This window comes from Biomphalaria glabrata, chromosome 3 (assembly GCF_947242115.1).
Source record: "Biomphalaria glabrata chromosome 3, xgBioGlab47.1, whole genome shotgun sequence".
NCBI classification, from domain to species: domain Eukaryota; kingdom Metazoa; phylum Mollusca; class Gastropoda; family Planorbidae; genus Biomphalaria; species Biomphalaria glabrata.
Genome location: NC_074713.1, coordinates 21,509,853 through 21,755,629, shown reverse-complemented (window position 1 = coordinate 21,755,629; position 245,777 = coordinate 21,509,853). Strand labels below are relative to the sequence as shown.

General features: G+C 37.1%; 4 protein-coding genes and 2 long non-coding RNA genes across 9 annotated transcripts; 4 read left to right on the top strand and 2 right to left on the bottom strand.

The window, feature by feature from the left end:
- Positions 1-12,955: 12,955 nt before the first annotated feature.
- LOC106056834 (uncharacterized) lies at positions 12,956-29,658 on the bottom strand. 4 transcript variants are annotated; one of them, XM_056023961.1, is made up of 11 exons: positions 29,610-29,658; positions 24,539-24,737; positions 23,794-23,969; positions 22,875-22,905; positions 22,546-22,632; positions 19,681-19,795; positions 19,263-19,293; positions 18,004-18,112; positions 17,544-17,696; positions 16,353-16,418; positions 12,956-14,405 (listed from the first exon to the last, which is right to left on the bottom strand). In XM_056023961.1, the coding sequence occupies exons 2-11, from the start codon at positions 24,684-24,686 to the stop codon at positions 14,203-14,205; spliced, it is 1,119 nt and encodes a 372-aa protein (XP_055879936.1). In that variant the 5' UTR covers positions 24,687-24,737; positions 29,610-29,658; the 3' UTR covers positions 12,956-14,202. The 4 variants fall into 4 exon arrangements, with proteins under 4 accessions (XP_055879936.1, XP_055879939.1, XP_055879937.1 ...); XM_056023962.1 differs by lacking the exons at positions 12,956-14,405; positions 29,610-29,658 and adding an exon at positions 15,336-15,494 and having other exon boundaries at positions 24,539-24,686; XM_056023963.1 differs by lacking the exons at positions 12,956-14,405; positions 29,610-29,658 and adding an exon at positions 15,464-15,600 and having other exon boundaries at positions 24,539-24,686.
- Positions 29,659-42,324: 12,666 nt separating this feature from the next.
- Positions 42,325-47,081, top strand: LOC106056882 (uncharacterized). Its single transcript, XM_056023863.1, has 3 exons — positions 42,325-42,390; positions 43,524-43,667; positions 45,478-47,081. The coding sequence occupies exons 2-3, from the start codon at positions 43,531-43,533 to the stop codon at positions 45,722-45,724; spliced, it is 384 nt and encodes a 127-aa protein (XP_055879838.1). The 5' UTR covers positions 42,325-42,390; positions 43,524-43,530; the 3' UTR covers positions 45,725-47,081.
- Positions 47,082-48,609: 1,528 nt separating this feature from the next.
- On the top strand, positions 48,610-57,239 carry LOC106056881 (uncharacterized). The gene is made up of 3 exons (XM_013213792.2): positions 48,610-48,695; positions 51,977-52,207; positions 56,692-57,239. Exons 2-3 carry the CDS (start codon positions 52,062-52,064, stop codon positions 56,927-56,929), a joined length of 384 nt encoding a protein of 127 aa, XP_013069246.2. The 5' UTR covers positions 48,610-48,695; positions 51,977-52,061; the 3' UTR covers positions 56,930-57,239.
- Positions 57,240-59,578: 2,339 nt separating this feature from the next.
- LOC106056833 (uncharacterized) lies at positions 59,579-67,295 on the top strand. The gene is made up of 3 exons (XR_001215765.2): positions 59,579-59,635; positions 62,845-63,092; positions 66,499-67,295. It is a non-coding gene; the product is annotated as an uncharacterized LOC106056833 (long non-coding RNA).
- Positions 67,296-68,582: 1,287 nt separating this feature from the next.
- Positions 68,583-77,453, top strand: LOC106056880 (uncharacterized). The gene is made up of 3 exons (XR_001215772.2): positions 68,583-68,726; positions 74,556-74,861; positions 77,079-77,453. It is a non-coding gene; the product is annotated as an uncharacterized LOC106056880 (long non-coding RNA).
- An 889-nt stretch (positions 77,454-78,342) lies between these two features.
- Positions 78,343-221,824, bottom strand: LOC106056831 (uncharacterized). The gene is made up of 18 exons (XM_056023960.1): positions 221,444-221,824; positions 206,799-207,424; positions 159,262-159,351; positions 156,040-156,105; positions 155,537-155,579; positions 155,204-155,412; positions 147,249-147,381; positions 146,149-146,465; positions 144,690-144,897; positions 144,074-144,303; positions 143,610-143,727; positions 141,104-141,277; positions 140,072-140,230; positions 121,569-121,737; positions 119,354-119,504; positions 87,405-87,660; positions 85,057-85,153; positions 78,343-84,327 (listed from the first exon to the last, which is right to left on the bottom strand). Exons 2-18 carry the CDS (start codon positions 206,949-206,951, stop codon positions 83,907-83,909), a joined length of 2,994 nt encoding a protein of 997 aa, XP_055879935.1. The 5' UTR covers positions 206,952-207,424; positions 221,444-221,824; the 3' UTR covers positions 78,343-83,906.
- Between the last annotated feature and the right edge of the window lie 23,953 nt (positions 221,825-245,777).

Below are 245,777 nucleotides of genomic sequence, written 5' to 3'. Positions count from 1 at the left end.
GGAGGGCAGTAGGCACAATCCTCCCCCCCCCCCACCTCACCGAATCGGCTAAGATACCAGAAGTATAGCGACATAATATAAAAATTATACAGTAATTCAAATAGTTTTGTTCACAAACTATGATTTCTAGATAAACGTAAGACCCCCCCCCCCCACTCAAAGGGTTAAGGTGGGAAGGGCAGTAAATATATTCGCCCCCCGACCCACCCAATCGGCTAACAAGGGAACGACATACTAAAAAAATTCGGTTAAGTTAAAATATCAATAATAAGTTTTAATTGTATAGATTATAGATATTAAATTGATTCTGTTAACAAGCTGTGATTTCTACAAATAATATGGACTGCCCACCTCCCAGTCGAAAGTTTATGGTGGTGGGGAGGGGGGGGGGGCGGGATTGATGCCATACCCCTCCCCATCCCACCAAATCGGCCAACATACTAGAGGTGGTGGGTGGGCAAAATAATCTAAAGATAGGTTGAAATATAAATAATTAGTATATATTATTAACATTATTAATAGATTCGTTTACAAATTGTGTGAATTCTTTGTTAAAATTCGTCCGCCCCCCCGGGGGGTCTGTAGAGTGGCAGGGGGCGATCGCCCCTATCGGCCCATCCTGAATCCGCCAGTGATTACATACAAAGACCGCATCACTATATATATAATGAAGCATGGGCGTAGCCAGGATTTTTTTCGGGGGGCGCGAAAAAAAAATTAATAGTATGTATGTATGTGTACATGATTTTTATTACATTCTGACCCTTCATTCTTTCAAAAGATGTTTATTATGCCCTACAATGTTTCTTCCTGGAGCTAGTGGAAAATTGTTGATTCCACACCATTGACAGCAATGGGGTCTGGGGGAGCGCTGCGATCTTTCAGTGCGGGGCGAAGCCCCGCCGCCAAGCACTATTTCTGGTATTGAAAGCCAACAAAGTGAATATTCTGAGGTATCTACAGTAAATTTTCCTGCTATTGAAAAGTTTTATTTAAAAAAAACAAATGCTATTCTTACTGCCTTACTGGCGCCAAGTTGTACTAGGATGTCATCGCAACCCTTAGTATGCGTAATTCATTTTGTCGGAGAACATGTTCCGCAAACCCCATTCGACGCTCTGTCACAACCTTAATAAGGGGTCGACTCCCTATTCGACATAGGATTTCCTTGATTTAGACCCGATCTCTATAACTGACTCCTAAAATCTATCTTAGCTATCTTTGTTGAGCCACATTTAGTGTTTTTCAATTTCGACAGATGACTATTCAATGCACTTTATTAATGGAGCCCCGCCACTGGTAGAAATGTGTAACCACTCTTGAATACGCTCTTAGAATTAGGTGACTGTAGTTTGCTTTAGATTTTTTATCGAAAAGGGAAGTTTTATCGTCGAAATAATCTGTTGTGGATTTTAAACTAAAAAATCTCTGGAGTTTTTTTTTTTTTTTTTTTTTTAAATTCAAAACCCCATTTAGCTACGGTCAAAGAATTTGGTAACTGTAGTTTGCTTTAGAAATTTTTAAAAAATTCAAAACCATCTGGAGGGATTCTAAATTTAAAAAAAAGCCAACTGTAGGAGAGGGGTTTAAACTCACTCAAAACCCCCAATTGGCTTGGCTACGCTCAAATAATTTTAGTGTGTAATTTGTTTTTTTTTTTTTATATTAAAGAGGTATTTTTTTTATCATCCAACCCCGCTGAAAGGGGTTTAATTAAACTCATAACCCTTTTGGCAACTCTCATAGCATTTTGAGTGCATAATTTCCTTTTTTTTTATATTGAAGACTTATTTTTTTTAGCTTCAAACTCCACTGGAGGGGAGTTAAAACACAAAACCCCTTTGACTATACACTCATAGAATTTTGAGTGTATAATTTGCTTTGTTTTTAATATTAAAGAGGTATTTTTTTAGCTTCAAACCCAGCTGAAAGGGGTTTAAAATCAAAACTGAGACAAAATCAATTTAGCTACGCTCATAACATTTTTAGTGCATAATTTACTTTCATATTGAAAAAGCATTTTTAGCTTCAAACCCTGCTGAATGGGGGTTTAAACTCAAAAGTGAGCCGAAACCCATTTACCTACGCTCATAACATTTTGAGTGCGTAATTATTTTTTTTTGTATTGAAGAGGTATTTTTTAGCTTCAAACCCTACTGAAGAGGAGGGGGGGGGGGGTAAACTCAAAACCATTTGGCTACGCTCATAGAATTTTGAGTGTGTAATTTGCTTTTTTTATATTGAATAGGGGGGGTTATAAAATCAAAATCTTCCTTAACTGTGCTCTTGGAATTTGGGGATAGTCGTTTCCTTTTTTTTTTTGTTTTGTTATTAGAAAAGTAGGATTTAACTGCAAAAAAAAACCCTGGTAAGGGGTTTTAAAGTCAAAACCCGCGGGGAGAATCCTGGCTACGCCCATGTAATGAAGAGACTCGAAAAAGGATCACAGTGGCATTTGGGCTTTATGATGACCTGCTGACCACTGTAAAAAAACAAAACAACGTAAACTAAAAACCTTTAGGGACAAATCACAAAAGTCAGGATTCGTAAAGACCTTTCTCCAGGGTACAGTACCAGGAAAAAGAAAACGATGAAAAAGCGATTAGAAGACAACATTAAACAATCGATTGAGAGAGATTCTATTCATGGCAAAAAACAGAGAGGAATGGAGAAAGACGGACGACAGATCGTATATAGTCTAGTCTAGTGACTAAATTAGCACATGGATAAATGTAAATAGCAAAAGTAATCTTTAAAATTATTTTTTTTAAAGCAATGTCTGTATTTTATTTTCTTAAATTCTCACTGTACTCACTCATATAGCGAAAAGGATTTAATATATTATGTCAGATTTTGAGTATCATACTTTTACTACACGCATGCGTATTCGAATGTAAATAATTGATGCAACTTCCGAACGGGAAGTAAACAATGCTAGTTTATTTTGCCTGTAGTCTAGATCTAGTTCACAAATATTCACATCTTTATAGTCTACACTCTACATCAACGGAAAATAATTGTATTCACTATGTCTGTTATCGACTTCAACTTTCTTGAGCAAATTGCTACCTTAGTCTGGGCCTCTACTGGTGATTCACAAATGGCAGAGCAGCTAGCAGCCGTTAAACTAGTGAACGAACTGTGGGAGCGATTTAGTGGAGAAAAAGAATTAGAAGCACTTCGAACTGAAACAATTTTAAAAATTTCCAAATTTGTTAATGAACACCCTAATATGCCGAAAGAGGAGCTTTCAAAAGAAGTAACAAAATTGATAAATGAATTTGCAAGTAAAGTTGAAAAGATGTAGATCTAGATTTATTCTAGATCTACAAGTCTACGTAATGACCTCCATGACTGATGGGGGATGTGAGGTTAGTGTGAGTTTTTTATTTTTATTTTATTCATTGCAGTGGCGTAAGGAGGGAACAGTTAGTGCCAAAAGGCAAAGGGGTATTATAATATTGTAATAACTGAAGGGAGGCAAACTCAACGAGACACAGATGTTTATTCACAGGACATCACAAATACATGTAGCAACATGTTTTGAGCACAGCATCTTTACATCAGCTCTCACTTGGGCGGAAATCGTTCTCTCTCTCCTGTCAACATCCGAGCTCAGTCTTGTCACTAATAGTGCAAACCTTCTTTCTGCACTAGCCTGGATTGCGGTGCGCATGGCAGAGTTATAACATTGCCACCTTCTTTGAGCATTTCGTCCCAAAAAGAAGCAATGCACTGGAGGATAGACAGTTCAGGTGGAGGACGATTGGTGGGGGCACAGGCGTCAGGGAGCGTGTTCCCCACGAAGTCATCTGCACTGTTTTCCTCTGGTGTCACTTTCTCTTCCGCCAGTTGACCAGGCTGTTGTTGAAATGATGACATGGCCGTTTGACACACAATGAGATAGTGTCGAGCACTTTTTTCTTCAGCACAGCCGCTGATTGGACACGCTGTTTCAGCAGACCCTCCCGACTGACGCCTCCCAAGGAGGCTCACATGCAGCAACGTTGCAAACAAAGTCCAATGCGCCGCAGTCACCTTCACCCAACAGTCTCACATCCAGGAGATAGGTCTCTTCAAGTTCAAGTTTCAAATGTCTTCCTCTTGACAGCTCAGATTTAGCCTGGGTTGATTAACATTCATCTGTGCCAATGTCGATGATGATGGCAGAAGTACACATGCCCTGTTTGTAGTTTTCTTGGCATCCACATTCCCTGTGTGATGTGTCGCACGTACAGCTCATGCTTAACTTCTGGCTGCAGCTGTCGAGCTTCAAATTTCCCTCGTAGGCACCGGCAGATAGGCAGAGGTCTTTAAGTCCATAGCAACAGGCTTGGACGCAGACCCAACGTTGTCTTGATCTGTCCAGCTCATTGGGGTACTCGTAACAGGTACAATAGGAACAAACGCTTCAGGCACATAACAGACCTCAGTTTCTTCATTTGTCTCTTTCCTTTCAATTTGATACATCCCGTTGAGATCGTCACAGCAATCCTTGTCACTTTTCTCGTCTTGATAGTCACAACCACAAGACTTGCCCACAACACAGACACAGACGGTGCTCCGATCCCCAGCATCTCCGTCACCACTGTTTGTGCAGCCACAGTCTTGACCACGCAACTTCTTTACAGAGTCTACAGGCAACTGCTCCTTTACCAACGAGTCTACTCCTTCTTTCGCTTGAGACACCATTTTATCTACCTTGTTCCCCATACTGTTAATTTATTCACACATTGCATCAATACCTCCATGTATCTTGCCAATGAGCTCATAAATCTCCGGTTCCATTTCTAATAGGTAGGTCTCCTGATCTTCTTCTTCATCTATCAGGGCTTGCTGGAGACGAGCAGTAAGCACATATTTGCTACCCCCAAGCTTCAGGCGTCTGTACCGAAGTTCCTGCCTTAGCTCTTTAACTAAAAGCTGGTCTAGTTGTTTCAACAATGCCATTGTGATTGAATCCTACCTCTTCTCGTTGAGTCGCCTATGATCCCACTTCTGCACCAATGTAATAACTGAAGGGAGGCAAACTCAACAAGACACAGACGTTCATTCACAGGACATCACAAATTCATGTAGAACAACATGTCTTTACATCAGCTCTCACTTGGGCGAAATCGTTCTCTCTCTCCTGTTAACATCCGAGCTCAGTCTTGTCACTAATAGTGCGAACCTTCTTTCTGCACTAGCCTGGATTGCGGTGCTCATGGCAGAGTTATAACAATATGTTCATAAATATATTCTTCAGTTTTGCACCTTATGCCAAATAGATTTAATATAAATATGGTATGTATATATAATATTATCAATATTGACAGTATCTTATTACTGTGCTGTGTGTGTCTTTTGCTAATATCTAAGACTAAGAATATACATACATACTCCATAACACTGCCATAACAGCGTATCAGTTCTTATTTTGGTTGAAAGGCTCATATTATGAAGACTTTTGTATTGTAATACTTTTGTTGTTTAGGATCCAGTTTTAGCTACCAACTCTGCCTGGTATGTTGACTCTAATTGTTGCTGACTTTATTGGTCTCCCTTTCCCTTAGCAGTCCCCTCCCCTTTTCTTCACCCCCTTTTGTTTTATGTTTTGGTATTTACTTATTTGGTTCACATTAGTTTACACGGCAACTCAAAATATTTTTGTAAAGATATTTTGTATGATCTATTCAATATATGATGTTTTTATTTTAAATGAGAATAGTAAATCAAACAGTTTTATATTGAATGCTATATAAATAATACATAATTTCTTGTTTGATTTACAGAAGCTGATGTGCAATACCCAAGACAGCAAGTGATTTGGAAGAAAATATCAACATTGAACAAATGTCCTTCCATATAATTGTTGTTTTTGAGAGCATATGAGTACATTTGATTTTGTTTTAACAAAGCTTTTATTTGGATCATCAAATTTGGTTGCTATGTGAAGCTTGAATAATGTTTACAATCTTTTAGTTTTATTGTGTTCATAATAAGTTTATACTTTTTTTCTATTTTGCTGTATTGCAATACTGTATTCCCTCATTATCACAGTGTTCTGTTCCAGGCCTAATGCTTATAAATAATTTTCACGAAGTAAGTACACTATATTTATAAGTCTTTATAAATTTTTTTCCATAGTATTATACATAACCCTTTTAACTTCCTCTTATTAACACTACCCATACTGAACTTTTTTAAATACACGTCCTAAATTGATGAAGAATTATCTTTGCAAAACATGATGATGGTGATAAAAATGACATTAATGCCAAGAAGCTCGTTTTCATTTTTTTAAAGACACCTCTTAATCAGGTGACGGAGTATCTTTAACATTGGATATAACTTCTATTCCATCCGCTAAAGCGTAATAAAGCTAGTACATTCACTAAAGGCATAGACCTAATGGATTTCTTCATGAAAGTTATGACCATAGTTATGGGGAGTTGCTGACCAAGAAATAATGTGCTAAATATTTTTAAGAGTCCATGATTAATGCATTGCAAAGTAGTGGGCTGTTTGACACGTCTTAGGGCTTATAGCAGGCAATCTATACTAGGTAAATTTACTGTTAAAGTGTAAGATTTTATTGTTATATTGCATTATTTAAAATAATATTGTTTTACAAATGAAATTAAGATATTTTATTGCTTAAAATTTTAATTTTGTACATATATGTATATTATTAAGATGTGGCTTAATTGTTTTGTATGAGTGGCTAGAAATTATAATCTATCATTAATATAAGTTTGTTATTCATAATTAAAATACAGTTGATTAAGTTAATTTTCTTTCTTTTTGTTTTTAACTGATTGCCTTGGAAAGTCAATCATAGTAGATTTAGTTACCTTACATTGTAAACTACAAATGTAAATGTTACTTATTAAATTGAAGTTTGAGAAGTTTAATATATATTGTTTGTTATGAAACTGTAATTTATACTATGGTTGTAGAAAACTAAAAGAAATTAAAATCATAACTTGCATCACCAATTCTATTCTAACTGTTGAATATTGTGTATTTGTGAACTGAAATATAATGGATTGCTAAATTTGTAAAAATAATCTGCTTGCACAAAGATTTGTTTACTTTAATCTGATGTATACAAACCAATGTTAATAAAAAAAAAATCTGAAAATGTAGGAAGTGATAGAAATGTCATGATTTATTTTATTATAAAGGTGCAAGAATCAAAATTAAAATTAGAGAGGGGGAAATCTTATTTCAAAGTAACATTATTAGTAATACATGTACAATAACTGTTTCAGTTTGTAAACTCTTGTATGTAAATATATTGTTTTAGCATGACATAAATAAATAGGCTACTTTTACCTACAAAGCAAATAATTGAATTTACAAATAAAACTTAAGAAAAACATACTTCTTTTAATGAGATTATTCCATCATTAGGGTCTAAGAGCATTCAGTGTGTAATATATCTTATCGTAATTAAATAAACAAAGAGGTAAAAAATGTTAATTTGGGAAAATTAATTACCTTCAATATACAGGTTACAAAAATATCTATTTTTATGAGTACAACCTTTACTTGACTATTATTTGATTAAAAACAACTTTGTTAAAACTTTGCTGAAAGAAAAAAAATTACATATCTTTAAATATGGTACGGTAATTAAATAAAATTGTTTATTAAATAAAAACATGTATATTTTAAACAAAATTTGTCCAGACATTTAGAATCTTATATGAGGTTACATTAGTGGCTACAGGGTTAATATTTTGTTTATACAAATAATTACTATAAAAAGTGTGTAGGCCTGCTTTATGAGTTAATATATTACCTATGGGAGCTAACTCTATAGTGATTCTGCACATTTAACACCACCTGTAGTTTTATTACATACCATTAATTCTAGAAGTTAGTTTGGTTTCAAAGCAGCTGCATTATATCAACATATACATTATTGATTGGAGAATAAGTCATGTTTATTGAATCTCTGTCATAGTCACCTGTGACATTACATTATTTTATGGTGTGCTCTGCATTTTAGAGACATAAGAATCTACTCTGTCCACAAGATGAACGAAGAAGAGACTTTAGAATCTACTATGTTTGTCCACAAGATGAATGAAGAAGAGACTTTAGAATCTACTATGTCCACAAGATGAATGAAGAAGAGAATTTAGAATCTACTATGTTTGTCCACAAGATGAATGAAGAAGAGACTTTAGAATCTACTATGTTTGTCCACAAGATGAATGAAGAAGAGACTTTAGAATCTACTATGTCCACAAGATGAATGAAGAAGAGACTTTAGAATCTACTATGTTTGTCCACAAGATGAATGAAGAAGAGACTTTAGAATCTACTATGTTTGTCCACAAGATGAATGAAGAAGAGACTTTAGAATCTACTATGTCCACAAGATGAATGAAGAAGAGACTTTAGAATCTACTATGTTTGTCCACAAGATGAATGAAGAAGAGACTTTAGAATCTACTATGTTTGTCCACAAGATGAATGAAGAAGAGACTTTAGAATCTACTATGTCCACAAGATGAATGAAGAAGAGACTTTAGAATCTACTATGTCTGTCCACAAGATATATGAAGAAGAATATGAGGAGATTTAATTACAAAGTTCACATAATTACTATTGAAAAAAACAATTTACAAGGAGATAAATTTCAAAGAGATCTAATTTAGGTTATACCAAGTCTGTCTAACTGAAGAATATAAGATTGATTTTTTTTAAATTATTTTTTTTAAATTTCTATTAATTGTAATATGACTTTTATCTAAAATCAAAACTGATTGTAGGTCAGGCTGAACTTTAAACGAGGGGGACATAGAGATTGGTTAAAACGAAATTTAAAAAGTTTAATTCATGACAGAGGGCGCCATATTTTGACAGCCATCTTTCACACATCAAGATTTCAATTTAAAAAAACCCACCTTAGAACCCTTTGTCAAATCATGCTATTTTTAATTTTATGTAAATATAATGTACATCAAAGGATTCCAAAGTTTCTATATAAAAAAAATAAGCTCGTTACAGATTTCTTCAACCACAAAGAAAGTAAAATATTGATGATATCATGTAGGGCATTACTGTTAGCCTATGTTCTTCAGTCCTGTTGCCAATCAGAGTTCATCTTATATTTTATCAAAACATGAAACACTTTGTCAAAATACAAGAAAATGGTTATCACAGAAACTTTGATAAGAGCTACAAGAATGAACAAAATATTTCACTTCTTATGGAAATCTTGCCAAGTGAGAAACATAAGATCAACCTGGAGTTCAACCCGATGGGTTTAATGTAATGATATGCAATTCATAGCACAATTAAAAGAGAACATCTCTAGCTGCTTGTGAAGCATTCTACTGAAAATCAGAGCTCATTAAGAAGTACCGGTAGTCAAAATACAGGTTATGTTAATTCTCTGAGTTCAGTCAATAATCAACTCTTTAAAAAAAAGAACAAAAGAAAACTAGCTTTTTGATTTTAATCCACACAAAAAAAAATTAAAAAATTGTACCTTAACTATTTTATCAATAAATAAATGATGCATTTCTAAAAAAAAAAATGAAAACAGCATCTCTGAATTCACATGACATATATGTTGTGAGCTAAGTACATAAGCACTATATATAATCATTATTCGTTTCATGTGAAAACATGATCAAAACCAGACATTAATGCAGCTACAATAAGCTAAAATAATTAATATAACAGGCTGGTGGAATGTTAATAAAATAATCACACATTAAACAGGAAGGCAATTCTTGTCTTAAAAAAAAAGATAATTGATGCTACAGTTGCTATGTATTTATGTATATTGCTTTTTTTTTTTAGTAATGATTACTGTATGAAATTAGTCATCTATACTGGTAAAGAAGATTTATTATTGTCTATATAGCTTAGGAGAAAGAGAACTGAATTCAAACCTCCGCTGCCTTGCAACTATACTCAAACATAGGAAAAGCTTCGGAGTTGACCCTGAAAAAATCAGGAGCTGGCGATTCTTATGCAGCTTGCAGCACACATTGCTACATACTTGGCAGATCCTGTGATGTCATTGATTCAAAACTCTATCCCCACCTGCAGTTTGTGTGTGGATCATTCTAGGATCAAGTTGAAACTTTGCACAATTATTCATTGGCATAGACAAGACATGAATAAAAAACAACAACAATTGGACAATTAATGTTAATTAATTATTTTGTTTGATACCAAAAAGGGAAACTAATTCTTCAGTAGTCACAGATATGGCTAAATTTGTTGGGTTTAGTCCCCATAAATAATTGTTAATGCTATTTCTTCCTCACACATTATCTGATCAACTTGATACTTTAAACAATTATTTATTGTACCTAACAAACATAATCAATAAACAAAAATACTCAATTTGTCAATTAATTATTGGTAATTAAGTATTTTGTTTGATATCAAATAAGGAAAATAACTTGTACATTATTGATAGATCTATTGTTTTAAGTGGGTAGTTCTTCCCCTTTAGATAAGATTTTTAAAAAATATTTTTTTTTTAAAAAGGATATTTTGCTTCTTTATTCAAATGTATTAGATACCAAAGTATAAAGACAAATTTGTTTAATTCTACATGTCTTTAATACCCAAGTATATAGACAAGTCTGTTTACTTTTAATTCTAAGATCAGTTTCTTAAAGTTTAAATTGTTTGGGTGATTTTGATGGCCTGACAGCTTACCACTGATTGTGTGTTTCTGTTCAAGTCAATGACAGCAATACATAACACTACACTAAAACAAAGTGAACAAACTGATAAGTTATTTTTTTTAATAACATAAATAACTCAGCTATTCCTAAAATTAAAAAAGTTTTTGAGCAAGACATGAGAAATTGAACCTTATAAAACACAAAAATTGATTGAAAGTGTTCCATCACCTGCTCAGTGTTCTGTAACATCAGAATTACCAGTAAGCAATTTTTAAAACATACAAGTTGACAGGTTTAAGATGAAAATGAATAATTCTTATCAACTACTGATACATCCAAAAAAAAAAAAACCCAACAAAACCATCAAACAAAAAAGAGAAAAGGAATACATCCCCACAACTTAATAAAAAGAAACAAATTAAAATAAATAAAATTTCAATCAATATCTTCAATAAAACTCAAAATAATACAAAGTCATAAGAGAATGAAACAAATGTCTGATTGTGTTCTGGTCATTGATAATTTAAACTAAGTTCACTCTCTTGAAATACTGCTATATATCATACATATTTGTTCAATTCTACAAAAACAGTTGACACTTTCTATATAATATAAAGTGTTCTGTTATGATATGATGTAAAACATTTTATGAACAAAAAAAAATGTAAATACATTTTTTCTTCTAGAATAACATACAATTTTAAACAACCGAAGAGTACTTTGAAAATAATATAAATTAAATCATTTTCTTAAAAAAATAGATATTGCTATATGAAAAATAAAATTATCTTTTGAAATATTTTAATGAACAGTGTGTTTGAAATACAATACAGTAATATTACACAAGATAAATCATTTAAACAAATACTGGGTATACTAATTTATACAAATAAATTTTATAACAAGAAAATATGTTTTAAAAACTCAATAGAGTAAATAAAATTATGCAGTTTTTAAATGTTTTCTTACATGATTCTTTTGAAGCCCTAAGAAAAGATACTGCCAAAGACAAATTGAATTTGAAAGAGCTTAAATAGACCCCTGATAGACAAAAAAAAAATTGTCTGCATAAGGTATGAGAAAAAAATGTCTGCTACAGCTTGACTGGGTCAGTGTAGCCAAGAGGAATATTGTACTCCTCCTTAATCTTTGGTTCAACAATATTAATTTAACTTTATCTTACAAAAATATTTTTAAAAAAATATAAAGTAAAGTTTACCCCTTTTTAAAACAAGTAAAGGTCATCAGCTTCTGTGGCTCACAATTAATGAGGGTGTCATGTGGCCAGCACAATCACCAACTGCCTTTACTTTTCCCTATTTAAGTCAGGTACTCATTAGAGCTGGGTGGACTTAGAGGCACCCTACAGATTCCAAAATTAAGAATCTTAGTCTTTACTAGGATTTGGGCCTGGGACCCTTTGGTTCAGAAGCCAAGCACTTTACCACCAATAATGGCAATGTCATCGATCCCAAAGATCAAGGATGAGTGCAGTGTTTCACATGGCCTTGCAAACCCAGTTGCAACTCGCATATTTTTCCACAACTGATGCAGACAAAGCCTGTAATACTAACATTCAAAGTCTTGTCTTAAAATTTTTTTTTCTCAAAAAAAAATAAATAAAAATAATTAAAAACAAAAAAAACAACAACATAACATGAGCAATGTATGGCTAAAAAAACATGAAGTTAGTATTGCATAAATAAATAAATGCAATGTATTTTTTTTTTTAAATTGCATCAGATATAATTAGCTGCATATTAAACAAGGCTTTCATTGGAGAAACAAATAAAAAAATTTAACAATATGAAACCATTTGTGACCTTCCACTATAAAATGAGTCACAATGCACCTCCAGGTCAGTTTTTCTTATGCCATAAAACAATTTGAACGTTATTTTTTTAACATTAAAAATCATTTAAGAATATGACCAACAGACATGAACATTTAACTGTTAACATAAAAAATATCATACTATAAGATTTTAATTTTTTTCTAGCATATTTAGACAATAAAAAATGATACATGGAGACATTGAAGTCTTATGATTATTTTAGACAGAAGGTTAACAATATATATGCTTACTTTAAACAATAGATGCCTGAAATCATTTAATGGAAATTAAAGATATTTAACTGCTATTTCAGAAATTTTAAAATTGAATTAAAAAAAAAAACCAACATATATAAAATAATAAAAAAAATACCAACAAATGAAAAAACACCTCAATAAAAACTTCTCCCCCTTTTGGCATTGATTAGGTTATGCTGCACCGAAGTCATTTTGTAGTGGACTATCACATCTGGTCTATTTTAATTGAAAAACAAACAAAATGATGTGCTTAAATAAAAAAAAAAGTTAATCAAAAGTATTATGGCACAAATTCATCACAAGGCAACTTAACAGATGAGCTATTTTTTTTTAACAGAAATAAACTATTTTAAATAGATTTAATATGCATTTTGGCTAAAGATAACTAATTACAATGTATTACAAATGTGAAAATAAATTATTAAAAAGGTGAAATAGTTTCAATGACATTTATTCTGTTGTATAAACATCATTGCTTTCTTCTTCCACTCCACAGAATTAATAGGGCACCAGTGTTGGCCTTTTTTTTTTTAAATTCTTTTTACAGCTTTACACCATCTAAGTTAATGGGTCTGCAAAGTAGCATCAATCTTGTCATAAACCACATTCTCTTTTGTGTTCCCAACATTATTCCACCTGGTACTGTGCCTTGTAGAATCTTTTTTATAACAGTTCGTTCTCATCACATGCCAATGCCATTTAAGTTTTTAAAAATTTTATCACAGGATTAAATTATTATTTTTTTTAAATTTTGTTTAAAGCTAATTGAAGATAATTCACATAATTCAAAGTCATAATCAACATTACTAACTGTATTCTAATACTTTAAGAACAATTCTGACCTATATAAAAACACCTTCTAAGGTATGTTGTTTTACTTTGAATGTTCTATAGAATAAGGGGAATAAATGCATGATCAATTGTAAGACCTATATACCCTTTTGAAGAATACATCAGTTGAGAGATGAGCTAATTGTAAGGCATCTCACTGTCAAAAGTAATTAGAGCCAGTTACATTATAATGCATTCAGTTGTTTTTTTTCCAGACTAGCTTTTTCAGTATTAAATAATTAAATTAATAATTACATTTCTGAACCAAATGAAAGAAATACTTATGAAAAATGCTTTGTGCATGGAGGTTTTAAGGCTGGGATAAGTAAGCTGTTTGTAATGTACAAATGAAGGTCTTTTATATAGAGAGAACAAACATTAGAAATAATACACTATTAAAGCTTAATGTTATTAATAGAACTAAAATATGACTAGTAGCCTACTATCAGATAAAAAGCCTTGTCAGTTCCTGGAACTAACCCTAACCCTAAGATAAAATTCAATGACTATACAAGTTTCAGTTAATTATGAACTACTAGATAATAAAACATCTAAAATGTACGTGAAAATAGAATGACACTTGTAGCCATCTATAAGTCGATGCACATCTTGATGTGTGAGAAATAAGTAACTAGGATGAGCTATTCGAGGTCACTGCTCTAAATAACTGTAAATGTGGTTGCAGTGTGAGACTCCACTGATACAGTTCAGAGTAAATCCGCTGACATGTCAGGCTCCTGTCCATCATACAGTACATCCAGACCCCAAGAGTTGCAGAGAGGACTGTGAGTACTGCCATCAAAACTAACCTCACAGTATGGGAAATAAACTGATCTGAAAATAGAGACAAAATTTTACTGTTTAACAAACAGACTAATAAAGAGCTTAATGATAAGTCTTGTGAAACAAAGTGTGTAGACATCTTTATAAATGTATGCAACTTTCTTCATCTTTTTTTTTCTTTTGTAAAGATTTAATTTAAAAATGAAACATAAAAATGTAAGATGCAATTATACCTAATGATTTTGGTTATAGTAACTGAAAATAACAAGCTCTATTGTAAACAAAAAGGTAATGATACATTCAAAGAGCAAACCCTAACCTTTTTTTATAATCCTTTATATATTCACAGACATACAGGTCTGTGATATCATTAATGTTACCATTATATATTATATATTCATATCACTATGATTACTATAAAATAAATTGACAGGAGTAACCACATCATCTGTTTCTAGTAAGCACTACCAAAAATACATTTGAGAAGAATTGAAAATACTAGAAAGATTGAAATAGTTTGGTTCAAACATTTTGTTTTAAGAAAAGACAAACTTGACTCTTATTATGAACACAAACAAGAAATTAGAACTTACAATGCTGCTGGCTTTGAAAAATAATGTGATCATTAAATATTAATGACTTGTACACCTAAGTAGCTTTTATTAAATATCTCAAATAAAATTGTTTGCAACAATTTAATTTTAAAAGATTATGCTATGCAGATATTAAATAAAGATACAAAAAGGGATGAAACTTTATTTGATTCAACAAATGTATTGGCCAAGTCTAGTGTTCTAGTTGCCGATATTTGATCTTTTAGGTTCAAGATATTTTATTTCCTCTCTTTTTTCCAGAAGTCTATAGAATTTCAAGGGTCAGCATAACAAACAAAATATCTTTCATAAACAAAAAAAATAAATACTTAATGAGAACAAAATCTCAACCAAAAAGCAATCTGACAGAAACACTGGAGAATTGAAATAAATAAATATTTTCTTTTAATTTCATTAAAAAAAGTCTGTTCTAAATAAAAGACCCACAACGGGTCACAAAAGACAAAGTCTGTCTAGAAGAAAATGGCCAGTAACACCATCACCACAAAAGCCACAATGAATATCAGCAAGTTGGGGCCAATGATCCCTGAGTTGAGAAAGGAATAAGAACAATTTGTTAACAATTTCCCAGCTTGAAACTTTTGGTCAACAGAATCAAAGATTTTAATCATTTTCAGTTGTTTCTTGCTAGGCTGCAAAATCCAAAAATACATTAAAAAAAAAGTTAAAATACAAAATATCAAAAAAAAAAAAAAAAAAATATGATGAAGTCTATAAAAGGAAATTTCTATGTTATATATAAATTGTTCAGAACTAGGAACTACACAATACAAATATGGAGACATTTATATATTTCCTTAAGCTTTTAGGTGTATTTTTAAAATTTTGACAAAAGCGTGTCCCATTTTTAAATAGTTAATTAGTTAAAACTGCAATTCCAAGTTTGTGATTTTCAAAATATGAAATAAAAAGAGAGACTTTCTGGATAAAAGAAACAATGTAAAAATGAAACCAATTCATCAAATAGAGACAGCTCTATACATTTTTTGTTGTATCCCATGTACAGAATACAGAAGAATTGATAAACTCTCACATTTTTAAAATCATAATTAGTGCACACATTTTTTAGTTATCAGAATATCAACAATGAGCAGATTACTGTGAATAACCTTTAATATGAACATCTCCAATATGCTTGTATACTTCGGTTTAACTGGTAGGTCCCAGGATTTTGTATAGCATGTGTAAATTATACGTCAGGAGTCAATATTGTTATCTCTATAATAAGTCCCTATTAACTTACCTCTCTATAGTAAGTCCCTATTAACTTACCTATCATAAGTCCCTCCTAACTTACCTCTCTATCATAAGTCCCTATTAACTTACCTGACTATCATAAGTCCCTATTAACTTACCTAACTATCATAAGTCCCTCCTAACTTACCTCTTTCTTTCTTCCGAAGACTTTCATCGACAGATGCATGAAAATGAACTTGCTTCTTTCCACGAACTGACCAGACAAAAAACCAAAAATAATTGGAAATATTTTTTCCTTTCTTATATACACCTTTCAGACCTTGCAAATCTATAGGGAAGATGCTTAAAGATTATCTGTTACTATGGTAATGAGGGTGTGATGTGGCCAGCACCTTTACTTTGCCCAACTAATGTCAGGTACCCATTTGAGTTGGGTGGACTCAGGTTATAAATTCAAAATTTATAACCTGATAGTAAGATCCAAACCTGAGACCTCTTGGTTAGGAAGCCAAGCGCTTCTCCACTTAGCCACCTTTATTATATCACCTAAGTATTTTGCATTTGTTTACCATTACTTATTTTTATTTAATATAGTATAAAGTTTAATTACTAATAATTGGCACTATTATTAGCTGGAAAGACATGCAGTAATTATATCCTCTTTTCTGCGAGTCATTTAGTGCTTATTATGATAGTTCAGTATCATGTGTTGTTATTTTGTTAGACAAACTATGCACTCATATGTAAATAGTTTAAATTTTCTTTCATTATTAATCCTGTAGGGTAGGTCATATGTATACCTTAAAATTAATAATGGGGCTAAGACTGTACTATAAAGAATCTCAATTTATTCAGTTATTAATTGTGATTTAAAACAATTTATGATTATATTTTAGTCTCCATGTCTTGAGAAAACACAGATCTAATGATGTAGTGAACCAGAACTAGACTGAAGTGGTGAATTTCATTGAATGAAGAATTTTCACACAAATGTAATATATTTGCACATTATTACGTAAACTTAAAAAATCATCAAATGAAATCTATTTATTAAGTCTCTACATTTGATTTGAAAGCTATGATGGTATAGAGTTAGAGCAGTATTTTTATCTAACTGATTAATAATGTCAATACATGAGAGCTGAATAAGTATTTTGAATATTGATCACAGTTCATTACTTAATGCTCATTGTAATTAAGCTGGCATGAAATCTGGCCATGATGCTTCATGTGGTTTAACAATTTGTTAATAGCAATTTGAACAGCTATCAACACTAGTGAACTTAATGTAACACACAAATGTACCGATTAAACAAACTTTAGTGGCAAACAAAATCTCAATTACACACAGACTTAAGTTAAAAAGCAAACAAATTACTAAGAAGATTATTTAGTCCATCTTCTGATCTCTGTCTTAAAATAGAAACAGGTTCTCCTCCAGCAGGAGATGATGTGATGATTTCTGGGGTTTTAGGCATGTCGGTCATTAAGTCTGCCATCTTTGAGGTATCTAGACAAAGTCCTTTGGAAGCTGCAAAAGCATTTGAATTTCACCCATTAGAACAAAGAAATAATTTCCAGCACAAATAGAAAATAATAAAACTTATGTTTCTGTTTATTTTGTAGAGTGAGCATTCTTTTTAAAACATAACATTATTAAGTTGTTATTCTAAACAAAGAAAGCTATTTAGATTTTTTTTATATTTCATTCAATGAACACAAAATAACTTATAGTTTTTACATTTACTTCTTTTGGGAAGAGTGGATGAAAAGTACAACCATAATACTATGTACAAAGTACAAAGAGCACACAGCTGCATTAAATCTGAGACACTTACCAATGTACTGTTGAATTTTTTCATCTGCATAGAGCGACTTGAAAAAATTCAAAGAAGACTGTGTCTTCTCATGGTTGCTACCAAACACTTGCTGCCTAATTTTTGTGCACTGGACATAGAAGAAATAGCTCAGGTTTGGAAATATCAATAGATTTCATTTTGAATTTCTCTAAGTTTTCCCCAATATGCTATCAGATATAACCACTAAAATAGTTAATAATATTATGTACAGTAAAAATATAAGTAAACAGAGTTTAAGTTTCTAACAAAAAAAAAATGATGGCTAACACATTATTCACATAGGATGTAATATTCTTTTTTTTTTTTTTAAATAAGATAAATATAGCAAGCTTTACACATTAAAATTTGCATACTTTTAAACAAGCTTCTTAGTTAAAAATTACTAAAAACCTTTGAAAGTTTACTAGAAAACCTAGAGGTTGATGGGACATACATAAAATTCACTGTTTGTGTTTTTGTAAATAAGGAGATTAGTAGTCTAATCATAAATTATCCTCTTAGACTTTAGCTAAATAAAACTTTTTATAGTTTTATGGTCACAAATAATTAATGAAAACTGTAACATGAATAATGGCACAAAATTTATTAATATCAGTAAACACTTTAAGACCTTCTAAATTTGACAGTCACAGACTAAACCACTATTTTTAAATGTCTCAAAATAAGATGTGTGTATAGCACATTCTTACAGTACTATTGTAACCCATTGCTGGAATGAGCTTCTATATAGAATTATGCTATTGAAATATTAAAAGTAAAAACAATTTTAAAGACACTTTCATAAAAAGAAATTATTTTCTATTGTTGTTTTATTTACTTTTCTTTATCGATAGTATTGACAAGTCTAGTGTTGTGTTGAAACTTTGAGATGCAATATATGACAAATGCTATAATGAACAAAGATCAGGGATTGACATGACCTGACTATTGAATGACGACAGGCTGCTGTGCAGAGATTCTATAAGTAGCTTTTGCAATGATTAGCAGCAGGGCAACACAACACAAGAAACAAAGAAAGGTCAATATGGAAATATGTCACAGCAAAAGATTAATGTTTGTATGTTGGACATGTTTCAGATGTTTTCAGAATTGAAGATTATTACATCCTAGCCTAATATTCCCACAGGTTTGTGGCTGATAGTAGAAAGCAGCATTCGAACCCAGGACTATCAAGTTGACAATCAAGAATGCATGCCACCCTTAGAATAAAATCGAAGTGAACAATTTAAAAAACTTACCTTACCAGCATATTCCAATGCAAGATTAAGCCTTTAAAAAAATTGAAAAGAAAGGTCAATATGAAATCAATGGATTTATAATAGTACAAAAGAGCATTAGCAGTGAAACATATTGCCTAGATGTTAATAATAATAATAATAATAACCCTAATAATAATTTTTATAAAGCGCTGCTAAAAAAACAAAATGCATGCTCAAGGTACTGTGATAACATGAAACAATCAGGCCAAAAAACAAAATAGTGTATAAATATCTAAGAGTTTAGTTGTTGAATAAAAAAACTTTCATTGCATGTCTAAGACAGCAGAACATTATTTAGACTTATTAATAACAGTCCATTATTTGAGCTTATTTATAATAGAAAATTATTTAGGCTTAGTAATAACAGCACATTATTTAGTTTTTTTTTATAACTTACTGCTTTCTGTGCAAATAATCTTGGGCCATACTCTTAAACTCATCTGCTCTTAAAGCTTCAATGTTGAGGTCAGTTAAATCAGTTGGAGTGTGACTAATGTCTCCAGCTATTTCTTCTATAAAAACAATGATATATTTGAATGTTGTGGTTCTGTATATAAAATGTAAATATAAAAAATTTGCAAATATTTATAATGTTTCATAAAACCATAAAGAACTAAAAAGACTTGTTTCAAGTTTATTTATCTTGATCATTTCTTTTTTACTTATTTTTCATATTTTTTCACCAAGAAAATATTTTAGGGAACACATGACTGATTTGATGGTGGACATGTTATGAGAGAACACATGACTGATTTGATGGTGGACATGTTATGAGAGAACACATGACTGATTTGATGGTGGACGTTATGAGAGAACACATGACTGATTTGATGGTGGACATGTTATGAGAGAACACAAGACTGTGATATAATAGTGGACATGTTATGAGAGAACACATGACTGTGATATGATAGTGGACATGTTATGAGAGAACACATGACTGTGATATAATGGTGGACATGTTATGAGAGAACACATGACTGTGATATAATGGTGGACATGTTATGAGAGAACACTTGACTGTGATATGATAGTGGACATGTTATGAGAGAACACATGACTGTGATATAATGGTGACATGTTATGAGAGAACACATGACTGTGATATGATAGTGGACATGTTATGAGAGAACACCTGACTGTGATATAATGGTGACATGTTATGAGAGAACACATGACTGTGATATAATGGTGACATGTTATGAGAGAACACCTGACTGTGATATAATGGTGACATGTTATGAGAGAACACCTGACTGTGATATGATAGTGGATATGTTATGAGAGAACACCTGACTGTGATATAATGGTTACATGTTATGAGAGAACACTTGACTGTGATATAATGGTAGACATGTTATAAGAGAACACATGACTGTGATATAATGGTGACATGTTATGAGAGAACACATGACTGTGATATAATGGTAGACATGTTATGAGAGAACACCTGACTGTGATATAATGGTGGACATGTTATGAGAGAACACATGACTGTGATATAATGGTAGACATGTTATGAGAGAACACATGACTGTGATATAATGGTGACATGTTATGAGAGAACACTTGACTGTGATATAATGGTGGACATGTTATGAGAGAACACTTGACTGTGATATAATGGTAGACATGTTATAAGAGAACACATGACTGTGATATAATGGTGACATGTTATGAGAGAACACATGACTGTGATATAATGGTAGACATGTTATGAGAGAACACTTGACTGTGATATGATAGTGGACATGTTATGAGAGAACACATGACTGTGATATAATGGTGACATGTTATGAGAGAACACATGACTGTGATATGATAGTGGACATGTTATGAGAGAACACTTGACTGTGATATAATGGTGACATGTTATGAGAGAACACCTGACTGTGATATAATGGTGACATGTTATGAGAGAATACATGACTGTGATATGATAATGGACATGTTATGAGAGAACACCTGACTGTGATATAATGGTAGACATGTTATGAGAGAACACATGACTGTGATATAATGGTGACATGTTATGAGAGAACACATGACTGATATAATGGTAGACATGTTATGAGAGAACACCTGACTGTGATATAATGGTAGACATGTTATGAGAGAACACATGACTGTGATATAATGGTGACATGTTATGAGAGAACACATGACTGATATAATGGTAGACATGTTATGAGAGAACACCTGACTGTGATATGATAGTGGACATGTTATGAGAGAACACTTGACTGTGATATAATGGTAGACATGTTATGAGAGAACACATGACTGTGATATAATGGTGACATGTTATGAGAGAACACATGACTGATATAATGGTAGACATGTTATGAGAGAACACCTGACTGTGATATAATGGTAGACATGTTATGAGAGAACACATGACTGTGATATAATGGTGACATGTTATGAGAGAACACATGACTGATATAATGGTAGACATGTTATGAGAGAACACCTGACTGTGATATGATAGTGGACATGTTATGAGAGAACACATAACTGTGATATAATGGTGACATGTTATGAGAGAACACCTGACTGTGATATGATATTGGACATGTTATGAGAGAACACCTGACTGTGATATAATGGTGACATGTTATGAGAGAACACTTGACTGTGATATGATATAATGGTGACATGTTATGAGAGAACACCTGACTGTGATATGATATAATGGTGGACATGTTATGAGAGAACACATGACTGTGATATAATGGTGGACATGTTATGAGAGAACACATGACTGTGATATAATGGTGGACATGTTATGAGAGAACACATGACTGTGATATGATATAATGGTGACATGTTATGAGAGAACACCTGACTGTGATATAATGGTGACATGTTATGAGAGAACACATGACTGTGATATAATGGTGGACATGTTATGAGAGATCATACATATAATCATGAAGAACTAAAAAACAGATGATTCACACTCATAATAAAACTGTAACTATGTTTTGTTTGTCCTGTTGACTAAACTCTAAATGGAAAAGATATGGAATACATTTTAAGTAAGACTCTTTAACTCTACTACTAAAACACTGGAATGAGACTATTGGTGGGCAATAGAAATATTATTTATAAATAAAGAATTATGAATGTTCTGCTAAATCATAAGAAGCAATAAGTTACAAGGTCAACTTTTATTAAGCGTAGCTCTTCAATTAAAAATTTTACTAAAAGTCAAAACAGAAAATTCACTAGGATAATGCTACAAAAAAATAAAACTTACCTAGGCGGGTCTGTATCTCATCATTAATTATAGGAGATGTCTCATAGCACAACTTCTCAGCTTGTGCAAAGTGTAAAGCCTGTTCATCTGTATACTATTAAGGAATAGTTGAAATAATACTCTACAAATTTAAATTGATAGACCCATTGTTTAATACACATTTTGACCTCTTATTTATCTTTGAACAAGAGATAGCTATTATAATGCCCCAAAACCTTTAAAGCAAACATAAACAAAAAAAAAAAAACTGTTGAAAGAAAATTGCAATGACTTCTGATTTGGGCCCATAAGATACAGGTCTAGTTATATGATTGTCAGTGTCAGGATACAATCTCCTTTATTTAGATGAATGTCTGAGATCTGGAGATAAAAAGAATTAAGTACACAGATCAAAATGAATTTAAATTTCACCAAATTTTCTGGCAGCAATTTAACAGTGTATGTCAACTATCAATTTTTATAACATTTTGAACACTAAACATCACTAAGAAACTCTACTCTGTAAAATAAATATGTAATTGCAAGACTAATTTTAAAAAATATGTGAAAAATTAAGTAAAGATTCAGTAAAAATGACTAACAGCTTTTACAAAGGCACAGTATATATAGAAATGTTCATAAAACAATAGCTTAGTTTGTGAGATTTTAAAATTATGTGAAAAGAATATTAAGTCTGTTAACAAGTGACAATTTTAAACAGGATGACAATGTGAGTTTGTATAACACAAACTTAAAGGTAGCCCTAGCTGCTCAGTGATACTCACTGAGCATTTATTTTTTTGAAATGTAACTTTGAATACAAATGAACAGACAAAGAGTATAAAAAAAAATAATAACCTTTCCCTAAGGAAGAAGATAGAAGAGAGGAAACTAAGGCTTAAAGTGTATTTGAAATCAAAAACTAAAAAAAAGTTTTTGGGACAGTCTAACAAAAAAAATGCAAATGACAATGACAAAAGAAAACTTTCTGTAGCTGGTGATAATGTGTGCAAAAAGGTGAATAATTCATCAATTCATTTTCAAGGGGTGGGAAGTACTTTTTAGGCTTTGAAAGTTTAGGGCAGAAGATATTTCAAAGTTCTAAGGAAATACATTTTGTTTAAGAAAATGTATTAGTTTTAATGTTGCCTAGCTCTCAAGTAAGCTAATTTGAGATAAGTACTTTTACATGCTCATTTTATAACATTAAATAAAATAAGGTTATAATTTCATCACTTTTTGAGATTTAATAAAACTCAATGTAATCACCTTACGAAGGCAGTGAGGCAGTAGAAAGAAATGACCTTTCAACCCTGGTAAACATTTTAAGTAGCTCTCTAAGGCTAAGTCCAGATTCCCATTTCTTTCTTGCTGTAGTGCTAGTTGAAATATAGAAATGTGATCTGATGTAGTAGACAACTTAAGTCTATCACCTTGACTCAGAGCTGAAAGTAATGATTTGGAGGATCAGAAAAAAGAAACATTATAGAAGCAGTAAATATGGTCTAAAAGGTGAATTTGCAACAATGCTTTGATGCTGATGACTTCTCCCTAATGCTGTAGAAATTGTTACGCACAAGTATTCTAGATCAAGTAAGAATCTTGAATAACTAGCACAGAAAAGAAGTAATAATTGCTGAAACATGATATTACAGCATCCCAGTGACACATTATACGCAAACACTCAGTGAACATACATGCTAACAAGAGGCTATTTAACAATAAATCATCTTTGCATAAGTAAGGGAAAGTAAAACTGACATAACAAGCTTAATAGACTCTTCCCTTCACTATGAAAGTTTAAAAGGACATATTGTTTTTAAAACAAAAAAAATCTGGCTATTTTGTGGTTCAGACCTTCACAACAAAGAAAGTTGTGACAAATAATGAAGGGCCCGAGCTACATGAATACCAGGTTATTATTACTCAGAACTCTTGGCAACTATTAAAGGCAATAAAACTTGTTACACTATGGGCCCAAAAAAAACAAACTATAATACTACATATTACTTACTGCTATCTTCTGTTTTATTGGCATTTCTATCCAAGTAGCCATCATTGTTATTGATGGAAAGAGTGTCCGTGTCCATGTTTTCACAAGATCCATTTAATACTGGCACAGTTTCCTTTTCTTTTGACAAATCTGTGAATGTTGTCTCCATTTTTTCATTTTACCTTTTTTTTTTTCAATGCGCTTTTGAAGAATTATTTTTCTGTTTTGATAAAAAAATGTTTAAATTTTGTTAGAAACATTCAAACAAGTTACAGTTGACTCTTGATAGTTTGACACTTCATAGTCTGACACACTCAGTAATCAGGTACAGTGACAATGGTGGGTAATATTGGCAAATGTAAGCATAAAACATTACCTTTCCATAACAAATGGAAAATTTTTAAGAGATATGACTTTGGTGAAACCCCGGCTGCTATTTCTTGGATTTATGACATTGCACAACCTTTTGTTTATGACAAATAGGAAAAGAAGAAAACCTTTTGGTGAAATCTATACTGAAGACAACACCAAGAGAAAAATCATTAGATCAAAGGAATATCCTCAAGTTGAGGAAGTTCTTTATGCTTTTTTTAAAAGGAAAGGAACAGACACAGCCCGAATTTCTGTAGATATTTTAAAAGAGAATTTTAAAAAGCGGCAAGTAGCATGTTTCTTACTAGATCTATGTGTGGAGAGAAATTATATGCTTGACAGAAATGTATCAAAAACTTAAATGACAAAACCACATGGCTTTATGCCTGAGAACAAGAGTACATTCCAATGAAAACATTTAAATGAGTAGCAAATTCTGACATCAACATTTGCAACAAGAGATAGCTTGTGTGGTAATTCAATGTTTTTGCATTGTCACCAGTTCCATAATTGTTAGACTATCAAGAGTCAACTGTTTTTTTAAATCCAAAAATTGATCTTAATCTATTTATAATATCTAATCTAGATTCTATATAGATTATAATAGATCTAAAACTATACTATTTCTATACAGTCAGTATACTCATACTGTATAAGTATAATACTGTATATAATATTATAATATAATAATAATATTTAATATTAATATACTATATAGATTATTATAGATCTACTGATCTAATCTATAAAAAATATAATATAGATCTAGTAAATCTAATAATCTAGTGATACTAATACTATTAGTAAAAATCTACTATCAATACTATGTACCACTGGAGTTTTCAGAACGCCACCCGTGTAGCGTTACACAGGTCCGCCTACTATTAAATTTTTATTTTATGTTGCAATGACATCCCCATTTGCAATGACCAGTAATGGTAGTGGATCGCTCCATATTGACGGAAAGGGGTGTTAGTTATTCAGGTTATGAAATTGTTCACTATACATATATTATTATTATGACTCAAATGTAGGCCGCCTTAGCAGACGCACATCAGTTTTTGAATTGGTAACAATAATAATAAGCGATGTGTTTCATGTAAATTTTTGAGGTGTATGCTATCAATAACAAATTATCTATAAACATTATTCATTATTATCCATGGAGAAATATGTTAGCAAGAATGAAACTGCGAAAGCGTTAAATAATAATCAAGGAACCAAACTAAAGTACAAAGAAGATTACATCGGATATGGTTTCATGAAGATTTTTCATTGCCATTCTGTCTAATCTGCAATGCAACTCTGTCGAATGAGGCGCTTGTTCCAAGCAAATTGAAGAGACACTTGGAAACAAAACATACAGCTGTAAGAGCACAACTGAAGGAATACTTTGAAAACATCAGGGCTCAACAAAATAAACAAGATAAGAAACTTATGAACTACCTTAAGCCGCCAGAAAAGGGATTGAATGCAAGTCATAAGAAAGCTCAGTTATTAGCAAAACGCAAGAAAGCACACACAGAGGCTGAATCTGTCATTGCACCAGCTTTAGCAATAGTTGTTGAAACGATCCTAGTACCCGATGCCACTGAAAAAGTTAAAAAAGTTCCTTTGTCAAATGATACTATCTCGCGCAGAATTGAAGACTTATCGTCAGATTTACAAATCTGCAAACACTTGGACGTGACAGATGATGAAGTGTGTCTGCTGTGGATTTCTTCAAGTTGATGAATCCACTGATGTTAGCAGCAAAGCTCAGCTGCTAGCTTTTATTATTCGGTTCATAAAGGATGAAAAATGTGTCAACGAATTCTTATTTTGCAAATACTTACCAACTACCACCAAAGGCGAAGATATTTTCAAAGTGGTGAACCTAAACATTTTGCAACTACAGTGGAAAAACTGTGTCAGCGTTTGCACCGATGGCTGTCCTTCCATGCTGGGAAATAGAAAGGGATTCGTCACTCTTGTGCGTCAAGAAAATCCAAATGTATTAGTTGTTCACTGCATGATCCACAGAGAAGATTTGATGTCTGTTCTGGATCAAGTGATTGAAGCTGTAAACTTCATTAAATCTCGACTGCTTGCATCCCAACTTTTCTTTCAGCTCTGTGAAGCAATGGATTCAGACTACGAATGTCTCCTGTATCACACCAACGTTCGTTGGCTCTCAAGGGGAAAAGTGTTAAAGCATGTCGTCCAACTCAAGGCTGAGCTGATTTCATTCTTGGAGGCTGAAAAAAAAGACTTTGGATTTTCTATTCATGATGAGATCTCGTGGGTTTAGGCGACATTTCTCTCTGATTTATTTGACAAATTAAATTAATTGAATTTAAGTCTTCAAGGACCATCGGAAACCATCATCACTGCATCGTCAAAACTGAAGTCATTTAGTGAAAAATTGTCTTTGTGGCAAAGTAAGATCCTGAAAGGAGTCTTCGACTGCTTTCCTAGTTACAACAAATGTGCTTCAAATAAAGAAATCACCCCCAAAATTCTGGACACTTTGACACACCTGCAGTCAGCATTACTTTCCAACAGTTGGAAGTAATGAATATGGATGGGTCAGCTATCTATTTGGAAACAATGAAGTTACAAATCTTACAACTGAAGAAGAAGAGCAGCTCATTGGTTTAAAAAATGATGCAGTTCTTAAGTCAAGTTTGCTGAGAAAAGCCTGGATGTGTTTTGGATTTCAATCAACAAATTATATCCTGCAATCAGTTTAAAAGCAATCAAAATAATTCTTCCATTTGCATCTTCATGGATTTGTGAGTTTGGATTTTCAGCACTGACTGAAATCAAGTCTAAGAAAAGAGAGAGACTTCTTACAATAGACAATGAAATGCAAGTTTGTTTGTCGACTTTCGAGCCTTAATTAGATCGCATTTGCTCTAAAAAACAGGCACACCCTTCACATTAAATGTAATACTTAAAAACAGGTAAAAAAAAATTTCTTTTTATTATAAAACAACTGCTGCTCTTCGTGGTGTGCCAAGAAATTTTTGTAGTTTTATTTACTGTGCTGGGAGACAAAAAAGAGAAACACTGATTTATATTACACTACACAGTACTACACTAGACCTAGATTGATAATCATAATGATTATCATAGTCTAGAGTGCCTAGACAGGCGGCTATTTTGGATCTAAAAACACATTTGACATCAAAACAATTTCCTGTTCAGGTTTTATAAAACTGAAATTAAGTATGTCTTAAGAAAAGCCATTGCTTTATAACTGAGTGTTTTTATGACATTTTCTTGAGTTTATTCTAAAGATAAGAGGTTCCTCTAATGGTTAGTGGGGAATATTTTTTTTTTCTTTTACTATGTCCAAAATATTTTAATCAGAAAAATTAGAAATTTTCAAATAACAAGGAAAAAAATATAGGTCTCCGTACATCTTAATTTTTTAACCATACACATTTAATCAGCTTTCCAATGATACCAAATTTATTATGATTAAACAATTCAGCGACCCTTTAAAACTTAGCACACTTTTTTCATGTACTAAAATTTCACTAAGGTCAGGATGACCTTTTATCAATAATACCAGCTTTTTACATTAGTAAAATAAAATTAGTGTACACTAAACTAAAACATGTAAAATTGAATGAATCACTTCTTTATACCAATATTATTGATTATTAACATAAAATATAATAAAGATCTGTATGCTTGGGAGTTCTTTTGGATAGTCAATGTCGAGACACAAGAAGCTAAAATCAGTAAATCTAGGTATCTAAAATATTCTTTCAAATAAATATACTTAAACAGATCTAAATCTTAAATCTGAAGATTCTTTTTCAAATCTACACTATTGTTCTATGACCAGATAGATCTAGATCAATTTAAAAGCTTATCATGTTGAAAACTTGACAACCAGAAGCATTTTTTTTTATAGACTCTATTTTTAAAAAATTAGAAAAATGTTAGTTTTTCGTAATTTACTAAATGATATTTTAAAATTTTAATTTCATTTTCATTTGCCACTTTTAAATTAAAATTCCCCCTTTGAAACTGTACAATATGATGTATACTTTTGTATATATTTAATATGTATTCACAATAGTTTTTGAAATATTCACATAAAAAAAAATTTGCTTGACTTTTAAATTTATTTCTCTATATAAAGTCCATAGGATGTCAGGATGCTTCGGACACACTTAAAATCACAATAACTTTTGAACCAATAATTGCTAGCATTTATATAATAAATTTGGTGTTGTTGGAAAGCATTTTTCATTCTCTTTCACATTTGTTGGTATATCTAGCGTAATCTAGCCTAATCTACTAGGCCTACTGATTAACTCTGATCTAGTCTAGGTCTAGATTGTCTAGAATCTAGATCATAGATTTAGATGTAGATCTAATTGTTATTGTAATGATCATCATCATCATTTCATCAATGATCATTTTCATGTTACTTTGTTAGTTTAGTAAATTTAAAATTAGTTAGATCTATCTTAGTATCTTAGTTGACTTAGTCTTAGTATCATAATAAATAAATAATTATAAGACCTAATGATTAATCTATTATCTAGAATGACTAATCTAAATTATCTAGATCTAGATCGTTGTCAGTATTTATCAATGACTTTTAATAGACCTAGATCTACATCTAGAGATCTTTATAATTTATAGATAAAGATTAGAGATCCTAGATTATATAGTCTAGATCTAGATGAACACAAAAAACATAATCATAGAACTATACGTTTCCTGATAAAATTCGATCTTATTTGTTTTCCTCTTCTAACCAACAACCTATGACCTATACAAAGTATGTTGACTTCATCACTGACCTAGATATATGTAAAATAAGCCTTATTCGGGATGCGGACCATTATAATTTCCGACACCCACCTCGCGGGCCACATCACCGAAAGGATGAAAACAAAATTAAATAAATAATAAAAGATTTTTGTTAGATATCTAATAGCCGTGGATCTAGATCTAGTAGCATACTTACATTGAATAATATGGGAAAATTTTCCGAATCCAACTTCTGAATATTCGATCCGCAGGCTCAACTCTACCTGACAGTTTCAAGAATATTCGGCTCTGTAAATAGGACAGAAAGTCGAAGCACTGAAACTAGATGTGAGGCTATTACCTATAATACCTAACATTGTCGAATTGTGAGTAAAAAATGTTGTTCAGTTAAAATAAGTGCTAGTAAACATTGTTATCATTATTAATGTTTGTGTAGGCCTAATTGTGTTGGAATATTTTGAAAAAGTGTATTCAGGCGTAAAAATCAATTTCCTGCATCGCTCGAAAATTGCCTAGCAGGATGTCTTTGATATATCCAGGAACTTGACACGTAGGTCGCCAATGGATTTTCGAAAAGACCTAAGCCTATTTCATTCTTCAAATCATGAAAATCCACAAATCTTTCTCTTAAATCATCCTGTAAGAGCCTTTATGCTTTCTATATTTCGGATGTTTCTTCAGAGTTGAAGATAATCTACTTCCCGGTCTAACCCTCAAGCAGGACAACGGAGGATGGCAGCGGGCAGGGTATGAACTCGAGACTATCGAGACGACCAAATGACAGTCCAGCGCGCATACTGCACGACCAGTTGGTATAAGTGGACAAAGTGCACTCTTTTCTCCTGATGAATGTAAAGTAAATACCAGTAACGTAGCAAGGTAGGCCTACTCTTGGGACCGGGTTCAAGAATATGAAACCAAAGCGAGTCTTCCTCTGTGTACCAGTATATCTACACAAAAGTATTCAAGTACGACTTCAAACAAGAAGATCTAGTTGGCCTACATGATATAAATTTGATACATCTAAATTCTTAATCAAAACTTTTTTTTTAAGATCCACCGTGGGCCCCTAATGGTCATGGGCCCGGGCGCAATGAACCCCTTCACGCCATAATTGATACGCCACTGGTAAATACATTGTTAGGAAAAACCTCTGTCCACATACACGTGCGCGAAATGAACATGTCTCCTCCTTGAAATTTGGTGTCTAAAAAAAATGTGTTAGTAATTCTCCTCGGCAAAACCAGCTCCTTTTTTTTTACTGTGAAATAGAACACCTTCGTATTCAGACTCTATTTCTGTAAGAAAATCTTTGAAAGTTCTGTAGTTCAGTGCTTGTGATTTGATGAGGTTTATAGCCCTGAACATCACCAGCATCACGTGATACATATTGAACACCTTGCACATGGATTTTGTTCGTAAATAATGCAATGAAGACACAAAAGCTCGTTTTTTTTTGTTTGTCGCGACAACTTTTCTAATAACTCTCGCTGCCAGTCCGCTGTCATAATCAGACATATTTCTTGATCCATCAGTAATCTCTTCCACTAATTTCCCATTTGCTTCCCCCCCCCCCTTTCACCCCTCCAAAAAAATTCCTTTATGACGGTTGAAATTTCTTTGAACAGGTCTTCGCCTGTGTTGGTTCCTGCATTCTCATCATAGTTGCTCCGCCAATAAATAGCAAGAGTTGAGGGATATCGGTGGACTCATCAGCAGCAATAGAAAACATTTCAAAATCTGATGCACTGTTTCTTAGTTTTGAAAGGAAAATGTATCCATATCAATCGCCTTGTAATTGTCAAGTAAGAAAAGCTGAAAAACTGAGTTTTTCTTTTCATGACATATTTCTTCCATCACTTACTCATTCGCTGTCAGAAAATGGCTTTATTTTTCAACTTGAAATTTAACGACTCTTGCTACAAAAACCATTACCAACGCTTAATTTTCTTGTCTCTTTTTGGTTAATGTCTTCATCAATTCACCAATGTCATGGGGTAACTTAGCAATCTTTTCTTTGCAACTTAAACCAAGAATACCACAAAAAATGATGCATCTATTGCACACACAAAATATCCAAGATACGGCTTGCTCAAGAGATTCAAGACTTACTTAGATTATCCCGCGCCGCTCGGCGCATTGGCAGCTGTCAGTGTCACTGTCACTGTTTGAAGTCTCTTCCCACTTAGTGTCCACTGCTCTGAACTAAATTGAAAATTTATATTTTGTCTTAAACATTTAGCCCCATAATGGAAAATGCCAAAACGTCCCATTTGATACCTCGGAGAATTCACAATTTAAATTCTCTACCAGCGTTCTAAAAATATTCTCGCTTTAGAGAAGGAAGTGAATTTGATCCTGTTAAAATACTTGCTAGGATATAAACATCGGGTCTTTGAAAATATTGAAATTAACATTGCAATTATACTGCTGCTTTTGCAAATAAATAAAACTAGTCAACCCGCTATTTTGCAGGGCCGGCCTTAGGCCACTGCAACCTATGCGACCTTAGTGGGCCCCGCACTTTCATAGGCCCCGAGCTAATTCTAGGTGTAAATTTTTAAATTAAACCATTTTATGACTAATAAGAAATTTCCCGCGGCCTCCTGATAATAATATAAGGCCCTAAAAAATAATAATGAAATATAATGGATTATAAAGGTTTGTGGCAATAACTTAAATGTTATTTATATGTATAGATCTGTGCCATCGTTTCTGTTACTATAAAATTAAAGTGACAGAAACAAGCGTGTGGAGTTGAAGGTACCTTTTGTTATCTAGGAACTATGAAACAAGTTGATATTACGTCTTACTTTTGTCCGGCACACAGTACTGCTACTCTTGGTTTGATGTTGGTGGAGTACAGAATACATTCGGTAAACGAATGACACAAATTGTAGGCCTGCTTCTAGTTAAGTGAAAGACTACACCCCTCTTTATTCAGACTAAAAGACGATGTCTGAAGTCTAGATTGAGCAGCCAAATAGATTTTAGATTTTGTATTGAGCAATTGTTTCTTGATCATAATACTATACAAAGAGCCTATAAGTCATTCAAATAAAAGACTATTGATACCAAATTTATAATGTAATATCAAAAAATAATTCCACACATACTGAAATTACAAACTGTGTTTATATATTATATACAAAAAATATTGTCATCTATGTATAAATGTTTTAACAAATATATATATATAAAGAGAGAGAGAGATATATACATATAGATATATAAAATTAATAGAAAAGTTTGCCGTCATTTTTATAACACAAGAACTGTTGTTCTGTATAAATTGATTTTGTTGTATGGCGTATTGTTTTCGTCATTTTTATTTTATATACAATAAAAAAATGACTATCACAACAAAAATGACTCCGACCAAATTCTGGAACAGCATCAGCACTGCCCAGACGATGACCTGAATGATGGCCAGGAGCGACAGCAGCACGACTGTCATGATAATCATCATCAGCGACACCGGAAGCGCTATAATCTGCAGGAGGAAGTGAGTGACCTTCATGATCCCGTTGATCACTGTGCCATATTGGGCTCGCTCGCAAATCAGCATCAGGTCTTCGAGAGTATTTGAGACGAACAACAAGAGGGCCATGGACAGGAAGATGAATGCCGGCAGCACTATCAAGGCCACGATTATGTCATCAGTCATAGCTGATCGGGTTCGTTCCTACATCCGTTGCAATCACTTTATGGGGGGAACACTCGATGAGGTCTGAACGAGTTTCTCAGTAAATTACGATGGCGGTAACACAATTTTACTGTGACAGAATCACAAACGTGAAAGATTTAGGCTCAACATTCTATTTAATCAGAACTTGTCATTGATTCTTCTGTTTTTGCTTCAGTGTTAGGCGATCGAGTCTGAAATATTCCATGTTCAGAAGTATTCGTTTCAGAGTTGATTCAAACTACTGATCCAGAGTTGAACATCACTCTCACGCTGTGGTCACACATACTGGTGAAGAAAAAGGTAACATAAATGTTAGAGAGTATCAACTGAATAGAAGAACAATGCCTTAAAAAAGGGCAAGAATAAAAAAAAAATGATTAAAGTACAATCAGATCCAGACTTCATAATGTTGAGGTGTTATGGAGTGTTGTGTGTGTTTCTATGGTAACGGTGGGGAGAGATTAGCTATGTTGTGTAAGCGTCATTGTCGTCAGCGGTTTTAGGTAGGACAGACGACTCCAGAATACAAGAGTGAAAAGACGTGTTCTTGTAGTGAGTTAGATTTTGTCCAGAATACCATTTTATATTATTACTAAAGTCTAATATATATTTTTTAATTCAATCTCAAGTTAAAATTTGTCTATATTGTCAAAAAATGTATATTTAGTATTGTTCACAAAAAAAGTTATTTAAGTTACCGGTATTTACAATTTTACAAGTTAAAAGTTAATATGCCTACAGCGGTTTATTTGTCTGCCAGCAGTTTGGTGCTACAAGTCAACGGCCGTCAACAACATAGGGCCCTGTGCTAATTGGCCAAGGAGACTCCATCGCTACGAATTCTTTGCTATGTCCCGCTTTTGCTTTTAGGAGGGTCTGGCAGAGCGATGTGGCCTGCATACTGAACAGGACAGATTCGTTACTAAGACAGAACAGCGCTACAGAGGTGTACATACAATTGTTATACCCTTCAGCCTCGAGAAGATGTGCACACCCTTTAGTCCAAGCCTGTTACAATGAACAATTATATGGACTGTGTGTGTGTGTGTTTCTATGGTGACGGTGGGAAGAGGTTAGCGATTGGTTGTGAATGATGCATGATAAGCGGCATTGTCGTCAGCGGTCTTACGCAGGACAAACGACTCCAGAGTGCCAGTGTGAAAAAGACGTGTCTTTGTAGTGAGTTAGATTTTATTTAAAATATCATTTTATATTATTACTAAATTCTACTACATTTATTTCATATCAGGCTAATTTTGTATATATTGTAATAAAAGTTTTATTTGGTTCTGTTCACAAAGAAGTTACTCAAGTTATTTGAAGTTTTACAAGTTCAATTTTTACTATCTTTACCATCTGAGACCTGAGATGTGAATCGACCTTGTTATTAATGACTCAACAGTATAAAATTTGTCTCTTGAGCTATGAAGGGAGAATAACCCTTAAGGGACATTGGGCACGACATGACCTAAATTGTGCCGATGTGCCGAAAATCCAAACAATCATATCATATCACGTTTTACAAGTTCCGATTTAATAAGCCTACAGGCTACAGCGATAAGTTGTCTACCAGCAGCTTGGTGCTACAAGTCAACGACCATTAATAGCAACCTCTTTATGTGAACATTTTAAATTCTGTTTTCTTAGGGGGGAAAAAGGAAGGGGAAGGGGCGGTGAAACAAAAATCAAAACATAATATATATATATATAAATTAAGTTTCTTTGCCCAAAAATGTTAATTAAAGAATATAAACTAAAAGTCACTTTGAAATAAAGTTTTGACTCTACCTTTGATAATAACTTTTAAAACTCCTGGACTTTAACTGTTGGGGCTACATTGCAATAATCATAGGAGAGCTATATGATACTAGCCAAAACAAAAAAGCTGTATAAAAATAAACAAAGAAGCTAAATGACAGTAACCAAAGAAGCTAGACACAAGCCAAAGAAGCTAAATGACACTAGTCTAAGAAGCTAAATGACAGTGGTCAAAGAAGCTAAGATTCTCTAGTCAAAGAAGCAAAATGATATTAAAGAAGCTATATGACACTTGTCAAGAAGCTACATGACACTAGTCTAAGAAGCTACATGACAGTGGTCAAAGAAGCTACATTTCTGTCGTCTCCATCGTCCCGGGTTCGAAGCCTGCACATCGCAATCTTCCGCCGTCTTGCGGGATGTTTGGTTTAGGAAGTAATAGATCTAATCTTCAATTTTGAAGGTACACCCGAAACATGTAAACAAAACAAAACATGAGATTTGTCAGTAGTGGTCGTTAAGATCTAGGCATGAGCTTACGTGAGTTACTGAGTAGTCCTACACGAAGGATGAAAAGTGAGACTAATGGCTAGAAAATATCGAGAATCTAGCTCTAGAATCTACCACTGCATGATTAACCACTACCACCTCAATCTACATCTTCGACTGATTCGCATGATTCCTAGTCTAGATCTAAACACCTCCTTTTGTCACCATGTTACATTTTTAAAATTACAACAGATTCAGGTTTCATGTTAGTGAAATTCCTATCAATTTAATCTAATAATTCCTTACTAAAACAATGCCGGACAGGGAACTGCATAATCTTCCATATATCACATGCCTTCATATTATTTCCGCCAACTAGATCTATGTTTGGGGAAGTGACGTAACTGGCATTCTTTTGTTGAAGCTAAAATCATGAATTAGAATTTGCCCATGAATTTATTTTAATGGGGGAAAAAATGGCAGCAGAACTGAAAGACGATGTCAATAACATCAGCCAGCCAAATTAATATTATCTAAATATAAAAGTATTAGTAGGCCTAATTATAACGAAGGTAGGTCGTAAGTAGATAAGCATGTTTATTTGGCCATGATTTATATTATAAGATAAATGTTAAATAATTCAGCCCCACCCTTTTGTTACACTCCCTCTATTCAAACTCATGGACTCAAAAACCTGGGTGGGTGGACACGGCGGTTCTCTAAAATAGGGGGTCTAACGATCTTCCTATAAATTAGACAGTTTGGGAAAAGAATTACTAGCTGCTTTGTCACAATAAGAACACTATAGTTTGACTTATAATTTTTCAAAGTAAAAAAATAATAATTTAAATTTGGTTACATGCATTCCTTATCTTGAATAGACTATATTTTTGGATATATTACAGTCAGAGTTTTATACATTAATAGACATTCAGGAACATTTTGCACACCTCAATCTAGATCTATAGGCCTTTCATTGGAATTTTATATACTCTGACTGAATAGATTTATAGGTCATAAGCTTAACCAGGATTTTTTTTTTGGGGGGGGGGAGGGGAGGGGGAATTCAGGCGGGCTTGTTCCATTTCTGTTTAACTCTAACATTCATTAGTTATGAAGAGTATAACTTGCCCTTTCGAAATAGTCATCAGCTTCACGGAGGAGTTGTCTCTCTTTTTTTATAAAATATATTCAAATTGTTTTTAAAACAGTTTTCTTCCACCTCTTTGTTTTAAAACTCTGGTATAATTATTGAACTTTGTTGAATGCGAGGCGGGTGGAGGCCATAGTAAAACCATGTTTCTATGGTTACCAGATGCTCTGCACAAGAACGTCTTTTTTTTTTCTCCTAGGGGAAAAGGGGGGGGGTGTCATTTTCTTCGTCTTGCAGGCATTGAACTAAACATTAAACTACTAGGAAATAGATTACATTAAACTACTAGGAAATAGATTGATTAAACTACTAGGAAATAGATTCTCTTCAACTCTGAAGGAACATCCGACACACGTAGAACGTTGTACAGTGCTGAAAGGTGCATGCAAATTATTCGATCATGCTTAAATGGTTTATTAAAATATTTACGCTTAAGAATACTTCTGTAGTCTGTACACAGGATAGACTGAAATGCTTCTTATTTATGGATTTGCCTCAATATATGAAAAAAGGAGCGGTATTAGTTTACGAGACTAGAAACGCTAAATCAGGTTTCTCTTATATTTTAAGAATATGCAGAAAAAAAATACAGATTACAAATATGTAATTTGATTTCCTCGGAGATAAATAGTTTTTAAAATATATATTTTAAAGTTTTATTTCTTATTACCCTAGATTGTCATTGGAAATACGCCATTTTGGTTTTAAGGCTTAATACTAGACTATCTCCCTTGAATTACTTCCCAACATTTTTCTGTTTTGTCTTTCTTTCTAGCAGCTATTAGATCTAATATTATAATTCATTTAAAATGATAGCATAAGAAAAAAAAAACTCTCTTTAAAAAACGTTATTGAAAAAAAGAAGAAACAACTTCATCAATGTATTATTAACATTTTTTTAGACCTTCATTTCAGTAAATACACTTAAAAATTCATAAGCTGACAGCATAAGAACAAAAATCTCTTTTAAAGAAGTTATTTAAAGTTTAATATAGATAAGGGAGATAAATATGCTTAAAAACAATATGGTGGTCAGTTAAGGTATCTGGGCATCTAAACTATTACCAAATCTCCAATACTCATATTTTGTGGACGCAAGTATTAATGTATCATCTATAATAATATTTGTTTTCTTGGACTTTTCCCACAGAGTTGACCAATTTATTTTCAAGTTTGCAACCATGTCCACACTTTCCAGAGGCTTAGTTCGCGCCAAAATCTACAGGGTCGGAAGCTCCATCGAACCGGACTTTGGCCTCGCATCTCTGATTACGTACATGGTCGTTTCTTTCGTTGGTTCCGCCATTTTTGCCGCTCTGTTTCTTCTGACGGGCACCATGGTGGCTAAATTCCCTCCAAATTGTCTCGTAGACACTGTGTTTGTGCATAAATAAGAAACAGATCTAACGTTATATACATACTGTATTCACACTGCACTAGCCTATATCAGCTGGAATCACATTGCACTAACCTATGTCTGTTGTATCAACGCTCACGTAAGGATGTCACGGAAGTTACGGCTGCAAAAGCCTATGTCTGCTGTATCAACACCCACTTAAAAGTGTCACGGCTGTATTCACTCTGTACTATCCTATTACCAGTGGCAGCACTGTAAGCATTTGTGTTCAGACGTTTCTATTGCACTCTGTTAGAAACAAAGGTCCAGATGCCTTCGATCGTGATCCCTCCCATTATCACTCGTAAGTAGCTGCTCTAGTCAGCTGCCATCATCGCACTGCATACCTCTTCTTATTGCTGAAAAGAGGCAATTTGAAAAACCCTCGGGCCCCTACTTGAAGGGGTCCCCCATATGAGTGTCCAATTTTATTTTTACATTAAATATTAAGCCCATGCCATGCTATCTTGCTATTCATGTATTTATGTAAATAAGTGACCTTGTTGCATGTATTCCGCACATCAGACTTATATATTTATTAAGTACATTGTCATGTCATGATGTCGCATGTCAAAATTCAGGGGCCCCTAAAGCGGCCAAGCAGCCCCCCCCCGGACCCAAAATCCCTTGCTACGCCACTGTTACTATTTATTATTGTGTCCATTGGTGAGTTATCAGCTATCAGTAAATGGTTAATGTTTTCAAATGTATCTGTGATATTGATCTTATATTCTAAGCATTGACCTCCCTATGTTTATAGCTTTTCTTCCTCCTTTCTTTTATGCTAACGGCCTCATTGAAAAAAAAAATTACAGATAATTTTTAAACTTAAGTTTTACAGTAAAAAGAAGTCAAACAACATTGTTTCCAAGTATTCAAAGCCCACTTAAATATCTTAAATGTACTAATACTGTATTATTTACTTTATTATACATAACTATATCTATGTATCTAATGAACGTATACTTTTGAGTGTAAATACAAAAGGAAGTCATGTCATTAAAGAAAATTATCTCCACTTTTCTTATTTTGTTTTGTTTCAATAATTTTATTGCAAAATTTGTTAGTAATATGTCAACCTGTCAACATTTAATTATTTAGTAGCCTCCTACCCGTTTTATGTTTGGGTACATATACATATCTGGCAAGAAGAACAGCGCCATAACAGGACTATCCCATGGAATTGAATGTGACTGTTTGTACAAAGCTTATATGAACTTACTCTGTCTGTCTGGTACAAAGTTTGAACATGTTATTTCTCCCACCTCTATTCTCCAATGAAGTTGAAACTTAGCACAATTATTTATTGGCGAAGACAATACATGAATCAATAAAAACAATAAGTAAGTTAATTACTGGTAATTAATTATTTTGTTTAATACCGACAAGGGAAATTCAGAGATATGGCTAAATATTTGGGGTTCTGTCCCCGTAGACAATTGTACACGTTATTTCTCCCACACCCATTCTCGGATCAAGTTAAAACTTTAAACAATTATTTATTTATCTAAAAAAAATGAATCAATAAAAAATATAATTATTGGTAATTAATTATTTTTGTTATCAAAAAAGGAATTTCTACAATTTTGAGATATATAGTTATAAATGTGGAGTTCGTCCCATTAAATAAGCTTATTTTCTTTTCAAAAAGTTCGTTTTATTTTGCTTGTTTATATTATAACACGAATACTACAACAAATGTAAATACATTATTAAATAAAACACGTCTGATGACGTCTGTTGAAGACTGGTCGTGATATGCGAACTGTCATTGCTGGGAGTGGTGCCGGAGTCTAACCCTATCCACCTGGCCACCAACATCTTATGCTATTTCGTAAGAGGTTTGGGCTTGGCTGCAGTAATCTTCATTTCTGAAAAGTAACATCTGAAACTATATGATTCATGACAAAACATACCAGTTTGATTTTAACCCTAAAAAAAATCTTATAAAATATATTTCCAGAAGTCCAATTTTTCACTTCCTTTTAGCACAAAGTAATTTTTATTTTTTAGTTGGCACCAACGATCTTTCAATAAGGGTCCTTGACGTCTTTATTTTGTCTATGTATTTCAAAGTCTCTTCTTATGTTCATCTTCTAGTCCAAAATTATTATTTATTTTTACATTTCTATTACTAAGTTAAGTAAGTTCTGTCACAATAAATACTACATTTACACACACACACAAAAATGTTAAATTTTTAAAGAGAAAAAATCTATTTAGTATGCATATAAGTTTGACATAATTTAAAAACAACAATTAATATGTAGTTTTTCATTTATCGCGTGAACTGCAGAAATGTACCATAACTACAGTACACTTAACTAAAGGATTTTTTTTTTCAAGGACATTTAATTTTTCTTGAGGATTTGAATATGAGATTGACTCTTTCTAAAACAATTAGATCAGTCAGATATTCATTATGAAACACCAGTTAGGCCAGGTTCACATCAGACTTCACAATCACTTTCACCTATCCTTTGGTCTGCTGGACCGCTGGGGCACCACACAAGATCTGACAACCTTCTTACTCCATTCTTCTCTGTCATTTGTCCGCACAAGATCTGTCAACCTTCTTACTCCATTCTTCTCTGTCCTTTGTCTTTGATAGAATTTCATTTTGATGTTCTTTCTGAAAATATTGAAACCTGCCTTTTTACCTGCCTGGGTGGACCACTTCGGGGGCTGATTTTGAGCTTGTGTTTCCACAGAAACTGTCTTTGTAACCTTGTTTCATTATATTGTCACCACATTTCTCCATGATTCTTTTCTTCCCTTTCGCTCTTTCTGTATTTCACTATCATTAGAGCTTGGAAAAGATTGCACGAATCATCCAGGGAAACCAATGAGTTAGCGAGTTAAAATTGTCTAATTAACGTGCACGACTAGATTGACACACGTAGGAACAGGATACCTCTCTTCTCTTTTATCATATAAATAACTGACGTTATTTTAAAAAAATATTACGTCCTACGCATTTCATGTGTCAATCTAGTCATGCATGTTAATCAATGACTTAAAAACTCTGCTAAGTCTTTGGTTTATATATATATATATATATAAAGAGAGAAAGAGAGAGAGAGAGAGAGAGATTGTTATGTATGTAGCTCTTTTTCAAGCTGTAAGGGAAGTAGCCCCCAATCTAGGAAAATCGAGACTTACTGTCTTAGAAAAGTAATGATCTTTGTTTTCAAAGTACCATTTTACGAATTTAAATAGAACGGGCTATTAATCACTGAACTATATATTCATTCACACCTCTGAAACAAAGTCATTGTCTGTTAGTTTCCAATTTCTATTGAGATAATAATCTTATGTACATTTAAATAGATTGATTACGTAAATCTTTCTAGATTAGGTATTTAAAAATGGCAAAATAACATTTATTTGACGCGAGTGCTCTTATTTTCGATTTTCAATTAATAGATTTAGATCTAAACATTAAATTATATGTTACATAGGTTAGGATGGAAAAAAAACAACAACCTACATCTTATATTCACGACATTTTTGTGTAGTGTTAAAAGATATCCATGTCCATTCTAAATATATTATATATATATAGGTCTGTGGCAGGGGTAAACTGACTGTCAAAATCGGCCCGGGCATTTCTATGCAATTCGGCCCACAAATTCTATAGCCTATCATATGATGGGCATCCATTTCTAGGTCTACCTGTCCTCAAAGTCATTGTGTCAAGTTTGATAATGTATTAATATGCATGTATACAATGAAATCTACATCTTTATTAGAAATATAGGCCTTATGTTACTTTTTAATCACTAAGTAAGTAGGCCCAAAAAGGATGAAGCCCACTAGTAACACTGTCTGCGTATGAAGGCTATTACATTATTTCGGAAAATGTGTTAAATTAAAATGGTATTACACTGTAGAGTCTGTGAAAGATTTGTTTTTAACACGACGCTCAGAGGGGCTTTTTATAAGAGAATAGTATAAAACCTTTAACAATTTAATACGTGCCTTAGTGGCATCGATGTGGCCATTTCGGTTGCTCTACCGGCCCATTTGGGTACCGGCCCACCGGGCATTTGCCCAAATGCCCATATAGCCAGTCCGCCTCTGGTCTGTGGGCACGATCTATACTCACACATAAGCACACATTGATTTGATTACTTAGGTTAGTTCTCTTTGATTTTCAAAACTTCCGGGTTTACATTTTTAGCAGATGTTTTCTAGGGAGAAATCAGTGACTAGTATCTGTAAAAAAGTTACCAGAGGTATGAAATCTATCTATCTATCTATCTATCTATCTATCTATCTATCTATCTATCTATCTATCTATCTATCTATCTATCTATCTATCTATCTATCATTTTATCTTATCTTAATAATCTTATCTAACCTATTTCCTAATCTAACCCAATCGTATCTTAACTTCTCAATTTCATATCTAAATCAAGACACAAATCAATTAGATCTAGATCTTTTTTAAAAAACTTTTATTAATGAACAGAAGCATTTTCACAAAGAAGTCAAGAAGTAGATGAGAGTAACTGATAACACAAAGGTTGTAGGAGGCTCAGAATTAAAGTACTGGGACCTTGTGGCCGGCACCCAATGGGTTTCTGTGGCTAGTGCCAATATAATTTTGACAGGGATGGATGCCCATCAAATAGCATGAGCTTTGTGATGTCCCTGTGTCTTGTGCAAATGGAGACTCTATTATTACGAATCGAAATGGCCCTGTTAGGGCATCGCTTTTGATATTTTTCTGACTTAGAGTGTTGTCTTTGATTGCACTGTTCACAGCATCACTTGCGAACCCCCTGACAATTTGGAAAGACAAAGGCAGAGCCCTAGGCACTACAATCAGACAATGGTTCCTGATGCGCTTCTTGGTCATGGTGACGTTCTTGTATGCTTGCGAATCTTGGACGCCAACTGCAGAATTAGAGAGTTATATACTAGCCATAAAATCGAGGTGTAATAGAAGGATCTAAGTATCACCTACACAGACGGCACCACTAATGAAGAAATTCGAAATAGAATCACAATGACAGTCATGTCCCACGATGACTTGCTGAGCACGAGATCACGAGAAGCTCTGGGCTCTCAAAGATTTTCTACAATGAATAGTATAAAGGGAAAGAAGAAGAGACAGCCAGATAAAGGGATGGGAGAAAAACATCAAAGAATGAACGGGGCTGTCATAGAAAAGACATTCTAGTCATAGGCAAAAGACAGAGTCTGCCGACAGATCAGGTGTGGTGCCCCAAGGTCCAATAGACTAAGGCTAAGGAATATGTGAAGGTGATCGAACCCATTCCTACCCGGATGACTGTCTTACGTAAAGAATCAAATGTTGCAATAATATTTTGTTATCAGCCTTATACTTTGTTTGCATCCACAGCCAAGCCATGTACATGATAACTGGAGAGATGTTGCCTCTCTTCATGGCCATGGTTGTCGTAGTGCCTTTAACTTATCAAGCTATCCATGGCATCCTGGAGCGTCAATTTCAGTTCCACACCGTGCTAAGCATCTACTTGCTCAGGTATATATATCAAGTTTCACAACCTGCTTAACATTTACCTGCTCAGGTATATAATCCTTTTCCATACACTGATTTTAGCATTTACCTGATCAAATATACATCAATACAACAGTGGTTCCCAAACATTTTGCTTAACGGAACACTACGCACATTCTGAATATTTAGCGAAACACTTTGCAATTTTGTTTTACAGGTTCATTCACGTGGTGGCCTAACAGTTAATTATTCCAGTAGTTTATGGAACACCTAAACAGGCCTCGGAGAATACTAGGGTTCCGCGTAACACTATTTGGGGAACATTGCAATACAACAATTAAACCAGAGATGAACAAATTCACATAAAACTTTGACTCTTGTACACATAATAATAAATAGTAATAGATGAAAAGCTTAACGGACTATTAACTATTAATGTTCAATAAAGCACAATGAATAATTGCTAAATAAAACAATGGCGATCAATGGCTAATTACTGATTATCAAGGACGAGAGCTAGCATTGCTTTCCTGTCATAGTCCACTAAAAAGACTTTTCTGGATTGTTAAATAATTCTTGGCCCTTAGCTAGAATTTTCTTTCATTCAATAATTATTAACATACATTTTTTTACAAGGACTTCTGGAAAAATCTCCAAGCACATTACTGAACCGTTTCTAGCTGTTAGCCGACTTGTGCATTGGAAAGTAACAAACAGATATTTCAAAATATGTTTTTGATTTATATCATTACATTACAATGTCACATTCTATTCTAATTTATTGACATATTTGGAATCTTTGGACCAAAAGTTTCCTGACGGTGACTTCCTGGACTCTCGTCCTAAACATGGCAATGTTATGGGAGCTAGAAATAAAAACTTTAAAAAAAAATATTTTGACCCAGTCATAGAGCCACATTTACGTCCATGCATCCATCCAAGTGGCGCTACAGCCCATTGAGGGCTCTTCAGCACATCCTTCCATTATGATCTCTCTTAAGCTTTTTGTCTCCATACATAAACTCAAATTATTGTGGATCCGCCTCTACATCGTCAATCTGTTGTATCCACGTTCATGTCATTGACACATTTTGTAGTATCGATAAGAACTTTTGCATTTCATTTTATTTTCCCCCAGGCCGTTTGAGATAGTGTTGTCGATAAGTACTTTTTCATTTCATTTTATTTTCACACAGGCCGATGGAGATAATGTTGTCGATAAGTACTTTTGCATTTCATTTTATTTTCTCCCAGGCCGATGGAGATAATGTTGTCGATAAGTACTTTTGCATTTCATTTTATTTTCTCCCAGGCCGATGGAGATAATGTTGTCGATAAGTACTTTTGCATTTCATCTTATTTTCTCACAGGCCGATGGAGATAATGTTGTCGATAAGTACTTTTGCATTTCATCTTATTTTCTCACAGGCCGATGGAGATAATGTTGTCGATAAGTACTTTTGCATTTCATTTTATTTTCCCCCAGGCCGATGGAGATAATGTTGTCGATAAGTACTTTTGCATTTCATTTTATTTTCTCCCAGGCCGATGGAGATAATGTTGTCGATAAGTACTTTTGCATTTCATTTTATTTTCTCACAGGCCGATGGAGATAATGTTGTCGATAAGTACTTTTTCATTTCATTTTATTTTCACACAGGCCGATGGAGATAATGTTGTCGATAAGTACTTTTTCATTTCATTTTATTTTCACACAGGCCGATGGAGATAGTGTTGTCGATAAGTACTTTTGCATTTCATTTTATTTTCACAGAGGCCGATGGAGATAATGTTGTCGATAAGTACTTTTGCATTTCATTTTATTTTCTCCCAGGCCGATGGAGATAATGTTGTCTATCATGATGTTTCCTACTGCCATCAGCTACGTTTTTGTGATGGCCATCTACATGGCAATGAAGGAGACTGTGTCCCTGACCAGCAACGTAGTGGATGTCATCGTGTCCTCCAAGTACCTCTACAGAGCCCTCTACGTCTTTCTCTTCCTGAACATCTACCTCTTGACCATTGCCATTGCGATATGCATCATTAAATTTGTGTTGAACGTCATTATAGAATATTAGCAGTTATGAAAGAGTATGTTTTATGGAGGTCAGTGACGCGAAAGAATGTCGAGAAAGTTGTTGCATACGTCGTAAAAGGATTTAATGAAAGTTTATGGTTTAAATCATGAAATCAAATAATCAGTACAACCAATCAATGACTAAGTTTGAATAGCTATGTACTGTTTGACATAAGCTTTGGGAGCGTCAGAGTGATTTATTTGAGGACAGTAAACGACGAGAATAGTAAGTACTGAAACAAACGTAGGTATTGATTATGTTTCGTGCTGAAATAAGGACAGACTTGTGGAAAAGAAATATGCACACATTATTAATATCTATTAATTCCAACCTGTTGACATTTTATTCTTTCAAATGGTACAGTTCTAATTTGCAGATTGAAATGAATTTGTGTATTCCCAGAAGTGAGTGGATATCTCATTCCTGCTATATTCCATATTATTTCTAGACTGATACTATTTTTTATATTGTATTTGTAGATTGATTTCACTAATTGGATTAGGTTTGCAGAAATTCTAAGTGTGTGAAATAAATAATCCAGAATGAAATTTGATTGTCAGACTCATTTTATTAAATATACTTTAACAACATTGTTCACTATGGAATCTACAGACTTCGAAGGCTTCGTGTAGATAGATTCGTAGATAAGCTTTAAATCCACTGCAGGCTGAAACTATTAAACCTTTATTCGGGCGACATAGTTCTAGCTTCGTATTGAGCTCAGTCAGATCAGTGCTTTAAAACATCTCTAAAATAATTTGCTTTTTTTTAGCGCTGTATTATGTTCTTAATGGAAACGTTTCAACCAGTTGTGTCTGATCTCCGACATAGATATATAATGGCAAGACAAATAACGATGGTTAATGGACAGTGCAGAATAGAGATGAACAATCGATTTTAAGCAGCTGTGGTGATTATGTTTTGTAAATAATATTGTAAAAGGTACGTCATAGAAACTTGGTTGTAAGACTTAAAGAATTCTATGTTTATTTATTATTTTACGATTATTTCATTGGTACATTGGTTGGGACAGAGTGAAAGCGCTTGAAGCTTTGTTATTGTTGACAGGGGACCTGAGTTTTGTGATAGCATAGTAGGAGCCATTATAAGGCAGTTTTGATAGTTAATGTATATTTGGGAAATCAGCTTTTGTTGGCGTTATCTACAGTTATAATTTATTTCTATTGCTTTATTAAATATTTCTTATTTCTAATGCATCCCTGGTGTTTTCTTGAAGTATTGCATACGTAATGTATCCATGTCAAAGTCATAGGCTAGGAGTTCACACGATCACAACAGCAGCTAAGGCACCTATCCAAAGGCAAAGAATGACTGAGCAACAGTGGTGTCGCTGGAAACGCTTTATCAAATTTATTGGAATAGAAAAGAACAGTTGGCAGCAAATGGCTTCCGAAGTAGACTTCTGATAATCTCTGACAAAGGCAGCAGGAGATGAATTTGATACCTGAAGGAAAGCTGCCGCTTAAGACACAAGCAGACGTCAAAATGAGAACATAAACCGATCCCACAACAGAGTATCTGTTCGTCTGTATTGGAGGTAAAAATAATTTGTAGGTCACATCTGGGTTTACGTAGCCAAGTGAAATTCAGCACTCTATCTTAATCTCCGGGCTCAAAGACAAATCGTTATTTTGCTTTTGTTCTCAATAAGAACAAACTGTTTGTTAACATCTCTATATCTATATCCATTAAACATTTTCTTTACTATGAAGGAGAGAAAGAGAGAGAGAGAGAGAGAGAGAGAGATGGTAGGAAAAGAATGTTGAGTAGTCAAGACTCAATATATGAGCCACACATGATGGCCAGTAGTTAGAGTTAGGTTGTCAGAGGCTATTTGAGACGCATGCCATTAGGAAGTATTTTATAGGTAGAGGTTAAGTGGTAATGACAACCTTGCCGAATATATATTTATGTAAGTGAAAGTGATACTAGAATTTACGGCTGAAAAGTATGTGTGCGTGTGTGATAGTGGAGGGGGCGTTATAAAGCGGGTCATTTCATTTCAAGTCAAGTCAAGGCGAGATTCATAACAAACGAATATTCACATTTGACTAGAGTAACACCTTTAGTAAAATCACTAAATTTAGAAAGCCTTCAGGACAGAAGAATCAAAAGTAAAGCAGCCATTATACATAAAACACAGAACCATAATCTTCAAATACAAAAACAAAATGGATAAAATACTCTGAAAGACACAAAGATAAAGGTACATTCCTCGTCCCATATGCTAGGACAAATTTGTACAAATGCTCCTTCTTCCCTAGTGCTATTAGAGCATGGAATGGGTTGCCTGAGCTAGCCAGGAAAACCAGTGACTTGGCAGAATTTAAGTCATTGGTTAATATGCATGACTGAATGCATGACGCGTAGGATGTAATCATCTTCTTTTTTGAAGTAACGTCTGTATTATATAAGATTCGATAAGATAAGGCCAATATCAAAGAACAGTACTGTGGGGAGGTTGAAAAAAAACGAATAGGGGTTTCCAGAGAGAAAGAACGGGCCGTTTCATTTCATGGCAACCTAAAAGATACAAAAATTAAAGCATGTTGGATCGTTAAAAAGTGGCCCGATTATTGATAGCTAGAAAAAATAAAATAAATAGGGGATGTTCCGGCAAAAATAAACAATATACGTCTTGGTGTGTAATACTAGTTTTAAATAAAATCAAACTATGAAACCCCTGTCAGTAGAAAGAGAACAGCGTAATGTGAGAGTACTTTTTAAATTACAAATTTTGTTCTGTGTTAAAGTTACACACCACAAGTGTCCCTGGTACAAGTCCGCTCAAGAGATAATTAAAATGGACTGTCATTACTTCCGGGTCAAGAAACAAACAAAAAATGCAGTTTTGACGTATATTTTGGCTAGAACATCAATGAAACATCCTCAGCTCCACAATTATTAGAAAGAATTGAAAGAAGATAAAAGCTAAACAGTTTGGCATAAGGTAATTATGTTCAAAGAATTTCATTTTAAAATGTTTCTTATTCCTTTCAAATGACATCTAGATCTAGATCTATGTTTAATCAATGTTGGCGTTTTTGGTTAGGCCCTTTAACACATTTAAATGAATTAATAAATTATAAACATTACTTTTAAACAGAGTGGTCGCAGACTCCCATACCCCCCCCCACCCCACCCCAAGGTATTCTATAGCTCTCTTTATATATCATATATAATAGTTCTTACTCACTGACGACATTGTGTTACTATAGAGACAGAGATTGTATACAGTTAAAGACGTTATAAAAGAGTTTTCGGATCAAAAAACTAGATGGGGAAATTTAGCACCAGCCTTTTAATAGCGTGTAATGTGGGCTGTGTAATCTTTTCTTCTACCCACTTTTAAAAATGAATAACTTATACATATATAGGATAATGCCATTGTTGGACCATTTACCACTAATTGGTTTTAACTAATTTGTTAAATTTTTTGATAATTGATGTGCTGTCATCGACAGTGAGTGCCTACTAATTGTGAAAATTTTAACTTGATACGAGAATCAAATGAGAAATATATTTGTAAAAACAATACACCCGGACAAACAGACAGACAGACGGAGTTAATAGACGATTTATAAAAACATTATAGTCCTTTCCTACTTCCTAATTAAAAACCAATATATTACATTTTGTTATGAATCTTTCCCTGAACTGTTTCTGCCATTTTCGACGTTGTGATTGATAATGACCCGAGAGCTTAACATTAACATTGGCTAACTAGAACCTTTAACTGAGTCGTTCCGGTAGTTTAGTTTTATTAGCGGCTCCCGAAAGGGGAAAAGACGCTATTAGTTTTGTGCGAAATGTCTGTCCGTCTGTCCGTCTGTCAGTCTGTCCGTCCGTCCCGTTTAGATCTCGTAAACTAGAAGAGATATTGAAAATCCGACTTCACAATATTTTAGACCATTCAAAGTTCTGATGCAACGGCTACTTTTCTTTTTCCTGAAAGCAAAAATTCTAATTTTTAAAATCAATTATGCAAGCAGTTTTTTATAAGAAAAAGCTAATTAGTATGCATTATATGTTAGACCTAATATAAGACGAATAGTAATCTTATAAGCATCATTTTCGTGAACATTTTTCTATATAGCGGATTTTTTTTTTTTTTTTTTTTTTTTTGAGGATTCGAATATGAGATTGAGCCTTTTCAAAACAATTAACTTATTTAGTTCGAACCGAGGGTCCCGGGTTCAAATCCTGGTGAAGACTGGGATTTTCAACTTCTGAGTCTACCCAGCTCTAATGGGTACCTGACATTAGTTGGGGAAAAGCAAAGGCGGTTGGTCGTTGTGCTGGCTACATGACACCCTCGTTAACCGTAGGCCACAAAAACAGATGAACTTTACATCATCTGCCCTATAGACCACAAACTAGTTAGGCCAGGTTCACATCTAACTTTACATTCACTTTCACGTATCCTTTGATCTGCGGGACGGTTGGGGCATTACACAAGATCTGTTAACCTTCTTTCTCCATTCTTATCTCTCATTTGTCTTTGATATAATTTCATTCGGATGTTCTTTCTGAAAATATTGAAGCCTACCTGGGTGGACCACTGGTCGTGCGGTTTGCGCGCTGGACTGTCGTTTAGATTTATCGACGATCGAAGGTTCAAACCCTGCCTGCTCCCATCCCCCGTCGTCCTGTGGTAGGTTTGGACTAGGAAGTAAACTATCTTCAACTCTGAAGGATTATCCGAATTATGTAAAACATTTTACTTCGGGGGCCGATTTTGAGTTTGTGTTTCCACACAAACTGTCTTTTGTAACCTTGTTATTACTGTTTTCATTTCTTTTTTATCAATATTATTTTTTTTAAATTACATCGTGATTTCATTTCACTCAATAAAAGACAACTAAGACACGCAATATAGTTGGTCTAAGGGAAAACAATATTAGAAAGAAGGTCGATGTCATTACCGCTGCATCATACTTCTCTTACGAAGATGGCTCTGATTTTAGTTTTAGCCCTCAGTCTGGCAATATTCAGAAATTTGCCCTCAAATCTGGAATGGAGATAGATGCTTTCAATGGATTTGTCAAACACATGGTGGATTAGCAGTGAAAATAGTATTCCAAAGAGGGTTGGTGTCAGGACACATCCTTATTTAACTCCATTGTTTATGTTAAAACTTTCGGAGCAGGCGTCATTGTACCGCACAATAACCATCATATTTTGGTGGAAGGAGACCATTACTGCTGGATTATACTTCTATTAAGAAAATTGTTCTGATTTTCGTTTTGGCCCTCAGTCTGGCAATATAAATAAAGATTATTATTATTATTATTATTATTATTATTATTAATACATTTAGCAGCTTGGATGGACTGCCTATTATCTGCAATTTTTTTTACTGAATGCAATTGGTGGAAATGCATCCTTTGTTCTCTGCACTTTTCCTGAAGCTGACAGATCGAGAAAATCATGTCGATTGTGGATCTCCTGGAACGAAAGCCACACTGTGATTCTGGGTAGACTCGATCAGCGAATTTGTATAGCCTGGGAGGATGGGACTTTACAGTCATCTTCGATTTCATAGGAAATAGGAAATGAGAAATGTGCTCATCTTCGATCAAGAAGGAGGAGTGATATATATATATATATATATATATATATATATATATATATATATATATATATATATATATATATATATATATATATATATATATATATATATATATATATATATATTCTGTACAGCAGACACACAAAAAAGCTAGTTATCTATAATTATTAATCTTATATGGAAATTTACAATTTAAAAACCGCATCACAAACCAAGAGATTAAAGGCAGGGTAACTACAGCGATTGGACCCCACGATGACCTGCTAATTAATTAAAATTCTATGGCTATATTACAAGGTCTTCGGTTCTCGCAAAGACCTTCCTTCAGGGAACAGTACCAGAAAAAAGAAGAAGAGGCAGGCAGAGAAAGCGATGGGAATACAACATAAAAGAATTGACGCCCTGCCTTTGAAAGACGTTCTATCTAAGGCCAAAGACATAGAGGAATGGAGAAAGACGGTCGACAGATCTTGCATGGTGCCCCATCTGTCAAACAGACTAAGGGATAGTCTCCAATAGGAGGGGTATACATATTTTCTTATTGTTATGCTTCAATGTTTGTATGTACATATAAATGTATGTACGTTTGATGTTTGACAGAGATGATAATCTCAGGTGGGTTTTCTTTGTAAAGCCTTTTTTGTCTCCCTCTCTAGATGACAGAATCCACACACCGGAGCATGTAACTGTTACAAATGCCCCCCTTAAGGTGATGACAGAGCTCCCCTAACGGCTGTTGCTATGGACAAGGTAAAGTGGCCCACTAGTGACAGTGTGCCCTTGTTTGTTGCCATGGTCTTTGTGGTCCCCATTGCGTTTGAATTCATACGAATACTTCTGGAAGACAAGCTGGACTTCGACCTGGTCATCAACCTTAAGCTTCTCAGGTGAGGAAAGTAATTAGTTCACTTTTAACTGTTATAGTAAGTTATAATACGTGTTACAATGGAATCGAGCGATAAATACTCATTTCTTCCCTTAAATTTAGAGTCTCTACACGAAGTTGGATCAGAGTTTTTTTCTGGCATCTTCAGCTGATTGAGGCCTGCGCACTTGCCTATACATATGTGAAATCTGATGCCCTATTTTCGCATTGTATGCCGAATAAATTTTTTAGGTGAAAAATAACTGAAATATTTTCTACAAAAGAAAATATTGTAATCATTTGAGTAGAAATGAACATATTAAACACAAATTATATATCAAGTAATAAATCAAATTTAATAATAGATTCTCAATAGTAAATATTACAAAGAGCTTGAAACTCATGAAATGAATAGAATCCAATATAATCTTATCTCCCCTATTTATAAATTTCCAAACTAAAAAATCGAAAGTTCTTTTATTTGTACAGGAAACCAAGAATCGCTATTTCATCATCTCCCTTTACTCGTGTGTTTAGAAACTGGAAGCCACTAGAATGATCAAAACTTGCTGTTTACATTTCTCTTGCATTCTTAATGCAAACCTCACTTGGCAAAACGGCAATACACGTCCATTATTATACTTTATAAAGAGGTGTCATTGAATTCCTTTTTTCTTTTATCCTTTTCATTATAGGCTTTTATAACTTCCACATTTCTTATTGCTAATTCTTTTTGGTAAAGAGGTACCCATTTCAGAACTTGCACTATACAGGGGAAGGTAAATGTAAATCTTATCTATTATTACGTCCGACGGTTCAAGTGGGTGTCATGTGAACTATCAACGGCTGTTACTTTCCCAACGCCAGTTACCTAATAGAGTTTGTTGAACTATGGGGATACCTAAAAATGTCTACATTTTAATTCACAGTTATCACCGGGATTCAAACTCACACCCTTCGGTACGGAAGCTAAGAGCTATACCAATATGATCCAATTCCTAATTTACATTGCATCTTCGGAGCCCCCCTTCTTTCTTTCTTTCTTTCCTGACTCTCTTTCTTTCTTTCTTTCCTGACTCTCTTTCTTTCTTTCTTTCTTTCTTTCCTGACTCTCTTTCTTTCTTTCTTTCCTGAATCTCTTTCTTTCTTTCTTTCTTTCCTGACTCTCTTTCTTTCTTTCTTTCTTTCCTGACTCTCTTTCTTTCTTTCTTTCCTGACTCTCTTTCTTTCTTTCTTTCTTTCCTGACTCTCTTTCTTTCTTTCTTTCCTGACTCTCTTTCTTTCTTTCTTTCTTTCTTTCTTTCCTGACTCTCTTTCTTTCTTTCTTTCTTTCCTGACTCTCTTTCTTTCTTTCTTTCTTTCTTTCTTTCCTGACTCTCTTTCTTTCTTTCTTTCCTGACTCTCTTTCTTTCTTTCTTTCTTTCCTGACTCTCTTTCTTTCTTTCTTTCCTGACTCTCTTTCTTTCTTTTTTTCTTTCTTTCCTGACTCTCTTTCTTTCTTTCTTTCCTGAATCTCTTTCTTTCTTTCTTTCTTTCCTGACTCTCTTTCTTTCTTTCTTTCTTTCTTTCCTGACTCTCTTTCTTTCTTTCTTTCCTGACTCTCTTTCTTTCTTTCTTTCTTTCTTTCCTGACTCTCTTTCTTTCTTTCTTTCCTGAATCTCTTTCTTTCTTTCTTTCCTGACTCTCTTTCTTTCTTTTTTTCCTGACTCTCTTTCCTTCTTTCTTTCTTTCTTTCTTTCTTTCTTTCTTTCCTGACTCTCTTTCTTTCTTTGTTTCTTTCCTGACTCTCTTTCTTTCTTTCTTTCTTTCTTTCCTGACTCTCTTTCTTTCTTTCTTTCCTGACTCTCTTTCTTTCTTTCTTTCCTGACTCTCTTTCTTTCTTTCCTGACTCTCTTTCCTTCGTTCTTTGTTTCTTTCCTGACTCTCTTTCCTTCTTTCTTTCCTGATTCTCTTTCTTTCTTTCTTTCTTTCTTTCTTTCTTTCCTGACTCTCTTTCTTTCTTTCTTTCCTGACTCTCTTTCTTTCTTTCTTTCTTTCTTTCCTGACTCTCTTTCTTTCTTTCTTTCTTTCCTGACTCTCTTTCTTTCTTTCTTTCCTGACTCTCTTTCTTTCTTTCTTTCTTTCCTGACTCTCTTTCTTTCTTTCTTTCCTGACTCTCTTTCTTTCTTTCTTTCCTGACTCTCTTTCTTTCTTTCTTTCTTTCTTTCTTTCCTGACTCTCTTTCTTTCTTTCTTTCTTTCCTGACTCTCTTTCTTTCTTTCTTTCTTTCTTTCTTTCTTTCTTTCCTGACTCTCTTTCTTTCTTTCTTTCCTGACTCTCTTTCTTTCTTTCTTTCTTTCTTTCCTGACTCTCTTTCTTTCTTTCTTTCCTGACTCTCTTTCTTTCTTTTTTTCTTTCTTTCCTGACTCTCTTTCCTTCTTTCTTTCCTGATTCTCTTTCTTTCTTTCTTTCTTTCCTGACTCTCTTTCTTTCTTTCTTTCTTTCCTGACTCTCTTTCTTTCTTTCTTTCCTGACTCTCTTTCTTTCTTTCTTTCTTTCTTTCTTTCCTGACTCTCTTTCTTTCTTTCTTTCTTTCCTGAATCTCTTTCTTTCTTTCTTTCCTGACTTTCTTTCTTTTTTTCCTGACTCTCTTTCCTTCTTTCTTTCTTTCTTTCTTTCTTTCTTTCTTTCTTTCCTGACTCTCTTTCTTTCTTTGTTTCTTTCCTGACTCTCTTTCTTTCTTTCTTTCTTTCCTGACTCTCTTTCTTTCTTTCTTTCCTGACTCTCTTTCTTTCTTTCTTTCCTGACTCTCTTTCTTTCTTTCCTGACTCTCTTTCCTTCGTTCTTTGTTTCTTTCCTGACTCTCTTTCCTTCTTTCTTTCCTGATTCTCTTTCTTTCTTTCTTTCTTTCTTTCCTGACTCTCTTTCTTTCTTTCTTTCCTGACTCTCTTTCTTTCTTTCTTTCTTTCCTGACTCTCTTTCTTTCTTTCTTTCTTTCCTGACTCTCTTTCTTTCTTTTTTTCTTTCTTTCCTGACTCTCTTTCTTTCTTTCTTTCCTGAATCTCTTTCTTTCTTTCCTGACTCTCTTTCTTTCTTTCTTTCCTGACTCTCTTTCTTTCTTTCCTGACTCTCTTTCCTTCCTTCTTTGTTTCTTTCCTGACTCTCTTTCTTTCTTTCCTGACTCTCTTTCTTTCTTTCCTGACTCTCTTTCCTTCCTTCTTTGTTTCTTTCCTGACTCTCTTTCTTCCTGACTCTCTTTCTTTCTTTCCTGACTTTCTTTCTTTCTTTCCTGACTCTCTTTCTTTCTTTTTTTCTTTCTTTCCTGACTCTCTTTCATTCATTCTTTCTTTTTCTTTCTCTCTTCTTCTCTATTTCTTTTTTTTCTGACACGTTCCTTTTTTTTTTTTGCTTGGTCTGTGTGATACATTCTGTTGGTTACAGCTTGGTCTGTGTGATACATTCTGTTGGTTACAGCTTGGTCTGTGTGATACATTCTGTTGGTTACAGCTTGGTCTGTGTGATACATTCTGTTGGTTACAGCTTGGTCTGTGTGATACATTCTGTTGGTTACAGCTTGGTCTGTGTGATACATTCTGTTGGTTACAGCTTGGTCTGTGTGATACATTCTGTTGGTTACAGCTTGGTCTGTGTGATACATTCTGTTGGTTACAGCTTGGTCTGTGTGATACATTCTGTTGGTTACAGCTTGGTCTGTGTGATACATTCTGTTGGTTACAGCTTGGTCTGTGTGATACATTCTGTTGGTTACAGCTTGGTCTGTGTGATACATTCTGTTGGTTACAGCTTGATCTGTGTGATACATTCTGTTGGTTACAGCTTGATCTGTGTGATACATTCTGTTGGTTACAGCTTGGTCTGTGTGATACATTCTGTTGGTTACAGCTTGGTCTGTGTGATACATTCTGTTGGTTACAGCTTGGTCTGTGTGATACATTCTGTTGGTTACAGCTTGGTCTGCGATGGCGAAAAATGCACTCTTGTATGATCCTAAGGACTGGAAGACATTATCTTATTGAATTGTGTACATTTGTAATAAATACCGTTTTGGTTGTCTAAACAGTTCTTGCCAAAAATGCTGGTAAATTTCTTCTTTTTTTTTTAAATAAAAAACACACCTCTATTTCTAAAAGAGGATGACAACGAACAGGGTTTGAACTCTGGACCATAGTAACAACACTGTGAAGAAGCGTATGCCACTCTACCAGATAATGTCAGAAAATGTCTCATTGTTGCATATTTTAAAAAGAAAAAGATTTTTTTTAAAACGCTAAAGTCAAGTGCTGTAATAAATGTGAGCATCAACTGTCGTTCTGGTGCGTGTTCACACTAGTTCACAACATGATAATGGTGTTCGTTGTTACCTCATTCAGTGTATTAGAACCATACTATTACGGACACTGTATTTGATCCAAGTATTTTAAGGTGTCTAACACATGTATAGGCTCATTACTATTGTTATTTACACTTGATTATTTGTGCTTATTAGTGTTATATACTTATCCCCAGAATCATCGAACTGGTGATGGCTATAATGATATTTCCAACGGCGGCCCTGTCCATCCTTGGCTACATCGTATACAAGATACTTTTGGTTGCGTTCTTCATGGCCATTTGGCTGGTCGACCAGATTTCGAGGCCGGAGATTCTTTTCACGATACTCTACTATGTGACCTGTTTCTTCGTGCTTCTGGCTCTTCTGACTGGACTTGTCGTCACTTTAAAATACATTGCAAATAATGCATAAACATTGGGTTTACAAGAATAGAGAGAGAATGGGGATTCCTTTGGCTCTATTTTACTCACAAATATAAATGCTGGCACTCCTTACGACAAGGAGAAGGGGGAGAGGGGGGAATTGACCCCCCAACCAGCAGTTATAACAACGCTTATATCTGGACTGTTTTTCTAGATGTTACCATTCCAGATGCTGCTTGGTCGTCTTGCGATTAGAGAGAGAGAGAGGGATGGCACCAGCTCGGCGGCCGTTTGGTGAGACAGGAGGATCAAGTACATCTCATTTACTTAGTTGGAAAATAAAACATCTTTACATTTCATTGTAATGTAATTATTATTTTTTGTTTGTTTTGTATACACTAAATAAAAAAAGGAAATGTCGGGAACGTGACTAAACATCAACGTCTGAGTGGTGAAAGTTTAGTCCAAGAAAAGCCACAGACCTATATATATTATACCTAGACTGGAAAATGAAAAATTCTTATTCGATAATGATCAGATTACAGATATATATATATACAGTTTGTAATGTACGTAACTCTTTTTCAAACTGTAAGGGAAGTCGCCCCGAATCTAAGAAAATCGATCTTTGCTGTCTTAGAAATGTATGATCTTTTTAGTTAAGCCTCGAATGTCTCTCACACTTCAAATACGGCCCGTTGACTTCTTAATTGAGTTTTATTTGACCTGCTATCTTCTTACTAGTAGAATAGTAGAAATTGTACAAGATAGATTCAAGGAGAATGAGTTTCTAGAGCTCAGAAACGCTGACAAAATGCTTATCGTCCAGTGCTTCGTCCCTAACCTCGCTATTGGTAGTGTATAGCTCTCCTTGAGACCAATAGATGAGTAAGGTAGCAGCAAACGTACATTTTCTAGGTAGTCAAAGTTTGAATAACACAGGATTAGGTTATACCGTTTTCGTCTAAATATCTAACAAAGAAAAGCATGTTTAGGTGATGTTAATAAATATTCTTTGTAAAATATGTAAAACTATTGAAAAAAAAAAGTCATAAGCAATGGGGTTTTAAAACAGAATCGCCACTCGTTTTACATTTGTGCTAAAATCGATGAAAGTTGGTAATCAGATGACTGTATTGGTTCAACAAAGAGAATTAACGATAGTTTCTTTTGGAAAAGTTTGGATAAAGTTGATGGCGCTGAGGTTGGGGGGGGGGGGGGACACCCTGAGCTAACCGCACTGGGTGACAGTAACACCTACCCTTGTGACGCCACTGCCGTTAACGATATAAATTTGGCATGGGGAATTTTGTTTCAAGCACTACAGATAATGTTAGAAATATGACTTGTATGTCGATTTAACCTTTTTTGTGGAGGGGTGTGGGGTGGAGAAAATACATACTCTATGGACCAAACTATAGTCAAGAAAAACAATAATTCGTAATTCTAGTTTTCTAATGTACAATGTCACAACGGATACGTTAAGACGCCACGTAGCTAATGCGTTTAGCCTTGTGCCTTTATGACTGTGCTTCGATCAGAAGAGTCCTTTCTCAAGTTTCCATGCGCTCTTTATTTCTCTCATCCAGTTGCACCACACTACCTTATTGCCCTTTTGGCACTTATCTATATATATCGTCATTTAGACATTATTGGCAGTTAAACATATCCTGTATAATAGACATCATGTACATAATATTTTAGGTAAAAAATCTTCTGAAAAATTGTCATCTCGCACTGAAACATGAGATCTAACAGTTCACACTAGTCTCTGAATTCTCGTTTCTTTATCTAATTGGACTCCGACATTGTACAACATAAGGCCACTAAGTTGTTGAAACCATCATCAATCCCTCTTATAAAAGGCTATACTCAGCCACATCACAGATAGCAGCAGATTTGCACAAGGCTAATGAAAATTAAAAAAATAAACACGCATGGACACACGGTCAGATTCATCATGAGACAGTCCCTCAAAGCCAGAGGCGTAGTGAGTAAAACGTTAGCCCGGGGCAAGGAGAGAGCGATTTAATTTTTTTCTTTCAACAATCTTAAAACTTGACTCACATCATTACAATTATTAGATCTATCATGCTGTTTGCAGGAAAGCGCTCGAAAGGGTGGTCAACACAAACGTTACAAAGACACCCTTCAGGAGTATGATAGTGACATTCACGGCTGAGAAACACTAGCTCTCGATCGCTCCTCATGGCTTGAAGCCGTAAGTGTCAAATCTCACGATGCGAGGCAAGGAGAGCGGCCAGCACGAAAGAACACAGAGCTAGCAAAAGGCTGAGAGAAGAAGCAGGCATATCTGCAGTAGACCAACTTACCCATGCCATGTCTATGACCGGCTTTCTAAAGCGAGGATTGGACTTTATAGCCATTTTCAACCATGATGGAGGATAAATATATAAATTTTTTTTGAAATATTATGACTGATGAAATTTTCCCGCATGTAGGATTTTTTTTTATTAAAGAGATTGGCTGAAGTTACGCACCACAGGTGTGCATACTGCAATAAGCCCAGGCAACAGATATTGAACATGAACTTTCTCAAAAAGCAAGAAAAACAAATGCGCATTGACACGAACCATGGCTAGAACATCAATAAGCTTTATTAGCCCTTAAAGTGCTGAGCAAAATGGAATTACAATTCTGATGTTTAGAGTCTAAACTGCCACACGCGTTTTAAGGGTTAAAACGCCGTCAGCAGCGTGAGTACCAACTGTACCAAGAAGTTTCTGTTAAACCAGTGGGTATTACGAAGTCATTCTCAGATCATCTTATATTAATGACTTTCTGATTCCTTAAAGATTACAAGGACTAGATCTACATTGAATTAAAGTTATGATTTTTTAACCGCACGTAGAAACCCACAACCCCCCCCCCCCTTCCTTCAGAGACCAACTATTTACATCGCTTAAACTCTTATAATGCCTCCCTCTTCTGTTTACAAAGTTTATATCAACTCACTCTGTCAGTCTGTCTGAAAATATTTAATCCTCTAAGCCAGAGGTTCTCAAACATTTTTGACCCGGGGACCACATTATATAAAGTCAAAACTTGCCACGGACCCCTAAGTGAAAAAGCTACATAAATGCATATTATATAATATGTAAAAAAAAAAGGGGTGTGCGTTGGCCGAGTGATTAAGCGCTTGGTCGTTGTGCTGGCCCCATGACACCCTGCTCGTTAACTATTGGCCAAAGAAACAGTTGACCCTAACATCATCTGCCCTCTAGATCGCAAGGTCGAAAAGGGGAACTTTTACCTTATATGTAACACATGTAAAAAAACAACTAAAAGACATTTTGTTGATGGGAGTGTTTATTGAGATTTTATTTTGTTGAAGGGAGTGTTTATTGAGATTTTATTTTGTTTAAAATAAAATGTAAAATTAATGACTTGGATGAGGTTGATTAGATTTTATGAGTGTATTTATACCCGGCTCAACGAGCCCAAATGTCAAGTCGTTGTTGACAAGGATCATTACGGCAATGAATCCACGTTGTACCAAATATAAAGGCCGAAGAGCAGTTAACAACTTCTTTTGATTGACCCATAATGCAAGGTATAAATTCGGATATGTTTTGTAACCAGAATTTGTGGTCTCCTTGTTTACATATTGGTTTAAGTTCCCCGTTTGTGGATATTTCAATACGCTGCTTCTAGATTAGTATGGATTCATCTGTGATTGGTCAATTGCAACTGGTGATCTCTTGTACAGCCACAGCGCAGAAAGAGGAGCACTAGAGCTAGCATATGCCACGTTAATAAACCAACTTAACACGCCAAACAGACAGATTATCTTCCTGGCTGACGCCAGAACAGCTCTGTGTGTAGTAGCTGAATGAACTCTTTATTTTGTGTCTGTTTTATTTATGTGAATGTTTCTGTTGTGTTGTTTTTATATGAGAAAAGAGTCCTTGTAATCACAACAAATTTCCATAAGGATCAATAAAGCAGTCTTAGTCTTAGTCTTAAATCTTAACAACAACAGCAAGGTAATATCCCTCCAATGGATCACAGGCCACATTGAAATAGAAGGCAATGACAAAGCAGACAAAGATGGGAGAATGACTAAACAATCCAAAGTCCTTTTTTACCCGGAAGAAATTTAAAAATAAGAAAGTTCAATAAACGAGAAATGGAACAGCATTCAGACAAAGTTCAAGAAAAAAGATGCCTATTAGAAACTGTCCCGACATGACCTACATAGAATGTTTCGTCTCAGAACCTGATACAACAGAATGAGACCACACATGATCCGGTAAAAATAGATTTTAGTGAGATTTGCCCATGTGGAGCATTACCAGAGAATACCGACCATGTCCTTCAAAGCTGCATCGAGAGGCCCAGACAGGACACTGGCCCCAAACTCCCACCCCTTAAAGAAGACAAATTATATGGAGAAAAATTATATGGAGAGCTGCCAGATCTGGAAACATTGTGTAATTCTTCGAAATACTAGAGGACATAGGACTACCTGTTTGAACCTTCCAGCATGTACATGAGAACGAAGATGAAGAAGAAAAAATCTGTGATTTTGATACGAGTTTGTTCATGTGCAAAAGGGCTCAATACCCACTCGGGAGTATCCAAGTGAAGAATGTTTTCAAATATTTAGTTTATGTATAGAATAGTATGTAATAGACATATTAAACAGTATTAAACGATTCAAATTATTCAATGGGAATAACTGTTTTTTTTTAGCGAAGAAGCTATTTTAATTGTATAAAATTTTCATCTTTCTCTTCGGTTGTCTCGCGAACCCCAGGAACCCAGTTTGAGAAACACTGCTCTAAGCGATTAACCAACAACTTAAAACCTTTTTTTTTTCCATAGTGCTATATATAGACATCGCTTCAGTATGAACCTACTCGGGGAAACGGGCACTGGACGTATAAAATAGGTCTACTAATTAGTAGGTCTATAGTACCGAAATAATAGTACTGAAATCCACATTGAGCCATTCGGATACTGGATCTCTAGACATGCAGTTGATCGATTTAAAAAGTAAAGCTTTGTGTAGTGGAGAATTTACAGAGTTAAAAATTAAAAGAGTTGAAGGTCCAGGAATGTATGCAACGCAACAAAAGTGGACAGCTTTAAAAGAAATGCCGCGAGATTAGGCACTTATATTCAATGCATGGAATAGTCTTCCAGATTGCTGCAGTCAGGTGAAAAAGTTGGCATTTGGAAGGCTGACTATCTTCGGATCGGCATATTCGTATGAGCAAGCGTTCTCTTGCATGAATATAATTAAAATTAAAGTAAGATGCCAACTAACAAATGAAAATTTAGAGTTGTGTTTGAAACTAAAAACAAGCTATAAGCCAAATTTATCTAAACTTTCTAAAACATGCAAAGCCATAGTTACCACTGAATTTTTTTGCTCAATTTTTTGTTATTGAAGTACAAGTTGGTGTTGTATGTAAATGTTTAATTGGTTAAATTTTATACTTAAATAATAAGTAATATATATATAATTTGTTGTGTAAAACACTATTGATATAATGATAAATTGATATTTTTCTTATTAATAATAGATTCTTTTTTTTTTAATCAAAAAAACTTTATTTATGGCAGTACTATTTATTGTTAGTAAGAAAAAAAATCTTGTGGCTCTTTAAAATGGTGAAATTTTGTAAATCGTAATTTTTGGCTCTTGCGACTGAAAAGGTTGCCGACCCCTGTGTGTCCTAGGTGAGTAACCAGCCAAGGCTAACTAGCTCCTCCTGACCGAAGTTCAGTGGTTTAGTCGCCAGTTACTCGCCTTTGCTCCCTTTTTAAAATTCTCTACGGTTTATCCTCTTGCTCTAATTTTATTCAAAACATTGTATACCTAAAGGAAATATATTCTAATGTCTTTTAAAGTGTAACGTTATAGAAGCATTAAAAGGCTGCACTAGGCATAGCTAGGCAGATAATTAACTTTTTGTTTTGTCACTCTCTCTCTAGATGATAGAATTCACACTCGAGCAATAGTGTGTTTGTCACATTTGATCCACCCCTCTCACACCATGATGATAGGCCTTCCCTGACAGATGGTGAACTGCTATGGCTTTACAAATCTGCCTCGAGGGCATTGCCCTACTCCTTATCATTTTGGCCAAACTCACTCTAATCAGCTACACGTTTACAGCCATTTTGGTATGTCTGTTAGACAAGGATTTGCACAAATGGTTCCACAAACCAAAGCTGAACAGGTGGGTAAAGTAATTGTTTCTCGACCGAAATACTTATAAAACCAATCAGACCAAAACCAACAACAGCAACAACAAAAACAAAACAGAGAACACGTTGGCTTAATATAATTGTTTGCGTGGTGTAGTATGTGTGATTTCGTCTGCATTTTCTTTTCGTTATTCATGGACATTTTTTTATGTTTTCTATTTAAGCTTTTTCATTTAAGAAAAAATAGTGATAATTTCAACATTTCTAAAAACCTTATTTGCTTAAATCCCCTCGAAGGAAAATTCAGATGGTCAGAAATATTTGAGGAAGCAAAGTCACAATTATAGATGCAAGCTAAAAATGTTAACAAAGACAGACTTAATAAGTATTCCCTCCTCTACTCTATACAAATGTGTATTTTAAAGGACTGAAACTTGTAAAATTTTAAGTGGCGCATCGGAAATGAAACAAATTGGTGCACTGAATGAAAAGGTTGGCAAGCCCTGAATTATAGTCATTTCGTTCACAATGTGCGACAGAAAACTGTGATCCGCATTTCTCACATCGCTCTCCGCTGTCGTTTTTAATTCATCTTGTCTTCTTTTAATACGGGAACTCTGCCTGTAGGTCTTAGTCGAAGGTGAATGTTCGTGTTGTCTCCGCCATGTTTGACTCTGCCTGTAGGTCTTAGTCGAACGTGAATGTTCGTGTTGTCTCCGCCATGTTTGACTCTGCCTGTAGGTCTTAGTCGAACGTGAATGTTCGTGTTGTCTCCGCCATGTTTGACTCTGTCTCTGACTTGAACAGAAGGGAGAGCCCAGCCAAAAGAGAAATAGAAAACCTGACAACGAGGCTGACCGGAAACGTGTTGACATCATATTCTGAGAAAAAGAATGGAGCCTCAAAGTAGAAGTACTACTAATGCCTCAAACACATGAAATAATAATCAAGTAGGAAGCGTCGAAATTATATTTTAAACTAAAAAGCGTACAATTTATCAACTTTTCATGAAAGCGTGACACTAAATTTCATTTTTGACATTTTTTAAAAATGTGTGCCAGAACGGTATGTCACGTTTTGGCGCAGCCGTTTTGTCGCGATCCGTTTTGGCGCAAGGGACGTTTTGTCCCGAGATATAATTTGACGCAAATTTAATAACCGCGTAGATTTTATAGCAATGTTTATTTCACTCCAGTATAGTATTATAGTATGAATTCTAACACCATCCAGCGAATTGTTTTTTTTCAATAAAGGTTTTGCTTATTTCATGAATATATAAGTCATATTCCTGAATGGTAATGACACGCCCCCTCCTCCAATTGAATTATGTGTGAGAGCTCTGCTAATCGCACTGGATGACATTATTCGACTTCTTTCCAAAAGACATTAAAAAAAAAGAATTTACATTAGTTTAATATCCGAACAAGCTACGATACTTTTAAATGATATATTTTAAGAAATTGGGTAGGGGTGATTTGTGTGACACATCTCCCATTGACGCAGGTAAAATCAATCAAATAAAAACAATACCAGGACCGAACACTGATCGTTGGCATCATGCGTCTGGCGATCATCTCCTTCTGACTCGTCATTACCTGCGACACCTATCCCGCCCCTTCTCTTCTGGGCACATTTCACTCTTTCCTCCACCCTTCCCTCTCTCACTGGTAAGACGATAATCTGTTTCTAGCACTCCACTTGACATCCTTAGGTGTGAATTTATAATCCTGAATTGTTAATTCCGAGAGCGGCACAAGGTCTACTCCTCTCTTTCAATCTCTTCACCCCTACGTCTTTATAACATCGCAGAGTTTGGAACATTCACTAATCATGTGTCCAGCAAATTGACAGACTGGCACAACTTTCGCCATTTCATTCTAATATATTTTTTAACTGAAAACCTTGTGGCATTCTGTATTACTCTTATAAACAATTGAAAAGTCCAGTCGAAGCGAGGAAAATACAAGATTTCTGTGTTTTTCATAGGTGTAGTCAGAGCAGACCACTCTGGTTTTAGCGTTGTGAATCTGCCAGGCCAGCTGCACAACTTCAGGCTGCCTCAATTTGGCAACAATTAAAAAGAGTGCTGTTTCTTCCACAGAAATCCCATCTTGTATCATAAACAGCGTTTTAATGGGATCTTCACCAGCAGTGCATGCAAAACTGCCCAAGAAAGACGCTTTGCATAAAGTAATTCAGCGGGAAAAAAAATGCAAGGAGCTCCTCCACAACCTAAACATAGGTCAACTTTGACTATTTCATTAGAATATCAGAACTATATACTTTCACCTGAGCTGAAAGAAAATTTTTTTTTTGTATAACTCGGGAGAATAGGACAATAAAAGAGTTTCACTATTCCGTAGAGAATCAAATGGCAGTTGGAGCAGTCAAATGAAAATGGTTTACGTGGATTGGGACATTTAGAGTCTCACCTTATATATTCTAACAGACTGGCAGAAAGAGGTGGTTTCGTACTGCCTGTCCTATATGCACTACTGCACTATAACCCCCCTCCCCGAAAAAAGTTTTAATAACTTTGACTATTTCATGCACGCATACTGTGAAGTATAGATGGCTGCCTGGTCTTGTGTAATGTTAGTGACTTAACAATAATTAAATAACAAACTTAAACACCAAAAATAACGGACATAAATATCTCTTGTTCTGTACATGAAACAATAAGTCTTAACACTCATACATGTAGGATTCTTTGAAAGAAATAATGCGATGAACGGGAATAATGAGACCAAAACATTTCGCGCCAAAACGTCCCATGCGCTAAAACGGCCTACGCCAAAACGACCTTCGCGCCAAAACGACTGCGCTAAAACGTCCTGCTTCGGTGCCAGAAGGTCCAAAACCTGAATGTCCCACCTTACTTAAGTAGAAAAGATGCGTTATACAAAAGTAATTTTAAAAAATTTACCCTATAGTAGGCCTACGTTGTTAAATAGGCTATACGTCTGAATACAGCATTAGTTGTAAAGGAAACAATTTATTAATTCTTTTGTTGAGATTCGGACTAAACTTTTATAGAATAAAATAGTTCGTCATTTTTCAATTATTTAAAAAAACAAAAAAAACAAACAACAACCAAGAATTGTTTCCATGGTGACTACAATAAATTGAATATTCCATTGGGAGGGAGACATTTACTCCTAACGGTTGTATCAAAAATTGCTTATTTTCAAAAGAAAAAACAAAATGTCTTTGTAAACAATATAACGATGAGTGCAGGCTAAAGCTCAAGTTTACATGAGTGTCTGTAACTCGTCTGTAGAATGTGTTCACACCATTCTAGATTCATTTTGTTAAAGCCATACGATGTGGACTTGTTTTGAGAATGTTTATAACAAAAGAAACTCAACATCCTTTCCCGCCATATTGTCTTCCTAAATGAGTTATGTGTGTTCATTAGTGTCATCCATTTATCCCCAGACGTATTCGAAAGACGAGGGCGGCCCTATGCGTCATATACACCACTGCGTACAAGAGTCTCGTGCTTCTCTTCTTCATGGCCTGTAGAATGGTCGACCTGATGTCCTCGCCGATGATTGTCCTTCCTGTACTCAACTATCTGACCTGCTACTTTGTTCTTGGGTTTTGTCTGACCGGACTTGTCACCGCTTTGAACCACTTTGCAATATTATATAGACATTGGCTTTTAGAGATTGATAGAGAACGGGTGATTAATTCGACTCTGTTTTACTAACTAATGCTTGCTCTTCTTCCTATAAGGAAGGGGGAATGGATCACAAAACAATATTTCCAAAAGGCCCCTGTTGTGTTGTCAGCTGGTTTTAACTGCTGCACCCACCATGTATTTGAAAGTTTTTTCTAAGATGGCACTTTACTAAGTGCCTCTTTGGCGTACCAGTCTTTTTCATGTAGAGAGAGGGAACGGTTCCATTTTATGGGCCAAGGAAATCTCATTACTTTGTTTGGAAATGAAATATCTTTGTAATTAATACTAAAATGACGATTCCTTTTAATGTTTAAAGAATTTGGCAGTATTTTATATACACTATCCCAATAAATAAATAAAAAGGTTTGAGATTTAAAATGTCCTCATTAACATCGATATCTCTTTGCAGAAATTAAGTTCTGTATATAAGTCCAGAGACAAGAAATGTGTCTTTGCTCTTAGCATCATGTTTTATTAGAATGAGTTTGTGTTTTAAGGCTGAACTCCGAGACTAATAAAAAAACAACAAAGAATGTACCTAAAGTTGAAACTTGTGTTTGTTCTCTATTTTATTTTAAATCTATTGTCGTGTCAGTGAGTCTGTAACATTGTGCAACTAATTGAGAAACATTGAAGACTAGGCAAAAGGTACAGTTAATTTACATCACAGCACGAGAGATATACACTCTTCAAGCTGAGTGTGGCTGTTTTTGTTGTTTGTTGTTGTTGTTGTTTTTACACCCTTTGTTACCAAGAAATTAGGTGGTGAATGTGAGTAACTGTCTGGGCCGGATTTAAGGCAGGGCAGGTGGGATTCCAACTGGAATTTCTTCAGATGATTGTTAACTGCAGATTACAAAACAGGCTATCGATGAGAGTCCTTTTTTAGGGTAATTATGTGTCAGGAGAGCATAGGTCCTGTGCATATTGGCCTATTTCAAAACGTCCTGATTGGAGACATGATCCCTCCAAGAGATGCACATTATGCGTCTCAAGCAGCGCAAGTGGAAACTATTTAATGAGTGCTCTTGGTACTTGTATGATGACCAGCTCTCACTGCCATAAAGAAGATTGCTCACAACAAAGGCATTGTAGACAAGAGTTTTGGTTGCTGTGGTCGATTTACCATTCTCCCAAACGCGCTTGGAGAGTTTTGCTATTGCTGCAGAAGCCTTTCCTATTCTTTTTGTCAGCTCAGTGTCTAAATCTAGGTTGCTTGCAATTGATGATCCGAAGTAGGTAAATTTCGTAAGGGTGTGGTTTCCAATATGTATCACAGGTACCAGGTGCCAGGATTTCGGTATTGGAGAAGGTTTATTGAAAGGCTAAACTCTTGAAAAGCAGCTGCCAAGGCAATCACTAGCCTAACCACTAATCCTACTTGTGAAAGAGATTTGAGTGCCACAACATCGGACAGCAGCAGCTCCCAAATCAAGATTCGCCATCTTTTCGTTTTGGCTTTAAGATTAAGATTAAAAAGCTTTCCGTCGGATCTACTAGTAAAAGTATTACAATAGAAAAAAAAAGAAACCCGGAATGATTGAGATATCGCTTGGAGGAAAATAGTGGACCACTAGAATACTAAAAGGACGCAACCGCTTTGATATTTTCACATATAGAGTTAATTATGAAAACTTAAAATGAAATTATGAAACATGGTTAGTAGAGGACTGAGTATAATATCTTTATATAAGGAACTGTTTGTATAGAAGAGTCTCTAGGTCGCAAAGTAGAAAGAAGTTGAATGTGAAGTATTTCTGTTGAAAGAAAAGTTTTGTTCTTAGCCGAAGTTACGCACCACAGGTGTGCATGTTGCAACAAGTCCAGACTAGAGATATTGAACATGGACTCTCGGTTAATTCCGGGTTAAGAAACACAAATGCAGCATTGACAGGAACCATGGCTAGAACATCACAAGTCTTCAACAAAACATCATCAGCAGTATGAGTACCAATTCTACAAGGAAGTCAACGTTAAAACAGTGAGTATTATGTAATCATTCTCAGATCATTTTCATATTAATATCTTTCTCATTCTTTTTACAAGGAAAAGGAAAACCAATGACTTTGCAGAATTTAATTAATTCATTGAAATATGAATTTAAATTGATTGATTAAACGGCATGACTACATCTACATTGTCCTAGGAACATGCGTAGGACGTAATCATCTTCTTTCTTGAAGTAACTTCTATATTTCATAAGATGAGATAAGCTCTAGATGTAATCAGTATTATGTCTTCGGACCTTGCCGACCCTTATGATAAATAATCTAGCATAAAATAGATCTACATCTTAGTCCTCTATTTATTTTTTAACCAGATGTGTAACTGACCATTATACCACAACCCTACCCTCCGCCACATGGTCATCTATGCTGTCTTTAACTCTTCAAATGCAATATTGAACTATCTGCATCTTTGCTACAGAGAAACTGTTTAAAGACATGCTAAGAAACTTATCTGATTAAAAAAAAACTAAAAGGGAATATTATCAATACAAGAATACGTATAGTTGGATGTCTAGCTTGCTACATTTCATACCATTGGATTTCACACCTAAAAACAAGAAAAGCATAAAAAAGCTTATATTAAGTGTAATGGTATCAATTAGTTTTTATAAGCCATATAATTATGTACTTTATTGACCAAGACAGATAAATATGTGCGATAGAAATATGTTTACCAAATGTTTTTGTTTAGCTTTTAGCTTTCTCAGTGCGCTAAGATCCTATCACATGTCTGGACCAGTTGTGAAAGGGGGAGGGGAAGAAGGGGGTAGCTTTGTGAATGTTGACACGATCGTTTTTTTAAATGCATAAAAAAAAAAGTTCACTCAGGTCTCGAGGTTCCTCAAGGGGACTAATCCAACGTAAATATAGCATCAATTCTGTCAAGTACGATTGTTCAAGATACCAAACAAAATAATTAATTACCAATAGTTAAATTATTGTGCAAAGTTTCAGCTTCATCCGAGATAGGATGTGGGAGAAATGACTTTGTACTCGAAAGACAGAGAGACTTAAGCTTTGTAGCGATTAATTTTAACATATTATATATTGAAAGCTATTATAAGGCCTTAGAGGTGTCTTATTTCAAGAAAGCTGTCGACAGCCTAAAAGTAATGACTCACTTTTATAAAGAAAAGCGTGTCAGGGAATGTGTCTTCAGTAGAGGCTTTAACAGTGACAAGAAATGTTCCACGAGATGAACCATTGTCCTCCTACGACTTCAGAAGGTTAATGATGATGAAAGTGACCACTCAAGTGACCTTTTGACCAGTGTCTTCCAATGGTCAATTTAATGAAATGTCGTTTGAAACTTTCCTTCCTTCATAATAAAAACAAAACATTACAAAAGATTCAGTGTTATGAAGTCCTTTCCTGGCCTTTCCAGCGCTTGACGACCTTGTGATAGATCATGACTTGAGAGATTAACATTAGCGTTGGCTTTAAAAAAAGCACAGTTATTTCCCTTAGCTAGAAACCCAGGCACAATAGTTGGTCAAAGGGAAATAATACTACTGTATAGCTGTTACGAAGGAAAGAAGTGTTGATGGTAAGATGATCCTAACAAGGAAATTCAATGTGTCACTGTTTGTGTATAACTGATGAGCAAGGAGTGCTGAGACCTGTGTTTTGATTTTCTATGAGAAAATTTCCATAAGGATCAATGAAACAGTCTTAGTCTTCATCTCTATGAACAATAACAAGATATTAGGGCTAGGGTTTCTAGACGTCCGGCTAAATGAGGACATTTTACCTTATTGATGTCGTGTCCTTCTTCTTGCAGAGACTAAAGTCTGAAAATGTCCAACTTTCATTCTATTATCCAGCAATTCAATTCAATTGTTTCATATCTTCTGGTTTCTACTAACTTAGAAATGTTTGTTTTGTCATGCATACAAGACATGGGGAAGGAATGGGACCAAGTTGAAAACATTTGCAGGACAGAAAAATGAAGTGTTTTAAATAACCTGCTTCGTGAACTGTGTGTTTGTATATTCGTGGCTGTGTGTTTGTATAGTCGTAGCTGTGTGTTTGTATATTCGTGGCTGTGTGTTCGTGAATTCGTGGCTGTGTGTTTGTATATTCGTGGCTGTGTGTTTGTATAGTCGTGGCTGTGTGTTCGTATATTCGTGGCTGTGTGTTCGTATATTCGTGGCTGTGTGTTTGTATATTCGTGGCTGTGTGTTCGTATATTCGTGGCTGGGTGTTTGTATATTCGTGGCTGTGTGTTCATATATTCTTGGCTGTGTGTTTATATATTCGTGGCTGTGTGTTCATATATTCGTGGCTGTGTGTTCGTATATTCATGGCTGTGTGCTTATAAAATGTTTTGCTCAGAACTCCTCGGGATCTAAGAATGTTTGTAAATACAAACTCTTGTCCGTGAAGGCGTTTGGGGGCGTAACATGTACATTTTGAGAAACTGATATGGTAGTTTTCCAGCTAAGGTTTATGAAGATGTTTCACCAATAAAATTGTTCTTGGACTTAATGTTTTATGCCTCCTTGTTGAAACTTTGCTTTCCTTTGAAGACCAGCTTAGGTCGAGTGGGTGTCTGGTAACCATAGCTGAAAATCAAAATCTAAATTGATATTCGATCTTAGTTCTCTGAAGGTTTCGGTTGATAATGAAGAGCCAGTGTAGTTAGGACTAGAAGACGAGATAGAAAATAATTTTTGGCATCAAATCTTAATTTGACAATAACTCTCTTTACCCTGATCATGACGCTAAGGCTAGTGACTCCAAGCCATGAGTGTAAAGAACTTTTTGTTATAGCCTACTGTGATACTCACTGATACTAGTGCAAAGATACTCCTACAGATTTACAACCATGTATCTTCTCATGCTTTGTATAAATGTTTACATCGTGTATTGATTTCGAAGCAGGATGTTTTTAACCCAGTCGTTTTGGTGCAGCTTTATTGGTTTCAGACTTCACGTTTTAGAAGTAGGCTACAAGTCTCTCTTTTCTTTACAGAACTATATCAACTCTTTGCGTCTGTCTGTCTGGTCAAAAGTTTGTACACGTTATTTCTCACACACCCAATCTCGGATCAAGTTAAAAAATAGCACACCATTTCTTGTACGTGTCAAAACAAGAATCAATTACAAAAATAAACGATTAGATAATTAACTAATGGTAATTAATTTTTTTTTTTTGGTATCGAACAAGGGAAAGAAATCGTACTTGACAGATGTGGTGGTATAAATTTAGTGATGGGCAAAACTAAAAAATTAGAAACTTTTAGTTTAATTAAAAAAAATTAATTAAGGCCATTGTCCAATTACAATATATAGTTTAGTTACAATCGTAGTTTAATTACTTTTTTTTTTAATTACTAACTAAAACTTTTAATTAAAATTTGTACAAAATTTGAAACACACATCCCTGTTTTCTGGTCATGTGATATCAATGACTTTGATTATCAATAAAAATGATGTAGTTAACAGCTATTTAGTCAGTCTGCATTTGAAGAGGGTAAAGTAAGATGCTGGTAGAATTTATGGGAGTAAATATTTGCAACTGAAAGCAGCAGTGTTATAAAATATTAAACATTTTTTGCCAAAAGCTTCTATGCAATATTATGAATGGGGTTGTTCCGAATTTTTTTGTGAGCCACGTGGAGGTGTTTAACTTCTGTTTATAGTGGGAATCTGATTAGTGAGTTAGGTCAATATTTAGTGGTTTTAATCAATTCATTTGAGGCAAACAATAATTTTTTAACTGCAGGAATTATTGAGATCTAAGTCTAAATCGACAGCTAGGCCTATATAGATTTAAAAGCATTAGGATAACCAACTCTAGAATAAAAAAATCTTAATCCACACCCTCTCTGACCATAAAGTAAATAGACTGTGTCCAACTGATTTGAACAACTGGTTAGCTAGACATACACATGTAGGCCTAGTGTACTGTATGTGTGTAGTCGGTGATACTATAAGACTGCCCTGCATTTTTTTAGTACGCGTTATGCAATAATGTTTGCTTAATGTGGAGTGGTCAGACAAGAAAATAACACACTGGCATGGCTAGTCAAGCATGTTCGAAGATATATCTTTACACTAAAATAGTTACACACTCTCCCTGCCGAGAAAGTAAATAGACGGTGTGTCCGATTGATTTCAACAACCTGATCAGATAGACGTACACGTGTAGGCCTATATAGTGTAGGCCTACTGAGTGAGCAGTCCATAATGACAAGACCACTTTGTTTTTTTTCCCTTGCGCGTTTAACGGCTATGCAATAGTGTTAGTTGTATTTTAAGTGGTCAGACAAGAAAATATCAAATCGGCATGGTTAGTCAAGCATGCATTTTACACTATAAAATAGTTATGCGGGTCAAATGTTTCTTAAAACTCCAACGATTTTGTTTCTATTTCTTTGGTTACTAGCTCTACATTTGAAATCCTGGATGTATGTTATTTAATGAGATTTGAAACTTTACCGGTATAAGTAAGATTTTCCATTATATAATAAGTTAGTATAATTTAAAAAAGGATACCTTTCTTTTCTAAAGGTTTTAATTCAAGGCAAAAATACAAGCACACATATTTATTAAGAAATCTTTTTTTTTAAATTTTATTGTGCATTAAAGTTTATGTAAGAAACATATTCCTTAATACTGATTTTATTATGGATAAATATTTCTACAATGTTAAAAGAATAAGATCGAACCGTAGGCATACAGTCAATTTCGTCCCCCCCCCCCCAAAAAAAAAAAAAAAAAAACTTATGAAAAGTTTAATTAATTTTCTTTAGTTTAGTTTAACTATATTTTGAAATTCAAGATAAACTAATAGTTTAACTACTTTATTATAGCTGAAAACTAGTTTTAGTTTAACTTTTAAAAGTCAGTTTAGTTCCCATCACTATATAAATTAAATTAGTCCCCTTGTGGAGCCTTGAGCCCCGAGTGAACAATTTTTTTAAATGCATTTAAAAAGCGATCACGGTAATATATACTGAGATACTCCCCCCCACCTCTTTTTTACCCAACTGGTCCAGACAAGTGATAAGATTATAGCGTATTGAGAAGGCTAAAAGCATGACATCGCGTTAATTGGTACAAATATTTCTAATCGCACAGATTTATTATTCTGTGTCTAGATCTAGTATACATTGAATCGAATGAATGGTCTAAACTAATTGATAATATAAGCTTTGTTTTAAAAAAAAAGTATCTTTTATGTTGTTGTTTTGGTTATTATGTCCTCATACCGTCTTGTGTGTTGCACGCACGACTTCAGTGATATTAATTGTTTCTAACTTATATCGGCGACGTTAAAGTCTTTAAGTTGAAGAAATAATAAAGCGTTCGTGTCGAAAAGTATTTCTTCATGTGAAGAACAATAGTTTATTTTGTTTTATTTTGCTATGTCAGTATTGTTGTCGCTTCACATCTCGTGTGGATTGAAATCAAAGTGAGTGGAAAAATTATAATTTAAAAAATCGAAGCAATTTTATGAATCACACAAAAAAAAGTTTATTTAGTTAATGATATCGGCAATTATATATTAAAATAAAGACATAATTATTAAAAAAAAATTAAGGGATGTTAACAGTACGTTTCGAGAACCTGGCATATATAATTTATTGTGGGATATTAAACCAATATTGTTGTCCTAGGTGAGAATCAAATCTATTACAGCTCATGTTATGTATTCATGAAATCGTCAAAAACTTTTACATTCGTATATCTTTTAAAGTGTTCCGCCATTTAAGAAATTGAAAGAGATGTCTATGACGTCATCAGGTGGATGTATCACTTTGTTAAAGCCTCTTTTTTGTTGTCACGCTCTCTAGATGACAGAATTCACAGAAGAGCAGTAGTGTGTGTGTGTGTCACACTTGTCTTCCCCACGTCTCCTAGGATGATGGTAAAGCTCCCTTGACAGATGGTAAAGCTCCCTTGACAGATGGTAAAGCTCCCTTGACAGATGGTAAAGCTCCCTTGACAGATGGTGCCATGGTCAACGTTCAGTTCCACCTGGCGGAGGTGCTGTGGATTGTTGTCACGTTCAATCTGTTGTACTGGCCAGTTTTCATCATTTTGATGCGTTTCATAAACAAACCACACTACGACGAGGTTCTCAAATCGAATCTTCGCAGGTCTCTGCATCTCTGTTGAATGTTATAGTTTAAATGCGAGTTATGGGAACTAATATAAAAAACCCATCCACTAATTATTTAGTTAAGGTTTGAGATATAAGCACATTTTATATTTTTATATTATTCTCATTTTAGGCTGAAATAATTTTCTTATTTCTTCTTGATAATTCTTATTTGATTTGCTTCTTCTCTGCTCTTGTTTTAACCTTACTTTAAAAACAATATTTTCTTTCTTTCTCTCTTTTTTTACTTTTCTTTATCTTATCGAGATGAAATTTTGAACATAATTTTTTTCAGCGTGACAACATTTTTGTTTTATTTCAAAAAGATCACCTCCTTATTGAACTAATTACTTTTTTTTTCTGTTGAAAGAAGCGATCATTTTGTCTGCCATTTTATTTACCTTTCATTTAGATTTAGACGCTACTTATAGATCCTTATCCCTTTATATAGTTATAGTTAATAGTTTGTTATATAGCCGGTTAGCTCTGTTGTTTAGAGCGTCGTGCTATTAACACGAATGTTGTTGGCTCAATCTTTATACTGGCCAATTTTTTTCTCTCTATTTTTTCAATGACCCATTGGGATTTAGGGAGAAAAAAAAAAGAAAAACCATGACCACCATCGGATAAAATAAAATAAACCGTACTTATAATATGAAATGAATACTAGTAGTATTTCTGAGTCTCTGGTGAACGTAGTGTTTAGTGAAGATGTGCAGACAGAGAGGGTTAAAAGCGGTGAGGAGAAATAGACGCGTGATACCTCAGCGGGGACACAGTTTTTGACGCAAGCCTGAATAAGTTTATCACAGACAGTTCTATGCATAACACCACAAAGCGAGGATGTTTTTGAGAAATTGCAGGAGGTGATATTGCAGTACAATTCATCTTTGGATGGTGCACCAACCATGAAATGAAATGGTTTTGAAGCAAAGCTGCTTGCAAAAATAAGTGAGACTGGTGCTAATTTTAAATTTGCTCATTTTAAGTGCATCATTCACCAAGAAACATTTTGCGCAAAGCAATTACAGTTCCAACATGTCATAAGACCGTTTTTAGTCGCACTCAATTTTATTCGTGCCCATGGTTTAAATCATCGTCAATTTTCAATGTTTCTGAATGACATTGGACACGAAATTTGCTGGCTCTCACGTCATAAAGAATTGAAAAGATTTTAGCACTGCGTGAGGAAATTGTATTGTTTTTGAACATGAAAGGTGAACCTGTTGAACATTTCCAAAGTGAAGAATGGGTTCCGGATTTGGTATTTGCAGTTAATCTCATTGGTCACCTGCAATATTTGAATTTGAAACTTCTAAGTAAAGACAAAATAGTCACAACTGTGTGTGATGATGTGAAGTGCTTTCATAAAAATTACGACTGTGGATAAACCTAATAAAAAGAGAAAATCGTGTGCACTTCTCAACGTGCCAGAAACTGAAAAGATTAAATACGGCTCCGACATTTGGTAAATATGTCCTACATCTGGAATAGTTAGTAGATGCTTTCAATGAACGTTTTCGTGACTTCGTTTCATACGAGCAAGAATCTTAGCTGTTTGTATCGCCATTCTCATCTGATTCTGAAAATGATGCTGATAATGTGCCACTAGAACTGAGTCAGATTCTGTGTTGAAATCCAAGTATATAGCATTGGCTATGCTAAAATTTTAGTTATTTACCTGAAATGCGGAAATTTTCAGCCAGAATTCTAGCTATGTTTGCAAGCACTGATCTCTGTGAGCAGTTCTTTTCAATACTGAAAGCTACAACAATACCGCAACGTTCGAGATTATCTGATCAAAATTTGTCATCAGTGATGAAAGTGTCAATGGCAAACAAACTTCAACATGACATTAATAAACTTGTATCCCAGAAAGAATGTCAAGCATCAGGACTATGAAAATAATGCGTAATCATAGTAATTTTTTAAATTATCAAATAGTACTACACATTTAGCTAACTATGGGACAGGTATGCCATTAATTATTCTATTGTATTGTTTCTAATTTACATAAAACTAGTAAGCTGTTTTGCAACTGATTTTTTGCTGCGGTCTCTCAGGTCATAGTAAGTTTTTTTTATGTGGCCCATACACCTTAATGAGTTTGACATGTCTGGTCTAGAGATTTGTTTTCTTGGTTTTGTAATATTATCATCATTGTCTTTTTAATTATTTTTTTGTGTGCTCATTAGCGTCTTATACTCATCCCCAGACTTTTTCGAAAGACGAGGGTGATCCTGTACAAACAGTGTATCATCGGCTACAGAAGCCTTGTACTTGCATACTTCATGGCCTGTAGAATGGTCGGCTTGATGACCTCGCCGAAGATTGTCTTTCCTGTACTCAACTATCTGACCTGCTACTTTGTTTTTGGGTTTTGTCTGACCGGACTTGTCACCGCTTTAAACCACAGATTTAAAATGTCCCCATAACCAGCAACGTGTGCTTGCTAAAATGAAGTTTGTTTTGTAAAAGTCTGGCAACTGGAAATGTGTTTTTGCTCCTAGCATCATATTTTATCAAAAAGAGTTTGTGTTTTAAAACTAAACCCTGTGACTAATAAAAAACAACAGCAAAAGTACCTAAAGTTGAAACTTGTGTTGGCTCTCTACTGTATGGGAGGTCCACTGTCTGTAACATTATTGAAAATAATTTCGAAGAAGTACAGTTATCTTTCTTTTCTTATATAGTACAGACGTTACTTCAAAAAAGAAGATGATTACGTTCTACGAGTTAATTTACAGAATAACTTGAGGGAATGACAAAGTTGAAGTATTTGTACAAACTGTACCTGCTTATGTTCCTTTTAACTCTTCATTTTAATACACATTTGTCTCTGTGCCATTGTACGTCTTGAGAGACTTTCCCTTTACAACTTTCATGTCACAGTCCTACATACTCAGCTAGGGTCATAGGTTGGCAATCAAACGCTGTAGCACTTTCACCCTTTCTACTTCTAGCGTGTACGCCATCTGCAATCCACGACCCTTCCCTCTTCTTCTGGATCTATTCAGTGCCTCATTTTTTCCAACTTTAGGTGTCAATTTTTAAAAAGCTTCATATCGCGTTTGCATACATTAGTATACCTTAAGAGAGGGCGACCTACGGCTCTCCTGACTTTTTAAAAATCCCCATACAGAATGTCTCGTGATAATACAAACAATGCAAGACAATAAAAGAGTATTGTAGAGAGCTCTTTAAAAGTGCTGGAGAAAAATTTAAACTGCATCATGTATGAATCTTTCATGGCCAAGAAGAGAGACTGACAAACCACGCTAGACATTAGGAGATATACTAAAGTTGAAACTGACTTTTTAATGGGATCTCACGTTACAGTGCTACCAAAACTTGATGACCAAAGTATCAGCAACCAGTAACATTTACCTGTATCGTTCTTATGTCCTTCCAGCATTGACCATATCAATGACATTAATTTAAAAAAAAATATGGAATACAAGAAACTTCAAAGCTAGGTATGTAGTTTTAATCATTTATTCAGATGATTTTTAATGCTTTAAAAATACAGCAAATGTAAATATGCAAATAATAAACATAAACAAAAATATAAAACTAAACAAAACTTATTAAGTAATATTCATCAGTGACTCACTGAAACTCAAAAGGCCTCATTATTACCAGGTAATTTAAAAAAAAACATTGATTGAAATGTAACGCAAAAACATTTTTTTTTTTAAATTTAAAAACCAAATTGACTAGGAGTTTGTAACTATTAAGATTAATAGCAATGACATTTGTAAATTTTTAATGACAATTATTAATATTTTTAAACATTTTCTTTGTAGAGTTTTATTCAGAATATGTTAGTCTAAGGAAACAGTTCAAACGCGTCAGTGTACGATTTGTAGCTGACGCAATATTTCATTCTATTTCACTGACTTGGATCTGATGGGACCATGGAGGTGAGGATGAAATAAATACACGACGTGTCTCTAAGAATTATATGCCATGAAACAAAGAGAGATAATGTGAAAGTAATCCAGTCGCGTAGAGATATGGCAGTGTGTGTGTGTGTGTGTGTGTCTACGTCAATGTGTGGATAGCTATCTTATAAATTACTGACGTTCTTTCAAAAGAGAAGATGAAGACGTCCTAAATGCACCCTTATACCAATCTAGCCTGGCATGTTAATTATCAGCTAAATTTATAAGTTTTCCTGGCTGATGGACTAGTCCTAACATATGGGATTAGAAATGTGCCTTAATCTTTCTCTTTGTGTGTGGTTGTGTGTTTATATGTGCTTTCGTATATATGTGTGTGTTTTTTGTGTCTTTGTATGTGGTGTTACTTCAGCATAAGCCGTCTATCGGAGTTCAGAAATTGCATTAAAGACATCATAGATCAATCTGATCATAAAAATCTCGCCCCCCTAAGGGCATCTAATTCTGAACGGGAGACCAATGGTGGCGCCGTTAGGGCGTCGCCTCTTTGACCACCGCGAGCACAATGAAGTATGAAAGTACATTGCAATAATAACAGTAATAATATTTACCAAATGAATTAATCTTAATGAATAGTAAGAATGATGTTCATCACCATGTTAAAACATATTCTCTGATAGGCGAGAGGGGAGGCCACTTGAAGAGAATAATTACAAACACACCCGCCAAGCTATAAATAGGACAAATATCAACACATGTCAGATATCATAGTTACAGCGTTGGTCATAATGGCATTAACTTAAATGTTTACATATAGAGTGAACCATATTGAAACAAAAATGCATTTCCGATATAAATAGAATGGTCTAATAAGGAACTTACAGGTGATATGCATATAGGTGTATGAAAATAAAATATTTCTAGCCTCTACAACTAACATACAACACGACATCGTCAGAAGATGAAATCACACACTTCAGTTTTACTGTTCGACAATGATGTCACTATGTGCAAGTGTTAAGTGTTGCTAGTTATTATGTGCGGATGTTATATGTTACTAAAGTTTTTTAGAATGTTATGACTGCAAAAGTAAAGATACTCAATGTAATCAGAAAAGCTTCCAAAAATAATTTATTTTCATTTATAGAGTAAATATTTCGATGAATCTTGAGGCGACTAAGAATTAGGGAACATTTTCACACTAAACAATGCCAAGAAGCTAAATTGAGATTAAGTGTTGCCAACTAATTTTAAAAAAAGCTAAAAAAAACGTATATGTGTAGGAAACTTTATTCTACAGTGCTAAAATATGCATGAAAACTGTCAAATAACATTTAAAAAACATAACTTATCAACATTTAATTTATTCTTTACACCATTAAACGAGCTATCAATAGTCTCTTTTCTCCATAACTGAAAATCTCTGTTATAAAGGAAATATTTTAATATTACATTGATTTTCTAAGTCATGTAAACATATTAAGTAATAATTGATTTAACATACATAGAGATTTATGATTACTACTTCTATGTAGTATAAATTGTTATTAAAGCATGACTTTTATGTTTATAACTTATTAAAATGGAAACAAATAATAAGAGTAACACACAAAAATTGTATCAAATGTTTTGCTTCATAGACATTAAACATTATTTACAGTTTTTACATTTACCTAAATACTATTTGTGCAATGAATCCATAGTGAGACAGTTGAGTCTAGGACCAGCTGCATCTCCGCTTTCATTGATGGTGAACTGAATAACTTAGTCATCATTTAGTACACATTGAACTGAATAACTTAGTCATCATTTAGTAGACATTGAACTGAATAACTTAGTCATCATTTAGTAGACAGCGAACTGAATAACTTAGTCACCATTTAGTACACATTGAACTGAATAACTTAGTCATCATTTAGTAGACATTGAACTGAATAACTTAGTCATCATTTAGTAGACATTGAACTGAATAACTTAGTCATCATTTAGTAGACATTGAACTGAATAACTTAGTCATCATTTAGTAGACAGCGAACTGAATAACTTAGTCATCATTTAGTAGACAGCGAACTGAATAACTTAGTCATCATTTAGTAGACATTGAACTGAATAACTTAGTCATCATTTAGTAGACATTGAACTGAATAACTTAGTCATCATTTAGTAGACATTGAACTGAATAACTTAGTCATCATTTAGTAGACATTGAACTGAATAACTTAGTCATCATTTAGTAGACATTGAACTGAATAACTTAGTCATCATTTAGTAGACAGCGAACTGAATAACTTAGTCATCATTTAGTAGACAGCGAACTGAATAACTTAGTCATCATTTAGTAGACATTGAACTGAATAACTTAGTCATCATTTAGTAGACATTGAACTGAATAACTTAGTCATCATTTAGTAGACATTGAACTGAATAACTTAGTCATCATTTAGTAGACATTGAACTGAATAACTTAGTCATCATTTAGTAGACATTGAACTGAATAACTTAGTCATCATTTAGTAGACATTGAACTTGATTATACCAAACTACGTCATGATTTGCATTTTTTATTTTTGTTTAAAGTAGGACCTAGGAAACGTATTATTTGAACGTGGGTTTCCCTTTGAAACTAATATAAATACAAAGTTTTTATGATATCTCAAAAGCTATTTCATTTTAACTCTTATGTTATCTGATATAATGTTTCATATAGTATTGCTTATGCCTTTTAAAATGTTTTTGTTGTCTATGTCATTTCAAATATCATGTTTCCTCTTGTTTTTATTTCATTTGTTGGTATTTTAAGTCTCGAGAGGCGATCTTTGCCTTTGGCCACTTCTCCTAGGTCCCAGCAGCCACACGAGGAGGCCGAAAACCCCAGTGCAAAACCCTCAGCCCCCTGGATAACATAAATGGTCATCGTCGTATCACGATGGACGAACTACAATAGCAATATATTTTGTCACCACTTAGTAAATTAAACATTGCTTGATGTTTTGAAGTTCTGAGATTACAAACATCTCAATAGGCTTACTAACATAAAACAAATTCTATAAACATTTTGTTCAAAACATAAGCCCAATCAAGTGTCAGATAAGACAATAAATGAAACAGCTCCACATAGAAAACATAACATTAAAAAATTAAAAGTCTACGTCTGTACAAATGAAGTAGTTGAAGAATCACACGGGTTTCTAGGTCAGTCGGAGAGTGGAACTCTTTTAACCGCCAGGAAGACAATCGCTACATCACGTGATAGTGTAATGTTCTGCCATTTGTAGTCGTTGACACAACTATTTATAGTCCTACCATTCTAAGCTTGTTGACTGAAGGTGAAACACTTTTTGATCTATATCCTTTGCTCTAGTAACACTTTTCCAAATCACAAGCAGAATGTATTTTTTTTTTCCATTGCCTCACAATTTAAATTACACAATGGCCGTTCCAAGAAGGATGATAGCTAGCAACAATTTAGAAAGACACTTTGTATAAAACTGTTTATTAGTTTATATATATTTATATATTAACATGGACTTACATTTCGTACAAGCGTACTGATTAATTAAAGTAGCCCACATCCGCAAGTTTAAATTAAAAAATTAAAAACTATACAACCCTTACAGAAGAGAGTCAAGTTGTGTAACTCTTGTTTTTTTTTTCATCTTACATTACAACATTTATTACTGCCCTTAGAATAACGAAATCGCATTTCAAAAAGAAATATATATTTAAAAAGAAAACAACAATATCATGTATGTTGTAGCACCTAATAAACAAACAGCATGTTTACAGTAGGCCAATTAGAACAATGTTTTTTATTTCAAGTGGTAGCTGTTGCTTCCATCACGTAGAGTAGCGTAGAATAGTTTATATTTAGAACATCTGGTATCATATACATAATACATATCTCTATAATAGCACAGAAGCTCACAACCGATGGATTGATACTATAAATAGAAAGAGTAATCAAATAATAAAAAAAATATTTTTATCAATGAGGTCAATAGACAAAGAATAAAATAATCAAACCATTAAGATGTTTTAGTTTCTTAAACCGAGGTCTACAGGCCACCTGGTCAGTGGATGACCAAGGGGCAATAGGAAAATGTGACAATGATGATTACAAGTTGGCTGATCGATTGAATATAATAGTACAGATATCTCTTATTAGTACCCAAAACAAAAGGTTGCCTTGGTGATAGTTGATTAAAACAGATAAAAGTCATATTTAAAAGTTAACATGTTTACAAAAATAACAAAACAACAAAACCAAAAATAAAAATCAATGACTCAAAGGGAGCGAATTAAATAATTGATTTCTACCCGTCATAGAGTTATTCATACAATAGTTTGCTTTACTGACAAGGCATAAGCAGCGAAGGGAGATTGTTTCAGTGCTTTCGAGACAAGGGACATAACAATGTAAATGTACAGTCTAAAAGGGAGTAAGCGTTCGTGTTTTGATCAATTCGAAAAGTCGTGAAAAATAAAATACAGCTTCAAATAAATGTTACTCAGTAGCTTAGTATCTTGGTTAGGATACATTTTTTTTTTTTATAACACTGGCACGAAAAGACTTCAAAACGATAATCGAATATGACTCAGGGCATATTGATGCACAACTATGCAGTATTCCCCAATCTCACATAGTTTTAGACCAAAATGTTCTAATGACATAGAAGTTGGATGTGTTTGCATTCAAATTATATACAACGGAACTGGACACAAATATTGCACTGAACTGGAAGTTTCTCCACTTCCAGGCATTAGAAACTCTGTAAATCTGCACACACTACCCCTACATGTCTGCCCTACATTCCCCCAATGTAAGGAGACATAGTGCATGGGGCTCTCAAACTTTTCGTTTCCAATGTTCCAGCAGCGATTAAAAAACAACAACATTGAAGCTTTGCCTTGTTTATTTGTTTCGTTCAATGCCCACGTTTTAATGTTCATTCTTTCGGTTGTCTATAGCAACGGTAATGATTGGTAAGAGTCCACTAAGAGGGACCAGTTTGGGTAAGCGATTCCGTAGGGAAGTGTTAGTGAAAGGAGCCTTTGGGACTTTGACTGAAAAGGCTTCATCCAAGAGTCAGTGACAGTTCTGATGAAAGCGTTCATGTATGTAACGTGCAGTTCCCTAAGATTTAACAAGAGGACGGACTGGAGTCGCTCTCACTCGGTCTGATTAGCCTGTCCGTGGACTTCTGGTGCACGCAAACGTTGATTCTCATGTGGTCCCTCCTGGGCGTAGCCTTTTTCGGGATTTTGACAGGATGGGACGCTGTGGGCGAGGAAGGTGCCACCGGGCTGACAGGCATGATGGGGTAAGGCATTGACATGGCACCGCCTTCCAGTTCCAGAGAACACATCGCTGCTCGCTCCGCAGAGGCTGACAGTGGGCTTGGGTTGCTGCTGTTGTCGCTGTTGGAGATAGGGACATCGATGTCCTCTAGGACTAGGTAGTCTCTGTCCTCCGTCAGGAGCTCCTCAAGCATGAAGCGGAGCTGCGTGAAAGTCGGTCTGTCCGTGGGCTCATCTTCCCAGCACGACCTCATGATGGCGTACCTAGCGAATGGAGACGAAAAAATATATATTGTTATAGATATTTAAAAAAAAAACTTTAGCACTCATATGATCTAAGTCTAGTGCATGTTTTTTTCATGTTACACAACTGCAAACGTAGCAACAATTTTTAACAACAAAAAAATATAAGCTTTCAATTTGAATCATGTTTGGAGGTGCGGTGGCTGTGTGAATTGGCTTCCGAACAGGGGTCCCGGGTTCGAATCCTGGTGAAGACTGGGATTTTTTTTTATTTCGGGATCTTTGGTCGCCTCTGAGCTAGACCAATCGCTTTAGATGGCCTGAACACTGACTTGCAACGTCACAAACTGTGGGCAGTTTAGACAAATAGCTCGTTTCCTCGTCGTACAGACCTGTGACGTGGCAACGAGCTGATTGTCTAAACTTCCCACAGGTTATGACGTTGCAGGTAAGGGTTGAGGCCTTCTATGACGAATGGTCTGGCTCTAAGTCCACTCAGCTCTAATGGCTACCTGACATTAGTTGGGGAAACGTAAAGGCTGTTGGTCGTTATGCTGGCCACGTTACACCCTTGATGACCTTTACATCATCTGTCCTATAGATCGCAAAGGTCTGAAAGGGGATTTTCACTTTTGTTTCCCTTTGAATCATGCCTTGTATTAGTAACAACATAAACTATCTGCACTATCACAGAACTATGGGTTAAGTTTTGAAACAAAATAACAAAATCCGAAATGCCATCAGACTTACAGCTCATCAGAACAGTTGGAAGGCTTGTCCATTCTGTACCCAGTAGACAAGACAAAGTAAAGATCAGCCAGAGCCACATTAGGATATGGTGATGCACCTGTTAAATAACCAAAAATGTGATAATAAGAACTCAAAAGAAATCTCCCATATAAAGTGCACAAATCTCAATAAAAAAAATATTAGGCTTTCACAAAATAACTTTACTTTTATTCTATACTTCTATTAGCTGTATATTTATCTTCTAGACTAAAAACTTGGTCATTTATTTCTCTGATTTATAAATCTAGTTCTGTTGTTGTAGAATGTATGTTTCTGGCTGGCTGGAGAACATAAAAGTATGGACCAGCTTCTCTATTGATATCCTGATAGAAACATTGAAAGAAAATGTTCCTAAAATGTTGTTGTTAATGTTGTTTAGTTAAGAGTTTAAATATATATATATATAAATATAAACCCTTTTCATAAGAAAATAGTCTATCTAAGGAGAAGAGCTTCTCATTTGCAACTATGTCTCTAATAATGGAATAGCAGTTACCCTCATTTGATATCAAACAAAATAATTAATTGAGAATAATTAAGTAACTAATTAACCATTTATTCAATAATGCATGAATAAGCTCCTTTTTTTCTATAGAAAACAAAATTAAGTAATTACACCATAAATTGAAAAAAGTGCAAAAAAAGTTAAATGGGAATAACTCCACATATACATACAGATATCTCAATAATTAGCATTTATTTCCCTTTTTCAATACAAAAAAACATTATTTATTACCGATAATTATTTTACTAATTGCTTAATTTTTGATGTAATTTTTTCTTAATGTAAAACAAATAATTATGTTAAGTTTCAACTTGATCCGCAAATGGGTGTGGGAGAAATAACGTGTACAAAAATTGTACCAAGCAGACAGACAGAGTGAGTTGATTTAAGCTTTGTTAAAAAAAGGCAAAAGATTAAAAAAAACAACAACACATTATTATCAAAGAAATCATTTTGAAGTCTATCGATTCAATAGCTGTGAGAGCTCGCACGACGGCTGCGGTGAGGAGTATCATAATAATATCAAATGAATATAAACGACTAGATTAACCCTTTGGACGCAGAAATCTCTTTGGATTGAATGTCGGTTGAATACAATGAAATGAGGTTATATACTAAAACTCTTCCACAGAATGGCTTTATAATTTAGTAAATTAAAAATAATATTGTTTCTTACTTTAAATATAAGTAAGCCCCTAAATAAGAGTTAGGGCATCCAAAATTTTAAAGTCCTGAATCTATCTAAAATCTATCTGTTTCGGATTATACGAAAAATTGTTTATGGATAATATAGGCAATCAATACATGTAATTAATGTATGGTCATTATTAAAATTATAAATTATTATGTTTAGAAGTAGTTAAACTATTTTCAATTTATCAAATTGTGTATAACAAAAAGTGATCTTGTTTTCAACATGACATTTTATATCATTTGATTTTCTGTTCAAATCAAGATTAAGAGATTGTTTATCATTGTGACGTAAGAGTAACTATTATTAGTATCAAAGTTGATGATGAATTCTCCTTAACTACCTCTAACTTCATCCTCTGATTCTAACAATAAGTTAAGAAACACCGTTAGCATTAGCTTCTTTTACTCATTAAATGCAATAATTATGTATCTTATTGTACATTAAATATCTAAATATATGTTTTTTATATTCGGTAACCCTCTGTAAACTAGAGAGTTCTACTGTCCTCGTTGTACTTGTTTATACAAGAGCTCAGAGTGTGATATAATAATATCTTTCGCAGATACAAATAATTTTATAACTTTTTTTATATTAAAAAAAAAAGCTTATGTTTCAAAATTTTATGTTAGAGTGATCACACGTTTGTACTGCAAACATGGCCGATGAAAAGTTATGCATTACATTTTATAGCAGGTGTACTGTCATAGTATCACATTTTAGTGCTATTCATGCTATCATAGATAACGTGATCGAATGTTTGCACAGATTTGTATTGCACTTTTAAACGCTTGTCTTTTCATTACCTACAAAACGAATCAAAAGTGATCGGGAGTGTCTCAACCTAAAGAATGGAATAAAAAGTTCAATGTACAGAGACACTCAGTAGTAAAAGACACAGGCTTCGGACAAACAAAAGAATGGAAATAAGGCTACGTTTCGAACGATCTTGTATTTCTATCAAGAGGCCATTGATACATCGGGGTCCAAATACCGGTTGTTGCCGGTGGTAATAGAAATAAGTTGAACTGATTTAAAAAAAAAGATACAATTTTTTTTTCTTGACTATATTGATAAAACAAATGTAACTATTTTCTCTGATAATGCACTAACCCATTGTGACTATCTCCCACAGGAGGATACCGAACGACCAGACGTCGGACTGCGTCGTGAATATCCGGTCTCTCAGTGACTCGATGGCCATCCACTTGAGCGGAAGCTTGCCATTGGTCAGTTTTTTGTAATGATTGTCGTTGAAGATGTCACGTGACAGTCCAAAGTCACACACTTTGACCACCTTATTGTAGTGAATCAAGACGTTTCTGGCCGCAAGATCACGATGAACATATTTCTTTTCACTCAAATACTCCTGCAAGGAAAGAAAAAAAAATTAGTCTAACACAAACTCATAGGCGGGCCCAACGAGTCAGTCGTACTCACACGTTACGTAAAACGTTTGCTCATAACTAATGCAGCATAACAGTATTGAAACAAACTTCCAAACCTCTTAGGCCCATCAGTTTTTCTACTGTATATTGTAATGAAACGGCTGTCCTTGAATTCTAAAAGCGCCTAGCTATACTGGATACCCGTCCTACGCCACTGTTGAAATTGTTGGTTTATGTGTTCAATATGCCTTCAATACTTTTAAATCCTTCAATAAAACGGCCCGCAATACAACACTACCACAGCCCCAACACAATTTTCTAGCCCTCAAATTCTATGTCCCCCTTTATTTTTGTCTCGTTCATTCTTCAATCAAACGGCTCGCATGCCGCTAGTATGGAGTAGGCACAAACACTTCTTAGGCCCATCACTCGTAGTCTTATCTACCTGTATTATGTCCCCAAATACACACACACACTGTTTTTAATGAAACTCCCCATCCCCCAACAATACACTTTTAGGCCCTTATATATTCAGTGGAACAGCCAGTATTACAATAATATTCAGTGGAGCAGCCAGTATTACAATAATATTCAGTGGAGCAGCCAGTATTACAATAATATTCAGTGGAGCAGCCAGTATTACAATAATATTCAGTGGAGCAGCCAGTATTACAGCTCTTTACAACTCAGTCCACTCTTAATATATTTGTTATCTTGTCAGTCATAGATTTAGATTTAGAGAGGTACCTTATTAAGAATAATTCATCTCTACAATTAACATTATGTTTTGTTTGTGTGCGTGTGTGTGAGTGTGTGTGTGTGTGTAAAATAAAGGCAAATCAGTTTCTTTACTTTCTTTATAGAATGTGAAAGTACTGAAAAAACAGAATATTGTTTTACTATATATGTCTAAATACAGTTTGTATATGTAATGATATGTAAAGACAATTTAGAATACGATTCAAAATTAAATAGTGCTTTTAGCTTTTGAGATCTAACCGCGACAGAGACACAGGCAGACAGGCAACACAAAACAATATCGGTTTTTCCCGTACGGAGGCTGCTAAAAAGATTAAATCGCTGGCCGAACGTTGAATTAAAAGAAGTTACGAAACGAAATTACTTTAATGCTAAACACATTTTTGGCAATAATTTTCCGCACTGACCTATTTTAAACCACTTGAACATTATATAATCTGAAAAATATATAATAAAATTTAAAAAAAGACACATCATTTTTTAAAGTACGTTTTTATTTTCGGAGTAGCCATTTTTTTTTTTTGGCAAAGTCTCAAGCATCTTATCTACATGTTTCAGTTGGGTCATTAATTTAACTAATTTGTCTGATACGAAACAATGTTTAAGATTTATTTAGCAAAACCTGCTTTTATTTTTTTTTTAAAGAGAAGCAATGCAAATTGTTTTTAACTTTACAATTCTACTAAATAACATTTAGATTTATGAATAGCTATTCCAAAATGTTGTTCGCCATTAACTTTAAAGACCTTGGTGCTGGGTTATATTTCGAATTCAGAGAAGCTTAGTTAATAACGTGATATAGAAGTTAACAAAAGTCTAATAATGAACTTAACTTTGGTGTAAAGAGACAAACTCGTTTTCAACACCAAATTAAAAAAAAAATTTGAGTGAAAATAAAAACAACCATAATTATTTAATTCATTTCATTAGTGATTCTATTTAGAATGATGAAAAGTCAATCTGCTGAAATCTATACACCTCTAAGTAAATGCACATGTGTGGAAAATCACGGTCAACTTAAAAACTGGATCCCACATCAACTCGTATCTATCTGGCAAATCCCTCTAAGCCTATCTCGCGATCTATCACCTGGCTATCAAGGCTTTACCATCTCGGGACTTTAACGCCTAGGACGGAAGTCTTGTTTTTTTTTTTTTTTTAACTAGAAGGGGTGGTAACTGGAGTTTATGTATGTAACAAATTTTTGAAAAATTCTGACTACAGCGGTTAGCAGAAATGATGAACCGGTACTATGGTTGGCAATAAAAAAAATTGCTCTTTTTGATTGATAAGTACACACTAGTACATTGATAAGTACACACTAGTACAAAGATTCTCATGTAGAAACACAGACACACGAGTTTCGAACAAATGAGATTTTAACTCTTTCTCTCCCATTTGACGATACTATCGTTGATTTGACCTCATTTAATTAAATTAATGTTTAATTTTATAAACTTTATTTTGTGTTCTATAACAAGAGCATGCACTCCCCTTTAATTCTAGACCAAATAAAATAGTTTCTGATAGCAAACGACAAAGCCATTGAAACTTAATCATAACAGGGGAGGGAAATAGTATTGAGCGAAATGAAGAAATCCGTTGAAACATAGCAAGAATGTAATTGCGGAGAGAAAGAGTTAACTTACAGGCATGTTATAAAATTCATTCTACTTACTAGTGGCAAATGGAATGGGAACAATTTGAGAATCAAAAATACTGTCATTAGCCTACATTGTCAGACTTGGTTGTAATAATGCAAGCTACAGTTTAACATTCAAGTTTTAAGTCAAGTCACATCATTTTAATAACTTTAAATGTCTAGACTCTAGAAGCAGACGTCTAAACATGGGTTACCGCCCTTCTGTTGTTTATGTCGCCTTGAAAGAGACATAAACCTCATCCGATTAAAAAAGAAAACGCCTCTGAAAACACACAAGGAAACGGTTGAGATATACAATTTATGAAAAAAAGGGGGGGTGGCATATAAAGATGCGGGTAAGCCATTTTTATTTTATCCCCTAGACCCGCGACCCGATCAGATTTGGAGAAGTTTTTGTTGGTTCTTTTCACACTAGAAGTTTAAAGATAAAATCAGATAAAGATTTTACTAAGAGCAAACATTCACAGTCGTTGGTCAGAGATGAAACCAGTAGCAGGTGGACAGTGGTGGCACCCCGCCGGCTATCCTAGTTTGCAGGAACCTGTTCATATAGCTACAGAAGCTTGAAGCAGTTATTTGGGTCATCAAACGAAATTTTAAAAAAATCTGAGAAACTTATTATTTACGGAACAAATTTTGTGTAGAGGTTCAGCGAAAAAAACTAATAATTAGCTAAAAAAAATACCCAAGTGTACTCTAACAATAACAATTGTCGAATTTTTCTTTCTGGAGGCCCTGTTAATAGTAAAATTAAAAATAAGAACTATCGAATAAAATTATTACCCCCATCAGCTCAATCTAGTTCATCTAACCACACATTCACATAATATATATATATATATGTAAAGTATGTATGTATGTATATTACTTGTAGCCATCATAAGTAGAGTATATACGTGATGTATACATATTTACAAAGCTTATTGACGTGTAAATCATATTTTAAATACTTAGAAAGTTTCTAACAGTGCTAATTTGGTTGGTCGTTGGTTAAGTTTTGACAACGGAAGCCTGGGCTAGATGTCACATCGGATGGAGAAGGAGAGAAACTCTCATAGCGTTGACTATTTCAAAACTTAACGTTAAGCTGGCCTGGATTATCCAACGCACTCCATCGGTTGAGGCACCGAGGTACCTGGCGCATTTTTGTGTAAACTCGGGGGCTCTAATTCCTACAAAATCCTATAGGTGGGTGGATTCAAATTGTATGGCTTGGTCACCTTGGTGCGTATGTTGTAATTGACTATGTGTAATATGCCCGGCAAGTATTTAGTGAAAATATATAGGAAAAAAGCAAAGGAAATTTGGGAAAAAAACTGAATGATTTAATATAATACAAAAGTAGAACTAAAAAAATATATTAATTAGACAATTTTAAGTTGAAAATTAGAGGTATGAATTGAATGCCTAAAACATACAAAATGTGTCAGTTTCGTGATCACCCCATCTTGGTTATCATTTAGGATTGCAAAGTTAAATACGAAATCAATTCTGTAGGAATCTGCTTGGGAGAAGATTGATGGATAGAAGATTGGTGTGTAAAAGATTGCTGGGTAAAAGACTGAGGTAGAACCTTGCTAGATAGAGGATTGTTAAAAAATGGAAGTGTAGAAAACTGTCTAATATGATTGATGGGTAGAAAACTGCCTAATATGATTGCTGGGTAGAAAACTGTCTAATATGATTGCTGGGTAGAAAACTGTCTAATATGATTGCTGGGTAGAAAACTGTCTAATATGATTGCTGGGTAGAAAACTGCCTAATAGGATTGCTGGGTAGAAAACTGTCTAATATGATTGCTGGGTAGAAAACTGTCTAATATGATTGCTGGGTAGAAAACTGTCTAATATGATTGCTGGGTAGAAAACTGTCTAATATGATTGCTGGGTAGAAAACTGTCTAATATGATTGCTGGGTAGAAAACTGCCTAATAGGATTGCTGGGTAGAAGCTTGCTTGGCAGAAATAGGCCAGTGTCAGGGGATTTCTAAACTCTGGCGAACACACGGGTGGTGCTTTTCAACACCATGAAACAGCAATAATTGGTATGAATATATATATATGGATTTAGTCCCCTTATTACGCTTTGACACGTTTTTCCTCTCCCACTCTCCATTCTCGGATTAAATTAAAATTTCGCATAATTTTTCACAGTCAATAATACACGAATAGATCCAAAAATTAATCAATTAGTTAATCATTTAGTACTAATTAATTAATGTTGTTTTATATAGCAGAAAGGGAGCTAAACCCTGCAACTTTTAGATAAATGGTAGTAATTAGCGGTTATTTCCCCTTAGATAAGCTTTGGTTTTCAAAAGGTATTCTTTGTTTCTTTTGCTTGTTAGATTACTGCTACCTTTCTTCTATAGTTTCGAAACTTTAGATCTGGAACAAACCAATCCCACCCCTGCTACTTTCCTCCCCTAATCTCTTCTTTAAAAAAAAGCGGGAAAGGAGAGTGTAAGTGTACAAGTTGAAAATCAATGTTGTTGCTGTTGTAACTGTACATGTACACATGCTCAGTAGATGTACCGTGATAACTTGCCGTCTGCAATCTCAACACTCTAATAAATACGGTTCACCAGATCTCGTCTAATCTCGTCAGCTTAAAAAGTTGGTGAAAATAAATTACGGGAAACGAAATCTTTAATCCGTGTCAGGATCCTCTCTCTCACTTTCTCGCTCCCTCTCTCCCTCCCCCTCCCACCTCCTCTCTCTGTCTGTACATTGAAACTTTAGAAAAATGGTGTTAAAAAAAAAAAAAGCAAAGAGAAAGAATTCGAAGCAGAAAGAGAGACAATGTTGGAAGCTACAGTTTCCTCAGACTATAGAAAGTTCGAGCGGGAAAAGTTAACACATTTTCCTTGTCCTGGCCAAGCAGTCTCGTCCACAGAGCTATAGAATTTTTTTGGGTCACGGGCCACATAGTAAATCGTCGTGTCCACTAACACTGATCCTCTGCGGTCACATTATATGCACTTTAAGCAGAAGTTTCGAAGGGCCGGAAGGCACCCCATTATAAGCCGGATGTAGCCCGCGGGTCGTAGTTTGAGCATCACTGCTTTTATCTATTTAAACATAATGACTTAATATGAACAAATAATATAGTACTTAATATTATAAAGAATCAAGCATTTCGAAATTGTTTTTTTTTTAAATCATAACATTTAGAAGAGATGACTTTCTCATTTGCTGCAGTAGACTGTTATCAAATAGATGTATGCATTTTTGTAAGCGTTTTCTAATATATATATATATATTGATCTTGTATTACAATTTTAGCTTCTTACATTTATATTATAAATATTGTAATAACCTCTTTCCTTATATATATATATATATATATATTCATTTCAAATTTGATCTTAAATGTTAGATTGAAAGCCGGCAAGCAGTTTAAATAATAACATAATAAACATTTAGAGCGTTTGGGAATGTTTGTGTGTGAGTGACTGAGCAAGTGTGTGTGTGAATCGAGTTAGACTGTTTATAAGAGAAAGAATGTGTGTGTTTGACGTCAAGATGTTTGATGCTGCAGTGTGTCATAAAATGTGGACATTAGATCCCATTAATGATACAACCCGAAGTCGTCTGCTACAGTTTTGATGACGTACGAGGGCGCGCTGAAACTAAGAAAGATAACTCCAAAATAAAGCAGCTTCTCTTTTTATAATCCACACTATAAACGTGTCCAATATATTTGTCATTTTATGTAAGGGTGATATCTATATTGTCTAACATTAAGCAACTGATAGAAATAAAAGAACAAAGAAAAAAAAAAAGGAAACTTCGAATGAAGAAATAGGCAATGTGTAATTTGTGAAATATAACTTGCGTTTCGTTTTGTCATGAAGGCATAGCAGTTTTTCACGACTTGCAGTAGTATATTGATACACGCATATAATCTGTGATATGGTGACATTCCTGGTAGAGAGTAAGCCATAGGATATTTTGCATTCAATGTATAGTTTAGTAAGCTTATATATATGTCATGTCACTGAAATTTCCGTTTGATGAGCGATCAGCCTTAGGTATCTGTGTGTTCTATGTGTCTATACTTGAGATTTCCTAGTCATTGTTCTGTAGAATTACTTAGATGTCATTCTTTTTTAAAAAACATGAGGAACCAATAGACACAGGTATCTATCTATCTATCTATCTATCTATCTATCTATCTATCTATCTATCTATCTATCTATCTATCTATCTATCTAGTTCCCCTTTCAGACCTTGTGGTCTTTAGAGCAGAGGATTTTTCTGTGGCCTACGGCTAACGAGGGATTCATGTGGCCAGCACAACGAAAAAAAAACGCCTTTACTTTTCCTCAACTTATGTCAAGTACCCATTACAGCTGGGTGGACTCAGAGGCGCCCAAGATCCCGTAATTGAAAAACCAAGTCTTCATCACTATTCGAACCCTGGATCCCCGGTTCGGAAGCCAAGCGCTGTACAGCTCAGCCACAGCTCCTATCTATGTATCTATGAACTATGTATCCATGTATGTACCTATCTATGCATCTATGAACTATGTATCCATGTATGTACCTATCTATGTACCTATCTATGTACCTATCTATGTACCTATCTATGTATCTATCTTTCTGTCTTTCTAACTCTCTCTCTATATATATTTATTTTTTATATTTAGTACTTTATATTCCAAAGACTTATGCACTAAGATGTATATTTTGTTTCCTATTTCCTATCGTCTGCCATCAAGATGTCGTGCTGCGTACGAGATTGAGGCACGTGAAGAGCGTTTAAATGGAAGAGAATCAGACTGGAAAAAGGGAGGGAAGGGAATCTTTATGTTGTGATCATTTAGTAAACTTATGTTCAAACAGAAACATGCAGATTTAAAGTGTTGTAAGATTGAAAACGACCCAGGTGATGGAAGGAACGAGGTGAGGTCCACCTCCCGACATAATGAGCGAAATAAATGAGATTTTATTCTCTTTTTAGATATGTTTTTTTTTTTTTAATTTCACTTCGTTGTAGAAGGTCCGATGAAGGTTGTTTCCCTTCAATGACGTCAACACCTAATACAGATATTTTTTTTTATGATGGATTGAAATACAATTTCAAAAAATAATAAATGCTCTTCATACAAGAACGGATGAAAATATTTTTTTTCAACAATTTTCTACAAAATGTTAACAGTTGAACTCAGGAAGCAGCAACACTTACAAGGAAAATCCTGGACTTGACCTGTGCCTCATTTATTTCTCAAACGATATTTATAAACCAATCGTATCAGCTATATCAATGTTAGGAAATTAAGGACAAAGTAAAACTAACGACATGGGCGCGTTTCCTGATAGGAAGTATACTAAAGAGTAGACTTATCTCTGCGTTTTACCAAGTGACAAAGTTATACTTCAAGCTAATAATTAAAATATATCTGAGCTAACAAATTTTATACATAAAAAAAAGGTTTATTTAATTATTTTTTTTTGTTACAAAGTTTATACTTAACTCTTTCCATCCGTCGGTCTGGTGAAAATGTGTACACGTGTTTCTCACACTTCCCATTCTCAATTTTAAATTTCGCGCAATTATTCGTAGTCGATGCCAATACATGAATCAATAACAAAAATTAAATAATAATCAATTTGTTTTTATTAAAATAAGGGTTAAACTTGCAGTATTGAGATATATAGCAGCTTTGTATTTTAAAAGAATGTATCTCTATATCTATATCTATCTATCTATCTATCTATCTATCTATCTATCTATCTATCTATCTATCTATCTATCTATCTATCTATCTATCTATCTATTTGTCTGTCTGTCTGTCTGTCTGTCTCTGTGTGTGTGTGATTGTCACGTGGTGTGAACAAAGCACCATAAAGATCAAAAGATTATTCTTTTTTAACACCAACGCAAAGCAGGTTTAGATCTGGGTCTCTATATCTACTAGAAACCTTTTTATTTTTTATATAAGCAGTCAAAGGAAACGAGACCTAATTAAATATCTTGGTTATCTGCTGCTTACTTAAATAATCCTTGTTCAGTCTAGATATATATATATATATATATAGGTCTGTGACAGGAATATTTGATTCGTTACTATCTCAAGAGTATGTTTGCTTTTTTTTTATGTTACCATGCTGTGATACATGTATGTATCTATGCTAAGAGCGGAGGGGGGAAAGCGCGTGCGCGTGTGTGCGTCACAGTATATGGAAGCCTTTACAAGATAAAAGGCGCAATTTGGGTGTGTGTGTGTGTGTGTCTGCGTGTGTGTGTGTGTGTGTGTCATACACAGAAAAAAAAAAGTTTGAGGTTAAATTTAAAATCATCGTTTGAAAAAAAAAAAGAAGAGGTTTGATGACGTGAGTTGTGTGCACGCGCTGCTGATCGTGTGCTCACCTTTCAACGAGTTTCATGACACTTCAGGTCAACGTAAAACTTTAAGAGTCACTTTTTTTTAAAGCAAGAACAAATAGTGAACCAGATTTTGATCAATGAATTTTTTTTAGAAATAAGGAAAATAGATTATCTTTAATCATACACCTGAAATACATTTGAAACCACGTGTTTTCTCTAATCAAACACTATTCTTTCAATCACACATCTCACATACATTTGAAAAAACTTCTCCTTTCAATCAAAGACTTCATATACATTTGACAACAACTTTTCTTCAATCAAACATCTCACATATATTTAAAATGACATCTTTAAATCTTCCCTTATTGAAACCTCTCACGTACATTAAAGAACTCTGTTTTCTGGAGTGGCACATCCCACCTTTCTATGTGCAATTCATATTTTTATAATATCTGTACCACGAAATGTTTTAAAACGTCAACAGACAGAACGTCTTGGTGAATTGCAGAACACGAGGCTCTAACTGACAAGGAACACGATCGGTTGTGCCAACTTGAACAATTTACTGCTGCCACCAATTTAATTTAACGCTTCATGTTGCGTTGAGTTGATCTTCTGTAAATTTGTAGAGTTGGCAGCTGTTTATGACGTGGCGGTGCTAACTGGTTCGAGCAACTTGTCTTGACTCCTGCGAGCCTCGGTCTCGGTTCGCCAAAAGCCAGTGAAGTTTCGGTGGACGGATGAAAAGCTACAATTTGCATGATATGTGTACGATTCCTGGATGGCGTGAAATGGAAGTTTAAGTTGAGTCATGCAAGAGCTTCTAAGCACAAGTTCTGATGACCTCCTCTACTATTAAATATTTCAGTCACATTTTAAAAATTTACAAAACGTATTGAAACAAAAATTATCATGAAATATATTATATAATATTATATTATTAATAATATTATTGAGATGTTCCCAAACCTTTTATGGATTTGTCATTAGTCTGTATGTTAATCTTTTGTAAGTTATACAATTGTAATATACAAAGCATCAGATTTGTAACAGAATGGAGCTACGAACAGTATTGTGTCATTAGAAAAGTCTTTTATCCCCAAAGAACATACCTTATAGCACCCTACTACTAGGAATCAATGGTAGGCTGAACCTATAACTACATTTAACTTTATCTTGATCATAGACCTCAAATGGAAAGGATTAGATAACAGAAACGTACATCTGTATTGGGCCATCTTCTAGTCACCGGATGTTGAACTATAAACCTAGAACATAGACATACTCATTTGTTTGACCACACTCTTCAAATAGACATGTGGTCAATTGGCGACTAATCCACTAAAACACCTTGTATAAACTAAATCAATTCCATTTGCTTATAAATTTTACTCTTCAACCATGCACATTAATTTCAAATTATCGAAGCCCTTAATAATAATATAATAGAATACATTTTTAGAGTGGATAATCGGCGTTCATTTTAATATAAAAAAAAGGATTAAAAATAATTGATATTAATAAAATACATCAAGCCAAAAATGAACTTTAAAGTTCCTGAGATTTTTTTTTTTTTTTACTTGTGATGTGCGACCCCAAACTAATTTTCTCTCGACTCTTTCTGTGTCTGTGCCATTCAAATCAACAACTGACCAAATAACTTCTGTGGTTCCTAGTACAGATGATCTCTGTGGTCACGTGCGTTTAATGTTGGATGACCTCCCAAACACGCGCTGTCCAGCGTTAGCATCTTGGCTTCAGAAGAATGCTCGACCGCGAAAATAAATCTGGGCTGCTCAAATAGCGCTTTCTTTTTTTGACCTTGTGTTAAAGGCTACTGTAATACCAGGGGTTCTGACTCTAAGGGACGTGTACCCCCCCCCCCTCCTTGGGGATGCGCAGTAGAGTCTGGTAGTTGGGGTAGGTTTAAGGTACTGACAACAAATGAGTTTCATTTTATCAATCAATGTGTGTGTGTGCGTGTGAAGGTTTCGTGCACTACGACTCGCAGGCTGGTGCACTTTAACTCAGTTCATGGACATTCCAACAACAATTAATGAAATAAAAAAAAAGGTCGATATATAATATTGAATGCAATGGAGTCCGGAAGTCATCCCCTCTTGTGAGAACATTAACATTTAAAATCTCTTACACCTAACCCATAAAAATTGTTTATTAATTTAAATGTTCCTGACACATAAAATTTGAATATAAAACATTTATACCATGTAGATTGTGCCAATTTGAGGGTGTATTATAACTTTATTTTTCTATAATAGAAGTATTTGATATTAAGCAATGGTCTAACGAAAAAAATAAAAAAAGCTAGCAAGAAAAAAATCTCATTCTCTAAATTTTTATTTTTAAATTTAAAATTGTATGGAAATAAAATGTTATCTTAGGCTATAAAGTATGAATAGATTACAATATAAATGTTATCTTAGGCTATAAAGTATGAATAGATTACAATATAAATGTTATCTTAGGCTATAAAGTATGAATAGATTACAATATAAATGTTATCTTAGGCTATAAAGTATGAATAGATTACAATATAAATGTTATCTTAGGCTATAAAGTATGAATAGATTACAATATAAATGTTATCTTAGGCTATAAAGTATGAATAGATTACAATATAAATGTTATCTTAGGCTATAAAGTATGAATAGATTACAATATCAATGTTATCATCATCTGTCCCCTGACTTTCGTCCTAGGGTTGCTGTGACAGTTCGCATAACAAAAAATCCTCACCACTTTTCCCGGTCAGCAGTTGTTCTTAGCAGGATATCAAGAGAGAGGCCGCCCATTCTTTTATGTTAGCATTTCTTCGGACGACCGTTTCTTGGTGCTCCCTCCACTGTACATTGAAGAATGACGTTTGACATGTCTTACTATTGACCAAACCCTCTCAGCTATATATATTATATAATAGACGAATTTAGTCTTTTTATTGTCTAGTAGCAACAACTTAAAAAGTGGTGGCAGAAGTGGGAGGGAAGAATGTTTCAAACCCTGAAACATTGTATCAGCCTTTTGATGTGCATGGCACACTATAAGTCTGATATGTATAGAACTCGATAAGTCTGATATGTATAGAACTAGATAAGTCTGATATGTATAGAACTAGATAAGTCTGATATGTATAGAACTAGATAAGTCTGATATGTATAGAACACGATAAGTCTGATATGTATAGAACACGATAAGTCTGATATTTATAAAACTCGATAAGTCTGATATTTATAAAACTCGACAAGTCTGATATGTATAGAACTAGATAAGTCTGATATTTATAGAACTCGATAAGTCTGATATTTATAGAACTCGATAAGTCTGATATGTATAGAACTCGATAAGTCTGATATGTATAGAACTAGATAAGTCTGATATGTATAGAACTCGATAAGTCTGATATGTATAGAACTTGATAAGTCTGATATGTATAGAACTCGATAAGTCTGATATGTATAGAACTAGACAAGTCTGATATGTATAGAACTAGATAAGTCTGATATGTATAGAACTAGATAAGTCTGATATGTACAGAACTCGATAAGTCTGATATGTATAGAACTAGATAAGTCTGATATGTACAGAACTCGATAAGTCTGATATGTATAGAACTCGATAAGTCTGATATGTATAGAACTCGATAAGTCTGATATGTACAGAACTCGATAAGTCTGATATGTATAGAACTCGATAAGTCTGATATGTATAGAACTAGATAAGTCTGATATGTATAGAACTAGATAAGTCTGATATGTATAGAACTAGATAAGTCTGATATGTATAGAACTAGATAAGTCTGATATGTATAGAACTAGATAAGTCTGATATGTATAGAACTAGATAAGTCTGATATGTATAGAACTCGATAAGTCTGATATGTATAGAACTAGATAAGTCTGATATGTATAGAACTAGATAAGTCTGATATGTATAGAACTAGACAAGTCTGATATGTATAGAACTCGATAAGTCTGATATGTATAGAACTAGACAAGTCTGATATGTATAGAACTAGATAAGTCTGATATGTATAGAACTAGATAAGTCTGATATGTATAGAACTCGATAAGTCTGATATGTATAGAACTTGATAAGTCTGATATGTATAGAACTAGACAAGTCTGATATAGAACTCGATAAGTCTGATATGTATAGAACTAGATAAGTCTGATATGTATAGAACTAGATAAGTCTGATATGTATAGAACTAGATAAGTCTGATATGTATAGAACTAGATAAGTCTGATATGTATAGAACTAGATAAGTCTGATATGTATAGAACTAGATAAGTCTGATATGTATAGAACTAGATAAGTCTGATATGTATAGAACTAGATAAGTCTGATATGTATAGAACTAGATAAGTCTGATATGTATAGAACTAGATAAGTCTGATATGTATAGAACTAGATAAGTCTGATATGTATAGAACTAGATAAGTCTGATATGTATAGAACTAGACAAGTCTGATATGTATAGAACTAGATAAGTCTGATATGTATAGAACTAGATAAGTCTGATATGTATAGAACTCGATAAGTCTGATATGTATAGAACTTGATAAGTCTGATATGTATAGAACTAGACAAGTCTGATATAGAACTCGATAAGTCTGATATGTATAGAACTAGATAAGTCTGATATGTATAGAACTAGATAAGTCTGATGATCTTTGATTATTTTAAAGGTAAAATAGTCGAGAATTTCGAAGACAAAAAAAAAAGTTTTATGAAATTGAAAAAAAAAGTTTTATGAAATTGAAAAAAAAGTTTTATGAAATTGAAAAAAAAAGTTTTATGAAATTGAAAAAAAAAAAGTTTTATGAAATTGAAAAAAAAAAAGTTTTATGAAATTGAAAAAAAAAAAGTTTTATGAAATTGAAAAAAAAAAGTTTTATGAAATTGAAAAAAAAAAAAGTTTTATGAAATTGAAAAAAAAAAAAGTTTTATGAAATTGAAAAAAAAAAGTTTTATGAAATTGAAAAAAAAAAAGTTTTATGAAATTGAAAAAAAAAGATGTGTCTCTTATTCGAGATGATTCCCCGCAATTATTACATTCATCAGTAAAGGACTGACTGACGGACAGAATGTACGTGATATAACTTGATCATCTTTACCCACCCCTCCTCCTGTCCTCACTTTGTAGGCTATTAATTGTATACATATTTTACCTGTGGGATAAACAAACTGTACTTCTGAGTTCCTAGATCCAAACATAGTCTCTACGCTGTGGCTAACATTTCCTGTTCTGACTTCTGCTAATCTCAAGACATGCTGGCAATGTTCTTATTTGAAAAGTGACGCTCCTTAACGAGTCCCTTCACCTGGCCAACCTGGCCATCAGAATGCAAGGGTCACGTTGACCCAAGAGAAACAAATTTAACCTCGCCTAGGAAAGTGTGGAACTGTTCTGGGTTGATTTAAAACTGAAGACACTTGTAATCAGTCTAAATAAAGTTGTATGATTATTGTGGCTTTGGGATGGGTTATTGGAAAAGGGTCCATTATTTGATTAGTTAGCGGCTTGTGATTTTAGGGAAAATATGTAACAGGCCAAATAATTTATTTCGATTTTATGTCATTGCTGTACATGAGATGCAGTCGTCTATTTGGTCTTAAGATCACACTTGGTTTCAAAGTTCACGCCAGCTGAGTCGGTCATACACATGGCCTGGCAGTCCCAGCAGTTGTGTCTAGACATGTCTAATATAAATATATTACATTCACGATCTCTACACGTGACGTTATAAAGAGTAAATTGAAATGTATTAACCGTTGCAAATAAAAAAAAATTCCTCCTTTTTGAAGCGGGATGACTTGTTGTAAGAGTGATTACTTTGTTCTTCATAACTAATGGACGATAAATAAAAATGGAACATTTTTTTCCCACCCCTGTCTCTCCCCCCAACCCCGAAAAAAAATTCTGGTTACGCCCATATATTAATGTACTCAGAGTAAATAAAAATTCTAGCTTGGTGATATAGATCTAGACTTATAGATCTAGACTTGGTAACGTTAAAGACAGTAGTCTAGTCTAGAATACTGGATCTAATTAGATATATGGTTTAGACCGTATAGTAGATTCTAGTTTGGTGATATAGATCCATGCTTAAAAACCGAACAAGACAAAAATCTAGGCTAGTTTCTACACAAGACGGTGCGCAAAATGTTTCTGAACGCTCTGATTCTTCCTTTTAATATCTGCCATTAGATTAGACAATTATTCTCTTTTTGAACTTTTTCCAATATATTTTTTTTTTTAGTATTTCGAGGGTCGACAGCTAATCATACATATGTTTATACTCGACACATATTTTAGATCAAAAGGACAGACACAGGCAGACATTTATCGCCCACTACTCAAGAACTGTGAAAAGTTAGTCTAAAAAGCCCACATTGACAGCACCGTTCCCAAGCCTGCTCAGCAAATAATGCCAACTCTACCTGCCTCCGCCTAACGACGTAATAAGACAAGCCACGAACACTTGTCCAACTAGAGGTGTCAGAGGATCCTGTCTGTCAGATGGCTGCAAGATTCGCCAATTGAACAAAAAAAAAGTATGTGTGTAAAAACACACACACATGCGAGGGCGCACTCACACAAACAAATGTAGCAATGTTTTGTATAAAGTATGCGTCTGCTCGCGGTGTGCGTCACGTGTGCGTTGGCAGCCAATCGTCACCCAGAGTTTATTGAAGTTTACCTAGGCGAGGTTTCCGTGCTAGATTGGGAATAAACAAAGCAAGGCACTAGAGAACTAAAGAAACAGAGACAAGCGAACCAAGGCACTAGAGAACTAAAGAAACAGAGACAAGCGAACCAAGGCACTAGAGAACTAAAGAAACAGAGACAAGCGAACCAAGGCACTAGAGAACTAAAGAAACAGAGACAAGCGAACCAAGGCACTAGAGAACTAAAGAAACAGAGACAAGCGAACCAAGGCACTAGAGAACTAAAGAAACAGAGACAAGCGAACCAAGGCACTAGAGAACTAAAGAAACAGAGACAAGCGAACCAAGGCACTAGAGAACTAAAGAAACAGAGACAAGCGAACCAAGGCACAAGAGAACTAAAGAAACAGAGACAAGCGAACCAAGGCACTAGAGAACTAAAGAAACAGAGACAAGCGAGCCAAGGCACAAGAGAACTAAAGAAACAGAGACAAGCGAACCAAGGCACTAGAGAACTAAAGAAACAGAGACAAGCGAACCAAGGCACTAGAGAACTAAAGAAACAGAGACAAGCGAACCAAGGCACTAGAGAACTAAAGAAACAGAGACAAGCGAACCAAGGCACTAGAGAACTAAAGAAACAGAGACAAGCGAACCAACAGCTTTGTATTCGCAATATCTACACTATAAGTATACAGACACACACACACACACACGTGACACGCCAAGACACATGCACACATGTGACACACCACGACACATATGCCAAGACATACTAAATTAGATTATAAAAAGATGTGACACTATCACATTTAAACTCTCATTTAGACATTTCACTGTCAATGTTTGTGTTGATACTCGACAGTTGGTCTGTAGCTCCAAACATCCAGTACAACTAATGTAAGCGTATTACATTCTTCATGTACAACTTGATATCAACTTGAACAAACTTCTTTTTCAACAAAATGAAATGGAGCTTTGATAAACAAATAAACACAGATTTCAAACAGATTTAAAACCTCTATGTAGATGTATGGAGAAACACAAGTGAAAACAAGCAAAAAGAAAACAAGAATAATTTTTTTCTAAAAAAAAATCAAAGCTTATTTAAAGGAAAGTACCGCTTACTACTGCCATTTATCTCAAAATAATAATAATTTAATTTATAAAGCGCTGTTAACAAACAAAATGTAGGCTCAAGGCGCTGTGATAACATTACAAACATAAACACAAGAGCTAATATGACAAAAATCTAAAAATGTTTTAAACAGATGGCAGGTTTTAACTCCCTTTCTGCTATGTAATACAAAATTTAATTAATTACTACTTATTGATTAACTAATTATTAATTGTTTAAATTGATTCGTGTCTTGTCCTCAACTTTGAATAATAATGTAAAATTGCAACTTAATCCGAGAATGGAACGTGGGAGAACAAAACGTGACAAAACGTGATGAGGAAACGAATCGATGTAAACCAGCATAGATGCCTTTCATAATGAAGATACTCAAAATTACAAAAAAACAACATCACCCGAGTGAACCCGGGTAAAAATCGCTAGTACTCAATAAAAGCAAGCTATTTGTTCACCAGAAGAGCAATGCTCGCGTACATTTCTCTTCTAGTACAGAAGTGTAGCCTACAGATAGGCGTACCACTATTTGAGAAACTTATGGCTAGAAGAATTTAAACGGTCTCATTCATTCCCAATGTGTGTTTTCCGTATATTTTCTTTTTATTCCTAGCAAACTTTGTACATACGTACATATACCTCATTCAGAAGAGTACGGGAAAGAAGTATCTGGGGGGGGGGGGTAGTAAAATAAAAGGGTGCTCCCCTCTACCTCTGCAATGAATCAATCATATTTTTTTTAGATAAGCAACTTTTTGTTTTCTTACAGGGATAACTCAACACGGAAGTTGGCAACATAATGTCCGCCAATGTCTCCGATTTCCGGAGCTATGTTTATGCCATTATTGCCATTCTGTGAGTTCCGAAACATATCAGTGCGCACACTTGTTCTAGCCTGCTGCAGACCGTCACGTGGTCTGCTGGTGTTAATAGAAACGGAAAGGCAGCTGGACTGGAGTGTAAAGCCCAGTAACGAATAGAACAAAACAGGAGAACAAGCCCTATGGACTGGAGTGTAAAGCCCAGTAACGAATAGAACAAAACAGGAGAACAAGCCCTATGGAAATCATTGAGAGACAATGTTGAAAAGTTGGTGCTGAGAAGATTCTATCAATAAATAATGACATCACTTGCTCGTTAGCTTGTTAGCTTTTTTTTTTCTTTACGCCTTTAAGAAGAAATTCTTGCAGATTATTTTAATTAATGTTTCATTAGAATATCGTAAATAGTTTTTTTTTTTTAAATTTTAGAAGCATTGGATCTTTAGGGAAGGAGTTCAAGTCTTAAATACGGCCAACAATTTTGGCATTTTTCTTAATTCATATTCTGTATCTTTTAGTTATTTTATTTGTAGTAGAATTTTATTATTTCAAGTCCCCTTATCAGACCTTACGGTCGATCTCTAGGGCAGATGATGTAATGGCCATCTGTTTCTATGGCTCTCGGTTAATGATGGCGCTGTTTCTGTGGCCCACGGTTAATGAGGGTGTCGTGTGACTAGCACAACGACCAATCGTCAGGTACCCAATAGAGCTGGGGTGGACTCAGAAGCACCCCAAAGATCCCGAAATTAAAAATCACAGTCTTCACCAGGATTCGAACCCTGGACTTCTTGGTTCGCTTCACCACTCAGCCATCTTTCTCCACTTCTTCACTACAATTCAAAACAAACCTCTGCGTTATTTAAAAAAATAAGACTAAATTTATCTTTGACCTCTTCATGCATCAACGAATAAAGGCATGGTCCGCCATCATAAACTGTATACGTATTTAGGAGAAAATTATCATGTGCCGCTTTCTATAGTAAAAGTAAAGTAAAGTTCCCCTTTCAGACCTTGTGGTCTATAGGGCAGATGACTTAAAGGTCATCTTCTTTTGTGGCCTACGGTTAACGAGGGCGTCATGTGGTCAGCACAACGACCAACCGCCTTTACTTTCCCCAACTAATGTCAGGTACCCATTAAAGTTGGGAGGACTCAGAGGCGCCCAAAGATCCCAAAAATTCATAATCCTAGTCTTCACCAGGATTCGAACCCGGGACCTCCGGCTCAGAAGTCAAGCGCTTTACCGCTCAGCCACCGCGCCTCCTCGCCTTCTATAGTACTTGATATTAATCGATAATACTCAACAGAACTCGGTAAATCCCATTGTAATAACAACTACTTCCAATCATTCGATAAACTCAGTGGAACTAGGCGCTACGACCAATAGATATTCCAATGATTAAATGCTTTGATTCGGAAGGAAAATGTATGTGTGGTGGCTGGGGGTGGGGAGTGTAACTGCAATGTATGCTAGACCAATCATTATAGTAGGCCTCAACCTGTGACGTCGCAACCTGTGGGCAGTGGGGACCAACAGCTTGTTGCCACGTTACTGGTTACTGTTGAGGTGGAAGTATCTAGAGTCTATGTCGCAACTTACTAACCGAACCGTGTCACTGTGAGACCATTCATTACAGAAGGCCTATACACTGCCCTGCAGCGTCACAACGTGTGGGCGAGTCTAGATCAATAGTTTAGACCAGTGATGGCCAAAAACATCCGGACCGCAACATGGTTCTATCCGACCCACCGTAAAGTCAGCAGAAAGGGTAGACCCCCCCCCCCCACACACACACCTTTTCCTACTTCAGGACCCTCACTAATAAGCTTTCACTATTGTGCGTTTATGAAGTGGGACTCTGAATGTAAATTTACCTGTAGTAGTGAACAGATCCTTACTGTTATGTGGAACAGGAGAACAAGCCAACATATGTAATTTTTAAAGAACGTGTGACTGTTTAAAAAAACAATAACATATATAACGGCATAATGAAACAAATAAGACGGCATTCTTGGTTTGAGCCGCGAATACAAGATTGTTAAACTACACCTAAAGATTGGAGGATTTATGAGCATATTTACCAAAAAAAAAACCCCACAAGAAAATGAGTCGGTTGAAGAGCTAGCTACAATGTTGCTTACATTTGAAATAAAGAAATGAAGCCATTTCCGACGCGTAAAAAAAAAAATAAACTTCCAATGTCTCATTAATTAATGTAAGTTTGTAATCAAATAGTTTCAGGTCGATTTCATTTCGTTTTTGCAACTTTCCGTTCAAGGCCCGCAGGTCGAATAAGGGTTTAGACCAATAGCTCATTGCCACGTCCAGACCACCGTTGTGACATAGCAGGTCAGTTGTCAGGTCTTCCATAATGATTGGTCTCGGTCCCTACGTTGATATTAAACCGTACACTAGAAACTATTTCTGATCAAACGTTACTGATAGACTACAATGCTGGCGAGAGTTGTTTATATTATATATATATATATACATAGAACGAGTCCAGTGTGATAAAGACAATTCCACCCTAATGGCTAAATGATTGAACACTATTACAAAGAACTTAGCACACCAAAGTCACATAACTAACAGAATGTATTTACTTTCAGATACAAATATCTATGTGCTTGTTTCAAGGTCTTCACTTTGAAACTTCTTTAAGATTTGTAAAAACTTGTAGTTGACACCCATAAAGGGGATTTCCATTTTTTTGTTAAAGTACCTCGGTCCTGGCGATGGCATAGAAGGAGTTTCACTAATGATTTTTTAAAGAACAATAACAGAATACCACATACACTTACAGACAGCATCTTGCAAACTATCACTTTACCACTTCCACTCATCCCTCCCCCGTCCCCGCTCCCCCCTCCCCAGTTTCTCTCTTCCATCCTTCCACCTAAAAAAAAAAAGATGTTTAAATAAACAAAAAAGTAAAACATTTTTTTCTACCTATGTTTTTTAACATGCTTTTTTTTCTTGACTTTTAAACAACTTCGGGCCTTGAAGATGTCCTTTGAGTTTAGAAACTTTTTTTGTTTTTTTCTTGAATTCGTTGAGCAAAGGGAAAACGATTTAAAGTAGATGGACTGTTAGACGCGCACACTACTCTGTGTGTATGGGTGTGTGTGTCTGGGTGTATGGGTGTGTATGGGTGTATGTGTGTGTATGGATGCCCGTGTGTATGTCAGGAAAGAAAGCGTTATGACGTAGTCGGTGCAAGCGAGGGGATGACGTATTGAAACAGGAGAGTACCTAGTTGTTTTTCTTTCTCCACTTGCCCCGAGGCTTTACCTACACCCAACACACACGCACACACACACACATTCACACACACACACACACACAGGTATACGGGTCCAACAGCGTTGCTCGACCCTCTGGCCAGAAGGAACTCTTGACCTTTTTCAGGTTTTCGACATGGAAGGATTGACTGGCGAAGGGAGAGGGCCAGGGGAATGCAAGACAAAGATCTTTAAGAGAGGGCCAGGGGAATGCAAGACAAGATCTTTAAGAGAGGGCCAGGGGAATACAAGACAAAGATCTTTAAGAGAGGGCCAGGGGAATGCAAGACAAAGATCTTTAAGAGAGGGCCAGGGGAATGCAAGACAAAGATCTTTAAGAGAGGGCCAGGGGAATGCAAGACAAAGATCTTTAAGAGAGGGCCAGGGGAATACAAGACAAAGATCTTTAAGAGAGGGCCAGGGGAATGCAAGACAAAGATCTTTAAGAGAGGGCCAGGGGAATACAAGACAAAGATCTTTAAGAGAGGGCCAGGGGAATGCAAGACAAAGATCTTTAAGAGAGGGCCAGGGGAATACAAGACAAAGATCTTTAAGAGAGGGCCAGGGGAATGCAAGACAAAGATCTTTAAGAGAGGGCCAGGGGAATACAAGACAAAGATCTTTAAGAGAGGGCCAGGGGAATACAAGACAAAGATCTTTAAGAGAGGGCCAGGGGAATGCAAGACAAAGATCTTTAAGAGAGGGCCAGGGGAATGCAAGACAAAGATCTTTAAGAGAGGGCCAGGGGAATACAAGACAAAGATCTTTAAGAGAGGGCCAGGGGAATGCAAGACAAAGATCTTTAAGAGAGGGCCAGGGGAATGCAAGACAAAGATCTTTAAGAGAGGGCCAGGGGAATACAAGACAAAGATCTTTAAGAGAGGGCCAGGGGAATGCAAGACAAAGATCTTTAAGAGAGGGCCAGGGGAATACAAGACAAAGATCTTTAAGAGAGGGCCAGGGGAATGCAAGACAAAGATCTTTAAGAGAGGGCCAGGGGAATGCAAGACAAAGATCTTTAAGAGAGGGCCAGGGGAATGCAAGACAAAGATCTTTAAGAGAGGGCCAGGGGAATGCAAGACAAAGATCTTTAAGAGAGGGCCAGGGGAATGCAAGACAAAGATCTTTAAGAGAGGGCCAGGGGAATACAAGACAAGATCTTTAAGAGAGGGCCAGGGGAATGCAAGACAAAGATCTTTAAGAGAGGGCCAGGGGAATACAAGACAAAGATCTTTAAGAGAGGGCCAGGGGAATGCAAGACAAAGATCTTTAAGAGAGGGCCAGGGGAATGCAAGACAAAGATCTTTAAGAGAGGGCCAGGGGAATGCAAGACAAAGATCTTTAAGGGAGGGCCAGGGGAATGCAAGACAAAGATCTTTAAGAGAGGGCCAGGGGAATACAAGACAAAGATCTTTAAGAGAGGGCCAGGGGAATGCAAGACAAGATCTTTAAGAGAGGGCCAGGGGATGGCAAGACAAAGATCTTTAAGAGAGGGCCAGGGGAATGCAAGACAAAGATCTTTAAGAGAGGGGCGGGGGAATGCAAGACAAAGATCTTTAAGAGAGGGCCAGGGGAATGCAAGACAAAGATCTTTAAGAGAGGGGCGGGGGAATGCAAGACAAAGATCTTTAAGAGAGGGCCAGGGGAATGCAAGACAAAGATCTTTAAGAGAGGGCCAGGGGAATGCAAGACAAAGATCTTTAAGAGAGGGGCGGGGGAATACAAGACAAAGATCTTTAAGAGAGGGCCAGGGGAATGCAAGACAAAGATCTTTAAGAGAGGGCCAGGGGAATGCAAGACAAAGATCTTTAAGAGAGGGCCAGGGGAATGCAAGACAAAGATCTTTAAGAGAGGGCCAGGGGAATGCAAGACAAAGATCTTTAAGAGAGGGCCAGGGGAATGCAAGACAAAGATCTTTAAGAGAGGGCCAGGGGAATGCAAGACAAAGATCTTTAAGAGAGGGCCAGGGGAATGCAAGACAAAGATCTTTAAGAGAGGGCCAGGGGAATGCAAGACAAGATCTTTAAGAGAGGGCCAGGGGATGGCAAGACAAAGATCTTTAAGAGAGGGCCAGGGGAATGCAAGACAAAGATCTTTAAGAGAGGGGCGGGGGAATGCAAGACAAAGATCTTTAAGAGAGGGCCAGGGGAATGCAAGACAAAGATCTTTAAGAGAGGGGCGGGGGAATGCAAGACAAAGATCTTTAAGAGAGGGCCAGGGGAATGCAAGACAAAGATCTTTAAGAGAGGGCCAGGGGAATGCAAGACAAAGATCTTTAAGAGAGGGGCGGGGGAATACAAGACAAAGATCTTTAAGAGAGGGCCAGGGGAATGCAAGACAAAGATCTTTAAGAGAGGGCCAGGGGAATGCAAGACAAAGATCTTTAAGAGAGGGCCAGGGGAATGCAAGACAAAGATCTTTAAGAGAGGGCCAGGGGAATGCAAGACAAAGATCTTTAAGAGAGGGCCAGGGGAATGCAAGACAAAGATCTTTAAGAGAGGGCCAGGGGAATGCAAGACAAAGATCTTTAAGAGAGGGCCAGGGGAATGCAAGACAAAGATCTTTAAGAGAGGGCCAGGGGATGGCAAGACAAAGATCTTTAAGAGAGGGGCGGGGGAATGCAAGACAAAGATCTTTAAGAGAGGGCCAGGGGAATGCAAGACAAAGATCTTTAAGAGAGGGCCAGGGGAATGCAAGACAAAGATCTTTAAGAGAGGGCCAGGGGAATACAAGACAAAGATCTTTAAGAGAGGGCCAGGGGAATGCAAGACAAGATCTTTAAGAGAGGGCCAGGGGATGGCAAGACAAAGATCTTTAAGAGAGGGCCAGGGGAATGCAAGACAAAGATCTTTAAGAGAGGGGCGGGGGAATGCAAGACAAAGATCTTTAAGAGAGGGCCAGGGGAATGCAAGACAAAGATCTTTAAGAGAGGGGCGGGGGAATGCAAGACAAAGATCTTTAAGAGAGGGCCAGGGGAATGCAAGACAAAGATCTTTAAGAGAGGGCCAGGGGAATGCAAGACAAAGATCTTTAAGAGAGGGGCGGGGGAATACAAGACAAAGATCTTTAAGAGAGGGCCAGGGGAATGCAAGACAAAGATCTTTAAGAGAGGGCCAGGGGAATGCAAGACAAAGATCTTTAAGAGAGGGCCAGGGGAATGCAAGACAAAGATCTTTAAGAGAGGGCCAGGGGAATGCAAGACAAAGATCTTTAAGAGAGGGCCAGGGGAATGCAAGACAAAGATCTTTAAGAGAGGGCCAGGGGAATGCAAGACAAAGATCTTTAAGAGAGGGCCAGGGGAATGCAAGACAAAGATCTTTAAGAGAGGGCCAGGGGAATGCAAGACAAAGATCTTTAAGAGAGGGCCAGGGGAATGCAAGACAAAGATCTTTAAGAGAGGGCCAGGGGAATGCAAGACAAAGATCTTTAAGAGAGGGCCAGGGGAATACAAGACAAAGATCTTTAAGAGAGGGCCAGGGGAATGCAAGACAAAGATCTTTAAGAGAGGGCCAGGGGATGGCAAGACAAAGATCTTTAAGAGAGGGCCAGGGGAATGCAAGACAAAGATCTTTAAGAGAGGGGCGGGGGAATGCAAGACAAAGATCTTTAAGAGAGGGCCAGGGGAATGCAAGACAAAGATCTTTAAGAGAGGGCCAGGGGAATGCAAGACAAAGATCTTTAAGAGAGGGCCAGGGGAATACAAGACAAAGATCTTTAAGAGAGGGCCAGGGGAATGCAAGACAAAGATCTTTAAGAGAGGGCCAGGGGATGGCAAGACAAAGATCTTTAAGAGAGGGCCAGGGGAATGCAAGACAAAGATCTTTAAGAGAGGGGCGGGGGAATGCAAGACAAAGATCTTTAAGAGAGGGCCAGGGGAATGCAAGACAAAGATCTTTAAGAGAGGGCCAGGGGAATGCAAGACAAAGATCTTTAAGAGAGGGCCAGGGGAATACAAGACAAAGATCTTTAAGAGAGGGCCAGGGGAATGCAAGACAAAGATCTTTAAGAGAGGGCCAGGGGAATACAAGACAAAGATCTTTAAGAGAGGGGCGGGGGAATGCAAGACAAAGATCTTTAAGAGAGGGCCAGGGGAATGCAAGACAAAGATCTTTAAGAGAGGGCCAGGGGAATGCAAGACAAAGATCTTTAAGAGAGGGCCAGGGGAATGCAAGACAAAGATCTTTAAGAGAGGGCCAGGGGAATGCAAGACAAAGATCTTTAAGAGAGGGCCAGGGGAATGCAAGACAAAGATCTTTAAGAGAGGGCCAGGGGAATACAAGACAAAGATCTTTAAGAGAGGGCCAGGGGAATGCAAGACAAAGATCTTTAAGAGAGGGCCAGGGGAATGCAAGACAAAGATCTTTAAGAGAGGGCCAGGGGAATGCAAGACAAAGATCTTTAAGAGAGGGCCAGGGGAATGCAAGACAAAGATCTTTAAGAGAGGGGCAGGGGAATACAAGACAAAGATCTTTAAGAGAGGGCCAGGGGAATGCAAGACAAAGATCTTTAAGAGAGGGCCAGGGGAATGCAAGACAAGATCTTTAAGAGAGGGCCAGGGGATGGCAAGACAAAGATCTTTAAGAGAGGGCCAGGGGAATGTAAGACAAGATCTTTAAGAGAGGGCCAGGGGAATGCAAGACAAAGATCTTTAAGAGAGGGCCAGGGGAATACAAGACAAAGATCTTTAAGAGAGGGCCAGGGGGATGCAAGACAAAGATCTTTAAGAGAGGGCCAGGGGAATACAAGACAAAGATCTTTAAGAGAGGGCCAGGGGAATACAAGACAAAGATCTTTAAGAGAGGGCCAGGGGAATACAAGACAAAGATCTTTAAGAGAGGGCCAGGGGAATGTAAGACAAAGATCTTTAAGAGAGGGCCAGGGGAATACAAGACAAGATCTTTAAGAGAGGGCCAGGGGAATGCAAGACAAAGATCTTTAAGAGAGGGCCAGGGGAATACAAGACAAAGATCTTTAAGAGAGGGCCAGGGGAATACAAGACAAAGATCTTTAAGAGAGGGCCAGGGGAATACAAGACAAAGATCTTTAAGAGAGGGCCAGGGGAATACAAGACAAAGATCTTTAAGAGAGGGCCAGGGGAATACAAGACAAAGATCTTTAAGAGAGGGCCAGGGGAATACAAGACAAAGATCTTTAAGAGAGGGCCAGGGGAATACAAGACAAAGATCTTTAAGAGAGGGCCAGGGGAATGCAAGACAAAGATCTTTAAGAGAGGGCCAGGGGAATGCAAGACAAAGATCTTTAAGAGAGGGCCAGGGGAATGCAAGACAAAGATCTTTAAGAGAGGGCCAGGGGAATACAAGACAAGATCTTTAAGAGAGGGCCAGGGGAATGCAAGACAAAGATCTTTAAGAGAGGGCCAGGGGAATGCAAGACAAAGATCTTTAAGAGAGGGCCAGGGGAATGCAAGACAAAGATCTTTAAGAGAGGGCCAGGGGAATGCAAGACAAAGATCTTTAAGAGAGGGCCAGGGGAATGCAAGACAAAGATCTTTAAGAGAGGGCCAGGGGAATGCAAGACAAAGATCTTTAAGAGAGGGCCAGGGGAATGCAAGACAAAGATCTTTAAGAGAGGGCCAGGGGAATGCAAGACAAAGATCTTTAAGAGAGGGCCAGGGGAATACAAGACAAGATCTTTAAGAGAGGGCCAGGGGAATGCAAGACAAAGATCTTTAAGAGAGGGCCAGGGGAATGCAAGACAAAGATCTTTAAGAGAGGGCCAGGGGAATACAAGACAAAGATCTTTAAGAGAGGGCCAGGGGAATGCAAGACAAAGATCTTTAAGAGAGGGCCAGGGGAATACAAGACAAGATCTTTAAGAGAGGGCCAGGGGAATACAAGACAAGATCTTTAAGAGAGGGCCAGGGGAATGCAAGACAAAGATCTTTAAGAGAGGGCCAGGGGAATGCAAGACAAAGATCTTTAAGAGAGGGCCAGGGGAATACAAGACAAAGATCTTTAAGAGAGGGCCAGGGGAATACAAGACAAGATCTTTAAGAGAGGGCCAGGGGAATGCAAGACAAAGATCTTTAAGAGAGGGCCAGGGGAATGCAAGACAAAGATCTTTAAGAGAGGGCCAGGGGAATACAAGACAAAGATCTTTAAGAGAGGGCCAGGGGAATGCAAGACAAAGATCTTTAAGAGAGGGGCGGGGGGGGTGAAGGTTACTAAACATTTTACAAAAGATGGCAAGGATGCCAAAAGAAACACCAGTAGCTCCGTCCTGTCAGAACGCTGCTTAAGGCTGCACGCATTACTGGATGTAAGATTCATCATTTCTGAAGTGAAATTCTTTAGCATTTCTTTTTTGTGTGCTTCATTTTCAGTTTTGTTTCGCTTTGTTTTGTGAGACTTTTTAACCTTTGCAACTGTCGTCTGGTAACTTGTGCATATTTGTTTAATTTCTCGAAACAAGACGCACAACTACGACTGTTTGTAGGTCGTATGTTTTCAGAACAATAAACAAACTTTCTTGAAATGGGGGGTAGGAACTTGAAAAAAAAAAGGTGCCCCCGGGTGGGGTGGGGGGGGGGGGGTAGGCGAATGAAAGAACAAAAAAATCTTCCGAGAAATAAGACGAAATTCTGATAGGAAATGAACCGGAAGTACAGCGTCCATTTCTTAGATCGCACTTTTCTTAGATCTTACAGTAGAACACGTTAACATTTAAACAAAAAAAGTTTCAATGCGTTTGATTTTTTTTTCCTTATGTAAACCATGAACTGACTAAATGCAAAACAATATTTTGAGACATGACATAAAAGGTGCTGTCAATGATGCTAAAAATAACATTTTACGCCTTCAAAGTTTGATTCTACCCACCATTCCAGTTTAGTGTTTTAAGTTTGGGTATTAAGAAACGAAACACTCCACAGTAGATGTCAAATCTTGTTTTTACAACTGGTTATGAAAGCCAAAGGGACACATAATTGAGAGCCTTAGACACGAGCCCTTGCTGAAGACGCAGATGACAACAAGAAATGTTAAATAGACCCCGCGGCGGACAACTGCTTTGTCAGCATTTGGTTTGGTTAAATATGTAGGTCGCACCTGGGCTTGCGTGGTCATGTGACTTCACTCATCTTTAATCTTTGGAATTAGAGACACTGTTTTATTTCATCACTGTGTTATTACCTGATTAAAGTACTTAAGCAAGGTCTCTGTCACGGACAAAATGGACCAAACCTTCCTGTGTGTTTGTTAGTGGGATGGGGGCAATGTCGTAATCTATCGTAGGATCACCCACCGCACCGTTCAATCAATTACGACATTACATTGAAACGATATCCAGCAGTTGCTTCCCAATTGAATTATGGGATGGGAGTGATGTTGAAAAAAAGGATTCTGATTGGGCGCACGCAGGTGCGCACACACACAGACATGAGTGCAGACATGAGTGTGAGAGTAGAATCCAGCCAACTGTGACTTCAATGAAGTCCAGTAGGGCGTCGGCGCCGAAGACGCCATTATCCCGTTGATGGTTAGAAAGGCTTTTATCCAACCACCAGGCCTGGACATGTGGCTCTTCACCCCTGTCCTGTCTGAGGGCACCCAACGGTAGGCGGCCATATCGGTTGACTGAATGGGAAAACCGGGCCGTGCCGTGTACACAGCGCACCGTCCCCGGTCCTGGGTCCACTCACTATAAGTGGCCGAGAACAGCGCTAACTGCGGGGAGCTTGTCTCATATTCCTATACTGTAACCGCCACTGTTCCGTGCAGGGACCGCCACTCCAGCCACGGGTTCACTGATGACGGCCCCCTTGTGGAACGGCGTGGCGGACTTTTTGGACTGGGTTCCGGGCGTTCTTTCTATCCCAACCTCGAGTGAGAGAAAAAAAAAACAAAAGCTCACCCAAGGAAGCCCGGAAGGGCCTGGTTCGCTACTCGTTCTTAGCCTATCTAGTATCCACCCACTAGACGTATCCACCGGAGGGCCACGCTGAGGCGACGGGTAGCTGGAATTCCTCCGGGCCAACTGTCACTCGTTGAGGGCACCCGAAACCGTTTGATTACATTATTGTATTCTGTTTTTAATATGACTTTTAATTGGGGTGTATTATTGAGACTTGTGTCCAGCACGTGTCTTGTGTCCAACATGTAGCATGTGTCTTGTGTCCAGCATGTGTCTTGTGTCCAGCATGTGTCTTGTGTCCAGCATGTGTCATGTATCCAGGATGTGCTGTGTGTCCAGCATGTGTCTTGTGTCCAACATGTAGCATGTGTCTTGTGTCCAGCATGTAGCATGTGTCTTGTGTCCAGCATGTGTCATGTATCCAGGATGTGCTGTGTGTCCAGCATGTGTCTTGTGTCCAACATGTAGCATGTGTCTTGTGTCCAGCATGTAGCATGTGTCTTGTGTCCAGCATGTAGCATGTGTCTTGTGTCCAGCATGTAGCATGTGTCTTGTGTCCAGCATGTAGCATGTGTCCAGCATCTGTCTTGTGTCCAGCATATGTCTTGTATCCAGAATGTGTCTTGTGTCCAGCATGTGTCTTGTATCCAGAATGTGTCTTGTGTCCAGCATGTGTCTTGTATCCAGGATGTGCTGTGTGTCCAGTACGTGTCTTGTGTCCAGAATGTGTCTTGTATCCAAGGATGTGCATTGTGTCCAGCAAAGAATACAAGGTCATTTAACATAAACCCATAGGGCCAAGAAATGCCGTAAAAGAAACTGTAAGACGTACAGCCTCAAAGACAGTGCCCTAACTTGACAGTTCACCAAACACTTGGTGCTACATCTGATGTGAACAAAGTTAGATCTATGTAGCCAGGACGCTGTTCTATGACATTCTACCCGAGCGGGAATGCAGACGAGGCTAGAGAGATACATTGTCTTTCAAACTTTTCAAAAATAAATATATCAATATGATTGATTATTGAAGTTTACTGTCATATGGTAAAAAAACAACAACTTGTTGCTCAATGGTAAAATATTATCCAATGGATCTTCAATAACAAAGTTTAAAAAAAAAGAAGTCACTTGTTTAACACTTCACGTTTGCAGTGAGAGCTTTAAATAGACCAAATAGTGTGTTAAGATTGATTCGTAAGCTTATACTTTTGTTGCATTGAGTGTGTGCGTCTGTGTGTGCAAATGTGTGAGGGAGGGGGATAAACACACACACACACACAAATAAGACAAAAAGAACTATTCTTAAGTTGTAAAGTTATAATCACTAGAGTCCTTTGAACGGACTTAAAGCCCTAGCAGAATTTTGTCTTATTTCTTAGAACATTTTTTTTTCTCTATCATTCGCCCACCTCCCCCCCCCCCCCTGGCACTTTTGTTTTCTTTCTACCCGCCCCCCCCCCCATTTCAAGAAAGTTTGTTTATGGTTCAGAAAACTTAAGACTTTACAAACAGTCGTAGTTGTGTGTCTTGTTTCGACCAATGAAACAAGAGTGCACAAATGAGCAGACAACAGTAAAGGTTAAAAAGTCTCACAAAACAAAGCGAAACAAAACTGAAAATTCCGAAAAAAAAAAAAAAAAAAAAAAACAGACTCTGAAACTTAAAAAACGTTATTCTTTGATGTCATGATGTCATTACAATTACATCAAGTTAAAATTCACCAGTAACAAATATAATAATAATAACATATTGTCAGAAAAGCTATGCTATTCAATTTTCAAACTTTTTAAAATAAATAAAACATGTTGACACTTCAATTAAAATTACAATGACAACATGGCAATGAAATTGGCCTTTAAGATAAAAGGAAATTTCCAGCCAACAAAAACTGTAGCTCTTATTGCAGCCCCCATGAAATATTCATGAGACAGATATTGAAAGCGAGTCTGTAGATTGTACAAGAGATGAAGTCTTTTCCAAGTGTAACAATCCATGGAACTAGACATCAACAAGGTGTTTGTCTCCGGGCGGTCACCAAGGGCGCTATTGACATGACCTTAACGCGTTGGAACGTAATGAAAAGGAAAGAGTGTTGACTGGCCAAGACAAAAGGGGGTTGGAAAATAACGTACCACAAGATTGGAAAAAGAGAAGGGGGAGGGGGGCCAAGCGTTTTCTTTGTAATAGAATGGTACCAACGTTTCCGTCAATAAATAGTGCTGGGAGGGGAGAGGGGTGTGAAAAGATGTAGGTGCTGGGGGGAATAGCACCCCTCACCCAACCAATCTTTGATTTTGTGAGCCGCTATTTACCTGACATTAAGCGCCAGCTGGGCTGCTAGACTCTGGCCGTGGACACGCCGATGATAGACCAAAGCGCCCACCTGTACGTTGATACGATGTATGCTATGGAACCCACCTTCGGCCATTGTTTTTAAACCCCCATCTAAGCTAAATCGCTTCAATTCTTTTTTTTTACCTAATGACGTAAAACTCAAAAAGAGGGTAGGGGAGAGAGGGAGCCGAAAAAAAAACGTTGCCTCATTGCGAGAATATTCTTCCAATATACACAAACTTTTTCTGTTGTTTTGCTTTCCACGAAAAAAATCTTTTAACAAATTGCTCTCTTAATGAATGAAGAATAAGCAGGCTTAGTTGATAAGCTCCAAGCAAAGCCACAGCAGACTTTGTACACTTGTACAGCTAAAAAAAGATGTTTCCCAAAACGCACAAATTTCTGACTATCCCTTTAACACTAGCTTGAATTCATTAAATTCCTTTACATTCCTTAAATGTTAGCAGTTATGTCCCTCTAAATTCCCTCGGTTAGTTGAGACCAATTTCGTAACAGGATTTGAATCAAGGTGTTATTGTTTTGTAACTCAAAAGCAAAATATATAATTGCGGCCGCCTGGTCGTGTGGCATGATATTCGGAGGTATTCAGGATGGTCACGAGTTCAAACCCTGCAGGAGGTCTGGGCTAGCTCGTAATATGACTGAAATAACCGTAAAACCTCCAGAAAACAAAGCGATTTTTTGTTGCTTTGTTTGTGTAGAGACTGAATATTTTTTTAGACAAGAGTAAGAAAGGCAAACACACACAGCACGGTACTTACCATTGCCATGGAGACCTGGCGGGCAAAAGACAACATGTCTGCAGGAGTGACCACCCCATTTTCTATCTCACCACAATCCTGGACCATGGCGTATGTAATTTCACTTGTACCATCTGATCTCTTACGCAGATCTCCCTCCAAGCGACATTTTCTGAAAAAAGTAAAACAACATTATGTATGTAACGTGGTCAGTGTCCGGACAGGGCGATGGACACAGGACAGCGGACACAGAGCAATCGACGCAGGGCAGAGGACAGAGGGTAATATAAAACAGGGAAATGGACACAGGGCAATGGACAGGGGCAAAGACCTAGTACATTAGACACTGGATAATGGACACGGTGCAATAAACTCAGGGAATGACCACAGGGCAATGGGCACGATGCTATTGTTACTTGGCAGTGGACACAGAGTAACCAACACAGGACAATGAACACTGGGCAATAGACACGGGGCTACGAACACAGGGCAACGGACAAAGGGTAACGGACACATAGCAACGAACACAAGTGAACTCATGCAGTCGACTACGATAAAAACTATTTCTACCCACCAAATTAAAGTCATTAACCGTTGTTTAAATTTGGCCTGGAACGCTTTTGTTTATCTATGCCGACAGAGGTCAGCTTAACCTTCAGGAAGCTACATGCTTTTAACCCTGACGCGTGTTCAATTAATTGAATCATTAATATAGACAATGCATTACAGTAAAATAAAAATATAATTAAATTTTATATCTCAAGATCATTAATTGAAAGGCTATTTGACAAACAGTTTGAGGAACAGGTTTAATTGAAGTGTAGATTTAGAAAAAAAAATTAAATAAGAAAACAGCTGTTTAAAACATGGCTAAGGTAATAAAAAAAGCAAATAAAAGAGAAACAATACAAGAAAGTCAGTGATTCTCACGTTACGAAAGAAACTGATATGCTTTTATTTGATGTATGTCAAAAATGTGAATAAAAGAAGGAATCACTTAGGTCTATCTAAGGCCTCCTTCAGAAAACAACTAGAACTATACAAGAACAAAACGAGCAGAAGAGAGACACACAGATATTACAAACATTTCAATAGCTTTCATTAAAACAACTCCAGAGTGAGGGCACAAGAGACTCAAACGGTTCCTTTTCAAAGAACTGAACGAAGTACATGTCTATTTTTAGCCAAACTAAGAGCAAGGAATTCCCCGAAGTGTCAAGATCCGGAAGTCGTCAAGTCCTAAGTAGGCTTAGAGAACGACCTGAGATTGTGTCTAAAAATACATGACAAATGAAACTTTGAATGGTTCGGATATCACGAGATACGTGATCAAGATTTAGGTTGACGCTAAAGTACATATTTAATCATCTTATTTGGGAGCAACAGTTTGGGACCCAACGCGCTAGACTGGCATGCAATGAAGGTATGCAGAAGTGTCAAAGGTCAGCCCTCGTGCATGCATGGGATTGTTATAAAGGTTTTAAATAAGCGCTTTCTTGGTCTTCATCTGACGTCAGGATTGTGGCGTCTGCAAATAGTCAGGTGGGGGGCTAACCAAAAAAAAAAAAAAAAAACGGTGGCAGCAGATGAAAGAGAGGGAGAGTGAGAGAAAAAGAGAGCGAGAGAGAGAAAGAGAGAGAGAGGGGAGAAAGAGAGAGAGAGAAAAAGAGAGAGAGGGGAGAAAAAGAGAGAGAGAGAAAAAGAGAGAGAGGGGAGAAAGAGAGAGGGGGAGAGAGGCGCTCTAGGAGTTAATTGGCTCATTAAAATCCAGCTTATGGAGCTTCTGTTTGGCGCTAATGGTTTGGGTCAGATTGGATAAGGTGGGGGGGGGGGGTAAGGAAGAGAATGGTATGACCAATGGGGATTTGTGTTTGATCCAAATAGCCGTTGAAACTGAACGTTTCGAGAAGAATCAGAGAGTTGTGGAAAAGTTAAGGCAGTCACGTGGTCACTGCCTAGCTATAATTTACAATAGAACTTTTCAGGCATACTTTACAGCTAAACTTTACATCCAAACTTTACATCCATACTTTTCAGCCATTCACCACAGCTATATTTTACAGCTATACTTTTCAGGAATACTTTTCAGACCTACTTTACAACAGTACTTTTCAGACCTACTGTACAGCCACACTTTACAAACATACATTACAGCCACACTTTTTAGACCCAGCCATACAGACAGAGTTTTTCAAGGATACCATAACAGATACTGACCAGATGCTAATCCACTTACTTCAAAAAATTTTGCAAATTTCCGTAAGGCACATACTCCATGACCAGGGCGATGGGCTCGGTCAAGGTGCATGCGCCAATCAAGCAGACAATATTCGGGTGGTTGCCTATCCGCTTCATGAGATGGATCTCAGCCACGAGGTCCTCCTTGTAGGATATAGGAGCGCCCTCTGTGAACAGACACAACAAATACATGGCGTTAAATGCATTCTGGGTAGCAACGTTCAGAATAATAAAATATCAGACAAACTGAATTACGTCATCAACCGATTGGCGGAAGTGAAAAATTGACACAACTACAAATTAGTGTCAAACTACACTGCTTCAACAAGCAAAATATAAAAACTCCTTTTAAAAAAAAAACATAACAAATTTTATCTAAAGGAAAGAACTCCGTCCTTAAAACTATATCTATCAATAATGTAGAAGTAATTTCCCTTATTCGATGTCAAACAAAAATTTAATTACCAATAATTAATTGACTAATTGAGAATCTTATTGATTCATGTTTTGTTAGGTACAATAAATAATTCTTTAAAGTAATAACTTAATCGGAGAAAGCATGAGGGAGAAATGGCGTTAACAATTATTTAAGGGGACTAAACCCAATACATATATAGCCATATATGTGAATACTGAAGTATTCCCTTGTTGCTTTTAAACAAAATAATTTATTGGAGCAGAGTCGAGAGTATGTTCATCGGCTAGGAGAATGTTCAGGTTTTTGAGAAAGATGTTTTTTGCTTTCACATTGTGAGGGTGGTAGGTTAATATCAATTTGGGCCTCTCATCATTGCTAGATGTCGTTTTTTTTCTTGAAAGCTTGTTCTCTTTTAAGATTCTCCACTCGCGATAAGGCTTTGTCTAAAATAGCTTGAGGGTAGCCACGACGCCAGAAAAACTCTATCATTTCAGTGGCTTTTTCAGTGAAGTCATTGTCATCTTGGCAAAGGCAAACGACAAAAACACCAGTCTGCAGATCAAACTTAATTACATGTCAGGCACCCTCCAACCTAACGGGATCAACAACCAGCATACTTTTATTTAATACGCGATGGGCACTAACACTACGGCACCCCCTTTTCCCATTCATCTTTGCCTGACATCTCCGCCCCCTTCCGTTTTCCCGCGCTTTTACACCAGCGTAGATCATGTCTTTCTGCCTCGATAGAGAACAACATTGGACAGATAAGTTCACTTAAGACTATTTTGTGTTAATTGTTTTCTATTTTTTGTTTGTTTTGTAGCTGATGAAGGCCTCGTGGCCCAAACGTCCTTTGTTTTACTTGGTCCGGCAGGGTTACATATATGCATGTTTTTCGTATTTTCTAACTAAATAAAAGGAAGGATGAATAAAATAATAAAACGTGAGTTTGTGTTACAAGAAGTGTAGCTTAGACATTTGATGTGACAGTGCTCGAAAGTACACAATGATTATACCTCGTACACCTTTCACACGGACCTGATCAGCGCAATTCCGAACACCAGAAACATTTCAAATAGCTAGATAATTATATTTATCTCTCATATATGGAAATATCTAAGTTTGACTTTGACGACAAGACGATAGCGGCGATACAAATGAGAAGTGTACTATAACATAGACGATAAACTAAAGAACTAAATACTTCTCCCATATGTATATTTCTATCTATATATTACTTTAAAAATTTTGTCCCTATTTTTTCTGGCGTTTGCAAGGTGATGTCTCATAAAAAAAGTAAATAAATAACCAATTTTAATTTTATATTAAAAAACAACAACAATATTTTCGTTGCAAAAAAAACCCACCACGTGACTTTGTTTCTTGCCCTTTCCTGTGTAAGCTAGAACCCTCCTGCCTAGGTGTAAGTATACCGGAACAACGCTGTGCAAACCAAACAGAGTGAGGTCCCTTGTACAACCTGCATCCCTCATGGGGCCTGCACGCCAACAGCTGAACCTATAAACACAGGGATGCATGGCACCCCGCGGTTGTTGACCAGGAGGATATTAGACTTTATTTCATCCACGACAGGGGTGGCACTTGCTAGTGTGTCTGGGGGAGGGAGTTTGGAAAAACAATGGGGGGAGGCACATTAACAGAACTAAAAGGATGTTTCTAGATTTTGATATATTTATGTAGTATTAAGCTGAAAGGTTGAAGGGAAGAGTGTAATGTTTTAGCGTGACTAGTGTTAGAGAATTGGTGTAAGTGAGATTAGCGTGACTAGTGTTAGAGAATTGGTGTAAGTGAGATTAGCGTGACTAGTGTTAGAGAATTGGTGTAAGTGAGATTAGCGTGACTAGTGTTAGAGAATTGGTGTAAGTGAGATTAGCGTGACTAGTGTTAGAGAATTGGTGTTAAAGAGATTAGCGTGACTGGTGTTAGAGAATTGGTGTTAGAGAGATTAGCGTGACTGGTGTTGGATAATTGGTGTTAGAGAGATTAGCGTGACTGGTGTTAGAGAATTGGTGTTAGAGAGATTAGCGTGACTTGTGTTAGAGAATTGGTGTAAGTGAGATTAGCGTGACTGGTGTTAGAGAATTGCTGTTAGAGAGATTAGCGTGACTGGTGTTAGCATGGTGTTTAACAAAGTGTTTGTGTTTTTAAAATCAGCTTTAATAGTTAAAAAATCAGGTGTCCACTTATCATGGCGTCTACAAGTGACCACTTACTTTCACTAATCAGTTAAATCTGCCCCCCCCCCCTTTTCCAAATAAAGACACAGGTCGTCCTTATAGATCTGGGTTTCCTGCTACAGCTATAGACATGGCAGATACACACAAAAAGGAGAAAGTGGGAGTTAAAAAAAAAAGAAATCAAATGATGTCAGTGGGAGGAGTATTTTTTTTTTATGATGTAACTCTAGACACTAATTGACAGGGCGAGGATGTATTAGAAACTCTAACTGGCATAACGATGTAGAGTAAGGCTTGGAATCAGCGGTGCAGAGAGAGAGAGAAGGGGGGGGAGGGAGAATGAAAGAGAGAGAGAGAGAGAGTTGTATAGACCTAAGTAATATTTAACAGTTAAGAGAGAGAGAGAGAGAGAGAGAAAGCGAAAGCTATATATGTCTATACATTAAGTACCCGACATTAAGTGTCTGACATCAGTTGGGAAAAAGTAAAGGCGGTTAGTCGTTATGCTGGCCAAATGACACCCTCGTTAACCGTGGGCCACAGACCTTTCTATCATCTGTCCTATAGACAGCATGCTCTGAAATGGGAGCATTATTTGACTGACTATAACAAGTACTCACTAAACACTGACTAGATAAAGTCATGATGCGTTTAAAATCAATAGATAACTTTCTTTTGTTTAGAAATGTTCCATTTCAAATGAATAATTATGTCGTAATATCATGCCCTACTGTCTAACTCTAAAACATTGTAGACCGTAGAACTAACAAAACAAAAACATTTTTAAAATGTATTTTTTTAAAGACAATACCTCCGTTATTACACTTCAAATATAATAAAACTAGTCGACCGGCGGCGTAGCATACGCCGCTATTTTGCAGGGTCGGTCTTAGGCCACTGCAACCTATGTGACCGAAGGATCCGCACTTTCATGCAAACCGCGCTAATTCAAGGTGTATAAATTATTAAATTAAACCATTTTATAACTTAAAACAGATTTCCCGCGCACTCCTGTCGATTTACCAGGAGCTCCTGGAAATCTCCCGAAATTGCAAAATATACGAAAAAGTCCTTAAAATATACGGAAATACATAGAAAAAATTGTCATTTTAAGGTGTCATTCAATATGGAAAACGTCAATCCTACGCGCTATTAATAAAAACGTCATTATGCATTAGCCGTAATTGTGTAATCAGGTGAAAGAAGCTTCTCGCGCCTCAAACTAATGAAGAATTACTTGATGTCAACAATTCTCAAAGATAGATTGAAACATTTGGTAATTCTTGCTAATGAGCGGTATCTATGTGGGAAACAGAATTATTATGATATACTGTATGACTTTGCTACACGCAAGGCTCGTAAAGTAATTCTGTACGTAGTAAAGAATGAATAAAATGCATAGATGAATTTATTTTCTAATACAAACTCTTAAATTTCACTTATTGTCCGCTTCCCTACCCAAACTTGGCCCCGCGAAATACGTTTCGAATGGGGCCCCACAATGCTTAAGTCCGGCCCTGCTATTTAGTGTTTGTAAAATGTTTCACATGTTTCGGATGTTCCTTCAGTGTTGACGATATTTTACTTCCTAGTCCAAACCTCCCACATGGGATGGGAGCGGGCAGGGTTTGACAGTCCAGAGCGCAGCCATCCGTAGCGAGCTGTGGATAAAACGTGTCCCCCCCCCCCCCCCCGCCGCCCTTTTGTTTTTTTCGTGGGGTGACTATCCGCAGAAATAAGAGAGTGATCTTTGCTTTACTTCTTGTTTGACCTGATTAGGGAAGAAGAGAATTATATATATAGAGAAAATATAGATAGATAATAAACAAGGTTACAAAGACAGTTTATGTGGAAACACAAACTCAAAATCGGTCCCCAGATTTTACCTAGGCAGGTAAAAAGGCAGGTATTAATATTTTCAGAAAGAACATCAGAATTAAATTATATCAAAGACAAATGACAGAGAAGAATGGAGAAAGAAGGTTGACAGATCTTGTGTGGTGCCCCAGCGGTCCAGCAGAAAAAAGGATAGGTGAAAGTGAATGTGAAAATAAATGCGAACCTAATTGATCTAATTGTTTTGTAAAGGGTCAATCTTTTATTTAAATTCTCAAAAAAGAAAAAAACAACATTTTCGTAAAAAAAAATGTAAAAAAAAAATCCTTTAGTTATGTGTATTCTAGTTATTGTACAGCATCGCAGTTCACGAGATAATATTAAAACCTACTTATTAATTACTGTTTTAAATTATGTCCAACTTATATGCATACGAAATAACTTTTTTTTTCTATTAAAAAACAACAACATTATTTTGGGGTAAAAGTGGTAGTTAGTAGGACGTAGCAATACAATGTAAAAAAATATTTCTTAACAAAAAATCTTAAGCCATTTGCATAAATGTGTTAAAAATATGATATACATGGATCTCCCCTACTAATGTGCCTCGCGTATTTGTTACTATTAATAGTGAATAGTTGTAAAAGTGGTGTATTTTTAAGAAAAAACTGCTTGCATAGGTGATTTTAAAAATTAGATTTTTCGCTTTTAGAAAAGAAAAAGTAGCCGTTGCATCAGAACTTTGAATGGACTAAAATATTATGATGTCATATTTTCACTATCTGACAGACGGGCAGAAATTTTACACAAAACTAATAGCGTCTTTTCCCCTTTCGGGGGCCGCTAAAAATTTAAAAAAAAAATGTGTTTGATTAATTCGTTTGATTAAATCGTTGTTTCGAACCCGTAACACCGTCAGCTGCTAGAACTTACGCATTTTTTTATTCGGCCAACGAGTAGGGTTAATACTATTGCCATTATTTATTGGTATGTTCATTATGTGGACATCTAGATCTAACACTGGCACTTTTAATCTCTAACTCACAAGATGTAGTCTAGATCTTTGTCTATATCTCGACTCTAAATATAATCTGTATTAGATTGACATACAAATATAAGCAACGCTTATACACTTCCAGAAAATTGTAATGACTTTAAATTTTCTGTTATCGCATAATTATGGTAATACGGCTGACTACGCCATGTTGGCTCTAGACCTAGATATAGTCTCCAGCCAAATTTACATTTATTTATTTTTTTGACTTTTAAATTGAAACGGTCAAACTAGAGTTTTCCCCGTGTGGCCAACGCGCTAGTAATTCTTTTCTCAGCGATATACATCAACTGTTTAATTTCTAGGAAAATCGTTAATGGTACATGCATCCAGGTTTCTGCAGGTTCCAAGAAGATGTCACTTGAATAGAGGTATTGTTAAAAGGGGAGTGGGAATATACTAATTTAACCTTCTGTGTTGAACAGATAGCTTATGAAGGTCACATCTAAAATACTTCATGACTAGGTTAGTATCTTACAGCCTCTTACACAAAGTTGTTCTCATGACAGATTACATATTTTCCTTACACATCCTAGCCGCACCTTATCTACGCTGTTATGTAGACGAGTACCAGACCAATGGCTTATCCATCATTACTTTCTGATTTAAAAATAACTTCAATACAAAAAAAAAAAAGGCCAGAATTTAAAAAAAAAAAAAGGCCAGAATTAAAAAAAAAAAAGGTGTTAAAAAAAAACAACTAAACTAAATAAAGAGTGGCAGACGTAAAGGCCATCATTTTGTTCTCTTCCAAGATTTTTTTCTCTCACCTCCTGAAGTGGTTTGTCTAGATTCCAGACGTAGCAAATGTAGGTCACATCGTAGCTTGCTATTAGCAGGTAGCTACACTTTTTACTTTCTCTCTGTTTTTTTGTCTTTTTTTTAAACGCATCCTGAGTCATGGAGCAGCAATGTCAACTTTCTCGGGTAACTACGGAGTATCTTGTCATACGTGGCTTGTCTCAATGTGGCACCAAAATGTCAGAGCACTTAGCACTAGGTGGCGCGCATGGCTACATGTTTGGTACATGGAAAATGTGTGGCTCGAACATTTTGTATCTGTATGTGTGTGTGTGTGTGTATCTGCGTGTGTGTGTGTGTGTGTGTATCGACACTATTCAGGGTATGTCGTGCCAAAATAAAAACCCACCACGTGGCACAAAGCACCATCTTGCACATGTAGCACATAGCATCGTATAGCACATTTTTGAATTGTGTGACACATAGCACTATGTGGACAGAACACTTTTGCCACATACCACGTGTGGCGTATGGCAGGGTGTGGTACATTGCCCCGTGTTGCATACTTTAAGTGTGGTAGTGTATACATAAAGAGCATTTTAAAGCATTTGTTTCATTGTTCCCCAAAGTCAACTTATTTCTAATATGCCTTGCGTCATTTCCACAAAACCAATCCTAATAGCATTCATAAGTTAGCTCTAGTCTTGTTGTTTTCTAGAGAGAGCAAGGAATAGTGTACTTTGTAACACTGTCAAAAAAAAACAACAAAAAAAAAACAACTAGATCCTAATAGCATTGAAAAGATACATCTCGATCTATTGTCATTTCGCTACATTTAAAAGTGAACAAAAATGTGAAAAGTGGAGAGATAAACGATGACAATAATTGAATCAATAAAACCAAATTGATACTTCTTATAATTGTATAACAAAATAACAAAATAAATGTAAAAACGGGAAACGGGTTGGGGGCATTCAATTTTGGCCTTCGGAAGATGAAAAAAAAATCAAAAGCAACCACCCCCCCCCCCCCCCAAAAAAAAAGGGGGAGGGGGCGTCACGGTCGAAATACAATATAGACTGAATTGAGAAGCCGAAGAAAAGTCAAACGAAAGACTCTCTTTTATTTTTGGTCGGGGGATAAGTGAAAGTATTACTAAATTAAAATGCCCAAAATATGAGTGCGTGTATGTGTAGGTACGCATTATGGAGCGGGTGTTTCCAAATCAAGTCAAAAGTCTATGTCGGAGAAATTATGATACGCATGTTAAAGTAAACAAAATGCTTGTTCCAGAGAGCGAAATAGAGAGAGAGAGATACAGAGAAGACAAGAGCAGGCGGTAAAATCTCATTGTAATAGATACACTCATTCACGGGCTACAAAGTTTGTTATGTTGATAGTTAAAATGTGGCCAGTTTATTAAAATTAAAAATGAAAAAAAAACAAAAGAAGGAGGCCATAAAACAACAACATATAAAGACTAGGAACACATCAACGGGAGTAGCCGGTGTGTACTGCTAGTTGAACCTAATTGCAGAACATTAGTTTAACGTACGAAAATTGTATATAATTTATTTTGCGTGAAATGTGGACAATTTCGAAATCTAAACACATACAGTTTAATTTAAAAAACGAACACTCTAATCGTATATAAAAATAATACGGTTCACTCAAACCATAGGTTAAAAAAAACAACTCAATGTATATTATTGGTTATATATATATCCTAGGGTTGAAAATACAGACAATTATATCATTACAAAATAATATCGGAAGCACTGATTTTTTTCCCCTTCTTCAGAAAATGTGTGAGTAAAAAAAAACAAAAAAAAAAAAACTGGGAAAACCCGATCTGTCAATCATGTCTTTCGCCTAGACTTGATTCTTTCCCTGGTAATGGCACCTGAAGGTCAATGAGTAGCGGGTACTGACGAGGGTAACAAGACGATTTCGTGTCTGAGTGGCAGCCATAGGGGTGACTAAGGGCGCCCTTCCCTCACGCATTCCCAACTCTTGCTACTGTACATATTTCAAAGGTTTTAGTTCAATTCTGTTTCACCTTTCTTTTACGCTACGTAAGAGTCAGACAGCTTTGCTTTCTATAAGTGATATTTGGAAATGATGTTGCTTTCATATGAGTGATGTTTCTTAGTTATGTTTGCTTTATAAAAATGATGTTTATTTATAGAGAAATTTTTTTTTGTTAACCATAGGCATGGAACTCTTCTATACTGCTGACTATTTTAAAACAGATTGAACGTAGCTCACCAAGATAAGAGTTAAAGAAAGGTCAAAGCTCAATCCAATAACAGCCATATAGTTCACCCTTCCACATGGCATATGAGCTATATGTATTTTAAACATATTTAGAATCATAAATTTCTTGATACAATTCAGGTAGACACTAAAATGAATAAACACAGCGTTGTTTGACATCGATTAAAATGAGGGTCTGAAGGAGGCAAGAGATGTATTTATTCAAGATTGTAATTGACTTGAATTTGTTTAACAAGCCCCTAAAAGCTTCAGACACACCAGGTACCCATACCAGATGTCTCTTGCCCTTCGAAAGACCACTAACGGGATTAGACCGAAGCGTACCAAACGTACAAAGATCGTCTGTTTAAAACTAATATAAATTACAGCGAGATAGAAGTGAATAATTCGGGTTTCAATTCACTTGCTGACAGTCATTTCAAGTTGTTACTATTTCCTGTCCACGGCCTTACCCCGATCATGTCACCTCCTAAACACAAATATTGCTTTGACTCTGCCAGTTCAAACTAGTCAAATAGACACATTTTCCTGACACTAGGTCAGTTGTTATTTTCTTTGGTTCCCTGCTCACCGATTGGCTGGAATCGAAATCTTCCCTCGACCTGATTGGGTAACTTGGCATCCTTCTACGTCATCGGGTATTTATTTACCTCACAGACACTCGCTCATCACGCAATGGTATTCCCAAATACTTTTTAATGTCTTTTAGACCCTCCCTCCCTCTCTCCCTCACTCCCTCCCTCCCTCCCTTTTCATTTTTTATCCTTTTATTTTTGTAAAGTATTCAAACCTTTGCACCTTTCTGGCAACAGAGACGCGAAGACATTGGCCCCATTCCAGACTGAACTGCTCGTTTTGTTTGTGAGACTGTATAGTCAACGTAACCCGGGCTCAGGCACTATTTCTGTACAAACAATCTCAGACTAGACCTCACAGATATAAAGATTGTTAGAGAAAGACATTCGAAGAGAGATTCGTGTCTGATTCTAGATCAGCATGTCATTTGTTTTCTAACTGCCTGCTTTTCTAGTCATCTAACTTCTGGTCTATATGTCCATCTAGCTGCTTATCAAGCTAGCTAACTACTTGTATTCATCCCCACTAACTGCTTATCTAGCTGGTCATCTATATACACCACTTTTGATACCTATTTAGCAGTCAATCTAGCTGCTTATCTATCTGTCTTGAATTGGCCTCCTGTCGTAGAACGACTATGGTTCATCTCGAACACTTTTTCATATGGCTGTGAAGCTCTATTTTGGAGACGCACTCCCGTCCACATATATTGCAGGTCAAAGTAGCTTTTGCTTTGGTGGTAGAGGAGCTGGCCATTTTCAGGGTGGCAGGCTTTTCTTCAAGAGCTGAGGCCCATGTTTTCTCGCTGTCCATAGCTTTCTTGGTCACCGACTTTCTCCAGCTAAAGTGGTCTAAGGCTATGTCTTCCCAATGGTCAGTATCAATGTTCACTGATTTTAAATCCCGTTTTATCACATCCACTTAACGGAGGTGGGGGCGACCAATTTTTCTTGAGCCAGATGCAAGTTGCCCGTTCAGAATGATTTTCGGGATGGGATTGCCCTCCATCCGGCGAACATGTCTATATCTGTCTATATGTGCTCCATCCGGCGAACATGTCTATATCTGTCTATATGTCCTCCATCCGGCGAACATGTCTATATCTGTCTATATGTCCTCCATACGGTGAATATGTCTATATCTGTCTATATGTGCTCCATCCGGCGAACATGACTATATCTGTTTATATGTCCTCCATCCGGCGAACATGTCTATATCTGTCTATATGTCCTCCATACGGTGAACATGTCTATATCTGTCTATATGTCCTCCATACGGTGAACATGTCTATATCTGTCTATATGTGCTCCATCCGGCGAACATGTTTATATCTGTCTATATGTCCTCCATCCGGCGAACATGTCTATATCTGTCTATATGTCCTCCATACGGTGAACATGTCTATATCTGTCTATATGTCCTCCATCCGGTGAACATGTCTATATCTGTTAATATGTCCTCCATCCGGTGAACATGTCTATATCTGTTAATATGTCCTCCATCCGGTGAACATGTCTATATCTTTTTATATGTCCTCCATCCGGCGAACATGTCTATATCTGTCTATATGACTGCTTATCTATCTAGCTTCACATCTAGCAGCCCATCTATTTTGCTAGTTAATATACTCTTCTTATTTAGCAGTCCTTCCAGCTGTCCATCTAGTTGCCAACAGAGCTACTTATGTTGCCGCTAATCTAGCTTCTTTCTTAGCACTGACCTGGTCAACTTTTATTTTACAAGGATGCCATCATATGGAACATATGGTTTCAATGGGAAAGAATCGTGTTTGCTGCATTGTTCCACAGCACCTAATTAGCTATCGTTTTTCTTTTTGACTATAAACCCACCCAACTTGTTGCATTATTTTAGAACTAGTATTCGTAATCTGTACCTTAAACATCTGATAGTATCTCTTGAATAAAATCCAGTCATTTGTTGTAAGACTTAAAAATTCTTATGGGAAGACGAATAATAATTTAAAAAAAAAAAAGCCAATAATTTTTTTTAAGTCTGCTTTAAAAAGTGAAAGTAGCTAGGTGCACTTCCGGTACGTTCCAGAACTCTTGTTTACAATCAGATTGAATCATCGCGTTGAAGTAAATGGGAACACAAACTATTCCTGCGCGCCGCCTCCGACAGCGAGACGAAAGGAAATCGCAGGGAGAAATCTTTGGCCCAGACCGACTTGAGACCGAGGGGTTCACCAGACTTGAGGGGAAGCTTCCAAAACGTTGGACACACTGCACACACACACACACACACAAAGGCGATTTCTCGTGTTACCGGTAGATTACAAGACCTGGACACAGCATCAGGCTCATATGTCGTCCGAACTCACCTTTTTTTTTATAGATCTCAATGAAAGAAAGAAAACTGATGAAAAAAAAAAGGGGGGGGGGGGTATATCCACTTTTGTGGACAAAATACACAGACACACACAGAGAGGTATTTAAAAAAAAAAGATATAGGTCATGCTATCAGATGTACACAGTAAGTCAAAGTGCCATCCTTTTCAAAGCTTCATTCTAAAACCTGCTTTAAAAAAACGTGCGGAGTGATGGAACAAGATAAAAAACACAAAGCCACGTGGGAGCAGACGTCTCTAGATGGAATCAACTGGAAAATGTTTTTGTGTCACATTTAAAACTGAACTATATCAAGAAATTATATGGAATTTATTATAAATAGGGGATAAAATCTTTTGAAATTATTAATTATTTTGAAAAGACAAGTGGGGTGTGTGGCTTGGTGGGGGGGGGGGGCGAGAGGGAACAACATTCTACCACACGGAACTCCACGCCAGATATGATGTTGCCTATTTACAAAGATTTTATCTAGTACTCGGTCTGTCTGATACAAAGTTTTTACACATTATTTCTCCCACACCCCTTCTTGGATCAAGTTGAAACTGCATAATTATCGATTGGCATAGACAAGATATGTATGAAGGAAAAAAATTCACCCATTAGTCAATTAATTGCTGGTAATTAATTATTTTGTTTGATACGAACAAGTGAAATCAATCATTCAGTATTCACAGACACGTCTAAATACGTAGAGTTTCGTCCCCTTAGATAATTGAACACGTTATTTCTCCTACACCCATTCTCCCAACATGGCAAATAATTATTTTATTTGATAGCGAATAAGTGTAATAACTTCTACATTATTGAAAGATATAGTTGCAAGTGCAGATTTATTTCCCTTAGATAAGATTTTTTTAGTAAAAAAAAAAAAAGGATTTTTCATATTTTGCTTGTTTTTTTCTGTTTATCTGAATGGGGTATTGTTGGGGAATACTACATTTCAAACTAAACTTATTATTATATTCAAACATTATGGTCAGATAAAGCGTAATGTCTCAAAAAGCAGAAGAAAAAAAAAACGACAACTTGGCGCTCAAAGAACTTGTTAAATAACTTTTTTTTTCTGTAATAAACTCCCCAAGGTACGCGCGTGTGCACATCGCTTGTGGGTGTCGAGATCCGCAAGTCAGAACCATTTTTTTTTAAAGAAAAATAGAAAAATTTCAACACAAATAGACATATCTGTAACATCAGCTGTCTGCCCCACGCGTCCATAGACAAAAGCGTCTTTGTTCCAAGATTGCCTTACCACGCCCTGCCGCTTACAAGCTTAAAGCTAATTAAAATGGAAATAGAACAAGATAGCAGACCTAAAGAAGAAAGACGATTGGAAGAGGGGGAGATGGATCTGCTAGCATGCTAATTAAACCAAATGAGAAAAGAAATGGGGAAATCCTCTTCGCACCTGGATCAAAAGGTGCACGGCCTAGATCGCTGGAAAGGGGAAAATCTCAAATTGGTAGAAAATAGTTGGATTTGTATTCAAAGTTGAAAGGTTAAAAAAACAAAAACTCAGTCTGAACAACGAAAGAAGTTTATCTTTTGGTGAACGTGTTCAAAAGATCAAGAACTGACGAAATTTTAAGAAATTAAACAAAAAAATAAAATTTAAGACTTGAACGTTTTTTTTAAATTCTAAACCTTCTATTTTTAGTTTGGATGAAATTGAAGTGAGTATCGGTGTTCATTTTATAACTATTACATAAAGTAAACAGATCTTAGCAAAACTCTAGCCTAGATAATTATTTTAAACAAATCCTTAGAGTCTAATCCCAGAGTTCACAGTATACACGTACTTCCTGTTTACCCGCCATTTTTTTTTAAATAAACAAAAAACTTACGATACTTATACATGTTAAGAAATATTTAATTTCAAAACATTTTAATTTGGCTAATTACGAACAAAAATTGGCAGTTGAAAAATAAAATTTAGCAATACTTCAATTTAAAAAAAAAAAAAGTTCTACCCGATTAAATGCAACCTTGTGGGTAAGGGAGCTAGAAACAGATCACCTCCAGGTCTCACTGATGCCAGGAACAATCTCAACACGACTTTTGTTAGCTAGTCATTATTCCATCTTAAAAGTCTTTGTATTTAGTAAATCAGTTTTTCTGAATTTAATAACACCCCCCCCCCTCCCCATAGATTGCTTCAGATACTTCCATTTACATAGGAGACTGATATAATATATATTTTTGTTTGTGTAATCAATGTATTAATAAAAGAAAACATGATTTGTTCTAACAACTTTGCAACTTTGGCTTTCTCCTAAATAATGTTTGAATGTGTATCTCTCTATAAAGTTACGCTCGCACAGAGCATTTCACGCTTTAAACTTTTTTTTCTTCTGGTATTTAGTCTTACCGATGTATCACTAGCCTATATATTGTAATACATTTTTCTTTAATTTAAATTATTGAAGATTGTTTAGAAATCGGCGACAAATATTTGTCAAATTGCAAGATTTCCGTTGTACAGAATACGGAAGTATCATTAAACAATCAATTATTAAGAAAAAAAATCAGAGATAAAAGCAACACAAAGAGCACATAACTGCAAATACACTTTAGTATAAAACTCTCAAATGTACATCGGCTCGAGTTTGTTTTATTTTTTTTTAAATTTTGTATGTTTTCCAATAATTTATTTTATCCGTTTCACTCTCAGTGCTCATAACATCGGCTTAAAAACTCTCAAGTTTTCTCCCGTTCACTAATTCATATATTTGTTTCGTGCTAATGCTGTTAGTTTTTGTTTTTATCTTTACCGCAGCACGTGCTGGTAAAAAAAAAAAAGGGGGGGGGGCAAGTTTGCTGGAGAGAAAATACAAAACTAAAAAGTAAGAAAATAAATAATACGCATGCGTGTACAAACAAGACCGGATTCAAACTGTTTGAAGCCCTGAGCAGGAATAGGTTGTATGTTATCTCTACTTCGCAACATTGTTATGTCAGTTAGCCTGCACACCGATTGACTGCGGACGTCTTGTTGTGGATCCTTATACAACCTTCTCATTTGCATGTTTATAGACTAATCTCATACCCACTCACATTTATACATTGATAAACGTAGAACTGTATAATAGAAACCGGTTAATTTTCGCACAATTATGCTTGACTACGTTTAAATAAAGGGGTCGCGACGGCCGAGTGGTTAAACGCTTGGCTTCCGAACCTGGGCTCCTGGGTTCGAACCTCGGTGAAGACTGATATTTTGACTTTAGTTGGGGTAAGTAAAGGCGGTTGGTTGTTGTGCTGGCTACATGACACGCTGCTCGTTAACTGTTGACCATAGAAAACAGATGACCATAACTTCACCTGCCCTACAGATCTCAAGGTCTGAAAGGGAACTTTACTAATTTATACCATCTTCCCTGGGGATGCCCTAATCATGTGTTTAACTTGCAATGGATTAATCCACATGTGCACACATACACACCTATACACATGATACACACAAGTACATGCGTACACATACACATATGTAAACATACACATCTATAAGAATACGCACATAAACATAATTACACACATACGCACATCAATGCTCGAGGAATATGTTGGAATGATTCCAGTCCTTGAAGGTGAGCAAAGATTGAGTTCTGGACTAGGCAGGTGTGTGTGTGTGTGTGTGTGTTCTGTTGTATATGTCTTGTTTGTTTGTTTGTTGGTTTCACATTAAGTTTGTTCCTCCTTTCATCTTAAATCCCCCCTCCCGAAAACATACACACCATTTTTCCCCAATTTAAAAAAAACCACAATATTTTAACCATTTTGTATTCAAAATATTTTTTACACGTATGACAAGTAGAAAACTATTACGACAAGTGTGCTGCATGGCCAAACAACTTTTGAATTTCCAAACAATATCTGCATGGCCAAACAACATTTGAATTTGCAAACAATATCTGCATGGCCAAACAACTTTTGAATTTCCAAACAATATCTGCATGGCCAAACAACATTTGAATTTGCAAACAATATCTGCATGGCCAAACAACATTTGAATTTCCAAACAATATCTGCATGGCCAAACAACATTTGAATTTCCAAACAATATCTGCATGGCCAAACAACATTTGAATTTCCAAACAATATCTGCATGGCCAAACAACATTTGAATTTCCAAACAATATCTGCATGGCCAAACAACATTTGAATTTCCAAACAATATCTGCATGGCCAAACAACATTTGAATTTCCAAACAATATCTGCATGGCCAAACAACATTTGAATTTCCAAACAATATCTGCATGGCCAAACAACTTTTGAATTTCCAAACAATATCTGCATGGCCAAACAATATCTGCATGGCCAAACAACATTTGAATTTCCAAACAATATCTGCATGGCCAAACAACATTTGAATTTGCAAACAATATCTGCATGGCCAAACAACATTTGAATTTCCAAACAATATCTGCATGGCCAAACAACATTTGAATTTCCAAACAATATCTGCATGGCCAAACAACATTTGAATTTCCAAACAATATCTGCATGGCCAAACAACATTTGAATTTCCAAACAATATCTGCATGGCCAAACAACATTTGAATTTCCAAACAATATCTGCATGGCCAAACAACATTTGAATTTGCAAACAATATCTGCATGGCCAAACAACATTTGAATTTCCAAACAATATCTGCATGGCCAAACAACATTTGAATTTCCAAACAATATCTGCATGGCCAAACAACATTTGAATTTCCAAACAATATCTGCATGGCCAAACAACATTTGAATTTCCAAACAATATCTGCAAGGCCAAACAACATTTGAATTTCCAAACAATATCTGCATGGCCAAACAACATTTGAATTTCCAAACAATATCTGCATGGCCAAACAACATTTGAATTTCCAAACAATATCTGCATGGCCAAACAACATTTGAATTTCCAAACAATATCTGCATGGCCAAACAACATTTGAATTTCCAAACAATATCTGCATGGCCAAACAACATTTGAATTTCCAAACAATATCTGCATGGCCAAACAACTTTTGAATTTCCAAACAATATCTGCATGGCCAAACAATATCTGCATGGCCAAACAACATTTGAATTTGCAAACAATATCTGCATGGCCAAACAACATTTGAATTTCCAAACAATATCTGCATGGCCAAACAACATTTGAATTTCCAAACAATATCTGCATGGCCAAACAACATTTGAATTTCCAAACAATATCTGCATGGCCAAACAACATTTGAATTTCCAAACAATATCTGCAAGGCCAAACAACATTTGAATTTCCAAACAATATCTGCATGGCCAAACAACATTTGAATTTCCAAACAATATCTGCATGGCCAAACAACATTTGAATTTCCAAACAATATCTGCATGGCCAAACAACATTTGAATTTCCAAACAATATCTGCATGGCCAAACAACATTTGAATTTCCAAACAATATCTGCATGGCCAAACAACATTTGAATTTGCAAACAATATCTGCATGGCCAAACAACATTTGAATTTCCAAACAATATCTGCATGGCCAAACAACATTTGAATTTCCAAACAATATCTGCATGGCCAAACAACATTTGAATTTCCAAACAATATCTGCATGGCCAAACAACATTTGAATTTCCAAACAATATCTGCAAGGCCAAACAACATTTGAATTTCCAAACAATATCTGCATGGCCAAACAACATTTGAATTTCCAAACAATATCTGCATGGCCAAACAACATTTGAATTTCCAAACAATATCTGCATGGCCAAACAACATTTGAATTTCCAAACAATATCTGCATGGCCAAACAACATTTGAATTTCCAAACAATATCTGCATGGCCAAACAACATTTGAATTTCCAAACAATATCTGCATGGCCAAACAACTTTTGAATTTCCAAACAATATCTGCATGGCCAAACAATATCTGCATGGCCAAACAACATTTGAATTTGCAAACAATATCTGCATGGCCAAACAACATTTGAATTTCCAAACAATATCTGCATGGCCAAACAACATTTGAATTTCCAAACAATATCTGCATGGCCAAACAACATTTGAATTTCCAAACAATATCTGCATGGCCAAACAACATTTGAATTTCCAAACAATATCTGCAAGGCCAAACAACATTTGAATTTCCAAACAATATCTGCATGGCCAAACAACATTTGAATTTCCAAACAATATCTGCATGGCCAAACAACATTTGAATTTCCAAACAATATCTGCATGGCCAAACAACTTTTGAATTTCCAAACAATATCTGCATGGCCAAACAATATCTGCATGGCCAAACAACATTTGAATTTCCAAACAATATCTGCATGGCCAAACAACATTTGAATTTCCAAACAATATCTGCATGGCCAAACAACATTTGAATTTCCAAACAATATCTGAATGGCCAAACAACATTTGAATTTCCAAACAATATCTGCATGGCCAAACAACATTTGAATTTCCAAACAATATCTGCATGGCCAAACAACTTTTGAATTTCCAAACAATATCTGCATGGCCAAACAACATTTGAATTTCCAAACAATATCTGCATGGCCAAAACGCACTTGCATGGTCAAACAATATCTGAATGGCCAAACAATATCTGAATGGCCAAACAATATCTGTATGGCCAAACAATACCAGCATGGATAAAACAACATTTGCATGACCAAACAATGCCAGCATGGATAAAACAACATTTGCATGACCAAACAATGCCAGCATGGATAAAACAACATTTGCATGGCAAAACAATATCTAAATGGCCAAACAACATTTGTATGACCAAACAGTATCAGCATGGATAAAACAACATTTGCATGGCCAAACAATATCTGAATGGCCAAACAACATTTGCATGACCAAACAATACCAGCATTGATAAAACAACATTTGCATGGCCAAACAATATCTAAATGATCAAACATTTGCATGGCTAAACAACCTCTGCAGGTCACATGATGATACTTGCTTTGCTTTGTGTTGAATTATGTGTTGAAGAGAAACAAAGCAATCATTCCCTCTTATGCAAATGAGACACTTACCTCTAACTAGTTTGATGGCCACCTTCTGGTCATCGTAGTAGCCAGTGACCACCTTGCCAAAAGCTCCTTGTCCCAGCAGAGTGCTGAACTTAAGCTTCTGGGGGCTCAGCTCCCACTCGTCCGAGAAGACTATCAGCTGGTTGGAGTAGTCCGACTTTCCTGATGGAGAGACATGCACACCAATCAATCAATCAATCAATCAAACAATCAATCAATTAATCAATCAATCAATCAATCAATCAATTAATTAATCAATCAATGTCTTCTCGAAGTCTTTCTGTCTGTCAATTGTGTTTCTGTTGGCTATCGGTATGCTTATATTTCCATAACCATAACCGTGTCGCTAAGAGGCCATTCAAAACTTCTGTTTACATAATAAAGCCTCAGATCATAAGTTATTTTGAAGCTTAATGTAACCTCAGATCATTAGTTACTTCAAGGCATAATAACGCATAACATCATCAATTACTTCAGTACATAATAAAACCTGTTATAATTAGTTACTTTAGTGCATAATGAGGCCTCAGATAAGCAGTGCCTTTTGTTGTATAATGAAGCTTCAGATAATTAGTTCCATAAGTGTACAAAATTTGTGAGGAATTAATTTTGCCCCTTGAGGTCGTAAAAAGCTGAGAATCACTGTCTTAGGGTGTTCGAAAATGTGTTTCAGTTATCGTTTCTTTTGTGTCTTGTTTGTCGAACGCTGTCTGTGCAATGCGTACATAATATCAATGTTTGTTTCTTTTGTTGGCTTAGTTCTGGACTTTGGCTATCTAAATTAAAATAGGGAGAAAATAGAGTTACATTTTTGTAGTCCACCGTGTAATCGGGAAGACAAAACAATAATCCGACTGGTACAGAATCTAACCTAAACGTGGACAACAAATTAACACCACACGAGCGTAGAAAAGAAAACCATGGCAAGAGAATCTATTTGGAGACGGTCTCAGATCAAACAAAGCTTTCTTCACATTCTGAGTGGCAAATTAAAAGATTCATTCGCGTCATCATTTCTTGTGCTCTCGCCCTTACCTCCTACGTTGGACTTGTAGCTGTTGCTCTTGGCAACGGTCGCCTTAGTAACGATGATGTCCTTAAAGCTTTTGCGCTTCTTGTACAAGACGGCGGCCAGGCTGGACAGGACCAGAATGATGACGAAACAGGTGACGCCAATGATGATGCCGTTCATCTGGGTGATGTCATCATCTAAGAAAATGGACAAAATCAATTTAATAAGCATTTTTGCCTATTGAATTGCTGTCAATTTCAAACCTTAGCATTAGGAGACGTTAAAATATAAGAACATCATTCATTATAAATAAATTGTAATGCAATAATTGCACAGTAGGTCTAGAACTGAAAAAGTTATGTTAGCTACAAGCTAAATGAATTACATTTTTTATTATTGAACTCAAGCTATTTAATTAGAAATAGTGTAATATATAAGTACGATTTCATATACTACGCAAAGATAAAGGCACATTCCTTGTTCCATATGCTAGGATAAGTTTCTACAAATGCTCTTTCTTCGAGCATGGAATTGGTTGCCTGAGTCAGCCACGAAATCCAATGACTAGGCAGAATGTAAGTCATTGGTAGATATGCATGACTAGATGCATGACGCGTAGGACGTAATCATCTTCTTTTTTGAAGTAACGTCTGTATTTTATAAGATAAGATAAGATATATGTAGTTTATGTGTGCAGTTTGTGTTCTTAGTCTAGTGTGCTGTATATGTGGTTATGTTTATCATGTATGTGTGTAGATTGAGGGTTACTCATTAGTTCAGCTGCGTTAGACGTTACTAAATATATAGGTAACAGCTGTTATGTCTGTTTAACTACTGGCACACTTCCTTCGTAGTCAGACCAAAATACAGTGCCCTATAGTTCATGAATCTACGAAATTTTGGCACTGGAAATTTAGGCACCGGTAATTTTTATAACTGGATATTTGGGAACCCGGAAATTTAGGCATCCGGAAATTTAGACATCCGGTAATTTAGGCAACCGTCACCCGGTAATATAGGCACCTGGAAAATTAGGCAATGTATTTCATCTGGACACGAATATCAATATTCTGACGTCAGACACTGCAGTACGCCAATGTTGGAGTAAAGAATGTGAATGAGGGATGTGAAAGAGGGATGTGAAAGAGGGATGTGAATGAGGGATGTGAAAGAGGGATGTCAATGAGGGATGTGAAAGAGGGATGTGAAAGAGGGATGTAAAAGAGGGATGTGAAAGAGGGATGTGAAATAGGGATGTGAATGAGGGATGTGAAAGAGGGATGTGAAAGAGGGATGTGAAAGAGGGATGTGAAAGAGGGATGTGAAAGAGGGAAGTGAAAGAGGGATGTGAAAGAGGGATGTGAAAGAGGGATGTGAAAGAGGGATGTGAATGAGGGATGTGAAAGAGGGAAGTGAAAGAGGGATGTGAAAGAGGGATGTGAAAGAGGGATGTGAAAGAGGGATGTGAAAGAGGGATGTCAATGAGGGAAGTGAAAGAGGCATGTGAAAGAGGGAAGTGAAAGAGGGATGTGAAAGAGGAATGTGAAAGAGGGATGTGAAAGAGGGATGTGAAAGAGGGATGTCAATGAGGGATGTGAAAGAGGGATGTCAATGAGAGTAGTGAAAGAGGGATGTGAATGAGGGATGTAAAAGAGGGATGTCAATGAGGGATGTGAAAGAGGGATGTGAAAGAGGGATGTGAAAGAGGGATGTGAAAGAGGAATGTCAATGAGGGATGTGAAAGAGGGATGTCAATGAGGGATGTGAAAGAGGGATGTGAAAGAGGGATGTTAAAGATGGATGTGAAAGAGGGATGTCAATGAGGGATGTGAAAGAGGGATGTGAAAGAGGGATGTTAAAGATGGATGTGAAAGAGGGATGTCAATGAGGGATGTGAAAGAGGAATGTGAAAGAGGGATGCGAAAGAGGGATGTGAAAGAGGTGTGAAAGAGGGATGTGAAAGAGGGATGTGAAAGAGGGATGTGAAAGAGGGATGTGAAAGAGGGATGTCAATGAGGGATGTCAATGAGGGATGTCAATGAGGGATGTCAATGAGGGATGTGAAAGAGGGATGTCAATGAGGGATGTGAAAGAGGGATGTGAAAGAGGGATGTGAAAGAGGGATGTGAATGAGGGATGTGAATGAGGGATGTGAAAGAGGGACGTGAAAAAGGGATGTGAAAGAGGGATGTGAAAGAGGGATGTGAAAGAGGGATGTGAAAGAGGGATGTGAAGGAGGGATGTGAAAGAGGGATGCGAAAGAGGGATGCGAAAGAGGTGTGAAAGAGGGATGTGAATGAGGGATGTGAAAGAGGGATGTGAAAGAGGGATGTAAAAGAGGGATGTGAAAGAGGGATGTGAAAGAGGGATGTGAAAGAGGGATGTGAAAGAGGGATGTGAACGCGTGTCTTGTCCCATTTGTTACAACGATGATATGAAACGTGACAAATACGTGACACAAATAAAAACTAAATATCACTCAAGCAGTGAGCACAGAAAGACAAAACACACACACACACACACACTTACCATTCAAAAGCCTGTAGGCTACTGGTTCCTGGTAACTGGGCAGTTCTGAAGTGTTGAACTGCAGCATCTCGGTGATGATATTGTGGTCTTCATCCCCAGACACGAGCTTCGTTTCCACCTGTAACAATCAGGACAAAAAAACAAGTCCTTGAAGTGCATCCTGACTAGAAGTTTCATTGAGAGCGATCTTTCCAGACGCAAAAACTCATTAAGAGGACTCATTTACTGAGATCTTACCGAAGCAAACGCCTCTAAAGAAGCATCCTCCTTAAAAGAGATCTTACCAGATGCAAACTCTCTCCTATAATCATCATTGACTGAAAACTAACCAGACCCAAACGCACCTTAATGAATGAATGTGTACAAATGGAAATAATTGGTATGTCTCTTGATACGTCTGTCCATCCCAATCTATAGAAATACATTAGATAAAAACGAAAAAGTTGCCAAAAAAGATACCTCACCTTGACTACATACTGAGTATCCTGCTGCAGTCTCAGCACCACGAACGGATGTGACGTCACAAACATGTCCACCGCCATGCCGTTGCGGTTCTCCACGAAGGTCGTGATGTTGTAGGACAGCTCCGTCTGATTGGCGACGGGCTGCCACGTGACGTTGACTAGTACCAAATCGGAGTCGATCTCCGTGACCATTGAGGATATGTTGACAAAAAGCCGAGGCTTCTCCTCTTCTGAAAAACAAAATGCGCCATCTCAAATGTCAATGCGGTGGTAGAAAAGAGAGAGTGTGTGTGTGTACTTGAGCCACAACCCCCCACCCCCCGGCTACGCCCATGATGCAATATATCCAGTTCAAATGGATTTTCCGAAAACTCCAGAAATTGGAGCCTGTCCTACATTAACAAAACAGTGATAGGTCATTTGATAAAAGTATAAACAACCGGAGTTTATCACTAACTGAATACACATAGAAACACAACAGTGGTACCCTTCATAGTTTTTGCAAGATATTTGCTTTTGTAATTCACCGTTCTATGCCTGTATGTGGAAAGTATGTTCAAATAGAATGGTACTGTGTGCAACTAAGCGTGAGACACAGAGGGACGACTTGTCTTACCTAACTGTGGAAGTCCAAGGACAGGTACCACCGGAAGCTGGTCCTCCTCAATGTCGTCCAGGCAGTGATAGGGCACCAGATTGTCCAGGTGGTAGCACCTTTCCGTCTTGAAGGCGATCTCGACTTTGGCGTTTGATAAACCGTAATGTAAGCTGATGGACAGTTTGTAGATGCTGTTGAAGTACAGGTCCCTGATCGTGTAGTTCCCCTGGGCACAAGAGAGACAACCAAGTCATTGGATTACTGCAGAAGTCTCAGCTATCAGTGTGACTACTTCTATTATATAAATTGCCAATTCTTATCTATTTCCGGTTTGACAGAAAGGTGAGGGAAAAAGAGAATAACAAAATGTGGGCGCGTGAGTTGCCTGAATAGGCCAGGAAAAAAATAAAGACTTGGAAGAGTTTTAGCCAACATGTAAGAATAGATTACAAAACGAATATGCGTCGGACGTAATTATCTCCTTTAAAGAAACGTCCCTAATTTATAAGAAGAAGAATTGGTTTAGGTTGACTCAGTGCAGTCACCGCTATCTATACACTTGAATTGACGTGAAGTTACTGTCCGGGGCGAACTTTAACCCTCAATCTATTTATGTTTGTCTTCCAAAGTCTGTTCCGTGAGTCTCTCAGCCCTCTGCCATTTGTCAGGCGTGTCACGGTTACTGGGGTGTGTATGGGTCTGGGAGAGTCTGCGAGTGGTGAGTCCATGCCATGGCGGTACGTGTTTATTTGTCTTTTTTCCATTGGCCACGCTTGGTCAGTTACGGGTCTGGCATGATAACAGAGAGGAGTGAGATTATTATGTTGGAGAGTCGGGGTGATTTCGGTGGTAGATAACAAAAAGGATTTAAATAACGCCCCCCCCCCTCAACTCAGGAAAAGGCCACGACAGTGTTCTTGCAGTCTTTCTTTGTCAGCCCGCCTAAGACTTTCATATTTTTTAAAAGTGGAGAGCACTATTGAAAGCCTTTAATTATCGTGTATTCATAATTCTATAAATAGGCAAGGTCTTTTTAAAAAATTCATAATGGTGGAGCGCCCTTAAGGAAGAATAGGCTTAATTGTTTGTGCCAGTAACAAATACATCTGATCATGTAGAATGCGCTCTGAACTGTAGTCTGGATGGTTCAAGGTTCGATCCCTGTCTGCGATCGTCCTGCGGTAAATCAATAATGTAATTATCTTCAAATCTGAAGGAACATCAAAACCATGTACAACAAAATGCAATAAGATATCCAGCTATTAGTCTCTGTAACATACATTCCGAAAAAGAAATTTTAAATACTGAAAAATTCCCAAACTTTGCAACAGACACATGACTCTTTAGAAACTATTACTGACATTGCGACACATGACTCTTTGGAAGCTATTACTGACATTGCAACAAACACATGTTTCTTTAGAAGCTATTACTGGCCTTGCAACAAACACATGACTATTTAGAAACTATTACTGACCTGTTGCCCACCTCTGGCCTCAGCAGTGGCACTAAAAGAATCTCGTATTCCACGACACGGGAGGAGATCGTGGTCTGTGTCGCACTCAATGAAGACCCAGACGACAGTGTACACTTGTATCCTCTGCGGGTCCAAGCCTCCAGGACCTCGGAAAGTGACGTGCGCCTCCTGGATGTAGTGAGACCCTTCAGCTCCCTTGACCTTTTTCCGATCAAAAGTGATGTCCGCGGTCATGTCCTTGAGATTCTCCAGGAACCAAGATGGGAAGGAACTTTTGTGGAGTTTCTCTAGCGTTTGGTCCGAAGGATCGTGGATAACTGAAAGAAGTGACCCCAAATATTTCAAGGTCATGTCATTGGCTAGATCGTTTTCCTAAAAGCACACTGGATGCTTTGATTTTAAGGTTATAAGGGGAAAAAAACGTTACAAATACAGATCCGCCACTTCTCCTAGAGACTAACTAAACCTCAATTACTACTTATATAATACAAATCCGGAGTTGTTTGTATGTTATTTATTTGTAGATATCAGTACCGTTTTATAGTTGTATTTATTTTTGATGAAATATGAATATTTATTTACATCTTTTCATATTAAACTATTTGGGCTAAGGAAGACAACATTACAATTAAAAGAAAAAAGTTTGTTTCCTTCTGTTGTATGGACTAAGGCGATGTGGAGACTTGAGGATATGGGTTGTATATAAGGCACAAACACCTTGCACAGAAAAAGATTTGCACAAGTTGAAATTGAAAATACACAGATATATGTCGTTAAATTGTTTTTAATGAGAGCTCATAAGAAAGCAGACAAACAATGGGAAATGTTCAAAGAAACAGGAAGAAGAATAGAACAAGATAAAAGCCCGTCTCAAAGACGAAAATAAACATCTCCAACTATGTGACCTAATTAGCTTAAAACTGCCTTGCGCTTACTCAAGTCTCCGGGGCCGTTTATTTCTGCTAGTTAACCAATACATAAAACCAAATACTCTCTGTCAGCACAAAGTTAGCTTAGAAATGAAGCATCATGGGACAGAGAGGTTTCATAGAGAAGGTCGGGTGGGTGGGGTAGGGGAGTGGCAGCAAGCCTCAATGTACCTTCTTGTTTTTCAGAGGATGTTGGCTTGAATTTGGTCTCCGCTATCAGCCCGTGTTCAGACACAGCCTTCAGCCAGATCTCTGGCAGAATAGGTACACTGTTCACATCGACACGGACCTTGGTGGACACAACCTGAAAGTAAACAGAATTCATTGTTATAACAATTAGAACAGGACATTTGTAGCCCATTGCATAATTGAACATATGCGACGTCTGGACGTCTTACAGCGTTATTCGTCTATACTTCCAGCATTACCGCTTCACTATTTCACTAGATCATTAAAGAGAACCAGCTCACAAAATCTTTAGCTGGTTTTGTAGGATTTCAGTCGTAGAAAACCAAAAAAAAAAGGCGGTTCATTACAGCCTTCGAGTAATCCTTTTGTTAACCTGTACAGATAAATTCTCGTGCTCGAACTGTGGCTAACTTGGACCTTCAAGAATCAAACTTGTTTAGTCACAGCTGCTTCTGTCTTGATTGAAAGAGACGAAACCAACACCAGTAGTTCAGTCATTCAACTGGGCGCATCCATTTTCTTTCAAGTCAGAAGAAGTCAATACTTATGCCTACATCTTATTTAAAGACTAATTTTTAACAGGTCATTGGATTTCATGATAAATATAAAAAGCCCGTTTAGTGCTCTAATGACGCTTAAAAAGAAAAAAAAGAGTACTTGTATGAATTTGTCCAAACATATGAAATAATAAATGTGCATTTATCTTTGTGCCTTTTCAAGAACGCTGTAGTATTTATAGTCATATAATATAAACGACCTAAAAAAAAAGTCCAACTAACACGGAATCTTAATCATGTCTTGGACTAGAATCATTAAAAGCCTCGTAATATTAATAGTTTGTTAGTAGTAATAACTTTTTTTAAATTAATGGCCTACTTAAACTGATATTAATGTACACCTAAAAGTCTAAACCTTTTATTATTACAGATTTCATAATTTAATAAAGCCCTTGTATTAGAGACTTTATCTTTAAAGACCTTTAAATGGGAGACAGATTTTTCTCGCTAATTTGCATTATCCTCACTCCAATCACCATTGCAAATGACACCATCGTATTGACGTTCTCATTAAGCCTCCATTATTGAAGAGATGCTATTTATAGGATCACTGCGTGCTATTTTAAATCTCGATAGCGAGAAATTATTATTTGAATGTCTCAATGTGTGTGTTTGTGAGTGTGCGTGTGTGTGGGCGCATGTTTGCGTGTCCTGGAAGCGCCCGAAAAAGAAATATAAATTAATCTCGATAAAATGCAAACATTGTTAACCTTTTCTGAATTTATTAGTGGATACTTATTAGTGAATAGCATTACATTAATTAATAGCAAAAGATATCGGCAATATAGAACTGAAAGAACCTAAAACCTTTCATAGTCTTTCGCCTAAAACTGGCCAGTCTGCCAATATATCTTATGTGCTTATTTTAGGCTTTAAATTTCATGACACATTGTAGTCAGAAGTTTATTTATTTTCAAGAGCTTTTGCAATGCGCATCTTTCATGTGTATAGCAGTGGGGTCAGTGTGATATCTGAAAATTTGAACATGATGCTCCTTGGTGCTTAGAAAACACAGCTCAGCTCTATCGGGGACTCGAACTCGTGCCCCCCTGATAGGTAGCTGCTAAGTGCTGTTGTGTTCGCACTCAACCACAAATTTGAGAGTTAATAGTGAGAACATTTTGTGACAAAAAAAAGTGAAAAATTTAGTTACAAAACTTTTAGCAAGAAGATTTACTAGCACCACTTACGGAGGTTGCTGCAACCTTGCTCAGTTTTAGGATGAAAGAGGAAATGGAGACTGATCATTAGAAAAAAAACAAACATTTGTGGCCACAAGCCTCGAACAAAGCTTTAGGGATGAACGCGCAATGATTACTGGCATTCTTATAATAAATACAAAAATATTTATTAAGTGACGCGGTGGATGAGAGGTAACGCGATTGGCTTCCGAACCGAGGTCCCGGGTTCGAATCCTGTAGAAGACTGGGATTTTTAACTTCGGGATATTTGGGCGCCTCTGAGTCCACCCAGCTCTAATAGGTACCTGACAATAGTTGGGGAAAAGTAAAGGCGGTTGGTCGTTGTGCTGGCCACCATGACACTCTCGTTAACCGTAGGCCAAAGAAACAGATGACCCTTACATCATCTTCTTTATAGATCGCAAGGTCTGAAAGGGGAACTTGACTTTTTACTTTAACACCCCCCCTCCAATACCCTTTAACCCGATCATTACTCGAGGCTGCTACAAATAACTCGAAGATGAAACACAAAATACTAAGAAAGAAAAAACAAATGTTCGTGATATGGCATCCATTTTGTTTCCGTGGCCTGTACAAAATAACCGGGGGTCTAATTCAGGCGGGTTCAGTTTCATCACCAGGCACCAAAACGAAACCGCATCCGCCCCGGTTGATCCTCCAGGTCGCGTGGTAACAATGTTCCAGACAAATTTGAGGCAGCTGTCATAATTGAGAGGTGTAGTACAAAAAAAAAAGAGTGAAAGGGGGGGGGGGAAACGATGTGTGTGGGTGGGGTTGGGGGTATGATCGCTCTGAAATTCAAAGAGGTAAGGAGGAATGTTCAAGACTGGGAGGAGGTCTGGGGAATTCTTGAAAAGGAAGAGTGGGGGGGGGGGTCAAGTTTGGTGCCTGGGGAGGGGCATTTTGTGAACATGTAAAGGAGGGGGCGAGTTTAACCATTTAGCGAGGGAGCTGATGGCAAGGTGGGTGAACGTTGGTGAGAGAGGTTTGCGGCTGATAGGCAAGTAGTTAATTAACAAGGGAGAGATGATCTAAAGGTCATGATATGAAAGGTCAACTCGATGCAGACAAATTTACAAGGTGGGGCGGGGAAAGAAGGAGTGACTTGTTTTTGTTTTGGCTTTTTTTTTTTTTTAACTTTTCCCTTTCTTTTTTTGTCCATGTGAACAGAATTATTTTGACCGCTGACCACCAAATTGGTATTCAAGGTCAAAGAGCATTTGCTTAGGGTGTAGGATAGTTCAACAATAGACATCATTCCAGTGTACTATTATCTTTCTACCACAATATCATTTACTGCAGCGATCTGACCAACTGCCATATCAGTCCTGCCAAGATATCAATCACTGCCACGATATCACTTACTGCCATATCACAAAATATCACACACTGCCCTGATATCATCTACTGCCATAATATCACCCGCTGCAATGATATCACCTCCTCCCATGATATTACCTCCTCACATGATATCACCCGCTGCAATGATATCACCTCCTCCCATGATATCACCCGCTGCAATGATATCATCTACTGCCATGATATCACTCAGTGCAATGATATCATCTACTGCCATGATATCACTCAGTGAAATGATATCACCTCCTCCCATATTACCTCCTCCCATGATATTACCTCCTCCAATGATATTACCTCCTCCCATGATATCATCTCCTCCCATGATATTACCTCCTCCCATGATATCACCCGCTGCAATGATATCACCTCCTCCCATGATATCACCCGCTGCAATGATATCATCTACTGCCATGATATCACTCAGTGCAATGATATCATCTACTGCCATGATATCACTCAGTGAAATGATATCACCTCCTCCCATATTACCTCATCCCATGATATTACCTCCTCCAATGATATTACCTCCTCCCATGATATCATCTCCTCCCATGATATTACCTCCTCCCATGATATCACCCGCTGCAATGATATCACCTCCTCCCATGATATCACCCGATGCAATGATATCATCTACTGCCATGATATCACTCAGTGCAATGATATCACCTCCTCCAATGATATTACCTCCTCCCATGATATTACCTCCTCCCATGATATCATCTCCTCCCATGATATTACCTCCTCCCATGATATCACCCACTGCCCTGATATCATCTACTGCCATGATATCACCCGCTGCAATGATATCACCTCCTCCCATGATATCAACTCCTCCTATGATATCATCTCCTCCCATGATATCACCTCCTCTCATGATATCACCTGCTCACATGATATCACCTCCTCCCACGATATCACCTCCTCCCACGATATCACCTCCTCCCATGATATCACCCGCTGCAATGATATTACCTCCTCCAATGATATTACCTCCTCCGATGATATCACCTCCTCCCATGATATTACCTCCTCCCATGATATCACCTCCTTCCATGATATTACCTCCTCCCATGATATCACCTCCTCCCATGATATCACCTCCTCCCATGATATTACCTCCTCCCATGATATCACCTCCTCCCATGATATCACCTCCTCCCACGATATTACCTCCTCCCATGATATCACCTCCTCCCATGATATCACCTCCTCCCTGATATCACCTCCTCCCATGATATTACCTCCTCCCATGATATCACCTCCTCCCATGATATTAGCTCCTCCCATGATATTACCTCCTCCCATGTAATCACCTCCTCCCATGATATTACCTCCTACCATGATATCACCTCCTCCCATGATATTACCTCTTCCCATGATATCACCTCCTCCCATGATATCACCTCCTCCCATGATATTACCTCCTCCCATGATATCACCTCCTCCCATGATATTACCTCCTCCCATGATATCACCTCCTCCCATGATATCACCTCCTCCCAGATATCACCTACACCCATGATATTACCTCCTCCCATGATATCACCTCCTCCCATGATATCACCTCCTCAAATGATATCACCTCCTCCCATGATATCACTATCACTGTCCGATGATTGCATTCCATACTTCTGAGGTACACGAAACAGAAACTGTACAGATGAATCAAGATTGTGAGGGAGAGGGGAAAGAAATTTACACACAATGCATTCTTGTTTCATAGATTTTTCCGCCGTCCTAACAGATAGACAAATCTCTCAGATATTTTCAGTGTTAAGTTATATCGTCTGTCCGTAAATATTTATCATTGTAATTTCTACGCTCTAGATTCTAGTCTAGATCCTTAGTGTACATAACGGCGAGGGGGGGGCAACACTTATTGGTGTGGCCGGTGTAGTGACTAGACAAGTATTGATGTAGCCGGTGTAGTGACTAGACAAGTATTGATGTGGCCGGTGTAGTGACTAGACAAGTATTGATGTGGCCGGTGTAGTGACTAGACAAGTATTGATGTGGCCGGTGTAGTGACTAGACAAGTATTGATGTGGCCGGTGTAGTGACTAGACAAGTATTGATGTGGCCGGTGTAGTGACTAGACAAGTATTGATGTGGCCGGTGTAGTGACTAGACAAGTATTGATGTGGCCGGTGTAGTGACTAGACAAGTATTGATGTGGCCGGTGTAGTGACTAGACAAGTATTGATGTGGCCGGTGTAGTGACTAGACAAGTATTGATGTGGCCGGTGTAGTGACTAGACAAGTATTGATGTGGCCGGTGTAGTGACTAGACAAGTATTGGTGTGGCCGGTGTAGTGACTAGACAAGTATTGATGTGGCCGGTGTAGTGACTAGACAAGTATTGATGTGGCCGGTGTAGTGACTAGACAAGTATTGATGTGGCCGGTGTAGTGACTAGACAAGTATTGATGTGGCCGGTGTAGTGACTAGACAAGTATTGATACGGTTTTAAAAACATGTGATCTTTATTTTTACTCGCTCTGTCGAATCAACTTAAAGACACAAAACAATTTTGTATTTTAGATTTTCCCCGTGGGCCCTTGTTTGTGACCCAGACATTAGATAGCGTACCCTTTGCTCAACATCGCTCCCTGCCCTCCGCCCCCCATTTTTTTTTCTTTCTACCTTCGACCGCCCCATCTCCATTTCTCCACACACCTTACACCAGAACCTGTTTGACAGCTGGCGCGAAACAGAAGGTATAGCACCCCCCCCCCCAAGCCATTATCTCTCTAGTCTATGTACTTAGTAACAGGAATCACTTGTTAGCATCCCACTTAGCCCCCTCCTACCCAAGATCTTCCACTAGATCCAGCATCGACGCCATCCTTCCCATGGTACTCCACTTAACCCTAACCCTAACGCAAACCCCATTAGTAAATTGAGAGAATTCCGTATATCTTACCCCCCCCCCCAAGTAATAATTATTATTATTTTAATAATATTTGGTTATATCAGCTGAGGAAATAGTGGCGATTGACCTCACAGACACATTCAGGGCCCTAAACATTCCTGAGATTCTCGTTACCTATCAGTGGGCAGTACTGCTGCAGAGCTGCCACATCACCGGAACTTTCCTCAGCGGAAACTGTCAAGGGGACTACAATGAATATTGTTTCCCTCTAACGAAGCTCGACCCTGGCAGCGCCAGAGAGTGAACATTAGTTCAAATAACAATAATAATTATAATATAATCATAATAAGTATTAACACGGAAGAAAACAGTCGTACTAATGTGCAGATCTATCTAGTCCACATGAGAGATACAGTCAGGTTCACCTTCTTGTGAAATAATGCACACCAGGTTTAGGGGAGCCTTGAAAGGCCGGGACAGATTCATTTGTTGTTGGCAATCGAAGCAAAGAAAAGCCGTTGTTAATTCTAACATGCGTTGCAATTTTTGATGGCCCCACGTTTCATATGGATCTAGTTTCCATATAGTTTTTTAAGACTTGCCGTGTACATACGATTGCGCAGAAACAGGTGGTAGGTAAATTTTATTTTAAAAGATGCTTAACCATTTGCCGTTTGGTTGATAACATTACGAATACAATGGTTATTTTAACAAGCACCTAAACAAAAACAATCATTTGCCCCGTGAAGATATTGTTGCTGGTATAACTAGAGTGAGGAGAACAAAAGAAAAGAAACAGAAAGAAAAGAAATTCCTGTTGGCTGTATCTGATCATGTGATACCGAAGGACGTACGTGACAGCAGACTATTTGTCCAGATTTGTTCACGTCGTCACATCCAGTTGATGCTAGTGATAGGGCCCGGTAAGCATTTCCACAGCGACAACTGAGTCGGCGCATGCGAGGCTAGACAAGATTGGTACTGCTCTGAAAGCATATGTCAGAAGGGTGTTGAGGTGTCAGGGGCGTGGAAGCAGCTGGGGGAAAGGTTGAGGGGCGTGTAAAGACAGAGCAGTTCGAACTGAGCTCGTAATTGATAAAAATCATTCCATAACTGAAAATACGTGTACTGACAGGGGCGTGTCAACACGACAAGCTAATGAAGTAGATAGAAAGGGAGAGACAGAAAAATAAGTAGCAGAGAGTGTGTGTGCGGGGGGGGGGGGTTGAAGTAAAAGAGTGAGTGCTCCTTCCAATAATTTTCATTTCCTCTTAATAGAGGTTCAAAAACTCTATCCACGTATTTAGTAGCCTGTTAAACAGCCATTGAATGTCTTGAGAATCACACCTAGAACACAAGGCCTTTCAACCTAAATAAGTTTATAGTAAGCTTGTACTCTTATTCTATTTCCCGTCTTAAAGTGCAAGATGTCTTCAGTTGGCAGCACACTTCTTTGGTGCAGGAAGCGCAGAAGGTTCTCTTTTTTTTCTTTACATAATAGAAAAGGGGGTGGGGTGGGGGGTCACAATTCAAATTTCAAACAGAGTAGTCTGCTCTGTATATACATTATGATTTAAAATCTTACTGTTCACAATCTTTGATCAATAAAATACAATAACAAAGAGAAAGCGATGTATATCAATGCGGGGGGGGGGGGATATAAATGATAGAATATAATGATCTTCATTTCTGTGGGAATGTCCGTAAATTACAAAAAGAAAAATAACTTTTAAAAATATAAGAATAACTGAATAAAGTTAACACTGGGAGAGATTTAGAGATACAGAGCTACAATAAGCAAAACACCAAATGGAAGAAGCATGTTACCAACTAATTCATAAAACTTACATCGTGGTACAAGAGAACGCGCCTTGAAATCATAATTCTACTGTGATAACTATGTGGGTGCCCCATGAACTAAGTACCTGGCCATGAATTTAGTACCTGGTCAATTAGTGTCCACTCTTCGACGTGCTCCTCCGAAGGTCGGCTCAGGAGAACGTAGACCAAGGGTCCAGGGTAAGCCACGACCTCCCCACTGCCGGGCGAGATGGACGTGGGCGGTTGCCAGGACAGCTTCATCTCCAAGTTTTCCACCGTGTACTCCACTTCCTTTGGGAACATCCACTCGCCTTGAAGTGTTCTGCTTGGGGCTGCCAGAAGATAGAGAGTACCACAGTGAGACAAGTTTTAGTGTGAGGGGGAGGGTCAAGGGCCAGGAGGGGGGTTTAATATACATACATGTAGTGACTAATAAAATAGTGTCAATAAATGTACCTTTGCGATGACTAAAGACAAAGTCGCAGGCTGTTTTCTCTCCCTGTAAGTAGGTCACAGGGAAACATTGGGTTAGGTAAAAGTTTTAAAGGTTTATGAAGTAACTAAAAGTACCTACTAAAACTAAAAAGTACTCACTGAAATTGACAATTACTTTATAAAACAAAAAAGTACTCACGGAAACTAAAAAAAAACCCAACAAAAACAAAACTTACAAAAACTAAAAAAGAAAACACTAAAATTTAAAGTACTCACTAAAGCTGAGTACTTAATAAAACTAAATATACTTTAAAAACTAAAAAGTATTTACTAAACAAACAAGAAAACTAAAAAATAAGTATTTACAAATACTATGAAATTTTGTTCTAAATATTAAAGACCAGTTTGAGGATTTTCAGATACATTCTTGTAAATACAACAGAAAAGTGTTGTTATATTTTAAATCTATCCTTGTTCAACCATCTTTTAAAACTATTGCCAAGGTTTGAACCCTTGTCACTTACGCTAGATGAAGTAGCTCCGCAGCCATTCTGATGACCAGTGGGTAGACTCAAACACATTCGCCAGCACTGTAGATTTAGATATATACTTTGACATAGATTTTTATGCACTTAGTATACACTCAAACTTATCGTATTATTAAGTCAATATTCGTATATACAAGTAGGCCACGCAGGTTACGAGTGCTAAGATTGTTTTCACTAAAGAACAGTGGTTCTCAAATGTAAACATTTTCAACTATAAAGTTTTATATCAATACACAAACACACACAATGCTTCTATTAGAAAGTTTTGTTGTAACTATGTTGGACAGACAGATAGGTGGATGAACGGACAGACCGACAGACGGACGGACGGACGGACGAACGGACGGACAGACAGACAGACAGACAGACAGACAGACAGACAGACAGACAGACAGACAGATTGATTGATTGATTGATTGATTGATTGATTGATTGATTGATTGATATATTTCAATTCTTCTAGGGTACCATTGCACTTCCTCAGAATGTTTGTCCTTATTTCTTTTTGCGTGGGCGTGGCTTAAATTGCGAGATGTTTAAAAAGTCATCCCTATTAGTTTCAAAATGCATATTTCTGTCTGATTGCAAGACATGTCAGTCATCGATGACGTCAATAATTTGCACTTCAATAGGAAACCTTTCACCAGCACTCCATCAAAAGAAAACAACTTGCAAATTTGCTGTTTCATTTTTTTTTCATTTCAAATAAAGTTCGCCAATCGAAAATTACGACATTTATTCTGTGACCCATTACAACGAGCCGAGAAAAATACAATTAAATTTAAATCACTATGACTATTTTTAGACCAGGTCCAATTTTAGCTCCGCTGTTGAGGTGCATTTGTAAAACCAATGTGAAGGAATTGATTAAATCATGTTTCTGTCCACTTTTCAATGCAAATTTACTTTGAGATCCCCTAGGGAGAAAAATCCTGGCAACTATTAGGCCATGTTGCATTGTGTGAAATTGTTGTCATCGACTTATCTGACCATTTATAACTGCTTTCAAAAAAATGATTTCCGAGTTAGAAATAAAACGAATAGTTAAAGGATGGTGAAAAGTTTACTCCAAAACTGCAAAGTAGTACATGTTGCCAAAAAGTGATATGTCGTCTGCTAAACTCAGATGATTGTCATGTGTAAAATTCATTCTTTTTTTTAAATATTTTGTTCGTTATTTCATGCGTTATTGACTTTTGTATATGTGTCCAATATTTAAAGTTAGAGGGAATGAATTATATTTTTTACTTCTACAAAATGCCCAAAATAGACTGGATAAGGAAAAAGAGATTCATGACAAACGAATATTCACGTTTATTTAGAGTAAGACCTTTACTAAAATCACTAAATTTAGAAAGCCTTCAGGATAGAAGGCTTAAAAGTAAAGTACCAATTATACATAAAACATTCCTCATCCCATATGCTCGGACAAATTTGTACAAATACTCCTTCTTCCCTAGTGCTATTGGAGCATGGAATGGGTTGCCTGAGCTAGCCAGGAAAACCAGTGACCTGGCAGAATTTAAGTCATTGATTAATATGCATGACTGAATGCATGACGCGTAGGACGTAATCATCTTCTTTTTTGAAGTAACGTCTGTATTATATAAGAAACACTGAACCATAATCTTGAAATACAAAAACAAAACCTAATAAAATACTCAAAAAGACAAAAATAAAGGCATATTCCTCGTCCCATATGCTAGGACAAATTTGTAAAAATGCTCTATCTTCTTTAGTGCTATTAGCGCATGGAATGGGTTGCCTGAGTCAGCCAGGAAAACCAATGACTTGGCAGAATTAAAATCATTGATTAACATGCAGGAATAGATGCATGACACGTAGGGCGTAATCATCTTCTTTTTTTGACTTAACGTCTATATTTTATAAGATAAGATGTAGAATAAACATGTTTGTGGGATAAATATGGAAGCCGTCTGACAAAATTAGGAAGGACACGTTTTTACCATCCACTTTGACTGAAGGTTAGATTGCCACAAGACAGGATCGTCTGGACTCCTGGTTTTCACCCTCCCTTCCATGGGACATATGGCAAGAAACAACAAAAATGTGAAACCCCCCGAGAAACGGATCAAGGTTTAAGGATCAAGGTTTTTAAGGGCTTAGCACAATCAACAAAAATATGAATGATGAAAAATGGAGCGCTGTTGGGACTATTGATTCTAGTGGATGTAGCGGAAGTGTCCTGAGAGAAACCAATTTATCCATAAGGTAATCTCTTAGCTACATATTCATCAGGAGGCAGTTAGGGGGGGGGGGTAACGGGAAGGGCCGCAGGGACATGCACTCTAAGCACGAGATTATCAGGGGCTTGGGCACGTGACACGAAAATGTGTGGCCGTATGTTCTACGTTAATTTAACATAAAATAGTTTTAAATAGAGTTTGTTGCAAGAGGGAGGGGCGTAGCTCTTAGTTAATTTAAGATAAAATAGTTTTAAATAGAGCTTGTTGAAAGAGGGAGGGGCGTAGCTCTTAGTTAATTTAAGATAAAATAGTTTTAAATAGAGCTTGTTGCAAGGGGGAGGGGCATAGCTCTATGTTAATCAAACATGAAGCAGTGTTGAGCCTAAGGCGGAGGGGAGGGGGAGCCTATGATAAATGTTGACCTATTGACCTTATTCAGTCTTAGAACAACTATGGTTCATCCCATAGCACAATTGGTCACGTGACTGTACAGCTTTATTCTGGGATAGATTCTCGTCCACATCTAGCTTTGGTGTTGAGCTTGGGGTGAAAAAAAGTGGGGAGGTAGTTATGCCATTAGCTAATTAACATAAAGTAGTGTTCATCCTTGGGCGAGGTGGAGCCTACATGTTAATATAACCCTAATTAATGTTGGGTAACCATGAGGGGGGAGGAGGGAGCGTTGGTTAGAGCATGTATGCACGGAAAGTTCAACCGTATGATCAACATGTTGATATTATCTGTAGGATCAACAAGTTGATATTTAGCATTCACTTGAATATTGATTACATCGAGGATATCGATTGTTTATAGCGGTAAAATAAATAATTATGTCAATAATAGCTCTAAGAACAATATCAAAAATATTGATTTCCATTTGGATAAGAAATTGTGGGTTTGGTGGGAGAACTAATGTACAAGACAAGGAGTTCATGTTGTATGCGAGTTTGTGGAGGGGAGCCTGGAGGGCAAATCTTAAAAGGTAACTCACCTGACTACAATTTCGGTTGTAGGTGGTGCGGTAATTGTTGGTATCTCTGCAATGATTGTCGTCTGCATGGTGAACTGGATCTGGTAGAAACTAGAAAAAAAAAACACAAAACGTGAATAGATAAATGGCTAACATTATGTTCAAGATTGCTGATTGTTTAAAAAATTCGCATATTCTTTATCCCCTTTACCTTTTGAGATGCATTTACTTTCTGCTTGGTATTTATAGAGATATATGCTTTTGTCAGAAACCACCATTTGTTTTGTTATTTTATTATTTTGGTTTTGGGTAGGGGGAACTTCTATATTAGTTTCAGTCCCATCTACCACCAACTTCCCCCCTCTCGAAAAAATGGGTAGAAATTTTAACGTTGAAAGAATAATTGCAATATATATATATATATATACCTGCGGTCTGCGGTGACCTAATAATAAACAAACAATTATAATGTAAATGCTATAATGAGGTTAATTCTAATGATGTCATACAAGATAGAACACTCTCTTGATACGACTCACAACACACGGTCCGGATAATGTAACGGTGAGCATGATGGGAAGGGCACGTGCAGAGTTTCTTCCCCTGTATTTATTTTCCTGGCCTATGAAAAAGTAATTAATGTTTAACTTACGTAAATAGGTAACACCATCGCCCCCCCCCCTCCTTTTTAAAAACCCTTACACCCTCCCTTCTGACACGAGAGTATCTACTAGCCTCTAGCCTAAGTATATATATTTCTATATGAATAGATCTGTCAGAGAGAGAGAGGTCGCTAGGGAGGAGGAGGAGGTTAAACTCATGTTGAACATTTTCTTTTTATAGTTTCATTTTTTTTTTTTGTTCAGCTAAATTATTGACTTTTTATTTTGTTTACCCAAAACTCATTGTGTGTGTGTGTGTGTGTGTGAGTATGTGTGCTTTTTTTTTTTTTGCGTTCATCTTCCGTGAGTGACGTGATGACGTCACCAAGTGCGTCAAAAGAAAAAGATGTATGTATGTTTGTGCGTAGAGCAAATTAAATAAAGAGGGACTGAAAAAGTATGAGGGTAGTGTCTAAAAGAGAAAGTTTGGAAGAGAGAAAGAAAAACTAGACAGAGACAGAGAGAGAGAGAGAGAGAGAGAGAGCTATTTAAGAAAAGATACTATAGATAAAGATAGGCTGCAGCGAAGAACAATTAATTGAGTTAATGAGTTGAACTGTGGAGAGAAAGAAAGTCGGAAAAGGTAAAAGAATAAACAAAGGAAAAAAAAGGGAAGAAAAAAAATAGAATATAAAGATCAAGATAGAAAGATGGAAAAACAAGATTGATGAATAGAAGAGAAAGAAAGAGATAAAGAGAGAGACAGAGAGAGAGAGAGAGAGAGAGAGAGAGAGAGAGAGAGAGAGAGGGGGAGGGGGAAAGAATGTCGTATTTTACAAATATAGTTTTCACGTCTGCCAACCTCCCTCTCTTCTCCCCTCTCCCAATCCTTCTGACAGGTGTTGGGGTCATTAGTTTGGCAGTGCTTCTTACTCACCTGAGAGTTGCATCACTTCACCCCCCCCCCCCCCCACTCTTCCCCCTTTGCCCGAACAAACAAACAAACAAATAGAATGCCTGGCGCTCGCAGGCAACACGCTCTGTGGTGTACAGACGACCGACACTGTGAGGTGTACTGCGCTCACATTGTGGCACGCGATGTACGAACACACAGATCTGGGTTACTAATACATGCTAAGTAATACATCTAAGAGCTCTCATGTTTCTTTTCAAGAACTCCTCTTTTAAGTTTTTCTTAAGTTCTCATCTTTTGCGTGCCAACTGCCCTTGTATTAGTTTGCTCAAAACTCATCTTTTATGTGCCAAGTGCCCTTGTATTAGTTTGCTCAAAACTCATCTCTTATGTGCCAAGTGCCCTTGTATTAATTTGCTCAAAACTCATCTCTTATGTGCCAAGTGCCCTTGTATTAATTTGCTCAAAACTCATCTTTTACGCTACACGTTTAGTATTGTTGTTTGACTTACAAAGTGCGAATCTTTTACCTGTTACATACTATCGTTCACTTTTACCTGTTACATACTATCGTTCACTTTTACCTGTTACATACTATCGTTCACTTTTACCTGTTACATACTATCGTTCACTTTTACCTGTTACATACTATCGTTCACTTTTACCTGTTACATACTATCGTTCACTTTTACCTGTTACATATTGTTGCTCCACTGGCTAAAACTCTTGCTGTATACTTCATGTGCATTTTTCTTCATTACAAATTGAGTTTAGGATGTTATGTTTTTATTTGTTTAAAAACTATAAATCACAATAGAAAAGAAAATGCATATTAGCCAATAAACTTTTCTGTATGGTCGCGGTCTGTAGTGGACATACTTTCCAAAACAATATAGTGGTAAAATATAGTGGTCTGGGGAAGGGAGGGTATTCAGGATGACATTTATTTACGTTTTGTGACGTCTCTGTTTGTTGTCTAAGGCTTTGAAACATTGTCCAAAGATCTAAATATTCCAACATGATTGCACTCTGAGACCTCTTCACATATGGTGGGACCTATAAGGATTCTATCTGCTACTTGCTTTTCACGCCTCTTTATTTGTTTCATTTCTAGTTTTAATAATAATGAATTAATTTATGATATGAAATAATTTCAGTAATTATGTTTCCGTCAACTCTTCACGTTTTCTGGATGATTCCATTCTTGGTATTTCTTTCCAACATTTTCTTCTAGAAGCCAAAAGTTCTTTTGTTTTTCAACCCCCTGTAGTTCTCTCCCCCTTACAAGTTCTCTCCCTTTCTCCATTGTGAAATATCGCCTCGTCCAATCTATTTTTAATTTGTTGTATATCACTCAGAAACACCGTGTATTATAGCACTTGAATATTTCAGATATTTTGGGATCGCTTGAAGAGGTCTCGGCTATTTCTAGACCAGTGCGCATAGTTCTGCTCGAAGAACAACTGCTATTTAAAGTAGGAAATAGGAAAGAGGAAGTAAAAGCACAAGTTTTAACAAAATATGACGTAAAAGATAGGGAACGAGCAAATGTCTACTGGTTGACCCGCAGTGTCAGGCAAATTTAATTCAGGCTAGGATGACATACCTGAAAATGTCACGTTAGCTTTTTAATTCTAAAAACTTTTAGCATCTTATAGTTGGCAAGTGGTTCATTTTGTGTCATTCCCATTGAATTTCAAAGACAGGGCGGCGACAACTTTAAAGAATGAGACAAAGTCACTGACTCAAACAAATAGAAGAATCCTTGCTTGCCATTGGGCAGACAAACTGGGAAAAACTGTCCCATTGAGAAGCCTACCTCTATACTCTAGATATCTCTAAACACCATTGACGTTAGTACCGCATTTTTATTTGCCACAGACTCTTTATCTTCATATCCTAATATCCCTTACCCTATATTCATATCTCTAAATACCGTAATCTATTTCTCGATATCCCAATCTATCAAAGCCTTATCCCTAAACATTGTAAACTATGTCTCCAGGTCGTTAGATCCCTGGATACAGTACATTCCAGGTCTTCTGTTTAAACACTTCCCCCTCACCTTTGTATGTTAAGTCTAAACTGTTTGTCAGTGAGTCATTCTGTTGTCTTTGGAGTCTCGTCTTGTTTACTTGTTAACTTTTATGGTTGAAGGTCACTTAAGGTAAACAACTAACAAGTAAGTGAACAACATTTTTTGAAAGTAAGTTGAACCCAATAAAATCGCAAGATTCTGATCACAGAATTGTAGTTTTAATCTCTCACACTCTCTCTCTCTCTCTCTCTCTCTTACTTTATGAATAAATAAATAAATAATATATATGGTTTTGTGTGCGTGTGTGTGTTTGAGAGAGAGCGAGAGAATCAGTGTGTGTGAGAGAGAGAGAGAGAGAGACAAAAGAGAGATAATATTTCTTTATGAAGTTGGGAAATTCGACAACGGTCAGACTAATTTTCCTAAAGAAGAATTTTCATACATATAGGCAAATCTATAAATAAGAATTATTTTTTTTGGTGTGTGCGTGTGTGTGTGTGTGTGGGGGGGGGGTGTTATCCGGTGCACGGTACAGAAGTATTGATAAACTATGTATACATAAAAATAATGTTTTTGATTTTTTTTTTAAATCACTGCAGAATTTAATTTCCAAGTGGCTCTACATGTCATATCTAATGGCTTGTAATATTTAGTTTGCAACAGTGACATTTATTCTAAACATCTATCCTAGACATATATCCTAAACATCTATCTTAGACATCTATCCTAGACATATATCCTAAACGTCTATCCTAGACATATATCCTAGACACCTATACTAGACAATGTTTATTTTGTCTATATTTTATTGTTCCAAATGTCTCCGAATCGTTTTTTATTTGTTTAAGCTGCTACAACATTTCTCCTTGTTGCTTTCTTTTGTTTTCTCTCTTACTGAATTTATTTGTTTTTGAAAGAAATATATCTTCAACGTACACCAAATCTTGTACATTAAAATGTAAACAAAGAGTAGATAACTGGGATTAACTGAATTATGAAAAGTCCCTACAAGCCGAAGCTGATGTTCCTTGTGTTTAAAGAAAAACACTGTACATTGGTTAAGGTTTATAGTGTCAGAGATGTATCAGTTCAACGGCAATCTGACCGCACTAGACCTCAAGGTGTTTCAATCTGACCGCACTAGACCTCAAGGTGTTTCAATCTGACCGCACTAGACCTCAAGGTGTTTCAATCTGACCGCACTAGACCTCAAGGTGTTTCAATCTGACCGCACTAGACCTCAAGGTGTTTCAATCTGACCGCACTAGACCTCAAGGTGTTTCAATCTGACCGCACTAGACCTCAAGGTGTTTCAATCTGACCGCACTAGACCTCAAGGTGTTTCAATCTGACCGCACTAGACCTCAAGGTGTTTCAATCTGACCGCACTAGACCTCAAGGTGTTTCAATCTGACCGCACTAGACCTCAAGGTGTTTCAATCTGACCGCACTAGACCTCAAGGTGTTTCAATCTGACCGCACTAGACCTCAAGGTGTTTCAATCTGACCGCACTAGACCTCAAGGTGTTTCAATCTGACCGCACTAGACCTCAAGGTGTTTCAATCTGACCGCACTAGACCTCAAGGTGTTTCAATCTGACCGCACTAGACCTCAAGGTGTTTCAATCTGACCGCACTAGACCTCAAGGTGTTTCAATCATTCCGACTAGAACCACAAGCGGTTCCTAATGATACTTACACCAGAACCCTCCCCCCCCCCCCTCAATGTGCTTGTGTGTGTGTGTGTGTGTGTGTTTCAATCCCGTCATTCACGTTCACTCTGTAGCAGCTAGCAGAAGTCACTGTGAGTTAGTGCTTAGGGTTAGAATGACATCTCCTGGCCTAGCTCAGCGACACCTTCGCGTGCTGGCCGGCGCTGCCCATTCAAAGTATCTGGCCCTTAGTGTCATGTCTGAGTGGACAGCGCAGGAATGCCGTGAGAGCTCACCCCTCGAGTCAAGATCGGCGCCAGGAAAAAAAAATAGTTACGGAGGCGGGAAACAAAGAAAGGGGGAGATCATCTCAGGTGGAAAAAAAATATAGATCTACTTTCAGGTCTGCCTGAGACACAGAAGAGAGAGAGAGAGAGAGAGAGAGAGAGAGAGAGAGAGAGAGAGAGAAATGATCTGAACCTGATAAGTAAAATCATTTTGTTAAGTATTGAAACATAAAGTACATTAAATGGGGGGGGGGGGTGTCCTTCTTTACCTTATGAGAGGGAGAAGATCAAAGAAAGTGAGAAAAAAGACTCAAAGAGAAAGAGAGACACAGACCAAAAGTTAACTCTTTACCCGCAGGAATGGAAATTGGAATTCATAATATGTCGGGAATTCGGGGAACACAAATAATAAAGTATTAGAATGATATTTATTTTAGGTAGGTTCGTACTGGAAAACTGAAAAAGTGCGACGACCTTTAATGCTAGGAACGTTGGTGTCAAACTATCACGTGGCAAGTAGTAAAAGGAAGATGTCAATAGATACCAATTGCTTTGGTCTCTTGCTCTCTAACTAGTACCTCTGTAGGGAGCTTCGGGTGCGTCTTGACGCTCTGTCCATTTTATGCATTGCTTCTCCATAAAACGTTTGACACACTTCAATACGTCACTACACTTGTCACTGTTTAAACAGAGTAGCAGACAGACATCCCCTGTATCTAACATCCTTTATCTACCCCATCTTTCTGAAGTCAGCACCTTCTAACACAGATCCTAAACGGCGGCGGCGGCTGCTGCGGCACATGATTTTTCTGCTCATCGTTCCGCCAGATGGTGACTATCAATGTATGGGAATAAGAAAAATAGAAACATTTATTCTGAAGGTTTTTTTTTTAATGTAATCACAAAGCGCCCATTATCAGAGATAACTCCCCCCCCCCCCTTTTCCATATCATTGCTAGTCAGGACAAGATCTAGCTGTCCATCACTGCAGCGAATCATTTATTGATACCCCATTCAGATCAGAGCCCTGTCAGCCCAATGTTTTATTCCGATTCTAGTCAAATATGAATGAACTTAACAATGTAGCTGTTATTTGGACTTGAATTGCAAATGTGACCAACCCATGACATGAAGTAGAACATTTATGATCTTAGAGATGGGACAGAAGTAGAGAGAATAGAAATACACAGAGTAAAGAAATAAAGAGAAGTCCATAAAGAGAATAGAAATAAAGAGAAAAGAATTAAAGAGAATAGAAATAAAGAGAATAGAAATACACTGAGTAAAGAAATAAAGAGAAGTCCATAAATAAAGAGAATAGAAATAAAGAGAATAGAAATAAAGAGAATAGAAATAAAGAGAATAGAAATACACCGTGTAAAGAAATAAAGAGAAGTCCATAAATAAAGAGAATAGAAATAAAGAGAAAAAATGAAAATAAATAAAGGGCAAAAGAAATAAAGGGTTAGTTAAATAAGAGAATAGTAATAAAGAGAATAGTAAAAAAGAGAATAGAAATAAAGAGAGTAGGAAAAAAAAATAGAATAGAAATAAAGAAATAAAGACAATAGAAAAAAAGAGAGCACAAATAAAGAGAATAGAAAGAAAAAAAGAATAGTAATAAAGAGAATAATAATAACACTAAGCCGAGCTGAATGCAGTCCCACGTTTTCTTGTCTGTAAATACATTACTTGATTGAAAGTCTGTTTGATGAATTATTCAACCTATTCAGTATGCTGACGCAGGTGAAGGATAATTTAATGTTACTAACATGCTTCAAGTTTTGTTTTTGCAAGACACAAGCCAGGAGATTGATACCTGATAGAGTTCCAAAAACAATGCAAGTAATGGTAACATCTTAAAGTATAAGTGCAGCAACTAGTGTAGAAGTACATGAACTACACGAAGGCATGAAAGTACTTATTCGGAATACATGACAGTACTTGTTTTAGAATACTTGGAATTACTTGTTTGGAATGCATGAAAGTACACGTTTGAGATACATGAAAGTACTTGTTTGGATTACATGAAAGTACACGTTTGAGATACATGAAAGTACTTGTTTGGATTACATGAAAGTACACGTTTGAGATACATGAAAGTACTTGTTTAGATTACATGAAATACTTGTTTAGATTACATGAAATACTTGTTTGGAATACAGGAAAGTACTTGTTTGGGATTCATGGAAGTTTTTGTTTAGCATACATGAAAGTACTTGTTTGCAATATATGAAAGTACTTGTTTGCAATACATGAAAGTATTATTTTAAATACCCGACCAAAAAATGGTTTCCTTCTGAGATGCTGTAAACAATGTGCGCGTGTGTGTCTCTATATAGTAAATAACTACATAGGTGTAAGCAACTTGTCTAGTGACTTTACTTCCACCTGTTTCTTGGGCAAGTGCCGCCCCTGCGTGAAGCATTTCAAGGGTATTAACTCTCATGGCTAGAGCTGACATTGGACGAAGTGAATCCTATATCATTACAATGGTTTTTATATTGGCATGACATTAAGAGTTGATCCAGACGGAAAAAGGAATAAATATGTGTTCGAGTGAAAAACAATGGAAGAGGTTGTGCACATTTTACCGGTATCTAAATGTATCCCTGTACCAGACGATATAGACCTACACGGTATCTAAATGTATCCCTGTACCAGACGATATAGACCTACACGGTATCTAAATGTATCCCTGTACCAGACGATATAGACCTACACGGTATCTAAATGTATCCCTGTACCAGACGATATAGACCTACACGGTATCTAAATGTATCCCTGTACCAGACGATATAGACCTACACGGTATCTAAATGTATCCCTGTACCAGACGATATAGACCTACACGGTATCTAAATGTATCCCTGTACCAGACGATATAGACCTACACGGTATCTAAATGTATCCCTGTACCAGACGATATAGACCTACACGGTATCTAAATGTATCCCTGTACCAGACGATATAGACCTACACGGTATCTAAATGTATCCCTGTACCAGACGATATAGACCTACACGGTATCTAAATGTATCCCTGTACCAGACGATATAGACCTACACGGTATCTAAATGTATCCCTGTACCAGACGATATAGACCTACACGGTATCTAAATGTATCCCTGTACCAGACGATATAGACCTACACGGTATCTAAATGTATCCCTGTACCGGACGATATAGACCTACTAGTATCGGGAACTAGAATCGAATCAGAGGGAACACACAATAAAATGCTAGAGGCAAAGAAAACCAACAAGGTCTTCAAACAAACAGAGCCCTACAGGTTCACACCTGGCCAATCTGTGTACACGTGTTTCACTGACTCCAAGACAACCTGTACTCTCTGCCGAATTTTACGCCCATCAGAAAACCTTACATCTTTTCACGTCATCTATCAACACCCCCCCCCCTTTTTCAAAAAATGTGTTCTTCGCCTTACATTACCCCCCCTCCTCTATTTTTTTCTTGTGAATTGTTTTTTATCTTGTACTCCTAAATCTTCAGCGTGTAACTGCTTCACAATTCTGTACGTTTTAATTTGGGTTTAATTTGGGGGGGGGGGGACTTTTAAATTGGCTAATTAAATCCAAACTATTTCATTATATAATAATTATATTTCTCTTGATGATTGAGAAATGAGCCAAATAGACAGGGCAGTTCCAACGTCAAGTAACATGAAAATCCTTAAAACGAAACATCTCAGTAACCTATCTAAGATATCAATCATGTCTAGAATAGACTTTGGATATGGATAAAAGGGAACTATCTGGCTTCCAATTGCGTCCCAAAAATTGGAACCTCATTGTGGCGCAGGCACCTTTTTTCGCTAAGCAGCACAGAACTTTTTTTTTATGTGAGGGCGGAGGGATATCATGTGGGGAAACACACGATTTAAATATAAGCTACACCAAAAAATAATTGCTGCTACATCTGCTATATCGTGGATACTGTCAAGTGATATTGATATTTGATATTTTGGTTTTTTGGCACATCGGCACAATTTAGGTCATGTCGTGCCCACAATCCCTCAAGGGTTATTCCCCCCTCATATCTCAGAACTAAATGTGATACAGTTAAGTCATTAGAAACAAGGTTCATTCACAGTTCAGATGGTAAAAATGGTAACAAATATCATCGAAAACAAAAGCTCATATTACTTAGTAGCCAATACAAAGAGTCAATTGTACATATCGTTTAAATGTTTAGTAAAAAAAAAAAATCCGCCACCCAGCCAGCTTCTTCCTCTGGCCAGGTTGTGAAGACTACTATTGGACTATTTTAACGACTTTCACCCGCCACTGCTAACGACGTGTCTCTATCTCTCTCATCTTGACACGACCCTGGGTTTAGTCTTTCAGTCTTTTAAGTTTTAGTAGTTCTCTCGCAGTAGAGAATTACGTTTAGTACAGAAGAAAAAAATGCCTGTAGACCTGTCGACACCAGGGCCCAGGTGTAGGGCCTTTCATATCTTTGTACTTCTCTTGGTGAACACAGGGGCCCATACGAAGATGTACAGCTCCCCCCGACATGCCAGTTGTTGTTTTTTTGTTTAGATTTGTGAATCGTTCAACACCAGAAGTCAAAATGTAAAGTACAGAAGTGGAAGTTCAAAGTTTGGTTTGACTAACAACTTTAACATACCAGAGATATAAGAGAGGGAGAGAGAGTATAGAGAGGGAGAGAGAGGGAGAGGGAGAGAGAGAGAGAGAGAGAAAGAGAGATATTCACCAATTGATGGTACGATGGCCGAGTGATGCAGTGTACAACTTCCGAAAGGAAGGCCTGATTTTGAATCCCTATTAAGGTTAACATCAATGTTTGATTCACGAGTGCACCTAGTTCTGATAAGAAACTATAGAAACAATGTTTGAATTATGAGTGCACATAGGTCTTTTCTGAAACTATGTAAACAATGTTTGAATTATGAGTGCACATAGGTCTTTTCTGAAACTATGGAAACAATGTTTGAATTATGAGTGCACATAGGTCTTTTCTGAAACTATGGAAACAATGTTTGAATTATGAGTGCACATAGGTCTTTTCTGAAACTATGAAAACAATGTTTGAATTATGAGTGCACATAGGTCTTTTCTGAAACTATGGAAACAATGTTTGAATTATGAGTGCACATAGGTCTTTTCTGAAACTATGGAAACAATGTTAGATCCATCAACCGTATCCTCTAACTAGTCTATAAATATTTAGTATTCAAATGAATTCATTAATGACCATACAAATATATGTAAATGTATTTTAATTACGCGTTAAAATGAGAACATTGCATAGTTTATTAACGTCCGAAACTCATGCAAATTCACCAATGTTATTTTAGATGAAGAAATCTCTGCTGAAATATTCATTCGTATATTATTGGGTCTCTCCAACCACACAGACCTATATTGATCTGTTTGAATACTTTCTTCTATTGAAAACCTTTCGTTTCTCCTGTCTGGATTGCATTATCTAGGTCTGTCGTAACATCATAAGTCCCTCTTCGATGCCTCCCTAGTTTAGCCTTTTCCATAGGGGAATCTCGTCAAATAGCAAAACATTTCGGTCACATGACATGAAAGGTCTTTAACTATTTCGCCAAGTAAACCTTTCTGGTCATACATAAGGTCCTAAGGGCTCGCAAAGACCTTCCTTTGGGTAACAGTACCAGGAAAAAGAAGACAGAGGTAGGCAGAGCAAGCGATGGGAAAGCAACATAAAAGAATGGATGAGTCCTATCGTTGAAAGAGATTTTATTCCTGTCGAAAAATGGAGAAAGACGATCGGCAGATCATGTGTGGTGCCCCAATTTTTCAACACAATAGGTGAAGGTATTGAAGGTGATGTATTTCAAAAATTGATTGGATTGTTTGTATCCGTTCTTCAACTTTGTTCGTTGCTGGTCAATAAGCAATTCTTTATTTTGTAATCTGTGCCTCAATGGCATACATGCCACGAATTCCTGATGATATCTCACAACTTAATGTCTCACAAGACACGATAGAATAAGGTCAATTAAATGTATAATTCAAATATATTTTTATTTTATTGATAATCACATCTACAGTGACTTGGGGGGTTGTTTGTACATGGCATGTAGATGCAAGATCTTGATGTAAAAACAGATCGAGATCTGGAGCTTGGTTCGTCCCTGTGACACTCGTTCATCGCCCGGCTTCCAGTGGTGCACGCACCGTTGAAATTTTTATAAACCAACCTTGAAATAGAGCGGCGATGGCCACTGGCGATAGTGTCATAAGGACTGGCGGGGGGATAGGGTGGGGTAAGTAGTATTTCAGGGAGGGATCAGAGGATGGAAGAGGGAGCTCAGTTGGAGACAGTGGGGGTGGAGGAGAAGTTATAGATGTCAGTGTAGAGGTCGTGAGGATGGAGTTGGGAGTAATTAAAATTTCCCAGTTGCGTTAATTGTTTGAGCTTCAGCTATTTGTTGGAGAAAAACACACACACAGTCACACAGCCACAAACCCACACAGTCAACCTCCCACAAAGTTACACACACCCACACAGTCAACTTCCCACAAACTAACAGACATCAAAAACAGTCAAAATCCCACACAGTCACACAATCACACAGTCATACAGTCACATACACACAGTCACACTGACACTCACGCACACAGTCACACACCAACAGAGCCACACACCCACAATCACACCCACACCCACAAAGTCACACACACCCACAAAGTCACACACACCCACACAGTCACACACAGTCACACACACCCACACAGTCACACACACCCACACACCCGCACAGTCAAACACCCGCACAGTCAAACACCCGCACAGTGACATTTACACAATTAAACACTCAGTTACTCACACTCACACACCCGAACAATCAAACAACCACACTGTTACATTCTCATAGTCACACAGTCACACACCAACATAGTCAATAAATCACAAAAAGACAGCCACACAGATAGCTACATAGCCACACAATCAATAAGCCACATAGCCACACATTCACACAGCCATACAATCACACAACACTCAGACAGTCACACCAAGTCCCCTCAGGCACAAAGCCACACAATTACACAGCCACACAATTACAAAGCCACACAATTACACAGCCACACAATTACACAGCCACACAATTACACAGCCACACAATTACACAGCCACACAATTACACAGCCTTATAACCAATGTTTTCACGACATCCATAACTACACCATTTCCACATCAGTAACCACACAACGTTGCCACAGCAACATGTGTTTTCTTTTACTATAGCGACTTTTAAAACAGAATCTTATAGATCTGTACTGTTGTCGTTGACGCAATTATCGTTGAAGTTGTAATGAAATACAAACACAATTTGCGACTGGTCATCTTTACGTCCATGCCCATGTCCAAGAATAACCGCTACTACGCCCTGAAGGCAGTACATGTCTGACTATGACAAGAAGTACTCGACAAGTAACACCTGCAACCCCAAACATTGACACTGACACCGGAAGGGTTAAAAAGAAATGTGTACCATTAACCCTTAAAGTACTTCCGCTGCTCATCCGGAAGTCATCATAACCGGAAGTTTGGGCAAGTATGAACAAAAATAAAAAAAACATGTTTATTGACATGTGTATAGAAACGGCAAATAAATCTTGATACACATTGACGTCAGAGATAATACAGAACTATATATATAGTTCATATTTTATGTCTAATGACTGGAAGATTGTGAATATCAGTATTAGTACAATGCCACAAATAAAAAAGATAACAATGAACTTTAGCTACAAATAAAAGCGAATACTAGAGAAACATAGAAAGAGAATGCGTTGTATGTTTTATTTAAAGTGGAACATTCAGCAAAGAGGTCGAAGAAAGAAGGAACTGAAGCAGAACATGTGTGCAATGTACTCATCTAGTCAGTCGTTACGGTCACTTTTTTTCTTGAGGAAAGACTATTGCTAGTTGACTGGACAGTCTGTTTTTCTCTGATTGTATACAGCGCATATAGACGGGCACACGGACAGACAAGACAGAAAACAGACTAGAAAACAAAGTGGAATGACATACTAATAGATCGTTGAACAGACAGACGGGCGGACGTCAAATAGATAGACAGATAGATAGATAGATAGATAGATAGATAGATAGATAGATAGATAGATAGATAGATAGATAGATAGATAGATAGATAGATAGATAGATAGATAAATAGATAGATAGACAGACAGACAGACAGACAGATAGATAGATAGATAGATAGATAGATAGATAGATAGATAGATAGATAGATAGATAGATAGATGGATAATTCCACCCATTCTACCTGGCACTCAAACTTTACGAATGTTGTGCTTAGAACTTCCGGTATTCTTGAGCCAGATTAAAGCTCGGCACTCATTTGATGCACCATGGTGAGTAGTGCCCTGACAACTCACTGCGCATGTCATAGAACCATGTAAGCAAACATTCCCCAGGGGCGCGTCCTGCTGATTCGTGGCGCAGAAGGATGAGACAGTACCAGATATAGACGATTATGTGTGTGTGTGTATGTGTGTGTGTGTAAATAGTGGTTGAGGCTTGTTCGCCAAATATCTTGGAACACAAGGGGAACTAGCCTCATTGGGTAGAACTCCAAAGTTCTATAAACAATCCACATGGGGTTGAAATTGAGTTCTAAATATGGAATGGGTTATTAAGTCCTTGTACAGACTCTAAGCTATGCTATTTGTTTTATGGTTGGTATTATTGGTAGTTTATGACTTTATATAAAAAGACTTTTGACGTGAAATATTCTCATGTCAAAAAAAAACAAACAATAACACAAGAATGCCAACCAAAGAGAGGAATCAAATCCTAATTACTATTTACTTGATTTACTTGGAACACTATGGGTTATATTAGTCAAACTACTAATCAAGATTGATGTCTTAATCTCACCTTGTTCTTACTCTGTTTCACACTATGTTTTATATTAAATCACGATATATATGCAAATCAAAATGTTTGATAGATTCCATCTCGTTCAATGGCGCGAATACTTGCAGACAAAAAAAATCAACATTCATCACACAATTATTTCACACTTCCAAACAGAAATCTCATTTTGAGGCTTTAGCTTGACCTTGACCAAAAGAAACAATGCTAGCAGAGCGTCTGCTATTCCGGCACCCTTTTGTAGATCTGTCGTCACTCATCGCTTGGCGGACACATGTAGTGTGGACAACGTTCGGCTGGACACCTCGGCATTGACCTCTAAAACTGGGGAGGGAGCGGTAAGAGAGCAAGGGGGCAATTAAAGCCCAACAGGAAACGATGTGAACAGACAAACAGCGCTTCTGGGGGGAAAAAATGAAGGTCCGGAATAAACCAATCAACATGCGAAGTTTCGGGGGTAGAAATGTCAAGGTCAGTTTTCTTTGCTTCAAGATACGCTTGAAATTGAAATGAAGAAAATGTGTGGCATTGTGATGAGAGATGTTCTGGACACGTCATCGTCTACTTAGGAATAAGGAATGTTCTTCAGAAAACAAAATGAACACTTAATAGAAAGGCAGAAATGGGTGATCAGACCATGGACCATACGATACACTGTAAGCCTATAACTGAAGAGGAAAATATGATGACATTGAACGAAATACTGATACAAGAACCGGAACTAGACTGATTGAAATGTGAACTTATTTCAGATATAACAAAAAGGTGTAGCGATTTTCACATGTCAATGAAAATGGTTTGTACTTCCTCATGTATCTATCTTGAAACAAAGTCTGGATCTTGATAGAAAAACGAAGAACTAGAAAGTGTTAATCATTTGTGTCTTACAAACCAAACACAATCTCAAAGCAAATCTGCTAATAGCCATATTTCATTTCCTTGTACTCATATTTGGTATACCATTTTTAGACTTTGAACATCTTTTTTAAACCTCCCACTACTTCGTAGTTTAGGGCATTGATAGGGTAATCAGAGGTAAAATGCAAAAGCTGCAGACACTTTTCCTTTTTTCTTTTAAACCAATGGCAGCTCTAAAACATCACTGCGGCTTCGACGTTTCCAGTATGGCGGCCAGCTATCTTCACGACACATCAAGACAAGAGCGGAGAACTGGCAGCCCCTTATCAACAGCGATGAACAGGTGGCAGCGAGTTGCCCTAGGAACCTGTCTGCGCAAGAATAACGCGTTTGAATCCAATCGTTTAGTTGTCTCTGTTCGGGACTGATGAAAACAAATTGCAATTAAAAAAAGAATGTAATAACCATAAACCGCAGCTGAGAATCCTTTGTATCAATATCAAGACTTTAGTTTCAACGAGACCTGTTTCTAAACACAGTAAATAGCAGTCTCACAAGAAGATGTAGCTCTAGCAGTACAAAAAATGTTCCACAGGAAGATGTAAATTAGGAGTAACAAGCATTATAGTCTAGTAATGTTTTCAAAAAGTTTTGAAATTATTTTGTTATGAAGCTGATGGTGCGCTATAATTTCTTATTCGATTTATTTCTTGTATTGTTTTAACGTTACAAGAAGTCCTTCCAGTGAGCTTTGAACACTCAAGTTCTTCGATTACAGTCCAGCAGCTGATTTCTACACAAGACGTGGGTCAAAATCTAGACGTAGGTTTATTTAGTCACTCATAAACAGTTGAGGTGAGTGCGGGAATTCCCACTGGAGCGCGTTTAAAATAGACCCCAATTAATTTTGAGATGATTATATTTTAAACAATTATAATAGTCAAACTAGAGTATTTTAATGTATGCCCTATCAGTTAGTATTTTTTTTATCCCAAAGATATACATAAACCATTAAACTTTTAGGAAAATCGTTAGAGCCTTTTTGAAATCCTTGTCCACCCAGAGTCCGTCCACCCAAGAAGAGTTCGCAGACTAAAAAGAGGAATTGTACGTAAAAAGAAATTATTTTCCCTAAAAATATATGTGTGTACTAAGTAATTCCTCTAGGAGATATACTTCTAGCATTTTTCAAAAGCAGTTTTCCATAAAATTCCATTTGGAAATGAAGTTCTTGAAGTAAGAAAAACAAAAAAGTAATATGTTAGAGACAGCACTTTCTATTTCAATCAAATACACACTTGAAATAATGGACAAACAAATAAAAACATTTAAAAACAAAGAAAGGACAAACTGGAGCTCTTATGTTTCTTTGTTACGTCTAAAAATCTCCACGCCCAGGCAAGATATTTGTTTATGTTTCTAGTTCAGCCATATTGTTTCAACAGATAACTCGCGCATGTCTGTAAAACAACATTCTAGATCTAAGAACTAGCATTTAAACAAAATTATAAAGAGAGTTTTGCGTTTTATACAAACTCAGAGGCGGCCCACAACAAGACCAACCATGGCAATACTATTTGGTAAGCAAAAAGAAAAAAAAAAGGAGAATTCCCTAGACCTCATTTATTTGTTACAATGTACATTATAAGCCTCCAAACAAAAATTCGCATTAGAGATAATGACAGAAACAACATTAAATTTTTTTTTCATTGGACATAACCCCACTTCCAATCCACTATCCCCCCCCCCCTCCCTTAGATGTAATAATAGACGACAACGTTGTCGTGGTGTACGTTGTATTTGTTTTTATGGAACGTCCAGTGATGAGGACAAGTGGCCTTGTGTCCAGTGGTATGGGAGGGGGGCATGAGGCTGCCTGGAACATGAGAGACGCGCCCCTCAGTCAGTGACGTCACCAGTCTGGAACGATCAATCCAACCAACTCATTTCATCGCCATTTGTCTCGTTCATTAATATTTCATACCAGGTAACTCTCATTGCCTAGTTATGGGCAGGACTATTACGGAAATTCTAGAATCGATGTAAATTCGAATTCTATCCGTTAAATGTCGGTGGATCATATTTGTTTTTAGTGCATTTTTTAAATTTCGCGCTTGAATTTTTGTGTTTCTTCCTTCTTAATACTTATGACATATATACATATACATTTGATCTTATAATCAAAATTTTAAAACCAAATGTATATCGATTTTACAAGGTGAAGGTGAAATCTATGCTTAAAACATTATGCCTGAAATCGATTTCGGAATCGTTCTATTCCTTGCAGTTAGCGCGTTTTCATTTCCAATAATTTTTATGATAATAGAATTTTATTTTCGTAATGTAATTAGTTTTATTGGTCCTAATAAGATAGTCATTTGTATCATTGGAAAGTCACCTGAATAATCGGAAAGTCATTTGTATCATTGATAAAGTCACTTGTATCATTGGTCCTACTTGAAAAGTCTTTCGTGCGGGATATTCCGTGGCTTCAAATAATATGAACGAAACTATTGGTCAGTTGTAAAGATAAGTGTACATACTATCCAATATCACACATTGAAGGAATTTCTTGTTTATAAATTGACAATTAATCTGTCTTCAAGAGTTTTATTTACCTTCAAAGATTCAACGGCAAAAAAAAAAGCTTTGGAGTATTTGTCGACATATCACGTGACGACAATGCTTAAACTCTTACCTATATATTTTCTCTACAGCTGTCCTTCTTTTTTAAGACCTCTTACATTTCTAAATTCTGTGATAGAAACCTCATCACTGGCAAAAAAATCATTTATGTCTATAGCTTTGTAATGCAATATTGTCAGAAATTTCGAGGAGCCCGTTGGGGACAGCTTCTGAGTTTGTGTAAAACACAAACTCTCGTTGTAATCTTTTTATTTTTAATTTGGAATTAGAATGCAATTATAAAGAGCGACAATAATGGAAGTTAAAAAATAGGAAAATGTTAAATGAAAACAACAAACATGGAGGCTCACTCTAAATACATTACGCACTTTTTCACGTTCTTGGGTAACGATGAAGAAAGGGAGACCTAGTTTTTAGTCTTGGACAATGATTCCAGAGATTTGAAGAGTAAAGACGTATTTTTGTAGTTAGATTTTTTTAAAATATCAGTTTATTTAATTTCATCTCAAGTTGAAATAGTCGATATCGTTAACAAAAGCTGTTAAAAATAAGTTGTTGTTTATTTTTAAATAGACGTTTGTTAAGCTATTTCTGTTCGACAATTAAAAATAGAATACGCCTACATCGGTTTAGTTATAGTAGCAGTGTAGTTCTACAATCCAATGACCAACATACAATACTAGGTTTACATTAGATTAACCTGAAACAATTGACGTCATCTGAACTTCGCACAACATTTACAGCCTCTTTCTCCCCCCCCCCCTCCTTTTAACAACTCAGGTTGCACCTCAGTCGTGAAAAACATTTTACGTATCACCTGACTTATAGACTCTGACATGGATGTCAAATGACAAGAGCTGAGTAAACCTCACCCACCGCACATAACAATGAATGGCCTTCTAGTGCTGAGACTAAACTAGAATACATATATATATATATATTTATCCGCCGTGCGCATGCGTAGAGTGCGATTAACAGCACATGCGCGTGGGTAAGCTTTATTTATTATGTAACTTTTTTTTCTTGGGCTTGATGAATGCCCTGCATATTGTAATCATGATTATAGAACTGGGGTAAGATAGATGATTATAGAACTGGGGTAAGATAGATGATTATAGAACTGGGGCAAGATAGATGATTGTAGAACTGATGTAAGATAGATAGGCTTGAACGAAATATGACTTCGGCTTTCAATGGGAGACACTAGGTAGCGATAAAAGGGATATAACACAAGATGGCAAGAGCATGACGTTCTTATCAACCTTGACCAAGAACCGCAACCCGTGCACATTTCTCTCCAGATCGCTAGCGCGATTATCTTCCATGCTGCATGAATGTGAAGGTTTCATTTTTCTTCTTCTACCTTCATTCATATAATGTATAATTAAAACAATACCCCCCTCCACACACACACGCCAAAAACAAAGGGCGTGGGGGATATGGACTCTTGATCGGTAGAAGTAGATATATCATACATGTATCATGTATCAAGTACATCTACAAGCTGTAAGAAACAAACCATAATTTGCGACAGTGATGTTCAGTCTACGGCCAGTGGACATTATTCGTCCCTTGTCCCTTGAGGTGGTTCAACGCGGCCACTCAGAAAACGTCTTCCCAAAGTGCATGTAACGCCTCAGAGGCCCTGGTTCTATTGCACTCACTTTTTTTTTTCAAGGGAAGCTACCCATGACACGTTTGTGATTAATACATATACGTGACCTTCAAGCAAAGTACATGGGAAACCCTTAAGCACTGTTTCAATCTCTGTTTCAATCTCTAATTAAGAAGAGTGGCCTTAGAAGCTCAAAATAAAAAGTCTTTGTTTTATGAAAATAGATTCTAGAATTGAATACCTTGGTTTATGTCATATCTTGGTTTAGGTAATATTTTCATGTACGTTAGGGCCTAAGCGAAACGGATCGCACGGGCCTAGTCTGGGTATTACATAAGTTGAAAATGTTTAATTTAATAATTTACTCCAAGAATTTGAGCGGGGCCTATAAAAGTGCGATGTCCACTGCGGCGCACATGTTGCAGTGACCCTAGGCCGGCCCTGGTTTACGTAATATCTTGGGTTACGTCTACTTGCAAGTGCAGGTCGAATGCACTATAAGATTAAGATGTTTATACTTAATGTAGCTGGCTGGAAAAAGGGGGGGGGGATAGGGAGAATCTGGTCTGGCCGTGTGTGGTAAGGGATTATGTTTAGGATTATAAAATAAAGCTTTAATTTTCTCGGCATGGGGAACATCAGCATTTCAGATTATCAATCAATGACCGCATGAACGCTTATAGTAATCAAGTACAATGGAATAGAAGCTTCATTATCAAGTCAGGCTTTCATAATGGGTCGGATATAACTATACAATAAAGGAGAGAACTTGAGAATTGGTCTAAAATCCTAAATGATTTGATTCACTCTCAAGATAGCTCAGTCGTGATTGACGATTCATTTCGAATTGACGACGTCTGATAAGAACTAAATAAAGCGAACTAGAAGCAGACACCAAGGACACGAGAAGACAACTCCCATTTTGTGTGTGTGCTCTCCTTCCAAGACTTCTTAGCTCCCTTTAGAGAGAAGAAGAAGAAAAAAAATCTACAAAACGTGAGCAGTGCTGGACGTCAGACCGTTTCGGCGCTGAGTTTATTTAGACATAGGCGTTAGAGAGAGAGAGAGAGAGAGAGAGGGTGTAAGGGGCGATTAAGACGGTTAGGGAGTGATTGGCATGGGGAGAGAGAGGCGGAAGGAGAAGAAAAATGGGAGCAGACGGCAGATGGCTTTCTTCTATGGCTACGTGTTAATCATTGTTTAAGCGATGGGCGCCCGGATAAGATGGTGTTGTTGGCCCATTAGGGTAAACACAGGCGCCCCCTGAAGCGGTGTAATCGGGGTTCACCATAACGTACTTAGATCCTCTCTCCGCCCTTATTTTTTTTTTAAGTTTCTCACTCCCCCCCCCCCCCTCTCTACAGTAGTAACGGCTCTCTGTCTAGATAGAATTTTCTACAATTCTATCAGACGGCGAGTCAGCGCTATGACTGTACCTGTCAGGGATGTGTCATAAGACACAAACTGACGTGTCACTCTAACGTATCCTCCTCCCCCCCACCCCACTTTTTTAAAACTGACATGTCAGGTGGCAGCGCAGAGATCTGTGCATTCGAATTTTAAAACACGGAGATTAGAGTTCGACACTCTTTACTGTCAAATCTCTGGACTTTCTATTGTATTGTATTTTTCTACTTTTCTTCTATTTTCACGCTATCAAATTATTTCTTTTTTTTTTCTTCCATTTCTGTCTTTCATTTCCTTTTTTTTTCTTTCAGTCATTTCTTTCTTTCATTTCTTCACTTCTCTTTAACTAATATCAGTTTCTATTAGTTAGGATTGAGATATGTATGATGTACTCTAGTGTGATCAATTTACTTTCACCGATCAAGAATCTATTTCGTGCTTTTTTTTTTTGGGGGGGGGGGGGAGAGAGGGGGGAGTATTGTGTTAATTATATATGATTTAAATGTTTTTAAAATACTCTTCAAATCTAGTCTACTACTACAGCAATATATAAGTTCTCATTTCAGACCTTGCGATCTATAGGGCAGATGAAGTAGAGTCTGTGGCCCAAGGTTAACGAGAATGTCATGTGGCCAACACAACGACCAACCACCTTTACTTTTTTCACAACTTTTGTCAGGCACCCATTAGAGCTGGGGTGGACTCGGAGGCGCCCAAAGATCCCGAAATTTAAAATCCCAGTCTTCACCAGGATTCGAACCAGGGACTTTAGGTTCGGAAGCCAAGCATTATACCGCTCATTCACCGCGCCTCGACAGTAGTATATAAATGCATGTAAATCTAAGAACATAATCTAAACAGCATTTCATTTATTTATTTTCGCTTCAAGATTTAGCTACGTACATTCTTCACCTTTAAAAAAAAGGTGTGGGGGGGGGAGGTGAGGGTGAACTAGCCAACAAACGTAAAGTCACTAGGGTGGTACATTAACTTCTCGAGCTCCTTCAATGTCCTCAAGTTTACAAACCTGGTCTCTGACGCTCTTAGCTGGGAACGTCAAGACGTTTACAGGACGCGTGAAAACCTCGGCCAGAAAAGAAGCGAAACAAACAAAACCTCGAGTAACTTTAGGCCTGAGGGAAACGTTTGTATTTCTGAAACAAAGTTGAGGAGCAGTTAGCAGAAGAAACACGAGGTCCCGATGACACTCTCTGGACAATAAACTGAGCTTATAATTAGCTCACTAAGTGATCTTGATTTCAGCGGCAAAGGGGGAGAGGAGGGGGAGGAGGCGGGGCTCTGTTACACTCACGCACTTAACTCCATCTCTCATACGTCAAGGTTTTGGGGTTGTTGTTTTTTTTCGTTGTTTTTTTTTCCCTGGATACTTAAGTTCAAAAGGCGATGCTCTGCAATGAGTCATACTATACATAAACAAGATGACAGTCCAGCCAATGCCGTGTAAACTAGTAGGGGGTGAACTAGTATGGATTAAGTGACAGGGCCTCGACATTGAAGACACCAGTAGGAGGGGAGGAGGTGGATGGACACTGGACGCACTGGTCAAGCTTTAAAGACTTCTTGCATTTTTTAAAAATTTATTTGCTCCATTTACTATAGGCGATGCTTTACATATTGACTTTAGATGACTTACTGGCTTTCGATGACTTATTGGCTTGAGTTGACTTATTGACTTGAGTTAAGTTATTGACTAATGTTCACGTTGAGTTGAGCTTACTAATTGACCTTATTCACTATTTCGACTAATTAACTAAAAGTTAACCTTGACTTAAGCTGATTTTCTCATTTCAGTAAACTGGATGCCTTTAGCTGACTTATTTTACTAATTCTTTTTGTAAAAGGAATATTTTCAGAATGTCCAAATATCCATTGAAGTGAAATAAAAAACAAATAGGTCAAAAGTTACTCCTCGATTAGTTTAACATTGTATTGCAAAAGTGACCAAACATTGATTCAAGGAGTCTTTTATTTGACTGAGTACTTCGTCATCGCTTTTCTTGTATACCATCATGGCGGCCTTAGCTTTGATTTCAACACGTGTCTTTGATTGTCAATCACCACTTCCTATCAGGTCCCATCATGCTTCGGGCTTTCCACATCCGCCATCTTCCTTACTTGATTTTTTCTCCCCCTTCTCGTTTTTTCCTGGTGTATTCTGTGGAGTCCCCCTCCCGACTCGGTGTGATCGCCACTTACAGGTGAAACTCAATGTCGTCGTAAATCTTTCCTTCTCCCAGGAACTCTCCGGCGTGGGGGACATTTCCACAGCAACGTTGGACTTTGAACCGACGCCTTATGTTCAAATCAAGGTGGAAGCTGATGGCATGTTTAAATTTTGGATGTTACCCCGAACATCTCTGATGGGGAACTGAAATTTGGGGGAACGTAGAAGGATGTTGGTTGTAGTTCTTGCGACATCATTTCTAGAGATGGCCGACAAAACCAGCGGATTTAAAGTTCTTTCTTTCAGCCTTATTTCTATCTCCTCTTGTCTACGTCTCCACGCGATGGAAGGCAAGGGAACGAACCCAACTTCTTAGTGGCCAGATTTTCACGATCAACTATACAATGTCAAGGACGCTAAATTAAACTTCAAACTTGCCAACTAAATAAAGGATTTGATTCTGTAGTGCTAAAAAGTGCAAGCAAATTATCCTTAAACTTTAAAAAAACAAAGCACTTGAACACTTCCTTCATTATGCACACCGGTTCCACCAAAAAGGTTATTTATAAGTTGTACACAATGTTTGAACATCTAGACTAGAATAGAATTAGACATCCAGCTCCACCCTACTCCTCCTCCTTGAAGCTGAAAGTTCATGATGAGGAGATAGGAAAGAAAGCTTCACCTCATAACACTCTTATCTCAAAAGGTGACAGAGAGAGAGAGAGAGAGAGAGAGAGAGAGAGAGAGATGGATGATCTGAAAGGGCTAACTCGAAATCCCTGTCCCATCCAAACAGGCAAAGATTACAAATGAATGATTAAGAGAGACGATCTCATTGAGATGACCAAAAATTGGAGAGTTGTTCCCCGTTGCCACTCCGCTAATTACCTCTCTCTCTCTCTCTCCCACACACACTCACACACACACACACAAACGCGTAGACACGTGTATCAAACAATACTGTTTACTTTAAAGCGCGACTTGTTCGTTTTCTAAACAAAATGTGTCTTCGAGAGTACACCGCGCACTGGAATGTTTATATCCGCCATCTTTGTTTTTGTCCTCCCCTTTTCAGGGTTACGGGATCACACCCAATGATGCGCAGACGTTACGCCATGACAACCAAACCTAATGCAAGCATGTTTACACAATTTCCAAAAGCAAAAAAAAAATTGTGTGTGTCCGACTTCAGGTTAGGGCCGGCTCAACCGTTTGGGTGAGCCCTGTGACCACTTTGTGCTAGGGTAATCTCAAGGCCCAGACGGAACAACGTGACTCTAAATCCAGACGAAATAAAGAAAAGCCAGACAGAAGGAAGAACAAATGTGTCTGGCGACTATTGCCATGAACAAAATGTGTGTGTCTGTGTGTAGACATGAGAAAGAAGAAGAAAGAAGAAGAAGAAAGATGCCCCTACCTGACGACCCTACAACAGATACAATCTCATGTAGTAGCTGTGACAATGTTTTACGCTCCAGAATTGGGTTGTCTAGTCACAGAAGATTCTGCCCCATTCATGGAGAACCAACCAACACCAGTGATTCATCTGGGAGCATCCATTGCTTTTTGAGGCAAAAGGACACATACACACATACATACACGCATACATGCACACATACATACACGCAGAAAGACCGGGAGGGGGGGGGGGAAGAGGGAGAGTGAAGATATAGGAAAAGGGGGGGGGGAGAGAGAGAGAGAGAAAAGAATACGTAGATGAATATTATGTTTACAAAATAGTGACCAGATTAAAATTACACTCCATGAAAACATTTTCTCTATAATCTTGTCATAATCGTAGTGGCCCTATAACAATAGTGGTTCCACAAGTGGTTGTCTTACACGGAAGTGATAATGGATATAAGCTCTCCACTACCTATACAATTCTTTTTAATGGCATGTGTCTCAAATAGACTCTGACAACCAGTCCAACTTCTGGCCTTCACGTGTGGCTCAGATATGGAGTCCGTCGGAACTGTTTTCAGTAAGATTCGGGCAGGAGGGACTCGTTGGCCATGTCTGGCTACCCAATGAGACACACCATTGATGTACACCACTGAGGCATATCATCATGACACACCTTCGAGATAGATCATTGAGACACATCAAGACACACCTTCGAGATAGATCATTGAGACACATCAAGACACACCTTCAAGATAGATCATTGAGACACATCTTAGAGACTCACACTCTATACTTTCACTATAAACATTCGGCTCTTTTATCATGCGTCACTTTTAGCAAGCGTCATTTTTAGTTAGTGACACTTTTAGCATGCGTCACTATTAGCAAGCGTCATATTTAGTTAGTGACACTTTTATCATGCGTCACTATTAGAAAGCGTCATATTTAGTTAGTGACACTTTTATCATGCGTCACTATTAGAAAGCGTCATATTTAGTTAGTGACACTTTTATCATGCGTCACTATTAGCAAGCGTCATTTTTAGTTAGTGACACTTTTATCATGCGTCACTATTAGCAAGCGTCATATTTAGTTAGTGACACTTTTATCATGCGTCACTTTTAGCAAGCGTCATATTTAGTTAGTGACACTTTTATCATGCGTCACTATTAGCAAGCGTCATATTTAGTTAGTGACACTTTTATCATGCGTCACTTTTAGCAAGCGTCATATTTAGTTAGTGACACTTTTATCATGCGTCACTTTTAGCAAGCGTCATATTTAGTTAGTGACACTTTTATCATGCGTCACTATTAGAAAGCGTCATTTTTAGTTAGTGACACTTTTATCATGCGTCACTATTAGAAAGCGTCATTTTTAGTTAGTGACACTTTTATCATGCGTCACTATTAGCAAGCGTCATATTTAGTTAGTGACACTTTTATCATGCGTCACTATTAGCAAGCGTCACTTTTAGTTAGTGACACTTTTATCATGCGTCACTATTAGCAAGCGTCACTTTTAGTTAGTGACACTTTTATCATGCGTCACTATTAGCAAGCGTCATATTTAGTTAGTGACACTTTTATCATGCGTCACTTTTAGCAAGCGTCATATTTAGTTAGTGACACTTTTATCATGCGTCACTTTTAGCAAGCGTCATATTTAGTTAGTGACACTTTTATCATGCGTCACTATTAGAAAGCGTCATTTTTAGTTAGTGACACTTTTATCATGCGTCACTATTAGAAAGCGTCATTTTTAGTTAGTGACACTTTTATCATGCGTCACTATTAGCAAGCGTCATATTTAGTTAGTGACACTTTTATCATGCGTCACTATTAGCAAGCGTCACTTTTAGTTAGTGACACTTTTATCATGCGTCACTATTAGCAAGCGTCACTTTTAACTAACGACACAAAGATCGACACTTTTAACTAACGACACAAAGATCGACACTTTTAGCTAAGGAAACTCTTAGCAACACCACACAAACAAGCATGAACACTCAAGGACACTCTTAGCAACACCACACAAACAAGCATGAACACTCAAGGACACTCTTAGCAACACCACACAAACAAGCATGAACACTCAAGGACACTCTTAGCAACACCACACAAACAAGCATGAACACTCAAGGACACTCTTAGCAACACCACACAAACAAGCATGAACACTCAAGGACACTCTTAGCAACACCACACAAACAAGCATGAACACTCAAGGACACTCTTAGCAACACCACACAAACAAGCATGAACACTCAAGGACACTCTTAGCAACACCACACAAACAAGCATGAACACTCAAGGACACTCTTAGCAACACCACACAAACAAGCATGAACACTCAAGGACACTCTTAGCAACACCACACAAACAAGCATGAACACTCAAGGACACTCTTAGCAACACCACACAAACAAGCATGAACACTCAAGGACACTCTTAGCAACACCACACAAACAAGCATGAACACTCAAGGACACTCTTAGCAACACCACACAAACAAGCATGAACACTCAAGGACACTCTTAGCAACACCACACAAACAAGCATGAACACTCAAGGACACTCTTAGCAACACCCCACAAACAAGCATGAACACTCAAGGACACTCTTAGCAACACCGCACAAACAAGCATGAACACTCAAGGACACTCTTAGCAACACCGCACAAACAAGCATGAACACTCAAGGACACTCTTAGCAACACCGCACAAACAAGCATGAACACTCAAGGACACTCTTAGCAACACCACACAAACAAGCATGAACACTCAAGGACACTCTTAGCAACACCACACAAACAAGCATGAACACTCAAGGACACTCTTAGCAACACCACACAAACAAGCATGAACACTCAAGGACACTCTTAGCAACACCACACAAACAAGCATGAACACTCAAGGACACTCTTAGCAACACCACACAAACAAGCATGAACACTCAAGGACACTCTTAGCAACACCACACAAACAAGCATGAACACTCAAGGACACTCTTAGCAACACCACACAAACAAGCATGAACACTCAAGGACACTCTTAGCAACACCACACAAACAAGCATGAACACTCAAGGACACTCTTAGCAACACCACACAAACAAGCATGAACACTCAAGGACACTCTTAGCAACACCACACAAACAAGCATGAACACTCAAGGACACTCTTAGCAACACCACACAAACAAGCATGAACACTCAAGGACACTCTTAGCAACACCACACAAACAAGCATGAACACTCAAGGACACTCTTAGCAACACCACACAAACAAGCATGAACACTCAAGGACACTCTTAGCAACACCACACAAACAAGCATGAACACTCAAGGACACTCTTAGCAACACCACACAAACAAGCATGAACACTCAAGGACACTCTTAGCAACACCACACAAACAAGCATGAACACTCAAGGACACTCTTAGCTACACCGCACAAACAAGCATGAACACTCAAGGACACTCTTAGCAACACCGCACAAACAAGCATGAACACTCAAGGACACTCTTAGCAACACCGCACAAACAAGCATGAACACTCAAGGACACTCTTAGCAACACCGCACAAACAAGCATGAACACTCAAGGACACTCTTAGCAACACCGCACAAACAAGCATGAACACTCAAGGACACTCTTAGCAACACCGCACAAACAAGCATGAACACTCAAGGACACTCTTAGCAACACCGCACAAACAAGCATGAACACTCAAGGACACTCTTAGCAACACCGCACAAACAAGCATGAACACTCAAGGACACTCTTAGCAACACCGCACAAACAAGCATGAACACTCAAGGACACTCTTAGCAACACCGCACAAACAAGCATGAACACTCAAGGACACTCTTAGCAACACCGCACAAACAAGCATGAACACTCAAGGACACTCTTAGCAACACCGCACAAACAAGCATGAACACTCAAGGACACTCTTAGCAACACCGCACAAACAAGCATGAACACTCAAGGACACTCTTAGCAACACCGCACAAACAAGCATGAACACTCAAGGACACTCTTAGCAACACCGCACAAACAAGCATGAACACTCAAGGACACTCTTAGCAACACCGCACAAACAAGCATGAACACTCAAGGACACTCTTAGCAACACCGCACAAACAAGCATGAACACTCAAGGACACTCTTAGCAACACCGCACAAACAAGCATGAACACTCAAGGACACCCACGGATGAAGTCTAGTTCATGATCCAGCTGATCCGTTGTTGAAATGGACTGGTCATAAACCACAGGCCGGCGATAACACCTGGCAGTGACCTCACAGCTTCCCTCCCCATCTAGCCCCACCCTCCGAGTTGTTAGCAAAAAAAAGTCAAAGATAGCAGCAGTTGCCGAGAAGAACATATGGTCACAGATTAACAAGACCGAGAGAGCGGGTGGGGAGGGGGGAGGATATAGTTTTTAAAATACAACTGGGGGTCAATAGGTAAACTAAAGGCGTTTGGTGCAAGGGGTGTAGTCAATAGATTTGAAATTTTTTTTTAATTGAAGAGAGATATACGTGTTATTTTAGTGTTGTTTTTTTTAGTCCAATATTTGAGAGTAGCTTCAGAATTAGTAGTCGCCATCCTCCTACCCCTCTCCCCTAATGAGCCTAGCGATGCCGCTGTTCATGAGAGTACTATGTGTCTATCCATCTATCCACACAAACCTGATGCAGCCTGTACAAAGGGCAGGTCACGTCTGCAGAAGGGACAACTACTTCATCCCTAGAAGGTTACTTTAGTAGAAGCTAACGGACGACAAGCGAGATCAAGGCGGACTTTTAAAAAAATCGTTTCAGGGATAAGTCTTCCCTGAGAACATTCAACATGGACTCTGGTCATCTTGGAGAAGGGAGCAATGATAGGGCATCTTAGAGGCGCAGTGTGAGGACTGGCCCTGAAAGGGCAGGTCAATGTCAATGCATAAAAACACGTCAGTGATCAATGGTTCAAGCTGGAATATTAAGCAACTGTAAATCATGGGCTCATCGAAGCCTCGCCTATCACATCAGAAGGCACCAAAACATGCAGTGCAAAAAAAAAAAAAAAACTCACATCACCTGGATAACGGAAGTGACTGATGGTCAAGCTAGTCTTCTCATCTGTCTACCTAGTCTGTCCGGGTGATAGTATCTCCGCCCATCAACCATTCCGTCATCTTTGTAGCATTCATTCCCGCCTTTGTTTGTGTAATTCAGTCTGCGTATATACATGTATGTGTACTTTTACAAAGTCTGTCGGGTAAAAATTTTGTACACGTTATTTCTCACACACTCAATTTCGGATCAAGCTGAAATTTTGAACAATCATTTCTTTTACATGAAAAAAAAAAAAAAAAAAACAAGAACCATTTAAAAAAAAAAGCGAATCAGTAAATTAAATATTGGTAATTAATTATTTTTTTTTGGTATCTCGAAAAAGGGAAAGATATTGTACTTGACTAATAAGGTGGTATTAGTTGAATTAGTTCCATTGTATAGAGAAAAGCTTGAAACTAGCTATAACCTAACTCTAGAACCTTCTATTTTCATAAGCACTTCCTTCAGGTCGTTCCATGATTTCTATTATTTTTTTTTAGAAATGTAGGCTATTTCAAAAGCGATCACCCAGATACCCCCTTCTTTCTCCCCAACCCATTTCTAACTTTTCCAGTTTAGGATCACAGTGTATTGAGAAAGCTAAAAGCATGAAATTGCATTAAACAAAAAAAAAAGTGGTAAAAATATTTGTAAAAGCACAGATTTCTTATTGTTAGTCTAGATCTATTACAAATTTATTACACGACTGATCCAAAGTAATTGATAAAGCTAAGCTTAAGCTAAATATAAGATTTTTTAAAATTATTTTTTTATGTTTTTCTCGTTTTATTTAACCTTAAAGGTATTTTTGTTCTACACAAGGACATTATCCGCCACCTCCTTTTTGTTTGATCAGAACTAATCAAAGGTAGAATAGTGAATCGTAAATCAGCATGATGATGAGAGGTCACCAGACCCCAGTCCCCTTTGACACACACCTTTCCGGCAACCCGTCATTTTATTTTTCTTTAGTTCTACGGCCGTCATTAATTACTTCTGTCATAATGTTTGTCACAGTGTCACTTTGGTTGACACGTGAGTGGGTGTGACTTTCTTGTTCACACCCCCGTCTCCATGTTCCCATTTCTATCTAGTATCACGCCACGCAGTCCTTATCACATGCAATACAATTAGGTCACTAATGGGAGACAACTCTACGCACTAGATATTTCGTGTTTATGTCACAGAACTTTGGAACATAAAAATATTCGTTCAAAAGGAAATGTTTAATACATAACGTCTGCCAACATCTCAAGGACTCATGGAGGTGACTAATCTTTGACTTGCTAAGCCAAGAGCCTCAAATTCGCGCACGTCAGGAGACATTTTATTTATATCGGATATTTTAAAAGACCCCAGAGTCACTAACACCTTGATTACATGATATAGAATGTGTAGTTTGCACAGATATCTGTATATATAATGCTCTACGTTGCCCAACCATGCGGGACACCACGCATGCATGCCGACTCTCTAACCCTCCTCCCACTCGCATCCATGCCTGTCTTTCAAGAAGTGTTCACCCGTCACTAAATAGCGGCGCATGCTACGCCTCGTGTCGGCAAATACTTTTATAAACCAGAAACACTATGGGCTGACATCAAATGTTCTCTTCTGTCTGTGGCATTTCACGTCTCGAGACACAATCTTTTCAATATGCATCCTCTCGTGTGACTAAAGAGGCCAATCTTTAAGATATCCACGGCCACAGGTTAGGAGTTTTTAATCATCAGACTCAGCAGCGTTTTCAGCTTTTTTCCTACTTCTGGTGTGTGCGTTAAGTCTGATAGGAACTTAATTTTAATATTCAAGCCACGCCCATTGACCTACTTTAGTTCATTACTATGAACTTCAACATAGAAATAGCTAATAGCTCTGTAAATGATATTTTTATTTATAAAATGAGTTATAGTCCCTTTATTTTTTTCAGTCCACTTGTATTGTGTATTGTGTGAACGCTAGTAAAATGTTCTTGGATTAAAAGCTCCCACACAAGTGCCGTAGGCGAGTGGAAATAAAAATATGACAAAATCGGCCAAAGAGGACACAGGAAATGGAATATTTTACGATCGATGTCAACTCATAAAAGTGCCAGGTTCAGAGAACGTGTCATCGTGACCTAACGCCGGACTAGCTCAGTACAAGTTCAAAGCCATTCATCATTGGGCGAAAAATAAAATAATTTCACTTAAAAGTTGAAAGAGTCGGAAAATGATAATAATAATACTACAATGTGTGAACCACTTGTCGTCTGCTAAAATAGACACAACTTCCGGTCCGACAAGGCACGTGACTATCATAAGTGCAATGTGTTCTTTGATTTCCATGTTAATACTGCGCATGAGCTGTTCAATAGAAGCAAGCCAGAAAGTGAAGTACTTCAGTGAGCAGACTCCTCAATGTCCCAGAATAATCGTATTGTCCTAAACAGGTTTGGTCAGATTGGGCATTAACATAAACTTTAAACATCTTATTGGCTTCTTAACGCATGCCAACTCAAAGAGTTGAGTTGTAAATAAACTACAATATTGGACGGTGCGTTCTTTTTTCAAATATTTATTATAACTTAAAAAAAACAGAAGTCGTCCGCGTAGATGAGCCAGTCGTCAGTAAACTAGGTGACGCTAGAACTACGGCACGCAGGCTATATCCGGCCCGATACGTGGTACCATCCGGCCCAAGACGTGGTACTAATTTGCCTGAGACGCGGTACTATTCGGCCTGAGATGTGGTACTATCTGGCCTGAGATGCAGTACTATTCGGCCAGAGATGTGGTACTATCTGGCCTGAGACGCAGTACTATTCGGCCTGAGATGTGGTACTATCCGACCTTCGAAACTCCTGCCCAGAATGTTTACTAAGGCCGCTTAGGAACTGGTTCTGTTACACTCGACGATTTGTAGGCTGATAAGGACGGTGACAGTTGTGGCTAATATCTGTGACATTGTTGTGGCTAATATCTGTGACATTGTTGTGGCTAATATCTGTGACATTGTTGTGGCTAATATCTGTGACATTGTTGTGGCTAATATCTGTGACATTGTTGTGGCTAATATCTGTGACATTGTTGTGGCTAATATCTGTGACATTGTTGTGGCTAATATCTGTGACATTGTTGTGGCTAATATCTGTGACATTGTTGTGGCTAATATCTGTGACATTGTTGTGGCTAATATCTGTGACATTGTTGTGGCTAATATCTGTGACATTGTTGTGGCTAATATCTGTGACATTGTTGTGGCTAATATCTGTGACATTGTTGTGGCTTCCAGACCAAACAAGGTTGAGCTCTACAGGGTTAAACCTCCTTGCGTGACATCAAATGTCCGGGGCGAACTGGTAGCTAACATTGTTTTGTCTATAAAGCCAAATGTTCTGGGTTCAATGCCTAAAAGGGACCAAGATTGTTACCGAGAACTCAATTATTTGAACGAATCTATTCATGCACCTGAGATAGTGTAGTCACAGGGCCGGCCACACAGCACAGTCACCAGTTCGGCCATCATCATTAAAGCACCTAGAAGATTATCCACCCCAACCCAACTAACTTTTCTGACGACACATTTTTGTCTCCCAAGAGCTCGGTGCCGGAACATATATGAGGATATCGAAATAATTGCAGAATTAGTCGCTTCACGGAGGAAGCAATTAGAGGGGATTGAAAGGACGAGAACTGCTGTCACAGCTACTTTATTTATACAATTGATTTTGTAGGGCCTGTGGTGTGGTAGTTAGCACAAGGCAGGCCACGTTGTGTGTGTGTGGGGCGTATGGAGATCACGTGTTTTTTTTATAGATCGACACGATTCATTGCCCCAAAGTGTGATATTTATAAGTTTCTTTTTTCCATTCAAAGAAAAAGGCGAAAAGGGTACGGTTTATTTGATGATTCTTTTTTGTTGTTGGTGGATGGGGAGTTGCTTTATGTACTGATAAGTGTCAGAGGTGTTTGTGTGGCTGCTTCATTTAGTCATGTGTGTCAACGTATGGTGTATGTGGTGTGTGTGTGTGTGTGCGTGTGGGTGTGTGTGTGTGTGTGTGTGGGTGGGTGTGAGTGAGTGAGTGACCTGAAGCAAGCAGATTCATTGCACATAAAAAAATCAATTATCTCTGGTACAAAAAAAAAAAAGCACTTTCATCGATCCTAGCAATTATATTTTTTGTTCCCTCCCGGTCTTTAGCGACATCCACTCCTACATAGTCAACGTATCCACCCCATTTCACCTTCTCCCCCACCTCAGAGTGCATGGCTTTAAACCACCCACCCATCTCTGACTAAACATACATTCAATACGCTCTCTCTCCAGCGACCTTTGCCTAGAGTCCTGAAGGTTTTTTTTAACTTTCTTTTTTTTTTTTTTTTTGCCTACAGGGGACGCGCCTACACGCGCGCTAAAATCTCGTGTATTACATCACATGACTAAACAGTCTACACGTGACTTGTTCAAAAGAATGTGAACAACGTTTAACGAAATAATTAATAAGTCTCAACATCAACAAATCCCTGGAATGATAGCTAAAACATGTGAAACTTGCATATGCTAGTGACTCATACTGCTTACAATTGAAGTACTCATACATCTTTCTTTATGGGTGTCAAACTAAAAAAAAAGATTAAAGTACCCCTTTTAGACCTTGCGATATATGGGGCAGATTATGTCATCTGTTACTGTGAACCACGGTTAACGAGGGTGTCATGCAGCCAGCACAACCGGCATATGTCAGGTACCCATTTAAGTGGGTGAACTAAAGGGTGCCCTAAAAGTCCTGAAATTAAAAAATCCCAGTCTTCACCGGGATTCGAGCCCAAGATCCTCTCGGTTCGGAAGCCAAGCGTTTTAACACTGGGCCACCACGCCCCCAGTGAAGTGAAACCAGAAGTGAAAATTTGAATAATGATGCAAAAAGTCAAATAATAAGCTTGGAGCTTGAGCAGACTAAAGCCAATGATGACAAAACAGTTATGCTAAATATTTTAGACTCACCAAGAAACAAGAAGATGGACGAGATTTAATAGCAGGAAGGTCACTTCAAGTATTATTGAAAAGTTAAATAACAGAAAGGCCACATTTGGATATGTAAAAAGATCTAAAGAATTTAAGCCAGAGGTCAAAGCTAAAAGGGCAGCATAATCAATGCTGAGGTAGGGGAATGATGAACAGAAAGGTCACTTTCGGGTGTATAAAGAATATAGAAGAATATAAAGCGTACGACCAAGTAATATTCTTCCAGAGCAATTTAGGAGAAATAAAAGTGTTTGTACACGATATCAAGGCAGACAATGTATTTGAATACTTCTATAAGAGCAAGAAAGGTCTATCCATATTGATAAAGTGCAAGATTTGTCTTTCTTGATAGATGTAAGGAGTAAGAAAAAGATTGCAAGAAAAAAAATTGATTTGAAAATTAAATGTTTACTAGGGAGTGTTTGTGTGTGCGTGCTTGTGTGGGCTATGTTGCCATTAAAAAAAAGGTTCAATGCCCTTTTAATTAAAGCGTGATAACTAGCACAGGAGTGAACTCAGTTGCCCAGTGTTTTCAATTGACATTCTGTCTAGAACTACAAGCCAGCTGCTTACCGATAATCGTTCGTCCATCGTGATATGATGATGACCACTCTTGTAATTCGGAGGGGGGGGGGGCTGAGGGCTTTACGATGCTGTGTTGTGCCTTCTGGTGTGACTGGTCAGACCTGTGTGAACCAGCAATGTTTGACTGCTCATTATACAAGTTAGCATCTATATGAACCTCATAGCGGCAGGGTTACTGGACTGACAACATGACCAGATTGACCAGTCCTGTGGGGAATTTGTGGCATTTTAGAAATGGTATCTAAATGCAGAAATAGATAAATATGTATAAAGAGATCTGGGTGGAGGGTAGAGAGAGGAATGAGTGAGGAAGAGGGAAGGGAGAGGAAGAGGGAAGGGAGACGAAGAGGGAAGGAGAGTGAATTAGGAAGGAGGAAAAAAGCTGGCGGTGCATGAGTATGTGCGAAATAGAAAGAGAAGAGAGAGAGAGAGAGAGAGAGAGAGAGAAGAGAGAGAGAGAGAAGAGAGAATGGTGAGACAAAAAAAAAGAGAAAAAAAGAAAAGGTGCAAGGAAATAATTCGAGCAAAAAAAAAAAAAAAAAACCTAGAACGAATTCTTGAAGATTGACCAGCAGACACCCAGTTTTAACCTTCTTGTAAAGTTCCCCTTTCAGACCTTGCGATCTATGGGGCAGATCTGTTTCTGTGGCCCACGGTTAGCGAGGGTGTCATATGGCCAGCACAACAACCAACCATCTTTACTTTTCCTCAACTAGCGTCAGGTACCTATGAGAGCTGGGTGGACTCAGTGGAACCCTAAAGGTCCCGAAATTTAAAATCCCAGTCTTCACCAGGATTCGAACCCAAGCGCTTTACCACTCAGCCATCGCCCCTACATTTATCCTTCTTGTGAGCAATATTTATCGTTCCCGTGAGTATCCCCACAAGTCCGAACTGTTCATTTAGTAAGAGGATTGAAACGTGTCTCTCATTCTCTACCACCTGCACACCTGCTGGCACATGAGTGTGTCTGTATCTAGATGTTTTTTGTATTTGTACTAGTAGTTTGTGTGTGTGTGTGTGTACATGAAGGCTGTGTCTGTGTGAGGGGGAGGGGTATTGGGGAGGGAAGAAGAGGTGTTGGTGTGTGTATGTGTCCGGGGTGAGTATCACACCTAATCACGTGTAAAGTGTAGCCTCATGTTTCATTAAAATGTGAAATTTTCGCCCAATTTTTTTTATGCGGCTCCTTACGTCACGTTCAAGGTGGCAAGCAAGCTTATACTCACACACACACACATGCACACATACACACGAACTGTTGTTTCGAACATAAACATACATACACGCACATACAGACACTCACCTAACTGGCAAGCACGCGCCGATCTTTCCCTTAGGTGACGTCATCTCAAGCCTCGGCAACTTTTAATTTCGTCAACACTCAATTATTGAAAGGGAGTGGCACGCAGTTGTTTCTCCACCCCCCCCCCCCACCTCAACCCTCCCTCCAAACATCTCTTCTGTTTTACTTCATTCAATTTCACTGGATCGGAAAAGAGTTAAAAAAAAAAAAAGATAAAGGTATGGGAAACGGGGTCAGTGGTGGAAGCGTAGATGTAGACGAGTACTTAATCCCTGATGTCAATATTGGCGCCCCCTGCTGTCATCAGATCCGGTCGACGACCACAAGAATCACCAGCTTCCCCCCCCCCCTCTTCCATGTGACCTGATGATTGTGTCGGTACAACTAAATACAACTCAAGTCAAGATGCTAGGGGGGGGGGGGAGTGTGTATGTGTGTGTTCCACAGGCCTATACAAAAATGATTGCTAGATATTTCAGTGTCCGGTCAATCAAAAAGTCAGTCGTACTGCTACTGACGGAAACAGACTTAGATCGTACCGCGCGGTACGGCGCTTTGGGAGGCAAGCTGTCTCCACATAGGTCTTTGGGCGGAAACAAACGGCCCGATTAAAAATGGCATAATTAGGAAATAAATACAAAATTAATTGGAGGCTCATTGGTGAGTGACAAACACTTTGTTATATTTTTTTTTCACTCATTTGAACAATACGATACGCTTGTAGCACTGAGTTTATAGTAAAAACAAACAAAAAAAACAAAACAAAAAAAACAACAACTTGAAACAAGGATTTTGATTTTCTTTCTCCAGCTTTAAACACATCATTCCATTTTATTTCTATTTTGACCAGAGATCAACTTGAAACTACTAGCGATACATTGTATATAGAACAATTGTAAGGGTTAGTGTGAAACTCATTCGATACCTGAACACATCAGTGAGCAGGCAGACGAGAAGATAGAGAAGGAAAGAAACAAGATAGAACGTGACTGGCAGACCTGATATTAGTCCAGAATGACAGACTGCCAAAACGAGGCTAAAACGAATCACGTGTTTATCAAAACTTCATTGTCTTATTGTTTCCTGGGGAGAAGGAAATGTAGTTGAGATATTAACCCTATCCTGCCTGGCCTACTAATAGGAAAACAAATCCAGACAGTAATGGGTTACAAGATCTAGGAGCTCAGATCAAAACAGGTTAAAGCCGAGACAAACCAGTGAAATGACTTAAGTTAGGTGTGAACCTAAAACTAAATGAAATATTAATTGTCGGGTCCACCACGACATAAACTTTGAAGGGAAACAAAAAGAGGATGTAAAAGAAAAACAACACACACACACGCACGATCACACACACACGCACAATCACACACACACACACGCATGATCACACACACACATGCACAATCACAACGAGCTATTGGCCTCTACCGAGACCATTCATTATAAGAAGGCCTGAACACTGACCTGCAACGTCACAGTCTCTGGGCAGCTTGGACCAATAGCGTGTTGCCACGTCCATAACGAATGGTCTCGTCTCTACTGGCCACAGGTCGCCAAGTCACTGGTCACTGGCCAAGTCTGATGGGCCACCCGCTCCATCAGAACTACGCCAGGTCGTCGCGAAGTGGGCGACTGCTGTCAATCAAAACAAGAACGGAGCGGTACAAAAACTCGTTCGTACCTCACTCGGTCAGACTCTATCACCGCCACTCATTGATCAGGGAACATGAAATGCACCAAGATACCTGTGTGTAGTCGCTGAATGGAACTCTTTATGTTGTCTGTTGTATTTATGTGTATTTTTCTGTTGTGTTGTCTTTATATGAGAAACGAGTCCTTGTAATCACAACAAATTTCCGTAAGGATCAATAAAGCAGTTTTAGTCTTTAGTCTTTAGTCTTTAGTCAGTGTTCAAACCTTCTGTGACGACTGATCTTGGTTTACTTCCAGACAGAAAACACAAAAATTGAACGTCCAGAAACAAAGTTTTTTTTTTTTTTTGACTGCAAAGAAAGGCCGCGCTTCTTCCGTCCAAATAAACGTAATCCTTTTTAAAATAATTATAAATAAGCTTAGTTAAGGACGAAATGAAAAAAAAAGGGGGGGGGGAAATTTAGGGTAGTATAGATCTATGGTCAGACAATTTACAATTTGGAAGCAATATTTGTGTGTCTGTGTGTTTATATGGCTGGTAGTTACATAGACTGTATCCAAGCAGACATCCAATCTATAATACAGACGTTATTTCAGAAAAGAAGATGATTACGTCCTACGCGTAATGAATTTAGTCATGCATATTAACCAATGACCTAAATTCTGCCAATTCACTGGTTTTCCTGGCTAGCTCAGGTAACCCATTCCTTGCTCTAATAGCGCTAGGGTAGAAGGAGCATTCGTACAAATTTGTCCTAGCATATGGAACGAGTAATGTGCCTTTATCTTTGTGTCTGTCAAATGTATCTGTCATGATATATATAGTCTGGTTTAGCTAAAAAAATCCATTATGGAGTATATGAAATCAAATTTCTCATGCCCATAATCGGTCTGAATGGCTTTGCATTGCATTAAGTCTTTACAAGTTACATAATGTTACACGTTTACACACAAATAGAGTCCAGATTTATTTACACACATTTTCATCCCATATTGAATTTACAATTGACATGTATCTGTATTTGAAACAAAGTGTACTAGATCTAGAATCTATATTAGATCTTCATTATACTATACTTGCAAAAAGACTAAAACATTTGTACAGAACTTTTAGTAACTTGACTACATAGCCTACCAAAAATGTGAAACTATTTAGGCACATTTGTGTGTGTTGTAAAGGACAGGCTTGTCATGACATACTGGGGCATTGTCTTCCAACCCGAAGATTAGGGATGTGAGTGTTTCACATGACTACACCGACCGAATTGCAACCTGCATATTTTTAACATCTGATACAGACATAGCTGTTTACCGTCAAGACCAGATACAGTATCTATCTATCTATCTATCTATCTATCTATCTATCTACTCTCTCTCTCTCTCTCTCTCTCTCTCTCTCTCTCTCTCTCTCTCTTACGAGACCTGTCACAGCACCCCTACAACGAAATTCAAGGGACAGATGATGATGATGATATATATGTCTGTGATTTCATGTTGACGTTTGTATTTATTTTTACACTTTTGTCCTACTCTCCAAATCACAGCTTGTGTCAGACACTGAGATAATTGATAAGACGTATATAGGTATGTGCAGGCATCATTCAACTTGTTAGGCACAAACAGGTCACAAATAAACAACAAGAAAGTCTGCCGTGGCAAGCGTTCTAACACAGCTGCCCAGGGCAGGCTGGTCAACTTTAAATGCTTGTTGTTGATTTTTATTTCATTTACGAATTACTTCCAAAACTGTTCACGGGTTTTAACTTTATTTGTTGTGACGTCACATGTTCAAATCCATTTCAAATGAGCTTAAGAAGTGGTGGCGGTTCTGTTCAGCTTGTAGAATCCCTGAGATTACGAAATCAAACAGATCTTGGCTGTGAGCCTATCTCAAGAAAACGCAGAAGGTATGTAAGCGTGTGTGTGTGAGTGTATGTGCCCACGCGTCGGTGTATGTACTCTGAACCTTGTCTACATACTGAAGATTATTATGTACAGTGTGTACTGCCTCCTCCTCAGTGTATCGACTGTGGGGACATTCAGTTCGTCACCCCCTCCCTCTGCTCACCCCTTCCCCACACACGCATATTAACTCAGATTGTGCTCACCCGCATACATACCAGAAGTGAATGTCTTGTCTACGATACTATTTTAAAACGTTTAACCCCTCCCCCCTCCTCCACAGCGTGTTTAAGCTCCTCTCCCTATTGAGTCTTTTCATCTTTCTCTATACGTTCTAGATAAAGACAGACACAACGACAGACAGAAGGCAGACATGTATTTAGTCAAACAGAAAAATAGACAGAAGGCAGACAGAATTACAGAAAGGCAAACACATGAACGGGACAGGTAGTTACAGACAGAAATCGACGCTATAGACAAGGAGTAAGGGAGATAGATGAACAGGAGTCTTTTCTAACAACTGCACGCGCTCGATAAGAAATCTTCTGACATAAAAACAGAATAATGACAGTATTTACAAGACACATTCAAATGCGAACTGGGATTTCGGGGGGGGGGGGGGGGGGGGGGGAGTAGTTGATGGCCAAATTTTCCCTTTAAGAGGGTGGCGAAGGCGGACTGCGTCATTCACCTCGAATCTGTGGTGACAATCAAACAATGGATACGCCTATTGCAACCCTGTCGAAAGGATTCAGAGCTGAACAGTAAATAAAGAATGGGTTGTTGCAACTGATGAAGTGAAATTCAATTGCACGCTGTTAAACGACCTATGTTATCTTTACAATGACGTTTACAGTCAGAACAATATGCCGCCTTGTCTTACACTCAATGGAACTTGCGCCAATCGCGTCATTTTATATTAGACTTATTGTTTTATCACCATCTCAGCCAGGGGTTCTCAACCTGTAGGTCACGACCCCCTTAGGGGTCGATTGACGATTTGCCAGGGGTCGCCTAAGACCATCGAAAATAAGGATTGCTGTATGTGTGTGTGTGTGTGGGGGGGGGGGAGGTCGCGGCAGAGTGGGGGATTGTAAAAAGGGGTCGCCGAGCATAAAAGGTTGAGAACCGCTGATCTAAGCATTTCTTTTGATTTCTATTGGTACAGTTCATGTAGAATTTTTTTAGTCTTGCAGTAACAAGATTGAGGAAAACATTTTATTGTTTTTAATATATTTATAGCTTTATATATCGATACCAGACAACTGAACAATAACAGGGGGACGACAAGTCATATTTTAAAAAAGTTTTTTGTTTAATCGATTCTTACTTTCTGATTGGATCGATTACGATTTGATGCACTTTTCGTCTGTTTGAGATTTTAGTTGCAGTACTGGTCAAACATCTGAATATTGTTTCTATAGGAACTTTATGCAAGACGATACAACATTTACCAGTTTGCGTTTCTAAATCAGAAGATGAGAAGCATTGAATGCGACTTCTGGATCATATGTGCGTCTCAACAACAAAATAGCTTTTGAGAGGGTACATGGAAGAGGTATTGAGTTTCTTTTGGAGGTGTTTCTGGGACAGTTTTTTTGAGTCGTTGGAGGTGTACCTCAGAGAGGTTTTGGGGGGCTTTAGGACTTCTTAGTCATTTGGAGGTGTTTGTCAAAGAGGTTTTTGAGGCTTTTGGTAGGTGTATCTGGAGGAGATTTTTTAAAGACTTTTTAAGGTGTATCTGGGGGACGTTTCTTATCTTATCTTATCTTATCTTATATAATACAGACGTTACTTCAAAAAAGAAGATAATTACGTCCTACGCGTCATGCATTTAGTCATGCATATTAACCAATGGCTTAAATTCTGCCAAGTCACTGGTTTTCCTGGCTAGCTCAGGCAACCCATTCCATGCTCTAATAGCACTAGGGAAGAAGGAGCAGAGGCATATGGGAGGTGGGAGAAGTTTTTGTGGCTCTGTGTTGGAACATGTATCTGCGAGACGCATTGGAGGCTTTTCTTCAGAAGGCAATATTTGGGTTAATCTAAACGGAGCCATTCTTCTGCATCAGGTATCACAACTAGACTGAACGAAATTTTGACTAAAATTTAAATAGCCACTCTAAAACTTGAAGCGGGAAATACTTAGTCTTATTGATAGGACATACTCCTAGTTTGAAAACACGACTTTGTGGTTACTATTGTAATAGATGTTCGCCTATTCAAGTCTGTATTTTGATTGCAGGGCCAAGTATATGTATCCTTTTAAATCTATACATCTTGAATGTGTTCCTTAGTTTGAGTTGAGTCTATTTTTGTACGTACTATGTTTTCTACTTCATAGAAAGAAAAGATTTTAAACTAATAATCATATAAATGTACGTGCCAACATTGACCGAGTTATATGCCCTTTATTTTGGAAACTAAATGAAAAAAAAAATTTGAAACACTTTAAGCGGGATCTGGTGAACAGGTTAGGACCGGGGTAATGGGAGTCTGTTTTGAAACTGGCTACTTTAGGTAAGATGGGGTCCAGATGTGTGTGTCCTAGATTTCAATACATAACTCATCAATTCAACATCTTAATTCGTTCGTTATGATTGACTAACGAGTTTTAAGGGAATATGAAGAGTTTTCAAAATAAGGGAAATTACTCTATGACAGATTTCGACCAGACGATCAACAATTACTGAAAGAATCAATCTTTCTATTTGCTTTAGAATAAACGAGATGATGCAGTTAGGGTTAGTTAGGCTCATTAGTACTATACGTCTTAATTTTTTTTTTGGGGGGGGGGGGGATAGCCCATCTTGCGGATCACCGACACAAGAAATCAATGGCTGTCAAGTATAAACTATATTTAGAACATTAAATTCTCGCAGAAAACTGTTATGGACACGTGATCAACAGGGCCGACGTTTCTATATATATTTCAATTCTCTTCTATGTAGCCCTCCCCAATTTTCCAAGCGCTTAGAAAGAGGGCGGCGTACATCTTAGAGACGTTATTTCAAAAAGAGAGATGATTACGTCCTACGCATCACATGCTTTAATTTAGCCATGCATGTTAATGAATGACTTCAATAACACAGTTCTCTCCCTTGTGCAGTTTTTGTTTTCAATCTATATTCTTCCCCCTCTTTCTATTTCCTACATAGACATCGTTTGTTTCCTCTCTATTTCCTACATAGACATCGTTTGTTTCCTCTCTATTTCCTACATAGACATCGTTTGTTTCCTCTCTATTTCCTACATAGACATCGTTTGTTTCCTCTCTATTTCCTACATAGACATCGTTTGTTTCCTCTCTATTTCCTACATAGACATCGTTTGTTTCCTCTCTATTTCCTACATAGACATCGTTTGTTTCCTCTCTATTTCCTACATAGACATCGTTTGTTTCCTCTCTATTTCCTACATAGACATCGTTTGTTTCCTCTCTATTTCCTACATAGACATCGTTTGTTTCCTCTCTATTTCCTACATAGACATCGTTTGTTTCCTCTCTATTTCCTACATAGACATCGTTTGTTTCCTCTCTATTTCCTACATAGACATCGTTTGTTTCCTCTCTATTTCCTACATAGACATCGTTTGTTTCCTCTCTATTTCCTACATAGACATCGTTTGTTTCCTCTCTATTTCCTACATAGACATCGTTTGTTTCCTCTCTATTTCCTACATAGACATCGTTTGTTTCCTCTCTATTTCCTACATAGACATCGTTTGTTTCCTCTCTATTTCCTACATAGACATCGTTTGTTTCCTCTCTATTTCCTACATAGACATCGTTTGTTTCCTCTCTATTTCCTACATAGACATCGTTTGTTTCCTCTCTATTTCCTACATAGACATCGTTTGTTTCCTCTCTATTTCCTACATAGACATCGTTTGTTTCCTCTCTATTTCCTACATAGACATCGTTCGTTTTCCTTTGTAGCATCTTGTAACGTTTCTACAAGTGACACACCTCTCTACCCGCTCACCCTCGACCTCACTTTATTTCACCTCAGAAATCATTCCAGAATTTAAAAAAAAAATCTTTTTTTATTTCCGGGTCGCCAGTTAATTGCTGGGCGTTAGAATAGATAGCAGACGATCTCTTTAGGAGCGGTGATAAGATGGACAACAGGCGGGTGGGGGCTGAAAGGAATCGTAGAGGCATCCCCAGTCTTGAAAGCAGATAAGAGCCCCCCTCCCCCCGAACCAAATCTCACTGACAGCGGCGGAATACGGAGGGTGAGCTGGTGTAGTGGCTGATATCCTAAGGTTCACTTCAAATGAACATGAGTGTCAAATTACGGAGTTGGTTGTTCACTTCAACTCAAATAGACGTAGACAAAAATATTCGTAAGCAATCTAACTTGAATAGAAACATGAATCGTTAAAATATGGGCACTGCTTACCATCATAGACAATAGGCGGAGCACAAAAGAGCACGTTTGTGAGTCTGTCATATTAATATTAAAACAAAACATTTCTTTGAATCCAAGTATAATCTAATCTCAACACTTAATACCATGATTATTATTTAAATGTAATCAAATCAATGTTCACTATTTACATCATGTCTTTCACACAACTTGAAGGGAACACTAGAAAGCGTTAGAAGACCTCTGAAGGAAGTTCAGTAGACATAGTTACATAATGTCTATGTCTAGGAGTAAAATTGTTGCCATAATTTAATTATGTGGCTTAGTAAAGCTTGTTATAGAGAAGGTGAGACTATATATGCATTTAAAAAAAGAATTGAGATATAAAAATAATTGCTGATTGTAAAATCTCAAGGTGAGCAACTAAAAAGCATTTAATTGGACCATAGCAAGAGGCACTTTGTTTCTCAATAGGAATTTCAAATGTAGTTGTTTTTTTAAAATCTTTTCTAGAAGGAGTTGCAATCATTTCAAAGGCTGGACATTTTGATTACACAGAAGCTGGTGCGGACCTTGCAAGTGGGGCTTCATCAACCACCAGCTCCATTATCTGCACTTATCTTACCAACTGATAAGAACTTCCTACCACTTTCCGTTATCATCTCTGCAGACCGTGACCTTGACACTTAGTCCAAGGTCGCACCTAATTGTCTAACCATTTCGATGAACTCGAGGTCTCTATTCACCCGCCATTCATTCCAATATCTTTTTGTTTTCTTTCTTTGTTTGTTCTTTCTTTTTATTGCTTCCCGCGCTTTCTTTCTATCTATCTCTTTCTTCCTCTCTGCCTTCCTCTTATCTCTCTCTCTATCTTCTGGCATGAACCGTTCTTTGAATGTAGCATTTCTCGCTCTGTCTTCACACACTATATATATATATATATTTTTTCTTTTATCCTTCTTTCGCTCCGATTCGTTCATATTTCTTCTCTCTCTCTCTCTCTCTCTTTTCTCACATTCGTTTTAATCTCTTTTCAGCAGTTGCTCTTTGAGGTCCAATATATAAAAACCTAGAGGGATTGATGAATGTAAAGAATAGACCTACAGAAATATTAGACAGACATACAGAAAGAATAGACAAACAGACTAGACAGACAGAGATTGTAGATAGACATACCAGAGAGAAAGACAGACAAACAAGACAGACACATAGACAGACAGATAGATAGATAGATAGATAGATACGTATAGGTATATAAAGTATCGATATTTCTCAATACCCCTTCCTGTATGTTGAACACAAATGTTTCCTCGAATATTACAAAAACAAAATGTGGAATAAAATAGGTGGACAGATATGAAGGAGTTGATTTCACAACAACAACAACAAAATGTAAATATAGGTGGATGGCTATGCACGAATTGATTAAGTAAGAAAAAAAAATTAAAACATGCAATAAAATTACATTAAAAGGAAATTATTAAAAAAATTGTCATAGTGTTTCCTCTCAAGGAACTTTCATTCAGCACAAAGTTGAACAGATTTTCTGATTCCATCTCCACTGCCCCCATCCGTCCGTCCGGTCCAAACCTTATCAAACATTAGGATGGACATCTTGATCTGACCATGGTGCTAACTGCAGGAGCTTATCATCTCCCCCTTTAGATTTCTTTGGGTTTTAATTACCCCCCATTTAAGTCTCGGGCTTGAGAGTGGCCAAGAAGAAAGAGCAGGGGGAGATAAGACACTGACTTAAACGAAAAGTGCAGAAGTAAAGCTTTTTTTTTTCAGTAACGGAAGATGTGAGTTTGCGGGTTTTTTTTTTTTTTTTTTTTTGTTTTGTTTCTTTTTACTTTGCAATTGTAAATGAGACTAATGTTGATCAAATCCTAATTTTTACAAAGCTTCTATCAACTCACCCTGTCTGTCTTATTTCTCCCACACCCAGTCTCGGATCAAGCTGAAACTTCGCACAATTATTCATTGACATAGACAAGGCTCAATAAGAAAAAAACAATTAACCAGTAAGATATTATTTGGTTGTATAGCAGTAAGGGAAACTAATAGTCACAGACATGGCTAAATGTGTTGGGTTTAGTCCCCTTTCAATAATTGTTAATGCTATTTCTCCCTCACACTCAAGTGGATACTTTAAACAATTATTTATTGTACTTAAAAAAAAACATGAATCAATAAACAAAAATGCTCAATTAGTCAATTATAGGTAATTATATAATTTGATATCGAATATGAGAAATAGCTTGATAAGATAAGCTTTTTTTTAAAGGATTTTTTTGACTGTAGATTTGATAATGATCTCGAAGTTTCGTTCTCCCGTATAAATGTACCAACTAATAGATAGGAGAGTGAACAATCGTTACAGTCAACTCCACGGGAGTCTCCATGGCATATACTATATAACAGCAGCCACGTCTGAACATAACTCAATGGTCTGGCTAGTCTCCAACATTAGAAATAACAAATGTAACAAAAGGGCTATAGCAACTGTTGTGACCTCCTGGCTTAGACCTGACACATCAACACGGCACTTCTTTCACTACATTCAAAGAGAGGCCAGAGAGGAATGAACAACGGAATAGAACTTGAATCAAAGTCATCCAGGAGAACTGGAGTGGTAGACAGCGCATTCAAATGTTAACTATTACATATGCACAATTAGGAAAACAGACTTCTGGAATACCTATACGATACGACTAGGCTCCAAACTCAAGCCTCCGACAACAATAACGAACTCCCCCCAAGGGCGTCACTTTACTTTAACTAATCAACAAATGAAAAATAATTAAATAAACATAGAATTCCTTAAATCTTACATCCAAGGTTCTATCAAGTGCTGTTTACAATTATATACAAACACAATTACTACAACAAATGTATATATATATATAAATAAATAATAAATGTAAAAAAGGGATATAGCAGCCTTATTTTACCTACCATTGTGTAGTTGTTGTCAGATGTGTATTACGCATAACAAAATAAGGCAGTATGAGTTCTTTAAATAAGAACTTTCGATTTTTTGCATATTTAGGCTCGATATGTTATAGAATAATAAAAGTGCTTACCTTGAGTATGCATTGGATCCGACATCGGGCCAGAGTAATGTATGGCTCCTCATGAAAAACAGCTGCGCCCTCTGTTCTCCAGGCGTAACATAATCCTAAGAGCACCAAGGTGGCGCTTGTTAGGGTGCTCATCTCCGACTTGGAAGCGGTCATGCTGACACGGAATTACACAACCAATTAACAACAAAGAAAAAAAAAACAGCAGGGAAAGAGAGAAGTGGAGAAAAAAAAACACACACAACTTTGTTGCACTTAAAAAACACAGCTTCTTGTTACACTAAAAGATAAAATCCAATAATCTTGGAATCCATCGCTCTCGTCTGCTTGCATTAACCAAGCAATCACGTTAATCCACAGAATGTTACGTCCCTTGGAATCCTCAGGGAGGCAGTTAAAATCAGCGCCATTTTAAAATCCACTACATATTTACAGTCACAAATCCATGGTTTGAGATCTCGTCTGAATGTTTGAAAAACAAAACCAAAAAAAAAAAAAAAAAAACAGTTAAAAATGGTCACTATTAGTATCCGGGAAAATGCGTGGACGAGTCGAGAAGTTAGTCAGGGGCACACAACTCCAAAGTATAATAGCCCACTTCTGCTAGAGAATTCAGTCGACTAATTTGTCTGGAGAAGAAAAAGTTAAATATGTAGATAAATGTCAATATATTCTTATCTTATCTTATATATTACAGACAATGATTAAAAACTGCCATAATTTATATAATTTTATCACAATACGTGTTTCTTAGGGCCAAAGAAAACATTTAAAGGCTATTGCAACATAATTCAATGTTATGAAAAAGACAAATGAATATGGCTAGAGCGATACATGTGACGTTCTTACAGCCTAATGTTGATCTCAATACTATAGAAGTATCGTTCCATTTAGTGGAAGTATTGAGGAATAGAGCAGTGGAGGGATGGAGGGTGTTAACATGATCCTCCAAAGATAGAATGTGGTGTTGGGATGGGAGCGTACTGGTTCGGACCTCTCGACATGCGATTTTCTGGTTCTGGGAATACTTCCGATAGTTTATGTCTGTCGGTTGGACTGTCACAATGTCTGTATGTTTAAAGTCTATCTTTAAGTTAGTCTCGATTAGTTAGTTACTTAGCTTCGAATTAGTTTAGAGTTAGCTTCGAGTTAGTTTTGAGTTAGTTATGCCTTCACCATTGTAAGTATGTGCGTGTGTGTGTGTTATTAAAATTGCGTTTCAATTATTTTAACTCAGTTCATTTGGAATAGGGTGCGGGGGGGGGGGAGTATTTCAATCGTGAATTAATAAACCAGATACATGTAATTGTCAAACGTGTTGATCCTACACACATACACAACATACACAACACACACATACACAAACACACAATTTGCTTTTGACACCCGTTCACATGGAGGCGCTGTGGCTGAGTGGTATAGCGCTTGGCTTCCGAACCGTGGTGTCCCGGGTTTCGAATCGTAGTGAAGACTGTGATTTTTAATTTCGGGATCCCTAAGAGCGCCTCTGACTCCTCCCAGCTCTAATTAGTACCTGACATTAGTTGGAGAAAAGTAAAGGCAGCTGGTCATTGTGCTGGCCATATAACACCTTCGTCTTCCGTGGACCATAGCACTAGAGGACCTTTTCATCATCTGTACTATATATCGCAACTACAGCTTCCACAAATTTACATATTTTCTTCACTTTAAAAAAAATTGCCTTTATGTATAATAATTTTTTTTTAGAATTGATTCAAAAATACATTTTAATTTACGATCCTAGCAAAGATAAATATTTTTATCTTAAAGAGCTCAACTCATTGATTTGTCCTGGATAACTAGCAGTAACTTATCTATCGATCAAATCAAGGACTGCTCATATATCAAAACGTTCGTCTTACCACCTCTTAGTCCAACATGACGTCAGCAGCTTATTAGGCAAAGTTTATCGTTTATTATTTCTACTTCCAATGAGGGTACCGCATTTAGACTCGCGCCGAGACTAGTTGACCCGCCTAATAGTTATATTGCAGTTACAAGCAATGAAATAATCCCTCCCCCCTCCCGACATACAAGAGTGAGATATATATATATATATATATATATAGTTCGTCATATAGTGTACATATTATTGTTGACATATTCTCAGTAGATTCCAGTTCCATCTCAATGCGCATGCGTGTATCTAAACACTTTACATACACACTGTTTGCATACATAATAACTAGGCTTAAGTCCAAAGATGAAGGAGTGCAGTAGTTCATTTGAAGACTCGGGACCTGACTATGACCTATTTATTTTGTTATACAAACGCAGGCCAAACCTTGTTCGATTAAAGCTTTTTGTTTTCGTCTATCTTCCGTCGTAGATTTCGTATTGACTATTGTCATAAAACGCAAACAAAAACTCTATGGCCATATTACAAGGTCCTCATGGCTCGCCAAGACCTTCCTTCAGGGAACAGTTCCATTAAAAAGAAGAAAAGGCAGACAGAGAAAGCGATGGGAAGACAATATAAAGGAATGGACGGGCCTGCCATTGAAAGAGATTCCATACAAGGCAAATAACAGAGAGGAATGAAAAAAGGTCAAAATATCTTGTGTGGTGGCCCGTGACCATTCGTGATAGATGGCCTCAATACGTGACGTGGCAACGAGTTATTGGTCTAAACTGCCCACAGGTGGTGACGTTGCAGTTCAGTGTTGAGGCCTTCTATAACGATTGGTCTCGGGTGTCTAAGTGATAGGTGAAGTTATCGTTTTGGTCTCAAATACATACATACATACATACATATATACATACATACATACATACATACATACATACATACATACATACATACATACATTCATACATACATACATACATATATACATACATACATACATACATACATACATACATTCATATATACATACATACATACATACATACATACATACATACATACATACATACATACATACATACATACATACATACATACATACATACATACATACATACATACATACATACATACATACATACATACATACATACATACATATATACATTCATACATACATACATACATATATACATACATACATACATACATACATACATACATACATACATACATACATACATACATACATATATACATACATACATACATCTGTTGTGTGTAAAAGCTTTAGGTATTGTTAGATCCTCACCACCCATCCCTCCCCATATTGTCAGGCGAACCTCTCAGTCTCTCGACCCCACGGTGTTTTTGTTGTTTTTGTTGTTTTTAGTTTTTAGCCCCACACGCCGTGACTGCCAGTCGTCATTGAAGGTAAACGCGTGTGTCAGTTCATGTAAGACCGTTACATTGTTGCTGTAACTCTGTCCAGAGGAAACCATTTAACATCTTGGTGTCGTCTGCCTACTTTGTTCCACATCCAGGTCTGACGGGCGTGGCACGGTGTCCAATCAAAATCAAAACAAAACAGACATTCAAGACAAGAGAAGATAATTGTCTTTGGCTGGGTGTGAGTGTGTATGTCAGAGAGTATGTGTGTGTAAGCGAAGGTGTGTATGTGTGTATGAATGTGTTTGAATGTATGTGGGTGTATCTTTTATCACACAAAAATACAGATTCGTTAATTTGTTGATTCATAGAGCGCTCAATCAAAACAAGGGAAATAATTAGAACCGACCAATCAGTGTCGGAGAATACTTTTTAAAACACAGATTTACATATATGTTTAAAAAAAATAACTTTCCTTACGCGGCCAGTTTTTCTCAACAATAAAGTCAATGTTATGAAATGTTCTTTGAAGAATATTTGGATATATTAGTAGTATTGGACTTATAATTTTTTTTATTAGACTTGAAAGAGTTGAAACGGGGCAAAAGAAATATACATAAACTTGTACAGGTTTTGTTTGTATAAGTGTTTTATGCACTTCGAAGTCCCTTCAAATTTGAAAATGGTTACATCCTAGCCCTAACCTCCCGCCGGAAGACGGGTGACGGCAGCGGACAGGGTTTGAACCCTGGAGGTCACGGAACAACAGTCCAGATTGTAGGAAAGTCGTTTTTTTTTTGGGGGGGGGGGGGGGTGGGGGGTGGGGGGTGGGAGCTGAGGAAATGAGAAGGCTTTACAGAAAACGTTGATACCCCAAAGCTTTAACTCCTCAACCCGACAGACAGACAGACAGAGAAGTAGAGGAAGAAGGGTGAGTAAGAGAAATGAGAAGAGATTGACAGAGTGAAAGAGTGATGTGAAGAAATAAAAGAGAGATGGAAGAGATAATGAGTGTGTGTCTGTGTGTGTATGTGTCAAAGAGAGAGAGAGAGAGAGAAATAGAGTTTATTTCCCTAGTTTTATTAAACGTTTCATGTGATGGCAATACATTCTGTGACTCTACGCGTCATCAACCTGCTTTGCAATTAGAACTTATTTTCGGGAACATTTTTCCGTATGCTACGGACGAGCATCTCCCTCCCCCCTCCCCGCCCCCCTCCACTATTTCTTCCCCTGATCTAACCTTCAACCCCTTCCCTCCTGTTGGGAACAAAGAGAATCAAAGAGAAACGAAGAGAAAACACAATACTAAGCTTTTTGTTTGTGTGGTGTATTGGGGTGTCTCCCGCCCTAACATTCGATGTGGCACGGGGGACTGCATGTATCATGAAATACAAGGCCTAAACCTGATGGCGATGTGTGTGTGTGTGTGTGACCGTTGTCTGGACATGTAAGTCTCAAATGTCTCAAATGTCTTAAGGTTTACATTGTCTATCTTTCTCTTGTCTTTCTGTCATTGCCCCAATGTATTTGCATAGAAACACGTGCCTGTACAAGTGATCGAGCCCAGTAAGTAGCCAACATTTGTAACTATGACGGAAAACTATTAATAGCTAGCCCTTTGGTGTATCCGTTGTACAGACAAACAAAATGGTGTAGTGTTGATTAGCTGTGTACATTCAAAGGTAAATTGTGTGCACGCATTAGTAAAGTCAAATCACATTTTTTTATGCATGTAGCACAAACACATTTTTATTGTTTTAGTTGGCAGCAGTTATCTTTTAACCTAGCGTCCTTGACATTGAACATGTATAGTGAAAACCCTAATTTATGTTGGACTATGTTAATGGGAGTTAGGATATGTTGTCCAGTCCTGGTATGTGTTTATGTTTTAGGATATGTTGTCTGGTGAGTCTATGAGTCTAGTAGGTCTATGAGTCTAGTAAGTCTATGAGTCTAGTAAGTCTATGAGTCTAGTAAGTCTATGAGTCTAGTAAGTCTATGAGTCTAGTAGGTCTATGAGTCTAGTAAGTCTATGAGTCTAGTAAGTCTATGAGTCTAGTAAGTCTATGAGTCTAGTAAGTCTAGTAAGTCTATGAGTCTAGTAAGTCTAGTAAGTCTATGAGTCTAGTAAGTCTATGAGTCTAGTAAGTCTATGAGTCTAGTAAGTCTAGTAAGTCTATGAGTCTAGTAAGTCTATGAGTCTAGTAAGTCTATGAGTCTATTAAGTCTATGAGTCTAGTAAGTCTAGTAAGTCTATGAGTCTAGTAAGTCTATGAGTCTAGTAAGTCTATGAGTCTAGTAAGTCTAGTAAGTCTATGAGTCTAGTAAGTCTATGAGTCTAGTAAGTCTATGAGTCTAGTAAGTCTAGTAAGTCTATGAGTCTAGTAAGTCTATGAGTCTAGTAAGTCTATGAGTCTAGTAAGTCTAGTAAGTCTATGAGTCTAGTAAGTCTAGTAAGTCTATGAGTCTAGTAAGTCTAGTAAGTCTATGAGTCTAGTAAGTCTATGAGTCTAGTAAGTCTATGAGTCTAGTAAGTCTATGAGTCTAGTAAGTCTAGTAAGTCTATGAGTCTAGTAAGTCTATGAGTCTAGTAGGTCTATGAGTCTAGTAAGTCTATGTGTCTAGTAAGTCTATGAGTCTAGTAGGTCTATGAGTCTAGTAAGTCTATGAGTCTAGTAAGTCTATGAGTCTAGTAAGTCTATGAGTCTAGTAGGTCTATGAGTCTAGTAAGTCTATGAGTCTAGTAAGTCTGTGAGTCTAGTAAGTCTATGAGTCTAGTAAGTCTATGAGTCTAGTAGGTCTATGAGTCTATGAGTCTAGTAAGTCTATGAGTCTAGTAAGTCTATGAGTCTAGTAGGTCTATGAGTCTAGTAAGTCTATGAGTCTAGTAAGTCTAGTAAGTCTATGAGTCTAGTAAGTCTATGAGTCTAGTAAGTCTATGAGTCTAGTAAGTCTATGAGTCTAGTAGGTCTATGAGTCTAGTAAGTCTATGAGTCTAGTAAGTCTATGAGTCTAGTAAGTCTATGAATCTAGTAGGTCTATGAGTCTAGTAAGTCTATGAGTCTAGTAAGTAGTAAGTCTATGAGTCTAGTAAGTCTATGAGTCTAGTAAGTCTCTCTCTCTCTATCTATCTCTCTCTTTCCTTATCTTTCTTTCTGTCTCTCTCTTTCTCTCTTTATCTTCTTAACTTCCTTCTTTCTCTCTCTTTCTCTTCTTAATTATCTTTTTAATTCTCTCTCTCATTCGCTCTCTTTCTCTCTCACTTTCTCCTTCTCTCTCTCGCTCTCTCTCGTTCTTTTTTTCCTTATGTTCCTTTTTTTCTCTCTCTCTCTTCGGCTTCCCCTATTGTGTGTAGCGGTTCTATCTACTTTACAGAAACATGGACCAGTGTAATCAACGCAAGGACATAACATGACTCCGCCACAATAAATAATTAGTGCACTACACGCGAGCACTCTTGACACTCTCAGGTAGCCTCAGACTCAACAACTCTCTGAAGCCTCAAGACTCTGAAGGGGCGCCTCTCACAAGCAGTAGCGAACATAAACTGTAATATTACTTTCTTATCATGTGATCATAAGCTTAAAAAAACATATTTTTTTTAAAATCCTTATTTAGAAAGCAAAGCTTATCTAAGAAGAACTCCACACTTACAGCTGAATCTCTCAAGAATGTAGAAGCTATTTCCCTTTTTCAATATCAAACAAAATAACTACTAACTACTAATAATCAGTTTACTAAATTTTACTTTTTTAATTGATTCATTTTTGTTTGTTCGGTACACTAAATAATTGTCTCAACTTGATCCGAGAATGGGTGTGAGAAATAACGTGTACAATCATTTCAGGGGACAAAACCAGGCATATTTAACCTTGTTGGTTGAAACACACACAAAAAAAACCAGTAATTAATTAACTGTTTTTTTTTGTGTTTTTTTTTTGTTAATTCGTGTATTGTTTACGGCAATGAATAAATGTGCGAAGTTTCAAATTGATCCGAAAATCGGTGTAGGAAAAAAATAACGTGTTCCAAACTTTGACCCGAGAGACAGTGAGAGCTGATGTGTAGCTTTGTAAAACAAAAATTAAACATTCGAAAACATTTTCTTGATCGTCTGCTGGTTACCAAAAATGAGATCGTCGTCGTCATCGACATTTTTTTCCACCCTAGAACCATCCACCCCCTTCTCGAGGCACGAGAGAGAGAGAAAGGAAGAGAGAAGGGAGAGGGGGTGGGAGGAAACGTAGAAAATGACCTGGAATGATTGGTCGTCACAGGACAAATTGGAAGAGATGTCTGCCCAGCCCACCCCCAAAACCAGATTGATCACTTTCCCTTTGTCCTGTTCCTCGTCCACGGCTGGTCAAGCGATGCACCAAGGCCCGCCTAGTGACGCAGCATCGGCGTCTGGTGCTCTGCTGTCGGAATTCTTTTTCCCCCCTTTTTCCCACAGTAAACGTGGGAAAGGTTTGGCCCCCCTCCCCCAAGCCAAATGGAATGAACAACGTCTATGAAGGGCGAGCATAATTTGTTGTTTTTTTCTTCAATGTTTTCCTGGTACTCAATCAAGTATTATGGATGTGGCTGGGTGTGTGTGAGAGAGAGAGAGAGAAGGGGGGGGGGATAAGCGAGGAAATGATTGCTTCAAATTAGACAACATACAAGAAGATAGTGGATGTAATTGAAACAGATGTGGCCTGTTCCGTGGTCTGCGATCTAGACTGTCGTTTGATGGTCTCATTGGTCCCTGGTTCGAAACCTGAGGAAGGCTAGACATGGATGTAAACATCTTGAAGTCTGATCACCCGCTAGTAAAACAGAGAAGTGTCAATTGTAAAAGACGGCAACTGAAAGAAAAAAAGAGAAAGCATTTGAGAGAGTGAGGGAGTGAGGGAGTGAGAGAGTGAGGGAGTGAGAGAGTGAGGGAGTGAGGAAGTGAGAGAGTGAAAGAGTGAGGGAGTGAGAGAGAGAGAGCGTGAGGGAGGAGGGAGGGAATTTAACATCTGGACCAACAAGACAACCCAAGAGTCCGATACTAGCCAGTTTATTAAATTAAAACTTCCAGAGGCCACCAGATGTGACCCACGAACAAGAAGTCTTAGTTCGTCATGGACAGTTAACTCTTGTGTCCTAAACCTACATCCTAAATTAGACAAGAACAAAAAGTCTGTTTCCGGTTTCTGAGACAAAACTGACGCTTTAAGACGACAAGTAAGTTACGATAAGTCATAGATCTCGATAAGTCATAGATCTCGATAAGTCATAGATCTCGATAAGTCATAGATCTCGATAAGTCATAGATCTCGATAAGTCATAGATCTCGATAATTCAAATGGCAAAGTGTGAACAGCACAGAAATGGTATGCTTGAGACTGTGCAAATAGTGCTGTATGTGAGAGACTGTGCAAATAGTGCTGTATGTGAGAGACTGTGCAAATAGTGCTGTATGTGAGAGACTGTGCAAATAGTGCTGTATGTGAGAGACTGTGCAAATAGTGCTGTATGTGAGAGACGACACCATTTATTCAACAGTGGGGGGACTAGGGTTAGACCTTTGATTACAAGTCCGTGTGGATTGGCAAAGTAATGAATATAGACTTGTACGTATAAATAAATACAAAAATATTGTTATGTACTGTTCACCTACTTTTGAATCACCCTTTGTATATTCTTTTTATAGATTTTTGAAATAGCTGTAAATAGATTTGCCCAAGGGAAATGATAACGGAAGCGCTTTCTATCAGTTATTCAGTTACGTGGATTGACATAAATATGATGACATAACTACAAGCCAATAATAGAAACTTGATATGCCCCGGTCTTGTTCTAAATATTTTTTTTAGCTTTAATAAATAAATAAAAATAGGTCAAGGTGTCATAATTGTTTTTTTTTATTACAAAGCTCCGTTTGTCTGTCTGGTACAAATTTTTTTTACTGGTATAGGTCTTATACCCTTTCTCAGCACAATTATACATTGCCTCTAACAAAACACGAATCAATATTAAAAAAATAACCAATGATTCAACTAATTAGAGATAATTAAATAGGTTTGTTTGATTTAGAAAAAGTGAAATAAACCTTACAGTATTAAGAGAAACGGTTGTAAATGTGCAGTTCTTTCCCTTGTAATTTGTTAACAAGTTTTTTTTTTAGATTTTGCTTGCTACTTATACTTTTTATATATCATGATGGGGAAAAAATACGTCTGTTTTTTTGTGTGTGTGGGTTGGGCCAAATGGCAAGAACATTAAGTAGCAGGCGATAATCCTTGTAAGAGGTCAGGCAGACGATAGCTGTTAGAACAGAGTTATCCTTTCTTTGCGGTTTACGAGAAAAACACACAAATATGCGCTAAACAACATTGCCATAAAAAAATAAGAAAAGAAAGGGATTCTTCAACTACATAATTGTATATCTGAGTATGTGCGCGCGTGTTGAGGTGTAATGCGCGCGAGCACTGCTGCTAACAGGTAACATAAGACAAGCTTTAATTATTTTGTTAGGTGAGCCCTATGAAGTCATGTTCATCTTCTAGCTGCATGTGAAACATAGAAGTCTTAGAGAAAGGCTCAAACTCTCAGGCATATACTCAATAAGCAAGTGTCTATAAACATTTTTTTTTTACCTTAAAGCAGTGTTTCCCAAACTTTTGACTTCTTTGTACCCCTTTTATATATGTTTGTAATGCTGAGTATCCCTCGCCCCCTCCCCAACCACACTTTAATTTATTAACAGAACATAATTAATGGTTATTTTAAAAAATCCGCATAGTTAATAAAGTGCAACTCGTACCTCCTCCAAAGTCTTCCCCACTTTGAGAAACACTGGCTTAAAGACACATCTCAAATACCTTTGGCAAAATGGCCTCCAAAATGGGAAAAGAGGTAGAAAAGTTTAAAGACATTAAATAAAATTATGTCGTAGATTAGTCTTACTTTTTGTTAGAGAGAGAGAGGGGGGGGGGGGGGGTAGGGAAAGCGCCAGAGAAAACAAGGAGTGAGATTATTTATTCGAATTTCATGAGGTCCGAAAACTTTTGACCGGAGCCCAAACCACGGATCATTTAACTCGGTGCTGTACCTAAGGCTACCATTGCATATAAAGTATGTATGCATTATACATTGATCTAATTTTTATATGGAATATAATGTGCCTTTGTTTCCTTTACCTAGTATTATGTAAAGATACAATGTCTATAAAATGTTTTATGTAGGTAAAGATAAAGTATTATGTATTTAAATGTATGTAAAGATAACCCTTTTCAGACCTTGCCATCTATTGATGCAGAGAATAAAATGTTCATCTGTTTCTATGGCCGATGGTTAGCGATGGTATCATGTGGCCAGCACAACGACCTTTACGCTCCACAACGTATTTCAGGTACCCATTAAAGTTGGGCATACATGGGGCATACATGGGGCATACATGGGGCATACATGGGGCGACTTAACAATCACGAAGTTGAACATTCCAGTCTTCAACGAAACTCGAACTCGAGACGATTTGGCTTTACCACTCGATAACCTTTGTGTATGTATGTATGTATGTATCTATATGTATGTATGTATCTATATGTATGTATGTATCTATATGTATGTATGTATCTATATGTATGTATCTATATGTATGTATCTATATGTATGTATCTATATGTACATGTATGTACAGAACAATGAGAGTTTTAAGCACTTTACAATATAAGCCAATGATTTCGATGATGTTCTGAACTCCGTTGATGCTCCATACAGTGAAGCAGATCATTCGAGGATTCAAACTCATACCCTCAACCAACCAAAACGTGCTCGTCCAATGAGCTAGTTACTTAGTGTCACGAAGTTTGTCACGACCAGTGACATTAACATTATATCTTCAACTTTGAAGGCTCTACGAAATGAGATTCTGTTCATCTATGACCATGAAAGCGGAACTTGTTCTTATTTCCGACGTTCCTCAAGCCAATCATCCGAATCCAGGAGCGTTTTGATTTCAGAACGAGGCTTTAATTTTTTTTCAAACCTTTAATCTCAAATCTTAATACAAGCAAAGTACGGTATTAGACACCAAATACTTCATAACATAAGTTTCAGGCCTAGAGAAAACAAGACTACAAAGAGAGTTTGTGTTATCCCACAAACTCAAAGGCGTCCCCCCCCACCGTCGAATTTATCCATGGACCAGCTATAAAAACGATGCATAATACTGCTATAAATGATCACAGATAGAAAATATCGATTTGTAGAGTTCTTAGAGATCTTCATTTTTATAATCTCATCAGTTCATTGTTTATATATTATAATAGCTTATACATTTTGAATCATTGATATTGATGAAAAAAAAAGGGGGGGGGGGTTGATTTTGTCTCTAATTGTTTTGGAGATTCCTTCAGAAGTGAAGATTATTACATCATAACCCAAACCTCCCGCAGGACGGCAGGGGATGTGAATAGGCAGGGTTTGAACTCGGGACTATTGAGACGACAGTAAAAGCGTATACCAGAAGGCAGCCACCCATTGTCAACGTATCGCAACGAAGCAATATTAAACGTTGATAGACAGTGTTACTATATAGCATGAGACATCTGCTGGGCCATTGCAGGAGAGAGAGAGAGAGAGAGAGAGAGAGAAGGTTGGGTTGAGAGTAATTTGGAGGACAGAAAAAGAGGGCGGATGGAGAGAAGGATAAAGAGAAACTAAGAGAGAGAGAGAGAGAGAGAGATGAAATGGCACATGTTTGACTGGATCTATTCTTCTCTCTTAAAACGTTGTGTAACTGTTCTATGTTGTAACAGTTTTATGTTGGTCCTTTCCAAGTCACACATGTGTCTGAAATATGTCCCAGAAGTTATCACTTCTTTATGAAAGTTATCCACTAAGTACACGTATATGTGTGTGTAGATATCTTTGTACAGATGTGTGTGAATGAGACTGTGTGTGTGTGTGTGCGTGCACAAAAGGACGGCCGACTTCAAACAAAATACAAAAAGTAATTTCTTGCTATCGCTTCGCCTGAACACGAATCATTTAATAACGAGTGGTTTGAACCTAGTCTATCAGGACTACAGTCATGGCTCTACCTATTGACCTAGATCTAGATTCATCTCCTTTGATCTTATCTTAATCTTTAAAAAAATTTTCAACTCATCCAACAGTCCCAGGTTTTTTTTTTTGTTACTCGTTTTCATTTTGTTCATAATTTCAAAAATACGAAGACAAATGTAAGTCAATAGACAGTGTTGTTGTTGTTGTTGTTGTTGTTGTTGTTTTTATATTATTATTATTGTTACGTTCCTATCCCTGGAATCGAAGTTTTTTATTGTTCAGATTTTTATCAATTTACTGTCCATTAAAAAAATGAAAAATAAGCAAACAAGCCAAACTGGCATTTGAAAGGGGAAAATCTGTATAAGTATATGGACGTTTCAATGTCAGTGGCAGTCAGTTTCAAGGGTAATTAAAGTTGTACTGGTTACTTTTAGTTTAAGACTCAAGTGATTTGAAAAAAAAAAGTTTTTAGATAATTTAATTGGTCTACAAGAATTTCTTTTTTTTCTACCAGGTCAGACTCAATAACGCTGAACAACAATTTAACAACTTACACAATTACAAAAAAAAAACACCATTTTATTCGCAATTTAATTTTTTTTATTTAAATGTGTAGTTGATAAAGATAAGCTCATGGACATTTATATTTTTAATTGTGGTGAGGAGGGGTGTTGAGGTCTATCTCCCTCCTTATTTTGGTTATCGGTGTAATGACGCGTAGGACGTAATCATCATCTTTTTTGAAATAACGTCTGTATTATATAAGATAAGATAACTCACCGTTACTATGCCATTTGTGTTTATCTCATTCAACTTTGAGTCAATTAGGGAGTCTCACAATAGATCTAAATTGGACTATATGTAGAGTCAGTCTCACCATAGATCTAAACTTGAACCATACATAGAGTCAGTCTCACAATAGACGTAAACTTAAACCATACATAGAGTCAGTCTCACAATAGACTCAAACTTGAACCATACATAGAGTCAGTCACACAATAGACTTAAACTTGAACCATACATAGCGTCAGTCACACAATAGACTCAAACTTGAACCATACATAGCGTCAGTCTCACAATAGACTTAAACTTGAACCATACATAGCGTCAGTCTCACAATAGACTTAAACTTGAACCATACATAGAGTCAGTCACACAATAGACTTAAACTTGAACCATACATAGAGTCAGTCACACAATAGACGTAAACTTGAACCATACATAGAGTCAGTCACACAATAGACGTAAACTTGAACCATACATAGAGTCAGTCACACAATAGACTTAAACTTAAACCATACATAGCGTCAGTCACACAATAGACTTAAACTTGAACCATACATAGAGTCAGTCACACAATAGACGTAAACTTGAACCATACATAGAGTCAGTCACACAATAGACTTAAACTTAAACCATACATAGCGTCAGTCACACAATAGACTTAAACTTGAACCATACATAGAGTCAGTCACACAATAGACTTAAACTTGAACCATACATAGAGTCAGTCACACAATAGACTTAAACTTAAACCATACATAGCGTCAGTCACACAATAGACTTAAACTTGAACCATACATAGAGTCAGTCACACAATAGACGTAAACTTGAACCATACATAGAGTCAGTCACACAATAGACGTAAACTTGAACCATACATAGCGTCAGTCACACAATAGACGTAAACTTGACTACTCTTGTAATAGACTATACGTACACTTAACCAAAATGTAGATGACATGTATGTTGTTACAAGCAACAAGTTACAAGTATGAAGAGATTCACTAACAAATCTCTTATGTATCTAAGTAGCTTATATCTAAGTGAATATGAGCGATATAGAAAAAAACAACAACATTGTTCTTTGTCTGTTGTTGTTTTATTTATTCAGTTTACAAATTGTATTGTGTAACAGAAATATTCGGAAAGCGTTGCATCATACTTTCAATACTCACATCCAGTAATATTATTCAAACATATATCTGGACTGTCATCTCGTCGGTTTAGATTTGAACCATTCCCCCTGCACCACCCGGAGAGAGGTTTGGGCTAGGGTGTGGAAATATATAACTAGGTCCGTAGCTCCTGAGCATGTAAAACAAATATACATATACTTTCTGTGGTACGCAATGTCAATTTCGATTCTGGTCATTGAAATTTGAATATTTCAAATTCATTTCTCTGTTAAAATAATCGCTTTTTTAAAATTTGAACATCATGCGAGCTATTAAATAAAAACATGATAAATTAAAACAGTCTTGTATACTAGCTGCAGCTGAAGCTACCTCTAACAATGTTACAGTGTGTGTAATAGTTTAGGTTACCCCATTCTTCTGTTTACCTGTTTCCTTTACCTCTCCTTACGTCATAACATCCATAAATCAAACATTGTAAAAATCCAAACTTCTTTTACCGAATCAAAATATTTTCACAAACTGAAACGTAAAATTTTCCAAGAACTCTCTAGAAAAATTTCATCCAACAAAGATTTTTTTTTTCAGAAAATAAAGATTTGTAATTTTCTTCAAATGCAAGAACAATAAAAATTGTAATCCAGAAATATGCGCGAAACAAAAAAAAATTACATTAGTGGAAAATAAATTCCCGCTTTAGGCTAGGCGCTCGCGCTGAGCAGACGTGAAGCTTGTTTGATGCGCTCAATTTGTTCATCACTCTAGACCCCCAGGTCTGTGCGCGCCGCGCTATGAGGGGAGCACTCAGCCCAGGTCGTGAGGCGGAATCACGTCTGCGTGAAAGAGGGAGAAAGGCAGGGATGTAGGTAGATATGTATTTGGAATGGAGGTGGGGGGGGGGAGTTCATTTTGAGGTAGTGGAGCTGAACAGGTGATATAAGAAATGTCCGTACGCACATTACGGGAGTAGCCCCCCCCCCCCCCCCGTTTTGTTTTCCTTTTTTTTCCCTGCTCAAACTTTGGCACTATCTGCATTGCAAAGTTTAGTCGACTTCTTGTCGACTCCTTGTCGACTACTCACGTTCAATGCACGAGAAAAGAGAGAAAAGACTCCCTCCCCCCCCCTCCCAAAAAAAAATGCTCACTCTTACATTTGATTTCACGCTGGTGCTCACCATTGCAAAGAACAAAAAAAACAGCTCAGGTAAATGTTGAACTGGGAAGGGGGGGGGGGGAGAAGGTGGGAAAATAATTGCGCAAGTTTACTGTTTTAAACACAAATACCTACAAACACGCACACGTGACTTTTTTTTTTCGTACAAAAAGAAAAAGGGGGGGGGGGGAGTTCTGGCACGCACACCTTACGAAAATGTCCCTTTTTTTTACATGCAGGTAATTGCAGTTCCTCTCTGTGGTATTCACCTGGTACAAGTCCGTATTGCTCCTTTTCTATTTCCTTTTTTTTTTAACACAATAAATCTGCTTTAAAATAACAATGTCGGAACTAGAGGTCGATTAGTTGGGCTTAAATAGGTCATTGTCGATCAAGGCCTCATACTGTGTTGTTTTTTCTCATAACTTAAGCTGCTGTTATTACAGTCCACTTCTGGTAATTCATTAGTGTACTAATTTATTGTCTGCGTTGATTGCGGCAAAAAAATGTAGGTCATAGATGGGTCTGCATAGGCACATGAACTACTGCTCTTTTTAACTTTAATTTTTGGGCTTTGAAGACAACAGCATATTAAAATAGTTTAGTTTGTTTGTTTGTTTATTTGTTGTTGTTTATGTTTTGATAATGTTCACCCATAGAGGAGAATAGTATTCTACATAGAAACCGTCACCACTACTTAAGGGGGTAGTCGACCTTCCAAAACATTTTTTTTTAATTTCTAACATTTTTTACAATAAAATTTTGCTTAAAGTAGTACTACAAGTACACAAGTACTACAAATACACAAGTACTACAATTACACAAGTACTACAATTACACAAGTACTACAATTACACAAGTACTACAAGTCTAGATAGACATAATTATAAGAAAAAAAATTGTTTGCTAAATCTTCCCCACCGGTTTTTTTTTTGTGGTTAAATTGGGCAAAATTAAGGTTGCTGTAAATCTTTTTTTTCTGAAACTTTAATAGTAAGATTGTTCGCATTTTGCATTTTAATACTTAATTATGTATTTAACAAAGTAACAGAAGCATTTTGAAAAGAAAAGTCAGGTTTAGGAGTAAAAAAATTTAATTAAAACCTTAATATTTACAATCTCTTCGCGGCTGTTCTATCAAATTTGCTTCGTAATCGACTCAAATCTCCATTTCTTGGTATAATTTAAACACTTTTCTCTGTTACTATTTAGTACATTGATGTAATAACAAAACAATTGGACAAATAGAAGTTTAGAAACAGTAAAAACAAGACTGTGTGTGTGTGTCATTAAAAACAAGACTGTGTGTGTGTGTCATTAAAAATAAGACTGTGTGTGTCATGAAAAAAATTATTTTGAGAAAAATGGGATTTAATTTTTTTTTCCAGCAAATATAAAGTATTATACGTTTGACAACGATCACATCAAATACCATCTCTTGAAGAACTAGTTGATGAAACATACATGACGTGCCAAAACCTATAGACTATTTCAAGTCACTAATCACTCACCGAGCCAGTTACATCAGGTCTGGGCGAGGTGGTTGGCTAGTACAGAAACATTAAACAAGAAAAATTAAAATAAAATCTTTTTCAAAAGAGTAAAGCTTATCTAAAGGAAAGAACTCTGTACTTACAACTAAATCAACAATGTTCAAGTCATTTCCCTTATTCGATATAAAAAAAAAATTACTTACAATTAATTGATTAATTGGTTAATTATTTAATTGATTCATGTTTTGTTAGTTACAGTAAATACTTGTTTAATTTTCAGCTTGAGTCGAGAATGGGTGTGGGAGAAATAACGTGGTCAATTACCAAATGGGACGAAACCCTATATATTTAGCCATATCATTGAATACTGAAGGATTAATTTCCCTTATTGGTAGGCCTATCAAACAGAATATTTAATTACTAGTAATTCATTAACTAATTCGTTAATTATTTTTATTTATATGTTGTCTATGCCAATGAATAATTGTGCCAGAAGTACATAGCGCGAGCGTGTGTGTGTGTGTGTGTGTGTGTTTACAATCGTGAATGTTCTTTGTATCTCAAATGTTATTGCAATACTAGTTAGGTTGTGGTGGACAATTGTAGTCAACTAAAGTTGGATTGGTTCGGACCAGTATTACACTGTATTACTTGCTTAGAAGAAACAGAAGAAAACCAATATCTACATTCGGTATGCTCGGCTTTCGGCCTTGTATTCTAGTCCATGCGTCCGGAGAGGCCGACACATAGCAATGTTTTATATAGACATTGACTTGGACCTCTTAGAGACAGACCGGTTTGTTCAACCCCAGAGTTTGAAGATCCTTAGGCTCAAGTCTTTGGACAATCAAACGGTAGCTACTCCACCAATAATGAGGTTTGGAGTTCTTCAACTTTTGACAATCAAACGGTAGCTACTCCACCAATAATGAGGTTTGGAGTTCTTCAACTTTGGACAATCAAACAGTAGCTACTCCACCACTAATGAGGTTTGGAGTTCTTCAACTTTGGACAATCCAACGGTAGCTACTCTACCACTAATGAGGTTTGGAGTTCTTCAACTTTGGACAATCAAACGGTAGCTACTCCACCACTAATGAGGTTTGGAGTTCTTCAACTTTGGACAATCAAACGGTAGCTACACCACCAATAATGAGGTTTGGAGTTCTTCAACTTTGGACAATCCAACGGTAGCTACTCCACCAATTTGGAGTTTTTCAACTAACGACTCTTTCGTTTGCTTCTAGTTAGAGTTTAAAAAAAACAACTCAGCCAGACATGATGGGGGTCAAAGGGTAATCCAATCTCTACCATCATAGATGTCCTTGCACATCTATATTTAGAATCCTCAGCGTGACGCTAAATATTGCGTCATTTTATGTGTGTGTGTGTAAGTGAAGAAAGGTGTAGACTGTAAATGTCAGCAGACGTCATGTTGCCACTTACTGACGTCGCGTATCGATACTGCATAATTGATTCCTTTGGGAGTTGCCTGTCTTGATGTCATCTCATCTCATTAGTAATGTCAGAAAGAAGATAAGTTGACATCTTAGTATTTGGAAGTAGATGGCGTTGTTTGCGGCTGCAAGAAAGTAGTATGTTTTTGGTTGTTTTTTTTTAGCATAGCGTAAGGTCGCGCTTCAACTTTGCTGGTACATGTAGTTGGCTTGACGACAGGGCCTAGGCATCGTCAATGACCTGAATGTCAAGGTCATCAATGATGACATGAGTGATCAACGACCATGCTATGACCGACTCTGGGTATTGAAAGTTAGGTTCTTAGTTTAACGGTACTCCCCCTTCTCCCTTGTACATCTCCATACATGCTCCTACCGCCCCAGCACCCACTCTCTCTCTCTGCTTGATTTTCCTTACTTCTGTCTCTCCCTCCCCCCCCCCCCCCCACTAATTCCAATCACTCGTCTGCTTAACGCCCTCCACTTTCTCTGGCTTACTCCTTTCACTTGTGTTTACCCCCCCCCCCCCCCTTTATTTTTTTCCTTTTATTCTTAGCCCCTGTCCTGCTTCCCCCCCCCCTTACTTTTTTTTTTTTAAATTCCCATCACTTCTGCTGGCGAGAGTGAAATCAAACGTCAAATGCTCACCGTTGCCATGACTCTGATCAAGTTTGACATGGCGTTTAATTGTTGTGCATGCGATGTGGCGCTGAAATTAGAAGATGTGTTTGGTTCTACTCTTTTAAGTAGTGATGCCCAACCTAATTCGACCAACGGGCCGTTTTAATTTCCGACACTCGTCTCGCGGGCCACATAAGTTTCAAAAACGAAATGAAATTGTTCTGAAACTATTTTGGTAGAAATTGTGAATTTAATCCTTAATTAATAGGCTACTTGAAATATTTTTTAAGCGTCAGAAAACAGCTTCATTTCTCTACTTGCAATTTGAGCAACAGTGAAGATAGCTTTATAAGCGACTAAATTTTTTGGTCTCTTTTTGGTAAATATTCACATGGATCCTCCAATTTCTAGGCGTAGTTAAACAATCTTTTATTTGCGACACAAACCAATAATGCCGCCATATTTATTTTATAGTGCCCTTTTTATGTTGTTGTTTCTTTCTTTTTAAAATAAATATATCGGCTTTTTATAATGTTCAACAAAAAAAAAGTAAAGATAGGTTAACTTTTCCTTCTAGATTCTACATTCTGAGTTCCAATGCATAAACACACAAATGTTAAAGATCATAATACCAATTTATCGGAGAAAAAATGAGGGCCCAAACATAGGTAAAGATACATTTTGTCAACCTTTTTTTTTGGAAGGGAGATTTCTACTTTTTGTGCCGCCGTTTCGGCGGGCCTGATGGAACCACGTCGCGGGCCGGATCTGGCCCGCGGGCCGTATTTTGGGCATCACTGCTTTAAAACAAAGTCAATCTGCTGTATGTAGGACCAGGCTTTAAAACAAAGTCAATCTGCCGTATGTAGGACCAGGCTTTACAATAAAGTCAATCTGCTGTATGTAGGACCAGGCTTTAAAACAAAGTCAATCTGCTGTATGTAGGACCAGGCTTTAAAACAAAGTCAATCTGCTGTATGTAGGACCAGGCTTTAAAACAAAGTCAATCTGCAGTATGTAGGACCAGGCTTTACAATAAAGTCAATCTGCTGTATGTAGGACCAGGCTTTAAAACAAAGTCAATCTGCTGTATGTAGGACCAGGCTTTAAAACAAAGTCAATCTGCTGTATGTAGGACCAGGCTTTAAAACAAAGTCAATCTGCTGTATGTAGGACCAGGCTTTAAAACAAAGTCAATCTGCTGTATGTAGGACCAGGCTTTAAAACAAAGTCAATCTGCTGTATGTAGGACCAGGCTTTAAAACAAAGTCAATCTGCTGTATGTAGGACCAGGCTTTAAAACAAAGTCAATCTGCTGTATGTAGGACCAGGCTTTAAAACAAAGTCAATCTGCTGTATGTAGGACCAGGCTTTAAAACAAAGTCAATCTGCTGTATGTAGGACCAGGCTTTAAAACAAAGTCAATCTGCTGTATGTAGGACCAGGCTTTAAAACAAAGTCAATCTGCTGTATGTAGGACCAGGCTTTAAAACAAAGTCAATCTGCTGTATGTAGGACCAGGCTTTAAAACAAAGTCAATCTGCTGTATGTAGGACCAGGCTTTAAAACAAAGTCAATCTGCTGTATGTAGGACCAGGCTTTAAAACAAAGTCAATCTGCTGTATGTAGGACCAGGCTTTAAAACAAAGTCAATCTGCTGTATGTAGGACCAGGCTTTAAAACAAAGTCAATCTGCTGTATGTAGGACCAGGCTTTAAAACAAAGTCAATCTGCTGTATGTAGGACCAGGCTTTAAAACAAAGTCAATCTGCTGTATGTAGGACCAGGCTTTAAAACAAAGTCAATCTGCTGTATGTAGGACCAGGCTTTAAAACAAAGTCAATCTGCTGTATGTAGGACCAGGCTTTAAAACAAAGTCAATCTGCTGTATGTAGGACCAGGCTTTAAAACAAAGTCAATCTGCTGTATGTAGGACCAGGCTTTAAAACAAAGTCAATCTGCTGTATGTAGGACCAGGCTTTAAAACAAAGTCAATCTGCCGTATGTAGGACCAGGCTTTAAAACAAAGTCAATCTGCCGTATGTAGGACCAGGCTTTAAAACAAAGTCAATCTGCCGTATGTAGGACCAGGCTTTAAAACAAAGTCAATCTGCCGTATGTAGGACCAGGCTTTAAAACAAAGTCAATCTGCCGTATGTAGGACCAGGCTTTAAAACAAAGTCAATCTGCTGTATGTAGGACCAGGCTTTAAAACAAAGTCAATCTGCTGTATGTAGGACCAGGCTTTAAAACAAAGTCAATCTGCTGTATGTAGGACCAGGCTTTAAAACAAAGTCAATCTGCTGTATGTAGGACCAGGCTTTAAAACAAAGTCAATCTGCTGTATGTAGGACCAGGCTTTAAAACAAAGTCAATCTGCTGTATGTAGGACCAGGCTTTAAAACAAAGTCAATCTGCTGTATGTAGGACCAGGCTTTAAAACAAAGTCAATCTGCTGTATGTAGGACCAGGCTTTAAAACAAAGTCAATCTGCTGTATGTAGGACCAGGCTTTAAAACAAAGTCAATCTGCTGTATGTAGGACCAGGCTTTAAAACAAAGTCAATCTGCCGTATGTAGGACCAGGCTTTAGAACAAAGTCAATCTGCTGTATGTAGGACCAGGCTTTAAAACAAAGTCAATCTGCTGTATGTAGGACCAGGCTTTAAAACAAAGTCAATCTGCTGTATGTAGGACCAGGCTTTAAAACAAAGTCAATCTGCTGTATGTAGGACCAGGCTTTAAAACAAAGTCAATCTGCAGTATGTAGGACCAGGCTTTACAATAAAGTCAATCTGCTGTATGTAGGACCAGGCTTTAAAACAAAGTCAATCTGCAGTATGTAGGACCAGGCTTTAAAACAAAGTCAATCTGCTGTATGTAGGACCAGGCTTTAAAACAAAGTCAATCTGCTGTATGTAGGACCAGGCTTTAAAACAAAGTCAATCTGCTGTATGTAGGACCAGGCTTTAAAACAAAGTCAATCTGCTGTATGTAGGACCAGGCTTTAAAACAAAGTCAATCTGCTGTATGTAGGACCAGGCTTTAAAACAAAGTCAATCTGCCGTATGTAGGACCAGGCTTTAAAACAAAAAAAAAAAATTGTGCATGTCATAAGTAATGGAAAACATCCCAGCAAGTCTTTGTAATAGTTATTTCCCTTGTTAGCTGAGTTTCAGCAGGTCTTTCTAATTGTTGTCTCCCTTGTTAGCTGAGTTCCAAAAGGTTCAAGACGAGGGGTAATCCGGTTAGATTAACTTTTAAACTTTGATTCAATCAGTAGAAAACAGACTTGACTAGAAGTGATGAGACAGTGGAAAGTTTCATATAGGGATGTCACTATTTCAACAAAAAGCTAAGCGGTGTACAGAATACGTAAACATTGACAAGCGACGTATTTGGGAACACCATATAACACTTTGTGTACACATTTTAACTCTGTACAATCAAATCTCTAAACTATTTTGTTAGTAGCACAAAGTTATTTCATTAATAAGTTCGAAACAGTGACAGGAAGACGGCTATGGCAATGTGAAGACAACATCAAAGAATGGACGGCCTGCCATTGAAAGAGGTTCTAAGGCAAAAGACAGAGAGGAATGGAGAAAGACGCTCGACGAATCTTGCATGGTGCCCCAACAGTCAAACAGACTAGGGGATAGGTAAAGGTAAAATATATTTTAATAGATTTTAGATATTCTAATACGGCACTTTCACATTGTTTATTTTGTATCTGTTCATTCCAAAATCCCAACCAAACTTCCTCTTTTCACTTTATTGCGTTATCATATATTCCATTATATCTCCCCCATATTTCGCCACATTGCTTTTGCTCTCTCTCTCTCTCTCTCTCTCTCTCTCTCTCTCTCCCTCTAATTGGATATTATTGCTTAATAAAGATGAACGGGATCTTACAACATCAAACTGTAAACAAAGAAAGATTACTCTGATCAATTTTAAGTGTGAAACTTCTCAACTAAATCCAACCACTAAACAGACAATGATAATATCCAGCAAATATTTTTTTTTCACGTGAAGACAAAATTCTATCAGAAACTTCACTAAAATATACAAAAAGGGCAAAGAGTTTAAAAAAAAGAAAGGCATTATTATCCTGTATCGACAGTCTGATTAACCCCTAAGTGACTTTAGATTTATCCAAATGTATTTGTATGAAATAAAAGCACGCGACGGCATAAACAGTAATGGGTTAATAAGAGATTTCAATGCACCCTCCCCCCCCCCCCCACCACACACACACTTATCCAATGGTAATAAAGAGTTGGAGATGAATGTACACACACACACACACACACACTGTGACATCATTACTGCTTCGTTGAGAGCAGGAATCACCGTGGAGGGACGTCCACAAGGAAAGTTAGTCCCTGATTCCGGAAACGAGATACGCGTCACGGATCACTTGAAGCGAATGCACCGCATCAATTGTTTACCGCTACTGAATGTTTCAGTTCTTCCTGCCCACAGAGCCAATCAGCCGTCGTCTGCTTCGAGCCTCCTTCCCGCGCTCTTTGAATAAAACAATACAACACGCGCTTCATTAAGGGAGACAGCCTTCCGTGACTGACCTACATATGCAACGTGCAGTTTGACAAACATGTACCCCCACCCTCTCTTCATTCCTCCCCCCTCAGTCCCCACCCCAGGTGGTTCTGGGCGATTTATTTATATCCTTAAGGGAGGTAACAAAGTTGTTTTAAGACAGCGATGCCCAAACTACGACCCGCGGATCACGTTCGGTCTGTGGCGCGATGCAATCCGGCCTCAACAAACCTATGTTAGGAATGCATAATGGTGCCAAAACTATCAATTCTACTGGATTTATGTGGCCCATAAGGCATTTCCAGGGCTCCATGGCAACCACAGGAGGAGTTTAATATGTCAGAGTCGTTCAGCCACTGAAAAAGCCACCAAACAGATTGATGTTTCACTTATGTCTATCAGAACAAATAGATAACAATTATTAACAATAGATTATAGATATAGATATAGATTTAGATATAGATACAGATATAGATATAGATATAGATAGAGAGAGGGATAGAGAGAGAGAGAAGGAGGGGGAGGCAAACAACAAGAGAATCAGATCACTCTAGAGCAGTTCAGGTGTTAAGAAGAAATTATTTTATTATCATTCTGTATTATTTAAATTGAAAACAATTCTTAACATTTAGCATCAAAAGTGAAAGTAGGAGTGTGTACTCATCATTGGCCTCCTTCGGTCGTAGAACGACAAAAGTTCAACTCGAACAAGCGAGATAAATGCCTGGGCATTAGTGTGTACTATGCGAAAACAATAAGATTTAGTAAATCTTGGAATTTATCATACATTTAATTCCTCTCACAGCAACCAAGCATCCCCCCCCCCTTTTTGTTTTGTAAATTCGAACACTCTGTTCCTGTACACTAAGTATCTGAAACATGTAAACATATCGATTACTTATGAACACTGCCTGGAGACTCTATCGGTGGAACATCACAGACTTGATCTCAGTGTGGACAGAAGTAGGTCCACCTCAGTAAACATGACCTTTTTCAACAGACCTTCTCTGAGATGCTTAACCTTACGACCTCACAGATGGGACGAGGGGGGTGGGAACTAATATTACCGATCCTATGACCTCACCTTTGTAGCCACATTCTTCTGGTGGTACTGCCTGGCACTAACGACCAGGTGAGAATGTCTATCTAGCGCATTCGATTGTAAAGTACGAAATGATTAAACATGGCTGCACATTGTAAGAGAACTAATTAACACCTCCCCAACACACACACACGAAATAACCACACTCGCCCATACATGCAAGCATGAAAATTGTTAATTCTTTTAAAAAATGTAGGGTCGAAAATAGAATTGATTGAAGTAGCTTCAACTGCTGGTTACAGTGTTTGTATCCCTATATATACATTCTGCATTTAATACTTACAGTGTATCACATTTTGTAATTTTTTGTTCAAACTCTCGCCTAGGTCAGTGTTTCCCAAAATGTTTCCTTTATTGAACACACATTCTGAACACTTTGCTTATTTGGTGGCCTACTCTAGTTTAGTATTCCAATAGTTTGTGGAACACCTCTTGAGGCCTCGCGGAACACCAGTGTTCTACGGAACACAGTTTGGGAAACAGTGGTCTATGTTATGTGGCCATCTGCCCTCATAGAATGCAAAGTCCGAAAGAGTCTTATAATTTTTTTTACTCTTTATTACATAAGCATTAGTTTATACACATCTTTGTTACCAATACAATAACTTCACATAGACACACATGTACCACACACAATGTGAAGAACAGCAGACGACATTGCAAGACAAGCTCTAGATTGGAACCTACAGGGGAAGTCAAAAAGCTGGAAGACCCAAGCAAACATGGAGAAGACCAAGAAGGACAGATGGTAGGATGAACATGGACCCAACTGAAGGGAACAGCCCAGAACAGAGTCCGGTGGCGAGGTACTTTTGCGGCCCTATGCTCCACTTGGAATCAAAAGAATTGTCAAGACAGTAAGTAAGCCGATAGATGTCCTCTTGGACCTAGATGTCCCCAAGGACCTAAGCTAAAGTCGACCGAATGTAAGATAATTTCATATGTGAGTGCTTCTGCATTTGATCTATACCCTTACTTTCACGTATTCCAAAGATTGTATTTGTATTACACCAGATCATGAACATTTTTGTGCCTTCAAAGTCTCTTTACAAATACTAACAATTAGTGTGTACGTTTGAAATGAATTTAACACTTCAGATTAATTAACTAATATTTAACTAACTAGATACAAACCATTGGTTCTCAACTTTTATAGGACAGGGCGCCATATGAATTTGCGACAGGCATGTCACAAGCTGATTCAACACTTTTTTTCTAACAAGTCTATGTCTAGCACTCTTGTGTCAAATGATGGGCCTGACTGCCCTATCTTTCCTTTACTTGATGACGTTAAGCCATTTCTTAAATTACAGGCTTCCTTGACATTCACTGATGTGATAATGCCCGACTCAATTGATCAGAAACAACCAAATGTTCGTATTGGCATAGACCTTAGATCGACTTGACTGGGTATTGTTTGACATATACCTTACATGGACTTGACTGGGGATTGTTTGACATATACCTTACATGGACTTGAGTGGGGAGTGGTTGACATATACCTTACATGGACTTGACTGGGGATTGTTTGACATATACCTTACATGGACTTGAGTGGGGAGTGGTTGACATATACCTTATAGGAACTTGAGTGGGGAGTGGTTGACATATACCTTACATGGACTTGAGTGGGGAGTGGTTGACATATATCTTACATGGACTTGACTGGGGATTGTTTGACATATACCTTACATGGACTTGAGTGGGGAGTGGTTGACATATACCTTACATGGACTTGAGTGGGGAGTGGTTGACATATACCTTACATGGACTTGACTGGGGATTGTTTGACATATACCTTACATGGACTTGAGTGGGGAGTGGTTGACATATACCTTACATGGACTTGAGTGGGGAGTGGTTGACATATATCTTACATGGACTTGAGCGGGGAGTGGTTGACATATACCTTACATGGACTTGAGTGGGGAGTGGTTGACATATACCTTACATAGACCTGAGTGAGCAGTGGTTGACATATACCTTACATGGACTTAAGTGAGGAGTGGTTGACATATACCTTACATGGACTTGAGTGGGGAGTGGTTGACATATACCTTACATGGACTTGAGTGTGGAGTGGTTGACATATACCTAACATGGACTTGAGTGGGGAGTGGTTGACATATATCTTATATAGACTTGAGTGGAAAGTGGTTGGTATATCTTATATAATACAGACGTTACTTCAAAAAAGAAGATGATTACGTCCTACGCGTCATGCATTTAGTCATGCATATTAACCAATGACTTAAATTCTTCCAAGTCACTGGTTTTCCTGGCTAGCTCAGGCAACCAATTCCATGCTCTAATAGCACTAGGGAAGAAGGAGTATTTGTACAAATTTGTCCTAGCATATGGGACGAGGAATGTGCCTTTATCTTTGTGTCTTTCAGAGTATTTTATTAAATTTTGTTTTTGTATTTGAAGATTATGGTTCAGTGTTTTATGTATGATTGCTACTTTACTTTTGAGCCTTCTATATACGTTACATACATTTGGTGGGAATTAGTGAGTTGCCGATATGGAAAAATAGATCCTAAAAACGAAAAAAATACATTTCAAGGAAGGTTTTCACACAAACTCAGGTGCTGCCCCCCAAAATTCCAGCCATGGGTCTTCGGTTAGGTAAAACAAACTAGTCAAAACCTGCAGATTCTTTCATCAGATTATTGAAAATGGAATGTGGCCACTACAAGTGCACACAGGAGACAGAACTCTGTCGTCTCAGGAAGTGTGGAGAAATGTTGCAGCAAGTCAACTGATTAAACAAGATGTGACTCGAGTGATCCTTCTTCCTTTTTGTCATGGAATGGGTTGCCCGAATCAGACAGGAAAACCAACGACTAAGCAAGTTTAAGTCATTGATTAACATGCATGACTAGAGTGACACATGAAATGCTTGGGACGTAATTATCTTCTTTTTTGGGGTAACGTCTGTAATATATAAGATAAGAAGATTCAAAAGATGTGAATGTAACTAGACATATAAGACAACATTTAGAGCCAAAAGTTTGCATGCTAAGTTGAAACGTGCAAAAATATGGACGCAATCTGGTCACCGGAAATAAAAATAAACTCAAGCAATATGGGTAAACCATCATCTTCCGGTTGATCACCTTCTTTTGAACTCGATACATTGTCGAGAACAGTTTCGAGACGTAACGAGTTCAGAAATTCTATCGCAAGCTCAGCTGATAATAAATACTTGAAGTCTTGAAGATGAAGAAGAAAAAAATCACTTCCGGTTGTTGGTTATTTTATTTTATTTTTTTATTATTTTTATTTGGGTGCCTACGTGAACATGTTCTTCAAAGATGACTCGGATGTTGAGGTAGGAACTGGACAAATAATATATATATTTATTTTTTGTTTTTCAAATAACAGCCTCATTTCACTGATGTTCCATTTTTAGATGGGTGGAGGGGAGATAAGAATTAGTTTTGCTTATTTAAAAAGTTCGATTGAATTAATCTTGTTAAAATTTGTCCAGATCTAGTGAGTAGCAAAACAATTATCTTATCATATAAAATACGGACGATAGTTCAAAAAAGGAGATGATTACGCATCTTAGCAAAATTTAAGTCATTAATTTTCCTGGCCGATTCAGGCAACCCATTCCAATCTCTAATAGCACTAGAGAAGAAGGAGCATTTGTACTAATTTGTATCGGGACCCTGAACAACAAATGTACCTTTATCTTTGTGTCTTTTATTAGGTTTTGGTTTTTGTATTTTAAGATTATGGTTCCATTTTTATTTTTATAATTCCTCTTCTAATATTCAATTAAAAAAAAAAAGGAAGTTAAGTTCAACGTGACCTAACTCCCAGGTTTTCATTGTACTCATCAACTTGTATAGCGTCTTCCCTGTCAGCCATCTTTGTTGTCAAGGACAATAATGGTGTATTTCAATCTGCATTTTCATTGGTTGAGAGTAATTTCTTCTAGATACATCGCTGTATTAGCTAAATCCTGATGAAGAGACTATGTTTATTATATATGCAAATGTCACGATCCAGCAAACTACAGCAACTAGATTCCAAAGATAGATAAAAAAACCAGAAAATAAACTGATATTTAATCAGTTTTTTTTTATTAAAAAAGAAATTGTATACAAAAATTGAGACTTCGGTCTTTCATTTACTGCTTCATCTTTAGATTTTGTCCTTTGAAAATCAAATAATAATTTTTCCCTTATAACTTTAAAGATTTGAATGATAAATTTTGTGTGTGTGAGTGTCTTTAAAGAAACGAGTTCAAGGCAGAGTTATCTCTCATTACATTTGAAGAGTCCCGTTCATTTCTAGATTTTTATTTTTATTGCATATATTTCAAGGGGTGATAAGTTTGCAACTTAAACATGCAAGAAGACAGCTCTCTAACCTGTACGCACGTGCATACTTGCGAGAAAAAAAAGAGAGAAAAAAATACCTCACGTCTGCTGAGCAGCCGACATTTCAAATGTTCACGTCTGCAACGTTACATGTTCCAAAACATGACCAAAAAAGCTATAAATGTGTCCAAAATGTTTCTGAAATGTTGTAAATGAGAAAAGGCAGGACATGAACCTCGGCAAGTGCGTAGTTATGACAGATTTTCAGAATATATTTAGAACATTTAGAAAAAAAAATGTAGAGGTAAGCTTTATTTATAAGGGCAAGTGATGTATGACGTAGTTCGGTCATGAAGATACCACGGAATTTGTCAGTACATGGAGATATAAGGTCTTTTAATCTGGTGCTGGAACTGTTGGCTATTTAAACAACTACTATACTTCTTGCTTGTTTTTAAACACAAAATACTTGGCCAGGTGCTCATCAAATATGACGGCCAAGAATTTGAGGGCAAATTTTTTTTTTGTTCAACAGGGGAAACTATTGAATTTTTGTTTTAAAGTAGGAAGTGTGAATTTCTAAATAAGAAACCTTAAGCCTCAGTATGAGTGCAAAAAAAATAAATAAAAAATAATAGTATATTTATCTATTCATTCTGAAAATAGGTTGAATTGATACATATTGACTGTTTGAACAGATATGTTAGATATGATTTATTATTTGATAAGAGCTGATCTACCAGATAAAATAATAAGTTATACCGGATTCACCTTGTCAAAAGGTATGCGGAGGATGACTGTACCCATGATAAGTCGATAAATTGATGTTGATTAATCCTCTGATATGTTTCATCAAGGGTGTTGAGCCTTTGGTTGAATTTGTCAAGAGTGATGGGCACGGGGGAGTCAAGGATGTTTGTAAAAATGCTTTGAAAAATGTTATGGGTTTTCCTTCTTAGTTGAGGATAATCTATTTCCTAGCCCAAACTCCCGCAGGGGGGAAGGCATGATATGAACCCGGGACCATAACGCAAGACCAGGCAGCCATCCGGTTAATTCGTTGGTATCATTAACACTATGACGAATTGTGTTCTGACTTCATTAACACTATGACGAATTGTGTTCTGACTTCAAACATCTTTGTTTTGGCTACACAGTTCTAGAGCAATGTTTCCCAAACTATGTTCCGCGGAACCCTAGTGTTCCCTAGTGTTCCTGAATAGGTGTAGCACGAACTACTTGAATAATTAACTAGTAGGCCACCACTTGAATTAATCTCTCTAAAAAATAAACAAAGTGTTCCGTTCCATACTCTCCTCAGAATGGGCGAAGGAAACATTTCTGGAGGCACTTGCTCTAGAAAAAATATTCTTTGATTTGGCTGACAGAAAGTGAGAAAATCTAAACAGAAATAGAGAGAGTAAAAGAGATCGAAAGAAAGAGAGTAATTAAAAGAGAGAGAGAGAGAGAAAATGAGAAGGAACGAAGAGTTATAAATTTACGAATAAGAAAAAAAGAACGATTAGCCAATGCGAGTTAACCCTAACCCAGAAAATGATGACCTATCTTCATATATATTTATATATAGACCTAATATTATTTATACATATACACCATATCATATATTCTCTCGTGCTATAACATTTATCAATGATAGTCGTGAGATATATTTTTGTAGAACTTTATCTAACGATAAATACCCCGTTCATGTCAAAAACATCTCGAGTTCATGTATGCACTCAGCAAGAGTTTTACAGCAATACTTTACCAAATAATTTGATACTATACGCTCTCGGACCAAGGCTAGATGAAAAAAAAAAAAAAAAAACGTCAGCATTACCGTAAAGCACTTAATTTAAGCCGTTAAAAATAACATTAAAACTAGAGAGAAATCAAAGCTGACAACATGATTACATGGCGAGTTCGATTATTCATTAAACATCGAATCCAGTGAAAGGGAGAGGGGTAGTGGGACGAATCCTACACGTCTATACTTAGATCGCTTTTAACAAAGGGGGGAAATGATAGTCAACTAAAAAAAAATCAATTTTGATAGCCTTTAAATCTTCCTGTAACATTCTTTCTTTTTCTCTGTTTTTTTCCCCGCCATTTTTTTATTTTATTGAAAACATTGAAATGAAAGCTACCTAGAGCCTGGCAGGGGACATCACTCAAGTAGGACAAGAGACCAACGATGCTCGGTGACCTCCCTTTGAAAAAAAAAAATGACACGGTCCGGTGGAATGGCGCTGAATAGAAAAGTCGATAGATTGGAAGCACTGGAGGACAAGGGCGGCCACCTCAAGTGGAGAGGGGAAACGGAAGATGTCGGAAAGGGGGGATAATAAAGCAATCAATAGTTCGGAAAGTGAAATTCATTTTAGATCGAGTTTTTCTTTTTCATAAATTCATAATATTTTTTTTGTAGGCATAAAGTTATATCAGGTCTCTACCACGTTTCTTTTGGCAATCGTAATCGCTGGTGGATTTGCCTATATGCCACATAAGATATACATTGGAGCCCCCACTATCTGTGCTCTTATGATTTTCCTAGAAATTTGACAGTTGATCTTTGGGAAAAATATTACTAGCAAACTGGCAACACAATGAAAACTATAGTTTGACCGTTATAATTTGTTTTTAAAGTATGATCATCTTCAACTTAAATTTGGTCTGGAGATCTACATTTTGGTCTGGAGTAGATTTTGGTCTGGAGATCTACATTTTGGTCTGGAGTAGATTTTGGTCTGGAGATCTACATTTTGGTCTGGAGATCTACATTTCGGTCTGGAGATCTACATTTTGGTCTGGAGATCTACATTTTGGTCTGGAGATCTACATTTTGGTCTGGAGATCTACATTTTGAACACGTCAGTAGAAATTCCCGCAAATACTCAGTAAAGAGTTAAATAAACTAATAGAGGTTCAGGAACATTATGTAGAAATCATTAGCTGGACCAAACTAGAATCCTCTTGAAAACATCTTTCACACTATCCAGAAGTCTAGTCTCGACTACTGTCTTTTAATGTCTGGATCTATGTAACTACAGAGGCTTAGAGAGCATAGCTGGCGCCCGATACATGGCACTTTATTTGCGCCCTCCTCCCTTTCCCGTTTTCCAGAAACATTAAAAATTATTGTAAAGAAGAGTTTTTTATTTTATTTTTTGTTACTTGCTTTTTTTTTTCGTTGGTTGTTCTTTTCTTATCAAAGACAGTCGAACCTGTGTTGTTATCAAAGACAGTCGAACCTGTGTTGTTATCAAAGACAGTCGAACCTGTGTTGTTATCAAAGACAGTCGAACCTGTGTTGTTATCAAAGACAGTCGAACCTGTTTTGTTATCAAAGACAGTCGAACCTGTGTTGTTATCAAACAGTCGAACCTGTGTTGTTATCAAACAGTCGAACCTGTTTTGTTATCAAAAACAGTCGAACCTGTTTTGTTATCAAAGACAGTCGAACCTGTTTTGTTATCAAAGACAGTCGAACCTGTGTTGTTATCAAAGACAGTCGAACCTGTGTTGTTATCAAAGACAGTCGAACCTGTTTTGTTATCAAAGACAGTCGAACCTGTTTTGTTATCAAAAACAGTCGAACCTGTTTTGTTATCAAAGACAGTCGAACCTGTTTTGTTATCAAAGACAGTCGAACCTGTGTTGTTATCAAAGACAGTCGAACCTGTTTTGTTATCAAAGACAGTCGAACCTGTGTTGTTATCAAAGACAGTCGAACCTGTGTTGTTATCAAAGACAGTCGAACCTGTTTTGTTATTAAAGACAGTCGAACTTGTTTTGTTATCAAAGACAGTCGAACCTGTTTTGTTATCAAAGACAGTCGAACCTGTTTTGTTATCAAAGACAGTCGAACCTGTTTTGAGCTTAGTTTTTAGGATGACTTTGAAAAAAAAAATAGCAGTAATCCAGTACGCCAGTGTTCCCTAGCAAACACCCTCCACCTCCACAACCAAGCCATCATGTGACTGTGGCTGAAGCCTATGTTTGTACCATTAAAGGAATGTCCAGTATTGACGCTTTCACACGTATGCAGACATCTGTGATATCTTCAGTGGATAATGTGCAGGTGGCGTTGCCTTGCCTTCATACTATACATCAATGGCTCCCAAACTATTTTCATATTTTTCATAAAGAGTTCTCCCAGTTTCTTACTGTGACAGGGATGTACAATGCATTCACAGAATATGGCATTTGTCTAGACCATGCTTCGTAGAGAATTAAAGCTATTTCTTGCTTGTAAAGTTTACAATTAAAATTCAGGAGACTATTTGTGTCCTCTGTGTTTGCGAAATTAGGCGTATTGTTGTCTTGAATGTCTTTAATGGAATGTGTTTTTTTAAAAAGTGAAACGCTTTCTGCATATTATATACATAAAGCTTGTCTTCGCGTCCCAAAATTAATAAGAATTGCGACCTACATATTTTTCCATAACCATTGTCCACCTGTGGTCGATTTAGATTCTCCTTTCGCCGTCTACGTTTGTCTGCATATTACAATAATTTAAATAAAGCAGCTGCCAACGTTATGTAAATGTCTGTTTTTACTTCTCAGAAAAAATAAATCAATAATAGCATCTACGTTGAGATAAATAAATTTTAAACAAGGTTACAAAGATAGTTTGTGTTGAAATACAATTCAAAATCAGACCCCGAAGTGGTCCACCCAGGCTGGTGAAAAGGCAGGTTTCAATATTCTCAGAAAAAAAACATCAGAATGAAATTCTATCAAAGACAAATAACAGAGAAGAATGGAGAAAGAAGGTTGACGGATCTTATGTGGTGCCCCAGCGGTCCACAGACCAAAGGATATGTGGAAGTGAATGTGAAGGTAGATGTGAACCTGGCCTAACTAATGTCTTATAATGAATATACAATTGCTCTAATTGTTTTGTAAAGGGACAATCTCTTATTTCTCAAGAAAAAAAAATGCAAAAAAAATTTCCTTTAGTACGATGTTCTATTACTATCGCAGGCTACTGCAGTTCACGCGATAATATGAAAAAAATTACTTATTAATTTTGTTTCAAATTGTGTCCAACTTATATGCATACTAAATAGATGTTTTCTCTTTAAAAAAAAAAGGAAACATTTTTTTGTGTGTAAAAGTATTAGTTAGTATGAAAGAACTTACTTAACTTAGCAATACAAATGTAAAAAAAAAAAAATTAATTTTGACAAATATTCTATAACCGTTTGCATAAATGTGTCATACATTGTGTTTACATTCCTACCAAGGAGCCTCTCGTGTTTGTTACTATTAATACTGAATAGTTGTAAAAGTGTATTTTTGTGGAAAAAAATGCTTTCATAAGTGATTTAAAAAATTAATTTTTTCGCTTTCAGAAAAGACAAAAGTCGCCGTTGCATCAGAACTTTGAATGGTCTAAAATATTATGGTGTCGGATTTTCACTATCTTTTCTAGTTTACGAGATCTAAACGAGACGGACGGACAGACATAACATACAAAACTAATTGAGTCTTTTCTCCTTTCGGGGGCCGCTAAAAATCAAAGCAGTGTTTTTTAACCACACAATTTTATTCCCCCTCCCGGCTCCTAAAAGCGAGATCTGGGGCAGCGTTGGGACCCCCCCCCCTTCCCAGTACAGTCTGAGTTTTAAGGAAACAAAAAGAAACTTTAGACATAAAATATTCCGATTTTATTGGCCACTACTTTACAGCTGGAAAGAGGCGGCTTCCGAACGAGACAGCCAGAGATCTATTTTAAAGGCCGGGAAATGATAGACGTGGCGAAAAGTGAACTTAAACCGAACACCAACAACCAAAAAAAAGGTTGTTTCTGCATACAGATCAGAGAAATGCATTATGCTGGCGTCTTGAGTGAAACATGCATTTCATTAATAATGAGGAAAAATACGAAAGTCAAATGAAGTAAATATAGAAGTCGGCACGGGAAAATATGATATTGTTAGGGACGTTTTTTTTTTTGGAGTGACATATCTCACTGATATCGTTGTAATATTATCTTGGTGTTAAAATGTAGCCATAATTTCTTAGGCTAACTCGTCAACAGGGCGATGTGCGACAGTCGGAAGAAAAATTGGTCCGCTCTGACATGATAAAGACAATGAGAAAGACGAATAGACTCGCTTTTGTGAAAACGTATTTAAATGTTTTCATATTCTTACCCCCCTCCCTGAAACTCACTCTTTATTAAAAATAAATTAAAGTAGATTCAATAAAAAAAAATTCATTCATGAATATCAGAAAGTTGATAAGTTTTTGGCATTGTTCCATCTTGAACAAGTATTGCTACATTTATGGCAGTTCAAAATAAAAACTGTACCATGAGCTCCTCAAGATCTGAGTTTTTCGCTTTTGAATTTCTGGGCATGATGAAAGAGTGACGTGGCTGATCTGGGCATGATGAAAGAGTGACGTGGCTGATCTGGGCATGATGAAAGAGTGACGTGGCTGATCAACGTAAATTGACATTGAGAGACAAGGGAGGGTGCGCTGGCAGCTACGAATTTCAAGGCACCAAGCAATGTCTTTACAAGCAACGGCAGAAGTCCAAGCACTCATTCATGAGAAGTGGTTAAAAGCTTGCAGGAATCCGAGAGATGGCCCGTAGTATCTGACAGCATATGCGTCACCCGGATAGCGACGATCCATGGTGGGCAGTTGAGGAGTTCAGACTCAGAACAGTCGATCATTGCGAAGTGTCAGACGGAACGATATCCTGTTAGGGTATTCTTTGTCCGGTTTCGTCCAAACTATGACTCCCGATGTCATCAACGTTGGGAGAGCGTGAAGACAGCGGCGCATATCTTGCACAAGTGTCCCCTACTCCGAGAGTTAAAGGGGGACCTATCTGGACGGTCACTTCATCAATATGGGGGCTACTGGGCAGATTCTTGCCAGAGCACTGAGGGAGGATTGGTCCTTCTTGATCTGTTCTCATTCGGTATTCATCTCAGTATTTTAGATTCTTGTAAAAGGCGTTGAAAATGGATCTGTTGTTGTTTCCATACGCCCAACAAACTGATGACGTATCTATATGACGTCATGCTTGCGGGAAAAGAAGAATAGCAATCTTTTTTTTTATAGCGATAATCGTTTTGATGTCCGAATAATGTGTTGGCATCGTCTGACAATCTTTGTCATCTGGCTGTCTGTCTGTCTGTCTCCATCTTTTTGTCTCTCAAGCCAAATATTATTATTTGGTTGGGTGGGAGAGGGGGGAGGGGAAGAAGCAGGGCCGGTCCTAGCAATTGCGGGGCCCTATGCGAAACTGATTGCGCGGGGCCTAGTCTGTACGGGAATAAGGATAATAAGTGAAAATTAATATTTTGCATAAGAAAAAAATTCGACTTTGAATTGTATTCATTCTTTACTAAGTTAAAAATTGCGATCTGTACTTTACGAACCTTGTAACCAATGGCATATTTATATGCCAGTAACTATAAAAGTAAATAAAGTATTCGAAATACCGATGTAGGTAAAAACTCGCCCGATTATTACATTTTAATACATGAAAGCTGACAATGCCTTTTTTCTTTCATCGCGCGTAGGATTGTCGTTTTCCGCAATGAATGACGCCCACAAATGACAATTTGTCTATTTTTCTGGAGATTTTAAAGAGTTTTCAGGAGATTTTAATAAATTCAGGAGATTTCCAGGAATTTTTCGTATATATTTTGCAATTTAATAATTACACTTTGAATTAGCGAGGGGCCTATGAAAGCGCGGGGCCCACTGCAACCGCATAGGTTGCAGTGGCCTAAGACCGGCCCTGGGAAGAAGTGTTCCAGCGAGAATGAAATGTTGAACAAATTTTCTTTGAACACGTGACGTAGGGTAAGACATAGGGCCGGGTTAAAACTTAGAAAGGCCCTAAGCTACTTGACATATGAGGCCCTTTAGAAGTAAATATGTTAAATGTCAATGCAGAATAAGAATTTAGGATACCAAGAGAGTGAAACTGATTTACAAGGCAGGAGTACATGTGTATAAATAATCAAATAATACAATTTTAAATTTCAATTATTATTATTCAAAATAAATTCATTCCGACAATTTTTGGAGGGTGGGAGTGGGGGGAATCAAGATAGTGGGGGCCCTAAGCTTGTGTAGCCTAGAAGTAAATCCTACAACGGATATGTTTGTTTTATCTTGTCACACTTGATAAATTCTTATCCCCCGAGGGGATAGACTAGAATAGGTTGGTTGACCGGATGAGAATAAAAAGAAAGTATAACTATAAAGCCTACCCCATTTCAATAGCACAAAACATTCAACTGACCTTTTTTTGCCATTAACAATATATTTTTTTTTCTTCTGAAGATTGGTCTACTTCTTAGGACGACTTTCTATTCATGTTTCTGAGTGGTCAGTTTTCTGGACACCGATCTACTGTAATGTTTCTAATGAGTAGATATTTCAAGACGACTTTCTATTAATGTTTCTAAAATGTTTATGATTGCTTTAAATTGAAAAGACCTTTACATGATTCAGAACTAATTACAATCAACATTGGAGGTCAGAGTGAGAATAAAGTTTTAACTATTGCTGGTCATTTTTTGTTTCTCTTTTTTGTCATGTCATAAGTACATCGAAGTGTTGGCTATCTGCTTGCCCACACATTAAATCTCTCCCCCCCCCCCCGGGGTAACTGCTGCTGACGACCCTTAAAAGTAACATTGTAGCTAATCGAGACCGATGGTCTTAGAAGGTCTGAATACTAACCTGCTAGGTCGCAACCTGTGGGCAGTGGAGACCAATAGCATGTTTCTACGTCACAGGTCTGTGTGGAGGCCTACTGCAACAATTGGTCTCTAGATTTCGCACATACCGTAATAGTGAGAGTTGTGTAACAGTGAGATAAGTTGGTGTGTAATAGTGAGATAAGTTGTTGTGTAATAGTGAGATAAGTTGTTGTGTAACAGTGAGATAAGTTGTTGTGTAATAGTGAGATAAGTTGTTGTGTAATAGTGAGATAAGTTGTTGTGTAACAGTGAGATAAGTTGTTGTGTAATAGTGAGATAAGTTGTTGTGTAACAGTGAGATAAGTTGGTGTGTAATAGTAAGATAAGTTGGTGTGTAATAGTGAGATAAGTTGTTGTGTAATAGTGAGATAAGCTGTTGTGTAATAGTGAGATAAGTTGTTGTGTAATAGTGAGATAAGTTGTTGTGTAACAGTGAGATAAGTTGGTGTGTAATAGTAAGATAAGTTGGTGTTGTTTTTTGTCAATGTATTTTATTTCGATACATTTTTTATTTATTTAAGAAGCTATTGTGGATGTAAGCCCGATTCCTTTAGCGTGTCCACTGGACAAAAATCTAAACTTATTTATAGTCATTGGTCCTTTCATTTAGTTATGCTTTCATTGGTTGAGACACGCACGTGTTATTGTTAGATTAATGACTGTGAGCTGTACCGGTCTAGTGAGAGCAACCTATAAGACACGCTAACCCCAGGTTGAGAAACCTTGATTTGTGTTCTAATGCTCCAAACCACTCAATTCTATGAGAACCACGGAGTCTACACAATGAGACTTTGATTCGCTTTGTTGACAGTAAAAGAAAAAAAGAAAAAAAATCCCTGTTCATGATTTTGATTTCCAATAGTGTTTTCATTCTTGCTCTTCATTCCAAATGCCAGTCTGCACGAGTCAGATACATGAATGCACCGTGCTATTAAAATTTTAATCTAGTGCAGTTTGAACCTTGAATGAAGAATTATCCATTGATATGTACTGTTTCAATTTTAACCTTTTTTTTTTGTCTGTTGGCTGACGTAAATGTATCCATTGATGCGTACTGCATATTTTTTTCTTCGGACGCCAGAAAAACAAAGCAATTACTTTGTACTGAACAGCGATATGAAATCTCTTTGGAAAGTTTCTTTCACAAATAGGTATTACTATAACATGCGTAGTTGGCTTACGCACAAATAGGTTCTTACTATAACATGCGTAGTTGCTTACGCACAAATACCAAAATAGATTTGAGCCCGATTTATTTTTTAAATAACAATTTTGTACATGCCTTAGATACAAAATAGA

Bases quoted from the DNA above. Each gene is read 5' to 3' on its own strand.
- LOC106056881 (XM_013213792.2), top strand. From the start codon at position 52,062: ATGGACAAGGTAAAGTGGCCCACTAGTGACAGTGTGCCCTTGTTTGTT. The intron at 52,208-56,691 runs GTGAGGAAAGTA...ACTTATCCCCAG, and splicing joins ATCAACCTTAAGCTTCTCAG to AATCATCGAACTGGTGATGG.
- LOC106056834 (XM_056023961.1), bottom strand. From the start codon at position 24,686: ATGGAGACAACATTCACAGATTTGTCAAAAGAAAAGGAAACTGTGCCA. The intron at 19,294-19,680 runs GTAAGTTATAAA...ATTTTTTTAAAG, and splicing joins GATTATTTGCACAGAAAGCA to GCTTAATCTTGCATTGGAAT. The intron at 17,697-18,003 runs GTAAGTGTCTCA...ATGCTTTTGCAG, and splicing joins AAAAATTCAACAGTACATTG to CTTCCAAAGGACTTTGTCTA.
- LOC106056882 (XM_056023863.1), top strand. From the start codon at position 43,531: ATGTACATGATAACTGGAGAGATGTTGCCTCTCTTCATGGCCATGGTT. The intron at 43,668-45,477 runs GTATATATATCA...ATTTTCTCCCAG, and splicing joins CTAAGCATCTACTTGCTCAG to GCCGATGGAGATAATGTTGT.
- LOC106056831 (XM_056023960.1), bottom strand. From the start codon at position 206,951: ATGACCGCTTCCAAGTCGGAGATGAGCACCCTAACAAGCGCCACCTTG. The intron at 156,106-159,261 runs GTGAGTTACCTT...CTAAATCTACAG, and splicing joins ACAACCGAAATTGTAGTCAG to TGCTGGCGAATGTGTTTGAG. The intron at 119,505-121,568 runs GTAAGTGGATTA...TACTTTTTTCAG, and splicing joins AATTTGCAAAATTTTTTGAA to AAAATGTCGCTTGGAGGGAG.